We start from the raw sequence: 235,492 nt of genomic DNA, 5'->3' as shown, positions 1-235,492 counted from the left end.
CAGTTGCGGCCAAGGCTCGGAGCCGTACAGATGGTTCTCGGTCTGTATCGGTTTACTCTCTGAGGGGTCCCGGGCCAGCCATCGCCCTAAACCCCACAAGAGTGTTATTTTGACGACGCACTTTCGGCAAGGACGCTTTGACCCATCGTAGCCACAAACTTGAATGACCTGGACAAGTAGTGTCATCGGTCGGCATTAGGCACAATCAGACAAAGAGATCCAAAAAATTTTCTGCTTTATTGAAGAGGAAGAGCGATACCCGGTGGCCTCCAAATTCGCCGGAGTGGCAGCTTTCATTGTCCGACAGCTCCGACGAGCTTGTGCACGTGGGACGATCAGTCAAAGACATGATGCGGAACGGGCACCTATCCGCGGAGCGTGTGGTGCCTCTGCTCTTGTTTTGTACTCCACTCTGCCGTGACCGGGATGCCCTGCAGGACTTCCGGTTCTCACCAAGGAGTACGTCATACGAAGACAGTACACTCGGTTGGGTTTCAATTTCGATATTATGCTTTTTGCTTAATAAATATTATTATCGAAATGACTGAGTATTGCAGCTATTGGGCACGTGACAAGAATGTCTCAGAAACATAAAAGCACGATTATCCTGATATGGTCAAAGGATCGCAGGGGTCGCCCTTTGAGTGTGATAATGACGCAGCCGTGATGTTATTGGTTCTCTGCATGAATAAGTAAAAAATGCGCGTCCTAGGTTGCTGACGACGCTAACGTGACATCACAAACTTTGTGCCCCACTATGCTGGCTAGTTCTCTAACTTGGTGGTTTGAGTACGTCAACGGAAGCAATCTGTACAATTTCATTAGGCAGTTTCTTACTTGCTAAGCTGCAGTGATAATTATGTGGCACTGAACGCACCTAAAGGAATAAAGACATCACATCTGGAGTCAAAACAATCAAGTGATGGACACTTGAGATTCCTGCTAATTCGAGTCGCTTTTAAATCAAGGAAGCAACTGCACACGTGCAAAGGCACTCTCACGCCGATCAGAAATCCGGGAAGATCTAGTTTACCACTGCACTAAACTACTCTGAAATAATGCAACATGAGTGACCCACTCGCAAACTGTTATAAAACCAGGTAATCTAAGAGTTTTGTTTGTCTATCTGTTAATCCTTGCAGTGCACGATTGCCTCTACGTCTCCCACGCCCAGCACGCCCGTGCAGATCCTACAACACAAAACTCTGGCTGACCGGGGAGAGTGGATGGTGGCCTTCGTAGTGGCGTTGGTGTTCATCGCATTGATCGTGGCCTTAATATTAAGAAAACCACGTTCGCAAATAATCAACCCACTGACCTCTGCAATACTCCCGCCTGCCTCTGTTATGCTGGTCATATCTTACTGCAGGTGAGGAGGCATCGGTGTACTCGGCAGCTTCAGCGTTTCAAAGGAACTTGATGTCAACATGTTCAAACAATTAGGAACATCTCATTAAAACCCCGTGAGTGCTCCGTAATTGGCTATTCATTTTCGCAGTGTAACATGGCACCCACCAGCAGACTTGGCTCTTGTCCCAATTTATTGCAAGCTACGTTGTGAAACGAGCTGACATCATTCTTTACATTTGCAGTAAAGAAAGCTGCAGCAAATGTCCTCTCGTTACATAAAACCTAGTGTGATAAGTTTTTCTTCCCGCGGCAGCGCGATAGCAATCTGCGATTTCAATGTAATCAGCTGAATACTGCAACCACTGTACCACGAAGGCGGACCAAGCGAAGGAAATAGTAAAACGTATCTTGCCAGAAAGCGACTCTTGAAACTTTGTTTTCCATGTTGCGAAGTAGAAATGACATGATTCTTAGCTAGTTCGTAACTGATTCTCGGAAAACAACGGAAGGCACGAAGACACGGAAACAATAGAAATCCCTACACCACACAAGGAGTTTGCTCTGTCTTACGTTTCCTTTCTCCGCGTAAAGGTTCTAAAGAAAAAAAGGGGAAAAAATGGACCCTGTATCTGCATGTTTCACTGAAAATGTCATCGATGCGTCTCGAGAGAGTGAACACAACGTTTAGTTGATGCTGCGCGCGAGAAAATCGGTGAACCGTATTTTGGACGCCCTGCGTTAGAGAGTTTCAATCCGTGCAGCAAACCAGCGCATCGAGGCACGTCAGACACGAGCGTTATATGGCAGTTATAATCGAAAACGAAGGAAGGCGTGCGCGCCTGTCTCGGAGACGATAAGGCGTAGAACGCAAAGCGACAGACAGGCGCCACCACCATGTCGTCTTAGCAAAGCATTGCCTTTTCGAGCATCGCGTTGCATTGTCAGCGCAGCGTGATAAACGCTACAGTCCTTATAATTACTTGTGTATGTCTTCTTTAATGTAAAGACCCACATAGAAAATAACTGGGGTGCTGTTATGGTGCCTCTGATACAATAATTTTTTTTATTTGACAATCGCACAAATATGAACGCTGAAACTTGAGCAATATTGAAGGGTGCTGAGGATGGGGTTGGCCGTTTAGGGTACCGTTTGAGGCCGTTTGAGGTATCATTGCGGCACACAAACAGACAAATGTGCAGACAGACAGGTAGACAAACAGGCAGACAGGCAGGCAGACTAATTTTTTTCCATCGAAGTACCCCAAGAAAGACTATCACCTCTAATAAGCGTGGCGTCGTAACTGTCTCTCTCTATGGACGCCACCTCAATAACACCGCGCAGGGTGTGGGGGAAGTAGACTGAAAGGTATAGAGGTAGGGGATAAAAGAAAAATAGGAAAAAATTGGCCTCGTATGTACATGTTACACTGCAAATGTCGTCGAAAAACGGTAGTATTTCGTCTGGAGAGAGTGAACAAAATGCTTATTTGATGATGTTCGCAAGAAAATCGGTGAATAGTATTCTGAAGGCACTGCTTTAGAGTGCCTCGATGCGTGCAGCGTCGAGAATAAGCGCATCGAGGCACGTCACACGTGAGACACGAGTGCTATTTCGCAGTTATCTTGGAAAACAAAGCGCATGGCGTCGGCACCCGTCTCGGAGGCGATAAGGTGTAGAACGCAATGCGACGGGTAGGTAACACCAGCGTGTCGTCTTAGCAAAGCGTTGGAAACACTTGCCTTTTCGTGCAAGCGCTCTATTGTCAGCGCAGCGTGATAAACGCTACAAGCTTTAGAACTACTTATGAATGTCTTTTCTAGTATAAAGAGATGCATACAGAATATTGACGTGTTGTTATTGTGCCTCAGATATGCACAATGTTTGCCTTTTAATCGAAAATAGCACAAGTATGAACATTAAAACTTGAGCAATATTTGTGGGCAGACAGACAGACAGACAGACAGACAGACAGACAGACAGACCAAAATTTTTGCGTTGAAGATCCCCAAAAGAAGCCATCATCTTCAAAAATAAGCGCATTCGACCTGTTTCCCGCACGCACGCACGAACCTTCACGCACCATGCGCAGTCGACCGGAAACTCGCCGAGAAGGCCGGGGAAAATACTTGGCAAAGAAGCATATTGGGCCGAAATGGCGCATTAAAAGAAAGCGGGAGAGCGCGAAGCACTCGCCTGGGCGCGTAGCCCAGGCACACACAAAAAAAGAGACCAGTTGAACTCACAGGTGAGTGTCCCGTTGGCCTAGATGTGGTTGAAACCAGCCGGCTAAATACCCGACGAAATGGCTTCATGTCTAACAAGGGCTGCAGTACGTAATCCACACACTGGAGAGTCAGCCGGCAAAATATCAAGCACTGCACGAACCGCAGCGGCGAGTGCCGTCATCACCGCGTCTTTCTACTCAACGAACGAGGCCGGTGGGGTGGATTAGGGGGTTGGGGCGGTGATTGAGTTCGATGAGGCAGCAGGAGCACTCGAAGAAGTGTGGGGGGCGGTATGTGGAGTACTGCGGCCACCACAGGTGACAGCGTCGCGAAAGGAACGTCCCTTGACGACGGCTGCACCTCCCCGCTGGTCGGTGGTCTTGACAGTGGTGCGGGCACGCTCCAGTTTGGCGGCGAGTCACGGGCCCTTCTGACGAGGCGAGAATGACTGCGGCTTGGCGCTGGAGCTGCCAGGAGAGGCAGCGCAACTCGTTCGCCTAACGGTTTACGCTGCAGTTGATCGAGGCAGTGTGAGTATGCAGTGGGGCACGATCCCTTGAGATGACTGCTAACGCAGTGGATGCAGCGTTCCTCCCGCGAGCAGGTCACCGTGGCATGGTCGAAGCAACCGCAGCTGGCCCACAGGAGGGGCCGCGGCTGACGAAGGCAGACTGGCCTCTGGAGTACGTTCGTGTGCGAAAGATTTCCATGAATCCATAATGAACAAAGAAAGAATTCGCTGGATAATCACTAAGATTACATTTCAACTATATATTCTCTAAGTATGAGTGCAAAAATGCAGGCGCGAAATTGCATTGAGAAGACAGGCGTTCAACTTACAACTGATGTCCATTGACACTTTTTCACAAAAGCACGGAATCACGCATGTTCACTCAAACATATCACAAGGTGTCGCCACGTTGAACCGAAATGGCTAACAAGCATTTCTCTTATCTGTCAGTGCATCCCAGATAACGCTGATGTTTCAACAACAAAAAAGTTACGTCATCTCTCGCTAAAAGGAAGCATGTGTAGATGCGAAGCAGCGGGCTTTATGCTTACACTGGTGTTGCCGTTGACGCTGACTGTCATCGCGACGTTGTCCTGTAGAGAAAACTGGGGAGGCGAAAAGCACGCAGTGATGCACCGGTGTTTTCTATTTCAACATGCCAATCACTGTAATGGCTAATGAGAGACGGAAGATCCCGACTGGATAACAAGCCCCGGAGTCCGGGTCATGTTCAAAACCATGTGTCCAAGTGTTGCACCGTTTTTTGCAGTCATTTACCTTTTCCCTCTTTTTTATGCTGTATGTCAATGTAACTGTCACTGTGCTGCCGTGAGCTCTTGTAATAGAATAGGCAGACTCGTCAAGCTGTAACAAGACACATTTTATTTGCTGCTCCTTCGTTTGCCAAATAAGCAAAAATAAAGCTGATAGATAGATAGATAGATAGATAGATAGATAGATAGATAGATAGATAGATAGAGTGATTGACTGAATGATTGATTGATTAATTGAGTGATTGATTGAAATGCATCTCGTTATCGTCAGGTTAACCAGTCTCGGGATCCCTGCCTCGACTTCAGCGCCTACGTTTGCTCGGCATCGAAACCTACCATAACCAGAGCGGACTGCGCCACGTCCAGCTTCACTCAGCTCATCCGTGGCTGGTTCGACGCCTTTCGAGACCTCCTGGACGGGGGCATGGAAGCACGAAAGCATGGTCGCCAAAGGGCCGGTGGCCATGCTGCAGGCTTGCTTGAACAACCGCGCCAGTCCGGGCTTACCGGGCATTCGAGAGCTCATCATTTATGAGGGTATAGCGCACCACGACAAGGACGCAACATGATCTTGTGTCCTTGTCGTGGTGCACTATACCCTTATAAATGATGAACCCCAACCAACTAGCCCGGCAACGTGTCTTAGCAAATTCGAGAACAACGAGATTTCATGGCCTTCCTTCACCTCCGCTGGCCCGGCCCTCCCATAGACGACGTCAGCCCAATTGGAGTGATATTGCGACTGTCCTACGTTTTGGGAGTGCGTACTCAGCAGTATGCCTCGCCACGGCTAGAGCAGTTTTGTTAAAAGCGTGTAACAGGAATGCCGCCATCCAAAATGAACAAGAAACAGTTTTTGTGTAGATGGCTATGACATACATTAGTGGATTTAAGGGCGAAATCGGTATGTTTTCTTTCGAATGTTTCAATTCACCAAGAAATGTGCAGGTTCAAACGATTTTAGGTAATACTGCCGGTATAGGGGTGTTCGGGAAGAATCTGCACCAACGAAAAAGTGACACAACACGCCCGAACCCATGCTTTACTTAGTAAATACAGTATGTTATCGATAATTGAGCTACCATTACATCTGCATATTTCTAGACTGTGTGTGCATGACATCGCTAACTCTTTCTTGATAATTTAGTGGGACACTTTCACTTACTACTGTGTTCTAAACCATTCTTGCCGTCAGTTCCTCGTAACGATTGCACTGAATTCTATAGATAAATGCTTATGCGCGAGAATTCACCATGAAAAAAAGTGCATTAAACCAGGTGACTTGTCCGACAGGGCACGCCACCTATGACTTCTCGAGGCAAGTTGTGGTGAGTGCTAGAAACTAAAAAAAAAGCCTGCTCATTTCGCTCCTTAGAACCTGCAAAGGCAGCTTTGGGAAACATCACTCACTCGTGCTACATTCATGTAGAACACCGTATTGCAGGTGAGAACCTGGCTTACCATCCGCGTGTACCGGCGCAGCGCCAACCACACCCACACCGTGCACATCGGCCCAGCCGACTCCGTGAGCTTCTTCGTGAAACACCACAGACGCATGATGACTTCAAAAGCCTACGGGCGTGTGTGGCTTGAGTTCTATTCCCTATTCCAGAAGTTCAGTAACACCAGTGGAAGCAATGCGCCACACGTCAACACCATACAGAGTTCCGAACAAATGCAGACCTTTGTATTGAAGCACACCTTTAGTACTTATGGAAAGACAGTACCTGGTCCCGCCTGTTTTCCAGTACCCTACTTGAGTCAGTACACGGCAAATATTTCTTTTGAAGAGTGGGCTACCGAAACAAACAAGGTTATCCCTTGAGTCGGGTTGCTCACTTATGTATACGACAGCATCGGCGTAAGCGACCTTGCGGTCTTCGAAGCTATCGACGCCATCTTTCCTTCCTACACCAATTCCGAGATCATGAATTACCTGGGCTGGCAGTTCGCAGAGCTGTACGGACCATGATCGACACGGTCTTGAGCAATGCGTACTTCGGCGACAAAGAACGAGCTGCTATATACCTGCGTCACGTGTGCGGCTGACACGTTGAGGCCGTGTATCCGGGCTTGCCGGCGGCGCTCTACTACCTGACGCACCTGGACGAGCCGGCTCGGAGCGCCGTCAGGATGGGATGGGGTCATGCTTATCACGGCCGCGCTTATCATAGGCACCTCCTGGTTGGACGAGGAAACCAAGTCCGCGATCGCAGCCAAGATCTTAACCGCTAAAGTCAACCTCTGGCCACCCCCGTTGATTCTGATTAATGAGACACTGACCCTTGCCTACACTCACTTCCCGGTGAACACGACGTCGCTGACGGATTTCTTTAGTCTGTCCAGAGAGGCAGTAATAAACCTCGGGGAGTCTGGTCCAAACTTCGAAGAGCTGCTCTGGGCTCCTCTGAGCGGCTCGCTGCCTTATCTGAGCTAGGAAGGGGGCGCTCAACGAGGTGTCTATATCGATGGACGCCGTCCGGTTCCTCCTTGTTCCCGGAGGAACGGCTACGATGAATTACGGTGGTCTGGGCTCCTCATTCGCGCGACAGTTTTTCCGCGCGCTGGCGGGTTGCATGTTGACGGCTGAAGGACGGTGCACAAGTGGTGATAACGGTAGCTTCGCATCGTTTACGGCCGCTTTTAACGAGAGGGCTTCGTGCCTAGTTCTGGTCCACGACAGAGGCTCCGTCCTTGAAGTGGCGGGCCTGGAAGCCTCTCACGCCACCTTTGTGAACATCGTAGCGCGCGACGAGAGTTCTCTAACGAGCAGATGTTCTACGTCGCGTTTTGTTACTTCGGATGAGGTCTTCGTGGGCGCCACCACGATTTCTTCAACGATTGCAACATAGCGCTTCGGCACTACACGCCTTTCGCGAAGGCGTTCAGTTGTTCCATTGGATCTCCCATGAATCCCAATGGAAGCTGTCGTTTGTTCTGACTCATACCGCCCTCTCTCTGAATACCCGCCACTGCGAATGCTTTTCTTTTTTGAAGCCAGAGAGTGCTGCTTTGTTAATTATTATTTTCCTCATATTTGATTCGTTCAGCTAGCACTGCTACAGCTGCCGGTGATGTTACTAGTTACTCAATGTGCGTGCTGCAAATGAAAATGTCTGAAAACTTGTGCTGTTGATCAGAAGTCTTATGTCATTATCAGAGTTCGAAAACTACCACAGTGATCCACAAAGTTCACTCACGCGAGCATGCGATGTCATGCGCCATAAGCCCAGAAGCACAATTCGTATTCTGCCAAGGCTCAGTAGAAAACGCTACATATGTCACGCTCCTTTTGTAGTATTTCTACATTATGCGCTATAAAACAGATAGACCACCAATGGCCCTTGTGCAGTTAGGGCCTGAGTCAGAGGGCTTTTGCCACGTGGCTGGGCTCAGCGCCTTTTAGATACCGTCGTTTCTTGAAACCTTGCAGCTGACGCTATTGTTCTTTTATAGTAACGTGGTAGTCTCCACGATGTGTTTCAAACACTTGAATTACTGTATCATTGTAATGAGATTACGGTGCATTGTAACAACTAGCTTACTGATCAGATATCTGCGATCGTGCTGCTCGGTGAGGTAGATGCTCAAACAGAAACGAACGACACATGCGATTGCTCTAGCACGCCCCATAAGTCATATACAAAGCCTCACTGCACTGAAATTGTGTATTGGTATGTGCACTCATGCCTTCTCTCTACGTTATCACGTCATTACCCCGTGCAAGTGAAGGGTAGCAGATTCTGCAATTGTTTAGTTCACCTACTTGAACAAGAAGCGATGAAGGCAACGACACGAGAATTTAGGAACAAGACGACCTGCTTATGCTCGTGTGGTTTCTGTTACTCGTAGTCTTATTGCACTGCTTATTCAGCTACGAACCCTTACAACCTCTCCCATTTTGTGTTTTAGTTAAGCTTCCTGATGTTTTCTCCCACAACGATTAATAATAAAAGAACCTTTCCAACCACCTTCATATTCTCTTTAATGTGCCATGATTGGGGCTTCATGTTTTAGGAGGGGTAAATATTGAAAACAATCAGTACAATCGCTTTCTCAGTGCATTTTTACTGTTCGGGACAGTTTGGCTCCTGCTGAATTCGAAAAGCGACGTAAATTTTTCAAACGTGATTGCAAATTGCGCTTTTTGGTTAAAAAAAACTGATGCTGTTGCTACCAAGCTTCTTGAGACACCGAGTGAACACGATGACGTCATTCTCATATGTCACGTCACCTTCCACAGCAATACTGCTGAAGCGGGGCCTCCTTGATTAGTTGTGGCAGTGGCACATCATGCACTGTAAACAAAGCTACCCAGCTAGAAGGATGCTCCTGCTCTGCTCCGGTGACCACACTCAAACCGGAATGCGCCGGAGCATATACATTTGTTCTCCGCTTTTTTCTTCCGGTGGGTGACGGACGAAGGAAACCGGAAAAAAACCGAACCAGTTCTTTGAATACGCTCCGGTGGTTATGCTCACCTATTTCCACTTCAGTTATGGCAAAGTGCGTTCTGGCTGCCGGGAGATGGCACCACGTGCAGATGGCCTCAATTCCTGGGAATGAAGACGGCTTAAGCGCAGGTGAGTTACGAATCACCGTTTTTACAAGTCGCCACCAAACCCGGTAACAGTCTGATATTTTGAAGAGGGCGGGTACAATCAATCTGTTAAAACTTTTGACTTCTGTGAAGGAATTACGTGTGTTTCATCGTCGACTGCGCTGAAGATGCACTGCGGCACGCGTCTGCTGCTATCCTAATGAGCTTATCTTAACTCGCTTTGCCTTACTTAATTTGTTTCGCTTATCTTAATTTGGTCGACCCCATACAAAATATCAGATCGTAACCGAGTATGCTGGCGATTTTAAATACTTTTTTGTGACAGTGTCTGTTGCCAATACACATGCGCATAAGCCTTCTTGGCGGATAGCTTTTTCGAATAAAGTCGGTTTCCAGTGAGCGTTCTTTTTGTCATGTGCCCTATTCTCAACCAAATCCGCGTTACCCTAAGCAAGATATCGAACCAACTAGCCCTACATCTGACCTTATCGATGTATGGGTAGAATCTCGGCAACAGAGCCCAAAGTTACGTGGCGCCAGCGTCCATCAAACCTTTTCAGGACACGCTGCGGAGCGGTCTTGTGAAGCTTGTTTACGACTGTACAGCCGTGGTCACGTCTGTGTTGAGCGTTCGAGCACCCGGTTTTTGCTCAGCGGGGTGACAGCTTAAGGAAGTTTCAAGCCCTGACATGGTCAGCCTGACTACTAGACCAGGGATGCTCCCGACACACCAAGTCCGAGTCTGAAACCGCCCCAAGTTGTCGCACCGCAAAGCAAAAACCGGCTGCTCGCGCGCTCCACAAAGACGGAGCCACGGCTGCACAGCCCCGCGCGCATGTACACAAAAAGAGTGGTTAAATCACTCGCACACCAGCGTTCTTTTTTTTCTTTTGTGTCATTTTTCTGAGAAGCGCAATTCGCATCCATATGTATGCCCAGGTTTAGATCCATTTTCCTCTCGCAATACTCCTGAGTGTGATTCCCACTTGATTTAATCACCCACGTTGGATTGCGCACTGTATAAATAAATAGCGTACGCACCCTAGCACACTTGCTTCTGGAATGCCTGGGCCATGCAAACCATGACATGTAGCCGGAGAGGGACGAGGCCCAAGCACCGAGAATGAACGACGACCGCCTAATTGAAACGTGGGAGGCCAAGCTCGTCCTCGAGGACCTGGAAGACCAGCGACAACTCGTCACCAGGGCCAAGAGGGCAGTTGTAGCGATTAGTTACTTGACTATTGGGAACCCTCCCACCTTAGGGTAATACCGGGCATCGCTTCAACACTGTTTCGAAAGAAGCATTTATTTCTCTCTCTCTGTCTCTCTCTCTCCCACTTCATAGCAATAACTCCGCGCGTGTTGGCCCTATACTCAAGCTAGAGACGAGGAGTTATACCGTGGAGGTGAAAACGAAAAGCAAGCAATCCCTTGTTTGCTAGTTTTTCAAGCGCGAGTCCTGGCATGTGCGGGTTCAACGCCTGATTTTGGGCAGCCAAGCGAGAGCTATGCAAACGACGTTCACATCTGAATGCTTCATTTTAGTACGTGACAAGCAACCAACAAAGGTCGCTCCTACACGTGCCGTTGGAAAATACACTCATTGTGACCTTTCAACAGAGGAAGATTGTGCAGATCACGTTACACAGGCAAAAAAAAAATCTCCAATATTCCGGCCCACGCTATGTGCTGCTGTCCGAAGTGAATCGTCGTACTATTCATGGGTGGCGGTGGAGATTTGAGACTTCTACGGCATAAGCTCGAAAAATCAAACATACGCCGAGCATTATGCTTGCCGAGCAGTCAGGAACGTCAGTCTCGTGCATATATTTCTTTTCGCTAAGCGAACCTCATCTCTATCTCTGCACTCGAGAATGTCCTCAGATATTCACAAGGCGTTCGTCTTTGTTTTTTTTTGTTGCTAAGCCCAACCTGTTTGGTGCATCGACAACCACCTCAGGGTGTATTGATTTTAGAATGCAATACCAACCAGCCCAAGGAGCCCCCCCCCCCCCCCCCCTTTGCACCTCGAGGATACGAGTACGTTACTGTGTTTCATAAGTCTCGGCACCAAAACGCAGAGAGGTGAAAAGAAGGGTAGTTTTTCCGCATTGTGAAACATCCCACATACTTTTTATTTCGTTTTGTCATTGAGCGTGAACCTGATGTGTATCTTGGCACTTAGGATTTTACAGTTCTCTATAATGGAGGAAAATCTTTCGCTGTTGATGGGAATTGTAACGGACTATTTTTCAGCTAACTTGGAAATGATGGTACGCTAGTTTTCCCAGGCTTCGTTTTTTTTTTGGCTCGCTGCCATTCCGCGTGGCACCTGCAGCCACTTTATCGCAAGAAAAAGTTCCAAAAAAAAAAGTCAGGAGTCCTATTTTCTCGTTATGACCATTTTAAGCTGATCACTTGAAGTCAGGTCACGAGGTTCACAATGATGTGCTCTTTTATCGTATGCGAAAGCGAGAACACAATAATAAACAAAGCCACAAATGGGATTAGGGGCCCGCAAGTATGAAGACATGGTAAATTTATGTACTACACATCATTCCCAGGGCGGATGAATGATTGAAGCACCGAAGTTTATTCTAGTACAAATTGTAGGAATTTACGTCGCGGGAACAATGTTTCTCATTTTGTCAGCAGTCGCTAGCGTCAGAAATTTACGTTCCACAGAGAGCAGCAAAAGAAAAATGCGAGAGAGAAATTGCCGTACGAAGTATCGAGGCACGCCTGAAGCAACATATTGACTTAATATTGCATCTCAAGTGCCACTACGCCCCAAGGAAGCTGTTTATCCACTATTTCGGCGAGTGTGATTACTGATCAGTGCCGCTACAACCACGAAAACAAGACCGCTCTATGCTAGGCCTTCTTTTGCCGATACGATATAAGGCCCTGTTGTCGCAAAAAGGCAATTTTGCCAAAAGTGATAAAAATATATTGAACGAGAACAATCGCTTCTATTACTTTCCCTAACGAGAATATGTTCAACAACGAGCTCTGCTAGAGGTAAAGAAACATCAAAATTAAGAAAAAAAGCCTTGAATGCCTCGTGGAATGCAAAAAAGTAACCGGCCTCCAGCGTCAGCGGCATCAACACAAGTGATGCAAAAGATCACTACCATCATCACGTAGTGACGTCATGGATCGCCGAAATGTGTGACGTTACCATGAAGTTATCCTGACAGAGTTGTGACGTCAGAATAGTGAGGGATCCAGAGAGCCGGGTGTATACGCCTATTGTTCACTTGGGAGGCTCCCCAACGAGCTGTGCTCGGAGGCAGCTTTGCAGCAGCTCTGCCGATTGTCGCGTTATCGGCGAGCTTCAGGCTGGGCGGAGCTTGCACACAGTGACGTAGCTACAGGCGCCTCATTATGTCGACGGCGCCTGCCACTGTTTGCAAACATGAAATAGGTCTGTAGCGTAGAAAGCAACAAGAGGACGTCTTTGTTTACTATGTACTTTTAAGTGTGTTCGATTTGCACTAATTCCAAGCGGTAAGAAAAGAAGTGCACTGGAGCTGAATATACAGAGCCTACCATAATTCTTGGTTTTGGCATTTGGAAGCGGAACTTGCATATAGGCATTTGTGTGCTCAGTAGAATGACTTAAGTTGATCGGACACTAAATATAAATGATGACTTCTTTAAATTGATAAACTACATGCTGAGAACTCTCAATGTCCCAAGTTTTACTAGCATAGGTTCATTATCAGCACAGGAAATCAAGGTTGAAGTTTCACTTTTATAATTAGCGCCGAAGACTTCCGCGCGTTACATAAAATTTTCACGGTGTATTTCTCGCATTTTCACGCCATTGGCTCGATGAAATGTTTTCTGAAACTTTTGCAAGCTAGGTATATGGGATCCACATATGACAATGTATTGCATTTCTTTTTTTTTATTAGAAGCTGCGTGTTACCTAGTAGACGCCTTCAGAATCTATGACGTCATGGTGTTTGGTGCCGACATCTCAAGGTGGCGTGTCCACCCACTTTTTTGTTTTTCGCGGCTTTTCTCGCTTACCAAACGTCGTGCCGCCGTAAGGGCGGTGTTGTAGAGACAGTCACATTGTAATATACTGGTGCGCGAAAAATCAGGCGAAAATACTGTAGGCCCGTGTGCTCAAATTTGGGTGCACGTCAAACAACCCCAGGTGGTCAAAATTTCTGGAGCCCTCCACTAGGGTGCCCCTCATGATCACATGGTGGTTTTGGGACGTTAAACCCCACATGTCATGAATAAATACGTGAAAAATCATTGTTTTCTTTAGTTCCCATAAATATTTTGTCTTTTCACATTTAATGTGGTTAAGAAAAGCTCCTCCAGGTGCCTCAGTGATCCCAGCTGCTCGCAAGAAAACCCATCAGCTCTTTTAACGAACCAATTAAATTAGTTTCCGCTATTATTCTTGGCACTCTTTTGGCACCTATGTTAAGTGAACTTACGCGGCAATATCTAATGCGTTTACTACATCTTTTCATTTTCAGTGATTTCTGGAATGACATAACGGGCAAGATGAGTTGTGGTTTCGCACGTGTGTATAAAATGGGTGTGAAGGGCATTAAATAAATCATTGGAAGTTCAGTGCCAACCTTTCTCAAGTTCGTGTCAGGTTTCCTTCGTGCATTTACCGCGGTAATACAAGCTAAACTCACGGAATGAAGTGTTGAAGCGGAAGTGCTTCAACGAGAATCAAAAGAGTCATTGCTCGTGACTCTAAAAAATAATCTGGCACGGTGGTGCGAGCATTTCTTTTAGCTTTATCATGACGCAAGCATTGTAATTTAAAACCCTAATGAAAGAATTGCGTCACACGTTTCATGTACTCAATGAATTTCTTGACTTTCTTGGTGCATCAGGGGTAGAAACGACACTTACACGCACGCATTGGCATCAGCTTCCCGTTTGCCACGGCCAAATTAGCGCAAGGTCATCGAGCGCTTTTATAGTTTTATTAATCAGTCTACAAAAATACAAAAGAAAAACAGGCGCATTGTTTCCTCCTGTAGCTTCTAGTCTTTTCAATGCACTTCTTTACGCAAGAACAGTGAATCACGGGACGTCATCACGGTACGTACTCTCTACTAGTTCACGCACGCGACATTTCATCCTAAACGGCTTTTTCATGCAGCCGCCTATCCATTATTCCTTGTATCCAACGTATATTATCCGCGATCAAAAATTCATTTTCATCTTGTGTTTTTGACCGCGCACATGGCAATAAGAGGTAAGGACATTGCCTGTGTAGGAGCGGTAATGAAGGCGAAAAAGAAGCAACTTCCGCGTCTACGAACTCGGAATGATTAGTAGGGACGTATCTAATTCTCTATACTCTTCAATATGGTAGCTATCAGATCATATTCAAGACAAATCCGACCTTGTCGTATTTTAGTAGCTACAGAAAGAAATTTGCAGGGTTGGAGATAGATCACGCACGTTGCGCGCTTTCATCGTAGGAAGTGCACCGAACGAAGTCCGCAGTACTGTCCAAGCCATAGACATTACCGCTGCTCGCGCGAGTGTGCTACCACACGCAATGAATGACGCTTTCCTCGTTCGTAAGGAAGGAAGGCCCCGGTGACCTCCACAAGCGGATTCGGTGGCGCCAAAGCTACGGGCCGTAAACAGTACGGCACGCCAGGAATGTCTTCCTGCTCCAACGAAAGCGTTTCAATGCGAAACACAACGAATTAAAATGGAGAGGACTGCAAACAGCGCGTCCTTTAATTTTGGCCGGGCACTAGCTCGCATTCCAGCGAAACTAGGACGGCTTGTGTCATTTCGAAGCCTTCCTTAAGCAATTTAAAGCGTTTGCTTTGAATTTTCAGCTCTGTATTTCTTTGGGGTCAGTATAGCATCCCCCTGCCTTCGATTGTTGCACACCATATGCGTGAAGGAAATAAGAGGCATTTCCGGGGGCTCGTTTTTCTTTCTTACACATTACAATAATAAAACTATAACAGACAATAAAAATATGCAAAGTATGGGAGATGTCCTTTCTAGTAAATATGACGTAAACGGTCTGCCTAGGTGATAGCGGTTACGATGCTCTAGTGCTGACACGGTCGCGAATTCGATTGCGGCCGAGGTGGCCGCATTTAGATAGAGGCGAAATGGTAGTATATTGTGCGATGCCAGTGCACATAAGGCCCCGCCGCGGTGGTCTAGTGGCTAAGGTACTCGGCTGCTGACCCGCAGGGCGCGGGTTCGAATCCCGGCTGCGGCGGCTGCATTTCCGATGGAGGCGGAATGTTGTAGGCCCGTGTGCTCAGATTTGGGTGCACGTTAAAGAACCCCAGGTGGTCTAAATTTCCGGAGCCCTCCACTACGGCGTCTCTCATAATCATATAGTGGTTTTGGGACGTTAAACCCCACATATCAATCAATCATCAATCAGTGCACATAAAAGCCCACCGTGACCGCCAGAGTCCTCCACTGCAGCGTCTCTTTCAATAACGTTATGGTTTTGGGACGTGAAACCCTGAATAATAATAATAATAATAATAATAATAATAATAATAATAATTACATTATTCATATTTCATTCATAAGTGATTTTACTGCTGCTGTTCCAAAATGCTTGTATTTCAGTATTTCAGTATGCAGACGACACTGTTCTGTTAACTAAACATGTATGTTACAATAAAGCGTTGTCACTACTACAAGACAATGTTTATGAGGCTACGTCATGGTTTACGGATAACTGCCTGGTGAATAATCAGAAAAAAAACAAAATTAGTTTGTTTTGATTGATTGATTGTTAATTATATTGATTATTGAATTATTAATTAAATAAGTAATTAATTAAGTAATTGATTGATTGGTTGATATGTGGGGTTTAACGTCCCGAAACCACCATGTGATTATGAGACACGCCGTAGTTGAGGGCTCCGGAAATTTCGACCACCTGGGGTTCTTTAACATGCACCCAAATCTGAGCACACGGGCCTACAACATTTCCGCCTCCATCGGGAATGGAGCCGCCGCAGCCGGGATTCGAACCCGCGACCTAAAATCAATATGCTTTAAAAAATTTATTGAAAGCAATGGTTACGAATACACCCCTACTTCTTCATGCCCGTGATTGCGCCTCCTGTAAGTGTACTCCCATTGAATATGTTGATTCTATAAAATATCTTGGTGTGTTTTTCGATAACGACCTGTCCTGGAATGATCATTTGGCTTACATTTGTGACAGACTACGAAAAATCTCGTGGTTACTCTTCAATATTAGATCAATTGCACCCACCAATATTAATGTGACCATCACGCTTGCTCTTGCGTATAGTATCCTACGATATGGCATCACTTTATTTGCTTTCTGTTCTTCGCGATGGCAGCGTCGCGTTGACAAAATTTTAAAAAGTATGTTGAAATCTATTGTGTACAACCGTTCCTCAACCGACAATGTAAATTTATTTTCTCTACTTCGCCTGCCGTCTTTCAAAGCGTCCATTAACCGAACTGTTGTATTACGGCATTTCTGAGGCTCTCAGTTCATAAACCAATGCATTGCCCCGTCGTATATTTAGAAAACTTCCTGCTTTTCTCTACCATTCGTCAAAACACGATATGGCAAAGCTACTAGAAAGGTCTATGCCCCTACTGTTTTAATTACATCCCCGACAGTGTTTTTTCGGCAACGACTAAACGCAGTCTACGAAAGAGCCTCAGGTCTCTTTAATGCTGCATCAGTTATCGCATAATGGGTAAAATCTGTTTAAAAATTTTCAATACTTATCTTCACATTTCTGCTATTTAGGTAGTATTGCTTCCGCTAATTTCATTCTCGATTGTTATTGTGTTTATATGTAGCGTAAATGAGTTACATGTGTTCTTTATCTGATTGTTTGCATGAAAAGCTTTTCAATATGTATGTCATCTCTCGTTTGCCGATGTGCCGGGCCAAGTCCTCCAAGCCACCGTCTCGCTTTAATAGGCCTGTTATTTGTTTTGTACAACTGAAAATGACAATAAAATTATTATTATTATTATTATTATTATTATTATTATTATTATTATTATTATTATTATTATTATTGTTATTATTATTATTATTATTATTATTATTATTATTATTATTATTATTATTATTATTATTATTATTATTATTATTATTATTATTATTATTATTATTATTATTATTATTATTCAATGATGTACATGCAAAAATGTAAGCAGGACGCGAAGACAACTTGCCGCTGAGTTTATACACTAGCAAAAAAAAACAGAAAGATGATAAAACTGCCAGCATACGAAAGAGGGCTCAGCGCACCGTGAGAAAGACACGCGTTAGCGTGCTGGGACGCGTCTTTGTAGTCAGGCCTTAACGAGATTCTTTTGCGTCGGTAGCACCTTCTCACGCTTTCTGACCAAGCGTGTATAGGCGCGCGCATGCTACATACTTTACGAGGACCAGAAGGCTGTTCATGCGCTTTTGCGTGCTCTGCTCTTACTGATGTTTTCGTTGAAGTGATGGACAACAAAGGTTGAATCGCTTGATGCGGCAACCACATTCATTTGCGACAATCGTTGAGTCAAGCCACGCTTGATGCTAAGTGAGTTAGCTGCTACTTACATCCGGTACAACGTTGCTCGTTTTCACTGTACACTAGCTCCTCTCACTTGCGGGCAGGGATTACCATACAATGTAACTAATTACTTGCACGAGCTACCAACTCATTTCAGTGTAAACGTTTCCTTCGATACGAGAGTTCTTTTGAGAATTTCGCTGCAGTTGTATTTTCTGAAAACTGCAACGTACTGCTCCCTTTTCGTGAAAAAGAGGAACAGAAGAAAACAAAGGAAAGTGAAAATTTTCACTTCGACATAAAAGCCGTTTTTCTTTTGTTTCCCCAGTTTTTGCGAAATATATTTTCCGCAATACAGAAGCCTACCTAAACAGTCATTTAGTTTCATTTCGAAATGAGTTTCTCTAAACTACCACACCCCCACGGTAATTATCCATCTTACAAAAGGGGTTGCCTCAGTTTGCCAAAGAACCAAACGACCAACGAAGTTTTATATGTCGCGCCATGTGATCCATGCACTGCACCGGCTGCCGGTATAGATGCCGCCCTTGAGAGAAAACACCTGTGTGCATCAGTGCTGAGCGCTAGAAACTAAATCAAAATAAAAACGCATTGGAAATGGAGCCGTTTAGCTGCAGTGTGCTTTGAAGCTTTCGCACGTGGCGGTGGTTGACCACGCATGCACTTCTGAAGTCTCGTGGCAATGTTATGCCTTGCGCATCAGTTCGAGTTCGCAATCATTATCCACAGCTTGGTGCTGAGGGCAACATACGAGCGATAAGAGAGTTTTACGTGAGTGCCCCGCTAAATAGAGTAGAGCAAGTGCTGTAGCTACCTTCGCTCACTGATCGTGTTAATGGTGATTAGTTTATTATGACTCGTTTAAGCGCAAAGTCAAAGTCACATGTTGTTATGAGTGTGCATCTCTGATCATGACTTCAAATAATTACATCATAATACATGATACTTAACTTAGTGAACAAAATAATTGGGGCGCAACTGAGACCGCAAGAAATAAAAACTAAATGACACAAAATAGGGCATAAGACCTTCAACAATTTTGTTCCGTATATATATATATATATATATATATATATATATATATATATATATATATATATATATATATATATATATATATATATATATGATGTGATCTAAAATGCCAAGGAATGTATAAAGGAAGTTAATAGAACCTACGTAATGTAAATAAAAAGAAAGAAAAGTGGGTGAAAAAATAACTTGCCGTGAGTAGGAATCGAACCTACGACTTTCGAATAACGCGTTCGATGCTCTGACCACCGGACTATCACGGCAGTCATCCCGCCAGCGACTTTATTGGGTATAAATGTGAATTTAAACGTGGGAGTGTGAGTCAGCGAAATCTGTAGCCATAGTGGTGAATGTGGAACACCCTTTTATGAGCCTCTGTGGCATCACGTAGCACGTGAACTTATTACGAGCAGGCAGCTGACCAATAGTTTTGCGTATACAACCTAACGACACCAAGTCTGCCGGTACGAGACCCTCGTTAATGAATAAGGGAAAAATGTGTATATCTAAGGGCTCGTTTTTCCGTGTTCTGACACAATATAATGAGATTTAAGAGACAATAATGCCAAGCCTTGTATAGGGGCAGGTATTAGAACCAGTGTAATGTAAATAAGAAGAAAGAAAAGAGGGTGAAAAGATGACCCACCGCAGCGTCACCAATTGGCTTATTTGCGTGCGGTAGGGGTCCCGGCACGTGCGTTGTGGCTATGCGTAAAGCGCGTGGAACGGCCCTTAGTGGCGAAGCTTTTTAAAGCGGCACCCGTTCGTCCCTCGTAGTAGAGCGTAACATGTCATACCCTTCGAGCTTCAAGGTGATGCTGGTGGGAGATTTCTCCAGTGCGTTGTTGAACAATAAAAAATTCGCAGCGTGCGTGTTAATTAAAAGCCGAATTCTCCTGTCTGTCATTCCGCATCAGCAGCCATTGGCATGTACATTGAGGATTATCTGACAAGAAAGGGTTGCTACGTTATACACGCTGGGCGTAACCTCCTTGGTTTTAGAAAGGTTTAGCGAGCGTTAGGCCGCAGTGCCATGAAAACAGTGAATAACTATATAAAAGAATTCGAGGTGGTTAAAAGTGGGAAGTAGACACGAAGCAAGAGCCAAATTCTCCTGTCTCTCATTTCCCATTAGCAGCAATTGACATGTACATTGAGCACTATCTGACGTTATACGTTATACTCGCTGGAGTTATACGTTATACGCTACGTTATACTCGCTGGGCGTAACCTCCTCGGTTTTAGATAGGCTTAGCGAGCGTTGGGCCGCAGTGCCATGAATACAGCGAACTAGTATATACCATGTACTCGAGGTGGTTAAAGGTGGGAAGTAGACACGAAGCGCAAGCCGTAAGAAAGCGTGCGTGTGCCACCTCTCGTTTAGTCCTTGGAATGTCCGCTGGATGGCGGCGCTTCTATAAGCGGAATATACGATGAAAAAATGCGAGATGGTGGTACTTGGAGTGTTGACTAGATGGACGAACGGACACACAGACAGATGCGTGGATGGACGCACGAATGGCTGCACGGACGGATGGACGCATGGACGAACGCAGAAACGGACGCACGAACAGACGCACGCGCGGATGGTCACACAGACGGACGCATGGACAGACGAAAGCAAGAACGGAAGGACGGATTCATTTATTTATCGATACTGCAGGCCAATATGCTGGCCCATGCAGGAGGGGCAAATACAAAATACAATAACAAGGCATTCACAAAAAGACTAACAATGCAAGAAGAAAACATACAATGCAAGACGCTTGCTTCGCAAAACAATTTACACAAGTGATACCAACGAGAAAGAAATCTTAAGACAATAACAGAGCACTACACAGAGCATGGGATTCACGACACAAGTGTAAGAAATGTGTAACACTGATCATATTTATACTTATACATTAAGAGAAGTGGTTTTCCAATTCTTTTGTAAAGTTTTCCGATTGTATGACGTGAACAGGTAAAGAGTTCCATTCTTTTATGGTGCGCGGAAAAAAACTGTTCTTGTGAGATTTGCTTTTGGCGAATATAGGCGTGAGAGAAAAGCTGTGTCGGTGTCTAGTCAACCGTGTGTTTAGGGGTACCAAAAAGTGAGGCTTCTGAAGGCCAATTTTTCCTTTTATTATGTTGTGCAAAAACTGTAGGCGACTAAGTTTAAGGCGATGTTCTAGCGAACTTAATTTATTGGTAAGCATTAGAAGTGAAGGGGAATGTTCTCTTTTGTATTTTCCGAAAATAAATCTAACAGCCTTCCTCTGAACACGCTCCAAATTCATGATGTCTTTTTTGGTGTGAGGATCCCATTCACCGCTGCATATTCAAGTTTTGAGCGCACAATTGCGTTGTATGCCAAAAGCTTTGTACTCGCCGGAGCTTTGCTAAGCTTTTTTTTCAAAAACCACAATTTGCGCAAGGCCGAAGAGCATGTTAGAGATATATGATCCGACCAAGTAAGTTTGTAATTAAACGTGACGCCTAAGTATTTATACTTGTCAACCTTGCTTATTATGGTGTCGTTAAGAAGGTAAGAAAATATGCTAGGTTCTTTTTTTCTTGTTATTCGCATCAAAACTGTTTTTGTACATTTATTTCCATTCCCCAAAGTCTACAGCACTGTGAAATAGCTGTGACTGATTGCTGCAAGCTTTGGTGATCATTCTGCGAGGTAACTTCTTTAAATATGACACAGTCATTCGCCAATAAATTCGCATGCACGTCACTAGGGAGTTTTTCCGAGATATCATTTATATAGATCAAGAATAGGAGTGGTCCCAGTACGCTGCCTTGCCGCACGCCCGAAAGTACATGGCTTCGCCCCACTCTCCATTATTTACTCCTTGGATATGCTGCCATATTTTTTTCTATCTGAGCCCCGACATTTTGTGTCAGCTTCTCTTTAATGAAGAAAGTGCCTCAATGACCTAGTTGCAGCGAAGACTCTCAACGCAAATAGTGAGAGTAATTTTTAGTGATATTCTGATTAAATGAGGACTAATTAGACAAAACCAACAAAAAATTTCGCAAGTCCAGACAATCAGCATTCAGAACATAGAAGGATTCCTCATGTCAGCAGATGTTGCAATAAATAACGCATACACGATCGTTCCGTTACGTTTTACTTTAATCAATTTGTCGTTATTCCAGCCCGATGGCTCATGTTCTTCCTACCTGAAACACAAACTGCAGTGCGACGATAAGGGATGGCCTTGGCCGGCAGCGTACGCACGCAAACAACATCCTATACGTACAGTGCATGGCTTCCCAGCATGGTATTTCGAAGGCTGCGCCTGTGCGCCCACAAAATGCTCTCATTACTGCTGCAACACGTAAAGGCAATTAAGGACAGTGCGTGGAGGTAAGCAAGTTTTTTGTGACTCTGTGGAAACATTCTACACGCCGAGATCCGGCACAGGAAGTGGCGGCAGTTCAATAGTTCTACGAAACAGCTGTCCCACGACCGCCTCTAACAGCAGCTGACATTGCTTGCGCTTTTTCGTATGCACACGCACATGTTGGCTTTTTTTCTCTACACCTCTGGCTTGCGCTGCTTTGAATCGGGCAGAGCTAGCCGTCGTTCCCAGCTGCCCTGATAAGATTGAATGTCACGGGGCATGTAGGCTTCGTTGGGTGATGTGCTATGGCTGGTCACTCGTACGATGCGCATCGAAGGTCCACGACACCACGAGGGGAAGCTCGTAAATCTGCAGCTGCATCGAAGTGCGACGGAGATTCGGGCATTTGAGGGGACACCGTCGTCTTCGGAGTAGAAATGGGAGCCTGTTCGCAGGTGAGCGCCTAAGAACACCCGCGATTCTCGTTCCCGTCATTGGACTGTAATAAAGTGTGATTATCAACAGTAAGTATGCTGTTTTAAAGCCGATAGAAAAGTTGGAAACCTATTTCTTTCTTTTATATGAGCTCTACAACAAAGGCACCTAATCGCCTACCCCTGAGACTACTGTGCGCTTGGTTTGGCTTACTGTCCCGATAATACACTTGAAATGTCAGCTGTGACTCCTGTGAGAATACCTCGCTGTTCACGGTATAACAGCAAAGTGGCTCTAAAAAAGTCTTTTTTTATGCTCTTGCGAGCAGGTAATCCAACTCACTGAGTCACAGATACTATAGCGCACGCGCAAGAAAGCCAACAACGCTGCTACAACAACAGCACCGGGCGTAGAAGAGAAGTACTGTTTGGAACAAGAATGTTCTCGATCAGGCGTTCACTTAACTTTGCGTGTCAACCGTGAATATCTATTGACCTGGAAGCAAAAATATCGAAGCCTTAACATCTAAGACATTCGCTCAACACCAATCCTCACGCAAGCCTGATATTACCCCACAATGTGCTCAGTTGGTTTTTATTCACAAGTGAACAAGGAACGTCTGTCATCTAACTGAATCACTTCTTCAACTGTTCCAGTCACAAAAAACTCTACACTTCTCCCTTTAGCCTGGCCGTTCAAGCAGAGAAGTAGCCAACACGTGCTACACGAGCCAACGTTTCCTAAAGCGCTCCCGTTTTAAGAACTCAAAGCAAGAAGCATGTTCAAACATTAGCATTGTCTATGTACAAGCAAAGCAAATTGTTATTATTCGTCATTTGAAGGCAACTGGCACTCTTTTATGAGCCTTTAATAGTGTTAAACACAACCAAGCGAATCGCAAGGGTGGCGGCTTAAGCTTGCTGGGAATTAAGGGCTGTAATATGCCAGCTCGAGGACACACGGACCCTAAAAAGAAACAAACTGCACTGTCTTGCAACATATTTTTATTGGTGCAGTTGTTTCATGTGCTAAATACATGAGGATGCATACGAAGAACAAAAGCGGGGAAGTGGGAGGAGGTGTTGACTCAGCCCGCATTTTCAATTTGAGCCCTAGTACACTCTAAATTGCAAAAGGTCATGTAAAAGTATTATCACGATTCGTCCAAAAAGTTCATTTTTCAAAGAGCGAGATTGACTGAGGGGGAGCTGACGCAATCACTATCCAGCTTCAGGAGCGTAGGCAGATTTTTTTTTACGGTGAAGGAAGGGGGGGGGGGGTCACCTTTTTAAATGGGCTTTTTTCGCTCTGCATGCCATGGCCCATGGCGTAAAAAGACTTAGTGGGAGGGGGGGGGAGCACAGGCACACGGGTACGCCACTGCCCATATTTTTTTAGGCGATCACCTTCAATGGTTTCGCATGTGAGCTTACAACGATTCTTCAGCAACACGTGCGTACTCGTGCAAGTGGGCTCGCAGCCGCAATGCCTGCAGTGAACCCCTGAATGCTTACGCTGATTGCGAAAATCGTTCTGGCGCTCATAAAGCCGCTCACTTGAGCACCTTCCAGGCTTCCCAACATGTTTATCTCCGTCCGACAGGGGCATCTGATAGGCACGCAAGAATATCCACGCTTCGCAGCGCAGAAACTGCCCAGCTTACCACTTTTCCCCAACCGAATTCCTTCGTATAAAATTTTTAATGAAAACGCGGGCTACCCTTTGACCAGCGTCTAAGCCATTGTAGAACAACTGGTCAAGAGCACAAAACGGGAAGGCACTGCATTCCCACATGTCCAGTCTTGTCAGGCTTCATTTCGTTGTGATTCCGAATATTCACGGTGTGTCGCATCGTCTGAAGAAACGTAGTTAGCCTGCTGGTGTCATGGTAGTTTTTTTTAGCAGCGGAGAAGATGACAAAACTTTGAAAGCGAGTCAATGGTGCACTCGTTAACGTGCAAACTGTCCGCACTTTTTTTTTCTGTCACAAGAAGAATGTCGTAGTGAGCGTTTCAAGTATGAACCGAAACATACGCTCACAGCAATCTGAAATGAGCGTGCAGGAAACAAAACAGCCAGTACAATGCCTTGTACACAATTCTACACAAAATATTTAGCATCCAACCTTTCAATAATATCAGGTTTCAATTTTTTTAAATATTTTCCTCAAGTACATCTCGCTGCGCACTGTTGCATTCTTTCCACTTCTTTTTAAAGCAAAAGTGTCACGTCGGGTTGAACCCACCGCTAAATACCGGGGTCACACGTTTCAGCTTTTGCTGGTTAACCATTTGTACGGAGTACTTCAGCAGTGATATTTTTTTTATTTCTTGCTTCATAATGGATAAACTTTGCTCGACAAGTTCATGGTCGGCGCTGATACATGCATACCTGTATTTCTCTGTGTCTGCCGTTTAAGCTAGCCTATTGACATGTCTTTTTTTTTTCTCTTAATTATCAAGAAATCCTGAAAGGAGAGGAGATCCTAATAATTTCAACCACTAAAACCTACTCTGCACATAACGTTCACTAGATTCGTTTGACATATCAGGATCGCCTTCAACTAAGCATGTGCAGGAGGTGTAGCATAAAATACATCAGTAGGGCCCCTCGTTTGCATCTCTGCTGCATTGGTTATAACAAGCGTCATTTCCAACACAGGTGACTGGAGGTGTATCGCGATGCATTAGCTTAATTATGCCATCCGATGACCTCACCGCCATTTGCACAAATGCAAAGATAAAAAAAAAGGTGAAGGTAAACGTTGCTGTTTTTTCGAAGTGACATGATATCCGGTCTGCATCAGACAGAAAACGGAAACCACCCTGACGTAAATCGCGCGTGTCGAGTTTTTCGCTGACACAGGCGGGCGACATGATGCGTGTGATTCACGGTCCGCCAAAAATTGAGCGCGCGAAAGTGCACCTATATCCGTCCTCGCGAACTTAGTGAAGAAGCTTGCCCGAAATCTCGTACAATTACTCATCTGTTCGCGTATAGTTCATGAATGTCACATGAGGGCGTGAATAGTGCGCTTCACCGCCGTTCGACATCGCTTTTCGGGTAAGAAATCTAGCGCAATTGTTTGCTCTCTAAGAATCCGTGATCTAAAATGTTTACTTAGTTAGAAATGGTTGTGAGAATCTCGGAAGACGCATGCAAGTTTGTTACTGACAGTGGCGTAGCCAAGGGGACTGACTGTTGAGGTGGGAGGAGAAATTTTCAATTTCGCTTGCGCATATAATACGCGCATGCATACAAACGCACACACGAACGTAAAATTTAACTTAATTGCCCCCCACTGGCCCCCCCACCCACCTTAAAAAAATTTTTTTTACTATGCCCTTGGATACCGGTATATGTCATATAAGCCATCATTGGCTCTTATCTATCTTTTACCTTCTCCAACACCTCGAGTTGTTTCCAAATGTATGAGAAAAGAACGTACAGTTTATTTAAAAAACAACGAGAAAAAGTTCCATCTTTGCCTGAGGTGTGCTACTTTCTCAGACCAGAAATAGCTTGTTGGGTAATGCGGCGTCCCTTGCCCAGTTCATGACACATATGGTCTTCCAAGCCTTGCGACGTTCAATGCCAAGTTTCTAGGGTTGCCTTCATATTCTGTCATTTTCTTTTTGAAGAAAACACTTTTTTTAAAAAAGCCACGAAATTGTGGCCAGTGTGGGCTTTACAGAGAAAACTCGAAGATAGGTGGAATTATTATGCGGCTGTTTAGATTGCTTTGACAAGGGTAATCTGCGTAAAGAGATGTATCTTTTGATTCTTCAGAGTACGTTCGAGAGCTGACCTTTATACGTTGAAATGCTAAGGCGTCACAATTTGTAACATCCCCGTTCCTGATATTCCGTGTGATTTCACTCCACTTAAAAATAATTACGACTGTTTTCAAGCCGGTACTAAAATTCGTTGGCGAAATCGTATTAACTTAGAGTTTTCGGAATAAATATATCATAGGTTAACATACGCGTCCACCAAGCCATGCAATTTACCCGTGTCTTATGGCCGTAGCACGCTCATAAAAGGCCCTATTGTCAAGAAAAGCGGTGTGCCTGTGTGGCAAGAATGATGAAAAAACATAAGTTAGCTGCATATTTTTCTTAACTACACAAATTCACTTGAAATTTTGAACTGCCAGATGTTTTTTCTTATTTTTCTTTTTCGCATCCACTGCCAAAAGCGTCACTTTGACGTTAAACATACACTGAGATGAAAAAACGAGCCCGGCGCAGATGATTAGAAGTGCGGCTGTAATTTCAATTCTCGACATGGCTGCATTCTGCGCCGATCGTGTGACTTCCTGTGCTGCTTCGTTAAAAGAGCGAATGTCGGCTAGTAAGAATTACCTGCACCTGCTCGTTTTACTGCGAATGATCTCTTTATATTAGAATGTGTTTCTACGTCACATCCGCTCACCCGTGCCTGATATCAGTCTGTCAGGAGCTCGCAGGTGTCTATAAGCATATGCCCCTTTCGGCTCGAGGTTTTATCATTTGATTGATTGATTGATTGATGAATTCATTGATTGAGAGATATGTGGGGTTTATAGTCCCCAAAACACCATATAATTATGAGAGACGCCATGTTGAAGGCTCAGAAAATTTCGACTACCTGGGTTTTTTAACGCGCACGAAAATCTGAGCACACGGGTCTACAGAATTTTCGCCTCGTTCAAAAACGCAGCACCCGCAGCTGGGATTCGATACCCCGACCTGCGGGATAGCAATAGATTACCGTAGCTACTAGACCATCATGGTTGGGTGTCTGGAGGTTTCATCATGCAAGTAGGAAATAAGTAAATTTTCTTCACTGCGTGCATGTTCTACGTAGCCAGGAATTTTACGAAACCCAAGTTGTTTAAAATGATAGAAGCTTAGTTTTTTTTTCAAAGGCTTCCATTCAGGCTAGTGGAAGATAGCGTCGAAAAACTAACGAAGAAATTTTGTTTGTGTGGGGGGCTTCTATGCGCCGAAGTAATAGACGTAACCAGTCGTGGGGGAGGGGGAAATGATCATGGGTCAGATACCTAGGTGTAGCTAAAAAGTGGCAAGAAAAACATCAGGTACCTATATTGATTCGATGGCACGTAAACAATACTAGACTATGACTACGTCCAAAAGGTGAAAGAGGATATCAGCAAGGTCGACAAAGAACGGGACAAAAAAAACAATAGGCTCCTGTTTGCCTTCGCGTCACCTTCTGTTCGTTTAAGCTTACCCCATTTGAATCTCTACTTTCGAAAATTCCTTGAAAAGTAAGCTTGAGCATGTCGTGATATTCAACATACCTAAAACTGTTCTAGTCAGGTTAATGCAGCTGCCTCACCAGCTTGCACAGTGGTATCATAATTGTTGTGCTTCCTTGAGACATTATCTGTTATTTCCTTCCTTCACACGGGGAAAGCCTTCGCTAGGTTTTCCCCGTGTGAAAGCCTAGCTAAGGCGAATTCTCCTAATAATTATTTTCAATCAGCTTTTGCAAGTGATAATGGCAGTGTTCCTCCTATAGATGAATCTGCAAAGAGGCACATTCAACATATTGTCACGACGTCAAAACAGAGGCCTTGCCGTAGAGATTGAGACACCAGAAGCAGGTCGATCTTTTTAATTAGAACGCTCAAGCGAGCTCTTCTTCTTCGTCCATTTCGTAGTTCTTCGTGGCACAAGCACAACTGCCATCGTCTTTCTTGAGCAAGCACGTGACATTTGCCTCCCTCCGAAAGAAGCATCGTTCCGATGCGCAACTTAGGTGCTCTACCAGGCGTATGAAGTGGTCGTACGAAAACGCTAACCGGGAGATAAATTAACTCGATAAATACGGTTTCATACGCACGACGTGCACGACTTCGGGCAAATGCTTTTGGCGCTTAGAACTACAATTAGTGTCGGGAACTACTTCGTAGTTCACGTCGTTCAAGCGTCGCATGACGCTGTATGGACCAAAGTACCGTCTTAGCAGTTTCTCAGAAAGTACACGTCGACGTATCGGAATCCAGACCCACACTTTGTCGCCTGGTGAGTAGCTAACAAAGTTGTGTCGGGTGTCGCAGCGTTGTGCATCTTGATGCTGCTGATGACAGATGCGTACGCGTGCGAGCTGTCTGGCTTCTTCGGCACGCTGAGTGAATTCTTCGGCGTCTACATGGATGTCGTCACACTCATGCGGCAACATGGCGTCCAATGTTGTCGTGACTTCGCGACCATATTGGTTTCTTGTCGAGCGGTGTTATAAGCAAAGGTCACGTACGGCAATATCTGATCCCAGTTTTTATGTTCCGTGTCAACGTACATGCTGATCACGTCTGTGAGGGTCCTATTGAGGCGCTCCGTCAGTCCGTTTGTCTGCGGATGGTATGCAGTTGTTCTCCGGTGAGCTGTACCGCTGAGTCTGAGAACCGATTTCAAAAGCTCTGCGGTGAAGGCAGGTCCTCTGTCTGTGATCACTGTTGTTGGAGCGTCATGCCGAAGGACGATGTTTTCGATGAAAAACTGAGCGGCTTCTGCTGCTGTGCCACGCTGCATAGCTTTAGTCTCCGCATAATGGGACAGGTAATCAGTGAACCCAATAATTTATCTGTTCTTTGTTGTGGAAGTTGGAAAGGGACCCAGGAAACCCATTACAATCTGGGTGAACGGCTTTTCTGGTGCTTCGACTGGATGTAAAAGACCGAATGGCTTGCTGGGAGGCGCTTTGCGTCTTTGGCAGTCGGTGCAAGTTCGCACGTGCTGGTTAACAGCAGCAGGTAACTTTGGCCAGTAGTACTTGCATCGTAGTCGGCACAATGTTCGGGTGTAGCCTAGATGACCAGAAGTTGCTTCATCATGGCACGCTTCCATAATTTCTTTTCGAAGAGAGGCAGGCACGATGAACAAGTGCGGATTACGGGTTGGTGAGAAGTTTTTCTTATAGAGAACATCGTTTCGCAAGCAAAAAAATGGCAGTCCTCTAGCAAATAACCGCGGCACGTCTTTACGTCGTCCTTCTAAATCTTCAATGAGTGGTAACAGCTCAGGGTCACTGCGCTGCTCTCGTGCAATAGTGGCTGTGTTGACAACTCCCAATAATGCCGCGTCAATGTTTTCGTCATCAGGAGTAACAGTTTCCACTGGCGACCGTGAGAGACAGTCGGCGTCGGTGTGCCTCTTCCCAAATTTGTAGACGATGGTCATGTCAAACTCTTGAAGTCTTAGGTTCCAGTGCGCCAAACGACCAAATGGATGTTTAAGGTTGGTGAGCCAGCAGAAAGAGTGATGGTCGCTAACAACCTTGAAGGAGCGGCAGTACAAATATGGACGAAATTTGATGACATCCCACACCACGGCGAGACACTCCTTCGTGGTGGTCAAGTAGTTCTCCTCCGTGCGAGAGAAAGTTCTGCTGGCGTAGGCTATTACTCTTTCACAGCCGTCTTGCCCCTGCACCAGAACGGCACCTAGACCTACATTGCTGGCGTCAGTGTGAAGTACTGTAGGGGCGTCCTGGTCGAAGTGCGCAAGGACTGGAGGTGTTTGTAAGCGTTGTCGCAGTTCATTGAATGCCATTTGCTCCTGTTCACCCCAAAAGAAGGGGACGTCCTCACGTGTGAGTCGTGTCAATGGCGCCACAATAGACGAAAAGTCCTCGATAAATCGCCGGTAATAGGCGCACAACACTAAGAAGCGTCTCACAGCCTTTTTGTCACGGGGTGCAGGAAATTGCGCTACGGCGTCTACTTTGGCCGGGTCAGGTCAAACACCCTCGTGACTGACGACGTGGCCTAGGAAGCTGAGTTCGTTGAAACCAAAATGACATTCTTCTGGTTTTAAAGTCAGGCTGGCCGAGCGTATGGCTTGGAGTACGGTAGATAGACGGCTGAGATGTTCCTCGAATGATGCTGAGAATACAACAACATCGTCCAGATAGACCAAGAATGTTTGCCACTTCAGGCCCGATAGTACGGTGTCCATGAGACGCTGAAAAGTAGCTGGCGCCGAGCACAGCCCAAAAGGAAGCACCTTAAATTCGTAAAGGCCATCAGGCGTAACAAAGGCCCCTTTTTCACGCTCTCTCTTGTCGACTTCTATCTGCCAGTAGCCGCTTCGAAGGTCCATTAAAGAGAAATAGCACGCATGACGCAGCCGATCGAGTGAATCGTCTGTGCGAGGCAGTGGATAGACGTCTTTCTTCGTGACTTGGTTCGACTTGCGATAATTAATACAGAAACGCAAGCTGCCGTCTTTTTTCTTGACCAAAACCACGGGGGACGCTCAAGGACTTTTCGAAGGTTGTATGACGTCATCCACGAGCATCTTCTGTACTTGCTTCTGAATCTCCTCGCGTTCTTTCGGAGACACACGGTAGGGGTTCTGCCAAATCGGTGGCGTGTTGTCTTCAGTAATGATGCGGTGCTTGGTCAATGGTGTCCGCTGGACCTTTGACGTACGCGAAAAGCAGTCTTCGAAGTGGTGTATAGGTCTAAGCAGGTGCTTCCTATCAGAGGGCGGTAGCGTGGAGCAGATGTACACCGACAAAGTTGTCGAGGCAGGGACTGTCGCGTCATCTGGTTGCAAAGCACAGCAATCTCCGGCTTGGTCTATATCATCGAAGTAGGCAATTGCGGTACCCTTCTGGATTTGACGGCGCTCGTTGCTGAAGTTTGTGAGGGGCACTTCTGCCTGTCCACCAGTAAGCGTTAGGATGCCTCTCGCGATGGAAATGCCTTACGTGAGCAAAAGAGCGACTATGTGCTCCACTATCACATCCTTATAGGAAGGCCACCCACTGGACACAGACACGTGGCAGCAGGATCTCGGTGGAAGCGTCACATCGTCGGCTATTCGCAAACTGCCGCGTAGTTCGTCGCTGCTGTCGTCGACATACGGATGTGCGCAAAACGTCACCATACGTTGAGGGATGTTAATAACAGCGCCATGATCTCGAAGAAAATTCATGCCCAAAATTAGCTCTTTACAGCATTCTGGCAACAGGACGAAAGTGGCCACGAAGCTAGAATCCCATATGTGAAGTCGAGCGGTGCATTTACCCGTGGGAATCATCAGGTGACCACCAGCGCTCCTTATGTGTGGCCCTGTACATGGTGTCTTGACCTTTCTAAGGCGGTCGGCGAGTTCTTGTCGCATGATTGAGAAGTCGGCGCCAGTGTCGACTAGTGCTGTAACGTGATGTCCGTCAATGAAAACGCCAAGATCAGCCCGTACAACTTCACCGGCATTAGTAATCGTCATCGTATTCGTCGTCGTATTCGTCGTCGTATTCGTCGTGGTTGTCGTTATATCTTCTTGCGATGATAGGGGGAACTTTTCGGTGTCTCGATGATTGGCAACCTTGCCCCCGGAGGTCGCAGTAGTTAGTTTTTCCGGCGTGGGCTAGGCGAATGGCCTCTGGTGACGTCCGCGTAGCTCTGAGGGAAGTCACGGTGACGCGCAGGAGATGGAGATCGCCAGCGACGTGGTGTAGTTGCTTGGCCAGTCGACAGTTGATCGGCATCGCGGGCCCGACGGTCTTCAGAGCGGAAAGAAGCGGGACGAGAAAAGTTCCCGAAGCCGGAATCGCTATGACGGCAATAGCGAGCAATGTAACCTGGTTCTCCGCAGCCAAAGCAAATAGGTCGACGGTCGGCCACGCGCCACAAGTCAGTTCGGCGAACTGGTGGTCGTCTCATGGAATCCCGTTGCCACCAAGGTACGGCCGCAGGTCGTGGCTGGAAGGGTGTCGCCACAAATGACGGTGGAGGACGACGGACCACATCAGCGTAGCTCGCTGGATGTGGCTCAGGACTTGGCGCCGGTGGTGTAACGGCTTGCCTCAACTCCTGGCGGACGATTTCGGCAACAGATGTGACGGGCGGTTGGGTAGGAGGGACGCAGAGGGCCCGAAGTTCCTCACGCAGTATTTCCCTAATCATTTGTTGGAGGGGACTTTCACACACGGCAGTGTTCTGAGCTGCAGCACTTACTGCCGTGTGGTTCGGCAGGCGGTCAAAGTGTCGGTATCGTTGTCGCAGTGCGTGCTCGATGACAGTCGCCTCTCTTATGAATTCATCTACCGTTGTAGGTGGATTTCGTACGAGGCCCGCAAACACTGGTTCTTTGACACCCTGCATTAGGTGACGCACCTTCTTCGCCTCAGGCATGTCAGGGTCAGCTCGTCGAAACAGACGGATTATACCCTCTGCGTACATGGCGGCTGTTTCGTTACGTTTTTGTGCGCGAGCCTCAATCAATTGCTGTGCGCGATCCCGTCGGTCTGTGTTCAAAAATGTGGCGAGGAGCTTTCGACGGAATTCTCCCAAGACTGTAAAGTACCCTCGTGGTTCTCGTACCACGTGCGAGCGCTATCTTCCAGGGCGAAATAAGCCCGGTCAAGTTTGTGCTCTTCGTTCCAGTGGTTAGATACAGCGACCCGTTCGAACTGTTCGAGCCAGTCCTCGACATCCTCGTACTCTTCCCCATGGAAAACTTCAGGAATGCGAGGATGTTCAAGAGTCACCTGCGAGGGAAGAGTGGTCTGCGATGGAATGGTAGCCGTGGATGCGGTAGGAGCTGCCATGCTGGTTAGAGGCGGAACATGTGCGGACTCCGGACTTAGGCCTAGTAGGCGCCGACTAAATCGGTGCACCGGAGTCGTGACGAGGGGCTGGGTCTCTGGACTAGGTGAACGGGTCTGAGCAAGACTGTCCTGCATCCGGTTGTAGGCTCCAGCACCTCCACCAGTGTCACGACGTCAAAACAGAGGTCTTGCCGTAGAGATTGAGACACCAGAAGCAGATAGATCTTTTTAATTAGAACGCGCAAGCGAGTTCTTCTTCTTCGTCCATTTCGTAGTCCTTCGTGGCACAAGCACAACTGTCATCGTCTTTCTTGAGCAAGCACGTGACAATATTACAATCACGGAACCAAAATCTTCAGCTTAAATTAGGTGCCAAGAAAAGATCTGGGTGTGATAATATTCCTAACGCATTTCTGAGGAGATGTGGTGAATGGCTAGCGTCATATCTGTCTTTATTCATTATTTATTCGCTATCAATTGGTAGGCTTCAGAAGAATTGAAGACCACGAGTCACACCCGTACACAAATCAGTAAATAGGTATGACATAAGTCATTCCAGGCCTATCTTTATAACATGCGCAGCTTTTAAATTAAAATACTGGAACACATTACTCTCAAACACATAACATCCTTCCAACATGGCTTACGCCGCGGATTATCAGCGGTTACTTAACTTTTGGAACTTGTTGATGACTTTTTCCGAGGCGCTGATTTCAGATAACAAATTGAACCTATACTATCAGATTTCTAAGAGTCTTTGAACTTAGTGACTCATAAGTATCTAATTAATAGCTTAAAGTTAATACTAGCTGATTGCGTCATAAATTATGGAGTATCTCATTACTTCAATGGTTGTTTACATTTTCTTGTAAGTGATGGACAGTCGTCTGATAGTGCCGAAGTGGTACTCGCTGTTCCCCAAAGTTGTCTTTTGGCACCAATTCTTTTTTGAATATTTATCAACAACCTACCAGCTCATACAAAGGTTAAAATAAGATTATTCGCATATTACTGCATTATTTATCGCATGATTTACACGCATGACGATCACCTAGCCCGTGACTGCACTTTGCAAGCAGTAATAAAATAATGCTCCAACTGGCACATGACAGTATATGTGAAAACATTCATGCTACTCCTTGTCTCGAGGAAAAAAATAATTGTTATTTCCGTATAATAGGATTGACACAAAATTAAGTCCCATCCACGAACATAAATACCTGGTGTCAACCATAAGTGAGGACCTTAGATGGATAAGTTACATCAACCACATAACAGCAACCACACTCAAACGAGTCTTTTTCAACCAACGCCACCTTCGATTATCCCCTATAGATACCAAACTGCTGGCTTATAACGGATTTATAAGTGACGTAAAGATGGCCACGTAAACATTAGCCCTACAAAGCTCGAAACACCTAACAAATGCAGGTTTCGTGCAAGTCCAAATGTCTCGATTTTTTTTCATTGCGAAGCATTTCTTTACGAAGTGCAGGCCAGCACATGGGCTGTTTATTGTCTGTCTGTCTGTCTGTCTGTCTGTCTGTCTGTCTGTCTGTCTGTCTGTCTGTCTGTCTGTCTGTCGGTCGGTCGGTCGGTTGGTCGGTCGTTCGGTTGGTCGGTCGGTCGGTCCGTCCGTCCGTCCGTCCATCCGTCCGTCCGTCTAGGTCTGAGAGCTATCATGTTCGTCTCTTTTTCGCGACACACACCGAAATTTGCATAGAAGGGCATGTGATGAACACAATGAACCGGTAATTACATGAATAGCGTGAGATACTTCTCGCGTATACGCTATGAAACGCTTCAGTCACGTGTGGCACATACCTTAACACGGCCCACTGAATTCGTGTATATACAATTTGTATCAAATCGGCAACCACGACAACCTACTTTCACAAAGTGTTACACGATCACACTTGTATTACAGATGAGTCACTCGTCGATAGCGTTCGTTGAAGGGGTGAAAATTAGAGGAGCGGATAGGTAGAAATTCAGGGTGCACGGGAGCAAGAATTCAACTCAGGCATTATGCTTGGTAGTCAAGTATTGTACCACAAAGCTGCGCCAGTGCTACATGCTGCTTATGAAAACAACCCGCATAATAGCTTATGCGGTCACGTTAACTGTGCTTGAGTGTCCGCTATCGGCTGTTGTAACAAACGTAACCGATGACCGTAAAAACTATCATCATAATAAACGAGTATGTGTCCCGAAAATTGGGCAAATGCCACTTCTCACTGCTGGATCACTGAAAACGAAGAGTGCGATAGTTAGCAAGAAACGGCTGCAGGCGAAACGACGGCATCGAACGAAAGATCCTGATTACGCACAGTGAATAGTGAAGGCAATGGCACGGGCGAAGAGTTCCTGAAGCGATGGAAGCCCTACGCCAACGGTGACGTGCCGGCAGAAATGTGACAAATGAGTTCACTCGGTTTTAGTGCTAGATTTGTAGTGTAGGCTACACGGTCAGAGAGTGAGCACTTTCGCGTGGCTTAAGGCGAGCCGTTCTGCGCAAGCGCGAGGGGCAGTGACGTCACACGTCACACAGCCGGTGAGCCGGATAAGGCCTAGAACCTCCTGGAGTGACGTGTCACTAGTGGGTTGGCGTTTGAGTCGCGTGATATCATTCGCTCGCTAGTCCGTTCGTCCGTCCCTCCATTCGTTCGTCCAGCCACCCACCCATCCATCCATCCATGGTTCATTCATGCATACTTCCGCCAGTCCGTCCGTAGTTCCCGCTACGTATAACGTGGCATAGCCGAGCTAAGCGACTGCTAATTTTTCGTCTTTGGAGTTTGGACATTGGTGTTAGGTCTCTTACTAGTTCTAGTTTAACTTGAAACAACATGACATTACCTAGTTAACCCTAGCAATAACCTAGAAGCCATCAGATTAGGCTTCAGAATTGTCTACTTTCACTGCTTTTAATCGTGTGCGAATTGGCGCCAGCTTCGCCATTTTTAATTCCCAATCAAACAATCTCCTCGTGTACACGTTCCCTTCATCCTTTTTTTCAAGCTAAGCGGGGAACATGGGTAACTAGGGAGCAGGACGATGCATCCGTTCGTCAGCGCGCGAATTGACCATGAGCATTTTTTTTTGCGCACGCACCGTGTACTTTCAGCCTGATCCCGAGCGAGAGTCCCGACACGGCGTGACATCCCGTGGTGGCCATGGTAACTATCAAACTCACGATGCTCGAATCAGCCAATGGCATTGGACTTCTGTTTTATGGCGTGGTCATTTAGATTTATGACATTGGATTAGACGCCTTTAGATCAGAAGTCAACCGACGCGCATTTGACCAAGCAATGATTTTTTGTGATGGTGTCATCATTTCAAATCATAGTGACCTTTACATGACGTCCTTAGTTAAGGCGTCTTTGACGTCATGATGACGTCAATGCAAGATGATTTTTGTATCAGCCGTATTAAGAGAAGAGCGAGCGATTTCTCACTGACGAAGACGTAATCGTAAATTTATTTTAGGGTACTGCGCCGTAATGTTTGGCTGACGTGTTCTCAGAAGCTTCGACTACCGATCGGGAGCGTTTTATGATCACGCTAAAAAAATCAAAGCCTATTCACGAGGTGAATGACAACGAGTGGGGCGAAGTGGACGGACGGACGCATAGACGAGCAGATGGACGCCCGGGTGCACGGATGGATGGACGTATGCACGAACAGGCGCACAAATAGACGGAGGGATAAATGGATGGACTGACTGACGGCTACTGGCCATATATGACTGCAAACTAACTGCTACTACAGCGATGACGACACGGGACACACAACCCACGACGTAAGGAGCTTCGCCCCTAAATGTGTTGCAGGGCCTCTTTCAAACAAAAGCAGGTAGTAGCTTTCATGACCCATTTCTTCTACTTTCGGGATTTCTTCTTTAAAGCAAAACGAGGTAGTGGCCTTCGAGCCCCATTTTCTTTAATTTTCGAGATGTTGTCTTTGTGTATGCCCACAGAGTTTGTACGCTTCGATGCCTGCGCTCGTCTCGGAGTCACTGCGATGGGCCAGCCTAGTGTCCCTAGGCGTCGGGTGGACCGAGGCCGTGCACCGCCCGTTGCCTGTTTCCTCCAAGGGTCGCAGCATGACGCTCATGGACGGCGTGTTCACGGTGAGACAACTCAGTAACAGATGTTTCTTCTCGGACATGCAATCCGACGTTTAGCCGAATTAACACGTGTACTGCATACACGCCAAAAAAGTTTAACACCCTCCTGTGTGCAGAAATGGGCTGTTTTGCCGTCTCATTCACATCCAGATTCACGAGTACGGCAAGGTCGGTTAGTTGATATTGCATCATGGTGCCTTGCTTAAGGCTGCTTTCACTGGCTTGTCAAGCCGACATCAGCATTCTCCATCAGAAATAAAGTATCATTTGTAGTTTAGCGTCATGTCTTAAGTGTTCTTTCCATGTCCCCGTCTGTGTGCGCTGTAAGCCTCCGTGAAACATCCAGAGGGCTGCACATTCATTGCTACTAGGGAACGAGTTGGCGCGGACGTGCCATTTGCGTGCGTACACTGGCGAATGAGAGCTGGCTACAAACTCAGCAACGTTTTCATAAAGTTCTGGTTGCGAATGTTAGACTTTATAATGTACCTAAAGTCAACTGCAACTACTCGTGGACATAGATCACCAAGATCTATCGCTGTGGCTCTTTTTAGTGGGATGTAATAAATCACCTTATCACGGCGAGGAGTCGTGTGGTCGCTCGCGCATTAGCCTAAGACGCCCTGAAAAGAAAAGTCTTATTTTTCCCCGTTCTATTGTATTGAACCCCCTTACCCCAAAATCGAAGCCTTCCTCACCCGATATTGTTTGGAATGTACTCCCGAACCAGATGGATTGGCCCACTTTGGACCATGCAGTGATCTCTTGTGACGCCGTGAGCATATCATGTCGCAGTGATATCTACATGACGCTTATAATTATGGCTTTTGTGGACTCATGATCGCGTCATCGCAAAATATTTTTTAATCACTCGTTTTGACGCTGCTTGCGCCAATGGTAACTTTCCACATTTTATGGGACATTTAAGCCTTTAACATTAACATCGAAATGACTACTGCAGTTGGTTACGAAGCATGTCAGCTGGCATTCGCCACCTGTCTTTATGCTTTTTTGCACTAGGTGTTTTCGTCTAGTCGTGTTGTCATTTGCTTATGGAACCACATTACGTTGCGCACTACTCTAATGACCACTTGGCATGTCTTTTTTCAACTCTCCTCGCTAGCTCTTCAATGTAGGATCATCAGTGACCGCGATCAGACAGGGTGTCTACATGATAAAAGAGAAGCACAAACTTTTCGACATCTGCCCCCGAATCACGAGGACCGCCGCGGCCAGCTTCGCCAGCTCAGCAGTCCTGGTGAGTCTGTATACGTCACCTTCATTGAGGTATATAGAGTCCGGCGGAATCACGCCATTCCTAAGATACGGCCACATCTCTCGGCGGCGGCAACGGCACTCCACCATGATTATGTCGAAAAAATATAATGCCGGAGTTCCACTCAGTGCGAAACCTGTGGAAAAGGCAGAGCTCCATTTCTCCTGTGATTTTCTTGTGATTTATTGTAACCGCTATGCGGTTATCACTTCAACCACTAACAAGGCAGTTGCGCCATCTATGAGTGTATAAGCGAACCATAGCACAAAACAAGTAGATACTCGTCTCCCGACTGGCCCCACAAAAGAACAGCCCGGCTGTTAAAATTATAGGGTATACGAAAAACAATTAGTGATCAAAATCGACTTCCCTTTCCATACAGCCGAGATCCATTGAAATATTCAGGTAAATTTTCAGTATCACATTGTCCGTTGCCATTTTCTAAAAATGCAACACAGCGCAGCTCCCCGTTCCGCAGAAAGCCCACGTGTTCTATATGCATTTTATATGTATCATTCAATAGCGTTCTATATGTGTCACTATTTGACCTATATCACCAGCGTCAGTCATTCATCACCCCGTCTCACTGGGGAGCCAGAAGCATGCGCCCTACCACGGGGTGGTTCTCACAATTCCACCAGCACCAACACAGCCAAAAATAGAGTCTGCGGTGACGCCTTTCTCTACCACTGACGTCACACGTGACGTATCTGCTCACATAGGAGCTTGGCTGCTGCGCAATTTAGAATACGCAAACAAACTATCGCTATTCAGAACGCCTGTCTACTCAAGAGATTTTAACACCCCTTAAAAGACCTAAAAGTCAAAACTGCCAAAATAGACAGTCTGCTCAAGTAAAAAAAATACAGTGAAAGTAAAGCCAAGACAGTAATGAAGAATCACCGGACAGGACCAGTGCATGTCCTGTCTGAGGAATTCTTCATACCTCGCTATATTTCAGCTCTTTTGCTCCATAGAACATTATAAAATGGCTTGCTCAGCAACCTATGATACTGCGAGTCTAGTTTCAGAAAACTTTCGGGAAATCTTCTTTCTCGGAAATTTTATGTTTCGTATTGTATGATAAGCTAGCAGAGGCGTGCAGCGTACTGACAACCAGGTGTGGGAGACAGGTCGTGAAGAGGCGTCAAAGAGGGAAGTTGATGTAACTGGACTGTCGTATGATCGGTATAAGCGTTGGCTGGAGCGGACAATCACACGGCAAAATGATACGCATACCCCAGCATGCAATATGTGGTTCATTACTGTAATGGAACTATCGATCATTCTGCGCATGCGTCAGTGCACTTCTGCGTCAGTCAACCGGACACCCGCCTCTTCACGGGACAAGCCGCACTTGTGACGTGTGCCGCCTGACGCCCTGAAATCGTTTACCGCATTAGTTTAACCGGAAGCGTCCTTCATGAGCTCTCCTTGCTCGTCTAGACTGCCTTAATTAATATTGTGAAACCTTACTGCAATTCACTTACGCTAAAATGTTATAAATTTGTTTTTTTTTTCAGAGGTGAAAAAAGTGCATCTTGTGTCGTAACTTGTATTGCCAGAAATTAAATTCTGAACCTCCTCCGACAAGAGGAGGAAGTGGTCAGTCTACACTTCAACCATGCATGACTTACGTAAGAATGGTTTGTTAGTTGGATTTAGTTTATCATTTTTAACGTTCCAAAGTGGCTCAGACAATGAGAGACGCCCTAGGGAAGGGCTCCAGATAACATTTCCAAGTGCTCAAGCTGTTGGTGATTCAGGGAATTATCACGATCACACAAAGTACACTTTGTGCTTGGTAAATCATACCATCTTCATACTTCAGTAGCTATAAGTAAATATTCAAGAAGTCGCTAGGTGATTCCATACATGCCAACCCTTCATAAATAGATACCATCAATGTCTTTCGAATATATACCCACTAGGAGGTGCCACAACACTTCCGTGGCGAAACTACGCATGTGAGACGCTCATCACACACAAAAAAGAAATCACCGCATCCACAAAGTGATTGATGTAGAGGAACTTGCTCGGAGGTGCACGAAGCGTTTCACGGCGAGACCATTTCTGCAGGAAGGCTTGTTACCGAGCCTACGCATAATGTGTAAGTCGAAGGCAGCGTTGTCGGGCACGTCTTACGGTCGCCACTGCACAGAGTTGGCCACGTCGCTCGGCATGCTAACCACCTGCCCCTTTATGCCACAACGACCGCTGCCATGAGTCAAATGCCTAACGCTCATAAATGGCAGATGTGAAGCTATCAAGCATCCTTCAACGGGTTTGAGAACATGCTCGTGAGAAGGCTTGGGAGGATATCGCTACTCGTGCGTGACACCCATTGTAGAAACTTGTCACGTGATACCGTGTCTAGGGAGCGACGAGAACGAAGTAGACAAAGTCGCGAGGAGAAGAGTGTGCATGGATGGATGGATGGATGGATGGATGGATGGATGGATGGATGGATGGATGGATGGATGGATGGATGGATGGATGGATGGATGGATGGATGGACGGATGGATGGATGGATGGATGGATGGATGGATGGATGGATGGATGGATGGATGGATGGATGGATGGATGGATGGATGGATGGATGGATATGGCTGTGCGCTTTAGATCAGGCGGTGGCTAGCGCCACCAAGTCGTAATACCTAATGAACAAAAACTACATTTATATATTGTCATGACCAAGAAAGACACTGGGGCTCCGGCGCGCGGATAGCTAGAGCAAGGAGGAGGAAGACGAAGTACAGATTGAGAACAGCTGGTGCAAAATATCAACATTACATAAAAGCTACTTTAGACGCTCCTTCTCAAGATGGAGATGACACTAAAGCTATGAAAATAAGCGCAGTAATTAAAAGGGCATACAAAAACGCTGAATTTACTGTTAAATCGGCGAAGAGAATACACTATAGCCCCTGGTGGAATTCCAACTGTTCACGAGATCACAGACGAAGAGAGGCAGCTTGGAAGCTAATACATACTCAGTTCCCCAAGAACTGGTCAGATTATAAATTTCTTTCCGCTGTATCTAAACACACGGTGCCCCAAGCTAAAGAAGATTATGAGAAAAAAACATTTCGATTTTCTCTCGAAATCTATAAATAAGGAAGCTTTATTTTAATATATGCGATCTCGCAAAATCCTGCCGTCTACATTAAATGCTGATTATGAAAAACTATCATTGAAAGAAACGAAGAACTCTTAAGAGTCAATTGGCAGAGGCCTAGAAATTAGATTTTCTTCGATTATGGCTTTCAACTGGCAAAAGTCTAGCATAAGCACTGACTTCGAAAACGTAACGCTGTCTGAAGCATCAAAAGTCATTCGACATCTACCATCGTCAGCTCCTGGTCCAGATGGAATCACAGTTCCTATGATTAAAATTTTATTCAAGCTATCCCCCTGCGACGTCCTCAATCTTATAAACTAGTATTTAAAGAATGCCTGGATACCGTATGACTGGAAAATATCTAAGGTAATCCCATTAATAAAAAAGCAAGGATTAGGTTTTACCATGGAAAATATCAGACCCATGTCGCTAACTTCAAACATGGTGAAACTCATAGAGAGGGTTCTAAAGGGCCGAATAAAATCCTGGATGACAATTAAGGTCATATTAAAGACAAATAAAATTGGTTTTCGTTGTGAATGCTCAATTTGGTGCGCCCATGTAGATTTAGAGAGTCGAATACAGCTTGCTCGTAAAAGGAAACAGTACGCCGCATTAGTAACTCTCGACATAGCTAAAGCGTACGACAGTGTCGAGCACTCTATTCTACTGACCACCTTGCAGAGTTTCCTCAGTATATTACTGAGTGGATAGCAGGACTCCTAAAATCAAGGGAATTGTATTGCGTGAAGGATGGCTGTTCGCATAATTTCAAACAGAAACGTGGTGTTCCCCAAGGGTCCGTCCTATCTCCAGCATTATTCAATATACTGATGAGCTCTATTCCAACTGTTCAGGATGTCAGTGTCTACATTTATGCAGATGATATCGCGTTCTTCGTTGCAGAGAGCGACATTTACTCACTACATCAAAAACTGCAAAGATATATTAATACACTAGAAATTTGGTTGCAATCCATTTCATTGTCATTGAACATCAGTTAAAGTGCGCTCTTGGTGTTTCCTATAGCAGATACAGTTTCAATTTCTGTATTGTATAATCGGGAACCTATTCCACAAGTAGATTCAGTCAAGTACTTAGGAATGATTTTAATGAAAAGCTAAATTGGAGCCCCCACATTGAATATATAACAGCAAAGGCACAACGGGCGTTAGGTTTATTACGCAGGTTAAGCAACAGAAAATACGGGCTGCGCAGACACACGATGTTAATGATATATAAAATGTATGTGTGACCAATATTGGAATTTGGGTGTGTATTATTCTCGGGGGCCGCTGGTTATAAAATTAAACCGCTAGTAATGTTAGAGCGAGAAGCCCTGCGAATATGCCTGGGACTTCCCAGGTTCGTGGCGAATAATGTATTGTATCAAGATGCACGATTGCCAACACTCCTAGTCGATTCCGCATTCTAACGGTTCAAACCTTCTTAAAGCACTACAGTTTACCGGCGCGAAGATCAGAGTACGCATTTATCAGCGACCCTGACTCTTTCTTTCTTGCACATTGGCCTCGATTTCATACCCCTCAGATAACTTTCGTTAAAAAGAAACTGGATTGCATAAATGTAAACATTAGCACAGTAATTGAAACTAATTCCTCAACCATCAACATTAGAATAGAGTACGATGAAATCTTCCCCCCACAAGCCAAGTTGCAATCTCTTAGATTTTTGACCACTACATTAAACGATTACTTGGTACATGCAGAAACAAAAAATGTAATAGCTACGGATGCTTCTGTCAACAATGAAAAGGCAGGCGTAGGAATTGCGTCTGATTTCCTCGGCTGGTCTTTTTCAGTAAGGCTTTCAGATTTCACTCCTATATTTGAAGCCGAGCTAGTAGCTATTATTTTAGCTCTTCGTAAAATTCCTACGACCGACACCAGTGCAATCATCCTAACAGACTCACTTTCGGTGTGTGCAGCTCTGACAACCTCTGAACAATCTCATGCCCTAGCAGCGTTCCACACATTAGCAGCGCCACATTTAAAACTCCTCAAATTAGTGTGGGTTCCAGGTCACTGCGGATTACAATAAATGAATTGGCAGATGCTTTGGCACGAGCATCACTTGATGGACCAGTAATTTCAGTACTTCCAGAGTTAGAATACTTATCAGGGGTTAGATATAGGAAATTCGCTATGTTTACAGATAGTTTAGAAAATATCACACAATGGACAGATTATCAGCACCTCAAATTTTCATGGAAAGCCTAGTGGAGTCCGTCAAAAAAACTTGAAATATATAATCTCCAGATTCCGGTGCCGTGTCCCCCCATTAAATTTTTATTTACACAGAGCTGGTCTGACACTTTCCCCCCTTTGTCCATTCTGCGAAGAATCAGAAACTATTGAACATTATTTTGGCTCATGTCGTAACTATGCATTAAATAGGAAACGACTTTTAGATATTCCATTTGCGAAGCTAGGTTTAAATTTAACCACAGAAAATGTTCTAAGTTTTGGTGCCTCTGTTTTGGGAAATTGCCACAGAGATGCATTCGATGCGGTGTGTAATTTTATTCAAGACTCTAAACGTTTTTCAACATGGTGCCCACGTTAACAGATATCCAAAAAAAACGGGTCGAAAAATAATTTTCAATTCTGGATAAATCCATGACATACCAAATTAATCGGATTTGGCAAAACCAGCTGTCTGGTCGGCTCCTAAAATCAAGTTGTAGCTATTAGTGTCTACTTAGTTGTTGATTCTTTTTTCTCACTACCTAAATCTTTGGTTTCTTTCTTTTTTTAACATACTGTCTTCACTATAAAACTCCCCCAACCCCCTTCCCCTTTTTTTTCGTTGTAAGCAATAATGCAGTTATCGTTCATATGAGACTATATGTTCTCTTGGCCAATCCCCCAGAGTGGGTATGAGCCATGGATTAGAGGATACAAACAAACTGAAACGGGTTGTTGAACAAGCAGGGGTTGACTCGGTGAAGGAGAGCTTTATTTAGCGCAAGGGCTAACTGAACGCAAGCCTGCGATCACAGCAAGTCTTCTTCTCTTTCTATCCTCGAGCTCCATGCCCACTACCCTCGTTACAATCACCCCCGGCCGATGAGGGAGCCATCCTGGCGACCTAAGGACAGGTGTAGACAGAAGGGTCATGGTATGGCTTGAGCCGAGAGATGTGTACGATTTCTTTTCCCCGACGGCGCTTGTCCGGAGATGCATCCAGCGGCTTGACAAGGTAGTTGACAGGGGATGTTTGGCGCACAACTCGATAAGGGCCATGGTACCTGGACGAAAGCTTGTGGGAGAGTCCTGGAGTAGTAGAAGGAATCCATAGCCACACCAGTGAGTTCGGAGAAAAGCTCATATGCGTGGTTGACGCGTCGTGGCGATGTTTTTGGCGCGTCTGGTCATGTGACGTGAACGCACGAGCAAGCTTCCGACATTCTTCAGCGTGTGCTGCTGCTCGAGAAACGGTAGTCATCGCTGAAGGGTCCAGTCGATAAGGAAGAATGGTATCCATTGTTAATGATGGCTCGCGTCCATAAAGAAGGAAGAAAGGCGAAAATCCAGTGGTGCTTTGCGTTGCAGTGTTGTAAGCATATGTCACAAAAGGGAGTATGCTATCCCAATTGGACTGGTCGGATGAAGCGTACTTGGCCAGCATATCCCCAAGTGTACGATTAAAACGCTCTGTCATCCCATTAGTTTGCGGGTGATAGGCTGTGGTAGTGCGGTGTATGATGCGACACTCGCTCAACAACGCTTTGATGGCATCAGAGAGAAAAGCGCGGCCACGGTCGCTTAGTAACTCCCGAGGTGCTCCATGCCTTAAAACCAGGTTTTGCAGTATAAAAGACGCAACGTCTTTTGCGGTAGCAGAAGGTAACGCAGCTGTTTCAGCGTACCGCGTTAGGTGGTCGATAGCGACAATGACCCAGCGGTTGCTACTCGAAGTATAGGGAAGCGGACCGTAAAGGTCGATTCCGACACGATCGAAAGCTCGTGCTGGACATGGCAACGGCTGCAAGAGACCTGTGGCATGTTGAGTGGGCATTTTGCGTCGCTGGCACGTAAGGCAAGACCTTACGCAACGGCGAACGAAACGGTACATACCGCGCCAGTAGTACCGCAGCTGCAAGCGGGTGTATGTTTTTAACACACCAGCGTGGCCACATTGCGGATCATCGTGGAACGTGGCACAAATGTCAGAGCGCAGATGTCGGGGGATCACGAGCAACCACTTACGGCCGATCGAGTTGTAGTTTCGGCGGTAAAGCAGGTTATCCCGAATAGCGAAGTGTCCTGCTTGACGGCGAAGCGTCCTGGAAACTGGAGCGGGCGTCCGGTTTGAGAGAAAGTCCAAAAGAGATGAAATCCAAGCATCTTTGCGTTGCTCGGAAGGCATGTCCGAGATGCTGATGGCCAAGGCAGCACTAGTGGAGATAGGCGAGCCGACAGGCTCTGAAGCCAATGGCGAACGTTACAGGGCATCGGCGTCGGAATGCTTCCGGCCAGAACGGTAGATAACACGGATATCGAACTCCTGTAACCGCAATGCCCAACGAGCGAGCCGACCCTTAGGATCTTTTAGCGAAGATAACCAGCGAAGCGCATGGTGGTCAGTTACAATATCAAACGGACGTCCATATAAATAAGGCCGAAATTTTCCGATTGCCCAAATAATGGCGAGGCACTCCTTTTCAGTTACACTGTAATTCTTCTCGGCCTTACTGAGGGTGCGGTTGGCATAGGTAACGACGTACTCTTCAAAGCCCTCCTTGCGTTGGGCCAGTATGGCCCCTAGCCCGACACCACTAGCGTCCGTATGAAGCTCCGTTGGCGCAGACGGATCGAAATGTCGGAGTATGGGAGGCGTGGTGAGGAGCCGTCGGATTTCCTGAAATGCATCATCACACGCCTGCGACCACGCTGACAAATCAGAACTTCTGGCAAGAAGATTGGTCAAAGGGGCGATAATGGAGGCGAAATTGCGGACGTAGCGCCGGAAGTAAGAACATAGGCCGATGAAGCTTCGAAGCTCTTTGATGGTGGTTGGCTTTGGGAACGCTGCGACTGCATTAAGTTTCGTGGGGTCCGGGAGAATGCCGTCCTTAGAAACCACGTGGCCGAGAATTACAAGCTTGCGAGCGCCGAAGTGGCATTTCTTCAAGTTAAGTTGAAGTCTCGCCGTGGAAAGGCACGTAAGAACTTGCTCGAGGCGGCTGAGGTGGGTCGCAAAGTCGCTTGAAAATACCACAATGTCATCCAAATAACAGAGGCACGTTTTCCATTTCAGACCTCGCAAGACGGTATCCATCATCCTTTCGAAAGTGGCAGGCGCATTGCAGAGGCCAAAGGGCATAACGGTGAATTCATATAGTCCATTCGGTGTTACAAAGGCTGTCTTCGGGCGGTCACCCTCTGCCATGGGCACCTGCCAATAGCCAGAGCGTAAATCTAACGAAGAAAAGAACTCTGCTCCTTGTAGGCAGTCCAAAGCATCATCGATGCGCGGCAGAGGGTATACGTCTTTGCGCGTTATCTTGTTGAGTCGGCGGTAGTCAACGCAGAACCGGATGGATCCGTCTTTTTTCCTGACGAGAACAACCGGTGAAGCCCAGGGACTGTTGGAGGGCTCGATGATGCCACGTTTCAACATGTCGTCCACTTGTTCGTCGATGACACGGCGTTCAGCAGATGACACACGGTACGGACGCTGCCTTGGCGGGGCTTGTTGACCGGTGTCAATACGGTGAACAACCGCAGAGGTTCGGCTTAAGCCTGACTGGTCACGATCGAATGAAGAACGAAAGCGAAGAAGAAGATTTATAATCTCTTCGCGCTGAGTTGGTGCGAGCTCAGAGTTGATGGCATCCGAGAATACGTCCAGAGCATCATTAGGCGCGTTGGTAGGAGTGACAGCACCAATTGGGAGCGAAACCGCAGAATCGGGTATAGTAGCCGGAAGAATGCACTCGTAAAGTTCGTAGCTTCCCAGGCATTCTCCACGTAGTAGGGATGACGGGCTGTGCGACGGATTGCACACATAAATGGCAGCGTGACCATTGCGAAAAATGACGACGGCAAACGGAAGCATGATATTTCGACGGCACGCAGATGGGACCGATGGCATAAACAACACAGGCGATTTCGGAGGGGAGGCACACGACACCGAGACAACAACAGCTGAGAAAGGCGCAATGTCAACGTCAGAAGCAGCAAACACTCTACACGAAGAACATCGTCGGGGTCATAGCACGGCACAGACAACGCGAGTTCAGAACGAGCACAGTCGACCAAAGCAGAATTTGACGAAAGAAAGTCCCACCCAAGGATAACGTCATGCGAAGAACGGAATAAAACTACAAATGTGACGACGTACATCGCAACTTGAATGACGACTCGTGCGGTGCACAAAGCTGAAGGCTGAATATGATGGGACGTAGCTGTCTGCAAAGATAGGTCGGTAAGTTGTGTGGTCACTTTCTTCAAGTTTCGGCACAGTTTCTCGCTAATTACAGATACGGCAGCTCCAGTGTCAACAAGTCCGTACACCATAATTCCATCAATATAGAGTTCGATTTCATTCGGGGGACAGCAGTTAGGTCTTGAAATTTTCGCTGCCAACGCAGTTCTTGCCTCCGGAACTGCGCCCGTCAGTTTTCCCCTCGCGGTGGGCTGTTGCGACGTAACATCGGAGAAATAGATCGACGACGAGGAGAAGGTGAACGGCTTGCGCCGGATGGTCGGCGACCGGGACGTACGTCTAGAGGTGGAGTGGCAGGAACGGGATATCGCGGCTGAGTGGGCATGGTGGGCATGTAATGTGAGGCCCCTGCAATGTCGTGAGAAGGGAAGCTACGACGACGGCAGTGACGAGCTACGTGGCCTGGGATGCCACATGAAAAACATATCGGCCGATTATCTGGAGTGCGCCATTGGCTGACGATAGGGGCACTGTTCGCTGAATAAGGTACCGTAAATGGTCGTGCAGGTGGCGGCGTCATATAAACGTTTTGACCTGTTTCATATACAGCCGGAGACGGGACGGTCAGCGAGCGGGAAGGTGGGGTCGACGAATAGACGTGGCGAGTAGCTTCGTAGATGGCCGGAGACGCTGACGCACGTGGTTGAGCAACTGCGGCTGCATACGTTAGTGGTGCGGTAACAGTTGGGGGAGCCTGAGCTGGTGGCAATGCTTCGGCAACTTGCGATCGAATGACCTGGCGAAGCGAAGGCGACAAGGGTGCCATCGGCTCGGTAGTTCTTGTGATTATAGATAGCTGCCGGGCGACCTCCTCGCGTATGAATTGCTTTATGACTGGCATCAACGCAGAGTGGTCGGCGGTGTCATGGCGATAGTCGAGGGATGAGATGTCCGCGGTGTCTTGAGCAGCGCAACGTGTAGAAGCGCGCTGCCTACGCAGCTCATCATAGCTTTGGCAGAGCTGAATCACCTCGGCGACCTTCTGGGGACTCTTCGCAGCCAGCATTTGGAATGCACCGTCGTCGATTTCTTTCATGATGTTCTTGATCTTGCCTGCCTCGTCCAGAGTCGAATCGACGAGCTTGCAGAGAAATAGCACATCTTCGATGTAGCTCGTGAAAGTTTCATCTGCTCTCTGTACTCTGCCCCGCAAGCGCTGTTCAGCACGAAGGCGGCGGACAGCAGGATGGCCAAAGACTTCCGCGAGGGTTTTCGCCAATTCCGACCAGGTACTGAAATCACTTTGATGATTTCTGTACCATAGTTTTGCCACGTCGGTCAGGTAAAAACTCACATTTGTGAGCTTATCGGCTGCGTTCCACTTATTGACGGCGCTCACCAGTTCATACTCGGCAATCCAGTTGTCCACATCTTGGTCCTCTGTGCCACCAAATATGGGGGGGTCGCGCTGCCGGAGAGCGCCAGCGCAGAAGACAGGCACAGGTGCGAGATCTGGAGTAGCAGCATGAGATGGCCCCGGATCAGTCATTGTAGGAGGTCGTTGGAGTGTGCGGCTGCGAAGTTCCAGGGTGAGGACCAGATGTGCCCAGCACTTCCACCACTTGAAATGGGTTGTTGAACAAGCAGGCGAACTCGGCGAAGGAGAGCTTTATTTAGCGCAAGGGCTAACTGAACGCAAGCCTGCGATCACAGCAAGTCTTCTTCTCTTTCTATCCTCGAGCTCCATGCCCACTACCCTCGTTACAAAACAAACAAACAAACAAACAAACAAACGAACGAACGAACGAACAGCTGGCCCAGGATCGGGTGTTGTCTCTTGTTCTCTGTTTCGCTCATCAAAATGGCACAGTCGACGAAGAAGAACTCTTACGTCGCGGCTTCGACATCCAGGACAGCCGCGATAAGTGCCGCTTGTGGACGGCGTCAAGGCCTCCTCGGTGGCTGTTCACCTGCCGCTGAGGAGCCAGGTGAGCAGGCTTTTTCCTTTAATTAGTGAGGTTTAGGATTCGTACTTTGCAGTGAAGGGTTTAATTTTCACTCGTGCCTTGACTTTAGGCACCAATCAGATAACCTCCTCCTAGTTATTTCTACCCGCTTAAAGTCTATTTTGCCCTCCCTGTCCCTAAACATCACTGCTTTGAAAAACTCTGCGCCATCATCCTGAACTATGGGGTGAAGCCCTTTACAGAACATTATCAAGTGTTCGGAAGTTTCTTCTCCCTCTCCACACGCACTGCATACCGTCTCTACCCCTTCGTATTTGCCGGATATGTCTTGGTTCGAAATACTCCCGTCCTGGCATCAAACAGCAGAGAACTATCCCGAGTATTACCAAAGATCATTTCCTGGGCAATTTCCTGCTTAAAAGTTTAAAAGATCTCTAGTGCGGACTTCTTAATTATGCCGATTCTCCACATATTGGTCTCAGCTTCCTTCACTTTCTTCTTAACCGATAATTCTTTTTGGTTTGGCCCCCTGCTGTGTTCTAAGTATTTACCAGTCAATTTTTCGGTTCGCTTCCTTCATTTTGTATCGACATTCTTCATGTACAAGTAGCTGAATACCTTCCTAGCCCAACGCTCCTCCCCCATTTCTCTCAATCGCTTCTCAAATTTTATCTTGATGCAAGCTTCCCTGCCATCAAATGATGTCCATCCCATATCACCTTGTACTCCCTGACTTGGTGTGTTCCCGTGAGCTCCTAAGGCAAGCCTACCTATTTCACCTTGTTTAATTTCTAATCTTGCTTGAACTTCTGACCCCATGCACAAGACTGCATTGCCGAACGTCAGAACAGGAACCATGACCCCTTTCTATATTCCTCTCACAACATCATACTTATTGTAATTCCACAGTGCCCTGTTTTTCATTACTGCGGCTTTCCTGTTACCTTTAGTCGTCACGTATGTGTCGTGTTCTCTTAGGTACTCGGCTTCATTGCTAATCCATATGCCCAGATATTTGTATTTATCTGTTATTTCTAGCGTGACCTCCTGTACTCTAGGCTCACTACCTGCATTGTCGTCAAAAATCATGACTGCTGATTTTTTCTTACTGAATCTGAAATCTAACCTATCTCCCTCATTACCGCAGATATCCACGAATCTCTGCAAATCTTCCTTGTTGTCGGCCATTAGCACTTTATCATCTGCGCACATCAATGCTGGTAGTGCCTGTTCAATGAGTTTTTCTTGTTTCACGAAAGAGAGGTTGAAGCCCAGTCCACTTCCCTCTAATTTGGCCTCTAATCCTTGTAGGTACATCATGAATAATTAGGGTGACAGGGGACACGTACCCCTGCCTAATCTCCCATTTTACCTCTGCAGGCTTGGATACCTGTTTTTCCCACTTTATAATTACCTTGTTACCTTTAGAGATATCCTTTAAAAGATTAGTGACTACATCTTCCACGCCTAGTGTGTCCAGTATTCCCCACCATTCCTCTTGAACCACGCTATCGTACGCTCCCTTGATATCCAAAAATGCTAGCCACGGGGGCCTGTGTTCCTTTTATGCTATTTCGATGCACTGTGTCAGTGAGTACAGATTGTCTTTCAACCTCCTGTGTTTCAGAAACCCATTCTGCAGTTCCCCCAGCACCCCCTCATCCTCTATCCATGCCTGCAGTCTTTCCTTTATAATCTGCATCGCCAGCCTGTACACCACTGATGTCACTGTTATAGGACGGTAGTTGTTTGTGTCAGCTGTGTCCCCCTTTCCTTTATAGATCATGCTCATCCTGCTAAGTTTCCATCCATCGGAAACTTCTCCATCGATTATTATTTTGTTCACTATCTCTCTCAAAGCCTGCTTAGACTTCGGACCTAATGTCTTTATCAGCATAATTGAAATGCCATCTGGGCCTGTTGAAGTACTACTAGGAACCCTCTTCTCAGCCCTTTCCCACCCTCGTTGTGAAAATGGAGCCGTTGCGCCACTTCATTCATCCTTGTCTATTGTGGTGCATAAAGCACTTCTTTGTTGAAATTTTTCTGTCACCCTTGTTCTTATATATTCAATAGCTTCGTCCCCTTCTAGCCTAGCACCTTGGGCTGTAGGTATAAACCTCTGCTCCAGGCTCGTCTCATTTCTTAGGGAGTTTCGATGGCTCCGAAATTTTGCCGCTGCCTTTCTATCTTTTTTATGTACTTCTGCCAGCCACTGAACTCCTTTCTTCTCATCTTTTCATTGATCAGAAGGGATGCATCCATTCTACAGCTTAGAAAGATTTCCCATTTTCTTTCAACATCATATGTCGGTTCACCCCGCTTCTTAGCATGTCTGTGTTCCCTAGAGGCTTCCTGATGTTTTGCTATGGCTCTCTTAACTTCCTCATCCCACCAATTTTTGGGTTTGTGTCTTCTTTTCCGGGGTGACTTGTCCCGTGCCTTAGCAAGCTCTTGCTCAAACAGTCTAAGTAGATTTGTGTATGTCCACAGTGTTTTATTATCCTCAGTGATTACTTTCTAAATTTGTTTAGTGGCTATTTCAATTTGCCTTTCTGAATAAAACTTTTCCTGTAGTTGCTCATCTTGTCTCCTTCCACTTTCACTGCTCTTCCAAAACTTAGCTTGATACGTTTGTGATCACTACCCAGACTTCTGGAGCCACCTTCATCTATGTGCATTCCCCTGAGCTTATCATACATCCTATGTGAGAACAGTGAGTAATCTATCGTCGACTGCAGCCTTCCTACTTCCCATGTTATTTGCCCTTCACACTTCTCGGTACAGTTGAAAATGATCAAATCAAGCCTTTCACACATATCCATGATTATATTGCTTGTCGGGTTGGTATACCCATCTATATCTTCTATGTGCGCATTCATATCTCCTAGTATAATTACCTCGCACTCTCCTCCTAACTCCTGAATTTCATTTGATATACACTCTACCATTGCGTGGTTTTCCTCGCTGGCCTTCGCTCCCGTCCACAAGTACACGAAACCAAGGAGTGTCATTTGCCCTGCCACTTTCATTTTCAGCCATGAATGTTACTTGCACTCCTGCTTGACCCTTTGCCAGTCTGTGCTTTTATGAATGAATGCCCCAATACCACCCCCTTTTTGCTGCCTTCTGTTCTATTACAATATTCCCACGCGTAGTCTGCATTGTTAGGAGGTTGTTCCATTACCCTGAGATGTGTTTCTACAAAACCGTATACCATCGGCCTCTCCTCCCTTAGCTGTTCTTCTATCTCTTCCCACTTCAGCCTGTTCCTACCACCCTGCATGTTAATATACCCTATGTCTGAATTGGCTTGACGCTCGTGGCTACGTCTATTTCTGCCCCGGGCTCTACCTATCTTAGATACTGGCGCCAATCCGGAATCTTATCTTTCCATACCATCTGTCGAAGAGTCTCCCTGGTTGTTTTCCTCGTTACTAGCTATCCTGCACCCCAAAGGGCCCGCTTGCCCCTTAAAAAAGCAACTCCGCGTCTTGCAAGTCGCCAACCCGCCTCATAACCTAGCCGCCCATCGAAGTGAATTCTGTCTCGTTGAAAACCACCCCTCCTATGCACCTCTCTGTTTATTTCCACCACCTCAAAGCCTTTCTCTCGACTCATCCGCCATATCTCTTGGTTTGCTTTGACAACCGCTCTTTGCAGGTTGACATCACGCACCGGTACCTCCGGTATCGTGCACATGTACCTGAGGAGAAATGGCGCGCATGTCATCAACATCTTTCGCCAGTGTGGTTGCTAGTCATGCTGTATCTTCATTTAAGGCATCGTTTAAACCACCTGAAATCATCACGAGGTTTCGTCTGTCAGCTGTAGTTTTGAGTTTTGCGCTCGCTTGCCTCATGACTGCTTCCAGCTTGCGTCCTGGGAAGGCCCCTACTGCAACCCTCTTGTCACCTCTTACCCTCTCTTTTATGGCTTCTGTGCATTGATTTAAATTCGAGTCCCCAGCGATTATCACATGCTGTGACTTTTCAGCTTGAGCGTCCTGCACCTGGGGGTTACTTGCACCTGTGACGCCGGCTGCTTTTTCTCCTCCCAGCCCCACCACTACTTCGCTGAAGCTGGGCCTTGCGACAATTGAACCGGCTGAACCTGTTTTTTTTTTTCGAACTTGCTCGCTCTTTCTTTTCCGCCGTTCTGGCTGCCGGTTCCCTACTGTTCTCTCCGTAGGCCGCTCTTCTGTTCCCCTTGGCTAGTGCTACCTCGGCCGTCTTCAGCCTTTCTCCCATAGCCCTCGTTTTCTATTGCTCTGTCACCAACGCAATGTCGAGCTCGGTGATTCTCATCAGCAGGTCACTCTGGGCAACCATCATTTTCTCCATTTTTTCCTCGACCTCACATTGCCTACACTTCACGTCAGTCTCTTCTCCTTCCACTTCTACACTTGGGTCCACTTTCAAACCCACCTCACATCCGGAACAATTTACAGTCTTTTTTACAGACGCCTTGATTGGTGGCGCGCCATCTATTGAGCATTGTTTGAATCATTGGAGAGAAGACCGGAGCGGCGACCGGAAAATGCACACAGGCAACACTGGTGTACACTCCGGCAGCCGCCGAACAGGGCACGAGCTCAAGAAGCAAGCTCCTAAAAGGCTGTTGGTCTTTTTTTCGGGCTACTCATAATAACGAAACTTTATGAATAACTCTTATGTGTACTATTTGATGCGTAACTTTACGTGCTGTTTCAGAATATATGGGATTACCGTATGTGCCGTAGTCAAAATCCGACATTTGTAGTTCTGTCCATGCTACGAACCAGTGACATCTCTGCGAGTTAACAGTAAACATTGTAATCTATCTGTCTAGCTACGCTCTGAGATGGTACGTCTACAAATACATTTGAGAGCAACGTTTTAGCCCTATACATCACATGTGATGATAGCTTAGTGAATGTAGTCGGGCGTGATTGGAACTCTGGCATGCTCAGGTGACGCTGAGTATCGTGTCGGCGTGGCGAAACAAGCGTGGACAGCCGTGCTCGGCCTACATCTGGTCCATCCTGGGTCTCCTGGCCACGGCAGCCATCATCGACGCCATGGCATCGGCGCAGCACCTGTGGACCTCGGACGTGAGTGCCTCAATCTATTAAGTTGTCTCGCGTAAAGCAGAGAGAGCGAATGAAAAAAAAAGCAAAGGTGTTAACTAGATTAGATGCAGTTTGCTACCCCATTCATGGGGAAGAAAATCAAGGAGTTAAAAAAGAGAAAGACACCACTTACAATGCACACGTCAAGTGTAGCGTGTCTGCACACGAGGATTGCCTCAATGTTGCCGTCAAGAACTGCAGAATAACTCGCCATTGTGGTTTATTGGTTATGACGCTGTTGTCTGCTTATCCAAAGGTCACGGGATCGAATCCCGGCAACGGTGGCCGCAATTTCTGTGAAGGCGACAATGCTTAAGGCCCGTGCAGTTAAACATAAGGGCACCGTAAAGAACGCCAGGTGGTTATGAAGGACGCCAGACATCCCTTTGGTGTCCCTCCTAATCATATCGTGGTTAGAAACTGAAGGAGGGCTCCTGTGGCTTTCTTAGCTCATGAGCTGTGATGCCAGGCCTCCAAGTTTTCCTATTCAGTGAAAGAACAGCCACAAAGTCTTCTTCGGGTATGCGGGATAAGATAGCGTTGCGCAAACTTGTGCTTCGACGGCGTCTCATAGATCTAATATGTATCTTAGTCAGCTAGCATCTTAGAACTGCTATGGAATATTATTCGGTGCAACTTGCGCCTATGTTTTTAGTGTTAGCGCTGATTGCATAGCAAACGGAGCCTTGTCAAACCAGACTTCGCGTTCGACGCGAACGCTGTCTTGAATGTCGGAAGGGCGTGCGATAATTCCTGAATGTTACGCAATAAAAATTATACACTGTCCAAAAACTTGACCCGTAAATTCAGCTAACACTACCGAGAGCTAAGCTAGTAAAGCTACATTATTTGAGTGCTGCTTGCTTTCCAGAGCGTAAATTCAATGATTAATGAGACGTTGTGCTCACCCCCCACACTTTCGACGCGTTTCTGTAACTCCTGTTCAGCGCAACATTAAACTACAAGGTAACGACGTGTGTGAGGTGACCGGAGACCACTTAATTTACTTTATATGGAGAAGCTAAACAGTGTGCGTGCGAGTTTTTAGCTACACTCTATTATTTGCATGCACATCGTGCAGATTCTACGCCACACCCTGGAAAGTTTCAGGGGTAAGGGCGCATAGTTACCTGCCTGGCTATTCGGGTTTCGAATTAAACACCAGTCTACCGGGGGTTAAGAAGAAAGGTTTAGATCAAACAAGGAGACCATCTACTGCTATGATATTCGAACAGTGTCGCCTGTTGATCACAAACTTATGACATGTTCATTCCAGGAAGATGTCGCAATACACTACCGTGTACATCAAATAGCATGTCTTAAAATAGGCTTAAAATTAATCAAGGAAGCTCGAAATGTTAGCCGAGCGAAAGAATTAACGTGGTTTTTCAGGTTTATTATCACACAATACACAGTCGGGTACAAACCTTCGTACAGAATCACAGGTCAACAAAAAAATGGAATCTGACTCACACTCACTCATGACATATTTTGCGCTTATAACTCTGACTTGGTCTCGCCTAAATTTTCCTTAGCCGAATTCACTCTGACTAGAACTCACGAATATTTTTGACCATACTAATTCGGTCTTAAGCTCATTAAAAGATTACACATCCAGACTCACTCAGGCTCAGACTGATCACTCGATCCGAGTCTGAGTAAGTCCGAGTAAGCCCACTGATGAGTTCATTAGTCTAAAATTAGTCAATGTATATGGAAGTGGTGTATGAACAATACTGCTTGACAATACGTGTCAGTAGACGTTAGTATAAATGTGAGTTTTAGCTAAGGTTCACAGTGATCCTGACGATGAGTAGAGAGGTGGCATAATTGAAAGCAGGACGTATTGAACCCACGAAACTTATACAAAAGAGAAATAGGAGCAGCGCGGCACCAGAAACATGTTTTTTTTTTTACATACACGTGTGTACCTGCAGTAGGTTGAACATTTATACAACATTATCTACAACAAGCGAAGTCACAGGTTGAAAACGAATGCAACAAGGTTAACCCAGAAAGCTATGGTGTAATTTTTTGGTCTCATACCCCGTTTGGCAGCCTTATTTATGCAATGTCGACAACTGAAAGAGCTCTGGCAATAACGTCCGAAATACTGCGAAAGCGCTATTTGCGCGTATTGAGAAGACATTACCTGCCGATGAACCATTCTACTTCAGTAAAATATGCCTGGATAAACTGCCATATTTTATACTCTCTTACTTTCAAGCTCATACAAAGCTGGAAGGACGTTGAATACCAGAGCAAACTGTATGGACAAAAAGAAACGTCTTGTTTTAGAAGATAAGTTGGCCAAAGAAAGAACTACAGCGGAAAATTGAAACATGGTGCGAAAACCAGAAATCAACTTGTAGAATGTTATAGACCTACATACACAAGTTCAATAACGACAGTAATACAGGTTGCCAACTGGGGTAGTAAAATGGTTACGATACTTGGCTGCCGACCCGAAAGTTGCGGGATTGATCCCAATTTCGGCGGTGGAATTACGATGAAGCCCGTGTACCTTGCGCTTTCATAATACACGTCAAAAACAAACAAACAATGGGTCGACATTGCCGCAGCCTTCTGCTACGCTGTGTAAGGTAATCATGATATATTGTGGTTAGCACACAAACGCCCACAAATTACTAGTAAATGATAGCACCCGTTCAGACCTCGCATGCGTTATTACAATGTTGTCGTTGCCTGGGAAAAACTATAAAATGACCAAGAGCAGAAATGTAACTACAAACGAAGGATTGTTAAAACTTGAATTATTAAAAGCGACGCCGTTCTTAGCCGATGTTTTCAATTCCGGCGTTGTGGTGGCGCTGATCTAGTGACCTCGTATTCCGACGAGAGCGAGCCTCCGTGAGAAGGAAAGGCTCCGTGCCCTGCGAGAGGCGTGAGGGAGAACGCAGGATGTTGAGTGGTGAACCCTTTGTGACGGGTGAGGCGCAGTGGAAATTAAAACAGCGTATCAGAGTCAGAATACAGAAGTTAGCGCTTTCAAGGTGAGAAACATTGCTCCTTCTCACGGTGAAAGAGTTTCTACGTGAGTGCCCACGAGATTTCTTGTGTGAGCGGGATGTCATCGTTGAGGCATCGCCGAGTCAACTTGAAAAACGTAGAAGTACGATATAGCCCGTTGAAGGACGGTCACAAGCTTAGCTGTTTCAGTAGTGTTCGCGAAGTGAAACTCGCAAGATTTTTTGCAATGCGCCTCAAGTAAGCTTTCTTTTGCCACACACTCAGTGTCTATCAAGGCAGTTGATATTCTTTCAATAATTTTCGTTGCAGAGGATGGTCTTGTCGGACTTCAACTACCAGAATGGCGTGGTTCTTGTGAACATATTCTCCGTGTTCTTCCTACTGGGTTCATTCCTCAGCACCGGTCTTCGAGACCGTGTCATCTTCAAGAGCCACCACCTCAAGGTAACTTTCTCGTTCAGTGCTTCAGTGGGCTTTTGCCACTTGTTTTGAGAGCACCATGTTTGCATGACCCGTAGTGGCGTTAGAGAACAAGCAAGTGGCTGCCTTATTTGAATAAGCATTGTTGCTATGCCTTCAGTGTCACTCCTGTAGTTGAAGCTCACTGCGTTACAGAATTATTTTGTGGTAAAATGGTACGTTCGTTGGCACAGTGCACTTTGCAGCTTTTTTTTTGTATGACAACAACGTGTAGACCAGGGTTCTCCCGATAATGGCGGTGGTCAGAGTGGTGGGCGGTCAAGTAAACGGGTGAATCGGAGCAATTGGTGGTGGTGGAAACCTCTACTATTGCACTTGACCACCCACCGCTTTCAACAGACCACCCACCTCTCCGATTGAGCCGTTTTGAAATGCGCCTCTGAGAAACCCATAAAAAAGCCTGCGCAACGCCTGCCACAACATGGTTACGTAAAATGCGTCTAAACAGCTAGCATACCGAAACAACTAAGCGCAAACCTGAGATTTCCTCTCTCACGCACACATTGGCACACACGCAAATGCCTGGTCGGCACCAAGTTTCTTCAGTGGGACGAGTTACCAACTAGCCTAACAGCAAGTTTCAATAAACAAGTTGCCTTGCGGTTTCAAAGAGCACCAGTGCTGACACTGGAGCGCGAGCACCCTTGCTTTCATTTTTTATGCGTGTCACAAATGTCAGAAATGCGACACCAGATGTTAAACGTGCAGGTGTGTAGAAAACAGAACGTGCAATTACTAGAACAAAAAAAAAAGCTTCAACTTCTTATCTTAAAGTGTCTACCCATAAAAAAGTTTAGAGAGCGCTGACGTAGACGTATACAATTCGTGAGACATTCGCCCTATAAGCTTCATTAAGTTCTCGTCATTTCCGGTTCTCTCGCGCAATGCTATAGTTGAAAAACACACGTCATCAAACTTCTTGATAGTCTATGCCTATCGAGCTAGCTCTTCTGCCATCATGGTGACCTAGAACAGGTCGTCACAGTTTGTAACCTAAAGATTGTGGTTTGTTGGAATCATTAGGCAAATAACACTTTTTGTTGTTCTCGCTGTTCAAGATTTTGCTGAACTGTCTTGTTTTTCCTCCTCTCCTGCCTTCTTCAGTCGAGGGAGAGAGGTCATGATGACACTTCGTCACCACTCGGCATTTTCGTCTGCTGGCCACTGCGCACGTAAGTACAACTACACTCTTTCCGTTTTTGAAAGAATTTCGCTGACAGTTGCAAAACATAGGAAACCATCTTGAAACGTCATTTTGCTTTGATGTGAGGAATCGTCAGTTCGTTTTGTATTTATGGGTTATTTCTCCTTCCCTGGTTTGTTTGTTTTTTTTCTGTTTGATTGATATGTGGGGCTTAACGTCCCAAAACCACCTTATCAATATTAGAGATGCCACAGTGGAGTTTTTTCCCCTTTCAATCTACTGTTATCACTATATTGTGTAATCAGGATTAACACTTTGCATTATTGCAATCGTCACTGTTTTGTCATTTGATTACCATTTCATTTCGTACGTAATTTATTTTCTGTATATGTAAAGCTCTAAACGTTAGTATTTTGCATCATGTATTGTACGGGCTATGAACTTCCGTGCACAGAGACCACCATCAGACAATTAAAGGCTTTAGCTTCTGTTTCCTGAGGAAACATCTGAAGAAAAGCTGAATTGAATTAAATTGAAAATACGCGCTTCCACATTCTGCCTTCTATTGCTCTAGCCAGCGGCTGTGCCTTTAGTTCCAACACGCTTTGACCGGTTCCTATCGAGACATGGGCTGCACAGGGCCCCAATAATAGTAGGAGCGTGGCAACTATCAGCCGAATGTGCAAGTGATAGTGTTTGCCACTATTAGGGCAAACAGAGATCACCACGTCGCCACGCTCCGCGGAGCACTGATGCATCCTGCTTGGGTTGGCGCAGTGCGCGCTACTTTGTTTCCATGTTGATGGTACACTATACTCAGGGACAACTTTCTGTGGCAATGAGGGGAATGCTACGAAGCTAAAGTGGGCGTGCGCCACCACTGTAGAACATAATGCCACAGATGCGTCCATGTTTGCCGCGTGAAAATAATTAAGAGAGCCCCATTATTTTCTACTGGATGTGGTTTATAGGCACCCAGCAATGCAGTTTACGAGATATGATGGTAGCGCCGAAGCACACAGCCGCCGCAAAACCGAGTCTTCTAATGCGTAGCCTAGCGAGTAGACGCAGCAAAATCGGACTTGCACGTGCATATAATTTTCTTTTTTAGTTGTGAGCAGGGGGGTCACGGCTGATTATGTAAGCACCCAGGGAGCGTTCATTGAAAACGTGCCAGAAAGGGCACTGACACTTCAGCGTGTCATCGTGTTAAGCTAGTGTTTCATTTTCTTAGTATCCCTGGTCGTCGGTACCAACAATTTTGGGGCGGCCCAAAAGCATCGTCGCGACCACTGGCCCACTGTCGGGTGCCTATAAAGAGGCGCTGCAAGCACCGAGGAGATTCTCATATTTCTCGTTGCTTTCTTAAGAGCCATTTCGCGTTTTCGCATGTCTCAAAACGTCGCACATTTTACGTGCACCTCACAGTCAAAATGACGTCTTCGTCTATAGGTGAGCGTGCGCCGCCCTCCTGCTATTCCAACGACTCGCCGAAGCAGGTTGAGTCGAATTTCACACACAAATGGATGTGTAAACAGGCGCACCACGTTCTGGGCAGTGGGATTAGTTGAACACGGCCGTCATTCAAAACACGAGGTAGACCCGAACTACTCCGCAAAGGAGTGCAGGAGCAGTACCTCCACTCCCCGTAGCTTTCCCTTCATTTCCACGGAAAGTTGTCCCTGGCATAAAGAGAAATTTCGTGCTAGTACATGTGGCAGCTACAATGCCCTATGCTACAGCAAGAGCAGAAATTATCGGAACCACGAAGCTTGTTAGAAAAAGCTCTTGCGGCACTGACACAATCCTCTCTGGGCTGTTGTTAACATGGGTGCCCCCCACCTTCCCTCCCACCAAGCACACTGCCAAGGTTCCAACATCAGCTTTGGCACTCCCGTGCAAGAGCAAAAAAAAAAGAGGGGGGGGGAATGTTTTTATCTACGTTTAAAAGGTCCGTGGTTATTTGCCTAAACTTCGACTTTTTCTCTCCGCATGGCTGCGTGTGGTGTGCAGTCATTATGACGCAAGACAAAGTTAACCAGACGTTCAGTTGTTGCACCTTAAAACCCTTTCAGTAAAATTGAATGTTGTGCGAACTGGTGACAGTGGCGAGATGGTTTCGCGTCTTCCTGTCGTGCCTCGAGTCAGTGCGCTGCTTTGCCCTTAAAAATCAACTCAATTAGGCTCACCAATTCAAGTCAGGTCGCGAGGCTCACAACAAGACGTTATTTCATTCGCAAAAAAGTCACAACATATCAATAAACAAAGTCACAAAGGTATTCGAAGCCACCAGCACGCAATTTATAGCCGAATGCTTGCACCACTCAGCCTTGCCATGATGGCTGAATGATAGCAGTACCATAGTTCTCCCTTGTGCATATTGTACAATTGTAGGAAGCTATGCCACACAGCGGAGCAAGAGCGACGCTTCCAACTCCCGTTTATGAGTCCCGCTGCCTTCTCACCGATTCACTTCGAAGCGCAGCCGTGTGGGATGCACAGGCGTGTTCCCTTCAAGAGTGTACACGCCTGCACAGGAAGCATTATTTGTGGCTTGCGAAGAAAATCGATCCACTCGCGTCACTTCGGCCTTCTTGCGTACATGCAGCCACCTAGCCAACGTCGTCCTTCGATCCAAGGTCATCATGGAGGACGTGCCCCTGCTGCCCCACAGGTACAAGTGCGGTCTGCTGTTGCAACAACTGAGCAATCACCTGTCAGAAGGATGGTGAGTTATCTTCTTTATATTATTAGCTCCTTCGGTAGTAGTGCATGATATCCGGCTTGATAATCGAAGATCCTAATTGATTGATATGTGGGGTTTAACGTCCGAAAACCAACATATGATTACGAGAGACGCCGTAGTGGAAGGCTCCGAAAACTTTGACCACCTGGGGTTCTTTAACGCGCACCAAAATCTGAGCACATGGGCCTACAGCATTTTCGCCTCCATCGGAAAAGCGGCCGCCGCAGCCGGGATTCTATCCAGCGAGCTGCGGGTCAGCAGCCGAGTACCTTAGCCAGATGTTCTCCGGGGTGAAAAGATATGTTGAAGCTGAATAAAACTCCGACGTAGATAATCAAAGTTCACCATTGGACCATTTGATGATTCATTATCTCCAAGTGGCCGCAAGTTGAATGATATTTCATCCTACGTAGTGGATGAAAGACTATTTAAGTTACCAACAATGGTGTACGTACACTGTTGCCATAAAGGGGGTTACTATGCTATCACGTGTGAATGGTACCACGAGGCAAAATTATCTATGTTATTAATACACTGTATTACTTTTGTTTTTGTTATAATGGCTATTGTTCTTGTTGTTTTCTCCATGAATCCAGATATTTGCAGAGTGATACTCGCAGTGCAGAAGCCAGATCATCTATGTGACTATTTGTGCTTTCTTTCGTGCCATTCTCACAAATCTCGGATCCTCAATAGAGTTCGAGCGTTTATACGTTGTAAATTGCCTAGCTACCCTCGCTAACACAGAATAATTAACATTTATAGCTAATTCTGAGACCTGTTTCTCATGTTTCATTCCGTAGGCACAAGACCATGACTACTGGGCGCTTTGTAGCAACAATCCTGCGGGTTCTGTGGATCGATGTGATGTGGACAGTCGTGAGCACACTCGGCTACTTCGGAAGCGTGGTCATCAAGGTGCCCATTTTGGAGTAAGTGAACATCAGATAACTATTCTTTAGTCACGGTGCCCTTGCGTGCCCCTAATTAACAGAGCTCACGTTCTTGGATAACGTATTCTGAGGCTAGTTCGTTTGTGATCATAATTGAACAAACATATGATATTAAGCGTTCTAAGAGACCAAATCGTCAATATAAACCAAGAGATTGTTTTCTTTATATTTCCTTCAATTCTATATTTGCGGAAGGTGTGCAAACAATCTTCGCCGTGCAATTTAATTTCAACGCCTAAAGGGCTTACGTAGATGGCAATATTGATGACACTCGTTGTTGACGGCACTCACAGAAATGAACACCTTGTTGCTGTTTTCTTCATATATGATGATTATTGTACAAAGATTTTGGACTTCGAAGACGGCGTAGGTGTGCGTTCTAGCCGAGGGAAAAGGGTGGCCACCTCCTCCCTTAATGATGAAAGGTGGCGTCTATTCAGCGCCCCCAATCGTTCTTCTTCTCTCTCTCTCTCTCCTCTTATACCTTTTCAGTTTTACCTTACTTTCTATTCTTCACGTCCTCTTCGTCTTTAATACCCGTTTCCCCGCGAGTGTATCAGTTGAGGTGTCCTTGCATGAGAGACAGTTATCGTGCACTCTACAACCCATTTTCTTACCGTTCTGTCTTTTCCTAAAGAATGCTCCCTCCCCGTCATTTTAACTCCTATAGGTCTGTTCCTTCATTATTATTAATGCATAGGGTTAGGATAATGCAGCTTTTTAAGTACTATTGTGGTCGAAGTTCGTCCAAGAACGGCTTACGTCGCGGTTTTACAACCGTAAAGCCGGAGACAGGTCGTTGTGAGCAGCACACTACTGCTCCATTTTGGTCCTTGTGTCCATTGCGAAGACTTGTTTCGAACTCGTCAAATGGTGGTCGGAGAGAGATGTGGGATGAAGCTTTCGCAATGTTCGTTGCATACAAAGACGAAGCGTTTACCAAACAGACTAGCACAAACGGGAAGGAAAATAAACAGAAATATGTGATTCGGCAACCTGGGGGCGCTGTGATGAACTTTCACAGCACTGAAGGGGCACCCTGCACACGCATTTGCTATGTATGACTGTAGGAAATTTCATTCAATCTATGTGCGTGGTATAACAGGTTTAGCGCATACAGATGAACGCCGAGTTACGCGCGCTATACTTTGTTATTCTGGTCGTGGCGCTGAAAGACTGCAGGGGATGAATAGAGGAAGTCATCATGAGTTGTACGCATGGAGTCATCTCAGCAGCATATTGCTGTTTCTGTGCGCCTTAACTGTCTGTTGTCGTTTTGGTAACGCTGTTCTGACCAAGTACAAATTATAAGTTATTCTGCCTGAAGTGTAGAAAAGCTTCTGTTGTTTATTTGTTGCTAAAGACTGGCATTCTAGGAAACAGTTTCTTAGCGTTCAAGCAATCTAGCTGGGACATTTTGCGTGGCTGACATTTGTGTAGCTAAAGCTTGCGGTATTTTCAATCCGTAATACAATTGCCCAATGTCTGCTAACTACTCTTGGAGGATTGCCTTGCGTTCTTCAACGAGTTGCTATTTATCTGCACATTACTTCATCATCCGAAGAGGTGAAGGCAGCACTACATTCTATGAAACGGGGGACGGCCCTGTACCAGACGGTTTTCCAGTTGAATGTTACTTGTTATTTTGGAAGGAGCTTGGTACTGCCTTAACCATGGTTATCCGGCGATGTTTCGAGGATGGTGTCTTTCCATCAAGTTTTCGAGATGGCCGCATTGTACTAATCCCAAAAGCTCACGCTTCCTCTGTTAGTCCTGAAGATTGGAGACCTATCACGCTTCTTAACCGTTGACTATATGTTATCACGACGGTATATAGTTCAACTTTTGAGGGCTCTGTTGAACACCCTGGTGGATCATCACCAGGCTTTATCAATGCCTGGACGAGGAATACACAATTTCTCCTTTACCACCCGGTATATCATAGCCTATACTCTGTCGCTACCATCGTGTGATCTTTTCGTGCCTTTGGACTAAGAGAATGCATTTGACCGACTATAGAGCACACGTATATCTTACACAGTAAAAATATTTGCACCCAAAAGGGTGTAAAAAGGGTGCTTTTACGAGAAAGTACCCTTTGCAACACCCTTTAACACCCATAAATGGTCGATTGAAAAAAAAGCACCCCTTTGTTTGGGTGCTTGCCTCAATAGCACCCTAAAATAGGTGCCTGAGAAGGGTGTAGGTGCCGATTCATCAGATGGAATATGCAGCATAAGAAGAACACATAATTATAATATTTGGGATTTTACGTCTCAAAAACCTCGATATGATTATGAGGGTCGTCGTAGTGGAAAGCTGCAGAGATTTTCACCATTTGGTGTTCTTTATTGAGCGCTCATATCGCACAGTGCAAAGGCTTCTACCTTTTCGCCTCCGCCTTAATTCGACTGCCACGGCCGGCATCGAACCCGCGACCTTCGGATTGGCGGCCGAGAAGCGCAGCTACTGCACAAATATGTGGACCTTGCGTTATATGACGGCCTAATTGACTTAGAATGTGTGAAGGTGCTCTCCGAATACAGCAGAATGTCAGCAGAAGCAAATCGCGTTTCATCTATAATGGCAATTAACTGCAATCCATGTTACAAAGCTTTCCTTAGCGTTGGTTATAAGCTGCATGTTTGCTATGGATTATATACACACAAATAATGTTCGCCCGAGTATGGGTATGTGTGCGTGTAACCGCGATTGTGTGTACACCTGTACATGTGTGCGTGCGCGTGTATGTGCGAGTCCGTGCTTGTGTTAAGCGTGCCTGCCCACATGTTTACGCCCATGCATGCGTGCGTTCACGGTCGCGTGTGTGTGTGACCGTATGTGTGTATACGTGTATGTGTGTGCGCCTGTGAATAAGTATGCGTGTGTATCAGCCCGTGCGCCGTTGAATTTCGTGTGTGTGTGTGTGCGGGGGGGGAGGCACTGCTTATTGTTTAAGGTCCCACACCTGTTCATACTAGGAGTCTATATGGGAGGTGGCTTAAGGAATGGCGGTTGTCAACGCACTGTACATGGACTATTCAGTACATGGAAAACAGCTGCACATTTTCGTACCTGATCGTTGCTTACGAACTTGCTGTGATAGCTCATTAGGTATGCTGAGGTGCTTCTACGCTCGAAAACGTGGGTTATGACCAATTCCCACGGAAAGCTGTCACTGCACTTATGCACAACCATCGTTTATATTAACAACATTTAACAAGAACGGGCCCTGTCTTTGTTACAGGTGCTTAGCTAGCTCATTGGGTAACCATATGGAATTATGTGCTGATCATGTGGTCAGCAAAAAGCTTCTTATAACAACCTCGCCACGTTTCGTGGTGCGTGACAAGCCTTCTAAACATCCGCGACTGTGGATTAATTTGTTCTAGCTTCGACTACGCATTCAGTGTTTGCGGCACCATACGCGGAAGTGCCAGACACAGACAATGCAAAAAGAAATTCCTCTGGAAAAAGGTGTAGCGATGCTCTCCCGCTAATGCCACCGAGGACAAAATAATTATTGTTTCCGGCCATTCCATGGTGCACTTTGTTTTCTGCAAGTTTTGCTTCACTATTTTTCGCCCACTGCAATCGCATTCCGTCAAAATACTCCAAGAACCCGAGGCTGGTAAATAACCTGCATCGCTGTGCGACTGGCTGGAAGGAGAGTTGCCATTTACAAGGAGTCATTCCGCGAGGAACGGCCGTCCGCCGTATGCGCCATAGCGTTTGCTCTTCGGCGCCGTCCTGGCGGGTTTCCCGCTCCTCCCCCCCCCCCGCTCACCCCGGCCAGCGTTGCTCCCACAACGGCGGCGTAGATAAGCGAATAGTTGCGTCACCAAACACCTGCCTCGACAGCTGCGGCGCCGCCGCGGCGCTTTAGCCGCCGCCAGTGCCTCCTCCTTCTCTCTCTCAACGTCGCTCTCTCTGTCTCATCGTCTTTGGAATGCGTTGCGTTGGTCTGGGGTCTTGGTCGCTGTGTGTGTTCTAGCGAACAGGCGCATATTCAATGGTGGTCACGCATGACACCGTGTTCGAAGTGACGCTCGGATTAAGGAATATTCATGGAGTAGCGGACACGGACAACGTGGGCCTGTTAACGGTGAGTGTACTGTTTTCGTAAATAGTAATCATACAGCGCTAGCTGGGCTCCTGCAGCAGCTCTGCCGAAGTAGGCTGCCAGCCATTTACAACAGCATGCGTTCGCGGGCCTGTTGCAGATGCCCGATTAAACGTGTGACTTAACGAGTCCACACTGCTATGCGCGATGTTGTGTAAGTGCCTGCATCACTCATACAGTGAGTGATGTGATCACTTAACAAGGGCGGGATTAGTTGCTGATCGCACATTGTCTCTACACTGCACAAAGTGATTGATATTGTTTTAAGATTTGCTTTTGACTACATCGTAATAACATTTATATTAATACTCAAATGTGCAACGTGCTTCTGTAGGTGTAAGCGCAAAAAAGAAAGAAAAAGCAAAAATTATGTACAGAGGCGCACTGTACGAAATGGCTTTTTTTTTTTGCTTAAAGACGGTATAGTTGGAAGTGCTGATATGCCGCGATGCTCCCAGCACGTGCGCCTCGGTCTTTTAAGCTATTTAGGACAAGTGCCACCAGCAACAGGGAAAGATCTAGCAGACTTCCAAAGGCGCGTTGTTGTGGCCATCGCCGTGCGTTGTTTTTTTCGTTTCTGTTTGCTGTTTTCGTGCTTCGCTTTCATCTGCGATAATGTTCGGCGTTATAACAGAATCGAGAGAGTATACGTGACTGTTCGAGCTATGTGCGGTAGCTCTAGCATCAGCCATGGCTGCTGCAACGTAGTCGGCGTCCGCGCGCGTTGGTGTCGTTCGAGCGCTCTTACTTGCGTGATTGTGTTTAACTGAGTATTTAGGCACGGGTTACGTTTGTAAATCCCGTAGTCAATTATCGTTAATAGTGTGCCCCTGATTGCCATCAGAGGATGGGCTTGGTTGTCGAAATATGCCAGACGCTTTTTCTGAAAGCAAGCTTTGAGGTTTTTTTTTTAAAGAAGTACTTTCATACGTGCAAGGCAGTGCCTATTGCAGGCCCGCAACTCTTTAAAACTGGACGAGCTATCACACCTTTTTATCAAATTACAATGAATTAAGGTGATTGAATTATAGATGACGAATTTCTGTGCTAGATTAGGTACACAAAACACATGTTCGCAGCCCTAGGTCTAGAAAGCAGGCAAATAGGAAGCACAGCGTCAAATTTGGATTAGATTCCATTGACGGAGCGTCTTGTGAGAGTAGAAAGAACGAGAAAATTGTTCGTTTTTGATGCCCTTATAGAGGCAGTCAAAATTGCACTGATTGGTGACTTGTAACAATTCCTCAGTATGTTAGAGGCGTGATTAAAGTCAGTAAATGTTTTACTTTTTTTTTGCAGACCTCTTCGCTAGTGCCACGCCCAAGATCATTTGTTCTCATGTAATAGAGAAAGCAGAGATGTCTTCACTGTTTGTACATGAAGAGGTAAGTTTCTTGTGCATTTTGATTAATGTTACATGTTCTTAACGTTGTACTTTAGGAATTGTTTTTCACACTGGCTCACTACCCTAGGAGGAATTTGATTCTTAGGTGAGTTCAGGCTTTCGTAAGTGCCATTTTTGAGCTGTAGTCTTACAACTTCACCTCATTTCGGGAATTTGCTGTATTCTGAAAAACTCCTATCTTTATCATACGAAATTATTGGAATGTATGGGTTGTATGCTTCGAGTTCAGTGTAATGTCAATTACACGCCATTTCGAAGGATACACACTACACATTCTTTATATATGGTGCTGCCAGAACAGCACGAACATCCTTTTATGAGAAGTCATATTTGCTCTTATTACAGGATGAGAGGGTGCCGCTGACGTCCTGCGTAGTCTACCCCCTGGCCCCAGCCTAGAGCAAGCCTACTTCCTGAACCTCCACATGGATAACCGAAAAATCTTCCGTGTCAGTAATGACGAAGAAGGAGTGACAGCACTGATGAGTTGATTTTTTTTATTTTCAGCATTGTCTACGGCCGCAAGGCCTTTAACATCCACCGTGATTGAGCGGCTTTTTCTCGGCTTGAGTTTGGAGTTTATCAAAGAAGTTTTTCAGGCAGTACGACGCTGAAAATTTAGTGTCACAATGCTTGAACAACTTTTTCTAGTGTGGTCATGGTAGATGAACAAACATTGTTATTTGTGTAAGTTATTTTGCTTAAATATAGCTGGACCATTCCATGCCAAACGTCCCAGCCACTTTGGCGACCATCTGAATTGTATTTGAAAAAAAAAGTGCTGACTTACTGCGTTGAAAACAGTGAACTGCTAGAATATTTCAGCGAGAAAAAAAGTTTTGTTCATGTGGCTGGCTTATACCTTCCTGGCATAATGCCGTCTGTGTGCTGTTTTTGGAAAATTTCGTTTTAAATCTACCGCTTATTTTTTCTAAAGCAAATTCGGTCTACCTGTTAAGTAAATGTGCTTCTGTAAGGTATTTAAAGCTCAATAATATTAGTGCAATTTTTTCGCCACATTCGCTTCCAAGAATAAAGGCAAAATGTGTTATGTTAGCATTTTTTATTGCAATATTGCACTTTGTATGAATATCTGAGCAGTGAATACTTACTCCACAGAAGGCATATTTTGAGGAGAAAATATCTTTAGACCTCTCAAGCTGCTGAAATATACGAGAAAATATCACGAATTTCACAAAATTGTGATTTTCGTCCATATTGAGATGCAATTTGCTCCATGTTGCGATACAATGAAAACTCATCATTATACCTGAATTGTAAGAAAATGAAATTTTTTCTGTAATAAAGTCTTATCGCAAAAAGGACAGTAAAGAGCGCTGTCAACTGAATTTTATTGAAGGTGCTACGAGCGTTTTTATACTGAGCACAAGACCAGGGCTCATCTGCAACAACACATGTGTGACCATGACAAAATAATTTTAACCGAGAAAAGAATACTCTTTTTCGGAAAAGATAAGTGAAGGTGTACTGATGCATCGATCCTTGGCCTTCCTGATGAAGAGTTCTAAAATCTCTCATTTTTCTGCTTGCTTTTTTTTCAAAAACCGTGTTTTATGAAACCTAGGACTACACTTACATTCTTTACGGTGCCCGGCCATGAGACTACTATAGCCCTTCTTAACATTTAAAGCATGCTGTCTTGCTTGATCATTGAAGCATTGCCCAGTTTGTCCTATGTTTACTTTTACACATGTTAGCGGCATCTTATACACATTAGATTGGCATTCAGTAAACCTATTCTAGTGACGAATGGTGCAAGATTGACTATTCCTGTGGCTGTAAGTACATGCAATTTTGAAAGCTTGCAAGGGGTGGAAAACAACAATGTCATATCTGCTGGCTCCTTTCCTAAAATTGTGAGACACCTTATGTACGTAGTACCGTGTGACATGCAAAGGTGATTGGTCATTCTCTTTTTCTTTTGGTCCTGTTTTCTTTAACTTTACTTTCTGCAGGAGGGTTTCGCAAACAAGTGTGATGATGCTGTTGGGGTATTGGCTGGTGCTATCAGCCCAGGAGTGCTAAGAATGTTCTGCCTTTTCATAGTGGGCATTCAAAATTAGTAGAAAGAGGAATTGATACCACATGTACTCAGGCCACCCTTCAGAAGTCATGTTAGCACAAAGGTGAGGTCATGTTTAAAAACCAGATTAAAAGACTAAAAGATGCTGGGCATCCCAACAGAATCATCACACCCGTTTGCAAAACCCTTCTGCAGAAAGTGAAGTTAAAGAAGACAGGACCAACAAAAAACAATGACCAAAACCTTTACATGTTATACCACATCATGTGTCTCACAATTAAAAAAATAGCCAGCAGATATGATATTAGCGTGTTGTTTTCCACCCCTTGCAAGCTTTCAAAAGTGTGTGTACTAAACAGGAACAGGAATAGTCAATATTGCCCCATTCGTCACGAGAATAGGTTTACTTAATGCCAATTTAACCTTTGTAGAAGTATTTTTTATCAGGTAAACCAATGATCAGTGCATCACTACACGTTCACTTATCCTTTCCGAGAGGGAGTATTCTTTTCACAGTTAAGATTATTTTGTAGTGCTCACACGTGTCGTCGCGCATGAACACGGTTCTTGTACTCCGTATAAAAGCGCTCGTAGCACATTCATTAAATTCAGTTGACAGTCGGTGGTCTTTCCTGTCCTTTCTGTCTCTTCCTAAAGTTGTCGCGCTGTGACTAGCACACAACCACGATAAACCAACTCTCCCAAATTAAGCTCTTGTTACGTAACACGTAGACCGAGTTTCGTATGGAAAGAAGGAGCGGTGCTTTTAAAATAAAATTTTTCACATACAACACCTAGACGGCATTCCAGGAAGTTCAGAGGGCAGCCACGTGACAAAATATTTTTCCTCTCCTAAATATTCCAGAAGTTCACTATTTTCAATGCAGCACGAGTTTTTCGAATACATTAGAGATGGTTGCCAAAATGGCTGGGACATTTGGCATAAAGTGACCCAGCTGTGTCATCAGCCATAATTATGCATTACCTCTTTTGTTTTTTGTGTGTTTTGACTCAGTTTTGTGTTCGTTTTTCGCTCATTGTGTTTGTGATCATATTGTATTAGTTTCTGAAGTATTCGCTAAAGTTATATGTGCGAAAACCCGTATATGTTTGCATGTACATCATTTCTCATAACCAATTGTTATACATCCAGGAATACAAAGCTTAATCCACTGTGATTGTATACATTTGAAAACACTATCCATATATATTTTTGTGTGCATCACTTCTTGGGAACGATTTTGTTCATGAAGGCGTATATAGTGAAATAATGGTGATTGTATATATTTGAAAGAATCATTAGTATATGTTTGCCTGTATTTCATTCCTATTAACCGATTGTGTACATGAAGGAGTATTAAACTGGAAACCACTGGGATTGTAGATACTTGAAAGAATTACAGGGATATATTAGCGTATATTTCATTTGTAGTCATTATGTACTTGAAGCAGTATACTAAACTGAAACCAGTGTAATTGTATGTTGCAAATAATTGTCAATGAAGTGAAACTGAATAAATATAATAAACATTTGAGGTGTTGCATTTGTAGTGTACGTATACGTGAACGTATATCTGGTGAAAAAGTTGTGTGGCAGAAGAAAAGTTTATGTTTTACTTGCCTAATAAATAAACGCAATATGCAAGGGCAGCAAGGCTTCATTTTTTGTAACGCGCATTATGCATATACTGTGAAGTATATATAGATCCAGCACAAGTTCATACACGATAGTACGCGTTTATATTTTTGTCCAGATGCAATGAATGGAGCTCGACAGGTGGCGCACCATTGATAATCAGGACCACTTTCTTCAAATAGTGTGTAATCAGTGCATGCCAATATCTATTAGTGCAGTCTAAAAAAATACTGGCACCCCTGCCATGGGCACTCAACACCCTTGTGCACCCTTCTCGCACCCTCCTCAGAGGGTGCTAAAAAAGTGATGGACATCGAAGGCACCCTTCCTTAAGGGTGTTTTTGTAACACCCTACAGTTTTTTTACATGTACACCCTATTCTAAGGGTGCATGAAAAAGCACCCTTTTTGGAAGGTGCTGAATTAACACCCTTAGGGTGTCGTCCACGGGACAAGCTCATTTACACCCTTCTGGGTGTAAAAATTTTTACTGTGTAAAGTGCTCACAGCCCTTGGTTTTCCTGATTCTTTTGTGGAATTAATTAGGTATATCTACTCTGGTATAAAAAGCACACTAGTTCGATATGGTCGGGAGAGTGCTGAGTTTTCTTTTACACGTGAGGTCCATCAGGGATGTCCATTGTCTCCTGTTCTATTTATCCTGAGCCGTGGGCAGTTTTGGTACGTTCTAGAAGCGGATTTGCGTGTCCAGGGTCTTGCGCTTCCGGGCAGCAGCGCCGTGAAAGCCACAGCTTTTGCTGATGACATAACTCTGTACCTTTCAGATGAAGATAGTCTTTCACATATCTTCCGTTTATTCTTTCAGTATGGTGACATTTCAGGTGCCATGCTAAACTTCTCTGGATCCCGGTATTTGTTCATCAGTTGTCCAAACTTGAGACTTAGCTCCACTTCTCTTCTTCAGCGGGCTCTTCGCATCTAAAGAATTCTATACAAACACTATGGCATTTGTAAGTACGTTTGACCAAACGCCCTCGACGAAGTAAAACAAAAAATTGTTAACGCACGGGATTTCGAGTTCCCGCTTCTTGAGTGGAGGTACCTTGCACAGTATGTGTTCTGCGGTCGCATTTGGTACCTTTCTCACGTGGAGCAACTGCCTGGACGCATCGTGAGATCATTGCAGTCTGCTTTGTGTTCCTTCTTTTGGTTCGGTGACACTGAGTCGGTTTCTCGTGTGGCGTTAGGACAGCAGCGTTCCCAGGGAGGCTTTGCTCTTCCTTCGGTATCAATACGCTGCCGGCTACTGGCCCTGCGCTTCCTGTTGCGCCTCCTACAAGGAGAATAATACCCCACGCGAACTCTGGCATATTATTTTCTAGGCACATCTTCGGAATTTAATGCCTAATGTGCACCTTAATCAGGCCCACAATCATTAAGACTTCCTTCATCTTATGCAACAGCTGCCGCATTTTTTTCGTCATATTCAGTCGACTTGTTCTATGGAAGATGTGTTGAACAATCCTATCGTTGACACAACAGCCACTGTGTTGTTCCCGTTAGTTCCTCCGGCATGCCGCACCCGCTCTAGTCGTGTGTCTTTGAGCGCGCTGACGGCATCATTTCTGCCTGGCCACCTCCAGGGCTTCATGGAGTGGCTGGGGTGGGGTGTTTTTTCTACCTTTGATGGCCTCGAAAGGTGAAGAATGGTCCAGTCAGCAACATACCCGGACTGGACTGCTTCCTACGGCAAAGAAATCAGCATGTTTTAAAACAATGCATCATTGCTCGTGTTTTCTTGAGGGACGTACATGCTGGATTTCGCGGCCGCGGAGTAAATTGCTTTGTTTCTTCTGGGCGTTGTTCTCGAGGCTGCTTTGCCTGCATCCTCATTGTTGCTTGTGCCTTATGTCTTTGGCGCAATGACTGTGAAGCGGTTGCAACAGGTCGTCGCCGTCGCGCACTCTTCCCGATTTCGGAGCGACTGTACGAGGAACTACTATCTGTTTTGTCGGGGGAACTCTTCTTTCTCGGTGAGGACGAATTCCTTCGACACTGGTCGTGCGATTTTGTGTTCGTCTACGAGAGACGTGTAAAGCTTGTTTTCAGGCCTGCCTGCTTTTGGTAGGTTAATGTTTGTTTAGTACTCACACAAATACCTCGTAAATACTATGTAAATACCTAACGTATAGATCTTTACGTTTCATCTGTGCGTTCTTCATTTACCATGTAATGTACATATGTAAACATATATTTTTGTAAAAATTTTTCGTGTGTTTGTTAATGTTGTGTTTCGTCGCGATGTCCTGCTGGGTTGTAATTGATGTTCACTGTACGTGAGAATACATTTCTCTAAACACAGAAATAAGAATTCTCTAATTTCAATGCAGTCTTTCTACATACCTGGGATAGCTTATTTCTCTCGAATAACAAAGTACATCGTAGTCTGATTGTCAGAGATTTGTTCTGAACACATATTTGCAGTTCTGGGACAGCTGAGTGCTATCCCACAGTAGTGTGCGAAGTACTATAATGGTTAGATATAATTTTGGAAAACAAAGAAAGGAATAGCTTGTAGCTCAACCCCAGGTAGTGAATGCATTCACAATTTACACTACAAACGAGATTTTCTTCCATCTTTTATGTGGTAACGGTAGGTACTGCTATCTCGTGTTTTAGTGCCTAAAGGGACACTACAGGAAATATTTAGTCAATGTGGATTTTTCAAATAGTGGTCCAGAAACCTCGTAGTGCCACCTTTGCGCTAAGGAAGTGCAGATTTGTAAATAAAATCACGTTTCCACGTCACGTTAGCTCACTTTTAATACCCCACTTGAAAGCGCACTTAAGATAAACAGCGCGAAAGTAACATACGGTGGACAGAAAAAAAAAGACGGGACAAACCCTGACTTACAACTAGAATTTGATCGACAAGGTCCTTATATGTACCCGAGTGAACAGTAAAAACAGTAAAAGAAAGAGTAAAACATATGCAAAGATACGAAACATATAAACATCAACTATCACTGGACCTACTACGCTGACCATCGCGTCCCGAGAAACAGATATATCTCTCTCTGACAGTGCAACTGGGGGCTTGCTTATGCCCTTGCTCCTTTTTCACGCACCATCTGAGCAGCCTCACAAGTTATGCTCGTGCTCTCCTTTAATCTTATCCAGAACTGCGCTCCTTTTAAATTACGGAGTGCACCCACACGTGCTGACGTGCAGCGCCAGGAAGCCGTATTTGCCATTACGAACGTTATTGGAGTGTTTCCGTGAGCGTTTTAATAAAGCATCTACCTTCCAGGCCCACGTACCACGTACCGCAAGACTATGGAATCCTGTACACCACGCCCTGCGCACAGTCGAGAAACTGCGTCCTGTGCTTGACCATGCACTGTTTATCGTGCACAGGACGCAGCTGGTCCTGCGCGTGATGAGCAGTGCGTGGTCAAGCGCAGGACATAGTTTGTCCTGTGTTTCTTTCCTACGAAAAAGATTCCTTAACGTTGTTGTGTTTCATAATAATAATAATTGGACTGATATGTTGGATTTAACGTCCCAAAACTACCTTATGGCTACGAGAGACGCCGTAGTGGAGGGCTCCAGGTAAATTTCGACCACCTGGGGTTCTTTAACGTGCACCCAAATCTGAGCACACGGGCCTACATTTCCGCCTCCATCGGAAATGCAGCCGCCGCATCTGGGATTCGATCCCGCGACCTGCGGGTCAGCAGCCGAGTACCTTAGCCACTACACCACCGCGGCGGCGCGTTCATTATAATGATATCTGGCACTTAACGTTTGGATTCAAAACAACGAATGATTATGAGGGACGCGGCAGTGAAGGCTTCCGAAAAAACCACCAGGAATCCTTTACCACGCACCTGGATGTAAACACGTAGACGCAAACATTTTCGCCTCCATTGAAAATTCCGCTGTCGCGTTTATGCGAAAATACTAAAAGTCTCTAGTATACGTAGAAGGGTCGCACCAACGTTTCAAACGACACTTTTTACGGTCGCGTGCGATGCAGGTCCCTCATCGAGGCTCCGGACAACTGGAACCGCGCCACCTCAGCCACGCTCTTCGCGGCTGCTTCGGTGGCTGACTTGTTGTTCTGCTCCTACCAGACTCACGTGTCGCTGCGCCTGTGCGCACGAGTGCGATCCATGCTCCAAGCTGCCATATTCAGCAAGGTGGGCCGCATTGACTTTTAAAGACGATATAGCCTTTCTGGGGGACCTTCGACGCAAAAATTTTGGTCTTTCTGTCTGTCTGTCTGTCTGTCTGTCTGTCTGTCTGTCTGTCTGTCTGTCTGTCTGTCTGTCTGTCTGTCTGTCTGTCTGTCTGCAAACTTGGCTGTTTGTCCACCCTTGACTGTATCGAGTACTCTGAACGGCACCAGCCGATACCCCAAACAGCAAACCCCATCCACAGCGCCCACCAAAGTTGCTCAAGATTCAGCGTTTATACTTCTGCGATTGTCACTTGAAAAGCAATTATTGCTTATATCTGAGGCACTATAACAATACGTATATATTCTGTATGTGAGTCTTTTACTAGAAAAGGCACACATAAGTAATTTTAAATACCGTTGCGTTTATCACGCTGCGCTGACTATTGAACGTTTGCACAAAAAGGCGAGTGCTTCTAACGCTTTGCTATGATGACATGGTGGTGGCACCTACCCGCCGCTTTGCGTTCTACGCACACGTCCCCTTCACAGCCACGCACTTCGTTTTCCAAGAAAACTGCCAGATAGCGCTCATGTCTCACGTGTGACATACTTGATTCGCTCCTTCGCCTCCGCTGCACGCTCGAGGCACTTCAAGGCAGCGCCTCCAGCATACCATTCACTGATTTCTTGCGCAGAACATCAAATAAATGTTTGTTCACTCTCTCCATACGCAAGACTATCATCTTTCGACGACATTTGCAGATTAACATGCAGATACGAGGCCAATTTTTTTTCCGATACCTCATTTTATTGCCAATTTATCTTGTTATAAAGGGCAGTGCATAGCCATATTTAATGTTATTTATTGTAAATACGTTTGCATTTATGTTCAAGTAAAACCCTGCACTAACTTATGTCGTGTGTGTCTATATTTACGTATGTATATATCTGTAATCTTCCCTTCTTTGTATAAACCCTTAACAGACCGAGAATAAATATAGGTATAAAGAAAGAAATAGATAACAAAAAATTAAATAATACACGTGGTAAATACCAGGGCTAAGTGTTTATCATGTTTTTTACGTATGCCAGCCTTCTAAATTTCAAATTATCACTTCACAACACTTTAAAGTCTTTCGCTTGCCTCATGTAACTCGATCGCTAACGCGATACTTGTGTGCTTTTATCTTACAGCTATAGCTGTGCATAAGGGTGTCTTTTCCTGTGGGAATCATCCCAATGTACATATTTTTGTGTCAATTGACAATGCTTCTGACAAGAAAGTCAGTGTCTTTTGTTTTTCATTCTGCGTGTCCTTCTATATTGCATGTATATCGCAGCACTGTTTGTCCTTCTATATCCTACATATTCCATGAGCTGGCAAACAGTGAATTACGCTGCAGCAACTGAATCGACTAAACTACTTATGTGTAACTGAATACTTTTACATGTGTAAGCGCGTGAACGGTGTTCTGCCAGACTTTCTACGTACAAACGTGCATCACCTGGGCGACTACGTGTTGTTGTCCGAAATCAGTACGTTTCACGTTTAGGTCCAAAATTTTCCCGACTGCCTTACCGTATAATGCGCCACATTTAAACAATGCTATTCACATTAAGACCAAAGGTGTGAGAATATTTGACCATTTTGAACGAGAAATTGAACAAGGTTCCTCTCTATTTTCTGACTCAAAGTACCGAATATTTTTGAACATTTAGACAGGACGGAAAAACCCTGAAGTAATGATACGCTGGAACAGCAAGCAGTGAACTCTACTTGCTTTAGCAATTTAATTACGAAGGTGCATGCAGCCCGACCTATTAAGAAACTTTCGACACACTATAATGATCGCTGGATCGAGGTGTTCTCGCTTAACATCGTTGCCTTACTATGGGGAAATGGTTATCTTGCTATTATAAAACTACTTGGTGATTATTCGATTCGTATTAGTTTTTGATTCGGTGTCATGGCCAACTGATTTTTATTCGGTTCTAAAGTTCGCCAATCGCACATCTTTAACAAGTACCGCAAAGCCTGCGCGAAAGATGCTGCACAATCCCAGTGAAAGGAAAGCTAGAAGAGCGGCCTTAGCAGAGCCTTTTTTAATCTCTATTGCGCCACAAACTACTACAAGTCACTTGCATGGCGCTTACTACTCCATAAGTCATCGTAATTTTTATCGAGTAGGAAAGAACCCAGCGACTCTGTCATGATTCGTTATTCTGCAGAGAATGAACGTAGCCGCTGCATACCTGTAAAGAACTATGGGCACTTTGGTGGTGCAATGGCTGATGGCGAGGAGGAATAATAGCAGAGCCATATGTAATGTGTTGGAAGTTTTGAGCTACCCAGATGTTACGCAATCTGCATTCTGCATTGATTCTACATTGTACAAGAGGTCCCCTTGCAGTCTCTGACTATGGGACCTCTTTCTGTATATCATGCACATGTATTCTTCTTCATTTAGCACAATAAAACCTTCTGTTCAATAAAACCTTCTGTTCTGCGACAGCCTGTAGCTATTCAACTCACCTACCACAATATATCATCATCATCATCATCATCATCATCATCATCATCATCAGCCTAACTACGTTCACTGCAGGACAAATGCTTCTCCCATGTTCCGCCAGTCAACTCGGTCCTGTGCATGCTGCTGCCAAATTATACCCGCAAACTTCTTAATCTTAACCGCGATATAGTACGTAAGTTAACGTACTTCCTTCCCAGACTTGAAGAACGTATTTTCGTGAAGGAATATCAAGCATTGGCGTGGCTCTCTCAATAAAAGAAAGAAAAAAAAAACGTCGTAGCTCTGTGTTACGATACTCGTCCGCAACGCAAAGGATCTGGTTTATCCTAGATTTTTTTTTGGTTTCGTTTTTGTCTTATTTCTCGCGATAGCAGTTGCGGACACCGGTGGCTGTGAACTGTTCTGATCTCACAGCGAATTTCGCCGTGAAATCCTTCCCGCTTACCCTTCACCCAGATGACGCGTCTGTCGCCGTCCGCACTCACCCGCAACCCGTCGGGCTACGTGGTCTCCGTGTTGGGCGTGGACTGCGTGCAGCTGTCGGCCAGCGCCCTGCAGTTCCCTCTTCCGATAATCGGCTCCCTGTGCATGCCGGTGGTGCTCTGGGTGCTGGCGCTACGCGCAGGGACCGTGCCGGCGGTCGGTTGCGCCTTGTGGCTCATGATTGTCCTGTTCCTGCCCTTCCCGACGTCCGTCCTGCAGAACATACTCTGGGTGAGTGAGCGTTAATTTTTTGGTGTGATGCCACTTCGTGAGTGAGTGAGTGAGTGAGTGAGTGATTGAGTGAGTGTGTGAGTGAGCGAGTGAGCGAGCGAGTGTCCGTATTCAATTTTTCCATAAGTCAAGTTGGAAACTGACATCTCTCGATAAACTTGTTCTGAAACGCTTATATTGAAATAGCTAATCAGGCGTAATGCTCGGCAGGAACGTCACCTGCTTGCGTATTTCTTACAAACGCTACTCGATGCTGCTTTTTTAACAGCGAAGCTCTTAAGGCTATAGCCGTAGTGAGTGCGGCCTATCGGGCACAAAACACTGCCTGGCGTTGTCAGAAAAAAATATCGTCTTCATAAACAGCTGCCTGCCGCATAAATAGGGTTAATCCCATTACCCACGACAAGTCCACTGAAAGAAGAAAACTCAACAGTGAGCCCAGCAAACGGCTGCGAAGCGACGACGGCGAGTCGCAGACATCACGCACGTACAATGAGAGAATACCGGGAAAGCAGAAAGGCAATAGCGGCTCCGAGAAGACCTTGAGGAGATGTAAGGCCCAAGCCAATGACAGTGTGCTGGTGTCGAGGCTGACTGTGATTCAACTCAAACATCTCTAATCGGAGAATCAACGTAGAAACAACCTGCGTCACCTGGCTGAGGCGTATGAACAACCTGGAATCAACCAGATTAGTTTCCAAAATCGTTCAGTTTTGCTATCTCAAGACTTGCGCGGCTTTCCACAGGCTTCATCAATTTTTTTTTTCATTACAATGTCTTTTCTTTCCTCCTTTCTTTTTCCCCTCTAAACCCCATTTTATTCAACTGATCTAGAAGCAACATCATTTGTTCAATCTCACTCTTTCTAGTTGCGTCCAAAATGTAATACGTAGCAGGTAAAAATGGAGGAGGTTACAATGTTAGAAACTGCTGGCGGGACCTCCGGCCTATGTAAATACGTTCGAAAAACTAAAATACGTACAAGAAATAACAAGAACGCGTTTTTTTTTTTGTCTTCCACGTAACATGGACATTACTGAATGCTCGGCTTAACCCTTTCGAAATCGTATGCAAACAAGACAACTTTAGGAAAACATTTTTTCCCATTTTTTTCTACAAACATGAACGTGAATTACATCTATCACATCACGTTATAGTCAATTTCATAGTAAAATTGTTGAATAGATAATGCTAATTTTTTTCACAATTAGTACGAACTTTCAGAAACGAAAGGTTATTGGAGAGCGCGAATCTAGTTCTATTGATATTGCACAACAAGACAGCAGGAAGTATGTCGATAATAAGGGTGTGGCGAAGAACCTTGAAAAACAAAACACACATTTTAGACATGCAGTTCGGAGACGGATAGTATGACAAGCTGCAAAAAAAAAAAACAGTGTGTGATGGCGTATGACGTGAAGCGAAAGTTATGAGCCGCATTTCTTGCTTTTGCAATATCTTGAACGGCCAAATGTGCCCTGAATCTGAATTACCCCATGATGCGATGGAATAACTGAGATGGCTGTGTCTGAATGAATTATGCAGTGCCTTCAGGTGTCGATGATGAAACACTTTAACCTCATCACTTCCCTCCGCCTCCCTGCCTAGAGGTATTTTATCGGGTCTTTCTAATACGTCAGCTTTTGTTGTTGTTGTTGTTGTTGTTGTTGTTGTTGTTGTTGTTGTTGTTGTTTTAGTTTGCTCAGCAAGCTTCTTATCCTCGCGCCTTGTCCCGCGGCAGCGGTGGCGTGTACACTTCTCCGGTGATTTTCGAAGTGCTCAATAGATGGCCCGCCACCGCTCAAGCCGTGGGCTCTCCGGCGATTCCAACAATGCTCACTAGATGGCGCGCCAGCGCTGAAAGCGTCCCCTCCGATTATTGCAACAAGACTCACTTTAAAGGCGCGCCACCACTCAAGGCGTCGGCTTTCCAGTCGTTTCAAGAATACTCACTAGATGGAGCGCCGCCACTCGAGGCGGCGCACATTACCCTCGGCACGTTCGCTTCCTTTCTCTCCACCGGGACCTCACGCAGTGAGCACGTTTCATTACCACTTCGAAACAAACACCTCAGAAGTGAAGGCAGCAGTGCGGCGGGCTCACAAAGCAGCGGCATCTCGGGCTCACCAGCAAGATTTTGCGGTGACAGCCTTGGATATGTAACAACCTTGTCACGTCTACATATGATGGTAGGACATGTGTAAAGAATATTCGCAGAAATTCCCTTTCATCTCCGAGCAGGCTCCTCTAACCTCATTCACTTTGTGGATATGGCTGTGATTTTTGTTTTCGTGAACCCCTAACAACACACAGACCCTAAAGGTTGACTTATTCTAATTCTCGTTCCTTCTCGCAGAAACGTGTAATGCGGTTCCGCGACGAGCGTCTGAAGAGCACCGCCGACCTGCTGTCCTCGGTTCGCGTAGTCAAGTTGTACGCGTGGGAAGACGCCTACCTGGGCACCGTAGGACGACTGCGAGACGCCGAGCTGGCTGCACTTCTACGCACGAATCTGCTGGACGGCCTCATGGACTCCCTCTACAGCTCCACGTCTTCGCTGGCACGTGACCCTTTACGTAACGTTAATTGATAGGGCGAGAAATTCAAAAACAGGGGGTGGTTTAAGGAGCAGATCGCGTTTCGACAGGCAGACTTCCCTTTCTCAAGGTTGGAGTCTTGAAAACGATAAGTCCGCTTTTCGGAACTTCCTCTCAGAACGTACCCTCTGCTTTAGAATTTCCCATCGCAAGCTTTGATCTTCATCTCCTTGCTTTTCTTTTGGACAATTGCTGGGGTATTACGTCCCGAAACCACCATGATTATGGGGAACGTCCCGGAGGTCTCGGGAAATATGACATCAAGTGTTCTTTAAAATGCGCTTACATAACCCAGTACACAATCATATTGTATTAGGACTGATTGTTGGCCTAGTTGGTACTTGCTGGATAGCGTAAGGCTGTCCTGAAGACTGTGCATGTCTGTACGCTGCATGCTCAAGTCTGGGTTAGCGCTTAGTCTACCTCAGCCTGGAGTGCCGCTTGTGCTTGTCACTGTGTGTTCATTTGATCTGTGTTTGTGATACTTCGCGGCCAAAGTACGTCATTAGGCAGTTCGGAAGCATTTCACCTCCATCGGAATGTGGCCGCTGTGGCCTGGATCGAACCCGCGACCTTCGGGTCAGCAAGGAGCACCGTAACCACTGACACACCCAGGTCGACTGCAGCCGTAAATATGTAACTAATTACATATTTTTAATGGCCTCACTCTTGCATTTTGCAAAAGCGAATGACAGAACAGGGCCTTGGCGGACGAAATTATTATAGATAAACATAAGTTCAATATAATAATTGTGTAGATGCAGCTGCATAATCTGCACAATTTTCTTTTAAAGATACGATGCTTTAAATAATAATAATAATAATAATAATAATAATAATAATAATAATAATAATAATAATAATAATAATAATAATAATAATAATAATAATAATAATAATATATTATTATTATTAATAATAATAATATTATTATTATTATTATTATTATTATTATTATTATTATTATTATTATTATTATTATTATTATTATTATTATTATTATTATTATTATTATTATTATTATTATTATTATTATTATTATTATTATTATTAATATTGCAGTTTTTCGGGTTTCTCAGCATGTGGAAAATGTGAAGACCAATTTAATGAGTTTTGCGCATCATAAAACACAAGAAATTGGTCTTTAAGGTATTTAGGAAAAGGTTATTGTTGTCACACCATTCGGAGAAAGGACACAAATATGACTGCAGAAAGTGACACTCGTTAACTGAATGAATTTCCTCAAATATTCTGATGACATCAGCATATATGAGAAAAGAACAATAACGAATTCCTAAAGAAACACCGTTTACCCAAATTAAAAATAGGAGTGGGCCTATGTATAGGTTGGTGTTTGTTACCTAATATGCGATGTCGACTGATGTACATGAGAGAAGGAGTAGCTGGCGCCATGTATTGACACCAATCTCTCCTTATAGACATTTAATTGTTTTTAAATTCCTGAGTAAATTTCACAAAACACCTATCGTGTCATTTCCACAATATGCCAATATCACGTTGTTATGTAAGGTTTATGAATTCAGTGGTCTTGTTGTTCTTTTTGATAGTATGCTCAATTTTTACACTGAAACTAAACGTACTGCCACACGAGGCCTTCATTCTCTCGATTGTGTTTGCAGAATCTTTCGAAAATTCAGTTATCCTACAGCATTCTTGCAATTGCACACCTCAATATGGCTTCCTAAAGTGGGGTATCCATCTGTGACCTGGAATGACATTACTAAATCTGGCAGTGACACCATCGAGCGAGTCCAGAAAAAAACCATAACTATTTACAACCATCGTTTCTCTTAAAATGACTCTGTATCTCTTTCTAGCATTGCTAAGTTATTATCATTGGCTTCACTTTACTGTCGAAGATATCTCGCTGACCTCTAACTTTTTTACAAACTAGTTAACGGTATAATATCTTACCCTTTGCTTCTCAGTTGCGTAAATATTTGGGTGCCGCGTAAGTTAACCAAAACCGACAGACGAAGAAGTCTGCTGTGTTAGGACTCGACCATTACATGTACCTGCCAACGTCTTTCAACTGTCTACTGCTTACAGAATACAAAGTCTATATAACCTTAACTTTCATTATCTTGGTGTGTTTCACAGTTAACTCGCATTGTTTTTGTGCCATCGGTGTGACCTAGTGGCTAAGGTACTCGGCTGCTGACCCACAGTTCACGGGATCGAATCCCGGCCGTGGTGGCTGCATTTTCGATGGAGGCGAAAATGCTGTGATCCTGTGTGCTCACACTTGTGTGCACGTTAAAGAACCCCAGGAGGGCGAAATTTCCGGAGCTCTCCACTACAGCGTCTCTCATAATCATATCATGGTTTTGGGACGTTAAACCCCCCATATCAATCAATCCCATTGTTCTTACATCGGCTTTGCACTGTCTTAACAACGTTTTACGCCATGTACAGATTCTTCCCTTTTCCGTTTTTCAGGAAACCTTCAACATACTTGTGTACACTCCGCTTTATGTTTCTCCGCCATTTCATGATCCTCGTCTCTTATTCTTCCCATTGTGCGCTGATTTTTTTTCTCTGTGTTTACGCTCTCTTCTTCATTTGGTTTTATTTCTGTAAACTGTATTCTATTGTTTATTTTTATGGTTTACTTTTGCGTGCATCTGCACAAAGACCGTGTGGTTGTTCCGTTAAAATTTACTGATGATTCGTTCAAATAATAATAATAATAATAATAATAATAATAATAATAATAATAATAATAATAATAATAATAATAATAATAATAATAATAATAATAATAATAATAATAATAATAATGATAATAATAATATCGGAGTATGCGACTGTTTAAGCATACGTTTGGTGTGTGGTCACCTTACACGTTGGCGCCGCCTTGATGTTCCGTATAAAGTCCGAATCGATGACATTGAGCCGCGAGCAGTATGTTCTATGTGCGAATTACATCGTGCGAGCTCAGGTGACGAACGCTTATCAGCCAGTGAGGAACGATTATCCTACACCCATGACTGTCTTATAAATGAGCTGGTAATGCCACCTTACGCGACTAGCCTTGCTTGCTTCGCTGACTTCGTGTTCTCGATGCAGCTGACCATCATCCTGTTCGGCCTTCTGGCTGCCGTAGGAGGGACGCGAACTTTGACGCCGACGCTGTCCTTCTCGTGTCTCTACCTGCTTTCGCTCACCGACATGATCACTAACATGATGGCCAACACCATGAGGATGAGGAGTCTGGTGAGTTGCATGCGCTGCGATTCCACGAGGAGCTTGTAATCGTATTCCTAGCGCAAAAATAACCAGACGTGGACACAAGTATATAAGAAACACATACGCCCTGTGTATGTGTTGCTTTCTCGTGTCTGTGTGTGGGCTTTTTTTGTGTGTGCTACGAATATGAACGCTTGCGACTCATACCACCTAGCCCACCTCACCGCTTTGACTGCTTCGTTGCTTTGCGTAAAGCAACAAGTGTGCTGCTCTGATTTCAGCCACGGGACTGACCAACTGTCTGTGATGTCAGACGCAAGACGGCTGTTGCATAGATGGCTACAGCGCTCTTTTCTTCTATCTAAATTCCCTTCCCGTCCCATTCCCCTGTGCAGGGTAGCTTACCGGGCTCAGCCCTCGTTAACCTCTCTGTATTTTTTTAATCACTATTCTCTCCCCCCCCCCCCCAGGGGGTTTAAAGGGACACTAAAAGGAACAACAATTTACCGCGTATTAGTAAAGTACAATTTTACAATTCTGAAAGCACCACTCTTTTGCCGCGGGTAGACGCTTGATAAGCTAGAAAACGCGTGAAAAAAAATGCGGACGCAGACGCCACCCTGAGAGTCCCGCAGCAAACACCATGACGCCGTCGTTTTCCAAGGCATGTACTGGGTATTATAGAACTTCTAATAGATGTATATGAATTGAATAGTCATCTATCGGTGTCATACATCTTGAATAAGAAGTTTCAGGAAATTGATTCGCGCCAATACTGCGAAAATACAGAAGGTACATTTTGGAATTTCTGGCATCTCGTGCGGAGATTTCGGCACGAAACTTAGAAACTAAACTTTATCCTTGGTTTTCTCCACTACTAATGAACTTATGATGGTAAACTTTATAAAATGTATAGTTCCGAGACTGTAGTTTATCAATGCAAACCCAATAGTTGCTTCTTTTTTAGTGTCCGACTAAAGAGGGTCACTGGAGTGTATAGTAGGCCTCAAAGATGTCCATACACAACCTAAGATGCTGGCCACGGCCACCGTCTTAGTAAGGGATCTTAGCAGTTATGGACACGTTAAAACCTTAGTGTTCAGTAGAGCAAGACTTTTAGGTGCGAAGCGCCCTAATTAACCAAACCGTCCGTGCGCTTTGACCGTATTCATCATAATAAAACAGTTAGGCAACCATTCAGTCATCTCAACGTTCATCAGTACTCATTATTCTCTCATGCTCTTTCGTTATGGAACAAGTTGCCTCGGGAGGTCGTGAATGCGGATACGACACAATCGTTCGCCCATCTCGTCAATGACCTAACACTTGATTTTTAATATGCAATATATTATGTTCCTCATTAGTGCCGAGATTTCTTGTATTTCGCTATGAATGCCATTATTGCTATGTATTATTTATATTTCCCTGATGTTGGGAATTTTCCTTATTTTTGTACCCAGTACTGTATATTCTTATATTTTTATATTCTGTTTTGTCACTGACATTTGTTACCCACTCCTGCTTGTGCCCGAACAGGGCCTGCAGTATTTGTAAATAAATAAATAAATAAATAAATAAATAAATAAATAAATAAATAAATAAATAAATAAATAAAGGAGTACGCTTGTCTGTCGTAGTAGTCTGTCGTTGCCAGTACGCTTGTCTGTCGTAGTAGTCTGTCGTAGTCAACCTTGGTAGGCGAAGTGTTCATATAGATAGCGCTCGCATCACTTGCATCCTTCAAAATGTTTCAATAAACAGACAGACAGACAGACAGACAGACAGACAGACAGACAGACAGACAGACAGACAGACAGACAGACAGACAGACAGACAGACAGACAGACGGACGGACGGACGGACGGACGGACGGACGGACTCTTCGCTCCACTCGTCATTCACTCCGTGGATAAGCTGTAATTTTTCTCACACGCACTGCAAGTTTAACGTGACAAACATGCGCTACTGGTTTCTACAAAAGTGAAGGAGGGCGTTAAGCCTGTTGGTATTGCATAACAAAAGAGAAAAACGGTGATTAAAAGACGTTGCAAGAGTTGTTAGTAGCGCATCATGTGTCATTACTACTTGCCCTTTCTCTCAAGCGCTCTTTTGTTCCTTTAGTTGCGGTTTACAAGAAACCACAAAGACGTGGCAAATGTTGTCGAATGAATGAATGAATGAACAACTTTATTTATCCCTTGTTAAAGGGAAGGGGGCAACAGGAAAGGGTGTGGTGGGGATGAACTACTTGAAGTAGTCCTCCTCTACCCTCTCAGCCCACTCCAGGATGGCCTCCTGGATAGCGGGCCTCGAGCTGCGCAAGGCAGCCTCCCACTGCTCCTCACTAGAAATTAGGCGTTTCAGGAATGGGGGAAGAGGGTGCTTAGGGCAGCGCCACATGATGTGGTTCAAGTCTGCTGTGGAGGAGGCACAAAATTTACATGAGGGGGAAGGATAACAGGATGGATGAATGCGGTGTAGGAGGTAAGGCGAAAGAAAGGTGCGAGTCTGCAGCTGTCGCCACAGAATTTCGCACCTGCGTGAAGATTTGCGCGTGAGTGGCGGGAAGGTTAATCGCTCTAAACGGTAGTGTGTGCAAATATCGTGGAATGAAATAAGGCGATCCCGCGCTGTAAATGGCGCCTCATTCGTAGCGAATTGCGACACATCGGATGCGTGTGCCCGGACTGTGAATCCTCGGGCACTCGCATGAGCCGCCTCGTTTCCGGCAAGGCCCGCATGCGCGGGAGTCCAGATTAGTGCTACAAGTCGATCAAGGGGATGATGCAAAAGTAGGGAAAGGGCTGGCTTAGAAACCCTGCCCGCTCCGAAATTATATATAGCTGTTTTGGAGTCACTGATTATAACGGATGAACTAGGTATTGTCAGGGCCAGGGCTATGGCCGCCTCTTCCGCTTCCTCCGAAGAAGAAGCAAGAACGGAGGCGGCCGCAGCGACCTGGCCGTGAGAGTTGATTACCGATATTGCATAATGATGCCTGTTTCCGTAATCGGCGGCGTCAACATAGAGCACATCATTGGAGGAGGAGAATTGTTTTTTGAGGGCCCTCGCGCGCTGCATCCTGCGCTGTTTCTGGTGCTCAGGGTGCATGTTTTTTGGAAGTGGTGGAATGTATAGGTTCTCGTGTATGTGGTGTGGAATGGTGTACTTGACCTTAGTGATGGATGCCGGAGTGACAGAAAGGGTTTGTAGAATGTGTCGGCCTGTCACGGTGTTAGAAAGTCTGTTATACTGAGATGCAATATGGGCTTCTCCTAGTTCAGCAAGGGTGTTGAAGGTGCCAGTACGCATAAGCCTTTCAGTGGAGGTCCGTATAGGCACCCCTAAAGCGAACTTATACGCTTTGCGTAAAAGGATGTCTATCTGGTCGGATTCTGATTTAAGAAAGTGTAGGTAAGGCGTTGTAAAAGTTATTTTACTGATAACGAAGGCTTGGACCAAGCGGAGGAGTTCGGCCTCCTTTAGTCCGCCATGTTTATTACTGACCCGACCCAAAAGTCGCAAGGTATGATCAACGGTGGTGTGAAGTGTCTTTAGTGTGTATGTGTTGAGCCGATTGCTTTGAATGTGTAAACCGAGCACGCGGATCCTATCCACTCGAGTAACTGGTACGTCATCTAGAATTACCTGTATATTGGATATGTGTTTTTCGCCCCCTCTGTGAGATGGTAGGAGAAGTAGCTGAGATTTCTGTGGGGAACATGAAAGATTCATAGAACCTGTAAGTGCCACAACCGTATTTGCCGCAGCTTGCAGGGTGTCTTGAATCTCTCCATCGGAGCCGCCAGTCATCCAAAGAGTGATGTCGTCGGCGTAGAGTGAAAACTTGAGGTCAGGGATAGATCTCAATGCTTGCGCCAACGGCATCATAGAGACATTAAAAAGAAACGGTGACAGCACAGACCCTTGGGGCGTGCCGTAACTTCCCAAAGCGTAAGACTGAGATTGATCTGCGCCTATGTGTATGGTTGCGGTACGGTTGGCTAAAAAAGTAGCTATATAGTTATATGTCTTTGCGCCAACCCCTATGAGATTAAGCTCGCGGAGGATGGCGGAATGAGCAACGTTGTTGAAAGCTCCATGGATGTCCAGACTCAAGATTGCTTGCGTATCTAGGCTGCTGTTGGGTGTAATGATATCATGCTTCAGTCGAAGCATGACATCTTGACATGACAGAGATTTTCGAAAACCCACCATTTCTGGTGGATAAACATTGTTGTCTTCCATGTATTTATTCAGACGGTTGAGTATAACGTGTTCAAGCGTTTTACCAAGACAAGAAGTTAGTGAAATAGGCCTGAGATTGGAAGTGTTCACTGGTTTGTTTTGCTTTGGAATGAAAATTACCCTGGCATCCTTCCAGGAACTTGGAAGGGTGCCAGTGTCAAAGCAGTGATTGAAATAATCTGTGATTGCCGTGACGGAGTTGTCGTCCAGATTGCGAAGTACTTTGTTGTTAATGTGGTCTGGGCCTGGTGCTGACGTTGTGCGCAGAGTGGCCATAGCATGCCGAACCTCTGCTTCCGTGATAGCGGCGCTCAATAACTCGTTGGGCTTTCCAGTGTACTTTGGTGTGTTATACTTCTGAGCAGGAGGCAGATGTTTATCGCGGAGGTCGTCGAAGAGTCCGTTTAGATCGTTTTTGTGAGCATATACAAGTTTCTTTATGCTCTGGTTTTGATGTGTGCGTGATGTGGTAGGGTCTAAGAGGTGGCGCAGTAGTTGCCATGTGCGTTTGCTGTCAAGGTTTCCTTGCATGCTGTCACACACCTGGCCCCATTGCTGGTAGGCCAGTTGTGTGGCGTACTCCTGGATCTGCAGGTCAAGCTTGGCTATTCGGAGTTTTAGCTTTCGGTTGTGCCGTCCTTTTTTCCATCTCTTCAAGAGAGACTGTTTGGCTTCCCACATATGTAAAAGCTTGGCATCAACCGTGGTGAGGGGGGTTTCGGGGGGCAGAGTTGTAGTATGCACCCCAGCATCTGAGTGAAGTTGCTTCACCCATTCTGAGATGTCTTGGATGTTTCTGGGAGCTGATATCTGGCGGGCCTCTCGAAATTTGTCCCAATTGGTGTGACTGATTGGCTTAGGTGCGAAGGGTTTGTGCTTGAAATGTACTGTAGTAGTAATGATGTAGTGATCACTACCGAGATTAACTTGCAAGTTGCTCCATGTAACGTGCTGAATTCTGCGTGTAAGGGTAAGATCGGGAGAGGTATCTCTCGATACGCTGTTTCCTAGCCTGGTTGGTGCATCGACGTCATTATGTAGCGTGAGTCTGTGGTCTTGTATGTGTATCCACAGGGCTCTGCCCTTAGGAGTAGAAACAGTGTGACCCCACAACGGGTTGGGTGCATTGAAATCACCAAGAATTAAAAGGGGATGGTCTTTGGCAGCGGAAATGGCTTGAGTAAAAAGGGAGTCAAAGCGGTGATGTTTGTCTCGAGGGCGGCTGTAGACATTCAGAAGGTAAAGAGCAGATGTGTTATTCTTATGAGGAATAATCTCCAAAAAATCATGCTCTATATCGACGCCGTCGAAGTGGGAGTGATTTGCAGTGAGGTGTTTTTGAGTAAGAATTGCCGTATCAGGCCGGGACAGCTTTTTAGTTTGGTGGACATTATAACCTGGGAAGCTGACTGGCCCGTGAGTTTCTTGGAGGGCAATGACTTCGGGTAGATTAGAACGGGAGGCAAGGAACTGTTGCAGATGTGCTTTCTTTTTTCGGAACCCCCTACAGTTCCATTGCCAAACCTGAAGCTCGGAGCGAGTCGGGTTATTGGCCATTGTTAAGCGAAGCTGGTGCTGAGGTGGAAAGTGGTGCTATGCTAGGATTATTGGCACTAACTTCAGCTATCCAACTTGTAGTTTGTTGGATATGAGCTTGCACAAGGTCCATAAATTTGGCGAGTGCTTCATGTTTGGCTGCGTAATCTGCACTGAGTTTTTCAACTGCGGTGAGTATATTATGAAATTTAGTTTCTAATGCGGTTATTCTGTCATTATAATTTAAAACTGTCTCCTCCAGGGATTCTTCTGATCGTGGAGTGCTCGGAGTTTTACGTTTGCTGGGGGGAGGGAGAAGTGGTTCGCGTTGAGCACAGGGGCTAGTGTCCATGGGCAAATGTGCAGAGGGTTCAGGTGGGGCTGATGAATGGCACATGGAAGAGGCGGAATGAGAGGGAGGGGCTTGGGTGGTTGATGCGGAAGGAGGACGAGAATCAATTTGAGTGGTAGTAGCGGATAAGTGAAAAGACTCGAGTTGTAATTTAAGCCTCTGAATTTCAGCTTTTAGGGTTGCATTTTCTTTAAAGAGGGTGGAGTCGTTGTTACTGGTGTGATTTGAGGAGCAGCTAGAAGAGGCTGACTTAGCCCAGCCTACCTGGTGTGAGTTGACCGAAGAGTTGTTGAGAGCAGGGCTTGGTGATAGGCCTGGCCAGGCGTCGTCTTGCGTCGTTGAATCGGAGCGACGACCGCGATCTTTACTTTTGCTGGCACTGGAGCGTCGCCCGCGTTCCTTGCTTTTGCTTCGACTTTTCCGCCCGCGTTCCTTGCTTTTGCTTCGACTTTTCCGCTGGCTTGAACCGTGAGTTTGTTCGCGACTAGGAGATCGGTGGATGGGTGGGTCTTGCTTTTCCATGGACCGTGTAGGGCGCGGCTTAAATCGTTGTCTACACAGCGATGAACCTGTTTCATGGTTTCCATTGCACACAACACAAACATGGTCACACTCGTGGTCCATAGGTGCATCTTTAAGTCCACATTTGGGACAAAGTGTGTCACTGGTGTTGGTGCAGACGTCTTGGCGATGACCAATCTGACGGCACCGTGTGCAGGCTTCAACCTTTTGCCTGAAGGGACGACATCGAAGTGCACAGCCGTCGTAGTGGACGTAGTAAGGAACGATTTTGCCTTGGAATATGATTAGAATGGTTTCAGTGCTGCCCAGGCGTCGTGCACCTCCGATAGTCAGCTTTGGGTTGCATCGGCGGAGGGTCGAGATGATTTCGTCTTCCGAGTAATCGGAAGGCAGGAGAACGGTTCCTCTGCAGGTATCGACGGGATCAGCGACATGGGTGGCGACTTCATGAGGGGTGCCGTTGAAGTTCAAGAGCCGTATGCCATGGTAGAGGTCGGCACGATCCAGGTCTGGTGTGCTAATCAGAACGGTATGGTTGATGGAGTTGACGCGTATTTGGTCAGAACTGGTGCGGTCAGAGATTGGGAGACCCGCCGCCTTGAGGATTATTTGTCTGAGGACGCATGGATGTATCACAGCACAGTTTAAACCTCCACGGACTCTTAATATGATTTTGTAATCACTGCGCGGCAGTGGTGGGGGCTTCGGTGCTGCTCTTGATTGGCGCTCCTGAGCCACTGCATGGCTTGGTGGTGACGAAGGATGCTGGCGTTGTCTTGAGAGGCTCTCGTGGATCGCGCGCCAGGAACGCGCACCATCGACGCCGGCTGCGTCGCGCCCTGTTCCAGCGCTCATGCTAGGGAGAGGTAGGCCTAGCAGCGATACTGCTAGCCGACAGCCCTAAAAGGGCTGCGGCTTGCGTAAAAAACGTCTTAGTATTGAAAAAGTATCACAGGAAGCGTCGGTAACACTCACATATAGGTCCAGTCAAGTATTCGGGGCGTTTGGAGTGATCAGTTAGCCACAAGAGGAAAATTTGCAGGAGCCAAAGTCACATGCGACCGCTCACCTCCGCGCGCGTCCCCCGAAGTCAAATGTTGTCGAAATCTATTCAGCAAAGCTCGCTATTTTGTAGAAAGATGTTTATTTACACTATGTTCAAAAAACTAAAATTTTATAACATTTTAATAGTAAGGGGCAGATAGATATCGGCACACCTATGTGCCACCATAAACACCACTTTGTTGTAGTGAACAGATCATTACTCAAATGTACATGACAGACGTGGCATGCATGTACAAAGGTACACAGTGAGATATCTTGATACAATGAATACCATGATACAATGATGCAAGGAATGCCTCATTGCTCCTCGTTTAGAAAAAAAAATGTGAAGCGCTTAGAGCACTATATGCACACTGCTATGGGAGAGCCAAAGGCTGTTCCGCTAAGGGCCAATGAGTACGTGAGGAACTGTGAGTTTTAAAAGGTTAATGACAATTTATAGTACGAGGTACTCTACTATGGGAGAGCATAAAGCCTTCTCGTGGGCCTCACACTTGATGAGGCCGTCGCGACAAAAATTACGCCGTGAATGAGCGCACGACTGAGCAGCAGGCATACAGTTACAGGTTTACTGCAGCAGAGCCACTACTTCGTGGACTGTGTTTAGAAAAAGTGGGCAACGCTTAGAGTTCTAGGTACCCTACAATCAGAGAGCATAAAGCCACTCTATTGGCCTCCTACATGGAGAGGCCCTGTTGACAAACATTACGCCATGAACGAGTTCACGACGAGTGGTGACCAGAGTCGAGAGAATTTCAGCAGCCTTCAACTCGCCCGTTGGGTTCAGAAAAGGGGGATAACAATTGAGAGTACTCGATACTATACTAAGCGAAAGCATATAGCCGTCTTGTGAACCTCACTCCTAAAGAGGCTCTGTCGACAATTATTGGTGGCTTAGGAACACCACAAATGAGATTTAAAATGAGTGTTTTTCTCGCACGCCTAACGAGTGTTTAGAAGTTGTTAATGATTTGTAATACTTGGTACTCCACTATGGGAGAGCTACGTCCATTTAAAACAAATGCTTGACAATTTAGAGTACTAAGGGAGGGCTTTAAGCTGTCTCAATAACTGGGGGGGGGGGGAATGAAAGAAGTGGTTAACGGTAGCTGACATACCCTGCAGCAAGGAGAAGTTTATTGACTTCCAACCAAGGATAAAGTACATGACAAAAACATCGAGCTTCACGACTACAAAGGGTGCATGTACAATCAGGAAAGCACGACTACCGAGGTAAAATATATGTGGGGGAACGTACCCCTCTATTTAGTGTACAGCGCGTGGTGCTCCAGCAGGCCTAATCATGCACGGTGGTAGGTCTTCTCAACACGCGGTTGGAACAAGTAGCGAGTTAGCGCTGTACAACTCTAGGTATTATTTCTTTTTGTCGCCTGAAACAATGCTGCTTTCGTACACGGTAAGTGCATGCCCGGAAGTATAAAAGAGGCCTTGAGGCGGGGGGGAGGCAGGGGGGTTACAAGAGAGCGGGGGGGGGGGGGGTCTTGTCTCCCCCCAAATAAGGCATCAGCAACAATCTGCGCGTAAAATCTGACTGAAGGCGCCAATCAATGAAGAAGGCGCTATACAAAAATTAACTTTGCCCGAATCGATTACTAACGACAATACCCTGCAGATCCAGCGAGCAACTAAACGAAATATGAATTCTCAGAGTGCATAAAGGGAACACAACAACGACGTACAGATGTGGGCACCTACGTGTCTCTAAGTCTGGGCTGTGTTTCTTGCTTCTATGCAACATGAGTGTGGACGCTACTTTATTCAAAGCTCTTCTAGATGTCGTATTTCGTCGAGAACAGCCATTTCTTATTAGAGAACTAATGGAGTGTTTACACGTGACACAGCAACACGACTCAGCAACTCAGCACTCTTAGTTGACATCCGGTGTCCATGACCACTTCCTCTTTCATCCCAAAGCGAATGGATATTCCCCTTTTAGCGGCGTACGCATCGCACACTTAACCATTGGCACTTGTTCATTTTTGTTCTTGTACTTTTTTCCTTTCTTTCTCTCTTTCTTTTTTCTCCATGTGCACATGTAGCCATGTCTAGTTCACTCTTTCCGTTATTTGTGATCTATTGATTGTTTCTTTGCTTGAATAGGCCCCCGTCTCTTGTTATATTTCAACAAATATCGACGCATACGTCTCCCTCTCCCCCTTGACTGTTTCACTGTTGTCAACGACGACTTTTAGTCGGCGTTGCTGCTGTACTACTGGTCTTTCCCCTCGTCCTGTTCTAACAAATCACAATGATATGTTTACTTGTGTATCTATCACGGGAATCTGTATTTAAACTCGAACTCAATGTACGAATCGCATCTTTGATAAAGGCCGGTCCCCTGCAGAAAGCTCAGAATAAAATTGTTTACGTTTTTCACTGTGACCTTCTTTCATATATTTAAACCAGTTAGCCAGCAATATCCTTTTGAAACTATATATGTGACGCCATGATGAATGGAAGACGTGGCCCGTCTCATACCCCATGTTTATTCCGAAACACTTCTTCATCATCGGCTTCTTCTACCATGGCTTCGTACGGCACATGGTTCCCCTCCCCCCCCCCCCCCCGAAAAATGGCACTGGTTCAAACTACAACTAGAGTAACTGTATATGATCCCTACGGGACCAGAGTAGCGCAACTGCTTTCCAACGCCGCCGGCTCCACCAGCAATCATGCATTGCGGAGAAGCTGACGCTCAGGCCAATTTTCTGTTTTCCGTCGCCGCCGCTGCATTGGCGCGAATCATCACCGGTCAAGTTCAAAGCAAATCCCGCTGGTCCTCGAGCCTTTTCTGAATGCGGTTCATGGATGCGTGCGAATGACCGTGGATCAGCTCTATGTGCGCACCAGGTCTGCAGTTTTACCATCACAGCCATCGGAATTTTACAATGACTGGGTGAACTGTTAAATAGTGTTTTGCGAGCTGCTGAGTGCTCCTTCGTTTGTGGTGTAATATCGTGAGCAATGTGAGTTCGAACACGCGAGCGCGTAGAAAATGGCCTCCAACCCTACATCTGTCGATTCGCAGCGGCTGCTGTCGGAAACAAAGTGGAAAGGGCGCCGCGCTTCCGATAGCTGCTAACACTCCCGTCTCAATATCGTAGGAGCAAAATGGCAGCTTGTAGTTTGTCCGAAGCCGCGAGCGGCGACGCCAATTCCCATCATCAGGCACAGCTACTTCCAGTGTCTTATCAAATTTTGTAGCTGTCACGACATTGACTGCGACGTAGTCTCCCGTGATGCAGAGGCCATGCTTTTATCAAGTCTAGGTGGTATTTGCCGGTCATTTTCATACGCACTTTTCATTATCTTTTTTTAAATGACAATATCGCAGACCATGGTCGTTTTTCCTAGTATTGTTCTGGGATCCAGTGCCTAAACATGTGGCGAGTGCATATGCATAAGCGGGAAGAAGTCGTTCAATTATCACTGAGAGTTTACTCGCAGCGCAACATCTACATTGACAGGCTGTAATCTCAACATGATCAACAGGACAGTCCGAGCGTATCGAGATGAAGGACGAATTAAGGATGCGCCGCACAAAAGGCGATCCCGTGCTACGTTGTTGGACCAAGATCTGCAAGTTGTTGCTGTAGTCAGCGAGAAACCATTTTTAAGTGCGAAAGATGTGCGCCGTACTTTAGACTTTGCGAATCTAAGTGACAGCACAATACGACAGAGGCTAAGGGAAGCCGCACTCCGAAGTCATATCGCCGCTCAAAAGCCCCTTTTCACATGTTCCAACAAAACGGCTCGCTTTAAGTTCGTGGTTGATCACCGCAGCTGGACAGTGGAGGACTGGAAATATGCCGTCTTTTCCGACGAATCAACTTTCTCCAGCCGCTGGGGCCAGCAGACAAGAGTGTGGCGCATGAAGAACACGCGCTTCTGTCCGCAGAACATCCAGGAGGTAACCCCAAGTGGTGGCACATCCGTAAACGTTTGGGCAGCTATCTCGCGCGGCGGCCAAAGTCCCCTCGCGAGAATCTCCGGGAGATTCATAAGTGATGCGTATTGCACGCTGCTGGAGCAAGAGATAATTCTATTTGTATTGAATGGCCACACACGGATGGATGCTATTCATTCCAGCAGGACTTGTCTCCCGTGCATGCATCAAAGGACGTCGCACGTATTTCAAATGAGCGAGGGGTAATGCGCCCTGAGTGGTGCGCGAAGGGTGCGGACATGAACATCATTGAGCACGTGTGGGCACGTCTGAAGGCTAACCTTCCTAAGCTTTCTTTGGACTTGGTGACAGCCGATGAACTGTGGGAAGCTCTACAAGAAGAGCGGAAACATATTCAAGCTGACACGACCTTCATTGAGGGTCTCTACAGGTCTCTGCCAGAAAGAATGCAAGCCGTAATTCAAGCTAGTGGAGCCATGACCCGTTATTAGCCCAGTAAACGCGTACGAAAAGGGCAAGCTAGTTGATAAATCGTGCGCAATAAAACTTTGTTACGATTTTTGGGAGCATCCAATAAATGTTTTCAACCAACTACAGCGTGCGACTTTTCTCGAATCACGAGATCAGCAAACTGCACAAAAGTCAAAAAGAACAATACTTTATTTTTTCTACGCAAGCGCTACAATGTCAAGGTGTAATCTTTGTCAGACGTTCTCCGCAAGTACGTAAAGGTATACAGGGTTGTTTCGTGCCGAACCCTATACGCAACAGATTACGACGTTCTGCATGCTTTAATCTCTTATCATTGCTTGCGGCCGATGGCACGTTATAAGCTGCCGTTTGGAAGCAACGCCAGAGAAGCGGGAGTGAAAACAGTTATTGGAAGAGCACCCCTTCTTTCCCCGCCGGTTTTCGCAGCGCCATTCCCGCACGGCACTCTCAAGGTTTTTAGGCTCTTTGCCACGCGCTCGCGCGTTCAAATCCTTACGATAGTACATGCTAAAAGAGAATTACACTTTCCTTGTTGCGCATTCATATCTGTTGAAAGGTTTGTTGAAGTCGCTGAATTTTACAGCGCAATCTTTTATGAGATCGCAAGTACCGACTCCAGCACCGTAGATGTTCGCCACCGCTGATGTTCGTGACCACTATTGCATAAAACTTCAAAAAAAGAAAGAAAAACATACGAAAAACAAATACATGTCTACTTGGCAATCAAACACGAGTCTTTCGAGTGAAAGCAGAGTACTCTACCAAAGCTACATCAAAATCACGAGTCATACTGTAATCACTTTATGTACGCTATATATCGGGTAAAAATTGGCGTTTACCGTTATGCTCCTACGCCCTCTAAAAGCTGAAGGCGTAACTCTTCATTGGGTTATACTCACCGAGACTAATGGAACGATTTCATGTACCGCCAAGGTCAGTGAATGTCGCATATTTCACCAGCTTAACGTGAATACTGAATGTTCCCGCTCATTATCCAGTCAAAAACTCCGCAAATTTGCAATATCTGAATATCGCAAAAAAAAAAGAATTTGATAATGTTTGCTCTGCACTTTTCGCGTCACACTGAGCAAAAACGTCGCTTTTTTTTTGCCGTGCTATTTGGTCAAGTTTTACATTGCAATATCTTGTCAATCGGGCAGAAAAGCAGCCTTCGAGCACTGCAAACAGTGCGTGCGTGAAGGATTCAAGCCAAGCTAGTATGTCAATACGCAACATGACAAAAAAAAAAACACGGCAGGGGTGTCGGCTGAAAAACAGAGGGCGACTTTGGCGCATAGCTGGTTGTTAGCCAGGCAAGATTGCGGACGTATGCGCTACTCAGGGTCACGTAGGGACCATATACAGTTATTCTAACTACAACAAATGGAAGAAGATATTAAACAGAATAATGCCCAAGTTTACACTTTTATGTCCCGAAGGAGTTCCACAATCTTTTTTTAATCTTCAAGGCCGACGGAGCAGTGCGGTAACTTCTATGACAACTGTGGTAGACGAGCTCGACTGTTGCGTTCCGGACAGAGTGGGCTACACATGGATGCTGACAATACTGCTTGAACTCTTCTGGAGACTGTGCAAGATTGGAACGCATTGTTGCATCGGCAGCTCGAATGTCGTCGGGGTTGCATTTTTCGATGTGATTGATGCAATTCAGATGCTTCTTGCTTGTGTATTTCTTAACAGACTGTGACGGAGTGTCTGAGTGTTTGCGGTGTGCAAGCAGTGCTTCCGCGTCTTTCTCGGCGTTTTCGGTGGTGGCGCAGTCGGCGTAATAGCAGGTGCAGGGAGCGTCTCTGGCGACTTTTTCTTTTTTTTGTGCGAAAGCGTCGGACGTCTTGAAATCGTGTTTGGTTTGGAGATCTCACTTTCCAATGTTGTTCAGTCGATGAGTGCGCTTCAGTTGAATTTTGCGTTCGTCGATGCCTTCGTTACAGTCTCTCTCGTTGTCGCATGAGTTTGTGTAATTGGCTTTGCTTGCTTTGCTGATGCTGCTCGGGAGATGGCTGTAGTGGCACCCCTTCCGGAATCGGGCATTCATTTCCTTCGCAAGTTGACGCGTCCTGTAGACAGCTGATGCATGGTGAGCTGGTGTCTTGCTTTTCGGGCATAGCTGGTAATGCGTCGTCATTGCTAAGATGCTCTTCAGAGACTTCGTAAAGATTGTCCAGTATCTGACAGACAGCTGCGTGCCACGTTTGATGTATGCATTACTTCTACATTGTTTCGGTTTTCGGATTGGAGAGCACTGTATGAAGATACTACAGGTAACTTGGCATTACGAGGTTAAGACTGCACAGTCTGCTGAGCCATAGAAATAAAGTCCTGTGATGAAAAACACCTTTCCGGGTCGTCTTGGCATGGTTGGTTATATTCACGATGCATTGAGAGTTCGTCTATCGTGAACACGGCGGCCTTATGAGCTTACTAGGCAAACAGTGAGCGTTAAGAGCACTTTAGGAGCCGCGTGATGGAAAACTGGGTGGTGGACAATGTATGCGAGACGAGGAATGAAGAGAATCAGGTGGGTTAGCAACGTCTCGTATCATATGTGTGAGTGACGACTTTGGAACTATACCGACTTTCGTGCAGAAGAGAAACCTGATGGAAACCTATGTCTCTTAAGGAAAGATTATGTGGGACTGTCTCTAGATGATTGCTAATAAGGAATTCCTAGTTGTAGTCGTTAAAACGGGCGATCATCTCTTCTTTGATCTTTTATCACGATTCGTCGTTTTCAAAGATGTGGGTAAGGTAAAATTCAAATGCCTCACCGGTGACATTGTCGCTGAAGTGGCCATCTCTCGTTCTGACTAGGATGCAGCGGCGGCTTGGAGCTCGAATAGGTTGAACCAGTCCTGTACGGGTCCGTCGCCCGCTGATCCGGTGTGCTTGAGGATGTCGAGGTCGAGGCTCTAGTAGATTGTTTTGTTAAGATTACGGCCACTTCGCGAACGTCACAAGTTATACTGGAACCTACGTCGCCACTAGCGATAACGCTAGAATATTCGATGGAAAGGGTATAAATGCCGACACGCTCCACCACTTGTCAGTTGATCGACGGCCGACGCTCTGCCCGCCGCTATCAGTGCCAGTGGCGATATATTAAAGAAGGAAGAACATGGGCAAGTCAAATAACCTTGGAATATCCATTACACTTGATCAGCGATTTCAGGCTGATGGATAACAAACTTTCTTTGTCGCAGCACTATGACTTCCCTAAAAAGTAGAACATATTTTAGGTGTCGCAATTGCATTCGCGGAACCCTCAACGCAGGAGATGCAACGATATTCAACGCTCGTTTCCACAACGCATGCTCAATAGGTATTTTATGCGAAAATTTGAAATGTCAATAAATTAAGGAATATTACACAAAAATACGAATACACACGTAACCATAAGGAAGAAGCATGATCCCCAATACAGTACACGAGGATATTCGGAAAACAACACGAACCTAGGATTCGCTAAATGAGGACCGAAAACGGTACGGTGAATTTCTTCCTCACTTCTTAGACACTTCACCTTGCAAGTGTGCGCTGAGCTGATTTACCATGCATGGCTTTATTTATTCAATGTTTTAAACCTAGAAGTGTGCATTGACTGCAAACCGATTTCAGCAATGAAGGCTTAAGAAAGGCTGTTTAGTGACGAAGAAACTACGTGCGGTGACAGCTTAATTTCGTACATCAGCCATGCTCTTAGTCAAAGGCACACTAAAGTCAAATAACAGTTTACGTCAGAATGCAAGCTCAATGTATGACAACATCTAAAACAGCAATATTATCAACAACAGGGCCCTACTTACCGAGAAATTAGGTAAATGCGCAAGAACACATTCGCCGCAGTACGACATTCTGAAAATGATCCCGATGACATCAGACGGACCACCTACAATCAATTACTAGTGATTGATCTAGCTGCACTAAATAAAGAACCTTTCGTGCATCAAGAGACGCAATAAAATGCTGCTTCTTCGTTTCTGTTTTATTCATGAAAAAAAAAACGCTGGAAGTTACTATGGGGAATAGCGCGAGTGATTCAAAAATTCAGGTTTGCGTAGCTACACTGGACAGGCGGTGCCATCTAGCGGGGCGAAATTTAACCAAAAATGTGTGCAATCTCAGAGCCAATGGCGGGAATTGATCAATGGTCGTTGTTGCTGCTGTGGCTCCCGCTGCTTTTGGTCTGCTGCTGCTAGTGCAGTAAAGGCGGGCAACGTTGTGCACGGCAGCAGTGACGTGAGTCGGTCCGGTCGATCCTTTTCTTGAGGTGGGTAATTTGAACGGCTCTAACCCGATGCGGACCACTAAAACGTTATTTTATTTCAAAAGAGGCCCTTACTTGGCACAAAAGTAACACTAGGAGGTTTCTGGACCGCCTTTTAAATAATCAACGTCGACTTAATAGTTGCCTTTAGTGCCCCGAACGCAAGTGCACCTGCTGTTTCGTAAGTAAAGGAAGACGCTGTTTTTCAGGTGTCACTTGGTCTGTCGAGGATATGCAAGTTCTGCACCGAAGAAGAGCAGGAGGAACGCCCTCAAGACTCTAAGGACCCCGCAATACAGAAGGGTAAGTGCACTCGGGACAGAGAATGTTGCAGAGTCACCCTAGTACAATTGTTTCAACTTGGATGAGTCGGTGTTCCTTGAGCATGCAACGCTCTACAAAAGCTTAGTTTCTCTCCCACATGTAGGATAGCCAACCGAGCCAAAGATTGGTTCACCTCCCTGCATATCCCCTTTCGCTTCTCTTAATTTCTCTCTCTCGTGTGTGTAGAGGGGGTGCAAAGTGGGGGGGTAAACTCCTAGAGGTAACTATCACTCTCATGACATCGTAATTCCAAGGCGTGGAGTCACAAAATCATACTGTCATGAAAAGAAAATGATAGTTTGAACCTAAATCAGCCATAGAAAGTAAAATAATATATCTAACTTTAAGGAACCGGAATAGAGTTCAGGGGTCAGACAACACGAGCGTTTTTTAGGACATCCTAGTTGAAAACATGAGGGCAAAACGGGTACAGGAAGGACATGCGACGCGCAGGCGAGATAGGCGCTCGTCATTTAGAGTAACATAGAAGATTCCAAAAGAAGGCAAGCGTGTGAGGGATGGAGAAGCCGAATGATAGACGGTCGCATGAGATTAAAAAGTTTGCGAGTGACAACACAGCAGCAGTAAGCACAGGACTATAATAATTAGAGTACGTGGGAAAGGTGCTTAGACGTTACCAAAGTGCGAGAATATACGAGGACACTAGAAACATATTGAACACAGCAGAGAGCTTGTGGTGTTCTGTGTGTTTCTGGTATATTTTATTACTTACTTTTACTTATTTATTTTTACTTATTTATTTGTATTACCAGCTCTATTAGAGGGTTGTGATAGAAAGAACGTTACACCTATATATATTGAAATATATACAAGGTACATCAGTTGCGTAATGCCACATCATATCAAAGTGAAATATTTCCATAAATTCTGTTTATAAACGAAATTGACTCTCTCTTTTTTTTCAAAGTATGTGCAGTGAACATAAAGTTTCTTATATGCCGACTCATTTCGATATCGGTATCGGAGCCGGATACCACGAGGAATCGCGTCTTGCTCTCGAGCTCTGTGCTGAGACATTTGAGGCTCCGACAGGGGACGCGAAGATTGGATTTATGTGGGGCGAAAATTTAAATAACTAAAAGAACCAAACAAAATGAATAATTCCATAACCTTTTTATATGTGACACTATGTCATCCTACGAAGTGGAGTCGTACATAGCCTACAGCAGCCATCCCCTTAACAGGACCCCTCGAGTGTAACGATTCCCAGGGACGAGCCACTTTAGGACAGGTACCTCGAAAGCCAACCAGTTTGGCAGCCAACCAGCCGGCCACGCTCAATCAGCCAACCGCTTATATAGGAACGGCCAGCTATGTCATGAGACCTGCCAACTCCAACGCTCGTTATACGCTGCGACCCCTCCGCCGATAGAGCCACTCGGTTTTGAAAGCCGGAAGGCCAACACTCCGCCGAACAGTCGAGGCCCGCTTTTTTGGGCTGCAGTCAACCTGGACGCATATCAACTCCACCCAGCCAGTGCGTATGCATGGACCCTTTACTCCATCGGAGATTCGAGACCATTTATTCATTACTCACACACCTCCCATCGCCGTTCTCTCCAATGACCGACCATCGAAGCTCCTCGTAATGAAGAGACCGTGACAACGACTCTGGTGATAGTAACTGAAGTTAGACGCACTTTCATAACTCTTCGTTCTACAGCTGCTAAAAGCTCCAATCAGCCGATCACCGTATTGGGCACACTAATTGCGGAACATGAGTCGGCTAGGAGGCCAGAATAATGGAGAAAATGATCGAAGAGCTTTGTGCATCGATCTACCGATACAAGAAGCGTGATGCTTCGCCATTTAATTGACTGCTAGAAAACAATGACTAGCGACTAGTGAACTGCGCGTATGTGCTTGTGTAACAATGCTGTGAAACGTGTTACAATGTTCCTCCAGCATCATGCAATGCTACGAAGCATATGTAATGGTTTGAAAGGTCGCGTCACGGCTTTCAAAGTGATTCGTGCAAGCAGGATACCCACGAACACCAGCCCAACCAACTGAACCATTGTACTGTACCTTTCCTCCGTAAAGACTGTAGGCCTGGGGGTGGAGTCTCGCAGGTCTTTATTAGGTCGTGTGCATTTCAAAGTGCTCCCGTTGGCTAAATCTGGAGAGTAGGTGCATTGGTACAAACAGGGAACCCCGGCTTCGATCTACAATGCTTTCATGCAATAGTCAGACGCCAGCATGACGACCACGGGTATGACGATTATGTCAGTGATGATGAATGCGATGAGGAAGTGCAGTTTACAACGAAAACAAAATTCTCAGCTTTTTACGCTATCTGTATTAAGTTAAAGAATCGAAACCAGCCTTTTCACAACACATAAGGAACCATGATGTGGTGTTGGCGTAATATATCACCATGACGTTTTCAGCCGATGGCGTTTTTTGTCCCTAACTGAAGTTTTCTGCACTTAACTCAGCGTTACAGTTCCTCCGTGGCCAGCCCACCCTTCACCAAGTGACACAATGTCGATTGAAACTGTTCTACAAAGATGTAATGACATGACGCCATGTCATGTTGTCACGATGCTGCCACAAAGTTCGGAGATTGTGACGTTCTTATGATATGAAGCGAAAATGTGTAATAATGTGAGCTTGTCGGCACATACTAAACTTCAAAACAGAGTATGAAGTGCAGTAGACTTTAGAGCTGGAATAGATGGTGAGACATCATTTTAACATATGGTGTAGTAGCGCAAACTCGACGGGGAGACAAATTACACAGAGTGCAAGAGTAGCCAGTGTCGTGTTTTCTTGTACTCTTGTGTCCCCATCGAATTTGCGCTACTACACCATATGTTCGAAACATAGCTTGGACGAGACACAGAATAGAAGTGGAAAAACAGCGCCCTGTCCTTCCGCTTTCACGATGTATTCCTTTCCAGTGCTGTTCACAAGTTTCATGATAACTTAACGTTATGGCGTCATTAGTGACGTATGCCAAGTGGGGTTTTGTACCACTCCACTCGCTTACCAAGTTTCTCTGAACGGGCCACGAAACGAGGTACATGGAGCTTTCGCTTTAATAAAGCTTCTATGTGCTTCGAATTTCGCGCATGGCAACAGTTGTGGACCTGTTCATTGCGCAGGCGAAGTGATGTTGTCCGAGTGCAGCTTCTCGTGGACGCAGCACTCGTCGCACACGTCTTCCCCGGTGCCCAGCGAGGCGGCCCTCAGGAACATCACGTTCCGGGCAGCACCTGGCTCCCTAGTGGGCGTCGTGGGGTTTGTTGGAAGTGGGAAATCTTCTCTACTGGCCGCCATCTTGGGAGACATGCATCGCACGCGAGGCGTCCTTCGCACGTCGGTATGTGCCCTGTCCACGCCACTTCGCATGATGTAGAGTGACAGCAATGACATTTTGTAATAACTTCCGGCTTGTTGTGCGACCATTGTATTTCGCCGATAAAACGAGAATTGTCTTGCTTATGGCAAAACGTAGCCATTGGGTGCCGCTTATGTAAAGGCGTTGAAATGTGAGGAAGATGCACCAATAGCGAAGCAAGCGAAAGCGATGCGGGATTCGTTGTTTAGCTCTTGTTCACTGCGCAATTAGTAGCGCGAAACCGTTTGACTGTAAACTGCGGAGCTGTTCAGAAGGCTAACCAAAAAACTATCGTCATCAACGGCTTCTACAACAAAAAGCGTTCGTGTGTTGAGACGATCCTAGTATTGTATAGCCATGCCTAGTATAGCCAGGCTTGGAAGGGCAGCTTCTTCCTCGGGAGTCCTAACACTAGCTTCACTACTGTACCAGCCTTGCAACAAAAGTGCAAGCTGCATAATTTCTTTCGCGGGGTCACATAGTAAGGTGCAGAAGAGATGCCAAAAGGGCGCGAGTTGTGCCTCTACTGCATGATTGTGGCATTCGCGTGAGCAAGAAATGTAAAATCCTTCAATATCGTGTGACCACGCGACATCTGCCATCACTTAAACTTTGGCCATCACATGACAAAAAATAAGGGTAGAGTTGGCTTGATATAGAGTACCCTTTTTATATAACCACACCAGAGAGCTTTCACGTTCGTGTTCTCCTAAGAACCCTCGTAGTCATTGCTTTAGATAGAAATTATGATTTTTAGTAACGTGACATAACCGCTCTAAAGCGTGACTTGTCCATCATTACACCTAGAACGAGCTCGTGTAAGACATGATTAATTAGAGATCAGTATTCGCCTTCGTCTTGCAGGGAACATATAATAATAGATAGACGAGAATGACGACATTAATGACGATGACAAAATTTTCTTCTTCGTAGTCTTCCATCTTCCTATAACGCTTGATTCTTCATTAATTTTAGGGGCGAAGCTCTTTAGCGTCGAGCCATGTTCCCTGTCCGTTGGTGTGACATGCTATGGGTGTCTATATCCATTTACATGTCCATATTCATTTAGATATCTACATGGTTATACGTATGGGTATTCATATTTATATGCATTTGCACATGGCCCTTCATATCCATGTGTATATACGAATATCCACATCGATATCCACATAAATATACATACGGGCCTCCTAACAATATGTGCACACTGCGAATAATAAATAGCTTTGTCTGTACTGTACACATGTGTTCTTATGTCCTTGCACGATCGAGTGGACAATGTACGGGAGTTAATGATCCCACGGAGCTTCGCTCACTCGTTATCATTTACTTCGTGAATTTGCTGTGATTCTATTAACTTCGTTTGCTTGTTCCACAAAATTTGGAGCCAAACCTTTTTTTGGAGGGAAAGGACGAGGGGGACTTCATGCTCGTTTAGAGCGAGTCGCATTGATCAGCACTACTGTTCATGGTTGCGCATGCAAATGAGACAGTCTTTTCTACGCAGGGATCCATTGCTTATGTGTCTCAAGTAGCAGCAATATACAACATGACCGTGAGGGACAACATCACGTTCGGCAAACGGCTCGACCCGGGTCTGTATGTACGAGTCATCAAGGCTTGCGAACTCCTCAATGACCTCAACTCATTTCCTGCCGGTGACCTCACGGAAGTTGGGGAAAAGGTGAGGGGCGCATACCGCAGTAGTAACATTGTCTTTGAAGTTTTGCCCTGGAATTATTAATTTTGGCTATGTGTATTGCCAGCGTTGTTGATCGATTGTCGGGTTCTTTTTTAAAATACAAACATATTCTTTATGACAATATACATGTAGTGTGAACTGAATGAAGAATACTTGCATGAAATCGAGGGGGCGGGGAGTTCGGACGTCACAGAGATTGGCAGAGTTCCCTAAGACTAACCTGCTTAGGAACACCTGCTTTAGAGGCAGTCTGTTCCTCGCTCTAGTGCAACCACAGGGACATGGCGAGTTCACTAACTTCTTCGCTAAGTGAAAGTTGAGTTATATGGCATATTCCCAGATCATTCTATCATGAAATGCACAGCATAAGTGGAGGTACCTGCTTAGGTCAGCTAGGTTTCACTGTCTTGTTAAGAGTGCCGATGAAGAACCTTTTCAAGCCAAACACTGCGTGTACCAAATGCACTTGTTGAACAGTCTGGGGTACTTACAATGATTCGTCAAAATATATTCGCTGTAATAATGTGCTTTTACTCATCAGACAATAGGTCAGCTTGTTCGTTGCCCTCTGATCAGTGCTTCATCCTGTACATCTTCACCTCTTGTGCTGCTTCTCTGAAACAGGGTGAGACTCTGAGCGGTGGACAGAAGCAGCGCATATCACTCGCCCGCGCAGTTTACAGCTGTTCGAACATCTACCTGCTTGACGATCCACTCAGCGCACTCGATGCTACGGTGGCAGCCAGGATCTTCAAGCACGTCATTGGAAAGAACGGACTGCTCCGAAACACGGTTTGTGCGAGCCTATTGCATTTGTATGTCCACAGCACTGAATGCGCGATTTGTGTGTGTGCGTGTGCGTGTGCGTGTGTGCGTGTGTGTGTGCGTGTGTGTGTGTGTGTGCGTGTGTGTGTGTGTGTGTGTGTGTGTGTGTGTGTGTGTGTGTGTGTGTGTGTGTGTGTGTGTGTGTGTGTGTGTGTGTGTGTGTGTGTGTGTGTGTGTGTGTGTGTGTGTGTGTGTGTGTGTGTGACGCTATATTCTACGGGCCCAGCACATGGAATACACTTCTCCCACTCTGAAGCAGGCCCACAAGGTACCCTAGTGGTTGGATGGTACTATCGGAAAATCTAACAGGAGAACCTATTCAGTCAAGTACGTCATTATTTTAAACGATAGCAATTGTAGGCTCTTTCAAGGCACATTTTCGCCATCCGCGTCGCCGTCATGTTCTGTATAAAGCGCAAATTGGTAACGTTTGCCCCACGCTTTATATTTGTGAGTGGAAGTGTGTGAAGGCTGCTTATGGGCGCTGCTCAATCAGAATGAAAGAGCCGGCTGGAACCGTGGTATGAAGTAGCATGAAGGAGTTTCGATGAGAGAGGTAATGAGGATGTGTCACTTTTGCAGCAACATCCAACTTTGATGAAACAGGACTGGCGTGTGCTATTTCTGCAGAGCAGCTGACGACTCATAACTTTGCACGATCTATGCTCTCATCACTCACTTCGCGTTCAACCGACAAAGAGTACGAAAACTGCGTCCTTAGCTCGAGTGGCCCTGCTTCTTTACACTGTGGTTTCGCGGAGTTCCTAGTATACCTAGCGGCTAAGGATGCTGACTTAGCTGCAAACCTTTCTTTGTGTAACAATCAAATGTGTTGCTGCCCACAATATTTGCTTCACTTTTGCGGTGACAATGACTTGCTGCGCCACTCTTCTTTTACTTGGGTTGTGATGTAGTTGTGCCATATAGGGCTTACAGTGGTTTTGTGTGAGGAGTCCTTAACGGTTTTTCAGCATGGTCAGAACACACAGCCGATCGAAAGTCAAGGCTGCCGAGAACACGCGAGTCAAGCATCATAGCGTAGGCCGTGGCCTGTAATGTACAATTAGTTACCAAAATCAGCTAGAAATCGTTCACTCTTGTCACAACTAAGCCAAAAAGACACACCATAAATTCAATGTTCTCGGCGATTGGTATATCGGGGCATCGCGAGCTGAATTGCCGCAGTCGCTGTGAGATGCCGCCACATTTCCTCATGCGAGCTCGCGAGCATACTGAAATTAGGCGGAGGAAGAAAATGCTTATGTTCATGAATGTCTCTGGCTGTATGCATTGCCCTTTGTCATCTCCCTCCCTGCTTAGCTTCCAATGTGCTCTCTAGAACGAAACGAAAGAGAAAGCTTTTGAAGCGTATTACCAGTGTCTGTAACTCTGCTTGCACTTTCTCTCTGCCATTCTTTTCCTCCTATTTTCCTTCTTTTCTTCCGCTTCGGCTTCATAAAAGTTCCGAAAATTTTTGCAGCAGTCAATTCAGGAGGCCTTTTTAATTAAGCCATTTGAAAACAATTCTCGAAAAAGCATTGCGGAATCATTTTAAAGCGCGAAATGAGCACGAATGATAAGATTAGCCTAGTAGACCTTCAAAAAATTCTGAACAAGTTACGCGCCGGATTTCTTACTCGATAGTTTTTCCCCAACTCTCGTGTTTATTGGAAAAAAATTACAACGCGGTTAACGAGCTATTGTTAAAACCTTTGTGAAATGAGCCGTTCTTTGCTTTCAATATACCATTTCTGGTACACGACGTGTTTCGCTCTAAGCGGTAAATCTGTCAGTCATATCAACATGTCATAGAAAACCGAGTGGCAGTTTATCTATGCCTGTGACAACTTACCATGTCTGTTCGCATTTATTATTGTGTACCGGCACAGATTCACGTTGTTGCGAGTTCCACTGATCATAAAGAAATCAAAGTTATTTTGGTTATCTCGCAATAACTGTTTAGAGTGCTTCCACTCTACGCTTCAGGCATCGTTGCAAACACTACGTCGGCAAATACCAACCCAGTTGGCCTAATTAAAACTTTCGAACCTAAAGCCCTCCTGGCCGTACTTGCATGAGCACAGACATATACTATAACGCTTTCACGTGGGGCCTATTACGAATACATATCATCATATATATCCTAATCAGACACAAAGTGCACTCTTCCATTCCAAAAAAGCATTGCATGTGTCATGTACAGCCTAGTCACCTTATTTCTCTCTCCCGTTATCATCTTGCCCTCTTTAATACTTCTCTCTAGCACGTGGTAACAAACAGGTTGTTGGGACGTAATTTCCCCGCTTGTAAGCTTATGATTCACTTTGTTTCTCGTTACCATGCCAGATAAAGAGCTATGAAATTGTTGGTAGGAAACTCACAACGTTTGGACAGGAACAAGAAAACAGAAGCACTTACATGACACAACCGTAAGCGCTCCTGCCTAGTGTTCTTTTGTAAAAAGTGTGCACTTCCTACCAAGATGGATTCATACCAACTGGCCCGATATGACCTGGTGTTCGTTTCCCCACCATGTCGTTAAGGCATACCATTAGGCCAGTGCAGTAATTATTAACCACTCTGAGTAGCGACAATGGCATATTCTTTACTTATATATATGCATCTACTTATACGCTGCCTTGTGGCGCCACTGGTCACTTGCAGACGCGCATCCTGGTCTGCAACCAGGGCTCCCTCCTGAAGCACATGGACCTGCTCTTGCTGATGCACAGCGGCACTGCCTCGGTGTTCACTTCGGTATCCGAGCTGCTCCAGCACAAGGACACGCCACGCACGGTCCGAGCGGCCGATTCCAGACAGGCCAAAGGCAGGCAAATCGCAGCCAGAGAAGGGAGGTGAATATGCTTACTCCGTCAATGATTTTTCACGCTGTCACCATGCGATATTGATGATACAAAGTGTGTGATGTAGATACAATTGAATCTCGACAAAAGAAATCTGATTGTTTCACTTTTAATTGCTATGACCATGATTTTTCTCCCTCATCTCCAATGAAATCTTTGAAGTTATCACCTTTGTGTAGTAGGCGTCATATCGAATCATTGAAACTATTCCACTCTTACGTTCATTCATTAAGGCGGGTTTTTAATGACAATTACGTCGTGTAGTCTAACGCTCTACCAACAAGAATAGGTCACAATATTAATATTAAGCCATTTTTTGCACGTGCTAACACGGTCAAATTTAGTTTTTTTTCAAGGGCAATTGTTTACTGTTCTGTTCGTGAAATGAATATATCTGATTTCTTAAAGTAATTTGAGTGACATTAACATTTTTATCATTATTTACGTGGTTGTGCGTAGGAGGTGACCATATTTATCAATAAAGAAATTGTTGTGGTATTGTTGTTATTCTTTGCTGATGTATTTATGTATCCCACCTCTGAAATAGCCCTGAATTGGGCTGGAGTATTTGAAGATCAATGAAATAAAATAACTAATCATTCGTTTTTAGCCCGAAGTCACAAAGAAATCTATACATATTTCTCGAAAATAAATAGTACAAGTTCGTGGGGTTTCACGTACTACAACCACGATATGACTATGAGAGGCGCCGTAGGGGAGGGCTTTAGAAACGTAGACCATCTGGCGTTCTTTATTGTCTACTGATATCGCAAAGTTCACGGTCCTCTACAATTTCGTCTTCATTATTATGGGACTTCCACGGCCACGGTCGTATCTTCGACTTTCGGTTCAGCAGCTGAGCACCTTAACCATTGTTCCAGTAAGGCGGATTTTCAGAACTAGAAGTGAAGCTTTGTAGAAAGCTTCTCATTAAGAGTGGTTCTCTGAGCCACAGAAGGCCAGCCGTACAACTACCCTCTCACAGAGTGCCGAATTATATGGCTCTGGCCTACCCGATCTTCAACACGAGTCGCTCGCAGGGCGTTGTTGCAGTTTCTTCGATTATAAAGATTGAATGTCAAACTGTGACTGCCTGCAGGCAATGTTGGTGTGTACTACTTAGACGGCAGTATAATCAAAACTTAGCGTTGTTTTCTTTGATTAAACAGACTGAATGTCCAACTATGACTATCTGCAGACAATGTTGGTGTGTAGTACTTAGACGGCAGTATAATCACAACTTAGTGTTGTTTCTTTTGTCACCTACTGCCGTCCCAGACTCGTCTTCTATTTCACTTTTTTATATTCCCTTTCCCCTTCCCAAGCACAGAGTAGGAAACTGGAGCCCGCCTGTGGTTACCTTTGCTGTCTTTCCTTTATATTTTTGTCTCTCCCTTTTAGTCAGCTTACCAATAAACTGAGATTTTCTGGTAAGCTCAATCGGTAAAGCGATCACCCCAGAAAGGCGTTGGACCCGTGTTTGATCCCGAAGCTAGAAAAAAATTTCCGGAAAGAAAGTTCTCAAAACGCTGCGTGGAGTTTCTTTTTGGATTCTATACAAGCGGATGGTTGTCGACTTTTCTTTTTAACTTTTCCGCTACCTTGCGGGAGTCCGCCGAGTAAATTTGTAGCGCACTGTCAGATGAGTAATATCTGTGTCCCCTAGACCATGCTCACTCTGGCGTGGTTGTCGTTTAAGTGTCAGTGCTCGACAAAAATAGTGATGTTAGCTACATAGAATGCTCCTGACAGCGAGGGTATTATTCGGAATAATTTCGCTTTGTGAATGCGCGTAGGATCAATCCTTACTACCAGTAGCAACCTTCTTATTGCATATTCAAAACTTGCTACCGATAATTTAAATATATATATATATATATATATATATATATATATATATATATATATATATATATATATATATATATATATATATATATATATATATATAAGGGAAATAAGTGTATACCTAAGGGCTCGTTTTTCCGTGTTTTGACACAATAATTATAATATCTCATATATATATATATATATATATATATATATATATATATATATATATATTTCGTCATTACAATATATATATATATATATATATATATATATAAAATCTTTTTCAGGGTCAGAACTGTACAAAAGTCGCACAATTGAGAAAGTGTCATTTCAGGTGTTATGAGTGTGCATGCGCACTCCCCACAGAAAGCTTCTTAAAACTGTGTACTGACGTTATATCTCTTTTTTTTGGGGGGGGGGGGGACGCATGAATTTTTAGATTCTGCTAAGTGAGCGTGCATACAAGAGTATTTATAATCCACGGTGCTGGGCGAGTCAGTCATACATGAATAAACGAGAGTCTGCTCAAAGTTAACACGGACAAGAACGTGGACGGGCGCAGACTGGTGACTGGTTTTCATTGAAAATAAAACGCACTTTCATAAGACACCAACTGCATATTCATCTACGCACATTCTAGAAACCTGCCCTCATTGTTTGTACAGCCTTACGGAGGTATCGCAGACACAAATGTCTCTTTCGTGATGAAGTAAACATGGGCGAATTCGCATGACAACTGACCGTGGCAGAGCATGCGAGCCTTTGCTGGCCACAACCAAGGAGCAGCCTCCTTGGCCACAACAAAAATCTCCAAGCGTCGTGGAAGCGAGTTGGCACTTGAACTTGCCCAGGCTTACTTCACCACGAAAAAAATGAGGCGTCTACGTGAGTGATACCTTGATAAAATTGTATGATAATGGAAGCAGCTTTCTCGCATGCGCGTGCGTAAATTTGCGGTTTGTGTCGGATAAATATTAGTTCTCTTTACAGTAAAATCTAGTCGCGAGTATGCACCCGCTCTCGTTCACTTCTTGGTTTGTGTTTCCTTCGAGCAGATTCTTTTTTCACCGGAATTATTTGTTGCACGCTTCAAGAGCTTTCTCTCTCATCTAGTGCAAGCGAGTGCCCTAGAAACTACGCAGAGAGAAGGTATGACAAGAAGGCGGGAAGATAGGTCCATTATTCAGTACGTGCCGCGACGATGCGCCCTCTTTCACATTTAGAGGCGAAATCTTTGAATGTCTCGAACTCGTGGTGATTGATGTCCATCCGGCCTCATGGCATGGTGCCAGCTTTGCGCCTCCCCCTCAAGCGGGAGGATAAGGGACCTTTATAAGCGCTGAAAAACGAATGGCATCTGCACGATACGTAAAGCGCGAAAACACGAACGCATGCGAAACGTACGATGATTAGTTTCACGTCTCGCTGTGAATCACGGTAAAAAAATTTGAAAAAAAAGCGCACACATCCTGTTAGTGTGTCGTTTGATCGGGATTTTAAAAGGTCACCCGCATTTTATCATGAAGCCAACTCGAGTAAAGGCGTCGCAGAGTGATGGGGGTATCACGCGAATGTTGCGTAACAGGGTATGGTCTGGGAATGCTTAATTGCTGTTTCATCTTTGTTATTCATACTAGATGCGAAGCCCCTCTTACCGCCGTATTCAGAAGCGATGCTTTACTTGAACTTGACTTGAAACCACCTTGAATGCAGCGCGTTTGAAACGCGCCTGTGCGTTTGTGCTGCCTTGGTGCCGCCTAAAGACAGCGCGTTCGAAATGGATTTGTGCTGCAAGTGAAGTTCAAGTCAAGCAACGTTTCTGAATACGGGAGTTAGACTAGTCTGTGCAACGCTGTCCTTCTATGCGTCCGTACGAACATGCCGCAACGCGCTCCCCTCAACGCAAGTGTTGAAGCGGTGCCAAGTAGGTCACGCCGAAGCTGCACGTTGACCTCACGCTCCCTCGCAGTGCATGCTGACTTCACTCTCTCCCTCGCCTGCCGCGCGCTTGCCACAGCGTCCGCAGCTGCCGCCTCGTCCATTCGCCCACAACATCTACCGCTACCGCCACTCGCTACTCTGCCGACTTGTCCGTTCACGCGAAATAAAACTGACACGCGCCTAACGTACGCGCTGAAGCATGTCTGTGCGTGTCACTTCTTTTACTTGTCATCCCATTCACCACTCGCTACGCTCGAGTGCATATAGAGTGGTAACACTCTTTCGGCTCGTTTATCTGCGAAGAGGACGCTGGATAACGACGCTCCTTCGCCCACCGAAACATCTACCTCTCCGCGAGCACTTCACCGATCACGATGTCGTGGTAGTCAAGGCGAAACACGTGGCAGCTCTGGTTCAGCGCCCGTGTCAACTCTGAAGAAACGACAAGACCTACGGCAGCCATCGCTTTAAACGAATCTTTCAGCACTCACTGCAGCAGCCGCGCTAGTGCTGTTCAACCCGGGACGCCACCCGTGTGCAACGCTGCTGCTTCGCATCCCTTCAGGGTGCCCTTTGGGAAGATGTGAATTTTCATTTAATGAAGGAGAAGCGTTGCCTCCAACGAGTGGCAGGAGGCGGACGTTGTGTTGTGCCACACTACTAGTTGAAGGCACTGTTGCTTCCTTCGCATCTACTTGAGCCAGGCAAAGCTCTATGGGCAAAGCGTCAAGTCAAGCGACAGCCAAGACGCCCTTGACTGAATCCCGAACGTGCGATTTAGAGCCTACACATACGACGTGCACATGGCCAGCGAATACTTGCATAGCGCGAGCAGTTAGTTTTTAAATGCGAAGCAATTCTTAGCGACTTTGAGCTTATCTATCTATCTATCTATCTATCTATCTATCTATCTATCTATCTATCTATCTATCTATCTATCTATCTATCTATCTAGCCGCCTACGACTTCTAGCTCTCCTGGCTGTTCCGATAATAGTATCGATACCAAACTTGGTATGGCATAGCATGGCTGTATGAAGAACATATTTGACTAGTCATAACATGAAAATCATGACATGTATGTCATGAATGTCAATGATTTACATGTCATGGTCCTGCAGCTCTTGCGGTGGTTTCGTTCACATGGAATGTTGCAAAACTGGTATGGCATGACTTGATTGAATGGCGAACGCAAGCGACAGACCCTAACATGAAAATCATGACATGCTTGTCATGTAGCAATATCACTACATGCCGCGCTCATGATGCGCTAGTGCCGTTTCGCTAGCGTGACGTATACCAAATTTGGTCATACGGTACGTGAATGGATGACAAAGGTTTGTGACTGGCGCAAACATGATAAACATAAGATGCGTGTCATGTAACAACATGACTACGTGCTACTTTCATGATGCTCTTGCGGCCATTTCGCTAGTTTCACATGCACCCAACTAGTTATTACGCGACGCGAATGGACGACATAGCCAAATGACACATCCAAATACGATAATCATGAGATGCGTGTCATGTAACAACATGACTACATGCCACACTGATGATGCGCTCGCGGCTGTTTCGCAAGCTGATATATGCCAAGGAAGGAAAAAAATAGGGGGAAAAGAACGGCAGGGAGGTTAACCAGGCTATAGGCAGCCCGTTTGCTACCCTGCGCATCAGAGAGGGATGGGGGAGATAAAAGTTAGAGGGCAGAAAGGGTAGAGAGAAACACAGCACATTCGGCAGCACACGCGCGCACACTCAGTCATAGTCCAGTCTTGTCTTTCGCGGTGTGTGACATTGCTGTACAGTCGCTTGTTCAAGTCCGTGTCGCGTAGGAATTTCAACAGAGCTTTCGTCGCCTTCTGTTGCAATGTCTTCTCTCGGGCACTTGACAGAATAGTGTCCACAGACATTTGGCTGTTGTCGATGCGCGCAAAAGCGGACGCCAGTGACTGGCTCTGGATTTCATACAACGGACAGTCACACAGGATGTGGTGTAGCGTCTCTTCACAATGACAGGCATCGAAATGTGTCATCATAGGCAGTCACAAGGGCAGCATTATTTTCTCTCACTGGGCGAGAGAAATCTTGGCATTTGCCTAGCGCATGCGGCTGATGCGTCCCCAGGGAGATTTGTGCGTCACGCGCAACGTGGCGCCGTCTATCGAAGAATGTGGCATCAGCCGCCGCGAAATCAGTGTCTCTTGACAGCACGCTGCTTACTTGTTGAGCGCTCACTTGCACAAGAACCCTGACTTGATCAAGTGTGTGGCACAGTGTCTGCCTTTCTAACGTTGCTATTGTAACCGTTGAATAAAGGGTCCCCCTACAAGCAGTCGAAGCCTCAGCTATAGCGTGAACAAACGGCGAAAAGGAGTTTGAAGCAAGATATATTCTGATTAGTTTAGACGGCTGCAAGGATATGAATGTGGCCTGTAATAAGGCGTAGACGTCTAGAACACTGGAAGGCTAACCAATTACCACCTGTCAACAATTTATCAATAGCAAAATGTCTTGTTATTTGTGCAGATTCGGGACGGCTCGTTGCTCTCCCATAGTTGAGTACGAAGTACTGAAATCGTTCAACTTTTATGTTTTTCTAAATACATTAACAGCGTTGCCGTTTTCTTCATGTGGGGCATCGACTTGAATTCGTTCACGCCTTAATTTTTGTTAACGCGGTCTCGTCAAGCATGAGGCCTTCGAGATGCCGTTATGCTCATCCATAGTGAGGATCAAGTACTCTAAATTGTTAACTACTCCTTCTAAACACACATCCCTGAACACTGATTTGGCATGCATAACTTATGCTCTATGCATAGCGCATCTACTAACAATTGCCTCACTCGATTGTTTATGTGTATCCCGGAGCTTTGATTAACCGCGCACAATTTATTTTCTGTACATCATGTCAATAAATTTTATCGACACCATCATAACCAATAAAGCTAATGGCTCTTCCACAGTAGTGTGCGTATTTTGCTCTAAAGACTTTACAATTTATTTCAAACACTTTTTTTTGGACTCTAGAGATGACAAGAACACTTTAGATCAGGACGAAGCTAAAGGACGTGTCACAGTAGAAGATGCCATAACTTCATCCAAGGTAAGGTATGCATAAAAACAATGCGTTTAAAATTACAAGAGGTACTACTTCACCCATGTGCCCATATGCATGTATATGCAAATCTAAGTGCTGGCATATTTGTTAAATCACACATAGCAAAATAAACAAATAATAGGCGATAACTCGAGAGGCCATTTTGACTTCGTATGGTTGTGTTAGACGAAAGATATACGAGACAAAAATAACAGTATACCAAGGTGACATTTATTAACAGATCCCGTAACTACACAGTCTTAATTGAGCATGACACTCTCAGATAAGGTGAAGTAAAGAATAAGATAGAAAAGAAATGTAATGTTATACGAAGAAAGGCTAGCCACGAACTCTTTTAGATCCGACTTCGCGTAACTCTGGTGATCTCACGTAAGTTAGAAGGGCAACGTGATCTTAAATGTAGACGAGAGGAAAAAAGAGAGAGGCACTTGAATATATGAGGAGTCAAGCTATGTAATATTTAAATATGACATTCATGATTTACTGTGCAGTATAAGTGCAAGCGTATATATTAACTCTGTAGAAGGTACAAAAATGTAACTAGAACATGTATCAACAAACATTGTTTAAAGCCGTGAAATAAAGATTTATTTACCAAATATAAAAAAATACTTTCGCATAATGAAAAGCTGAAATCAGAAATTTTCATGCAGCGGTAGCAGCGCGTGTGTTCAATATGCGTGCGTACTCTGTTTTGAAGATATTCCTGCCAGCGATATGGGAGTGTTATAGGATATGTCACTCTAACTGGTGCACTGCAAAGAAGTGCTAAGGAAACAAGTGTTTTCAGAGCATGCACAGAGAGGCTCGTGACTTAATAATACCCGATGCACAAAACAAAAGTGCACTGCCAAGTGATGTCTTCTTGGCTATTCTTGGCACTGCATACTTCGTACGCTACATTACGCGCCGAAGCGTACCTCAGACGTCGTCAGAGCTTACTTTAGAACTTTCACGCCTGCAAATGTTGGTGTTCGTCATGTACAGTAGGAAACGGCAGTGTAGCAAGAATGTTTTGAGTTCTACTTACACGTGTGTATACTTTAGGACGGCGGAAATTGTGAAGCTCCCTCACACTGACTCATGAATTGAGCTTTGGACTCAACCAAACGTAGACTCAAAAAACTTTTCCTGAGCCGAACTCACTCGGACTCAAACTTATTGAAACATTACTCACCTGTGCTCACTCAGCCTCTGACTCACGTCGGTCTGAGTAAGTCAACTCAAAAGGCAGTTAGCCTAAAATGGGATTCTTTTTCCATGGTGTCAATGCTTTTTAACACTATTATCTCACGTAATTGGTGCTGTGCTTGGCACCGCTCGACGTGGTATTTTCTAAAACGAGTGCTGAGTGCTTGCAAACTAGAAACATCATTTCTCTTGAAAGAGACGGTAATATACGATATAGTGATCAAGAACCTTACTGGAATAGTTGGTGAAAAACAAAAGGGGGGGGGGAGTAGGGTCAAGCCATCCTCCTCCGTATTTTGGCCTCAGATCAATAAAGAATAATAAATTGAATCGGTTTATAAACGACAGTAATTTGGAATGCCTGAGAGTTGACGTGAGCATAAATGTGAATCCAGGTAAGGCGGATAGAAATGCTGAAAATGATTAAATAGCATTTTATGTCGGCAAAACAAATTGCAAGTCACTCCCACTCCCTCGGGGAATATAGATTGCGCCTTGGACTCACTCAAAATCTGGCTCGCCAAAATTTCCCCGAGCCGAACTCACTCGAACTCATACTCACAAAAATCTTCTTCAACCATACTCACTCAGACTTGAACTCACGGCTCGATCTCAGTCTGAGTGAGTCCAAGTGAGCCAACTCGTGAGTTACTTCCCTGTCCTATAGGGTATACACGGGCGAAAGCGAAAACTTTCGGCAAGGTTTGAAGCCCGCGACCCACTGCCCCTGTGGCTACCCTAGTGGCTTGACTCGCACTGGGCAAAAATGTACGGTCGCTCTCTTCAGTCCCCGTTTTTCTAAAAAAATAGGCAAATCCACACGCCGTAAAGATATTAAACGTAGTCAAACCAGACGGTTGTCACTAGTACTGAAATCGAAGCATCAACGAACGGTTCTTTGGTTAAAGCGAGATAGTAGCTGAGAACAATGAAAACGTCCACAGCCATGCGCTTGACCACTCTGTAAAAGTGCGATTCCGGCTGTACATATGAACATACGGCTGCGCAGACTGCTATGGAGGTGGCCATCGCCTTGGGCCGATTTTCCGGTGTGTGCGGACCTCTGGCACTACTGTGCTTCGTGGCGAGCGCGGGCGCCGTGGCGTGGCAGCAGCTGTACGTGAAGGAGTGGACCGACGCCATGGTTGCCGGAGCTGCCTCTTCAACCAACTGGGTTGGAGGACTGGTAGCCATCTCACTATCTGACGGTACCCCTCTCAGCATCCTTTCGGACAAGTTTCCCTGGCAGAGTAGCCTAGCTGGGCTTCATTTCTCAATATTCCAATATAGTACCACTGTACTAGTGTGATAGGTCCTAAGCAGCATTGCTACAAAGCCAATCAAACTTGTCATTGTTAAACTCATAGTTGGCATTTACTCAAACTTCGGAGGGAAAAAAACGGAACGCAATATGGTGCTGATATAGGATGATGGTATTTTCGCTCCCAAACTGCAATGCTGGGTAGCAAATATATGCCCACATCTGCAGGGGCCACTCCTTGAACAAACACTACCCGCAACCGGATCCACAGGATAAAATTGTGGGAGGTATTGTCTTCCTGAGGGAAAAATTGAATGGCGAAAAATAGCCAGCAGAAAAGCCATTCTAGCACTTCGAGTTTATTAGATCATCAGCAAAGGTTGCTCATTTTTCCGCGAAGCATCGGCAGGCCTGGTCGGAGCCGCCATGTTGTCTGGGAGCAGTACAAATTTAGGGGCTTGTCACCGGGACCTTCTGCTGGCGAAGCGCGCAGACGTGACCACCGTTACGACACTTGAGCTATCGCTATGCGAAGGGGTACGGTGGATATATTACCCAGAGCCTCCACCAGTTTGTTACGCATTAGGGGCCGTACAGACAAGAATACAAGAACATCAAAACAGTAAGACACGAATGCGTATCCTGAACAAAGGGTCTACACACATCGCTTTTGTTTTCCTCGCCCTTTTCGGCTAGCCACGGCTTGCCCACTCGCAACACCGGGTGGCAATACATTTATTGGCGATAAGAAACAAAATAAGAGAATAAAATGCTTCGTGGTCCAAAGTTCAATGGCTGTGCTTCTTTGCAGCATCAGACATTACTGTGGCTTGCTCGATTTTCTTGCTGGTGCGGTATGCACCACTTCGGTGTCCCGCGTCTGAGGACCTTTGTAGAAAACACCAGCTGTTCATTGTACGGTTGAAATTTATGCTGGTAGGTACATGATATTCGCAGATATTAGCTCTGGACGAAAATACAGCATATTCACGGAGTGAATGATGATGATTGGGACGAAGCTTCGGAGGGTTTTATTGGTAACGGTGGATTCACACGAGAAAACAGAGGAGGAATTTTCGCAGCGGACGGCACGTCACGTGACATGCGCGTCATTGAAACGAGCCGTCCTCGCTTCATCCGCTCTCCACCGCTCACGGCACGGATGAAAATGTGTCACCGCTATTTCGATTCCTCCATTTGACGGTCATCTGCTCTCGATTGAGAGGATTCAGCGTCAAATCTGTCAACATTGGTCGGATTGACGTGTCTAGGAAGCAGGCTGCCGGCTTAAAATCCACATGTTTAAGTTTTGCGGCAACGACCGAATGTGTTTCTTGTGACAGTGCAAGAGGCGAGTGGTTTCTGGTGGTTGTGGTGGTAGATTGGTGGTTTTTATTCATAGCCTGTGGCCTGCATGACCACATAAGCGCGCTGCATAAACATAGGAGTCCAGAGCATGCACGAGGATTCCGCAAACGTAGGTCCGACTGTGTGAATGCGACGTATCCGCTGCTGCTCTGGATGAGAACAATCACGTGACTATTTGGTGCGCAGAGCAGCCAATTGAGCTCTCGCGTGGGAATCTAGCTCAAAGCACGATTCCTTCGTCCGTCCGTCCGTCCGTCTGTCCGTCCGTCTGTCTCTCTTCCTGCCCTTCAGCACCTGCTGACTGAGTGATAGAACTAGGCGGTCACGTAGCAAGAGAGATATTCATGTACAGACTCGCGCCTTAAAGAGCTTCGCTCCTAAAATGAAGCAAGAACACACACAGTAACAAGGCGTAAGATATTGTAGACGGTTATCGCCTAAAACTATGTCAACTTCACAAACAGTGATCGCTATATCTCCGACAGTATATCTTCACAAATGTTTAGAAAAAATAGTTCAAAGATTTCGAGTACTTCGTACTCAACTATGGCTGCTCCATGCAATAAATACAGCTACTTTTTTCACGTCAAGCACTCCTCGGGAGTTTCAGATGGATGACTTTCCCGTGGAGACCCACGTTTGTGTTGCTGCTTTTAGGACGGAAACTTGAATGTTAAGGTGAATTTCTTCAGGGATTGTGCCATTCCTGTAGAGACAAAATTAGGATTTTAGTAGTAACGACGAGGCTTTAACTCTGAATATATGTAGTACTTGCATTTGAGGAGAAAAAAGTGCTTACGGTTATCAGAAGCAAGGTAGCATGCTATACTTCAAGGTGAAGGGCAGGCTTACCATGCATGATTCTGTTGGCGGAACTCAAGTTCTTAAAACAGGCTCCAACTTTTTTACACCCCCTCCCCCTTCAAAACAAGCCCACGCATCTTTCCTACGCCTGACCAACCTCTTTCCACACGCAGTGATCGTCAACTCAGCGCTAGGCGGCGTTGACCTCATTACATTTTGCTGAGGCCTGGACCAATCGACGAGCTGTGTGCTGCGTCACGTCACCGATCACTGAGTTGACGTCACTGCGTGTGGAAACAGGTTGGTCAGGCGTAAGAAAGTGTGAAGCAGCTTATCGCGAAGCTGAATGTGGTGTGCGTGCTCACCCTAACTGAGCATGCGCAACAGCTGGCCCAAGCACTGCTACAACGCGCTCAAGTGCTAGCGTGTTCCGGCCTGCGTGAAGTGCTGGGTAAGACGTCGTAGCTTCTCCTCCTGACGCTCTCTCAGCAATCATGTGATGGCGTCGGGAATCGAGAATCTGCAGACGCGCGATGAACCGACACGTGGTATCTTAGTCATAACTCACTGACACGCGCTAGGCGTTCGAGCCTTCGTAAGTGGCTGTATGAGAGGCTGTGGCCTCTCCCCCTTACACTCTCTCTGCAATCACGTGATGGCATCAGGGAATTAGATTCTGCACACGCGCGACGAGACAACAATGAATTCGTGATGTAGTGTTCTAGCGCACAAAAAAACACACACAGGTGAAGATGGGAAGCAGCAGTTTGACTAGCCTGTGTAACGCTGTCCCTCCGTCATCCTGCTTGCGTCTCGTCCCAGCCCAGGAACACACCCGCAAAACTGTCGCTCCCTTCCCCCTTTCTCGTCTTGCAAGGCCTACGCAGGCAGCGTCTGCTAGTAAACAAACGACTGCTCGCGCTGCAAAAACGTTCAGTGGCCATCCCGTATATAGTAGTATTCAAAGGGCCCCTAAACCGACCAACAGACGCTCGCGTGACGCTCTCCGTGCCTTTCCCTTATTGACAACAGTCGTCATGACATCACCTCCAACATTAGGTGACGTCGAAAGCAACAGACGGGGTTAATTGGGTGAATGAGAGTCTGTTTTCTGCTAGCAGATGCGCGCTTTTTGCGTCTCCACCTCGGACGCAAAGGAAGGCCCCTCGGAGAGCGGGACAGGCGAGTGGACAAACGAAGCCTAGCGAAGTAAAGAGCGAAACGAGCAAGCTCGTGCGACACCACCAGCGTTCCTCGTAGACTCGTGTACAACTGGAACGCCACAACAAAATGTCGACCTCTGGGTGGTTGATTGATTGATTGATATGTAGAGTTTAACGTCCCAAAACCACTATATGATTATGAGAGACGCCGTAGTGGAGGGCTCCGGAAATTTAGACCACCTGGGGTTCTTTAACGTGCACCCAAATCTGAGCACACGGGCGTACAACATTTCCGCCTCCATCGGAAATGCAGCCGCCGCAGCCGGGATTCGAACCCGCGACCTGCGGGTCAGCAGCCGAGTTCCTTAGCCACTAGACCACCGTGGCGGGGCGACCTCTGGGTGGTTTAGGGGGGGGGGGGGGCCTTTTAAAGCGCGTAAAGAGACAAGAAGCGAAAGACAGAGTTATACGTTATTTGTGTAAATTGTTTTGTGAAGCAAGCGTCTTGCACTGTACGTTTTTCTCCTTAGTCTTTTTGTGAATGCCTTGTCATTGTATTATTGTATTTGCCCCTCCTGCATGGGCCAGCATATTGGCCTGCAGTATCGATAAATAAATAAAAATAAAAATAAATAAAGTACGGACGAGTGCTTTGTCTTCAGTTTCGTGTCTGTTTACGTGCTCTAAATACCAATATATTTAAGTAAAGACTAGTCCAAATGTCAGTGCTTTTAATATCACGTATATGCAGGCACTGGATCACTCGTTCAAAATTCAGTGAAGGGCATCTTCATCTGGCTTTCGCCAAAGTAAGCGTTAGCGGCCGCTGTTTCGCGTCTACATATGGTTCCCTTTAGGGGGACGTGGTTCGATTTTTATTCCAGTAAAAGGCACTCATACATATAGGCAACATTGCTTTTCAATTCATACAGGGCAATTGACAGTCTCGAAATACAGTTATCTGCCAGTCTGTCAATCATTTCAGCCTGGATTCTGTCACGGGTCATATTACCTCTGCTCGTACCGACAGTTAAACACTCATTAAAAATCAACATGCACATGGCATTGACATCATCCCTTGCAGTGTCATTTGAATTACAACAATGTGTACAGTGTGCATCGAAAAAGCCACCTTTTTTTCTTTGACGTTGTAGCAGTGTTTGTAATCGTTCGTTCGTGCACCTCCCACTTCGACTCACATAATTCTTCCCACATATCAACAGAAGCATGTAGACAACGGCGTCATTGCACTCTATAAACAGTATGACGTACCCGCACGGCCGAATTGCTACGTTACTAAGAATTCATGATGTGCTCCACTTGCAAGGACACGGTAACATTGGGCAAGGTGTTCGTGATGAACAAAACTTTAGGTAGAGCCATGCACTGCTTCGCATGCTACTCATGGTTCCCTTTATTGGGAGGTGGTAACATTTTTTCTTGGGCTGTAATGCTTTCTGTCGTCTATAACCTTGTGTTCCTGCTCACACAGTAATATTCATTACACACTCGTTCTTTTCTCGGCCACGATGGGTAAGTTCCTGTCGTTGTATGGTTCACGCAGTGCTGTTCCGGACAGCAGGCGGGTTTCTCCTGGCGGCCAGTTCGCAGAGGCTCTCACGTCTCATGCATCGCTCCATGTTAGAGCACCTTCTGGCCAGTCCGGTTTCTTTCTTCGACTCGACATCTCGGGGCCGCATACTGGCGCGCTTTTCTCTCGACCTGGATGCCATGGACTCCCGACTCTTCTTGGGTGCCAAGCAGAGCCTGCAGAATGCCTTCATCACGATCGCAAAGCTTGTCGTTGTGGGCACGCAGACGCCACCTGTACTGGCCGTGGGAGCAGTCGCCATCGTCGTTATGAGCTACGCCATGGTACGCATCTTCGCAGTCGAATGCTTCCTGACAGAGCATAGGCTTCGCCAGTCTTGCATAATGAGGCTCCATCGGAAATATTCCGTTAACAATAAAGGTGATAAAGATGATAATGACGACAGTACTAATGAAGACGATGATAATGATGACAGTGATGATTACAGGAACGCAGACGAACATGGTGATAACGACGTTGTTATGATCATCGCCATGTCATCACTAAGGTGTAACCACTCAATGACACTCTAGTAGACACCTAACCTCATCGAGTGTGATTGGTCTTTACTGTAAGGTCAACTTTATGAAGACTAGCAAAGCCTTTAAGACGGTATAAGATGGTTCTGTTGAATTATACTATAGTCCACTCTCTGTAAGAATAAATTTGCCTGTAAGCACAGATAGCTGCACAGGCACATTCCTGTGCTGGTGTGATCTCAGAGAACACCACTGAGGAGTTACCATCGTTCGAGCCGTATATTGCGGTAAAACGAAAGGCAATTCACAGATGACGCCGAGTGCACCCGCATGTGTGTGTGTGTGTGCGCGTGTGTGTACGTGTACTTGTGTGTCTGAATGTATGTCTGTATGTCTGCGTGTGTCTGCGTGTGTGTGTGAGCCTCCATGTGTCTCCCTCCCTTCATCTCACCCACCCTCATTCATCTGCGCTACTACAACCGTTTTTCAGACACTTTAAAGCGTGCTTCGTTATATGCACAGTATGTTTGCAACAAAGCACACTTTCAGCAAATAAGACTACCAGTCTGTTTTGAAGTGATAGTGGATTGTGGCAGTGCTGATGTCTGGGTGTCTGCGTGTGTGTGTGAGCGTCTTTGTGTCCTCCTCCCTTCATCTCGCCCCCCCCCCCCATTCATCTATGTTACCTCCATCGTTTTACAGACACTGTAAAGTGTGCTTTGTTACGTGCACACTATGTTTGCAACAAAGCACACTTGCGGTAAATAAGACAACCAGTCGGTTTTGAAGTGGTAGTGGATTGTGGTTGCGCAGATGTATCGTGTCTGCGTGTGTGTGTGTGTGTGTGTGTGTGTGTGTGTGTGTGTGTGTGTGTGTGTGTGTGTGTGTGTGTGTGTGTGTGTGTGAGCGTATTTGTGTGCTCCTCCCTTCATCTCCCCCCCCCATTCATCTGTGCTACCGCAATCGTTTTGCAGACACTGTAGAGCGTGCTTTGTTACGTGCACACTATGTTTGCAACAAAGCACACTTGCAGTAAATAAGACAACCAGTGGTTTTTGAAGTCGTAGTGGATTGTGGTAGCGCAGATGTATGCGTGTGTGCGTGTGTGTGTGAGCGTCTTTGTGTCCTCCTCCCTTCATCTCCCCCCCCCCCCATTCATCTGTGCTACCACAATCATTTTGCAGACACTATAAAGCGTGCTTTGTTACGTGCATAGTATGTTTGCGAAAAAGCACACTTGCAGTAAAAAGACAACCAGTGGGTTTGGAAGTGGTATAGCGAATTACGGCAAAAAAGAAATGACCAAGAAGACAGACACAAAATAACACAAGAGCGCTCTGTCCTCTATTTTTTTTTGGTCTGCTCAACCATTTCTTCTTGATAACCGTAATACACAATGCCTGTTCAAGTACGACGAACCAACTCGTCAAATCTTCAACTCTTGTAAACGGTGTGATTTGTCCAGGGCCAGACTCGACGTAATGCGAACCATTTCATTGGTACCTGGCTGCCCGTAATCGGTTGTCATTGCGGGAATCAGTTTTAGTTGGACCTAGTTGCTCCCTTGTGCGAAATAAACGGCCATCTGTCTGATGCTACCGCATGTGTGACACACAAGCACTTTTGCAAAGCAAGGTGACGCCCACAGTGATGTTGAAGGTGTGGTTACATCTCCGTTTTTCAGCCTAACTTCTATACGTGTTGGGGGAGCATAACCAAAACAACTACTGTCGAGTTTTTACGATCCTACTCATCGTTCTATTCCCTCTCTGGGCATGTACTTGCTGGTCTCATTACTAACACAGCCGCTCAATTCATGTAAATCCCATCGCACACCTGGTTACGTTCTTTCTAACTCTGAAGATAGCTGGATGGCTAGCTGCCAGCCATATTGTTCACATAACTTTCATTGCAACAGTGCACAAAAACTGCTTATCGTTCTTCTAGTGCTTTTCTGCATACAAGGTGTACATGCAGCAGAGTAAACGTTAACCACCTTTCAATATTCCGCTAGAAATTGTCACGGTGAAATAAACTGCCAAACCTGGTCTGCTAAATTAAAGAAAGCGATGTAAAGGAGAAAAGAGTTAGTGAGGGAAGAGATGCTTAAGGTGTTGTGAATTGGTACAATAGCACAGGCACAACTAGCATTCCCTATTCGAGAAGCTTTCTGTCTTTGACAAGCAGCACCATGGGATTAAAACACAGCATCTTCATTTATGACTGACTGGTATGAAGGAGCACGAGTATGACACTTTCGTTTCTATTTCAAGCATTCCCATTCGAGCACCTATTTTCAGTTTCTTTAATTTCACAAAAGCAGTTGTCCTTACAAATATGAATTTTTGTTTCTGGTTCAAGTTCAAAGTTATATTGGATGCATAGGATATCGGAGCATCTATAAAAAAAAAAAAAAAAATAATAATAATAATAATAATAATAATAATAATAATAATAATAATAATATAACAATTATTATTATTATTATTATTATTATTATTATTATTATTATTATTATTATTATTATTATTATTATTATTATTATTATTATTATTATTATTATTATTATTATTATTATTATTAATTTTGTCTGCCAATTTTGAGAGATACAGATGGAGGACAGTTGAAAAATGTGGTCCCCTGACAATTTGGCTAGCTCGCAACACTTTGTATTTGTATTTGGCAGTGGCGCAATATAACACAGTAACGAAACACACACACACACACACACACACACACATATATATATATATATATATATATATATATATATATATATACATACAATCATAAAGCCCACATATACGCACATATACAAAGGGCCTGTCTTACATGAAGGCAAATTATCTGTTAGAATCATTAGGAAAAAAATTCTGAATCTCTCCACTTTTGCCTACAACCTTTTTCCCCTCTTTTCTCGCAGAAATGCTCGATACAGGCGTCAAACGCGGGCCGCTACCTGGAGAGCCGTCACGTGAGCCGCATGCTGCAGCACGTGACCGAGACTCGGGACTCGCTGAGCACGGTGCGCTGCCTGGGAGCCGTGCCGCGCTTCAGGCGACACTACGAGCGCCTCTCGGACCTCGGGCTGCGCGCGTTCTCGACGTTCTCCATGTGCTTCCGCTTCTCGCGATTCGCGGCCGGCTCGTGTGGCCTGCTCGTGGTGCTCGCCGCTCTCGCCTTGTCCGTGGCCCTGGCCGGCCGCGACGCATCGCCCGAGGCGAGCAGCAGCGTAGGGCTGGCGCTCAGCTCCTCGCTATCGGTGAGTGGTGGCCAGTGGGGGCTTTACATTGTTACGTGGTTTCGGCTGACGGTAACGGGTCTTTTTTCATAAAACAAAGCGCGCAAAAGAACACAGGACAGAAAGAAACGAGGAGTGCCTGTCTTGATCTCTTTTTGCCCGGTGTTCTTTTGTGGGCTCTGTTTTACGAAGAAAGATGAATAACCTATACGCCCAAACTCTCTCCTTTTAGAGGTAACATGGCGCAACATAACATACCCTCAAATGCGTCCTGCACCAGAAGTGAACATGTTGACACTGCGTGTGAGCTGTGCCGTGGTTACTCACTGATTGATGCTACTTTCACGTAACACCCCCCCCCCCCAACCACCCCTGGGTGGCACCACCTCGATCTGGCGAAAATTTAACGCATTTTGCATCAGTTTCGCCACCTACTCAGAACCCCCACCGAAAACCTTACGTAATAACAACAATCAGTGAGTAACCCCCGCAGAGTTCACACGCAATGCCAATCTTTCATTTCTAGCCCGGGACGCATTTCAAAGCATGTCCTAACATGCCTTTTTACCTTCAGCCGAAAACACGAAACAATATTCTTTGAAAAATAGGAAGCCATACAGAACACTGGGTTTGGCCTTCTACATTAGAATTCATTCAAATTACTTTAACTTTTGCACCACTACTTGTAAACATATGAACTAATTTTACCTATTTGAACTCCCATGTGGTGTCGAATTTCCATGCATTCGCACATGCGTCTGACCGAGTCACTCTGCGGCCTGTTATTACTTTTTAATGTGTATTTTGTTAACTAAGTGATAAAGAGCAGCCGATATCATTATAAAGGCATCACTCTCTCCCATTTAGCATGTCAATAAAGAAGGAGCCATTTCCCTGCCGGGAAAGGGGGGGGGGGCAGTGAAGCATGGCGATGCCGTGCCACACTTACTATTTCTCTTCTTCCCTCTCGCATTGTACAATGCTCTCTCCTAACATTTTTCAATTCTTTCCGAAAATCGCACCTGCATGCACGTTTTTACACGCGGAACACTTTCTGTGCTACAGGCAAGAACGACGATCGTGCGGGAAGCATTGGAATGCAGCAATGAAACGCGACGGTGAAACAACAAGTCATCTCAATAAAAAAGCAGACTAGAAATGTCAAAAACGACTAACAATCGATAAGATCACAGGCGTTAGAGAATCGAGAACTGATGAACTACGCATATAGATAGGCATGTGACCGGGGAACTTTTGAGGGATCCGTTTGTTTAGACCTGAATTTCTGTGTACTCGTAGGCGTCGGTGATGAACTACGTAGCGAGGTAGCACATTGCGTTACTTTTATTTCCTGTATATTGGTTAGCGGACACAGGACAGGACAAACAACTTTATTTGGTCCTGAGAGGCAAGGCAGCGGGCCAACTATGTAGGTCCCCACCCAGCCGTTGGCTAGTCCCATGTCGGAACAGAGAGGCCATGCCTCTCCGCTCGTTCACGGGCCCTCTGCACAGCCTGAAGCTGGACGTCTTGTCTGGGGTCTGTGATTGCCGTCGTCCAGTCTTCTTCTGTTTTAAAATCCTGTAACGCAGGGCACTGCCAGAGCATGTGACTCAAAGAGCGAAATTCACCACAATCTGGGCAAAGTGGATCAATATCCGGATGAAGCATGCTCAGAAAGCCCCTAGAGGGGTAAGACCCCGTCTTGAGCATGCGGAGCGTGCTTGCTTGTGATCTGTGGAGCTTATGATGGGGAAAGGGAAAAGTCTGTCGCTCTCCTCTGTAATGAGATGTTATCTCGTGAAAAGTAACGAGAGGATCACTGTGGACGATCTCTCCCGAACCCACCCGAGAGACCACCCCGTCGCGGCTTGTGAAACCTCGCGCACAGTCGTGGGCTATCTCGTTTGGGTTCAGGTGACCCGGCAGTACGTCTGGTCCCGTGTGAGCGGGAAACCAGACTATGTGATGAATAACGTTTGAGGGGGGTTCGCTGTGAAGAATTCTGGCTGCCTCTGTGGCTATCAATCCCGATGCGAACGCCCTAACGGCCGCTCGGGAATCGGTGTACACCGTGGTGCGTTTCGTGTCCAGTAATGCCAGCGCTACAGCAGCCTGTTCTGCTACATCGACCAAGGAGGTCTTCACTGAAGCTGCCGAGACAAGTTCTCCCCTGTCATTGACTACTGCCACGGAAAACCCGCTGCCGCTGGCGTGGCGCGCCGCGTCCACAAATGTCTCTGTTCCGGAGAGGTTCTTTATGAAAGCCCTAGCCCTCGCCAACCTTCGACCTTTATTGTGTTGGGGATGGATGTTTCGTGGAAGAGGGTCAACAATAAAGAAATTCCTTGTTTGATAATCAAGCTGCGTAGTTTCTCCCTGATTGAAGATGGGACGGAGGCCTGCCGCATCGAGCAGTTTTCTTCCTGTTTTGAAACTCGATAACCGAATTATTTGTGCTGACCTTTGTGCTTCAATTAATTCCGAAGTGGTGTTGTGCACTCCCAACTTCATGAGTTTTTCTGTGCTAGTCGTGATTGGGACGCCGAGAACCTTTTCGACACTTTTGCGCATGAGCGTGTCCAATTTATCCCTTTCCGTTTTGGTCCAATTGAGAGCCGCCACTATGTATTTGATATAGCTCATGAGGAAAGCGTGGTGGGCCCTAAGGAGGATATCCTCGCCTATGCCGCCCTTCTTGTTGGACACCCGCATAATTAATCTCAGAATGTTCTCTGTTTTTGTGGTGAGATGGGCTATAGTCTTTGCGTTGCATCCCTTAGAGTCTAATAAAAGCCCCAGAATTTTCATAGAATTGACTCTAGAAATTGTGCGACCATCCTTGGTGCAAACGCTAATGGGCACCTGATCGAGAGGGGTGAGTCCCCTAACACCTCGTCTAGCCTGTCTGTACAGCAGGAGTTCCGACTTTTCCGGCGAAAGCGCCAGTCCCGTACCTTAGAGGAAAGACTCTGTAACGTCCAGAGCCTCCTGTAGAGCTTGTTCAACCGCCGCCTCCGATCCTCCGGGACACCAGATTGTAATGTCGTCAGCATATAAAGCGTGTCCGACATTAGGAACTTTAGAAAGGCTTGCCGACAGCTTGCGCATGGCTATGTTGAATAGAAGGGGGGAGATAACTGCCCCTTAGGGAGTACCCCTTCGTCCGAGTTTGAAAGGCTCCGAGACTGATTGTCCCAGTTTTATTGCCGCCATCCGACTCTCGAGGAAAGATTCAACGAAGGAGAAGAATTTAACTCCCAGGTTCAAAGCCGATATCTCCTTAAGGATATAGTCGTGTTTGACAGTATCGAATGCTTTAGTGAGGTCCAGTGCGAGGACCCCTTTTACATCTTTGCTTGGAAAGTCAATTATTTGTGTTTTGAGGAGGAGCATGACATCTTGCGTGGAAAGTGAGGGCCTGAAACCTACCATATTATATGGAAATAGGTCATTCCTCTCGATGTAGCGCGATATCCTGTTGTGTACTGCATGTTCTGCTACTTTGCTAAGGCAAGAAGTAAGGGAGATCGGGCGGAGGTGATCTAAGCTGGGTGATTTACCTGGCTTGGGGATTAAGACCACTGTGGCCCTCTTCCAAGTTTCTGGTACGACGCCCTCCTCCCATACCCTGTTTATCTCCTTCACTAAGGCCTGAATGGCTTTATCATCCAAATTTCTTAAGAGCCGATTCGTAACTCCATCGGGACCTGGGGCAGACCTTCCGTTTAGGCTATGGAGCACTTCCCTGATCTCAGCTTCCGAGAAGGGAGCGTCCAACTCTGGAGAAGGCACACCCTCATACCGGTGGGGGACAGAAGTTGAGCTCTGGCTAAGCGGGAGGTACTTGTTGGCAAGTATCTGAAATTGGGAAGCTTCTGAGAGGCCTGCCATTTTCTCCTTATTAATAAGTCGGTCTATGGCTAGTTTCTGATTGCCTTTGGATTGTCCATCATCTAGGAGGTGTTTGAAGAGGGTCCATTTGCCTCCTTTGCGCATTTTCCCGTCCGCAGTCGAGCAGGCGTCCCTCCATTGTTGTTTATGGAGTTCGGAGCAGTGCTGCTCAATATGCCGATTGAGCTCCGCAATCTTTTTCCGTAGCCTGCGATTTAGCCTTTGTTTTTTCCATCTCGCGATGAGAGAGCGTTTGGCGTCCAGGAGGTGCGCTAACCTTGCATCCATTCCCGGAGCATCAAATTCTGTTACTGTTTCTTTGGTGGCCTTCTCGACATCCTTCTGGATTTGTACAAGAAGTTCACTGAAGGTGTCATGTACTGACTCATCTTCACCTCTGATTTGCCTAAAAAGGTCCCAGTCTGTATATTCATAGGTTCTTGGAGGTGGTGCTCTTATTTCCATCCGGAGTTCTATGATGCTGTGGTCGCTTCCCAAGTTCTCCTATAAATTGGACCACTCGACCACCGCATTTCTAGTGAAGCTGAGATCAGGCATCGTGTCTCTGGCGACCGAGTTTCCCAGCCTCGTGGGAAAACGCGGGTCGGAGATAAGCGTTAGGTTTAAGTCTATACTGGCTGCAACTAGATTGGCCCCTTTCTTTGTCCTCGTAACATAGCCCCAAGACGAATGGGGAGCGTTGAAATCCCCAGCTACTTTTAAAGGGTGCGATCTGGCTGCAGTTGCGACCCTATGAAGGAGGGAGCGGATATTATGTTTATAAGCCGAAGGAGGGCTATACAGGTTAAAAACGAATATGTTGCTTCGGATTTTGCCGTTGGGGATGATTTCAATTAATTGTGCCTCGAGACCGGATCTCTTATCCGAGTCGCAAATTTTGACTTCGTGCTGCTCAAAGGAGGTATCTTTCCTGACCAACGTGGCGATACCTCTGCCATTTGCGCCTTTTTGGCTAATCGAACGGTAGCCCGATAGAACTACCTTCTCGCTAAGTGTTTCCTGCAAGAGCAGGACGTGCGGCATTGACGCTTGTGCTTTGATGAGCTGCAGTAGAGCAGCTTTACGCCTTAAGAAACTTGCGCAATTCCACTGCCAGATAGTTATGTTTCCGGTTTGGCCCGCCATTTTGAATATTATTGAAGGAACATAGCCTGCGGCGAACTCGTAGCGTCCGAATCCTGCTGCACTATCTTGGATTTTGCAATCGTACCAGTGTTGGTCGTCTTGAGTTTGCTAGAGTCAATCATTTTCATTTTAGATTCGAGGATTCCTACTCAACGTGTCAGGTGGGAGACGCTCCCGTTCATACGTTCGATTGTGCTAGATCGAATGGCTAAGGCCTCTCTTACCTGCTTGAGCGATTCCTCAATCGCCGTTAAAGACGCGAGTACATTTTTCTCAGGGACCTGAGCGGGGGACTCGTCACTTTGCATTGCCACGCTTTCCGCGATCGCGGGGGGCGAAACGGCCTTGCGCTTAATCGACCCTCCTGCTTGAACCGGTATGGGTGTGGCTACTTCACGGGGTTCACGCGAGTTGCGGAAGAGCTCGAACTCGGCCCTCAGCGTTCGTAGTGCTTCTTTAAGTTCTGCATTTTCTTTTTTAAGCATTAAAATCTCTGATTGTTCGCTTTTTTGCTCTGGTAAAATGCCCTGCGTTACCTTTTGGCCGCTTGGGATGTTCATCCTGGCCTTGTCCGCCCAAGACATTTGCTTCTGAACGCGGCCCTTGGAACCCGATCGTCCTCTCGAACGGGAGCGACTGCTGCCCTTGTCACGCCCTCTGGAGCGAGAGCGCGATTTGCTGCCGGAGCGTCCTCTGGAGCGGGAGCGTCCTCTAGATGCCGATCTGCTGCGATGAGCGCTGGAGAATGATTCTTCTTCCGCCAGTCCTTCTTCGCCTCCAGCTGTGTCGGAGCCAGCCGCGCGCGCCTAGGGCGGCGCCGCCGTCTTTGGCGCACGATGTAGGGCACCTGGAAGCGCTTTCTGCACTTGTGGTCCGCCGTTGGGTGCGCTCCGCCACAGATGGCACACGTGGGATCACACTGATGATCCGGTGATGGTGACTGCATGCCGCATCCGCGGCATTTCTTCTGTTCATCGCCCTTGGGGCAAACATCGGACCTGTGGCCCAAATCACCACATGCATAGCACACGTCCACTTGCCTGCGATACAAGGAACAAGGGTATCGAACACCATCACACACGACGGGCTGGGGGACCTTTTGTCCGTCAAACAACACGATCACTGTTGGTGTCTTCTTGATTCTTCGAACACCCAGAGCGCCAGGATTCCTCCGGTTGACGATCATCTCTGTCAGTTCTGCGTCACTGAGAACCACATTGATTCCACGGATCACTCCTTTACATGTGTTGTCAGACGCAGCCACGTAAGCCGCCAAGCCTATGACAGTCGAGCCCATACTTATCTCTTGGACCCTGGCGTAGGCGCGCGCATTCGCCTCGAACGGCGTGGCAACGACGAAAATGTTCTGGAAGGGGTTCGTGCACAGCGTGTCGTCGAACACCTGCTCTGCTGTTAGGGAAGCCGCCTTTGCGAGCGAGCGCTTGAAGATAAGGTCTGTCTTCTTGACATCCATCCCTCCACGTGGCCGTATAATGGTCTTAAAGTGATCCCTGGGAAGGTTTGGGATCCTGGAAGCTTTCACAACACGCCTCAACACGTTCTGTGAGGCGGCAGTGCGGGAGCCGCCTTTACCGCTTCCTGTCGCTGACGTGGGCGCATTACCAGCGTTACAATCCGCCCGCTCGGCAAGTTTCTTCTTCTTGCTGGCTACTTCAATCCATCCCGCGCACTCCGCTTCTTCCGGATTGATGTCCATGCCTTCTACAACCGACACATTGGGGTTGGAGGCCATTCTTCAGCTCGACGACGCGTTAGGCGTCGTCGCGACGCTGTTGCAGCGCCCGAGAAACGCGTCGACGCGCGAGGCGTCTGCGTGGCGTGGGTAAAAGTCCTGGGGATGTCCAAAAATTTCACCCACCGGTAAGATGTTGGTATCTGCTGGTTCACTACAACAAACGGCGTCGAATGATGCACAGTTCTTGCTAGTTGAGGCAAAAAATCCGTGCCAGAACACTTGAACAATCGGGAGCCGACGTGTTCGCACATCCGCACTGGACGAGCGCCCCCTGGCTTTTCCTTATGCAGTCGGAACCGATGTTTTTTCTTGGTTAGAGGAAAACAAACTTCCCTTTGTTGTAGATCACTGCATACGCAAATAAGTTGTTTTCGCTGTATATAACAGCTTGCACTGTACATTCGCATAATCACCATCGTCCATCTTTAAGTGTGCACATAAGTTATGTAAGATATATCTGGAAATAAGATTCACTTAAACTAGTAAAGTAGAGTATCTTGTACTCTAAATCGTTACCTCTTCCAAACGCTTTTCCATGTGTTTCTTCTACGGGACGGCTTTATGCTCTCTCATAGTGGAGAACGAAATACTCTAAATTGTTAACCCATTTTCGTAAACACACTTTGTTCCTGGCTGACATCGTGCATCGCGAAATGGTTTCATGCTCTCCCATAGTAGAGTGCCTAGGTACTCTAAATTCTTACCCTTTTTTTCTAAACCCAATATGCCACCTAATCTGATCGAGGCAATCCTATAACTTTCTCATACTATAGTGCGTATACTCCTCTAAAGAGTTTACAATTTAGTCTGAACACAACGTGCCCAGACATCTGTGGCTCTGTTCAGCAGTGATGCCAAACCTATAGACATTCATCTGTAGCCGTTGCTTGGTCCCGTCCGTGAACTCACTCACGGCTTAATTTTTGTCGGCATGGCCTCTTGAAACGTGCTTCGCATGGGACGGTTTTATGCTCTTGTTAGTATAGTACCAAGTACTCTGAATAATCAACAACATTTTCTAAACACAACAAGCAAACGGTGAACATGAAGAGAGCGAAAATTTAATACATTTTCCCATTGTTGAAAATATTTTAATTGATAAGAAATGTCGCTGTAATACGAGGGAGAGCTTTAAAAGTTACTCAGTTATTTTTTTACAGCAAAAATATGCGCAACAATGAACGACTGCACATATTTACTCCTCACCTTGGTCTCCTGATGGTCTTCGTTCGATTGAATGCATGTTTGCCACTGCATGACTAACTTTACTTGTTGATCAACCCCAAAGTATTTCTTTGTTTAAACACTCAAATACTCAGGGCCATCGACAAACGCGCTTTTAATAAATGTGAGGAACACTAAAATCACGATAGTTGCTGGAGAAACGCAAAAAAGCACAAAAACGCTACCATAGACTACAAATTTTTTTGAGGCTTAAAAGGAGTACAGTAGTCATTCACAGTAGTCTTGTGGTTATGGTGATCAGCTGTGGAACCTTAGTCGCGGGACCGGGCCCCGTGTAAAACGTCAGGTGGACGAAATTTCCGGAGCCCTCCAATACGGCGTCTCTCATAATGCTATCGTGGTTTCGGGTTGCTAAAGACAAATAATAAATAAGGGCAGTTGAAATCTGAATAAAACACAAAAAGCCGAGAAGACGATGTAAGTCCTGTAATGATGAGAATCCGCTTGACGTGCAAGGTACCTCGAGCTGATGTTTCGGCAACAAGACCCAGTACAGCGACAGTCTCCCTTAAGCGTTTGCTTTGAGAAGGCCCAGGTGCACTAAAAACCGTCGGCGCTAAGCATGGAAATTAATAAACTGACAAAGGCAAGCCGTCCTATGGAAACATTATCACTAGTGACAGTTTAAGTACAGCGAGTTTTAATGACTAACTGCACAGCACATTGCTACAGAGTACACCTAAGCAGTAAAAGAGCTAGTGTGTGTAAAAGATATTCATCCGTTGTGCCCCCGTCTTAGCAGATGTTCTTAGCAGCTGCACACACATTTACGTTGCAGCTGAGTAATAGGATGTGTTCAACACAAGTTTTATACTCTTGCATATATCGCTCTCTACGTGTACAGTCTACCACAAAACTTTATGGACTACGTGAGCCTGTGGCCAAAAGCCTCTTCGCGACATTGCCACTTTTCACCTTTCACCTTTTGCCCGCGAGTTGCTCTTTGGCATCTGCGTCTACGCACTTCTGCCTTGAGAGCCGTCTGTATGCATAAATTTTATCAGTCACAATCTTTATAACAAAGTGATACCTGGCCATTAGAACGCTGTTCGGAGCACGGCTCAATAGCTTTTATTCTGCTGTGAAAATAGAAATGTAGTGGTCATACTACAGGTAAGCACTCCACGTGAAAACTGGGAAGTAACATTGCGCTACATGGTAGAAGAAGATTGAAAGGCCAATGAATAACAAGGAGACGCGTTTACGGTTTAGCAGCGTCGTCGACGGTAGATGGCGCACCGCTAGAGAGGCATGAACAGGCAGTTTGGCACGTGCTTTAGTGGTCCGCAAGCTTTTGTGATTCACCGTACCTTAACAAGTGTTGTAATCATCTATAGTACGCGAGCACAAATATACAGGCAAATATCAAAATTTATGAATGCATTTCAGCAGCGAACAAACTGTTTTTATTAGGCTTTGGGCATATTTCTGCAGATACCGCAAAACAGTGGCTTCGCCAGACATGTCATAAAGATGGTCATCAAGACTTGTCTTGTGAAGTATTTTGTAAAGATAGTCGACCGATGTTTTGTATGATTTCGCCATTAAATCAAGAAAAGCTGAAAATACTAGAGTTACAGTAGCAGACATGCAAGACTCAAAGAAACGCTAATGGAAAAAGAGGTGTGCGGCTGTAGCATTCTTGCTTCACGACAAAAAAGAACATATCTTAATTCAAGAGGAACCATGTATTGGCGAGAACAAAATAGCGATACCGAGCTAACTGTCAAGTGTGCTTTAGACACATTCCGTTCTCTCTGCAGATACCGATGATGACAGTAGCCCTATGCCTGTCACTCTACGTGGTTCTACAGGTCACAGTCTCCTTCGAGAGAGATCTAGAGTACACTGAACTACCTGCGGAGGTAAGCATCCTGTAGTATACTGAACAACTGACGCTTTCCTTAGGGCTGCCATATCAAAAGAAACAATCATTCTTGGGAGATACATACACTTCTAGGCATTCTGCGGGCCAAATTTTCTGGCACCTGATTGGCGCACCTAACTGTTTTGAGCGATTTGTCGGGATACTTTCGCATTCCGTAGCGCAGTGCTCAAGACGCACTGCTAAGCTGCGACACCTGCCTCTCTCCCCATCCCCCTTTCTCCTGTCTCAAATGTGAATCAGCTATCCGAAATCGACTGCCCCAACGGACAGAGTATTCACAATAACTTGCGCGTCAGCGTATTGGCATGTTGACGCCAAAATATAACTGTGATTTACAGCTATTTGATGTGCAGTTCACAGGCACTCGCTAAAAAAAAACTGAGAATTATACTAGCTCGAACAAGTAGAGAGTACTATTTCGTGGTCATAAAAATTCATATTGCGTTTGCGTATGATTAAACGTAAAAACAGAACCAGCAAGCCCAGCAGGTTCACGCCATCGCATTTTGGATTCAACAGGCAGAGCTCCTCAGAGTACAGCAAAAGATATTCTGAGCACCCTCGGCGACAGCCGTACAATCGAAAACATTACACATGTCGTTCGTCAGTTACACGTGGCACAGGTCGAAACACCGCGTGTCGTGCAAAGCCAAGGCATTATATGCCTGTGCATTTTGCGTGATATATCGAGACCCTCACACCACCTTTTGTTCGATGGAGGGAACACCTTTACTGACCCAGTCCGCCTAAAACGGATATATCTGGACAAAGATTAAGACAGCACGTACCAATATGTCAGGAAGGATCAGCAACACTAGAACACATGTTGTGGGTGGGTAATTAATTGTCATAATGGTGGCAGTTACACTGGAGACCTTGTCAGTGAAGTGGGCCGCCGCTGCGCGCAGCTCGAACCTAGACATTGAAAACGCGGGTGGTCCAGCAAGCCCGTGAGGTGGTGTAGTGGCAAGCCTTTGATGTTTCCCCGTAGAAGGCCGAAGTCAGAGTCGCGTCAAACCTTGCCGGATGTTAAATAACGTTCTATCCATCCATCCATCGACACAGGTTGACGTTGAGAAAAGGGCGGCCGATCAAGGCGACTCCGGCGACAGTCTTCTCGTTGCGACAGCAACACTCGATGACTCGTGGCCCAGTAAAGGCCTCGTGGAATTCGAGAAGTACTCGGCTTCATATCGTCCAGGAACACTGCCCGACGTACTCAAGGGTGTCACGTTCGTCGTCGAACCCCACGAAAAGGTGAGAGCAACATTACCTCAAAAAATCTAAAAGTAATTTTCTAACTAATATATTGTCTGAATACATATCCAACTCTCCCCAGAAATTTTGGCGGTACCTGTCTAGTTCGCAGTCTGAAATAGCTGGGCTTTCTATAGACGGGACCTCCTATAGCAAACCGATTCAGATTGCCGAAGCACTCAATCATTATTTCAGTACTGTTTTTTCTCCAAGTATTGATCATTCAAAAAAAGGCTGTACGTTCGATGATAATAGTTCCAATCTTCTTACCGTATCTAAAGAGGGCGTAATGGCATTACTGCTTGAATTGGATCATAAAAAATCACCTGGTCCGGATATGATTCCCAACAAATTTTTGAGGCGCTACTCTGATTGGGTTTCTAGTTTCTTAGTTAAAATTTTTTATTTATCTTTGTGTACTGCCACTGTTCCGATTGATTGGTTATTAGCAAGAGTTGCGCCCATTTTCAAAGCTGGTGACCGCCTTAATGTTTGTAATTACCGTCCAATTTCTATCACATGCACGGCGTGCAAAGTAATAGAACATATAATTTCAAAATATATATTTCAATATATAGAAAGCAACAATCTGTTTTATAATAAGCAACACGGTTTTAGAAAAGGCCTTTCAACCGTCACTCAGCTTTTTGAATCTGTTCATACTTTTGCTACAGCGATAAGCTCAAAAGAACAAGTCGATGTCATAGCAATTGATTTCTCTAAGGCCTTTGATAGAGTATGTCACCAGAAACTTATTCAAAAAATGTTAATACTTGGTATTGATCCCGCAATTGTAAGATGGGTAGAAGCGTACTTGCGCAATAGGTTGCAGTTTGCTGAAATAAGTGGCGCACGTTCTTCTCTTTTACGCGTATCCTCTGGTTTGCCACAAGGCTCCGTGTTGGGACCTCTACTCTTTTTAATTTTTGTGAATGATATTGCAACGGTTGTGCCTCCTTTTGTTGATGTAAGGTTATATGCAGATGATTGTCTCTTGTTTTGTCATGTGAAAAGTGTTTCTGATCAAATGCTCCTCAATGATGCTCTTCGACGTATTGAAAACTGGTGTGAAAAATGGGACATGAAAATTAATTTTGATAAAACTGTTTGCATGACAATTTTAAATAAAAAATCCCCCCTTAACTATAAATAAACAATAAACAATAGAGAAGTTAAGAGTTCTAATGAGTTTAAATACTTAGGTGTTACTATATCCAGCAGTTTAAAGTGGGACAATCATATTGACAACATTACAGGACTGGCGAAGCGAAAGCTGGGTTTTCTGAGAAGGAAACTCCGTAATGCACCGCCCTCTGTTAAATTGTTGGCGTATAAGACTATTGTTAGACCAACGCTGGAGTACGCAGCTATCATCTGGGATCCGCATACTAAAACTGAAATTAACAAACTTGAACGAGTACAAAGATTGGCCGCGAGGTTTATTTATTCAAATTACATGAGAACACAGTCTGTATCACTTTTGCTTGCTAGGGCTGACCTTCAATCGTTAGCTACACGTAGAAAAATAGCTCGCTTAAAATTTATTTATGACCTGTATCATAAGAACTACAAGCTGGATCCCAGTGTATACCTGCGCCCCCCTGGACGAGTGTCGGCTCGTACCAATCACTCATTTTCTGTCCAAGCTTATGTACCGCGGGTGGATGTATTTAAGTTTTCGTTTCTGGTGCGATCTATTGTTGACTGGAATGCGCTTCCTCCCGAGGTACTTACAGGATGTAGATCCTCAAAGGATTTTCAACGACGGCTGGACTTGTTTTTTTTGCCTAACATTGTTTGTGTATTGTTCACCTGTTCACCTCCCACCCCTGCTACAGCCCGCAAGGGCTAGCAGTATTGTAAATAAAAATAAAATAAAAATAAATAAACTGGCCTTGTTGCGTGTCTACGTTGCTGTATACGCCGCAGTGGAGTGCTCGTTCGCCAATTCCACTGGCTCCTCCAAGTCTGCCATTGGAATTCAAAACAAGTTGTATATACTTAAGATCTCGTGGTTTGTACTGTACAGTCACAATAGCACAGACCAGGTATGAGTTTTGGCAGAAACAGCTCACGTGCTCAAGTTTCTAGCTATTTAGTACTAAAGCACTACCACATTACCCTCTACACATATAGAAAGAACACTACTCATTATACATATCTAGAAAGAGCTCTATGCTCCACCTAGGCTTTGTTAAGCAACGACAAAGCCAGCGAGCAGCAGAATTGAAAGTTGGGCTCGTTAAAAAACATGCATGATTGTTACCTATGCACACTTGCGGTGTAGAGTGACTTGTTTGAATTTATCATTTTTCTGTATGTCTGTCATGCTCAAACTTGGTACCCGGTATGTTTTGTTCTCTTTCCTTTTTTTGTAAATAAATCTTTCACTATCGAGACAGCGCTCATCCTGTGTGCTTTTTTCTACTTCGTGTTTTAGTGCTACTCAACCATGCAAGATACATCGCCTAGCATGATAGTCCATAGGGTTTTCATCATATCTTTCATCATAAGTTTTATCATCATAAGTAATGGACGCACGGACGGACGGATGCTTCGCTTCACTCATCATCATTCACTCCATGGATATGGTGTGATGTTTTGTGCAGGGTTACGGTCATGAAGGGTTTGGTAGATCATGGTGGCCTATTACCCCTGATGTGGCATTACACAAATTATTTGCTGTCCACCTTTATTCTACCTTCATCATTGTAAAAAGCTGTAGACTAATGGCGGGTCGCTGTAAGACGCACGTAATCGCTTTTTTTTTACGCGGAGCATTTCTTTGTCGCACGATGTCGCACTTCGGTGCCAGCACCGTCTACCTCGCCACTGCGCAGGCTCGGCTCGTCTCGTGCCTCGTCTCGTCTCCCTCGAGCGCAGGTGGAGTGTTTGAAAGCGGTAGAGCACGCGATCTTAATTCAGTCAAGGGCGTCTTCAAATAACTTTCGTTTGACTAGACGCTTTGCTTGACTAGAGTACATGTGATGGAAGCAACAGCACCTTCAACGAGTAGTGGGGCGCAGCCCAACATCAGCGTCCCACCACTCGTTGAAAGCAACGCTTCTCCTTAATTCAATAAATAAAGATGATATAAAAGAAATAACAATTAAGCAATCCGAAATCATATCCAATCACACAACATTACCGCGATACCCCCGACGCTCTGCGATGCTTTTACTCCAGTCCTCCCCCCCCCCCCCCCCCGAGAGAAGATGTGGGTGGCTTTTGCTTTTTTTTTCATTTCTGCGTCTACTGTGGGGCTCGTTTTATGTTTGACTCTATCACGTGGGTGGGGGGGGGGGGGTGAAGTTCCTTCCATACTCCACCTTTTCTTCTTTAAAGTCTGCACACGTCTACGCTTGGGTTCAATACTGCACTAATAGGAGGCTGATTGGCACAGCGAAACCGTCTCTCGCCATTACGAAAGATCATAACAGCAAGCTTTGCGACCATGTGATTCTTCTTAGCGATTCCTTGGCGTCGACAACTATTGCACTTCTATGTCTCCTCAAGAGTCCTTGCGCTTTTCGACCGGCCATCTGCTATGCGTATATTCTGTTCCGCGCAGGTGGGTGTCGTTGGGCGTACGGGTGCCGGCAAGTCGTCACTGGTTCTGGCCTTGCTGCGTGTCCTGAGGGCGTCGCGAGGCCGCATCCTCATCGATGGTGTGGACGTGTCCACAGTGCCACTGCGAAAACTTCGCTCCGCCGTCACCGTTATTCCACAGGTGAGAAAGAGTGAAGAAAGGTCTGCCTGTTTCGCGCCACAAAAACCGTACGAAGGCAAAAATGTAAGCGTGCAAGTGATACAAGGGTAGAATAAGACAGCTTCGATCCATTTCAAACATCGCTGTCCTCATCAATGTCATTTGTCATAATCACCAGTCATCACAATTATAACGATTACCATCGCTTCATCATCTGGAACATCGTCAACGTCTCTGTTTATTTTGAGTTTCTCCGCTCCCTCCTCATTAGTCATGTGAGCTGCGCGGCATCTACCCATTCTATTTCTACTACTACCACCACGGTGACGACCACGACAGAAGATAGACAGCTTAGTTGTAAAGGCGGCGCCCCAGACTCGCGAGCAAGAACATTCAAGGTATAAACTATTTCCCGCGTAATTTTTATTTTAATGTTACCAATGTGCAAGTAAATGTTTTGCAGCGAAGTGATTACGCACCCGCCAGGCAAGAAGCCCACGCGTGTGTGAGATTCATTATACTTCTACCTCAATCGCTCAATTGTAACAGACATACAAGACAACAAGCTGCAGCATGATATTCCCCGCATAGTACATTGTCATAGGCTTTATCACAGAACAGAGACCTCCGAAAATTGTTGCTTGGCTAGTTGGTTCTTATTCCTAAAAACTGTATAGCGAGGATTTGATACAGGACATAGAAAAAATATACTGATGTGCGATTAGGGTTTACAACGTATGTGTAGGGCTTGTCCTGCTCATCTGGTCTTTGTCCAGCTTGGAAACCGTGTTTTCATGATAGACCATTTTAGTTGGACGTCCACTGCAGCCACGCCTATGCAGGCAGCTCGAGAACCACTTCTAAAGGGCACTTTCGTACGCAGAGCTGCTGTGGACACCAAATATAACTGCCTGTTGCCTTAGCAATGTTCCACTGTGCCCCTTGGAGTGTTTCCGATCATGAGTGTAGGACTTATAAAAGCACATCCAACCATATAACAAAGGGAATCATCAACTCCAGGGTCCAGCTCAATGTGTTGGTGAGAACGCGCAGGGAGGCCGCGGCTCATAGAGTCCTGGACTGAAGATTCTAACTATGCTCACTGCCCGCAAAAGAGCTCGGCCGTTTCTTTTTAATTGAATATATATTTTGCCTTCATTATATGTCCCGTATTAGCAGTCCAATGATTGTCTTTCGTTCTCATGAATTCCAAGGACCCCAGTCTGGTGCGTGGCAGTCTTCGGGACAACCTGGACCCTACCCGAAGTCACTCGGACGCGCAGCTCTGGACAGCGCTCCGGCAGGCGCATCTGTCCGACGTAGTCGCTGGCCGACAGGAGGGGCTGCTTCTCGAGACAGGAGACGGAGGCTCTAACCTCAGGTGCAGTGTCAGAACCATTTAAGCCTTCTTCAAGCACCGTTCGCATCAACGCCAATACCGTTCATAGCGATGACCATTTCGTGGTACTACTGCAGAGTTTACGGCCTATCTTGCTTGCGTATGTGAGTCTATGGTTGTGCTCATTCGGAAAAGTCAACGCCCGATTGAATTCATGACCACTTTTTATCTGGTATCTAAACAGCTATGCATACATTATTTCAAATCAACCGAGTACACCAGAAAATAACCCGCACATGGGCGGAGTAGAACTGTCCCTACATCCACACTCTCTCGAGCTGTCGCAACTGCGACCTCTCTGTAATCTATATTGATGTTGTGAATTTGTGTTGAATAAGCGTCTCCATTCTATCTTGACATCCAGACTGGCATTGCATCAGTTTGAGGGTGCGATAATATCAGTCTATGCAGTCTGCCGTTCAGGTTTCGGATCATGCGAGTGAGCGGCCATCTGTTTCAGCGCGACAGTAGCGCTAGGGAAAGGCCGGTCGACAGCAGCGCTACGCCCAAGGCGCATTCCTTCCTCCACAAACAACCTCACATGTGCCCAAATATTCTTTTTCTAAGGCGAAGCAATTCGTGGCCCCCATGACTGCTGTATAGTATTACAACTGTTATCAGTCAGCGCCCTTCGTTCAAACTGATATCTACTGCTTGAAGCATGGCTGATAAACACAGCTCGAAGCATGCCACGATTGTTTTTTATTCTGCTGTCAAAGTAGAAGTGTCACGCCTTTGCTGCAGGTGGAGGCGTCGCAATGAATAACGAGCTAACAATTCGCTGCATCGCAGTAGAAAATATTACGTCAGCAAGACTAGTAATAGCAAGACTATTTCTTGCATGAATTGCAATAGGATGGAAAGGTGGGCTAGTTGGTGATTCAAGATGGTTCAGCAAACTGGGAGCGCGGGACCATCAGTTGTTAGTTGAGCGCCCATGCTGTGTGCCTCCTCTTTGCTTTGTGTCTGTGTTTACCCCCGCGCTCCCAGTTCACTGAATCCTTGCATGAAGTTTATTTCGTTAATTGGTTATTTGGTCCGAGTTGAAGTAAATCAAAATATAAGTAGTGCCTCCTAGCTGCCATGCCTTCTGCCACTTTAAATGTTTCAGAAATTTCTGAGCATATGAAGGATTGTTATAGTCAACACAAAGGTTGGTATAAATAATATCTGAGGAATGATGATGATACGCCTCATCACGCTCTGGCAGTGCGCGTCTGTCTGTACAAGTTGATCGTTAGCACCTTCATGGTAATGTGGAACAGAATAGAGTTTAACAGACTAAATCGTTACGTCACAGCAATAGCATAAACATTATGACTGATCTATCGCCAGTCTATTTTATGTCCCCTGTGGACGAAGGCATCTTCCATAGACATCCAACGGATCCTGTCATGCGCGAGGTGACTATGTATTTTGTCTGTGAATTTTTTTCATCCCCCCCCCCCCAATTAAGCTAGCATTTGTCTTCCCCGGCTACATTTTCCATCCTTTCGCACCCACGTCTGCGCTCTCACTGACCACTGGTTACCTATCCTGCGCATTACGCCACTTGCCCCGGTTCCGTTTTGTACTCGTCAAAATGTCTCATGCGTTTGAGTGCTTCTAAGCAGTCACATGTTCTGTGCAGCGTCGGTCAACGACAGCTGGTCTGTCTGGCTCGTGCTCTGCTTCGTGGGCCCAAGATTCTCGTTCTGGACGAGGCGACGTCACAGATGGACGGCGACACTGACCACTTAATCCAGGCCACGCTGAGGGACGCCTTCGCCGAGTGCACAGTGATAGCCATCGCTCACCGCATCCACACAGTGCTCGACTACGACAAGTGAGTGATCCACAATGAATTTTTGATTGACCGACCGAGATTGTGCCAGTTTTATTTTCTCGCCTCACGAATGCAATAGAACGCCATGTGAAGGCACGGCACACCAATTTCTAGTGATGCATTGAGTGGAATACAAGAGGTCTAGCCAGTTTCACGACCTGAAAGCCAATCGGGCAGCGAAGCTGTTGCCCGTTTCATTCGGTCTCTTCGCGACCCCCCTCAATTAATTTTATCCAGTTTCTTACTTTTAAGACACGTCTTTTTTCATTGTTCATTAAAGCCAGATCAGATTTCCAGTTACCATCGATGGCTCTGGTTTGCGTGTCAAGAAGTTGGCGGGTCTTCATCACTGTCACGATTTATGTATAGTACAGACAACAACAAGCGGAAATAAAAAATGAGGTATGACGTCACAATCAGAAGCGATGCTGCGCATTTACGCTTCGCTGCGCGAAATTGTAATATATTGTTACGGGGTAAGAGAATGAATGAAATAAATATATTTACAAAATATACAGGGAGAGTCAGAGGCAGCCGCAGCCAAGATGGAAGAACAGCAGCAACAACAACGCGAGCACGGTCGCTTTCATCGTCTTCGTCGTCTATGATGCTCTTTCTGTCCGACGTGGTGTAACATATAGCCCCCCGCTGCTGGCAGCGCCGTCTCGGCGCCTAAAGGAGAGTAAGGTCATATGCGGATATGTACGGTTTGAGGCGGGTCACGTGGACGACGTCAGTAGCGGTTGCGGACGACGATGACTGACTGTCCAACGGAGAAATCTCGTATGTGACATCGGCAAGCCGGCGTAAAACCTTGTAAGGCCCCGAGTAGCGAGACAGGAGCTTCGAAGAGAGGCCAACGTAGCGGCATAGTGTCCAGAGGATGACAAATGAACCTGGAGAGTAGGAAACTACTCTGTGATGGCTATCGTAGCGGGCCTTCTGAGTGAGCTGCGAGCCAAGAAGACGTTCCCGTGCGATTTGGCGGGCCACTTGAGCCCGAGCAGTGGCATCCCGGGCGTACTCTGTAACCGTTTGCATAGTTGATGGGAGAAGAGCCTCGAAGGGTAAGGCTGGATGGCGGCCGAACAATAAATAGAAGGGGGAGAAGCCAGCGGTATCGTGGCATGACGAATTGTACGCGAATGTCACATAGGGCAAAGTACTATCCCAATCAAGGTGATCTTTGGAAACGTACATGGAGAGCATTGTTGTCAATGTTCGATTTAGGCGCTCGGTAAGACCATTTGTTTGTGGGTGATAGGCCGTAGTCAGCTTGTGACGCGTCAAACACGAGCGAGGGATGTCACTTACTACTTTTGTAAGAAATGAGCGACCACGATCAGTCAGCAGCTGTCGAGGAGCGCCATGGTGAAGAATTACGTCATGAAGCAAGAAGTCCGCAACTTCAGTGGCACAGCTTGTCGGTAGCGCTCGTGTGATAGCGTATCTTGAGGCGTAATCAGTTGCTACGGCTATCCACTTGTTTCCAGTGAGAGAAGTAGGAAATGGTCCGACGAGATCAAGACCGACGCGGTAGAAGGGAACGGTGGGTATGTCTATTGGTTGGAGCGGACCAGCTGGTGGCAAGGTGGAATGTTTGGAGCACTGGCAGGACTCACATGCAGCAATGTATCGGCGCACAGAATGGTAAAGGCCTGGCCAGAAGAATCTACGCCGCACGTGATCGTACGTGTACGTGACCCCGAGATGTTCCGCGGTTGTGGCGTCGTGAAGCTGTTCAAGTACAGCGGAACGGAGTGTCGCAGGAACTACGAGTAGTAGCTCTGGTCCTTCAGCGCTGGTGTTGCGTCGGTAAAGAATGCCATTTTGTAGAACGAACAAGTGTAGCGACGGGTCTACGTGGGGCAAGCGTAGACTCTGCATGATAGACCACAAGTAGACATCGCTGAGCTATTCCTTGCGTATGTAGGTGAAAGCCGACGTGGCGAAGACGCAAGGGTCAAAATCATGTGCTGAAAGGTCAGGTGGGTCCACGGGGTGACGGAATAGACAGTCGGAATCCTGGTGCATCAGGCCAAATTTGTATGCCACGTCGAAGCTGTATTCTTGTAGTTTCAAGGCCCAACGGCCAAGTCGTCCTGTTGGATCTTTAAGGAACGACAGCCAGCGCAAGGCATGGTGATCTGTAATTACCGAAAAGGTGCGGCCAAATAACTATGGTCGAATTTTTCCAACTGCCCAGACTAGTGCGAGGCACTCACGTTATGTAATGGAAAACTTGCTGTCCAAAGGAGAAAGGAGGTGACTGGCATAAGCAATGACGCCATCTTGTCCTCGTTGCTGCTGGGCAAGAACAGTACCAATTCCATGTCCGCTGGCATCAGTACGAACTTCAGTATGGGCTGACGGGTCGAAATGGGCCAAGATGAGTGGGGAAGTAAGTAATGTTGTAAGGGTGCTGAAGGCAATTGCTTGGTCAGTACCCCAATAAAAAGGCATGTTCTTCTTCAGTAGCTCCGTAACTGGTTGGGCAATGTCAGCGAAATTCTTCACGAAACGTCGAAAGTAGGAAGAAAGGCCGATAAAACTCCGTACATCTTTTGCGGAACGTGGTATGGGAAAATCTTCGATAACTCAAATTTTCTCAGAATCAGGTTGCACGCCTCGAGCACTGACAAGGTGGCCGAGTAGAGTGATTTCCCGACGGCCAAAGCGACATTTGGAAGAGTTGAGCTGAAGTCCTGCTTTCCGGAAAACCTCAAGAACAGCCGTTAGGCGGCTAAGGTGGCTTTCGAATGTAGGTGAAAATACGATGACGTCATTGAGATAGCACAGGCACGTGGTCCATTTGTATCTTCGCAGGAGAGAGTCCATCATTCTTTCAAATGTAGCTGGCGCATTACACAATCCGAATGGCATAACCTTGAACTGGAAAAGTCCATCCGGTGTGATGAATGCGGTTTTCTCATGGTCTCGATGATCGACATAAATTTGCCAGTATCCTAATCGCAAGTCGATAGATGAAAAGTAGGCAGACCCATGTAGGCAGTTGAGAGCATCGTCAATCCGCGGCAGTGGATACACATCCTTACGTGTTACTTTGTTTAGGTGACGGTAGTCTACGCAGAAGCGCCAGCTGCCATCCTTCTTCTTGACTAGCACGACCGGCGATGCCCATGGACTGCAGGAAGGTTGGATGACGTCTTTTGGGAGAATTTCTTCAACTTCGGGCTGGATAACTTGTCGCTCAGCATCACACACGCGATAAAGACGTCGTCGGATGGGGCTGGCGTCTCCAGTGTTAATCCTATAAGTTATAAAGGATGTCTGACGCAAAGAGCGGTCATAAAAATCAAAGATGTCGCGGTAGGATTTCAGCAGGTGCCGGATGTCAGCTGTCTGCGCTGGAAGAAGGTCCGGAGCGATCATCTTATCGATAGTGGCATCCGCTGCGCTCTTCGAGGATGAAAACGGAGCAGAGGACGACGAAGATTTGGCAACGAACGCCGAAATGGCAGCATCTATAGAAAAAACTTTTTCCAAAGTCATACCATCTGGGATAACTTGAGTGCACCAGCTGAAGTTTAGGATCGGAAGAGATGCTGTATTTCCCGTGACTGTCAAAAGTGTGTGAGGCACGGCAACATTTTTGGCCAGCAGAACGTCAGCAATAGGTGTCAACATGTAGTCACCATCGGGAACAGGAGGGACAGATCTCAGGTCCACGTAAGTAATGGCTTGAGGTGCTAGGCGAACGTGATCTGCAGAACACAGACGGGGTTGAGCTGGTGTTGGGTCGTCGTGGTAGCACGGTAAATCAAGTTGAAGCATGCCGGTTCCACAATCAATAAGAGCAGAGTGGGCGGATGCCGAGGATAAGTCCATGCCGAGGTTAAGTTCATGGGAACATTTCTCGAGCACAGCAAATAGCACTGTCGTGGAGCAATCAGCCACACTTATACGCGCGGTACACATTCCAAGCACGGCAAACGTGCCGCCGTCGGCGACCTGGATGAGTGGCACTGTGGGTGGAATTAAAAATTTCCTAAGGCGGCAACGAAGTTCTGAATTCATCACTGATATGTGAGCCCATGTGTCCACCAGTGCAACAACGGGTGTGTCATCTACTTCAACGTCAATAAGGTTGCGTCGAGTCGGCAGCATGGTCAGAAGATTTGGCGGGCAAATGGTCAATGCAGCATCACCTCCGGGAGCTGCATCATCTAGTTTTCCCGTGGCAGGTGGTCAGTCGGCGACGTTTGTTGGCGAAATTGGGGCGAGCGAGACGATGGGCGACGGTAGAGCGGTGAACGGGACTGGTGAGCATGCGAAGATGGAGAGCGACGACGATATGGCGGCATAGAAGGAACGTCTTCATTGGTGACCTGAGTTGACACCGGTAAGTTTGAAAGCGTCCATGATCCCTCTCTGGCCGATGGGGGTACCCGTAGGATGCCTGTAGCCAATACCACCGAGTGTTACAATGGTGGGCCACGTGTCCGATACGGTGGCAGTTGAAACAAATCGGGCGATCATCAGCAGTTCTCCACTCAGCTGGATTGCGAGGGTGCGCCGGAAAGTTTTGGCTTTGGGCATACGAAACATGGGGTGGACGACGGTTGATCGGCTGAGAGGGAGCTGTAGTGCACTCGGAGGCCAGTCCAGCATTGTAAAGCTCTTGTCGCACAATGGCATGTACCAGTGGTACCATCTGAGGGCTAGAGTCACAGGCACGGGAGCACGTGGATGCAGGAGACAGAGCTTCAAGTTCACGTCTGATGATCTTCGTCACGTGCTCTGCAGTTAACGGCGTCTGTAGCGCAAGCCTGTCTTCGCACGACCAGGTTACCGCTGTGTTTGGTAGTCGAGTGAAATTATGGGCGATACGTCGACTTTTTGCGGACTCAAAACGCTGGCACTCCTTGATGATGGCATCGACCGTGTTGCAGTCCTTGCATATGAGAAGGTTGAATGCATCATCTGCAATTCCTTTCAATATGTGAGCTAACTTTTTGGTTTCTTCCATACCGTTGTCCGCTTTTCGGCAAAGGTCAAGCACGTACTGTATGTGTGTCACGTTAGACTCTGATGACGTTTGCGCACGAGATGCCAACTCCTTCTTGGCCGCTGCCTTTCTACCCACAGACTTGCCGAAAAGGGCGCGCATCTTTTCTTTGCACGCATCCCAGCTTCCAATTTTATCTTCGTGGTTCTCGAACCACACCTTTGCTGTTCTTTTCAAATAGAACAGGATATTGGCTAACATAATAGTTTCATCCCAGCGGTAATTCTTATTTGTACGCTCGTACAACGGCAACCATTCTTCGATGTCGACATCATCCGTGCCACAGAACATGCCAGGATCTTTTAGCTGCGGAAGGACAACAGTTGTTGTAGTCGCCTCGGCGGGAGCCAGTCCCTGATTGGCCATGGTGGAAAAATCCAAGCGTCGGCCACTGCGGAGCACCATTATATCGTGTTGTACCCCGCACTTCCACCAAATGTTACGGGGCTGAGAGAATAAATGAAATAAATATATTTATAAAATATACAGGGAGAGTCAGAGGCAGCTGCAGCCAAGATGGAAGAACAGCAGCAACAACAACACGAGCATGGTCGCTTTCATCGTCCTGGTCGTCTATGATGCTCTTTCTGTCCGACGTCGCGTAACAATATCTTTTTAAAGTACTGCTCTTTCACTTGCTTTTTTTACTATTAAACGATTTGATTAAAGCAAAAGCACCTTCGATGCCTCATCAAACGTGAAATTTGACCATCGGATTCCCACAGTGTCGGGGGTGAGTGACGAATAGATATCACCATTACTCGATAACGTCATCACAAGAATTTATGACGACGTCACAGTTCGACAAATTTGCAACGTCACTATAAAATCACCATTACGTCTCTGTGACATGAAGTAATGTCACACAATGGCGTCATCACATGACGTCATTATGACGTCACTTTTGAACAAATGTGTGACGTAAATATAAGATTGTCGTTACGTCACTGCGACATGAAATAACGTCACGCGAAGACGTCACCATACGACACCATAGCTTAGTGAAACGTGGTCCGATCACGGAGGCAATGAGAACCTAAGAAGCTGCCTCCGATCTCGGAAGCAATGCGAAACCTCTTTAGGGGCAATAATCTTTCGAAATGTGCCAGGACAGTATCAGTGCACTGACGGACACGAAAAATACGGCTTTCCTTTTGAAGTCGTCTGAAGTGAATGCATAAAGTGCTCGGTGAGTTTTAGTAAAGCTTGCCAATCGCCGTAGACATAAATGGAAGAGCAAAGATATGGACTGGAGAAGCAACCTGGTTTTGTCATACAAACAGTGAACTAGCAATATACACCAAATAGTTTGCAGATTTTAAAAAAAGGTATTCCTACGCCATGGCCCTACATGATTCTCAATATTTGGCCAGAATCACTGCGATCAGAAGAGCCCCAGCAACGTGCCGCTAAACTGGTGACGTCATACACGACGTCACTTCTCAGGTCACGTGGTTGTGCTTCTTCTAACAGTGACCGGGAGTTTCACTACTGTGTTTTTAAGATATGTAAATGAGCTTCGCCAAGCGATAACGCACGCTAAGATAACAGAACTTGCTAATATACACTAGAAGGAACTCTGGGGCTAGTGTCTATGGGAGCTGCAACGCATGGCGCTTCATCGAGCGTGGGAATTATGGGTAGTACACAGATTTGTCTCATCTTCGTACTTCTGGCCTGTTTTTGACTCTGTGTGTGTTCATGTGACTTATAACTCTGTTCTCACGAAACAAAAATCAACAAATGCTCAGCCATTGCGCTTCGCTACCTTTTTCTTTTAGGCTTACTATTTCGAATCGGGCCACAAGATTGAAAATATCTCGTTATGTCTTGTTTAAAAGAAAACCAAAACCAGTAATAAACGAAGCCGGAAGTGAGATTCGCTGCCCGCAAGTACAAAGACTAGGCAAATCCGTGTACTACCCATCATTTCCAAGGTCCATGAACAGTCGCAGCGCCAGAGTCCCCTCTAGTTTATTTTAGGAAACTCTATGGTAAACACTGGTTCACACCTTGGACTAGCACCGGTCGTGCGACCAATTCAGCTAGTCACAAACTGGTTTGTCGTTGGTCACGAGGGGAATTTTTTTAACCGCAAAGCAACTGTTTTAGCTCACTCGCACGCTGTTGAATTCTTCCATCACGCCACTACACTTTCGAACGTCTGAATGAATCAGGGGGCAGGAACAGCTTATTTTTGCAGGGAAATGAAAATGCGTGGGGTACGTGAGCAGACTTGAATTCTGCATGGCGACGGGTTTCAGTCACACGCAGGTGTGAACATCGGTTGCTTTCTTGGTCGCCAGTCGGAAATTGATGCATGACCACCAGACGACGTAACGTTCGCATAATGAAAAATAATGAGCAAATGAGTGGGCACGACAGCATCCTAGTGTGTGACACATTTTGGAGTACATATATATTTCTACTAACATGGCAAGCTACTTGCGAAAAATCGTACAGTCGGGGCTTTCCACACTTTTCATTACTCGAGTGTAACGAACATAACACGACAGCACGTCGACATTTACTGCACTTGCTCTTATTGAATCATTCAATTCAAAGCAACAAGGTCCGTGATTGAAAGCACATGTTTTTTTTTTGTCGTTTCAGAATTCTTGTGATGTCGGAGGGTACCGTTCTGGAGTACGGGCCGGTGAAGACGCTGCTCTCGGACACAACTTCGGCATTCTACGCAATGGCAAGAAACGCTGGAGCCTTGCCGTTCGACGTCCACTGTCCAGACATCGCAACAAGCGCTGGACGATGAAGTGACTAAGAGCATGAAGGCGCTCTTGCTGGTTGTCAAAACATGCACCGATGTGATTACCATAACAGGACTGGAATAATTGAACGACAGAAATCACCCACAGTTTCGAAGTGCAAACCTAAAGTGTTTGAATGTTACAAAGAACTAGCCCGGCACGAAGATCATACGGTAGTTATCGGTGGTGGTCGTTGGTGGTTATCTGCAGAGTACGACACGCTTTCGTGGCGGAAAATAGGTCGAATTTTTAAACTGACGTTCTTGTGTTCTTTCTCACGGGAGACGCTCTTGGTTATAGAAGATATTGCTTTCGTCACAGCCGTTATTTGTAACTTCACTGGCCACGACCCGCGAATCCACTTCTTCGGTCAATGCAAGACCTCAACACATGTGTTTCACAAGCCAAATTAGAGAAAAGAAGAGGGGGGGAGGCGGGCTTGTCACGTTATGATGAAGTGCTCACTACAGCTGTTATAGTGCTTCTCGGTTGCAAACTACTGTTGTATAGAGAGAAAGCGTTAATACAGACTGTAAATCCCGTCTTTTGGGCGTTAATAGTCAAGGCGCATATTTCAAACGTGTCTGCTGGACCTGTTGCTGCAGCGTGTCGGAGCGGTATGAGTGGTTCGACGGCAGGAGTGAAGAAATATTACCCTTCATTCCGGCTCTCAAATCACTTACAGTCTTATCATAAATTGTTAATTTTATCTTAACTTGTCTGGTATTTTGACGAAATCCTATTAACATTGCCTTCTAACGTGCAATCAAAATTTTCAGTGGGACCTCGTGGCAAGCCCGTTCAGGACACATCCAATGAAGTATAAGAGGCCACACAAAAACAGCAACCGTCACGTCTTACTCTTAAGAAATTACGTGTTAGAGAGCCGTAAATGGTCTTAGACGATCAGTTCGGCGGCCCATTTACGTTGTTTTGTCTCTGACAAGGACAGTAAGCATTTATTTAGATAATGGACCACACAGCGTAGCGTGCGATTTGAAGAAATGGTTCTCTGCAGGCGCTGTTTTTAGTTTAGGAGGCAGGTTGAAAACAACGATCGTCTGCCGTTGACCCTTTCTTGTGTAGTTTTCTTCATTCATTTTTTAATGCAATACAGAGCTGTTCATTGATGCCGCATTTAAATGTTTGTAATACTCTTCATCAAACATCCTCACGCTAACATCGGTTTTGGAAATGCTTGAGAAATTATACTTCGTGCATGATTCCTCTCTTTTTAAGACGTCTACGGTGATTCTTTCATCAATGAAATTCTGTTAAGGTTATTTTTAGTGCATGTTTTCGCTGTTCTTAGATGCTTCAGCAGATCGTAAAACTATTGCGCGCTTTTCGCTGGACCTTCTCACGTTCATTCACCTCAGCATTGTTGTTTACTCTTTCATAAAACAGCGTACAGGTTCTTTAATGTGTCACATAGAAATGTTTGTAATAGTGCACTGTTCCTCTCGCGCAAAGACCGTCGAAGGAAGTTGGTAAGTACGTTCGTTAAATTTGAGCCTGTGTACTGTCGGTGCTATCAAAATCGCCTAAAAAACACAAAAAAGAATGGTTCTTATCCCTCAGAACAACTTGACGACAATGCATCTACAGTCCAACAATGCACGCGCTATTTTTCGGAGCCAAACATCATCAGTATCACTGAATGTGGTTGCTTTGGAATAAAGATTTTGAGTGCAAGCTACACAAGTTCAGAGCAGTCCCCATGAGCTTTTGCCGCGTCCTAAACATAAGAGCCGCAGTCTAACTTCGACCTGTTCTTCGATTAGGCCAACAAACGCTTCTCGTAAGATTTACCACAAAACGCTTTAGCGGGCATTCTCGCTTACAACTGGCAATTACGTCTAGTTGTTTGAACGCGAATGTTACCAAAGTATTCCCAAGAGACCTTCAATCAAAATGACCAAGAGCATTTTTTTTGTGTGTGTGTAAAATAACGAGCTGACTTCGAAGATGTTTTACATGCCCACGTGGTCTCACGTTAAAATTGCTGCGGAATCGATCCCGCAGCTGGGATTCGATCCCGCAGCGGGATCGAATCCCAGCTGCGGCGGCTGCATTTCTGATGGAGGCAGAAATGTTGTAGGCCCGTGGGCTCAGATTTGGGCGCACGTTAAAGAACCCCAGGTGGTCTAAATTTCCGGAGCCCTCCACTATGGCGTCTCTCATAATTATATCGTGGTTTAGGGACGTTAAACTCCACAAATCAATTAGTATAACGCATGGTAGAATAGCGAAAAAAAAAAACACGCAGACCCAGGAAGAAGACAACACATTATCGGTGCTGGAAGGGCCCATGCTTCTTGTTGCTACATACAGGTGTTTTTTCTTCGTTTTTAAGCTGCTTTACAATGGCTACAAAGGTTTTAGACGTGCCTGTCATTTGGGTACAAGTCAAGCCCAACCCACCGCTGTTACGCTGCACGTACTGGTTCCCTGCCTTAAGCATACCGTGGTTCTGGCACATAACGACCCAGAAACTTCAGAAAATTAACTAGATATCCTAATTAACAAGATAATTACCTAGATATTAACTAGAATATCAGATAATTACATAGATCAGCCTGAGCAGCTAGATCAACATGCAAAACGTTGTCGGCACGGACCGCAGCAGATTTGTGCGAAGAGCTAACATGTGCTCACCTTGGGTTTAGGGCCTGCCGTGGAAGAGGGGGGGGGGGGGTCGCACACGCAGTTTTAGTCACTGTCCTGTTGCTTTCCGGACGATGCACGCTCACCATGGTGACAAGGTAGATGTCTCTTAACAGATGAGCTGGAAAACAAGAGCGATCTGAGGATAACTGTAACTTGAAATTCTGGTGCAAGCTGAGTTCTTTTTCTAAAAACAATAGTCTTTCTTGGGGACCTTCGAGGCAAAAAAATTTGGTCTGTCTGTCTATTTGTTCATTTGTTTGTTTGTCCGCCCTTAACAGTACCATAAAAGGCACCAGACGATAGCCCAAAAGGCTGAGCCCATCCGCAGTGCCCACCAATATTTTTTATTAGAACAGTATTCCACCAAAAGCATCTGCCTTCATTAGCGGCCTTGCTGTTTCCAGCAAGCGATGAAACTAAAAAAAAAAGGAAAGTAGAAGTTTCATTCACGTGTTATCCATGCAGCTCCGCCTAAGGAAAAGATCAAGAGCTTTTCACCCTGAATTAAAAAAAAACGTCTGCGCTTGATGTTGTTTCATGTGCACGTGCATTATAAAGCTGGTCTTGCAGATTTTCGCTTTTATGTATCATGTTGTCCATGCTAGTAGTAACACTGATAACTAGAGGCCGAATGTTCCGGCATAGAATAAAACGCGCTTTAATCGCCAAAAATGGCCTGAAAAGACGACGTTTTGGACTCCCAAAATTGTAAATATAAGCACACAAAACTTTCGCATAAACGCAAATAATTTCAAGCAAATACGTGCCCCACCAGTGCTTACGACAGGAAATCCAGAAAGGCGGTTGCTTTTTTATTGTCAAAGAGCCAGCAGAAGAGCATAGACCGGCAATTGTCCTTGGCCTAGTGCGATTTGCTGAACACAGCCACACCGTTTATTCTGTAGCGTGGAGGGTCGAGTATCCATTGTCGAAATCAAGAGCCACCTGGGTGGCTTTCTTTTTGACATGACTGACAGGGGCAGAGCAGGAACATTCCTTCAATGGTCATATGCCTCTCCTTGCATGGAGCACCATAAACTGTGAATTACAAATGAAAAAGTTACGCGCCCATCACACATTTTTTTCTTTTTTTTTGCTCTTCATTCACCTTTCCCAGCCGGGTCTACTTTACACAGTCTCACATCGCCAACCGCCCGTGTCATGTAAGAGTGGTGGCTCATGCTGGCCAGCGCGTCGTTAGTGGCCGCTTTCCGGGAGTTCATTGAACTTGAGGACTAGAATCAATCCAATAGAGTTATAAACAGTCACTGTTGGCCGTTTTCATAAATAGCGGGCTCAAACTGCACTTGAAACCAAGAACTGAGGCTGAATAGTGTTCAAATATGTACTGATTTCAAAAATATGCATTTGTGGGCCCTGATAACCATTTAGACACAAACTCCAAATTAGGCATTTATAGGCACTTTGAAAACACCATCAAAATCCTTTTCAACGTGTAATTCAAGGTCATATATCAATGCGGGGTGATAAGAGCACAAGAAACATTAAAGTATACGCGTTTGCCTAAAATGGGATATGCACGAATAAATATTTGGTGACGCAATAAATGCGGATTCTTCGCGCACTGGCACTCATCTAGCACATTCACTCATATGAATAACCTGCTTCAACGTCACGAAGAAGTGGCCGGGTAACTGTGAGCTTTTCTCCTTGAACAACCTAGTCTACGTGCTACGTACCGATAAAAAAGAAGGAAAGTCACAGACCTAGCATCCCGCCATGCTGGCACTGCCACGCGTTGACATATGCTGAACACCACAAAGAGATGAACTACGACCGCCATCAAATTCTTCAGTCACGTGACCCTTGCAGAGACGTCACGTATGGCGTCACTTCTGGGCGGCACCTCACTGTCGACACTGCATGGGGCTGTATCAATGCTGGCAAAATAGCTAGAATCATGATTCATAGTTAAAAGTGATAGTTTTGCCGCAGGGAGAAGTATGATATAGCAAAATTAGGAATATTACGGGAAAAATGGAAAGCAGGTCAAAACGTTCAGTGCGCTGCCCACGCAAGAATGACGCACGAAAACAAGACACTCAGGACGAGAGTGAACTAAGAACGTTCACATCTCGACGCTTGACGTGCTGCTCAAACAAGAAGGACGCAAGCAGTGTACTCACAGGACAGACGAGCGTGAACAGTGTCACAGTTGTGTTTGAAAAGCATTCTCCTTTGGCAAACGGCCACACTGCAGCCAGCGAAGTGAAATCCATACCCTTGTAATCTTGCCTGTGAGCTACAACGCAATCGTTCTGGTGAAAGCGCAAGACGTACAATGCTCCTCCACCGCGAGATAAGCGCTCGCGTGCGCCTGCGTGCGTCTACCCGCCGCGGGGTAAAATACGCGTTTAAAATGGGCGCATGAGCGCGCGTCTCTACGAGCGGGGCATCGAGCATGCCCTTTGCGCCTTTTCACTGTTAATGCTGAGAACACGCTGATATTTGCCCCGACATAATATTCCGCCAGCGGTTGCGTACCCAGGGGAGGCGAACATTTGGTCTTGGCCCTCGACCTCAAAGGGGCCTTTGATAATGTTTCGCACGAGGCCATTCTCTCTGAACTCAACACAATCGGCTGCGGAAAGCGTACATTTAACTACATTAAATCCTTCCTCTCTGGGCGGACGGCAACTATTGGGATAGGCGACACGAGGTCGGTGCCGTTCTCGATGCCAAATAAAGGCACACCGCAAGGGGCAGTCATCTCCCCCTTGCTCTTTAACATAGCTATGCGCAGACTTGCCCACGAGCTCGAAGCAATCCCGCACCTTGGATATACATTGTATGCGGACGACATCACACTCTGGGCTACGAAGGGTTCACTGGCGCTGAAAGAGCAGACCCTCCAGGCTGCTGCGACAGCTGTGGCAGAGTTCGCAAGAAATAGTGGGCTGAGCTGTGCGCCTGAAAAATCTGAACTCATAAGAATACACAGTAAGTATTACAAAAGTAACGGTGCCATAAACTTACAGGTAGACGGCCATGCCATAGCCGAGGTTACTCAGGCCCGTATACTTGGCTTCTGGGTCCAAAGCAATGGCAAAGCCAGTCACACGATAACCACCTTAAAGACTACGGTTAAACAGATAGCTAGAATGATCCGTCGCATCACTTATCATAAAAAAGGCATGAAAGAAAAGGATACTCTCCGGCTTGTCCAGGCCTTAGTTTTGAGCAGAGTGACGTATGGCCTACCGTACCACTCACTCGACAGAAGTGAGGAGAGCCAGGTGGATGTGCTCATTAGAAGCGCTTTTAAGGCAGCACTTGGTCTACCCACCAGCACACCGACCGAGCGGCTCCTAGCTCTCGGTATACATAACACTTATGCTGAGCTCAGTGCCGCAGTCCTCATGTCTCAGAGGAATCGTCTAAGTGAAACTTCAGCAGGCAGGGCGATACTCACTAGAATAGGAATTTCGCCCCACCCACAGCACATTGATGAGGAGCTGGTCGACGTAGCCCAAGAGGTCCGCAGGCGAATCTCAATCGCACCGGTGCCCAAAAATATGCATCACGACTTTCACGCTGAGCGGCGTACTGCGAGGGTAAACTGGCTTCGAAAGCAATTCGGCTCAGCTTCAAATGTCGCGTACGTCGATGCGGCCAGTTTCGATTGGCAGAGACACATAATTACTGTTGTCGACAACAACATGACGCTGCTAACGAGTGCCTCCGTACGCACGACCTCGGCTACAAAGGCGGAGACGATGGCCATAGCCTTAGCCTTAAGGTTTCAGGAGCGTAGAGGGGAGCCATCAGTTATTTTATCCGACTCCCAGGAAGCCTGCCGGCTCTTTTTAAGGGGCCGCCTTCCAGCAATGGGGCTGAGGTTGCTAGGATCCAAACTCACTCACCACCATCGCTTGATCTGGTGCCCGGGACACGCAGGTCTCGAAGGCAATGAAAGGGCGGACGCTCTAGCTCGTGCGTTTTGTAACCGAGCGGAGAATCCATCTCTTTCATTGACCATGCCAATTTTACCTAGGGAGATTCTAGCTCACCAGCGCTTCACGCGTCAAAAATGTGGAACACCTCACAGATCCCTTAATGGGGAAGAGGCCACTGACCTTAGAAAAATTCAAACGGATGTATTTCCGCACCTACTGAAGTTACACGCGATACATCCAACTCTTTACCCGGCTGTATGTCCGTGGTGCGGCGGAAGACCGACTCTCTACCACATATCGTGGGGGTGCGATCGTAAACCAAGTGACATAACCAATTTTCTCGGCGAACCTTTAACACCTAGTATGGAGCAGTGGGAGGCACACCTCGCTAGCTCGGACCCAGGAGTGCAGCTCGCACTACTGGATCAAGTCCGGCGGGCGGCTAAGGCCAGTGGAGCCCTGGACGTAGGGCCCCAACCATAAAGGCTCTAAAACGCCCCTCTCCCTTTCCCCTTCAATAAAGTTTTACTCTCTCTCTCCGCCAGCGGTGATGTTTATGAACAGCTCTCTGCTTGAACGATGAAGGGCGTGCGTTTTCGTGGCTTTGTGGTTAACACCGTGTGCTGCGGAGCGAGAGTGTCCTACATGCGCTCAGTGTCCTACATGTAGGACGCTGAAAATTTTCAGTGTAACTCGAACGTTTTTTTTTCTGTAAAAAGGTAGCACCACCTAAGGTGTGTTTATGTTGCGCAGTCCTCATCACATTCCAGTCTGGGCGGTTGCTGGGCTACAAATAGGCACGTGTTTGCAATCACAAAATGGCTGTTTCGCGTGTGTGTGGCTCGGCGCCATATCGCGAAGAAGAACATATAAGTAATAAGAGTCAAATTTTTCGCGATACTGCTGATAATTTTGTCGATTGTTCGTCAGCTCTTGGGTGTGTAGTACCTTTCGTATTACATTGATAGGCGCTAATGTTTTTGTTCGTCGTGTGTCAAACATTGGTTTCCTAAATATGGGATGGCTCCAAAACCATTCTTCAAAAGAGTTTTTTTAATAAAAGTTCTATTCGGTTTTCTGAGATCATAGAAGCAATCATTTGGGGAAAATAAAGGAGTTTTGTTGATTTTCCTAAATTTGGGCATATAAGGGTAAAACGCAAAGACATGAGAGGCGGATTTGGTGTCATGCAAGTTTAATGGCAGATAAATGAGCTGAAAGAGTGTTTCCATTCGATGTGCGCTCGAACGTTGTGAGCGGTGGAGAGACTGAAGCGAGATGAGATGACAATCGGCGAGCAGTGAAAGGCCAGAGAGAGAGTAACGTCAACGCGCGTGCACTGCGAGCAAAGACGTGCCCTACCTGGCACCACCCCAACACCTTCGGCCAGGAGAGCGCGGTGCGGACGGAGGCACAGCGTTGCACAGGTTAGTCAAAGAGCTGCTTCGCATCTAAAGCTAAAGTAGCACCAACCACGCCTCTTCGTGTTTGCCTCCTTTCTCAGCAGCTCCGGCAGCGCCCCTACAGCATCCAGCAAGAAACTATGAACACAGGCATACCCTCTCCTGGCGCACAGGAGAGGGTTAATTGGTGCAGAGCCTCCGCCTCACCGGTGTTGTCGAGGAAGCAAAAGGAAGCATGCGACCGAGGACAAGCAGGATGGTGCATGCACTGCTAAGGCTACGAAGCATGGGGGAAAGAGGGAGCCTCGACAGCAACACGAATGGCGCTACTTCAGTTATTTGTAGGTCTAGCGACCATCGTCATCATCATCGGCCGCCTAATAATTTTGGCGCGCTCAGGCGCATGTGCACCCCCCCGCCCTTTTTGTTCCTCGTGCGGCGTGCTCCGCGGTTGAAAGAAAATGAAGCTCAGTTCTGCTCCTGCCGTCTGCTTGAACAGGTTCATTCCGCTTTCGCTCGCCGCCACACGCATGGTTATAGAGGACCCAACCTCGGTCACTATAGTAGGGACATTGCTAGAACTCGTATTGCTCACTAGATGGTGCTGCGGTGCTCGCTTTACTCCGATGCATGTTCTAGTGTGGTTAGGGACCACTTTTTCAATTGCGTCAAAATGAGTTCGTTCTTCGCGCGCTTCCTCCTTAGCCGGCAGTCTGTGTGCTTCGAGTATGAGTGACGAATACAAAGCGGTGGAGCAGAGCGCAGTACGCACTCCACCGTATTTACATGATAATGAACTGGGCAAGATCTACTGAGAATTCACGGTTTACCGATGTACCTCGTAGCTTCGGACCTTCGCCCAGTCATCGTCATTCACTTCGTAGTGATGCTGTGGTTTAGTGCATCACTCGTCACTGACATCACCGGAAACTACAGCCACCACCGAGGGTAAATTTTCACGTTTGAGGAGTCACCAAAGACTTCCACCTTGATATGAATAACATATTACGATTCACTGCTTATGTAACACATCATACACATATCAAGGTTGATATAGCAGAAGGTGTCTAGATGAAGACAATCATCGTTGTAGAAAACAGATTGAAGATGGAGCTCGGAGGCGAGGAAGAAGAAGTAGCCAGGGGCACGCTCTGCATTTTTTTATTTTTTCTGTTCTGTCAACAATAAACCGAAGACGTAACGGTCCTGCGGTCTCTCTGGTCCTTCTGAAACATGGTGCCGTGACCAGGAGGTTCTGAAGACAGACGCACAGACTTCAACCCCATTCGCAACAACGGGTTGAAGAACGAAGCAGTGGCGTCTGGCTCAAGGACGAACCGTCGAGAGAAGGACCACGACCGACGACTGTTGGAGACTCACATAAAAAGGCAAGAGCTCTTTCAACACGTTTTAAGCATGAATAAAGAGGTCCCAATGAAGAAGCGGAAGGTGCTTCGAGCAAATGTGACGACGCTTACGAGCGAAATTGATAAGAAGATAGAAGAAGACGCCGATAGAGCGCAACTTATGACGCTTCTAAACCAGATGAAGAGCGTGTCACAGACGCTAAGACAAGTTGACGAACAAATAGAACCGTTCAATGAAGAAGACATCGCGGAGGCAGAATTTGAAAGAGTTTTGCATTATGAGATGAAGATCGTCGCTGCAACGACAAAAATAGAGGAGCAATTACGCAAGTTAGAACAAGCGGCGCAACTGACTACGAGAGTAGTCACAGAACAGGCGATGTCGGTGCAAAGTACTAACCAAATCTCGGAGACGCAAGAGCTTGTTAAGTTGACACGTCTAGAGATGATCAAGTTTGATGGGGAAAAAACAGCATGGCCAAGGTTTTGGCATCAGTTCGAGACATCGGTGCATAACAGAGTGAACATGCCGAAGAATCAAAAATTTATTTACCTTCTGGCGTCTCTGAGTGGGGAGGCTGCGAACCTCATAGAAGGTTTGCAGTTTTCTGATCAGAATTACGAGCACGCAGTCGCTCTTCTGAAAGAAACCTTCGGACGAGAAGATAATTTGAAAGAGACCTACATAAAAGAGCTTGCAAATTTGGAAGCAGTGAAGAGTCCTAAAGATGTAGATTTGTTGAAGAAACTCTTCCAAAAGTTGCAAGTGAACACACGAGCATTGCAGTCATTAGGAGTGGAAATGGGTAGTTATGCCACAGTGATAGCTCCTGTTGTAAAATCTGCGCTACCGGTGGATATGAGGATTGAGATGAAGATGAAGGAGTTAAAGAAAAGTGACAACAGACCAGCAACTACGGAATCTGACTCAGCGTCAAGAGACAGCACGAGCAGTTTGAAAGAAATTATGGAGTTTTTAAACATATATATACGCAGCAGAGAAGAAGCTCGAGAGGAAAAATACGACGTTATCAAGTCACCGCTCAGTATGAGGCGGACTAGAACATCTGTGCTTCAAAGCACCTCGTTGAAAAAATGCATCTTCTGTGAAATGACTGGACACTACACTGAAGATTGCAGAAGAAGCATTAGTATGCAACAGAAGAAAGAAGCCTTGCAACGGGAACGAAGGTGCTTCAGGTGCACCAGACTTCACCACACGGCGAAGATATGCCGCGCTAACGTACGCTGCAAAACATGCAAGGGAAGGCACGCGACATCCATGTGTCGACCACGTACGCCTGCAGGAAAGTCAGCACAGCAGCAAAGCGGTAATGATGTTGAGCAAGTGCGTAACAGCGCGCAACCTGACCGCTTAGACACCAGCAAGTCCTGCAACATGCACGCAAAGCAGTCTGATGAACACAAGTGCATACTACTGCAGACAGCCTTTTTGTGGACGGAAGGAGAAGACAGCGGGTGCTACGCACGGATTCTGCTGGACAACGGGAGTCAGAGGACATTCATTCCAAAAGATTGTCAAGAAAACTAGCGTGCAAGGTAAAAAGATCCGAAAGAATTACTGTAGGATCATTTGGAGGAGGAGAGATGGAACTAGACATGAAAGTCGTCGAGGTCAGCGTGAGGAAGGATCCCATCTCGGAGCCAGTCATGATTGAGGCACTGGAGACAGAAGTTATATCCTGTGACGTGCTACCATCGCCACCGTTGACAATACACGAAAGAGCAAGATCGATGGGAATTTGTTTGGCTGATGACAACGAGAAGACGGACAAAGAAAGAAAAAATATGGAAACTTCTATATTAATTGAAGCAGATTATTACTGGACTGTAGTCACTAGTCGCATTTGCGAGATTCATACAAAAGTAACGGCAATAGAAACAATATTGGGATGGACAGTCCAAGGTCCTGTAGGACTTCATTGTGTGCCGATGAAATCATCAACGGTTATGGTACTCAAGGTCAGTGCCAAGTCGAACACGACTGTGGATAAACTGCAGCGATTCTGGGACTTAGAAAACATGGGCATCAAGGAGGAACCAGCAACAAAGATGGGTGATGAAAATGTGCTAGAGTACGTCCGACAAACAATGGAGTTCAAGGCAGGAAGATAACAAGTATGGCTACCATGGAAGGAAAACGTGACATTGGACGACAACAACACCATTGCAGAGAAGAGGCTTATCCGGGTGACCAACAGTGAATTATGGTGGAAAGGCCCCACGTGGATCAAGAATGAAAAACAAAGGCCTTATTATGGCATCACGCAAGAATCGGACAGTGATGACAACAAAGACGAAGAAAAGACCGTGGCAAGCTTAACTACCACCACGAGTGAAGAAAAGATAATTGATGTGAGAAGGTTTGGATCATACAATAAAGGGTTACGAGTTACCGAGTGGGTGATGCGTTATATAGGAAACCGACGAAAAGAAAGGAAAACAGGTTCGCTGACAGAAGAAGAATTGGACAAGGCAGAGTTTGTGCTGATAAAGCAGGAGCAGAAAACGCTACAAAATGCAGTGACACGAATATATGACAACATGAATCTGTACGGCACGAACATCTTCGAAGATGATCAAGGTGTCCTAAGAGTAAAAGGGAGGCTTTAACGGAGTGATTTGAGCTTTGATGAGAAGCATCCTATTATTTTACCAAGAGAAAGTCACTTTTCAGAACTCCTAGTTCTGAACGCGCATCAAGTAACAATGCACGGTGGCGTTGCGGCAACATTGACACATCTAAGAACGAAGTTTTGGATTCTGCGTGCCAGACAGATGGTGAAATATGTGATAAAGAAATGCATCACATGTAGGAGATTCAATTCTAGACCAATGGCACAAGAAATTCCACCACTACCAGCTGACAGGATAACACAGACGAGGCCATTCGACACTGTTGGTATAGACTTTGCTGGACCGCTAAATGCTCGAGAGGAGAAAGGCGAAAAAGTTACTAAGTTTTACATTGTGATATTTACGTGTGCAGTAACAAGAGCCATACAACTGGAGTTGGTCAAGAGGATGTCATCAGAAGCGTTTATACAAGCGTTCCGAAGATTCGTAGTTAGAATAGGATTGTGTACAACTATTTACAGTGATAATGCAAGAGCGTTCAAGAAATCTGAGAAAGAGATGAACAAGATATTGAAGATGGAAGATGAAAGGGTTCAACAGTATGCCAGTAACCTGAAAATAAAATGGAAGTTTATTGTAGAGTTAGCTCCATGGTGGGGGGGATTTTATGAAAGACTGATCAGAAGCTTTAAGACATCCATGGCAAAAACTATAGGTGCTAGACTTTTGGATGAAAAAGAACTATGGACTGTGGTTGTTGAAGCAGAAGGAGTACTTAACAACCGGCCTCTCACTTATGTGTATGACGATCCTAACGAGCCACAACCCATCACACCGGTGGACGTTATAGGAGACAGGCAAGCAATGAACAAGCAGGAAGAAAACAGACTCGGAGAATACAGTTTGCTGAATTACTGGAGTGCAAAAAAAACAGGCTATGATAACATGGTGGACCAGATGGAAAAAGGAGTACCTGAGGGAGCTTAAGTGTGCCAGCAGAAAAACAGAGCCTCACACAAATGTACAAGAAGGAGATGTACTTCTGCTTGGAGAAGCGCGAAATAGAACTCAGCGGAAACTCTGCAAGGTCGAAAAGATTTTCCCAGTCAAGGATGGACTAGTGAGAACATGCTTGCTTCGTACACCTGAAGAAAAATTAGTCAAGAGGCCGATTCAACTGTTGTATTCGCTCGAAGGTTGCTTCGGTTGAATCTGGCCGGCGGGAAGATGTAGAAAACAGATTGAAGGTGGAGCTCGGAGGCGATGAAGAAGAAGTAGCCAAGGGCACGCTCTGCATTTTTTATTTTTTCTGTTCTGTCAACAATAAACCGAAGACGTAACGGTCCTGCGGTCTCTCTGGTCCTTCTGAAACAATCGTAGTTTAATGCATACCACCTCGTGTCCGTATTCTTGGTTCTCAAAATTGACATTCCCAAACGGAATCCGCGGATAATTTTATCCGTTAACGCTTTTCAAACCTTTATGCAAGTTGGCTTGCAATGGATACCGGGGACCCCGCAAGTGATAGATACGTAGACGAAAGAGCTTATTCACAGGATGGAATTACCATGATCGGCTTTGTTATTTACCCACTTCGCCTTATGTCACTGCGGCTGGGTGAAAATATTCGCAATATTTCTATGTGATGGAAAATGTCTCCTCAAGAATTTATGTTACTTCATTCATGCTAACTTCCTTTGGAGGTCACCTGAATGACTAATTCCCCTCATGGCAATCAGTAGCTGCCGTTTGCAAAACTGGGCAGCCGAATTGAGTCACTCATTTTTATCTGAATGTGTTATGCCCTTATTGCTCCTTTTTAACTTGCTTGAATCTGTGGTACATTTGTTACTATATCGTTTGGACAATTTACAAATATATATCAAAAACAATTATTCACCTAGGTTTTCCTAATTTATATTTCTGCATTGGGTATCTCGTTTGAGGCGCCCTATGAATTTTTTTCTTAAATAAAGACGGTTTTCACCAAACTTTTGTAGTTACAACTCATGAACGTACGCAAATTAGGTCGAACATTTTCTTTCAAAAGTCATACAGTTACCCTATACTTTTTTTGGACAATCAGTTCTTTTGGTCAATTCCCCAAAGTGGGTGTGAGCCAATTACGTGGAATTCCAGCTTCGACAACAGTTTCAGCCTTCTTGCTGCAGACGACGAAGTGCAGTGCGTGACGTGCAGTGGCTCGATTTGCAGGCCATTCGCTGCTTTTAAATGGTGAGTGACTTTTTTTCTACAATCAAAACTACTATTTTCGGATGTGACGAAGCATCTTACAGACAGTGGCACTCGCCCACTCACCGCCGAAGTCTTGAGAGAGAGAGAGAAAGTGCGCGGTTTCACGCACCTTGTTCTACTACAATGCGTCTCCCGCTGCCTCATAAACGGTCGCTTAAAACGTCGCTCTATATCGTTAACGGCGATTAAATTAATATCGGGGAGCCTTAAAACAGCGCCATGTGCACGAGACCAATGGTTAGTCACATATCCGTACAACGCAAGAGCCGTTTTAAAGACACAAAACACAAAAGCTATATTGTTGGTCATGATCGATGCTCGACTATCAATTGACGCAAAAGTAGCGGGATTGAATTTTGGACGCGCCGAATTTTCGATGGAGGCGATAATCTCGAGCCCCGTGTACTGTCGACGCGCGTGAAGAACACCCAAGGGTCGAAATTTTGGGAGCCCTCCACCACAGCGTATCTCATAATGATTCATTATGAGATAGGCTGTCGATACGCTCCTTAACTTTGTATTTCGCAGTACCTGTAGCGCAGTTTTTTTTTTAATCATGAAAAACCAACTATAGCCTAACACCTCATTTTGCTTACGTGTATCTCATAATAAAATCGTGGTTCTAGGACGTAAAACACCTCAGATTTATTATTGCAAGAACCTTTTTTTTATCTTGTTCTTCGCGCGCCAACGACCGTCCTTCACGCGAGAGGAGACTGTCACACCTCGCCGGCTATAGACCCAATCTTTTCCGAATCTGCATTTCTTGCATAACATATACCCGACTCGTTATACCGATGCCTGTGCAGCATGTGGCGCCATCCCCACAATGTTTCGGGTCACTGTATTCAGTGCACCGCTTCCTATTTCCCTTCCTTCCCACAAATCTTTAAGTCCACCCGTACCCCAGAGCACTGGGTATAGGCATCCTTCACGACGGCGTTCCTGACGTCTGTCGTGCCCTCGTTCAGCGGGCCTGGGTGGTAGATCACCGAGGTTGTCATATATGCCCCGAAATAGAAACCGCTCCACATTTTCTATGCATTTAAATAAAATGTTTTCATCATCACGCTATTTCGGCTCATCATCACGCTGTCACCATCACGCTATCATCATCACGCTATCATCACGCTGCTAGCTGTATGCTACGTACGGAGTTTCTTTGTTCTCTTTGACGTTGCTCTAGAGGGCCGTATCTTAATTTAGGGTTACACAGTAAAGCGATTCGGGTAAAGCACGCGGCACTACGGCAACTGCATCGCTTGTCAGCGATATGTCAAACAGCTGGCGCAAATTAATCTTATCGACAAAATAACCTCCCTCCTCGTTGTTAATAAAATCTGATTTGCAAAATGAAAATCATTTCGCCGCAAATGGCGAAGCAATTATTAATCCGATAGAAACAAACTGTAATGTTATACGAAGTAAGGCAAGCAGCTAACTTATTTAATCTGATCTCGCGTAGCTCTAAAAAAACGGTGCTGGTTAAAAGCGAATGTGGTCTCCATGAGGACCGAATTGGTATTCTTGCTGTCTGTCATCCCAATGCGATGTAAGCGCTGAGATTACACCACATATACGGGCTGGCTAACGATATCTATCGAGATAGCACTCACGAATGAAACCAATGTTCAAAGTTTGCCGCCGCTCCACCAGCAATGCAGCCCCCATGGCCCTCCTCAGCGGCGACACTCCTTCACCCTCTGAAAGATCGGCGGGGTGGTTTCTCACTGCTTGACGAGGCATCCACGGCAAGCCTCGCACGCTGGGCAGTATTATCGCCTGCGCCCTTCGTGGACGAAGGCAGCCAGCTCTTTTCATACGTAATTAGGCGCGCTCATCTCCAGCGCTCCCATGCTTTTTACTAGCGCGCAGAACGTGAAATGCGCGGGGTGATGTTTTTGATTCATACTTATACAAAACATAACAGCAATGGAAACGGCAAAAACCCACCGAGGGTGTTCATATTATTGCTATCGGAACGCAGAAATATGTGAGAAGGACAACGAGAAAACGGGTTGTCACTTGATGCCAGCATATATGCACTGCTGCACACACACTCGCATTCCCCTCGAAGTATGGCTTCTTTAATATTACTCGCTTTTTATCACAATCTTCCTTGATAATGCCACGTGCTATTGGAATGGAGAAAATCATCTATCAGGAATTCCCTGTTCACCTGATATTTGCAACTCCGCTAATTGGCTTTGACTTCTGTAGAAGTAGTTACAACATAGTCACTTGTGACATATACAAGATTATTTGGGAAGTTAACTCAGGAGACCTCTTTAGTAGTCGTTTGTATTGAGAGCTGTGGGTACATTTTTGTGTTACTAAGCCTCACGCATCCGTTGCACATTCTGTGCCCATGCAGTATGCTCAGCAGGACCCGAATGCGTCGCCAGGGGGCGGGGTCTACTCGCCCAGCGGTACCTACGCGCCGCCGCAAGCAGCGGCACCATACATGGGCCCGGCGTACAGCCCTTCCCAGCCAGGCCTGGCATCGCCCCCGATGTATGGCTCGCAGCCGTACGCCGCCGTTCCGTACGCTCAGCCAGCCATGTCACGTAAGTGTCGCAGATGCACTGTATGCTATTTTACAAAACTTAATCTGTGGGCGCAAAGAAGGTACGCGCTATATCAAGGAACACATATCACACCGCAAAGGTTGCTGATGCTTCTTAAGCAGTGAGACAAACCACAGTTTTGTTATCGTTACGGTTCATTAAATACCAAGATGTAGGGATATATTTATGGGTTCACTGTGATGTATTGATGAAACAGGAAACATAGCGGGGCACAACCGTTTAAGAAGTAGGTCGTAGTCATGGATCATGGCTCCTTGAAGAGAGTTGAACTGAGGCTGGACTCCAGCGAAATTCTGTATTCAAAAATATTTGTGTCACAACTCACGAGTTCCACGTAGCATGCTATTTTCTCTTCGAAGCACTTCCGGTGGAACTCTTACTTCCGGTTTCAAGAATATTCTGAGAAATTATTGCCAAAATTAAAGAGGTGTGATATCGGTGGCTCGGCTTCAAGTTAGCGATTGTATGGTGTAGTTATCATATCGGATCATCAGTTCATGTATGATTTGTACAAAAAAACTGACAAGATACCTAATGAATATAAATTCAATGAATTACTTGAAGGAGCGCACGGTTTTCCTTTGAGTAGCCCTGACTATGACACCATGCGCAACGAATTTCAAACCACGTGCTTCATTCTGCCTGGCTTCCGAGGCTGCGGCTACAGGCACAAAATACAGTAGTTTCCTTCTGGCATTCGCTACACCTCCTACGAGTGCTCCCTCCTGCTCTCCTCGTATGTTTTTCTACATAAAGCGCGTGGAATATCAGTCCTACAAGCGTTGAGCCTTTCAGGACTTCGCGCTTTTCGACTACACGATGTTATCTTCGCTTGCGAAGTCGCAAACGCTGAAAACGAGGTGAACGCAGTTTATCGCACACGATAGCCATGCCAGACAAGGCAGTGTGGGCGTAGGACTGCATGGAAAAGCAAGTACATTAACAACATACATCTCTTGTATACCAACCAATGGAGGGCTTATTTGAACCTGCCATCACGCTACAAACTGCTGACTACACGAATTGTGCCGCGATGACTGGAATTACCCAGAGAGTAAACCGCGCTCGTTCTTCTTCTTTTCATGGGTTGTTTAAGGAGCTCTTTAGATTACGTTCACACTGGCAAAGAAAAAACATCGCGGGGCGCTATCTATGGCGTAACCAGCGTGTCAATTCTCTTTCATGTAGTACGTAGACATTCTTCTGTCGATCGAGCAACATATTTGTCTGGTAGATATGCAAATTTCGCAGATTGCCGCCAAAAAAATTAGTGTTGTCCCGTAACAGCAGCGCTGCTGCTACGAAAACGGTAACGACCAACGCAGCCGCTCTTTGACAAAGCTGACTCCTGTTTCAGCAATGACCCCGTACGATTCAGCGTACGCAAGCTATATGTACGGTCTCCAGGCGCCACAGAGGCAATAGTGAGTCCACGTTTTGCTTATTATACCTGATAACGCGTACTTTCTATCTATCTATCTATCTATCTATCTATCTATCTATCTATCTATCTATCTATCTATCTATCCATCCATCCATCCATTCATCCATCAGACGTAGCGATTTGGGGGTGAAGGCCGCTTTGAACATGTGAGCCAAGTATGATTGAGCTCAGTACAGCATGGCATGCGCTTGTTTGCTTCAGAGGTACGAAACCTAGGTTTTTTTTCATTCATAATGACGTCTCAACGATGCAGTAAGCGGGACATACTACCCCGCAAGCGAGCAAGCCGGCAATATAGTGGGCGCACTAGTGACTAATAATGAAAGGTCTTTGTGGGAAACAGATACATGGGCGAGTTTGTAAAGATCGTCCGGTGCAATTGTTCTTGAGCATATTGTGTGTTCTAGGCTTTTAAGTGCCATCATGCAGCTTTTGGAAGCGACGTGCCATGACGTGTGTGTGTCGTCATAGTACACGTAGTGCCACCACGTATCAGCATCAAATGCGAGTGTTTCCCTAGTCCGAAAAAGCGTGACACCAAACTTTCCAATCGGCGTCACAAGCGGAAGAGTCATGTGACTAGACCCGAAGCGTCACAAATTACGTTATGCTACCACCAAAATTTTAATAAAAGGGAAAGGCTCCGGCCGCCGTCAAGTAAGTGTCGCTATTTTTCCTTGGCCATCAGTTAGCCCGAGTCACCCAGCGGACGGGGACCTACAACTTATACATACCGCTCTGTGGTTCTCACTATTCCGAATGACGTTATACGGAACCTTTCTGCTGAAGGAAAGTGACTCTTCATCCTGTGATGGCCACCGGAGGTCTTGCTGTTATGCTCTCTAGGTTCAGTCTGGACTGGCATGGTGGATGGACGTGTTTTTTAGCGCTCCCGATCGACTGCGCAGATAAGTGTTTTTGCATGTTTTGAGCTTGCTTTTATAACTATTGAGGCAGTATTGTAAACCTTTAGAGCACTTAATACATTGTACGGCCTTTCGAGGGTCAGTCACCAAGTATTTACTTGTTTTGGTGTGTGTGTGTGTGTTTTTTTCTCCTGCCAACCCGTAGCGGAGGTGCACGCACACCGAACACGCAAACTTTTGTAGTAGAGCTTAGACTTTTTTCTTATCGCATGGTTCGTCTTACGCCATGTTTTGTAATTATCCAGTGCGACAATTCATAAGAAAATTGGTGTCAAAAACGCATACATAAAAAACAGTAAAATGTTATGGATGCGGGGTGGGTTTTAAATTGAACGCAAGTGCAGACGTGAATGCAGAAAAAGCTGATGCCAAGTGTACGCAATATGAGGTAGAGGTAAAAATGGGGAAAATGATGGTTGCCCACAGTAAACTGCTGATGGGAATCACCGAGCTTAAGACTGCGTCGGCGACAGAGCAAGAAAAAAACTAGGGCTATGGGAGAAAGGCTCAAGTCCTCCGAGGAGGCACTGGCGATTGTGAACAAAGGAGCGGCCGACGAAGAGAATGGTAGGACACCAGCACCCAGAACGACAGAGCAGCGGGTGCAAGCAACTTAAGAAAAAAAAACAGGTTCAGCCGGTTCAATGGTCGCAAGACTCAGCTTCAGCGAAGTAGTGGAGGGGTTCGGAGGGGAAAAAGCCACCGGCGTCACAGGTGCAAGTAACCCCCAAGTGCAGGACGTTCCAGCTAAAAAGTCGCAGCACGTGACAATCACCGGGGACATGAACTTAAATCGTTGCAGAGAAGCAATCGAAGAGTGGGTGAGAGGGGACAAGAGGGTTGCAGTAGGGACGTTCCCAAAACGTAAGCTGGAAGCAGTCATGAGACAAACGAGCACAAAACTCAAAGCTACAGCTGATGGACATAACCTCATGATAATTGCAGGCGGTTTAAACAATGTCTTAAATGAAGATCGGCAAGACTAGCGAACACACTAGCTAAAGGGGTTGATGACATGCGCGCCATTTCTCCTCAGATGCAGGTAGTGATATGCACGATACCGGAGGTACCGGTGCATGATAGCAACCTGCATATAGCGGTTGTCAACGCAAACAAGGAGATGTGGCAGATGAGTCGACAGAAAGGCTTTGAGGTGGTGGAAATAAACAGAGTGGTGCATAGGTGGGGTGGTTTTCAACGAGACAGAATTCACTTCGATGGGCGGCTAGGTCATGAGGTGGGTTGCTGACTTGCAGGACGCGCAGTAGCTTTTTTGGGGAGCAAGCGAGCCCTTCGGGGTGCAGGATAGCTAGTAACGAGGAAAACAACCAGGGAGACTGTGCGACAGGTGGTATGGACAGATACGATTCCAAAGCGGCACCAACATCTAAGATAGGTAGATTCCGGGGCATAAATAGACGTAGCCACGAGCGCCGAGCCAATTCAGACATAGGGTATATTAACATGCAGGATGGTAGGAACAGGCTAAAGTGGGAAGAGATAGAAGAACAGCTAAGGGAAGACAGGCCGATGGTATACGGTTTTGTAGAAACACATCTCAGGGACATGGAACAACCTCCGAACAATTCGGACTACGCGTGGGAATATTCTAATAGAACAAAAGGCAGCAGAAAAGGGGGTGGTATTGGGGCTTTCATTCATAAAAGTACAGACTGGCAAAGGGTCAAGCAGGAGTGCAAGAAATATTTATGGGTAAAAGCGAAAGTGGCAGGGCACGTGACGATCGTGGGTTTTGTATACTTGTGGACAGGAGCAAAAGCCAGGGAGGAAAACCAACAAGTGGTGCTGTGCATAGAAAATGACATTGACGAACTAAGAGAAGAGTGCATCGTAATTATATTAGGAGATATGAACGCGCACATACAAGATATGGATGGATATACTGACCTAACAGGCAGAATGCTAATGGATGTACGTGAAAGGCATGATTTAATCATTTGCAGCAGCATCGTGAGAAATATGAAGAGCAGATAACATGGGAGGTGGGAAGGCTGCAGTCGACGATAAATTACGCAATAATGTCCCATAGGATGTTTGATCGGCTAAGGGTGCTGGACATAAATGAGTATGGGTCTACAAGCTTAGGACCTGATCACAAACGTATCAAGCTGAGTGTTGAAAGAGAAATAAAAACGCAAAGATGGCATTACCAGCAACCACACGGTAATATTTGTTCAGAAAGGCAAATAAAAATAGCAACTAAAGATATTGAAAAAATAATCACCGAGGATACTAAAACAGAGTGGACGTACATAAATCTAACTCGATTGTTTCAGTTAGAGCGTGCTAAGGTACGATTCAAATCAACCAAAAAAAAGCAGACACAAACTCTAAAGTTAGTGAGATGAGGAAGTTAAGAGAGCCATAGTAAGACGTCAGGATGCCTCCAGGGAACAAAGGTATGCTAAACAGAGGGGTGAACCGGAAGATAATGTCAAAAAGTGCGATAACTTTTTGACCTGCAGAGGGGAAGCTTCCGATTTCATCAGTGAAAAGATTACGACAAAGGAGGCCCAATGGATGGTGAAAGTAAACAAAAATATGGAAAAGAAGCTGCAAAACTTCAGAACCATCTCAATTCTCTGAGTAATGAGACAAGCATAAAACAGAGGTTAACAGCTACAGTTCAAGGGGTCAGACTAGAAGGGGATGAAGCAATGTAATATATAAAAACAATGATGATGGAAAAATGTAATTACCAAGAAAGCACTGCATACACCGTACAAGATGAGGATGGACCAATTAGCTCATTGGCTCCACTGAGACTACGAGAGTGGCAAAGGGCGGCGAAAGACTTCTTAATAGCACATCAACAGGCCCTGATGGCATCCCAATCATGCTCATAAAGATCTAGGACCAAACTCTAAGCAAACATTAAGAGAGGCAGCGAACAAAGTAATAACGAATGGCGAAGCTCCCAATGGGTGGAAACTAAGCAGGATGAGCATTATCTATAAAGGAAAGTGGGACAAAGCCGATATAAACAACTATACCATCCTGTAACAGTGCCGTCAGTTGTTTACAGGCTGGTGATGCAGATAGTAAAGGAAAGACTACAAGCATGGATGGAGAATGAGCGGGTGCTGGGAGAACTAAAAAATGGGTTCCGTAAATGAAGGAGGTTGGAGGACAATCTGTTTTCATTAGTACAGTGTATTGAAAGAGCGGAAAAACAACACAGGCCCCTGTGGCTGGCATTTCTTGATATCAAGGGAGCTTACAATAGTGGGATTCAAGAAGACTTGTAACGAATACTGGACACACTGGGTGTGGTGGAAGATGGAATAACTAATCTTCTAAAGGATATCTATAAAAGTGACAAAATCATTATCAAATGGGAGGAACAGGTATCTGAACCTATACAGATACAACGCGGGCTTCGACAGGAATGTCTCTTGTCATTTTTGTTATTTATGCTGTATCTACGGGGACTAGAAGCCAAATTAGAGGGGAGTCAACTCTTCTTCAACCTCTCTTTTGCTAAGCATGGAAAACACATGGAACAGTCATTATCAGCATTGATGTATGCAGATGATGTAGTATTATTATCCTACAAGGAATATCTGGAGGGATTGATAGACATCTGTGGTAATGAGGGGGATAGGATAAGTTTGAGGTTCAGCAGGGAAAAATCGGCAATCGTGACTTTTAATGATAACAAAGGCAGTGAGCATAAGATAAAGGAAGTCACGCTAGAAATTGTGGATAAATAAAAATATTTGGGCGTATGTATAAATAACTGGGCTGAGTATCTAACGGAGCATGAAAGATACGTAATGACTAAGGGCACCAGGAGTGCAGCTGTAATAAGAAATGGGGCATTGTGAAACTACAATAGGTATAAGGCTGTGAGAGGGATTTGACAAGGTGTCATGGTCCTGGGTTTGACATTCGGCAATGCGGTCTTGTGCATGAAATCATAAGTTCAAACAAGCTTGGAAATTAAACAACGTGGCATAGATGTAGACTTGCTTTGGGAGCACACGGGAATACCCCAAATCAGGAGGTACAGGGTGACATCGTTTGAGCGCAGGGAAGCTAGCCGCAAGATAGAGTTTGAGCAGCGATTGAGAAAAATGGGAGAGAAGCGTTGGGTTAGGAAAGTTTTCAGCTACTTGTACATGAAGAATGTTGATACTAAATGGAGGAAGCGAACTCGAAAATCGTCAAGCAAGTATTTAGACAACAGCAGAATACCAAGCCAAAAGAAAACGTCTGTTAAGAAGAAGGTGAACGAAAAAGAGAGGGAAGTGTGAAAGATAGGAGTGCTTAGGAAATCATCACTGGGGACCTACCAAACTTTTCAGCAGGGAATTGCAAGGGAAAAAATCTGCAATAATTATCGGGGTAGTTCTCTGCTCTTCGAGGCTAGAACAGGAGTATTGTGGACCAGAACGTACCGATCCAAATACGAAGGCACAGACACAATATGTATTGCGTGTGGAGGAGAAAATGCCTGAACATTTGATAATGCTCTATAAAGGGCTCCGCCCTGTAGTCGAAGACACTGGCGCAAAATTTTTCAAAGCACTGGGTTTTAGGGACAGTGAAGGGAAAATTGATTTTGAACGGGTAGAAATAACCAGGAGTAGGCTAATTGACTAGTGGCTACAATCGAGGCGCAAGTGAAATTCAATTTTTAAACAAGTAGTGATAGTACTTAACTTTATGGCTAGGTGGTGTGAGCCACTGCACGATCTAAAGGGCACAGCCGGATACATCCATCCATCCAGGATGTAGGAGCACCCATCAAGTGCACTCAAGAGCCAGAAGCAGCGAATACTTTCAAAACAGAAGGAGAAATTGCGAAAATTTGCGACGGTTGACGACATATCTTGGGCGGCGCATCTTTCTTTTGCCACTTCGCTATCTATATTGTGCATGCAGTGACGAAATGAGAGAGATGAAAATTTAAACAGCAAGGACAAAAAAAGAAAACGCGGACACGATTGGGTCAGCTTGCATTCTGGTTCTCTTTTACGGAGCTGTTTGAGTTCCCATCATGCATCTGTACCAACTTGCCTCAGTGGTTGCCCTTGTGAAATTGGACAGGGTGCGTGAGTTTTCTGCCACGACTTCGCAATGTATACTTCGACGATGTTAACATTTGCTGCGGCAGAAACTTCGCGAGGCAAGAGTGTAATCATATATGCAAGATGAATCTGTAATGAACAGCTGAAGTACGGGCTTTGTCTCAAACACTGGTGCTCCTTCCCTGCGTCAGCCTCATCCAAGCTCCACCGAGGCGCAAGGGCGTGTTCACCACGGACAACATCCTCACGGTTCTCATGGTGGGTGGCACGCTCGTACTCGCCGTCTTCGCCCTCCTCCTCGTCGTCACCGTCGTTGTCCCCAAGAGTGAGTTCCATTTAGCATGCACTACTATTATTTTTTCCCATAGCATTGCTATTAGACGTCGTATCCGTGTGCAAGCAGAAGCGGTGACGTGGTACCTTTTAGTACAACTTTGCCTCCCTTTAACCTTGCCTTTTGCGAACTGAACAGAAATCTTGGCAGACATCACTGGATGCGCCTACAGTCCCTGGATATTTTTAGGCAAGTGCCGTCATTCTTTTAACCGAGCCACCGGGCCACGCATACCCCTCTCCCGCCTCTCGGGCCGCGACGAGCATAGCGCGTGTTATCAGCGTGACAGAGCATTCTTGATTGGAAAGTGGCACGAGCCGGGTTATAGGACCAACGCCCGCACGGTGGCTGTTAGGGAGAGGATACAGATTAGGTCTAGACACTTGGGAGAGGAGGGTTGGACACTTTGGAGAGGTTATGGAGGGAATGTCGCTACTTTCTCTATATTAAGGGGGTTTTTATGCGCCCGATTCAGCCGTTTGCCGCCCTTTCCTGCTCTCGCCCATCGCCTAGCCTTCACGTGTGCTTTGTGGTCATGGGAGAGAGAACCCCTCATTCGTTGCCTCATGAACTAATTTTCGTTCAGTTGTGTGCTGATCGGTGAGGTGGCGTTTTGCATTCCTCGTGTTCACAATCTTAGCCCTCGCACCGACTCTTTAAAAGATTTGGTGTCTTGGGATAGCGCGTCGCCGTTTGTGGCGCTATGCGGGCAGCCAATGGGGAAGCGTCCCTGCAACGCTTCTGCATGCGATGCGCTGTGACGCGGCGGCATTATTGCCACAAAGAAGGGACACGATGGAACAAATCTTGGCAGACGTATTATATTGAAGCGAGAAACTCGTCTGTCGCATCTCCAGGGGAAAGGACTTGGAAGCACGTGTAACGCAAGCAGCGCTACCCATCATGTAGCGTCGCATCACTACCACTCCCTGAACTAAGGCGGGCCGATGGCTCCCCTTGAGAAGCGCGCGTTTGCACTGGCATTGAAAGAAATAAAGAAGGCGTTGTCGATGCCAGTGCAAAACTGCCCATTCATCGAATTTCGTTGTGCAGTTCCATTAAATGGTCATCTTTTTCTTTATTAGCCAGGGCCTTGCCTGTGTGATCTCGTATTCTTGTTCTAGCCTATTTCGTTCTTTCAAGTCGTTTCACTAAATACGCTGAACTTAATAATATACGTTCTTCTACGATTATACATATTGCCGACGACCCCTTGACACGAGGGCGCAGCAATTTTGGCTGCCAGGTTTTTGAAGACAATATTGAATTTTGCATTCTCGGCTATATCATTACAAAATTACGCAAAGGAAAAAGCTGCAGGCGGTGTTAAAAATTATAAGACAGCGCAAACTAATAATATATAATAAAGCTTCCACCTTATCTCCAGCATTAGCGTTACTGTTGGCGGCTACCCTGCACAAAACTGGCTGCTTTCCCACCCATTTGGCGATGCAAATTGCCAGTTGGCACCTTGTCTATTTTCGGGCTACCTTTAGGTATCTTATTTTAGAGAGTTCCTCACCAGAGAGTTCCTCGTCTTTCTCGTTGTTGCGTTCTGTATAAAAGCGTGCAAATGCGCGTATGCACTGTCGCCTTCGTCTTTCTCGCGGGACGCACGTGACAATATTCAAAATGGTTTTATTTATTCATTATTAGTAAATACCCTGGTCGTATAACTGTCCCTGTTTTATTTGGCTACAAATCGGGCGATAATATAAAGTGACGAGGCTACTTTGGCAGCCTTTGGCTCGAATTCTGGCGTCTATTTAAGTCCACATAAATGTACCCTGACAACTATAGCCTGCTATACTGGGCACAAAATTTATGTAGGCATTACTCGAGCATGCGGGAACCAAGGGGGAATACCTGACCGAGCTAACGGTGAAGAGTTCAACATCTTTGATAGGCTTGAAGAGGCTGTGATCACAGCGTCACGTATCGTCCTCGTTTGCAGTCACGAGAAAACAGCACTCGGGTCACAGGAGGAGGCACGAGTTCCCAGCGGAGTACGATAACCGTGAGTATACGCCGCCGAATCCAGAACGCATGCGCAACGGCTTTACCGACGCCATGATAAGTATGTCCCGCTTTTCCAACTACACCATGACTGCGCAGCAAGGTATGGAGTCCCCCACCCAGTCAGGAGTGTTGAAATTTGGGCGATTTGGTTCGTCATACTTGAACATTCAGCATTACAGTAAAGAACGGCCGAGCAGACCGACACAACGGTATGCTTTTCTTGTGTCAGTCTGCACCGCCATTTTTTTCTTTGCCGTAATGCGCTATACAGTTCAAGTATACCTCATATAGCACTTGCGTTGATTTTGGAAAATACCCCCGACAGCCATCCCTACATATTGGTCAACTCAAGAAACTTTTTTTTTCGTAAATATTCTTACAGAAATAAATGTTCATACCCAAGGCATTCTTTTTAGCCCGTTGAGGTGGATTAAGTGCAGTCGGAGAAAATACCCCACAGCGTCCGTCACCCTCTTCCCAACCCCCTTCTAGCTGTGGCGTAGCCAGGGGGTGGCACAGCGGGCCCATGCTCCCAGCCCCCCCCCCCCCCTCGGAATTCCGTTCACCATGACATACAGAGCGGAAAATGGTTAGTTCAAATAAGTGCCCCCCTTTCCCACATAAAAAAATTTTGCCTACACCCGTGCCTTCAACTGAGGTGCTTGAGACTGAGGCACTTGACACTGAGGTGCGTGAGCAGTGAAAAATCGGCAGGCATTAGAGAGGAAGGTGAGAATGCACCCACCTTCTGTTTAAGTCAATGTGCGAGTCATATGCCCACGATTAGACTGCTTTTCCAGTGGCCCATCCCGAGCAGCCCGTGGACGCACCCCAGGTGAGCGAGTTCACCAAAGAGGAGCTGACAGAGTCCAAGCTCAACGCTGCTGGCACCGAGCGTGGCTCTAAGCACGAACGCAAAATCCTCCAGACGGCCAGGCACACTAAAAGACTTGCGAAAGCGTAGCACTCAACAGCAGAACATCGCCACTCATTTGCAGGTATTTCGGATGAGTTCTGCGCAAACTCTCAAGGTAGCGGTAGGGTTAAGAGAGCAAAAGCAGACAAGCGCGCCTATGTAGCACAAAAGCACAAGGAAATTCATACATAGTTTTCAGAAAGGAAACTTCTCATTGCCCAAAAGCTTTGTCTTTGTCCTAAGTTTGATCCCGGGATTAACGCATTTTCGAACGGTTGCTATACCGATTGAGATACGAGGAAGCTGGCAGTTCTCAGCGCTGCGTGAACTAATCAACAACTCGAAGCACATGGGGTCTGTGTCGGTTCATTCACCCCGTGCCGCCAGTATGTCTACTTTCCTAGTAGTCATATGTCATGCCCTTGTCGGGTTACATAAAAAAAAGAAATCAAAATGAGTTCCCAGAACTGACTTGCATTGCCCTTAGTGTACCTATATATACGGTCTCGAGATCCGCCTTAGAATACTTTTTGACGTTTTTTTAGTATTTGTGTGCTTAAAAGAGAGTGATACACTAAAACGCAAGATTCTTCCTTTTCTATTTTGCCTTTCTTCACTTCATCGTCATTCTCGTTGCTTTCTTCGGAACAGGTGACACCACATACCCCCGAAAAAGCCCTCGGAGTTCTCTTTTGGGAAAATGGGAAAGTCCGCCAGCTTAAATAAATTGCAGTAATTATCAAAATGTGCCGTGTCTTACCATTCATTCTATTATTTTACAATACATTGTATTACATTCACTACCATTTAATTCATTGCTTTCAAATAAGTCGAGCGCTTCGTAGCAGATATTTGCCAGTGCTTCGTAGCAGCAACTGCGTTTATAATAGGCAACCCTGGACAGTTTACAGAACACTCAGCAGGGTGGTCTAGTGCTTGAGGTGCTCAACTGCTAACCAGCAGGTCGCGGGATCGCATCTATCTGCTCAGCTTTGTGTAGGTCGAAATTGGCACAGATAGATAGATAGATAGATAGATAGATAGATAGATAGATAGATAGATAGATAGATAGATAGATAGATAGATAGATAGATAGATAGATAGATAGATAGATAGATAGATAGATAGATAGATAGATAGATAGATAGATAGATAGATAGATAGATAGATAGATAGATAGATAGATAGATAGATAGATAGATAGATAGATAGATAGATAGATAGATAGATAGATAGATAGATAGATAGATAGATAGATAGATAGATAGATAGATAGATAGATAGATAGATAGATAGATAGATAGATAGATAGATAGATAGATAGATAGATAGATAGATAGATAGATAGATATTCAATGTGCCTGCAGCATGCAAACAAATGCTTCGCATTAAAAAACACAACTTGCCCCTGGCACGGAACACAGCAGCGGCCTTCGGATTACGGGCAATGGGGGCAAGCACAGCTTCGCACACGCGTGTCTTTCCTTCTCTCTTTCTACCTTTCTTTCTCCTTTCTTTCTTTCTTTCCTTCTTTCTTTCTTTCTTTCTTTTTTCTTTCTTTCTTTCCTTCCGTCTTTCTTTTTTTCTTGCTTACTTGCTTGTTATCTATCTATCGCAATGCATTATTCTCTAACTGCTTTTCTTCCTCCGCGCCGCGAACTCGACCATACAAAAGCTTCGCAGCTGAGCATTTGAGTTTCTGCAAACAACGACGACGGTCATACCGTCATATTCAGGAAACAATAAAATATAACTACTTAAAATTACTAATCACTTCGATAAAAGATCTGAATGCCAAATCACAGAACGTCCCACAATATCGCATGGCCCAATTATTAGAAATCTGTGCATTTTCTATCGCTTGAGTAGCTTTAGTATGAAACATGGCATAATTTCAGAAAATAAGCATGATTTCCAGCGTAGCAAACCTACACAGACTGCACTGTTAAACCGAAAAGAATTCATCATTAAAAACATTGAAGAAAAAATTCTTACGCTGGGGGTTTTTATTGACTGCAACAAAGCCTTCGATACCCTAAATTATGTTATTTTACGCAAGAAGTTAGACACTAACAGGGTACCTGGTGCAGCTAATTGATTATTTTGTTCGTATTTGTCAGAGAGAAAGCAGTGTGTTTTGCTCACTAACAGTTTATCTTCCTACAAGACGATCTCTTGCGGCGTGCCTCAAGAAAGCATCTTAGAGCCAATGCTATTCAATTTCTACATAAATGATATTGTCCCCATAAACAACGACTCTACAATTCTACTGTAGGCAGATGACACCAGTCTTTCTATTTCCGGAAGAGAATCATCTGAAATTATTGACAGAGACCCAAACATGCTTTCAGATCAGGTGCGGTGGTCTACTGCTAATGGCCTGCGAATAATTGCGAAAAAATATCAAAAGGTGTCTTTTTCAGATCTATAGCTACAGAAATTAATCTTAAGAAATCCTTAACGCTTGACGGAATAACTGTGGAAATTGCGGAGAAACATAAAGTTTTAGGCGTGACCTTTTCCACTCATATGACATGTTCATGTCATGTTGAACCATTGACCAAATCATTATCGCGTGCTGCTGGTGTTCTGTGACGATGTCGGCATTTCCTTCCGGAAAAAGATAAGGTGCAGATGTACCACGCTCCATTTTCATCGCACATAAATTACGGCCTACTTGTCCGGGGCACCACAACCTTGGGCAACATAAAAACAACTAATTCATTGCAAAAACGAGCTTCGCGCCATATTGCAATTGTAACACGCCGTATGTCTGCAGATTCTCTGTTCCACCGCTGTAAAATAATCAGTATGCAACATATGTAAACATTTGACTAATTTATAACTACTTCTTTGCAAAGAAACAATTTAAAACATTTATGAAAGATTTGTCAAATATAAGTATACAACACACGCATTCACGGACCCGAAGTGCAGACAGATGGCTAGTTGCTCGTTCTCCCACAAACTATTTCCTACACTCCCTTAGATACACATTACACTGGTTACTTAGTAAATACGAGTGTAGTGACTCTAACTTTCTTGTGTTTTCAAAAAGAGAAAAGCGTGAATTTCTCGTCCCCCTTGCATGGCGCTCTTTGTAGTGTGTTGTTAGTATGTATAATACGTCACTGGAATGAAATCATTCAGCTGGCGTACTTGCACTTGTGTCATAGTATTACAATTTATACCACGTTCATGAGTATTGTTAATGAGTATTGTTCATGAGTGAATATTCAGTTACTTACTTCGATATATGTGTGTTTGTACCACTGCTCTCTTTGTATAATATTCTTCGAATTTTTTTCGCTACTTTTTCTATCTATAAATGTAAAAGCTTGTATTCCCAAACTGCTGCAGTGTTTGTGGGTCCTCAGGCATTCTCAAGTGGTTTTTTCAGCCACTTTTCACCTGAGGGACCCCCAACTTGTTGAAAAAAAATTATGAATATAAATAAATATGAATGATTATGAATACGAACCCAACACAGAGAGAAGCACATCTTGTTGCACTCGCGGACGCCTGGTCTGACGATGTGATGATGATGATTATGATGATCCTCGTTATTCTGGCGCACACCCACAAAAGGGGATCGGCCAAGAACCGGGCGGCAGGATGTTTGTCGTGCATATGACACCGGAAAAAGCACCATCACCGTCCCAGCGTGCGCACGCGCCAAGTCTGCACGAGCAGAAGAAGAAGAAGGCGACAACCGGACGTGGGACTTCGTACAAAAGTATATCCCCCGAATGTGAAATTTTCGCTTTAGACATCACCTTGCCTGGATGCTCTCCCTTCTCTCTGGTAAATCTTTACTTTCCTCTGGGTGTACAAGACACGCGATGTTTAGACATGGCTGTTAATTCGTGGTGCACAAAAAAAATTATGGTTGGAGATTTTAATTCTCACCACACTAGTTGGGGTTTTAGGACTGATCAATGTGGACAACGCTTGTGGGACTGGTCTATAGACCATAATTTATCATGCCTCAACGCTAGAACTCCCACATTTATCCGAGACCGATCCCGCTCTGCCTTAGATTTGAGTTTTATTGTTACATCGTGCATAATGAATAGCACAGCATAAACGGAGACATCTTGTTTATTTCATCTTCTTCCTTCTTCCCCGTGGCGGCCACCGAGCGCGTGCCACCGCACAGCGCTGTAGTCGGTAGCGACGCCTTATACCACATATCCCCTCTTGCAAAAAAAAATAAATGGTAGAAACACACAAAACTGTTTTTGTCTACTTCCTAACGAAGTCCTTCAATTTCTTTGGGGTCTTCTTTTTACGCTTGCTTTTCCTTGCAGGCGCATTAAATCCTGGACTGGTCAAAGCTTGCGTGCCGTCTGGTGGAGATGATACGGGGTCTGCCCTTTCATGACCATCCGCTCTTGATGTGTCCCATTGGGGCGCACTAGATGACCGATCAGATGCAGGGGACCAGTTCATAAGGGCAGCGGTTTCAGGCTGTAATGCATGAGAAGACCGATTAAATGCAGGTGTCCAGTTCATAACAGCAGGGGTGCCCGATTTCATTTTGTTGACCGCTCCGGAGTGAACTGCGATTAACTTAGATGCGTTCCACACACGCCCATCGTCCAAAAGGTACGAGGCCGGTCCCCGTTTTCCAATGATCTTCTTGGGCGCGGAAAATTGTGAAGACAGCTTACCGTGAGCTGCAGTTGTCTTAACGCGCACGTAATCACCAACGACGAAACTGGGTTCCTTGGCTCCACGTTTTTCATCGGTGTAGCTCTTCGAGATCATTTGCTTCTTTTTGACATGCTCTCGTAGCTGTTCAATCGCCCTTGACGGGTCCGTGCTGAAGCATCTGTCGGGCAATCCCAATATGTCAAGTCTGGTGCGAGGTTGGCGTCGATGAAGAAGAACAGCGGGTGTCGCACCAGTAGTCGCGTGAGGCGTACAGCGATATACTTGCAGGTAATCAAGCATGGCTGTTCGTACGTCACGACGTTCAAGCAGGGCTAGTTGAATGTACGACTTCAGCACCCTATTGAATCTCTCCACCAAGCCGTTAGCTTGTGGGTAATACACGGAAGAGTTGTAGTGCGTTATTCCACGCTCCGTGAGAAACTCGTCAAAGCTTGCTGAAGAGAACTGTGGTCCATGATCGGATACAATACTACGTGGGTAGCCTTCTCGCGCAAAAAGTTCAAGTAAAAACTTCTTCACTGTAGACGTGGTCGCATCTCGCACGAACGCCACTTCAGGCCACTTGCTATAATAGTCAATAACAGTAATCGCAAAACGGCAGTCGGCCGAAGCTTGCGTGAAAGGTCCCACAATGTCGATGGCAATTTTTTCCCACGCCGCGTCAGGAAGAGGAACAGGTTGCAGTGGCGCTGGAAAGGTACGTGCGGACTTGTCACAAGACTGGCAAATCACGCATGTGCGCACCAGTTCTTCAATGTGACTATCCATGCATGGCCACCAATAGGACTCTCTCAGGCGAGCTTTGGTACGACTAATGCCTGGATGTGACTCGTGGGCCAGATCCATAAGGCGGCGTGTCAACGTTGCAGGCACGACAATCCTGTCAGCCCGGCATAGGATATCACTTACAACAGAGAGTTCAGCCTTCACGTAAAAGTAAGGTAGCAATTCTTTTGACAGTGATTTCTTGTCAGGCCAAGAAGTAGTCGTGAAGTGCTTAACTTCACAGATAATCTGATCATTGGCACTTGCTTCTTGAAGTTCTGGCATGGTAACTACGGGAGACAACAAACAGATAAATTCCTCTTCTGGTGCATCGCGGATTAAACTCTGGACGGGTAGCCTGGAGAGAGCGTCAGCCACGACGTTTTCGCTACCTTTCCTGTATTCGACGGTATAGTTGTAGCAGAGCAACCGTGAGGACCAGCGCGCAATCCTTAATGGTCGGTGACCGGTGCCTTTCGTCGAAAGAAGCGTAACCAGCGCTGCGTGATCCGTTCGTAAGATGAAAGGTCGTCCCCATAGATAAACGTGCCAGTGTTCGCAAGCCCAAACACAGGCAAGGGCCTCACGTTCGCCGACTGAGTATTTCCGCTCATGCGGTTGAAGTGTGCGGGAGGCGAATGCGACAGTTTGCAGTGAGGTCCCGTTGTCTTGCTGAAGTACTGCACCTAATCCATATCCTGAAGCATCAGTTGTAACGAACACAGGCAAGTGAGGATCGAAAAGATGAAGCACTTCGCAAGATGTGAGCAGAGATTTCAGGCGCTCCAAACTGCTCTGTGCTGCCGCACTCCAAACGAAAGAGGCTTGTCCTCGTAGCAAGGCGCGCATTGGCTCGACAACATCCGAAAAATGAGGAATGAACTTGGAATAGAAGCCTGCAAGCCCCAGTAGCGAGCGGAGTTCGTTAATATTTGTAGGTGATGGTGCCTTTGTTATCGCCTCAATGGATGACATCAACGGAAATAATCCTTTGGCGCTCACAACGTGACCTAGAAAAGTCAACTCTGCCACGTCAAAGACACACTTGTTGTTGAGCCGGAGGCCAGCATCAGAAAGACGTTGCAATACAGCGCGCAAGTTTCCCAAATGGTCCTCTCGGGATCGCCCATACACGATGATGTCATCAATGTAAAATAGGACACATTTGCACCCTTTCAAGATCATGTGCATCATTTTCTGGAACGCTGATGGCGCCGACGCCAGTCCGAAGCAAACCCTCTTGAAGCGAAATAGTCCATCGTGAGTGATGAACGTGGTAAGGTCACGGCTCTCTAAACTGAGCGGTAACTGGTGATATGCAGAAGCTAAGTCTAGCTTCGAGAAACGCTGTGCCCCAGCCAGGCTGTTCAGGAGCTCCTCAGTTTGTGGCAAAGGAAAACTGTCTACTACCACAGCTTTGTTTGGCTCCCGTAAGTCAACACACATGCGAATCGAGCCGTCTTTTTTTCTGGCTACGACAATAGGGGAGACCCACTCAGAAGAGTCGACACGCTCAATGATGCCCTGAGCTTCTAATTTCTGAACTTCTGCCGAGACTTGCTCGCGAATGACAAGTGGCAGTCGTCTCAGTTTGCTGGCCACCGGTTGTACAGACGCGCGAACTCTGACCTTGTGAGTGAAACCTCTCACAGTTCCCAGCTCTTTTGCAAATAGGTGCTCAAACTCAGAACGTAATTCTGGAGGTAGCACCGGAGTTTCTTGCGTCATTAGAAGACACCTGAGCGGTGACCCTTGGATCTTCATATCCAGAGCAGCGATGCCGTCTAATCCCAGAATGGTCGTTCCCCCAGGCACAACGTATAGTAGAACAGAAGTGCATCGGCCGTGAAATGAGGCCGTAGCAATGAAGCATCCTTGTATAGGAATTGCTGCCTTTGAATAATCGAGAAGCTGGACGGATGTAGACTTCAGTGGATACGCTTTAGAAAAATAGCGTTGGTAAAGTTCTTCGGCCAGGATCGAAACCGATGATCCTGTATCGATCAAAAATGGTACAGAAATTCCTTCTATTTCCAACGCTGCGTAAATTCCCTTCTTACGGCTCCAGGTCTGACAAACACTTAAATGGTCGTCTGGATCAGCTGTATCGTTACCTTCCGCTACATGCTGAACATTCTTCTCAAACTTCCGCAATGACTTGCACACCTTTTCAAGATGGCCAATTTTCTCACATTGTCGACACCTATGTGCTTTGGCCTTGCACAGAGAGCTATTTGCAAGGTGTGCCGTAGAACCACAACGATAACATACTTGCTCTTTCGGAGATATGCGACTTTGACCGTGCATGTTATAGCAAGTACATGTGCTACAATGCCGTTCTCTGTGATTTGAAGTATCTTTTACACGATGAACTTGCAAGTCATTTTGTGCAAGTTCTCTTGCTTCATTAGTCGCTTGATCATGCTGTTTGGCAATGGTAAGAGCCTTAGAAAGCGTGAGAGACTCTTCCAGCAGAAGGCGTTCACGTAAGTATCCACTTGTGGTTTTCTCTATGAGCTGGTCGCGTATCATGTCGTCCGTTAGATCACCGAAATTGCATGCTCCTACAAGACTTCTCAGCGCGGTGACGTAATCAGCCGCAGTCTCACCTGGGGCCTGCGTACGTTGACGGAAACGGTGACGCGCTGCAGTGACGTTCAACGTGGTTTTGAAGTGACCTTCCAGCGTCGCGATGGCGCGGTCGAACACATCAGGACTAGGGGACGTCAGTGTACCTGCCGCAGCGCTCGCAGGCACGAGGCACGGGTCGTCAGTAGTCGTCAGAGTCTGGAAGATACGTTGTCCTTCCAAGCCCAAGCAGTTGAGCAGGATCGCCTTCCGACGAATGGCAGGTAGGTCGAAGGCGCCCGAAGCAACCATGTAATTCTTGAAAGCCTGGATCCATTGCTCCCATGGAATGTCCGGGTGTCCAGGTGACGACAGGAACGGAGGTGGCGGCTGTAGCCCCGAAATACTCATCGTAGAAGATGGTAGGCAATAAACGAGGGCACAGATGAGGTTCAGGCCGGTAGCACATGGGCTGGTGAATCCTCGTCGCCAAAATATGTTACATCGTGCATAATGAATAGCACAGCATAAACGGAGACATCTTGTTTATTTCATCTTCTTCCTTCTTCCCCGTGGCGGCCACCGAGCGCGTGCCACCGCACAGCGCTGTAGTCGGTAGCACGCGCCAAGTCTGCACGAGCAGAAGAAGAAGAAGGCGACAACCGGACGTGGGACTTCGTACAAAAGTATATCCCCCGAATGTGAAATTTTCGCTTTAGACATCACCTTGCCTGGATGCTCTCCCTTCTCTCTGGTAAATCTTTACTTTCCTCTGGGTGTACAAGACACGCGATGTTTAGACATGGCTGTTAATTCGTGGTGCACAAAAAAAATTATGGTTGGAGATTTTAATTCTCACCACACTAGTTGGGGTTTTAGGACTGATCAATGTGGACAACGCTTGTGGGACTGGTCTATAGACCATAATTTATCATGCCTCAACGCTAGAACTCCCACATTTATCCGAGACCGATCCCGCTCTGCCTTAGATTTGAGTTTTATAAGCTCGGGTATTTCTAGCGTATCTTGGACTACTCTAGACTGCGCCACCAACAGTGACCACTTACCAGTACTGTTTGAAATTTCTTGCCCCATTATTCCATCTTACTCCAAAGCTCGAACCTTTATCAATTATTCCAAATTTAAAAATGACCTAGAAGTGGCTTTGACTACCACCACCGAAGACAACGATGAAAATAAAGCCATGAAATTAAGTGCGGTAATTAAAAGAACGTTCAAAAAAGCAGAATTTTCTATTGAGTCTGATACGAGAAAGCCTTGTAGTCAGTGGTGGAATTCTGAGTGCTCTCGTGATCATAGACGACGACAAGCGGCTTGGAAGCAGCTAATTCATAATCAGTCCCCCAAAAATTGGGCAGATTACAAGTTTATTGCTGCTACATTTAAGCGCACCGTGGCAAAAGCTAAAGAAGACTATGACAAAAAACATTTCGACTTTCTTTCCAAACCTAGAAATAAGAAAGCGTTATTCCGATATATGAGATCGCGCAAAATTCTGCCGTCTCTAGCTAACTCTGATTATGACAGGTTATCGACGGAAGAAATGACTAATTCGTTAGAGGCAATCGGAAGAGGTTTAGCTAACAGATTTTCGTCGACTTTGACAATCAACTGGCAAAAGTCCTCTATAAAGACTGACTACGAAAAAGTGACATTGTCCGAAATGTCAAGCGTAATTAGAAACTTACCCTCTTCGGCTCCTGGTCCTGACGGTATAACAGTTCCTATGATTAAAATTTTATTCCAGATATCACCCGGCGACGTCCTCAACCTTATAAACTATTCCTTAAGCAATGCCTGGATACCACATGACTGGAAAATAGCTAGAGTGATTCCCATATTAAAAAAACAAGGGTCAGGTTTTAACATTGACAACATCAGACCAATCTCTCTAACATCTCACCTGATCAAAATTATAGAGAGAGTTCTCAATAATAGATTAAAAGTTTGGATGGCTGACAAGCTAATATTGAAACCATTTCAAATAGGTTTTCGTAGCGAATGCTCAATTTGGTGTGCTCATGCCGACTTAGAGAGCCGAATACAGCTTGCCCGAAAAAGACGACAATACGCGGTACTAGTAACACTAGACATAGCTAAAGCTTATGATAGCGTTGAGCACTCAATTTTATTGAATTCTTTACACGAATGTGACTTTCCGCGATATATTGTTGATTGGGTAGCAGAGTTTCTAAAATCGAGAGAATTTTATTGTGCAAAGGATGGATGTCACTCATCTAAATTCAAACAGCAACGTGGAGTACCTCAAGGGGCGGTCCTATCTCCGCTGTTATTCAATGTGTTGATGAGCTCAATTCCCATTGAACGAGATATCACTGTCTACATTTATGCAGACGACATTGCATTTTTCGTTGCAGACAGTGACATTTATTCTTTGCATCAAAAATTGCAAAAGTACATGTATTCTCTTGAAATTTGGCTGCATTCAATTTCATTGTCTCTAAACATCAGTAAAAGTGCGCTCCTGGTGTTCCCTATAGCAGATTCTATTCAAATTTCAGTACTTTATAATCAGGAACCGATTCCACAAGTAGAGTCTATCAAATATTTGGGCATTATTTATAACGAGAAACTTAACTGGAGCCCTCACATAGACTATATCGTGGCAAAGGCACAACGAGCTTCAGGCTTATTGCGAAGGTTGAGCAACAGAAAATATGGGTTACGTAGACACACCTTATTAATGATATATAAAATGTACATGCGCCCAATACTCGAATTTGGGTGTATATTATTTTCGGGTGGCCCTACGTACAAAATTAAACCGTTAGTTCTATTAGAGCGAGAAGCGTTACGGTTGTGTTTGCGACTCCCCAGGTATGTCGCTATTAATGTACTATATCAGGAAGCTCGCATACCAACTATTCTTTGCCGATTCCGTATCTTAACAGTACAAACATACTTGAAATTTTATGGCTTATCAGCGAGACGGTCTGCATATGCCTTTATTAGTGACCCCGACGCCTTCTTCCTCGCTCACTGGCCACGCTTTCGTACTCCCCAGATTATTTTTGTACAAAAGAAACTTGAAAGCATAAAGGTGGATATCAGATCGGTAATTGGAACCAAAGCATTAAATCACAATATTACGATAGAATGTGATGAAATTTTTCCCCCACTATCTAAGTTTCAATCTTCGAGTTACTTAAATGACAGGTTAGAAGACTACATAGCTCATGCGGAAATAAAGAACATAATAGCCACAGACGCTTCTGTGAATAAAGAAAAGGCAGCAGTAGGAATCGTCTCAGATTACCTCGGTTGGTCATTCTCGGTAAGACTACCAGACTTCACTCCGGTTTTCGAAGCTGAGCTCCTGGCTATTATTTTAGCGCTACGAAAACTTCCTTCAAACGAAGAGAGTGCAATGATAATTACTGATTCTCTTTCGCTGTGTACTACTCTCACAGCTTCAGAACAATCAAGAGCTCTAGCGACATTACAAACATTAGTTCCACCTCATGTGAAGTTCCTGAAGTTAGTCTGGGTCCCGGGACACTGTGGCATACGGTTGAATGAAATAGCCGATTCACTATCTCGAGCCACACTTGATGGCCCTGTGATCTCGGTACTACCAGAATCGGAACACATAGTGTCGATCAGATATAGAAAATGGGCTATTTATACGGATATTATGGAAAATATTACTAAATATACGGACTATCAGCACCTAACATACCCCTGGAAACCTCAGTGGAGTCAATCTAAAAAGTTAGAAGTTATTTTAACCAAATTTCGATGCCGTGTCCCTCCATTAAACTTTTACTTGCACAGAGCTGGTCTGGCGATATCCCCCCTGTGTCCATTCTGTGAAGAAACGGAAACAATAGAGCATTACTTTATAACATGTAAAAACTATTCATTAATTAGGAAAAGACTTTTAATTGTTCCTTTTCAAGCAGTAGGTTTAAATTTAACTGCAGATAATGTTCTAAGTTTCGGTGCCTTTAGCTTGGGACATTGCCACAGGAGCGTATTCGATGCTGTATGCAATTTCATTCGAGAATCAAAGCGCATGTCATAATAATGCCTGCTTAAATATATTTCTGACGACACTTGTCTAATTTTGAATGAAATTTGCATATTCATTTGATTGTGACCGGGTGAGATAAGCTCGATTGTCTGGTCTACTCAAAATTTCTGTCTTCCACTGTAGTATTACCTCACCTTTTCTCTTCTTGATTCAATCTTTAATTATTTGTTTAGTTTAATATTCCTTTTTAGTTAATTATTATTTTCCATTACATCATTAGTTTTTTTCATTAAGGATAAACCTTTTAATATATATCATTTAGGATACTTCTAGATTTCATGGCCAATCCCCCATAGTGGGTATGTGCCAGTGCGAAGGGGCAACAACAACAACAACAACAACGACGTGGTGGCCTTGTTCGAAGTGCTGCCTGAGCTCCCGCGTTTCGAATCACCAGGACGCACTGCAACTTCAGGCCCACGTTCACCTCGACCCCTTACTTCCCGAACTGTGGGCCAGTCTAAGGACAGCGACATGCGACGTCGCAGGAGCTCCGTGAGGCTGACTCCGCTGCCTCGACCCCGTCCGCGATCGGTGCAGGTACCTCCCTCACTCGTGCCCTGCAGTCCTGTCCTCAGGGACACGTCCAGTGCTTCGTCCTACCCGCGCTACTCCTGCTTCGTGCTGCCCGCCGTCCTCGTCACGACGACCACGCTGCTAGCCACGCCGGCGCTGCTCCTGACACAACTGGACCCCTGGAAACGGGACCAGTTCACGCTGGACGAAGACCTGCAGCGGTCGCGCAACTACGGCGTGCATCCATGCGACGACTTTTACCAGTGAGTGCGCTAGTCTGCCTCTTAGTGCGGTCGCCTTAGCGACGAAAGGCAAGCGGTGAACTTTTTCGAGCAAACAGATTCATTCGTCAATCGACTAGTCTGTCAGGAACGCCGTCCTGTTCAATATTAAGGGCTTGTTGTACTGCTGATTCAGTCTGTCAGTTCTGTGATCTACTTTTTAATGAGTAGTGCGGTCAACCAACTCGAATAATGACGTAATGTACAATAAATTTGAACATGGATCCAGTTTCAAAGAATATACGCGATAGAAAGGTTGGGAAAATCGCACCCGTCGTGCATTCCGACATGAATATTCTAACTAGTGCTGACGTTTGCTGCTACATTGTACTTATTTTCTGTCTTACGCCAGGTTAATTTCTGACCTAGTGAAAGATGAATTGGCGAATCTCCAGTTTCATTTACAAAACACGACTGAGAGATGGTATACGTATCATTCAACTCGCCTGTGAGGTCTATCAGGCGTGTATCTGTGCCGTCTCTAAATGGTGTGTTTCGTACACGTCGGTAGTTGTAAATTCATCAACAATTAAAAGCATGCTTTCATTTTGCGTAACTAATCAGATTCACACATATCACTGACCACTTAGTGATATTGTTTAATACAAAAGCGTACATAATGCTGCCTCACCCGCAAGCAAAATCAACAAGCGCAAATCGAAAACGATCAGGCCTGCATGCTGGCCTAACTTTTCTAACGCGCGCACCAGGAGACTTTCTTCCGTGGAGTTACTTGTCTAGCTATATGTAGCGTCGGCATACACATTAGCGTCTGCAAGACGAATAAGGAGGAGATTGTCACGTCACCATTATCCCCTTAATTGCCTCCAAGTGTTACCAGAAGTTCGGAGTATTAAGCACTCGCGGTAGCCAGCCGATGAAGAGGAAGAGTGAGCGACCACATCGATATTGAAGTCAACCCCCTGATGAATGGAGTATGACCAAACATCAATCAATTCGCAAAATTGTTTCCTTCAGACGCTTCCTAGACGCCGAGTTACAGCTCGAGAACTCATAATAAAAAGGTCACAGTTTTGCTTAACAGCCAAAGCAATAGATGCGGTATAGCAACATATCGGAATGTTTTACGAAACGAGGCTTGTATTTAGGAGCCGTATTACTTGTAGTAAACATGCGCTTGTTAAGTAACCAAGTTTCCTGCGGCGTGGTCCGATAACCACAACAATGCTCGTGCTTAGTGACGGCGGTGATACACGAAGTGAGGCTGGCAGTCAACTCATTCAAATCTGTTTTCACGTAACTTTACAAAACGCTCGTGCGACATGGCTGCTCAAGGTACACTCTTGGCACCGTTTTTTTTTTTCGTGTTGAAAACTCAGCCCGTAGAAGCTCCCGCCCGCTTCGGAGGCACAAGGCATGCGCTCATCATTGCCGCGAAAACCATGAGCACTACCTCCCCCCTCTTTTCGCTCACGAGATAAGTACGCGTGCGGACGACCGCGGCCGGAAAGAATATATATATATATATATATATATATATATATATATATATATATATATATATATATATATATATATATATATATATATATATATATATATATATATATATATATATATATATATACAAAGGAACAAATGACTTTTTGGTCCAGTTCACTATTCTTCACTATTCACGAAAAATTCACAACAGACGCGCGTGAGAAGCAGTTTCTATTGACGTTTCGCTCGGGGTCCGAGCTTCATCAGAATCTAATGAATCTGATGAAGCTCGGACCCCGAGCGAAACGTCATTATAAACTGCTATGCACGAGCGTCTGTTTCGACTTTTCCATATATATATATATATATATATATATATATATATATATATATATATATATATATATATATATATATATATATATATATATATATATATATATATATATATATATATATATATACCCGTTATTGGCGGCGGCAGCAAAACACTAGCCAAGACTGTCCCTATAATTTCAATCACAATAAAAGTGTTTCACTGGGGCATCTCGAGGGACCCCCCAAACTGAGTGATAAAAAGTGACAGTAAATTCAAGGGGTGAAAGCACGAAAGAGAGGGAATCATCTTATGAGCTGGTTTCTTTATTTGACACGGCCGAATGGGTCCAACAAACAGTCAAGTGGGGAAAACCACAGGGGGTATTCTTAGTTGTTTTCAACTGAAGTAAGGTATTGAGAAAATTATTTTCAAAAATGAAGTAAAATAATGCGGGCGAAAAAATATTCTTCATGTTTGTGGGGCCCAACCCCACAACCTTCGAATTACACGCATGAGTAACTCGTCTTTACAGCGATCATAGTTGAACTAGGCCTAGCTTGATACTTGCATTTTGTCGATGAGGAATCCAACATTAGCCCAGCTTAGCATGCAGTTGCGAGTCTTGTGGATCGGCGCAGTGCAACACGGGGATAGGCTGGTCATAAGATTAGGTCAACGCACAGTGGATCGCGTGCATAGCTACAAGTTTAGAAACTAAACTAATCTAGGTTGCATTTCTATCACGTTGGTACGTATTGCTCGAACCTTTGTCAGCATTTTGGAATTAAACTGCGTACTGAAGAAACCTCTGCTCGTCTTCCACTTGTCATAGGCACGTGTGCGGCCACTGGGACCAGCACTTTTTTCGAAGCTACTGGTCACCGGTGCAGAAATACGAACACTTGATCCAGGGCCAGGCCATCAAGCATCACCTCTTGCGTCAGATTCCAAAGAACCCGGTGAGGGCGCGAGACAAGGCATCGGCGCTGCTGCTCAAGTGCCTCAGCCGGGTGAGCGAGAATTCTTCATCCAAGTTTTTCACTTACGATCACGAGGGTTGACGTTTGTGGCTAAATAGTCGCATGTATAAATTACGCGCTTTCAGGTCGCGGGTTCGAATCCCGGCTGCGGCGGCTGCATATTCGATGGAGGCGGAAATGTTGTAGGCCCATGTGCTCAGATTCGGGTGCACGTTAAAGAACCCCAGGTGGTCGAAATTTCCGGAGCCCTCCACTACGTCGTCTCTTACAATCATATGATGGTTTTGGGACGTTAAACCCCTCAAATCAATCAATCAATCATCAACAACATTACGCGCTTACCCGATATGATTCACACGCAAAAGTCGCCTTCTTTTACGGACACAGTTGTCTTGAAGGGTAAGGAACATCATCTCCTCGGATGTTTGGATACGCAATGTGCATATTTGTTGCAATAAAAACAGCGCCAATAACGAGGGACAAGAAAAGAAATACACAGACAGTGGCACTGTCTTATGTAATACTCTAGCAGTTCCATAAAACCTTCAACTGATATTCTTAATGCATTCTGATAAGTCGCAACGCGAAAACTGTCAATGCACTCGCGAATGCACGCTAGAAGCTCATTGTGCGGCAATGAGTAGTACAAATCAATAATATTTATTGTGCATGCCTGGTAGCCAGAAAATTTGTTATCCTTGAGCACGGAAGACACATATTGTCTCTCGTTATTGGCGCTGTTTTTATGTGAATAATGTCATACCTCGCCCGAGCAACCACGTCAGTGCACATTTAGCCATAATGAAGCTGATAATTTGTTTAAGTTTTAATGATGACGGTGATTGTTCTTTTTCAACACTGTTTTATCACTACTATGCTTCCTTACTTTGTTTAGGACTGCGCGAATATATCCTATTTACATATCCTCTTTATATATACTCTTTATCTCCTCTTTATACATCATCTTTATTATCCTCTTTATATATCATCTTTACACCGCGTGCATTGAAATGATTATTTGTTCTTCCCCGGTTTCGGAAACTCGTGACGTATCAGAGCCAACATCCCTGATGCAATCGCATTCTCGATCATGTGGGATCATCTGGTGAGTCTTTTAGGAAGCATTTAACGTAGAAGCAGAAGCAGTCTTTCTTTTTTCCTTTTTGAAACACAGAGGAATTCTCGTCTTTGACGTTTTATCGACGGCGCCCAACAAGGTTCCAAGTGACTGAATTATCGCGCAGCCATACTTTTAATTGTTATTTAAATTGTGGGAATCGGACGCAGCTCCCCTTTTTTGGCACCACGTTGCCCATCTTACGCGAGTACTTACCAGACCACGTGTGGCTCGAGCGCCGGGAATATTTCCACCATGGTTTCGTTGCCAGGCTCTTTGCCTTGTACGAGACGTGCGTCGGTCTTCCTTGCACGGAAACGCGTGTGCCCACATGCTCGGAGTGTCATCCTAGTGCCGTGTTGAAGAGCTCACGAACCAAGCCATACAGCTTCTTTGTGCGTGACGGCAGTGGGAACGTCGCGTCCCTTTCCGGTCGTTTCGTAGTGTAAACCTTAAGCAAACATATCTCCACACAATCTACCTTGTAAAGGTTTAGGAACAATTTCCATTCGTCTTGTAAACTTGAAGGCGATTGGTTTCGTTATCACAATTTTTTTTCAAATGTGTAATTGTAATTCAAAGTCGACCTCAATATGTGCTTTGACGTGCATACGTTGACCAGTTCATGCAGTTGGTATTGAACTTTTTTTGCAAAGAGCTTTAGCGTTTGCTTGATCTAGGAATCTTCAATGAAAAGGCGAAACGTATCCTGGAGGCAGTAACCAGCAACGACCCCTGAAAACTTCTGTCTGACCATGAGGCTATTCGCCCAGTATCTAGAGTTGAAAAGCAAGCGGGACGCCGAATTTTACCTTGAGCTACTCCGAAAGCTGCTGAAAGCCAAGGTGCCTTCTGAGCTAAGAACGGCGCGAACAAGCCACATGTAAGAGCTTGTAAATGAAGTATCTTCCTCACAATGCCGAAATTCAGGAAGTTCTCAATGAGCAAAGTTCAGGTGCATCATCTCACTGTGTATCACACCTGCGGGAAACTTCTACAAACAGCTGCACACCACACTAGAGTGGTTTACAGGAGCAACTTAAACATTGTGTTATCATCACCATCATCATCATTATCATAATCAGCCTGACTACGTCCACTGCAGGACAAAGGCCTCTCCCATGTTCCACTAGTCAACTCGGTTTTGTGCTTGCTGCTGCACATTCATACCTGCAAACTTCTCTATCTCTTCTGTCCACCTAACCTTCTGTCTCCCTCTAACCTGTTTGCCTTCTCTAGGAATCTAGTTAGTTACCCTTAATGACCAGTGGTCATCCTGTCTACGTGCTAAATGCCCGGCCCATGTCCATTTCTTCTTTTTGATTTAAACTATGATATCCTTAACGCCGGTTTGTTCCCTAATCCACTCTGCTCTCTTCTTGTCTCTTCAGGTTACACCTAGCATTTTCCTTTCCATTGCTCGCTGCGCCATCCTCAATTTAAGAATTGCAACTCATGATCACGGAGTTATACAAGGAGAGCAGAAAAGTAGGTTTTAGTAGTAATCTGCAGAAAATAAAAGTAATGTACAACAACCTCGGAAGAGAACAACACTTCCATATAGGTAATAGTGCAATTGAAGTTGTAAAAGATTATGTCTACTTATGACAGGTAATAAGCACGGAGCCGAACCACTAACTGAAGTAACTAGAAGAATAAAAATGGGGTGGAGAACATTTCATAAGCCCTATCAAGTCATGACAGGTAGATTTCCGTTATTCATAAAGAGGAAGGTATAGAACAGCTGCATCTTGCCAGTACTTAGCTACGGAGCAGAAATCTGGAGACTTACAAAGCGGATTCAGCTGAAATTGAGGACGATGCAGCGAGATATGTGAAATTGTGTTATAGGAGCGTTCTACTCGTTTCCTGTGCATCAAGACCCGGTGTCTATTTCGCACACGCTGGTGGTCAAAAGGTGTTGGCTGTACAGGCGCAATTTTTTGTAGTGCAGTACAGTAGGTGTGTACATTCGAAATATGTGTTCAACGCTGTTGCTTGCGTCCCTCCTTTTTCTCGTCCTCCGTGCTTTCCACTGTTTTGTTTCCGTGATTTAGTACCAAATACCACACCCAATCATGCACTTTTGCTCAATCTTCTGTTTCATTTTTGTCGATAGTACTCATCTTCCTCCCTCCTTCTCTCTCTTTCTCTTTCTCTCTCTCTCTCACACACACACAAACACACAGCTGCCTCTGTATATGATATGGTTTTGCAGTATAACCTGTATCATCCCATCTTTGACCAAAATACTATGTCACCGTCACGTCACATGTGGCGTCATAAAGAGATCGCAAGTTTTAGTGACGTGGGACGTCATGGCGTTCTATGGTGGCCTTATTGAATGAGGATATTTTGCGATTTTCGTACTGATGCCGACTGCCACTTTTCGCTTTCACTTTGTACATTTAGTAAAACTTACCTCGATGTCAGAGATTCACTCGTTGCTCTAACAGATAAAACGTGGTTACTGCACTTTCAAGTGCATCGTGCTATGTTATATACGCACCAGATAACACACTTCTTTTCTTTCTCTTAAAATCTTATCATTGCAAGCATTGCCAAAATCAAGCTCCTACTTCAGAAAAATGAACGAATGCAACAACTGAAGACTTCCTATTCTTCTTAGCAGACTGAATCTATGTGCATCTTGAAGTGGAAGCTGGGCTAGTAGTTAGTTTACACTTGTGATGTGAAAACAGCGCAAGAAATAAAGACAAGAGCTGAAAAGGATACGACCGGGCGCTCCCTGTCGTCTCTTCTTCAGTCCTCGTCTCCATTTCTTGCACTGTTTTTACATTCCAAGCTACTTGTATCTACCCAAAATACGGTTACAATGTTGTCATTGGTAATGTCTGATCGAGAGAGGATGATGTAAAAAAATTACGAAAACAAAAAATATTTAAATACTTTGTAAGCACCTCGATGGTATTAAGAATTGCCTAACACGTCGATATAGCGGGTCTCTCCTGCTGTCCAGTCCACATTTGATGTTTTCATGAAGTTGTAAGTTTGTAAAGGGTGGAAGTAAAAATTTGATTTGAAAATGGCAAGTGGCCGAACTGCCTATGATTTGCTGAACACAGAGCACAGACTAAGCAATTTCGGATACCCGTGCAATAAGATTCCATCAAAACTGAAAAAGTGTAAGGAATCCTGAAGCGACAGCAGCCATGCTGGTCCTCACGAAATTCACGTATATAAATGTTTGGAAAGTCTACTGCAAAAAAAATAGCTACGATTGGACACTGAAGAATTCGACAACACTTTCTGACCCAAGATGTCCAAGAGGCGTTCTAATCTAGTAGGCATCCATGGGAAGTAAAATGGGAACAGGCAACTAATTAAAATATTTAAAATTGAAAATCTCAGATTAAATCAACAAAGTGCCAAAGCAAGTTCATTATGATACATGTCGAGTGAACGCAATCTAGCTACTGTGCATTTTAACGATGATTTCAGCGAGGATTTCATCGCAAAAAAAATTAGCATAAAAGTATTTCACGACACCACACAGCAAACAAAAGCGTTATTATTTTAACTTACGACATACATGAAAGCGAACAAAAAGTAAAATATCCTAGATTTTTCAGATTATGAGAAACCACTGCCTATACATTTCTCGTATCAACGGCCTAATTTAACTCAACCCAATCACTGCTGATATAAAGGTTGCAAAAGAAGCACATAGAGTGAAATGTGGCTAACATTTCTTTATCTACTCATTTCGGTGCTGTAGAAGGGTGGAGAAAGCCTGCGGACTCTTCAGAACATTCTAAAAGAGCTGGGCCTCTCCTGGCCCCAGAAGACGCCGGCCTCGAGACGAGAGCTCCTCGGTACACTCGTCAAGTCATCGCTGCACTTCGGCATACACGTATTCTGGGCCTTCTTCGTGGGGCGCCATCCGTCGCGCCCCAACAAGAACATCATTTACACGACCTTGGACGAGCGGGCCATCGATTGGATAAGGACGTTCCAGAGGCTGATTCACTTCGGCAAACACCGAGCCTACCTCCGACGGTGCGCAGAGATTGTGGGCGGTACGGGACAGTCGTACTCCATAATGATCCACTCGGTGACGACGGCGCACTCGCTGATGGCCCAACAGATCCACCTCTTGTGGAACCCCGTGGGCCTTCCCGCGTACATGGACCTGCACGACCCCGAACTTCGGCGAGCCCTCAACGGTCACCTGGCGGACGACTCGCAATTGTGGCCCGAGAACGTGATCGTGAGCCTCCAGCCCGACCTGTTCTACGAGCTGAACGCGACCCACTTCACCATTAGTAATCTCACCGAGAACTTCAAGCTTTTCCTCGGCGCCTACGTAGTCTGGCTGTTTTCGCCCTATGCGTCGAGCTACCTGACCACACGCATGTTGGAAGACATGGGCTTAGAGTCAAGCGCTAAGCAATACCAGCATCGCAGGTGCACGCAGGCGCTTGAGAACATCCTGCCACTGGTGATGTGGGAGGTCGAACATGGTGACTACAACTACAGGCTGTACACCTGGAAAATGCTTCGCTTCATAGCGCTGTCCGTCAATCGCCTGGAAGAGGTGTACGGCGATGCTTTCAGGGAGTACTTTACGAGCGTAGTGTCTCGCGTGGGGGTCAACGCCTGGAACATGACCCTAAGGTGGGAAGTATTGGACAGCGTGTACTCTTACGTACCCTTCGATAGCGCGGCAGTATTCTTGGACATGTACATACGGATCTCCGTCAAGAGTATCGGCATTCTTAAGAAGTCGTTGCACCGGACCACCCTGACCGTGCTTCATTCGCCGGGCTTCGCAACCTTTAGGCTGTACAGAATGCTGGTTGCCCGGGAAGTGATCGTGCCCAACTACCTGAGGACGCCACCACTCTTCGACGTGAGGCACCCGTTGCCCGTGCTCGTGGCTTTGGTGGCCAACGTCGTCTGCAGAGAGCTGACTGTTCTGGGACGATTCATTCTTTACTACGACCGAAACTTCACGGTGAGTGTTCCCGTTATGATGCTGTCAAGTTTTGATATTTCTTTGTCACCACTCTTATAATAGCCCAGTGCCCATGAATATTAATTAGTATGGCTCAAGCCTAGAGTCCGATTGCGCATGACATTGAGCATCAAAGAAACCTGTCGAGAATGTATTTCCGCGCTTTCGATAGCTCGCAGTTGCCACCCACAAGTGCGAATTCCATAACAAAAGCACGCCTACTTTAAGTGAAATAGTTATTGAAACTATTAATGGAAGGCCTTCATTTTATTGAGTCATCACTGAATTAACTAAATAAACTTAAATACAAACAAACATCAACGTAGTAACACAAGGCACAAAAAATCTACGCATCTCCAAGAAGTAAATTATGATGGGTGGGCGAAGCTACAGGTTTTAATGTCCATGATGGCTACGTTGAAATCACTGACTAGTAAAGAGGGTTTCTGCTTGTGATTGTTTTTAAGGCTCTGTCACAAGTAGGATTGATATTAGTCTACTGTTACACCCTTTTTGCTATCTCACATATGTTATCCGAGAGTTGCCCGATATAAAGTATATTGAGTGACATAAAAGGACATTGATTGATATGTGGGGTTTTAACGTCCCAAAACCACCATATGATTATGAGAGACGCCGTAGTGGAGGGCTCCGGAAATTTAGACCACCTGGGGTTCTTTAACGTGCACCCAAATCTGAGCACACGGGCCTACAACATTTCCGCCTCCATCGGAAATGCAGCCGCCGCAGCCGGGATTTGAACCCGCGCCCTGCGGTTCAGCAGCCGAGTACCTTAGCCACTAGACCACCGCGGCGGGGCGATAATGTCTATCTTGAAGTGGCGGACTATTATTAAGGGTTTGTCCTTGTAGGTGTTTTATGCTGTTCCGTCCCAATTATGATATGTTACAGACGGCGTGGATTCGATCCTCACCTATACTCTGAGATTTTCATTTTGTTTTTCTCTTTCTCGCTTTTGCGGGCAAGGACAAGGTGATGATTTTTCGCTCATGACAAACGGCGTTGATTTCGACACCGAGGACATAATTACTGCGAAACGAGCTATTTAACACAATCGCGCTATTATATACCATGCCGGCACTCGAGCACTTACTGCGCTACGTTAGCAGGCATCGTAGACGTTAGGAGCCATGTCATTACACCATTTGACATTGTACATGGACATAAATCGGTCACTTCAGTTCTCTATACTGTGCAGCACAGTCCTTCATGGTAAAGATGTGTAATTACTGACTTGGTATTTTTTATTCTCTCCAACCATGACAGATAGATAGATAGATAGATAGATAGATAGATAGATAGATAGATAGATAGATAGATAGATAGATATATAGATAGATAGATAGACAGATAGATAGATAGATAGATAGATATATAGATAGATAGATAGATAGATAGATAGATAGATAGATAGATAGATAGATAGATAGATAGATAGATAGATAGATAGATAGATAGATAGATAGATAGATAGATAGATAGATAGATAGATAGATAGATAGATAGATAGATAGATAGATAGATAGATAGATAGATAGATAGATAGATAGATAGATAGATAGATAGATAGATAGATAGATAGATAGATAGATAGATTAATTAGCAGAAAGACACGTTTACCTCCTATAGCTCGGTACGGCTATACCTGTAGTTGTCCTCTCTGCTTTTTTTTTATCCCTAAAAGTAAGCGCGCTTAAATTTGTTCTGACGACCGCAGCTCGTCCCATCACATCCGGTTTTCGCCCAGCTCGTATCATTGCTCCGAGACCTCCACGACTACACGTCGCTCCTCCACAGTATCAGCCCTATCGCCCACTACACGGAAAATGACTACCGAAAACTCCTTGGCATCGGCTTGGCAACTTACGTTGCCAACGGCATCACAAGACTTCCAGAGGCACTGCAGTTCTTCAAGAAAGCAGGGGAGGTGGCGACTGGAAACGGATGGCGGCCAACCTTCCGCGGCTTCCACGAGGAACAGCTCTACTTCTTGGTCAGCTGCTTTATGGAATGTGGTCGCACCGGTCCGGGCACCACATTGCAGGTTAGCTGAACAAAAGAAAAAATGCTTGTTTCGGCATTCAGTCTCTTCAATAAATTCGGAAGGGCGTGTTCGTAGAGTAGAGGGCAGAGAGAATGACGTGCTCTCGGTACCCATTTATTATTAAACGCAACTTCTCTCTCTATACTCGGCGACAGCTTTTCTGGACATTGGAGCGAAGGCTACGGAGGCGGAGCCTCCGCACATTTGTCTTACTACGCAAAGCTTGCAGCCGATTTCGGTTCCAGTTTCGGTTTTCGCTTGCTCGCTGCGCTAGCGTGTTTAGCAAAATGTATGCATGAAAAATGGGAACGCCAGAGTTAAACTTTGATGAGAGTGCATACATGCAGCTAGTTACTGTGCTGTTTATATACTGGTACATATAAAATTTTCCGTTGTTCAGAACGTTTTCCCAGCATTATTCAGCCTTTATAACAGTGAAGTTTAGGTTCCGTGTTCAGCCCAGTATATACGGGTACGCGCCACACGTGATCGAATGTTAACGTTTACGGTATTGAGCCCTGGTACAGGCGAAATGGAAGGCCGGTTGCGGCACGATCCGGCCACGAGCCTGTCTTGTTTCAGTTTTGCTCTATTCGGTTTACGCCCTCAAAGGCTGTCAGCAATGATCGGCGCAGACTGCGCCTCAGTGTTCGAGAAGCCTCACAATTGTTGTAGATCGTTGTTAAGATTGCGCGCAAGACGCGAACAGTGAAGCTTATTTCAGAGCTTGCGCGGCCACCAGTGATAAGGCTGGAAAGTTCGATGCGTGATGTATAAAACACGGCGCGTCCCAACGATGAGCAGCTTTTCCACGGCCGATGCTGTGCTCGCCGCTTCAAGAGCAAGCAGCAGACGCAGCCGGTGTGCGGAAAACGTGGTGTCGTCCAAGAAATAAAAAACAAAAAAACTAGGGCGCACGATAACTTCGTTTCCATGAACAGCGTCCCATACTTGTTCTATCCTTATAATGAAGAAAGTTTTATTTATTCGGGCCAAGTAGCAATTAGAATCAGAAAATAAAATAGGTACTATTTCCTGGCGCGCGCGCATGCAGGCGGTTCGGCTCTATAGCTTCCACAGTGCTGTCAAGAAAAGCTGTCGCCGTGTATAGCTGCGCTGTTCCGAGCACGCGCCGCACGCGCACTGCACCACGTCGTGCTCTTCAGTTTTAAATGCGAAGCATTTCTTAGCGAACTTCGGCGATTTTGAGCGTATCTATCTATTATCTATCTGTCAATCTAGCCACCTACGTTTGGGTGCTCCTGTGGTCACGAGAGACAACCCCACACCAAAAGGAGCAAGCTCCTAAAATACGCGTGCCATCGAGGAAGAAAATTTAGCACACAACAGAAAAGGCGCCCTTTCTTTGCTGTCCTTAATTCCATCCTTCTCGCTTAAACCTACCACCCGACCAACCAGCCCGACAAAAAGTTTTATAAAGGCCGTCACTCGCTTCACTGCTTCCTTCACTGCGCTTCTTCTGCCGATTTATCTCTTCAGTGGCCAAGTGTTCCTCCTGACCATGCGAGGAGAAAAATTTGGCCCCGTATCTGCATGTTACACTGCAAATTTCGTCGAAAGACGGTAGTCTTGCGTCTGGAGAGAGTGAACAAAACGTTTATTTGATGCTCTGAGCAAGAAAATTGGTGAATGGTATGGTGGAGGCGCTGCGTTAGAGTGCCTGGAGCTTGTAGCGGAGGCGAACGAGCGCATCAAGTCACGTCACACGTGGGTCATGAGCGCTATCTGGCAGTTATCTTGGAAAACGAAGCGCGCGGCGTGCGCGCCCGTCTCGGAGGTGATAAGGTGTAGAACGCAAGGCTACGGGTAGGTGCCACCACCGTGTCGTCTTAGCAAAGCGTTGAAAACACTTGTCTTTTTGTGCAAGCGTTGCCTGGTCAGCGCAACGAGATAAACGCTATGGCCCTTATAATTACTTATGCATGTCTTTTCTAGTAAGAGACACACACAGAGAATGTTGACGTGTTGTTATGGCGCCTCAGATATGCGCAATAATTGCTTTTTAATTGACAGTCGCACAAGTATGAATGCTGAACCTCGAGCAACATTGGTGGGCGCTGCGGATGAAGTCTACCGTTTGGAAAATTGTTTGGCCGCCTTGGTGCCGTTTAAGGTACCGTCAAGGGCGGACAAACAGACCAAAATTTTTGCGTCGAAAGTCGCCAAGAAAGACTATCATCTTTAAAACCGGTGAGTGGGCGTAGGTACGGGCAGACAAATGGGTTACTTTTGGTCATTGACATGACCAGACGTCAATGTAGACGTCACGGACAACGCCGGAGATTACCGAAAGGCCCGGAGACAACAAATAATTGTAACGAAAAAATTGTGATGCTCCTGCAGCTCGTAGCGCCACCGTCTTAGGCATCGTTGATTGGGATGACATTTTGAAATGGATATGCGGGTCTACTCTAAATGTTTAAAAGGGCTTTTAAAGACGATAGCCTTTCTTGGGGACCTTCGACGCCAAAATTTTTGTCTGTCTGTACCTTTGTCTGTTTGTCCGCGGTAACAGTTTTCCTAACGGCACCAAAAGATACCTTAAACGGCCAACCCCATTCGCAGCGCCCGTCAATATTGCTCAAGTTTCAGCGTTCGTACTTATGAGATTGTCAATTAAAAAGCAATTATTGCGCATATCTGAGGCACCATAACAACACGTCGAAGTTTTTTAGGTGTGCCTTTATATTAGAGAGGGCACACACAAGCACTTTCAAGGGCCGTAGCGTTTATCATGCTACACTGACAGTGCAACGCGATGCTCAAAAAGGCAAGTGTTTCCAACGCTTTCCTAAGACGACACGGTTGTGGCACCTGTCCGTCGCTTTGCGTTCTACACCCGATCGTCTCCGAGACAGGCGCGCATCTTTCTCCGCGGGTGCGCACGCCTTCCTTCGTTTTCGAAGATAACTGCCAGATGGCGCTCGTGTCTAACGTGGCTCGTTGCGCTCGTTCGCCTTCGCTGCACGGATCGAGACTCGCTAACGTAGCACTTCCAGAATACAATTGACCGATTTGCTCGCGCAGGGCATCAAAAAACTTTCTCCACGCGCAAACAATCGTCTTTCGACAACATTTGCATTAACACATGCAGATACTGGGCCAATTTTCAGAGCCGTACACCACCTCTGATTATACAAAGAACGCGGGCGTTATTCTATTCTAGCCTTTTTGCCCGGCCGCGGTGGTCTAATGGCTAAGGTACTCGGCTGCTTACCCGCAGGTCGCGGGACGGAATCCCTGCTGCGGCGGCAGCATTTCCGATGTAGGCGGAAATGTTGTAGGTGCGCGTGCTCAGATTTGGGTGCACGTTAAAGAACCCCAGGTGGTCGAAATTTCCGGAGCCCTCCACTACAGCGTCTCTCGTAATCATGTGGTGATTTTAGGACGTTAAACCCCACATGTCATCTTCTGGCCTTTTCCGTCTTTGTGGCTCAATTCGTGACGCGATTCGTGTGGCTCAATTCGTCTTCACGTGACGTCATGAGAAAATAAGCTCTCCATGGGTTCATAGATGAGAAATATCGCTTGGGAATCACCTCCTACCCTGTTTTTCCACAAAGTAGCCCGCCAGTTCTGCCCCGTCTCGCATGAATGTCGTACGTGGTGAACATATTTCATTTCGTTTTGTTTACTTTCGACTGTGCATGCGGAGATAGCAGTGCGTAGCCTATAAGGCTTCTAATGCTCACAGGCTCATTCCTAAGCACCGACATTTTCAAAGTGCTTTATGAAGAAATAGGTGGCGTGGAGGAGATAGCACATGAAAGAATGAAAGTTGAGGTGAGAAGGAAACACTGTCCCGCGGACACAAAGCTGTCCGAATAAAATCCCTACTTTGGAATCTCGACGCAAAATGAATAGGCTAAAATTTCTTTTCCAATTATCACACGGGAATATCAGACTCGAAACATCGGCCTTCCTGACTCCGTTATCATCGCGTCCCACCAGGAATTACCATTCTGCAAAGTTCTCGCCTATCACAGCGCGCACTAACAATTTTAAGTATTCTTTTTTTCCCCGCACTATAACCGACTGGAATAACCTCCCGCATGAAATTCTTTCATCTGACAATGTGCTGAAATCTATTGATCAAATGTTTGACTTGTAAAATTTTGTATTAATATTTTACAGTGTTTTCAAAATATTTTGTATTGTCCTGTTTATTGTTTTTACCTCGCCAAAGATTGTATAATTGTTCTAACGGCTCAGTAACACCCCCACTCCTGCTTGGGCCCATTTGTGGCCTGCAGTATTGTATAAATAAAATAAAAATAAAATAAAAATCATCTTTGAATGCGGAGTGATCAAGGGGCCCTTGAGATGCCTTTTCCTATGTACTTCTGGGGCCTAATGTGCTGTTAGGAACTCCAGTTTCCGAGGTGTCAACCTCGGTTTGTTCACGTTGATGTTCCGTGTAATGTTGGGGCAATACATTTCAAAAAATCTCGAGGCTTAACTCTCTCATAGAAAGATGCTAGCACGTCGCATTGTATGAAGTGTCGATTAGGACCTAGGACCACTGGCCCAAAATTTCACTTGGGCTAAATGTCGCAAATATAAACCAAAGCAATCTTGCCATGCCAATCAGACTGAATGGTGAAGTTTCTTTGGTGCTACACCCAAACAGACGACGCCCGCTCCATAGTGGCGTTAAAGCTATCCCGTATAGCTTTGCACACGCGTGACGTGTAGCTAGCCACAGTGGATTTGCCACATGTGGTCTGTTGTTTAGGGTGAGCACGCGAGCGCCAAATCGTGCGCCGTGGAGTGGCGCTCTGTGCTCCTGCACTGAAGCGGCCACAGCCGCTCATCGAGGCAAACTTCTGCTGGCGTAGTTTTAGGGTACCTCTTCGCTGATTCTTGGTTTATGCAAACTTTGAATCATGTGTTCGCATCTCAACACACCTGGTATGCGCATACCATGAGCTCACCTGCGGTGTGCGAATATTCGCATCACTTGGAAACATTTCAAAATTTAAAAACCATGATTCGAGCCGTAATCGAACCCAGGCATTCTGCGGGAAGGTCGAATGTTCTACCGCATAGCCACGCTAGTGCCATGCTGTAAAAATAATGGACGACTCCTTTAACGTGAGACTCTTTCCTGCTCTTTCTTCACCAATATATAAAAACCTTTGACGTACGGTGACCACTGGCCAGTTATAACTTCCATCCACCTTCTTCGCCGCACATTGTTCCTCACAGGTGCTGTCCTCCACGGTTTATTTTAGGGTTGCCATCGTGACGTTCCAATAAAATTAATTGAACATGTTCCGGATCCCACACAGCACCTATAACTGCGCAGCTTAGATTCGATGCGCGGCGTCGTGGACTTTCCTAACGCTTCGCGTGTTCGTCCGAAGAGCGATCGTCCCTCAACGTGCGAACACGGCACCTCTGATTTGTTAGACGGCTGCGTCATTGCCCTTTATTCTCGAAGGCCTTGCAGAGAAGCCCTCCCCCCCACTCCCCCAATCTAGGTCAAGACAAGTTCATGCGTCACTTCCGGTAATCTCCTAGCAGGTCGTTTTATTCAGTTCAGGTATTATAAGAGCCGGCTAGCTCCAAGGGGGAGGCGGGGAGGAAGTTTTATCGCACTAGTTCTGGTCGTAGTTCAAATATTAAATTGAACGTGAAGGCTTTTATCTACGCCGACTCCTAAAGAGACAGTAAAGATTGACAAACCGCACTTTGACATATGTAACGTCATAGGTTCCACTATCATATGCTCATTATCAGAAAATCAGGAGAAAATCGGTATTAAAGATTCATTTTTAAATTTCGCACTGAAAGCTTCATGCCTGACGTCATCAATTTGTAAAAATATTTTTGCATTTCCACGATATTGATCGATGAAATTTTCTGAAACTTCGTATGCTCAGTCCATGGGACCCAAAGATGACATTATGCTTAATTTCTACGACATGAAGCTACGTAGGGACCCGGTAAACGCCTCCAAAATTTAAGACGCCACGGTATTTAACTGGGGAAATCTCAAGGTGGCGTCTCCACCCGCATACTATTTTCACGCGTTTTCTGGCTCGCCAAGCTTCGTCTAGCAGTAAGAGTGGTGTTTTCGATATTGTGAAATTTTGCTTTACTAACATGCGACAAGCCGTTTTTTTTTTTCCTTAGTGTGCTCTTATAATGGGGCTTTTGTTGGGTCTAAACACTCACGGGATTCCTTATGTATACATCCAAGGCGACTCAAAGGCGAAAGCCACGTTCTCCTTTTATTTTCCATTTGGTGTATCGATGCTCTCCCTTCCCCGTGAAGGCCTTCTGCACCTAACGGTTTTGCAGTGCTTTCACGATAGGAGGCGTCGCGAGCTTTCTGTACCACTGCATCCGCGGTCAGCCCACCATTGACAACGACGACCTCATGTGATGGCGCCATCGGTGACGTCACAAATTTTGGTGCTTCACGACGACATGACGCCACTGGGTGGCGCCCTCACGACTTGATCTTTAGATGCGAAGCATCTTATGGTCTAGTTCAATCCGGAGTGCCTGCGGTGTGATTACTCTTACTGAGCACGTGTTTCCCCTCCCCCCTCTCTCGCCTCACAATGCTGATACAGGAAGCGTCTGCTATCGAGTTTCTCGGTTTAAAAAAACCGACTGCTCGTGCTGCACAATCGTTCACTGGCCACCCCGTATATATAGGCACGGGATCTTTGCCTTCAAAGTATATAGTGCCGGTGGGATATTTCTTCTGTGCATTGTTGAACAATAAAGATCCGCAGTGTGCGCGTTAACGGAAAGCGGACTGTGGGTCTTTTTATCCAATCGGAGCCTTCTGTTTCTCACTGCCCATTAGCAACGATTGGCAGGTTCCATTAGGAAACACCGCCCCATCACTGCGTGCTTGGCGCATTCTCAGGTTTTGCTCCTGCGAATCGCCGCGACGAGTGCCAGTGTCAACGTCACTGCCAGTGTGAGCGTTCGTGCCCACTGCTTCTCATCTGCACGTTAACCTTTAGCGGTAATTGTTTGTTTAAGTGTAATTGTTTGTATCAGTCGTGTTGACGCCGATAGTCAACTTCGCATTTTGCAACGCATCTAACCCCGTATTCTAGAGCGTCCCTTCACTCAACGCTTCACCTTCACTCGAGAAAGCCGATGGGAGCGCCGTATTTAGGCACGGCAGCCCACTGCATATTAGCGATAATCTGCTGCGATTCTTGAGCAGCGCAGCGTCATTTTCAGTCGAGCGGCGGCGCAGTGCTCAACTTTGTCAAGTGCAGGGGGATAGTCGAGTCGAGGAGCGTTTGTGAATACGGAGGTAAGGCTTTCGCTTATAGGATATATACCTGCAGTTGGAACTAAGAAGCACGCCTCGGCATGCGTATGGCAGTAAGAATGTTACATTTTACCCTATCGTTTTTTGTTGTTGTTGTTGTGCAGAAGGCCATCTGCAACGTGGCCTTGCCAACAGTAGCGGAGTTCAGGCGAGCCTTCGATTGTGGACCGCACCATCGACTTGTGACCAATTTCACCTGGCCTCAACTTTCGCCCTCGAAGACGACTCTCAATGCTTCAGTGTAGCGCAACAGTGTCGATGCGTTACGCCTAAGAAGAAAATAAGTTTAATGCGAATGGTGCACCTTACCTTTTTATTACACGCTTTTACACTTCAATGTTGCATAATATATATGACGCCGAGCCAGTTGAGCAACGCATGCAAATAAAGAGCAGTGCGTGGAATATTGCGCTCAAAAAGTGACGATGGTTTCCTTTTTCTTTTCATAAAACGAGGAAGCACACTTGACAATTTATTCTTTTACAAGTATACACGCGCGTGCATACGCGCACCTAAAGTTCATTTGTTGCCACAAGAAAAGGTGGTAGAGGGGAAACAAATCGGTTGGTTTCACGCAATGTGGGAATCAATTTTCCGCCAAGCAGCCAGCGAGTAGCGGCCAATCTGTTGAGTTCTCAGGTTTGCGCAAATAGCGTTGCGGGGTGTCTCGACGTCCTGATGTAAATTGAGAAGTTGCGCGCGTACGGTAGAGTTGCTAGGTACGCCGACTACAACGGGCCTGTATAAATAGTGGCTCATGCATGGTGTGACCTATGGCAAGGAGATGCTGCGCTTTCTATTGCCGTTCCATCTGAATCAACTAACACTGTAAAAATATTGCTAAAAGTGCGTTTTTGTTCTACCTGTGGCAGATGCTCACGTAGTCGAGAGTTCGACGGAATGCCGTCTGGTCAGGTAAAGGCATTGTTGAAAAAACAGGTCACTGACCAATGTCAAACAAAACAATGACGTTTCGGGACCCGTACGGATCCCTTGTTCACCACTGTAACAGGTGAACAAGGGATCTGTACGGGTCCCGAAACGTCATTGTTTTGTTTGACATTGGTCAGTGACCTGTTTTTTCAACAATTGTTCTACCTGTGTAGTGCCATTGTATTTCTTTTTTCATTTGTACACTCTCATTGATCGTTTATGTGATTATCAAAATTGAAGTTGGTACATCGTTTATTGTTCGATCTGTTTCACTTGCATTTCCTGTCTATATATGTTCATACGTAAATATTTATACATTCCTTTACAGTACTATTATGCTTTCTTTTACAGATCTAATTGAACGACGAAGTTGTTGTCTGATTTATTTTATGCTGTAATGTACAGTCGCCTATCCCTGCCGCTTTGTAAGGGGTCGTGGTCCTAGTCAAGCCCGTGAAGAGGCTTTTTGACCCCAGCCCTCAGCATCCCAAATGATGCTATGTTGGAAAATCAAAAGTTCAAAGTTCAAAGTTCAAAGTTGGCACTCGCGTCAGTTTTATCTTAACAAAGTGCGGGCTATATGGTGCCACCCCAGTTAGTGTTGTCCTGATATAACGGTTTTATACAATCTTTCCTCCAAAGCACTTCTAAGTACCGATGGGTCCCCTTAAGTCGACAGACTCTCTAATAAGTCTACTCAATAGTACACTTTCACATTTGAATCAAGCCGTGGGTCTATAGGCGAGCCCAGTTCAGTGATATTTTGGTCCGCTCGAGCCCGAGCCATTCCGGCCGAGAAAAAAATTGTTAGTCCGAGCCTTCTGTTTCATTTCGATTCCTATTAGAACAAACTTTGCTGAGCCTGTGTTCGGGCGAGCCTTATGCGCAAAATATAGTCCTTGAGCGAGTATAGGTGGGATCAACATTTATAGTCGACCTATATTGGTCCTGTCGACTCATCATTCTTGCCAGCCTTATGTGAGCTCACGTTTACATTTTCGTGTATACACCAGCAAACTTCCCCGCACTAGTGTGGATAAGACACCTCAATAATCATTGATCAGAGGCGTGAGTTACTCCTCCTCTCCCCTCCACGGTCTCATTCGAGGGAAGTTCTTCATAAAAAAAATCTCATTCTTCTGTAGCGTTTGGGGACCGTGGTTTGTAGTTCTGAATTCTGCGCACAATGCAGGTCCTCTAAACCTAAAGAAGTGCGTAGCATGGGCACCCATCGATCTCCGCTCATAGGGTTCCCACTCTTCAATAACAAAAAAAAACATTCACCTCCAGGTTTCTGCTGCGTAATTAAGTACCGGCAAGATGCAGCTGTTATATACATTCCTCTTGAGGGTTAGTGGTAGATTACCATTCATGATTTTAGAATGCTTACCGATTGCGATCCACCCCATCCTTATCCTTCTAGTTATTTCACTCTGATGGTTTGGCTCCACGGTTACTACATAATGATGACGAGTGGGGCTAAGTGGACAGACGGGGGGGACGGACGCACGGACGGGCTGACGGACGCTTCGCCCCACTCATTATCATTCACTCCATGGATATGCCGTGAATGCGATGTGACACTTTTTTTATTGACATGCAATGCAACTGGCAATACTACGACCACAACGACTATACGACGACACAAGACATACGACCCACGCCAAAGGGGCTTCGCCCCTAAAGCACTTGATGAGCTCGATGTTCGTGGTAAAGCACCTGATTACAGCTTCCTCGAAAAACAAGGCAACAAGCTGTGTTAGTAGCAAGAGAATCGGCACTTGGGCTAGTTGTTTGAAAAAAGCTTGGCCTGCGTCCCTTTCACAGGAGGCTTTTAGAACCCTAAATTGGGAAGAGTTGTGGATAAGAGTTAATGAAAGGTATCTTAGTAACCTGCGATGCGCAATGACATAGCCTTGGTGAGTAACTCGGGGGAGGAATTAAAGCTCAAGGTTACTGAACTGGACACGGAAAGCGGAAGAGTAGGTCAGGAAAGTACTATGCACAAAACTAAAGTAATTTGCTACAGTCTCGGCAGAAAACAGCACTTGACGGAAGGTTGAAAGACGCTGGAAGTCGTAAAGGCTAGACTGGTATGTGGAGTATAACGTCCCGAAACCACCATATGCTTATGAGACGCCATAGGGGAGGACTCTGAAAATTTCGACTACCTCGGGTTCTTTAACGTGCTCCTAAATCCAAGCATACGGGCCTACAGCATTTTCGCCTTCATTGAAAATGCAGCCGCCACGTCCCGGATTCGATCCCGTTACCTGCGGGTCAGCAGCCAAGTACCTTAGCCACTAGACCACCGCGGCAGGGTGGAAATTGTAATAGCATAAGTCTACTTAGGACACGTAGTAACCACGGAGCCAAACCATAAGGGCCAAATAACTAGAAGGATAAGGATGGGGTAGATCACATTCGGTAAGCATTCTAAAATCATGAATGGTAATCTGCCACTAACCCTCAAGAGGAAGGTATATAACTGTTGCATCTTGCCGGTACTTAACTACAGAGCAGGAACCTGGAGGCTCACAAACAGGGTTCAGCTTAAATTGAGGACGACGCAGCGAGCGATGGAAAGGAAAATGATAGGTATAACATTAAGAGACAAGAAAAGAGCAGAATTGGCCAGGGAGAAAACCGGGGTTATGGATATCATGGAATCAAGAAGAACAAATGTGTCCGCCGGGCACGTAGCACGTAGGCAGGATAACCACTGGTCATTAAGGGTAACTGACTTCATTCCCAGAAAAGGCAAACGCACGAAGGGGGGACAGAAAGTTAGGTGTGCTGATGCGATTAAAAAGTCCGCTGGTATAACTTCGTGGCAGAAAGTAGAAGACCAGGTTGATTGGCGGATCATAGGAGAGGCCTTCGCCCTGCAGTGGCCGTGGCTTATAATGATCATGATGATGACGATGAGTCACCTCTCTTGAAAGCAAATTCCTGATATTGATTAAAATGACTACTGTAGCTCGTTGTTTCGGCACATACTGATAATTCTACATTAGGTGATATTTAGAGCGCGTTAACAGACAAGAAACGAAAGACAGAGTCAAACAGACGAGCGCTCACTTCAAACTAGTGTTTACCCACACAAAAGGTTTTATCCTACACCGAACACGGAAACGCATGCGTGAAACTACAAGGTAAAAAAATTGGCCCCGCATCTGCATGTTACACTGCAAACGTCGTCAAAAGTCTTGCGGGTGGAGAGAGTGAACAAGACATTTATTTGATGTTCTGCGCAAGAAAATCGGTGAATGTTATTCCGAAGGCGCAGCGTTAGAGTGCCTCGAGTGGGCAGCGGAGGCTCACGAGTGCATCAAGTCATGTCACACGTGAGCCATGAGAGCCATCTGGCAGTTTCTTTTGGAAAACAAAGCGCGTGGCCGTGCGCGCCCGTCTCAGAGGTGATAAGGTGTAGAACGCGAGGCGACGGGTAGGTGTCATCACCATCTCATCTTAGCAAAGCGTTGGAAACACTTCTCGTTCCGTGCAAGCGTTGCATGGTAAGCGCAGCGTGATAAGCGGTACGGTCCTTAAAATTATTTATGTACGCGTTTTCTAGTAAGAGATGCATATGTAGTATAACTGCGTGTTGTTATGGTGCCCCAGACATGCGCAATAATTGCTTTTTAATAGACAATTGCACAAGCATGAACGCTGAAACTTGAGCAACATTGGTGGTCACTGCGGATGTGGTCGGCCGTTTGAAGTACCCGATGCCGGTAAGAGTGGACAAACAGACAAATGTACAAACAAACAGGCAGACAGGTCCTCAAGAAAGGTCTCCAAGAAAGACTATCGTATTTAAAAAAAACCCTGGAGGACACCTATCACCTCAGGGCTGAAAAAAAACTGAAAAAATAACGTGTCTCCTACACATAAAGACATCACACAGAAAAATCAAACAACTGAGGTGAAAGACCACGCATGTCATGGCAAGCAAGCAAGTGGCTATCGCTGGCTCGCTCTCAACGTCGAAAAGTTATCTAGGTAAGCCACTTCACCGGTTAGTAGGGTAATCATGGCTGGCTGACGCACATAAAGTGTTTTTTGTATTGTAGAAGGCCTCCTATATTTCTCTTGTCCTGTTTTTGTGCCGGAATAGAACGGAAGTATTGCTGAACTCTGGAATGCACCCACGTTCTTGACAATGCTGCGCTACATTAAGTGAAGGCGTTTTTTTTTTCGTGTTTCCTTTTTTTTCTTTTTGAACACGAAAGTGTTTTACGCCGGTGTGCACCACAGCTCCGCTGACGTATTGCAATCACGAATATGACGTTTTAAACATATATTATTGCAAAAAAAGAAGAAGGTCAGACTGTTGCGCGGGCTCGAACAAGAGACCTCCCGAATCACAGCGCATAGCGCTAACCACTACGCCACAAAGCGTAATTAAAGGCCTAACGGCAAGCAATTGACATATGCCATGCACTCTGCGGCGGTCCTCACCGTTTCGAAACTTTAGTGTGATTTTGTGATCAGTAGCGAGATGGTGCGACGGGCATGCGTAGGTGCATGTCGCGGCTGCGTTTACGAAAGGATCTCGCTGCTGACCACGTGCTGCTGACACAGGATGAAATAATTGCGACTTCGCCCTTGTCCTGTGGACACTTTCGCGCTCCTTTCGTGTCTTCTTTTTCTGTTTAAACATCGCACAATAAGCTTCGAGCTTTGACAGCCGTTAGGAGAGGGCTGCTCTCGTCGGAGCGAGTGGACGCGCGTCGTGTCGGCTCCGGTTTCAACGAATGTTTTGCAGTGGAAGTCACTTAGAAGCCCACAAGACTTTGGTACCCGCGTATTCAGCTTGTCATCAGGAATCGCCCGGCACCAAGTTCCAGGTGGGGACTTGAATTTTGACACCTTTACCGACGCATTTTTGTCAACCATGCTAGCGATAGAGATAGGCCTAACGCCTGCCAAGCCACCGACAGCGCAGCTGCCAGAGACGCTGCTACCTAGGCCGGCCTAGCTCTGCGGGCACCAAGAAACGCCGGTCGGCGCGTTTGACGCGTCCGACTTTTTGAGAAGAAATGGAGGTCACAGTGGAGAGAGAACCCATTTCTCGTGAAGAATTCGAATAATGTACAGGATGGAGCACCATAGGATCAAAGAAGTCGACCCGCGGGCAATTACTAGAACCCGGTGCGGATTCTCAACGAGGGAATAACAGCAGGAAACGGCGTGAACAAAGCCTGAGTCAAATAACAAGATTAAGCCGGATGCCTCCACTGCCCCGAGGTGACTACAAGATCATCATCCGACCTAAAGGCGGCCTTCGACTCACCGATCATGGAGCCGCCCGACTGGCGACTAGCATTTACCACGCCGCTGAAATTCCGAGAGATGCCCAAGATGAGGACACAATATGCCAAAATTTCCAGCAAAATATCATCGTTGTGAGCACACCCATCGAGGCGCATGCTGATAGATACCAGAAAATCTCTCGCATTGTGGTCGGCAACAAGACGTACGATACCAGCGCATATGAAGCAGCACCAGACGGTACGTCAAAAGGCGTGATACGTGATATCCCGTTGGAAGATACTGCCCGAGATATTACAGCTAATGTGATTACAAAAACGAACCCTACAGCCATCGCTGCAAAACGCCTCAGCAACACAACGACGGTGATCGTACTGTTCGCTGGTCTTCGCGTGCCAACATACGTTCGATACGGTGAAGCAATGTTGAAGTGCTCCCTTTACCGCAAACAGATAGAGACGTGTTACCAATGCGGTCGCCTGGGGCACCGCGCAGATGTATGCCCAAACCCGAAAGACCACGTGTGCCGTGACTGTGGTACGACCAACCCCCCGCAAGATCACCAATGCCAGCCCACTTTTCAACTATGCGGTGGCGACCACCAGACGGCCGAGAAGGCGTGCAGGGCACGTTACAAGACGCCGTACCTGGTGAAACGCAGGCGTTGGGATCGACAACAACAACAATATGAAGACTACCCGACGAAGCCAACGCCTGTCGACAACAGCCTCGAGCATCGGGACACTACCCCTACCCGGAAGCCCGGAAAGAAAGCCTGGTCGAGATCTCGGTCGCGGTCTCGGTCGCGGTCTCGCCCCCGGCCCCGCTCCCGGCGCCGCTCCCGGTCGCAGTCAACATCTCGGAGTCGTACACCTGAACCTGGCGCAACCTTCAAGGTGGGCTGGGTAGACGTAGTCAAGGGGGCGCGCTCGGGGTCTGAGGAGGCCGCTTCTCAAGGCAAACTTGATAAATTAGAGGCTGAAATAGCACAGCTAAAGCAGACGTTAGCACAATGTAACCAGAAAATGACAGCTTTAGGAGAGGAAAACAGGACCCTCAAGGAGGAGTTACACCATTATAAAACAACAAAACACGCTCCACCAGTAGTACCACCACTCTCAGCTGTTACACCCAGTGAAAAAATGGAGGAAGGTACAACGCCACCACCTCCCAAGCGCAGAGCCGAAACCCAGGCCAATGAATACAAACCCGCACGCGTAACGCCCGAGAATAAAGTCCTGAAGGAAGTTCAGCAATCAGTCAAAGAATTAAATGTGTGGATGAGCAACGCATCCCGACTGATCTCAGCCCTTACTGACCGCGTAGAGACTATAGCTAAAATTACCCAGCAACAAAACGAACACCTACAACAGCGACTCATCGCTGTGGAGGCTAGAATCACCCCTCTGCCACCTAGCGGACTGGACCCCACAGCGAATGTAAAGCAACCTTCCTCGTCGGCATTCAGTGTGATACAGCCGGCGACATTCCTACCCCCTGCATCTCATCATAGCTAGAAATAACGCCTACACAATTTGGCAATGGAATTGTAGAAGCTACGCGAATAAGCAAGCAAATCTTAACCAATACCTTAAGGGGAAAGTTAAGCCCGATATCATTTTATTGCAGGAGACACATTGTCTCGCTAAATTGTCAGGCTACCGCTCGATCGGACATGCCAACGGGGAGACGACTGTCCTTACCACCCTAGTTAGACGAAACCTTACGTTCACACAGCACGACACGGAAATTACCAATATAGACAATATATTTATTGAACTCGTTCCGCAACGCAAGACACAGGAAAGTCTTTTTATACTAAACATATACAGCAACCCTAAACAAAAGAAGCACAGATTTCTCACACTCTTTAAATGCGCCTTCAACATCGCTGGCCAAAATCCCATCTTAATAGCGGGGGACTTCAACGCACCACACACTGCCTGGGGATACTCTTATGTGTTTCCTAAAGGTAGGGCCCTCTGGTTTGACTCGCAGCAAGAGGGATCAACTCTCATCACCAACCCGAGCACACCCACACGAGTGGGCACTAGCTCCAGTAAAGACACAACGCCTGATCTGACGTTCACGAGAAACACATCAGCAGCCACCTGGAAAAATACCCTAGAGGACCTGGGTAGCGACCACTACATCATCGAGGTACATGTTCAAGGTGGGCCACGTAAACCCACTGGAAAAGAGCTAAAGTTGGTAGACTGGACCCAGTTCCGCAAATCACGTGAGAACCAGGTCCAACCCATCAGCGACATAGAGGACTGGATACACACGCTTAAACAGGATATTATTAATGCCACCCGAATCGTACCTCCCGAGGCACACCTCGAAAAGATCGATAGCCGGCTCCTCCACATGTGGGAGGCAAAGCAATCGCTCCAAAAGAGGTGGAAGACACAGAAACACAACAGAAACCTCGGGAAACGCATAGCACTCCTCAACACAGAGATAGAGATGTATGCAACACAGCTAAGCCGGCAACACTGGGATGAAACCTGCGATGCGATGGACAGGCAACTAAGTCTTAGTAAAACTTGGCATTTTCTACGGTTCCTGCTCGACCCAGAAGACAGCAAAACCGCCCAACAACAAACCATCAACAAACTAATACATGCTTACAAGGGCACCGAGGAGGAGTTTCTTAGGGAGGTAGAGCTCAAATATATCTCTCAGGCTCCTACTCAGCCGCATCCAGATTACACGGGCCAGATCAACACTACTTTAGACGAAGAATTCACCGAAGTGGATATCCGTGCCGCCCTACAAAAACTTAACACCAAATCTGTACCAGGTCCGGATAACATCACGAATAAGATGATACGCAATTTGGACGATGAGTCGATCACGCATATCACAGACTATATTAATAACTGCTGGAAGACCGGAATCTTGCCCTCGCATTGGAAAACGGCCAAGGTGGTTCTGATTCCGAAACCAGGCAAACCACTGAATACTGACAATCTTAGGCCCATATCCTTAACATCTTGTATAGGCAAATAGATGGAACACGCTTTCCTGGCTAGACTGACAAATTACCTCAAAGACAATGATTTTTTCCCACACACCATGATTGGCGTCCGCAGGCATCTTTCAACGCAGGATGCCATGTTGCAGCTTAAGCATTACATCATAGACAGTACGGGACGCTCCACTAAGGGCATACTTGGTCTTGATCTGAAGAAGGCTTTTGACTCTGTCACGCATAGCACCATTCTAAATCAGGTCAATACCCTAAACTTGGGGCTTCGCACGTACAACTATATTAGGGCATTTCTTACGGGCAGAACAGCCACGATCACTGTGGGAGCACTCAGGTCGTTCGAAATAACCATAGGAAGTGCGGGCACCCCGCAGGGTTCCGTGATATCTCCCATGTTGTTTAACCTCACCCTCATTGGTCTTCCTTCAAAACTTCAAACCATCCAAGGACTTCATCACACCATTTAGGCCGACGACATCACCCTCTGGGTGTGCGACGGCAGTGACGGTTCCATTGAACAGAGATTACAGGAGGGGATTGACACAGTCGAACGGTATTTACAAGGAACTGGACTATCCTGCTCGGCGGAGAAATCTCAGCTACTGCTATATCGCCCTACACTTAGAGGTCGGCCACCCAAGCAGCATCCCCAAGCGCAGGCACAAGCTGATATAAAACTCACTACAGGCGATGGTCACACCATACCAACCGTGGACAAAATCAGAGTGCTAGGTTTGATCATAGAAAGTAAGGGTACCAACGGAGGGACAGTTCGCAACATTGAAGCCAGAGTGTCTAACACGATGCGCCTCATTAGGCGCATTACCAATAAACACAAAGGCATGAAAGAGGCTAGCATCATCCGTTTGATCCAAGCGTTTGTTCTAACTCGCATCACCTATACAGCGGCGTACAACCGATGGTTCACCGCGGAAAAGTCAAAACTCAACAGCCTAATTAGGAAAATTTACAAACAAGCGCTAGGTTTGCCTCAAAACACCAGCACCGAACTACTCCTTCAACTTGGTTTACACAATACCCTTGAGGAACTTATTGAGGCGCAACAAATCTCCCAATTTGAGCGTTTAGCCAAGACTAAGCCAGGCCGCCAGATTCTATGTAATCTCGGTATTACTTACCACACAGAACACGGAGACAAACACGACATACCACGCACTATCCGTGCTAAGCTAACAGTACCACCCATACCAAGAAACATGCACCCTGAGCACAACAAGGGCAGACGTGTCAGTAGAGCCAGGACCATGTCAAAGGTGTTTAAGCGCAACCATGAGGCAGTCTTTGTCGACGCAGCACGCTACCAGGAACGTCACCACTTCGTGGCTGCTGTCGTAGACCACACACAACAATGCAAAAGCAGCGCGTCAATCATCACACGGAACGTAGAAACGGCAGAGGAAGTGGCTATCGCGATGGCCGTAGCCCACACTAACGCCTCTTGCGTAATCAGCGACTCGCAGACAGCCGTTCGAAACTACGCCAGCGGCAGAATCTCCCCCGAGGCATTGCGGATTCTTAATACAGGCAAAATTCACGAGGTGGACAAATACGTACACATCTTGTGGTTCCCTGCCCACACACCACTAGGTAACGCGGAGGCCAATCCGAATGAAGTGGCGCACAACGTGGCTCGAGGTCTTACGTTCCGAGTCACGTCAGACGAAGCGACCACCCAAACGGACCTTTCTGCGCCGGTGTGGGAATGGGACAATCGGCTCACTAAATTTAACGACATAATTCAACACTATCGACTGCAAAGGCGGGAGTACCCTCCGCCTCACTCCAAGCTAAATCGGGCCCAGTCCGTTCAGTGGCGACAGCTACAAACACGCACCTACATGAACCCTGTCATCATGCACCACATATATGCTGACGTCTATAGTTCTAATCTATGCCAGTACTGTACCACCAGAGCCACTCTCGAACATATCCTATGGGAATGTCCAGCATTAGTCAGAAATTCTGGGGTCGCGGCCTCCAATGAAGACCTTCGGGCACGTTGGCGGACTGCGCTGCTCAGTTCGGGCCTGGACAAGCAACTTTGGGCAATCCAGCAGGCCAAGGAAGCTGCCGGGAGACACGGTCTCTCCGTTGGCCCCTAGGTGGGAGCCTATCCCAGCAATCTGCCGGAAATTAATAAAGTCTATCTCTCTTGACAGCCGTTATTCCACGCTCGTGCTGTGTATACACAATTCGTGCTTGCTTCCAGCTTGAGGTTTGCGCTGGAAATTTCGAGCTGCTTGCTGCTTTTAACGTGACTTTACAATTCGTTCTTGTTGCTGAAACAATCAACAATAATAATTGCTGTACTACTTCTGTGAAGACACGTTCAACTTTCGTGTTATACTGATTCCTATCAGAGAAATCAGCCGCGTTTTTCGTTGTTTTTTAAGTTTTTTTGTGTTTCTCAATAAAAGGTTCTGAATAACTGATTTTTGAGGCGGCATCGTCATACACGAGACACCAAATGCCGGCCTCGTAGATACTCTGGGCACGCTTCATGGATACGCCGTTTTCCGCTCAGGGATGATGTCTATATCTTGAGCTAGTCGACGATCACTGTGGAGCACTATGGAGCAATTTTAGTACACCAGAGAGCCCTGAGGAGGATATACCCCCTCCCCACAGAGACCTCAGCAGAGAGCCATCGGTTGCCTGGAGACAGCTGCAGACTAATACGTACCCCAATCTGTATTCTGAGTAAAATCTATCCGGGAATATACGCCAACGTATGTCCACTATGCAAAGAACACCCCACACTTTAGCACGTGAGATGGGCCTGCCAACACACCCAGGTAGTGCCAAGAAACTGTACACCAACACCGGAGCAGTGGAAGGCTGCGCTGTCCTGCTCTAAGCCTGAAGAACAGCTCAAGCAGATCGATTGAGCTTGCAAGATGGCAAAGGCCCCTGGGGCCCTGGACTGAGGGCTCCACCTTCGCCAGAAAAAAAAACATCTGTAATAAAATTTTGCATTCATTCTTTCATTTATTTCATGTTGCCACATTTCATTCTCGCTAGAACATGAACGGGCGGCATCACTTTCCAACGCCGAAACGTGAGTAGTAGCTGTGGTTTGGTCACGGTAATGACGCTTACTTCGGCAGAATAGGAAATGAGAAATAAACTGGATATTATACTGGCGCCCATTAAAAAAAGTGGATAGAACAAGAAAAGGAGAAGCATGGTCTCGTATCTTCATGCAACCAATTGGAGAAGTTTCGCTTTCGCAGAAAAAAGAAAGAGAGAAAAAAACAAATGATTGAACTCGGAATACGAACCTAATTTTAGTAACACTGATCGTGGTATTTTGAAATGTACTTAATTCAAAACTGACAGGATGTCACATTCAACTAAAAGACACCTGTTTCTAGTGAAAGAATCTTGAAAGAAAGAGTTTTTTAGTATTTATTGCTTATCTTTGTTTGGTGAATATTGAAGTGACTCCCAATGTCTACTAAAGCTGTTTTTGCGGCTTTGTTTGGTTATCCAGAATCCCAAATATCTTATCAACGATTTGTTTGTTCTTAAAAGCAGCTCTTGCATTGTGAAGGCCGCCAGGGGGCTGAGGTGTGTAGTTGCACCTCACATGGGCTCCTGCTCTTTTTGCTATTTTCTGTGTAACCTTGCCTTGACACTGCTCGCGTTTAGTGACCTGGGATTCTTCACGTTGCAAGGCATCGTTTGACGCCAGACTCATCGCAGTGAGTGTACTTTTTTTACTAGATTTTGAACTCTGAACTCTCTGTGACTGATCGCTGGGACGCGCCAAGAAATTCAGAGGACGCGCTGCACGCGAACGCCGCTGTGGCGACGGGCCTGCGAAACGAGCTGGACGCCAGCGTCTCGTAGGTGCACGAGCACGCTGCTCGCGCAACACAGAGATGCAGCGTCTGAGGTAAAAAGCTCTCATGGAAACGCAGACGTCTAACCCACGTCAAGAAAACCCGAGTACGATGCAAGTGGACAACACGGAGGGTAACTCAAGAACGGCATCACAATGGACGTTTGATGAAAATAGTGGCAAAACGACAGGCAAAGCCCACATTGAGTGGCTTCAAGCTGGCCGTAAAGGCAGGCTAGCCAAAGAAGAAAAGTCAGCCGAAAAACGAGCTACGCAACCTGTCAAGCCAGACGCCGAATCTCAACCGCAACGTCAACGCAGCACTAGGATGCGGCCATTCCCTACTGATGACTTCAAAATTGTATTCCGCCCGCAACCAGGACTAGATATTTCAAAACGAACACTCATCGAGGTTACACATGCCATCGGAAGATCCAGTGGCTTGGCCCAGCAGGACTTCTATGACCATGTGCGAGTGCAGGTGCAAAAAGTAGAGAATGTGATCATCGCAAGCACAGCAAGTACTGAACGAGCTTCCAAACTGCAAAGTATAAATGCTATACACCTTGGTTGAGTAATATATCAAGTGAATCCGCACATTCGACACCCCGATGATGTGTGCCGCGAAGTGATCTACGGCCTCGAACCAGGAACAAGCCCCAGAGAGGTTGTTGCAGGACTTCGCGTAGACCCAAGATACCACGTCCTTGGCGCGCGCATGCTAGGATCATCCACAGCTGCAGTTATCACTTTCGACGGGCAGCACGTTCCTTTTTACGTGACGTACCTCAGTGGAGACTACCGATGCAAGCTATACCGGAAGTTCATCCAATATTGACGAACCTGTGGCGCCCTAGGTCACCGACAAGACATCTGCCCTCAGCCGAAAGCGAACTTCTGCTACAAATGCGGCCACGACAAGGACACAGAACCACATGACTGCCAACCGATGTGCAAGATCTGCGGAGAAGACCATGAGACTGCTGGAAGGAAATGCAAGAAGAAACTCCGCAGCAACCCCCCTCCTTATCAAGTAAGACGCCACCAGCTCGATAACGCCCGCGCCCGTGAGAATCACTGGAGTGCTTGCACCAATGATTTACCCGGGTCAGTTATCACACCAGAAATTTCACGGGCCCCCTCTTTTCCCCAAAAATTTGGCCGAAGTCGCTCTCGCTCTAAGAAAAAAGGTCGCTCTGGATCCCGCACGCCATCGCGGTCTCGCTCGGTTAGGGGAATCAGTTACGCCGCCGCGGTGACCGGTAGTGACGGGCCCAGTTCTCTAAATACTACAAGTGCCTCGACCATCTCGCCTGCTCAGACAGCGACCATCCGGGCTCTAGAAAATAAAGTCCAAGATCTACAACGGAGGATACAACAACGCCCACCAGCCGAGTGTAGCACACTAGAACTTGACGACAGCATACTAAAAACAGACGGAAGCCAGAATAATGAAGCGGGTAGAAGAAAAGCTGCAAGCACATGAAGCAAAGGTGCTCGACCTCGTCGAACGACGCCTTGAAGCTTTCGAGAAAGCCCTCACTGCGAAACTTCTCGCATCCATAGACACAACCATAGAGAAAGTGGTTACTAAAATTATGGAAAAGGTAGACCCACTGACCCATACTGTAAGCACGCTCGACGCCAAGCTTGATGGCTTCATGGCACAACAGCATAACTTCATAACATATGCATACAAAAATTTCGTTACCCATGAGCAACTGGTAGAGCAATCAGGGACCAAGCGGAAAGAGCGAAAAACTTTAGGGGATAAAACTGCAGCAGAAATTCGATCTACAGCACCAAACGACCGGCACCAGGCGGGAATCAACTGCCAGAATGGCAGCTCCCACACATAGACAGTCTGAGCCACTCCCAACTCTTCGAATTCGGCACTGAAATTGCAGATCCTACAGACCTCGTTCTGCAAACTTGCAAGAATATGTTAAAACAAATAATCCAGATATGATCGCGTTGCAGGATACCCACACAGAAAAAATCAAGCTCTCTGGCTACAGCACTCTCACATGCACACCCCGCACCGCAATTCTAGTCAAGAAGACTCTAACCGCACAGGCTCATGAAATTGAAGACATTGGCATCGAACACACCATCGTGGAGATAATCTCCACTCGGAAGACTCAACAAAGCTTATACCTAGCCAACATTTACAGTCCTCCGCGGGAGCAGTTACACCAATACGACCACTTCGTCCACGAGCTCCGTCAAATGGTTAACGGCAACCGACTCGTCATGGTTGGGGACTTCAATGCTCCACACGCGGCCTGGGGCTATCACAGCACCACCAAGAAGGGGGCGCGTGTTCACGACGCTGCGCAGCAACACGGTCTGACGCTGTGGAATGACTTGCTCCATCCAACCCGAGTTGGCAACAGCGTCTCGAGGGATACTAATCCTGATCTCACGTTCACTAGAGACGTGCACAACGCAACGTGGACAAGGCTACCAGACACTCTAGGGAGTGACCATCACATAATTCAAATAGAGGTCGAACAGGCTCACCGCTCGCTCAAGACAGGAAAAGCTCGGCTCACGGACTGGACCGCCTACAGGAATGAGCTTGATGATGATTCGACTATCGCAGACATTGAAGCCTGGCTAAACAGTATTGTAAGTGTTGCCGACGGACATACCAAAACGATATACTTGAACGAGGACAATCCGGCAGTCGATAATTATCTCCTTCACCTATTGGAATGCTCGAAGATCGCTTATTAAACGATGGCAACGGCAAAACCTCAACCGCAAGCTGAAGCGCCGCATCGCCGTACTCACTAGACAGGCACAGGAGTACGCTGAAAACCTTGCGAGCCAGAACTGGCGGTCCTTCTGCGACAAACTTCAAAAGACATTGAGCACAAAGAAGACTTGGCGCATTCTTCGAGCCCTGATTGACGACACCCACACCAAAACTAACCAAAGAAATACAATTAAGCGGCTCATACACTACTATGAGGGCGCAGAGCACCAGTTACTCCAAGAACTTCAAGCAAAACTTTGTGGCTCGGTTAACCAGCAAGCTACCTCCATCAACAATTCGACGCACAGGGAGTACCGAGGAGCACCGAACGAAGCACTAGACCAGCCTTTCACGCTGGCAGAGCTACACGCGGCCCTTGCTAAGCTTACGCGCAACACAAGCCCGGGAAAAGACGGAGTGACCAATAAGCACCTACGACAGCTACCGCCCCGGGCGTTGACGGCGCTCCTTCGGCACTATAACGACTGCTGGGGGAAGGGCGAGCTACCACAAGCCTGGAAGCACTCAGAGGTGACCATGGTATCCAAGCCAAACAAGCCAATCTCGATTGCGAATCTTCGTCCCATTTCCCTTACATCTTGCGCTGGGAAACTCTTTGAGCACAAGGTAAACGAGCGGCTCACCACACATCGCGAAAACAATGGTCACTATCCGAACACCATGTTCGGCTTCCGCCAAATGCTCAACACACAAGACGTCCTCTTGCAGATAAAGGAAGATATTCTTCTCCGCTTGAGCAAGCACAGTAAGTCATCTGTTCTAGCTTTGGACGTAAAGGGCGCATTTGACAATGTGAGCCACGAAGCCATTCTGCGTAGCCTGGAAGATGTCGGCTGCGGTGCCAAGACATACGCCTATATGCTGGATTTCCTCACCAACCGCACTGCCACTGTAGGGATTGCCAATATCAGGAGCGAGTTTTTTCAACTCCCTAACAAAGGCACGCCGCAGGGCTCAGTGATATCACTAGTGCTTTTCAACTTGGCCCTCCTTAAGCTCCCACGTCTCTTGGACGCTGTCCCTGGGATACATCACGCGTTATACGCCGATAATATCACTATGTGGACAAGAGGTTAAAGCACGGGTGAACAGGAGGACCGACTTCAAGAGGCGATTAACATCACTGAAGTATAGCTCAAGACCTGCGGCCTGCAATGTGCTCCGGAAAAGTCGGAACTGTTAGTACTTGCGGCACGCACCCGGGGTATACCACCAAGCTACGACACTCCTGACCCACAAGTCTTTCTACAGGGAGTCCAAATACCACAAGTTGACACGCTTCGAGTCCTTGCACTACACATACATAAAGATGGGTCTGGCTCCGCTGCCCTACCCCGGCTTCAGAACACTGTGACACAGCTCACCCACCTAATCCGAAGGGTGGCTAATCGCCGCAGTGGCTTCAAAGAGCACGACACCCTAAAAATGGTACAAGCTCTCCTTTACAGCCGCATAACGTACGGAACTCCCTACCTCAACCTGAAGACAGCGGAGAAACAAAAACTTAATCTGCTGATACGAAAGGCTACAAAGCTTGCCCTAGGACTGCCGCCAGCCGCCTCCACTGACCGACTTCTTCGCATGGGAGTTCATAATACGAGGGAAGAACTCACCAAAGCACACCTCATCAACCAGGTCGAGAGACTCAAGCTGTCACTCACAGGGCAAGCCGTGCTTCGACGCACAGGATACCAGACCACTCTAGAACCCAACGAAGAACGCAAAGGCAAAATACTGTCACAGCTGTGAGAAAGCCTTGAAATTCAGCAGATCCCTCGGAACATGCATCCTCAACATCACCGAGAAAGGCGGCTCGCCAGGGTTAACGTGATCCGGAAAAAACATGGCAATGACCCGCAGGCGCGATACGTGGACGCAGCCAAATATCCGAGACGTAATGCCTTCGCAATTACCGTCGTAGATTACAAGGGCGCGGTACTGGAATCGGCGACTATCCTCGCCAAACGTGCGGAAACAGCTGAAGAGGCTGCTATAGCACTCGCCACCCAGACGAGTGAGGATTCCATCGTGGTCTTTACCGACTCACAAACAGCGGCACGGAACTACCTGAAAGGCAGGGTCTCCACGGTGGCGATTAGGCTACTAAAGCTCATGAACAATCCTCCTCCCTACACATGCATCGTGTGGATTCCGGGTCATGAAGGACTCGAGGGAAATGAAGCGGCACACACCGCAGCCCGCGAATGCGTCAACCGGGCATTCCCATACAAGATCCGAGGCACCTCCCACTCAACAACAGAATCAGAGACAAGAGAAGCCATACCACTAACGTACCATGCATTACTGCAACATTATCGGCTCGAACGTAGGTTATACCCCCCGCCACATCCAAAACTCACAAGAGACGAAGGGACTGACTATAGGCGTCTTCAAAGCGACACGTTCACACACGGCGTACTATTGCACCATATGAGGCCAACGTTGCACAACTACATCTGCCCTCACTGCAATGTGGCAGACACTCTGGCGCACCTCCTACTGCAGTGCAAAGTAAGCGTCCCAAGACTACGAGCAGCAGCACCAGATGCGGACCAAGACCTCCTCAGTGAAGCGTGGGAGGCTGCGATCTCCCAGCCGGACCTGGTCGAGCAGCGTCAACTCGTCGCTCGAGCTCGGCGGGCTGTCCAAGCCAGAGGGTTCCTGGAATAAGGGACCCTCCCACCTTCACTCACAAGCTTCTTTCAATAAATGTTTTCTCTCTTTCTCTCTCTCTCTTGCATTGTACAGTATCGAGACATGTCTCGTGGAGCGCGATAACGGCATCGTTTTTGCCTGGTCACCTCCGTGACATCATGTGGCGTCTTGGATGGAGAGTACTCCCAACACGGGACAGACTGGAGAGGTGGGGCATGGTCCCATCTTCTACTTGCCCTAACTGCCCGTTACAGGAGTCTAACCAGCATATGCTGCAGCAATGTGTCATTGCAAAGGTGTTTTGGAAGTCAGTTAACACTAGTTTTCGCGGCCTAGGTGTTAATCGCTTTGTAACATCTGGTCGCTGCTCGCGTAGTCGCTTTGCACGCCTTCTAATAGCTGCGGGAGCTTTTTGTTTATGGCGTAATAGGTGCGAAGCTGTTGCGGCATGTCATCGTCGTCGTGCTCTTTTTCCGATTCTGGAACGCCTCTACTTTGAACTCTTATCGTTTCTGTCGGAGGAATTGTTCTTCCTTGTGGAGGAAGAATTTCTGCGACAATAGTCGTGCCGCTTTCTTTCCGTAGTTGACAGACGCGTTCGATTAGTCTTCGACCTGGCCTGGTTCCTATAGCCAGGCCACCTGTCAATGTCTGATTGGTGCATGTAATCAGATGATTGATATGTGGGGTTTAACGTCCCAAAACCACTATATGAATATGAGAGACGCCGTAGTGGAGGGCTCCGGAAATTTCGACCACCTGGGGTTCTTTAACGTGCACCCAAATCTGAGCACACGGGCCTACAACATTTCCGCCTCCATCAAAAATGCAGCCGCCGCAGCCGGGATTTGAACCTGCGACCTGCGGGTCAGCAGCCGAGTACCTTAGCCACTAGACAACCACGGCGGGGCACATGTAATCAGTATGTGTTTACTATTTTTATGTGTTTGTGTATGGGTGTGAGCTCTTCTATATATGCACTTTATTCTAACGCTGTAAGTTATGTAACTTTTATGAATATTGATACCTGTCATACATATTTTCTAACATGTTCACCAAGTCTTGTAAATTCTGCACATATATCATCATGTACATTGTCCATATTGTGATTAGTGGATTTATGTAGTGTATGTATAGTTATTAGTACAATGGACTATGGACATCCTACGGACTTGGACACTTTTGTTTAAATGTGTAATGTATGTTGTGCTTTGTCTTTTGTTTGTTATTGTGCCTGTTATACAGACGCTTTTGCCTTAGCTTTGTTGCGTCCCATGAGAGAATAAACTTTTTCTAAACAGTCAGAGAAACGCCTCAATACTGAGGCTCTGTGTATAAGGTAATAGTAGAGTACCTAGTACTCTAAATCGTTAACCACTTTTTCTAAACACAGTCAGAGAAATTTATTCTTACGTTCAGTGAACATCACGTACGATCCTGCAGAACATCGCGATGAAACACCACCCACATAATTGTTACTTCATTGCAAAAGTCCAGGGGCGGCTTTTAGCTCTGTACCAAGTACTCTAAATCGTTAACCATTTTTTCTAAACACACAAAGTAACTAACAGTGGTGAATGCACTTGCTGAAGACGGCCTAGAGCTCTCCCATAGTAGAGAACCAAGTACTCTAAATTGTACTCTTTACTCTTTAAACACAGCTTTCAAACAGTACTCTTTAAACCCAGCTTTCAAAGCAAATCTCAAGCTTGCGTATAGTTGCGACAACAGGGCCTTATCACGTGTGAGGCCCATGAGACGGCTTTCTGTTCTCCCATAGTTGAGTACCTCGTACTCCAAATTGTTAACAATTTTTTCTAAACAGAGTTACGTGATTCAGTGTTTGGAAGGCAGGGAATTTGTGTCACAATCTGCGAATTGTGTTCGTCATGTACTTATGTTCGCCTATGTAAATGCTGGAATATATCAAGCTAGGTAGGCGTCTAGGTTCACAGAAGCAACCAAAATAATTTCGGTTTACTAGAAGTGCCTCCCATTTAAATGTGTAGCAGGGCCCTTTTGAAAAGCCCATACGAGGGTTCCTTATCTACCCTCATTCAGGGGGGCCACACTCGCTAATGAGCTACAGGGGACACATTTTTATCTATTTGCAATTTATATTGGGTAGTAATGAGTGACACTATGCGCTAGACGCAATGCGTCAGTCATTAACCATATACACTGCCTGGCTTCATAAGCACCTGGAAGAACCTGTCCAATTGTGGTTCGCTTTTCCTTAGTGACTACGGAGCCTCAGCAGAGCTAAGGCTGGTGCTTTCCGGCCACTAGCAGCGGTCGCGCGACCATTTGCGACTGGTCGCTAAAAGTCGTGAATGGTCTCAAATGGTCGCAATGCGACTGCTTTAGCTAGTCACTTCCTGGCCGATTTTTCAGCAGCACGACTGCAGTCGCAAAGCTGCTGGAACCAGTCAGCGATGCTCAATTTTTGTTCTTTTGTGTTTTCATTGCGCTGGCTTCCTGCCGCCAGATACAAACGAGTGCATTCCTCTGGGTCTGTGGCACCATGGCCACCACGGAATACTTGGCTTGGAGATGGCGGGGTGCAGCAGCTCGAGCAAAGTGTCAAATTTACGTGGCGGTATTCGTAAGAAGGTAAACACCGTCAAAGTAAAGAGAAAATAAATTGTGCACTATCTTTTCCCCACTGTTTTATTCTCTTGAACTTGATTTGCCACTACCTTCAATGCAGCGCGTTTGGAACGCGTTTGCGCTTCATGCCATGGCAACGACTTAAGACACCGCGTTCTAGACGCGTTTGTGCTGTATTGTAGGCTGTGGCAAGTCAATTTAAATCCAAGGACCGTTTCTTAATACGTACGACTCTCCGAAATAGGGTCGCCGAAGAGAGC

General features: G+C 45.9%; 2 protein-coding genes across 2 annotated transcripts; both read left to right on the top strand.

Moving 5' to 3' along the window:
• Positions 1-22,553: 22,553 nt before the first annotated feature.
• Positions 22,554-157,216, top strand: LOC119165008 (ATP-binding cassette sub-family C member 3-like). Its single transcript, XM_037417204.2, has 27 exons — positions 22,554-22,813; positions 37,342-37,494; positions 38,615-38,749; positions 55,222-55,362; positions 58,681-58,815; positions 59,956-60,023; positions 62,604-62,723; positions 63,545-63,673; positions 76,902-77,064; positions 80,036-80,293; positions 82,650-82,853; positions 85,981-86,127; positions 102,738-102,831; positions 105,981-106,198; positions 107,724-107,900; positions 108,543-108,710; positions 111,408-111,598; positions 118,411-118,486; positions 120,702-120,900; positions 125,853-126,163; positions 129,282-129,620; positions 139,404-139,505; positions 140,594-140,785; positions 144,357-144,515; positions 145,709-145,875; positions 147,524-147,718; positions 155,361-157,216. Exons 1-27 carry the CDS (start codon positions 22,796-22,798, stop codon positions 155,515-155,517), a joined length of 4,416 nt encoding a protein of 1,471 aa, XP_037273101.2. The 5' UTR covers positions 22,554-22,795; the 3' UTR covers positions 155,518-157,216.
• A 12,385-nt stretch (positions 157,217-169,601) lies between these two features.
• On the top strand, positions 169,602-183,737 carry LOC142771334 (uncharacterized). Its single transcript, XM_075872810.1, has 7 exons — positions 169,602-169,702; positions 172,098-172,290; positions 173,669-173,735; positions 179,927-180,060; positions 182,024-182,086; positions 182,889-183,086; positions 183,656-183,737. The coding sequence occupies exons 1-6, from the start codon at positions 169,700-169,702 to the stop codon at positions 183,050-183,052; spliced, it is 624 nt and encodes a 207-aa protein (XP_075728925.1). The 5' UTR covers positions 169,602-169,699; the 3' UTR covers positions 183,053-183,086; positions 183,656-183,737.
• The last annotated feature ends 51,755 nt before the right edge of the window (positions 183,738-235,492 follow it).

Source organism: Rhipicephalus microplus, chromosome 9 (genome assembly GCF_043290135.1).
Source record: "Rhipicephalus microplus isolate Deutch F79 chromosome 9, USDA_Rmic, whole genome shotgun sequence".
In the NCBI taxonomy this organism is placed as follows: Eukaryota; Metazoa; Arthropoda; class Arachnida; order Ixodida; family Ixodidae; genus Rhipicephalus; species Rhipicephalus microplus.
This window is presented reverse-complemented; position numbering and strand designations above follow the sequence as displayed.

Coding starts and splice junctions, on each gene's coding strand:
- LOC119165008 (XM_037417204.2), top strand. Junction 102,832..105,980: donor GGACCCCGCAATACAGAAGG/GTAAGTGCACTC, acceptor TTCATTGCGCAG/GCGAAGTGATGTTGTCCGAG. Junction 118,487..120,701: donor ATGCCATAACTTCATCCAAG/GTAAGGTATGCA, acceptor ACGGCTGCGCAG/ACTGCTATGGAGGTGGCCAT.
- LOC142771334 (XM_075872810.1), top strand. Junction 173,736..179,926: donor CAGGCGCCACAGAGGCAATA/GTGAGTCCACGT, acceptor TCCCTGCGTCAG/CCTCATCCAAGCTCCACCGA. Junction 182,087..182,888: donor CCCAGCGGAGTACGATAACC/GTGAGTATACGC, acceptor CTGCTTTTCCAG/TGGCCCATCCCGAGCAGCCC.